The sequence below is a fragment of the Pempheris klunzingeri genome, chromosome 9, assembly GCF_042242105.1.
Source record: "Pempheris klunzingeri isolate RE-2024b chromosome 9, fPemKlu1.hap1, whole genome shotgun sequence".
Taxonomy (NCBI): Eukaryota; Metazoa; Chordata; class Actinopteri; order Acropomatiformes; family Pempheridae; genus Pempheris; species Pempheris klunzingeri.
The window spans coordinates 16,693,338-16,981,695 of NC_092020.1; the positions used below are offsets into that span (position 1 = coordinate 16,693,338).

At 41.0% G+C, this 288,358-nt stretch overlaps 5 protein-coding genes across 7 annotated transcripts in view; 3 read left to right on the forward strand and 2 right to left on the reverse strand.

The window, feature by feature from the left end:
* The first annotated feature begins 7,878 nt into the window (after positions 1-7,878).
* On the forward strand, positions 7,879-45,738 carry atp11c (ATPase phospholipid transporting 11C). The gene is made up of 31 exons (XM_070836304.1): positions 7,879-8,294; positions 21,291-21,410; positions 22,792-22,881; positions 27,223-27,303; positions 28,386-28,493; positions 29,307-29,435; positions 29,935-30,023; positions 30,657-30,707; positions 31,136-31,200; positions 31,309-31,390; positions 31,476-31,626; positions 32,297-32,494; positions 33,065-33,235; positions 33,673-33,884; positions 34,080-34,151; positions 34,251-34,324; positions 34,438-34,541; positions 34,686-34,867; positions 35,518-35,784; positions 35,903-36,080; positions 36,209-36,311; positions 36,417-36,562; positions 36,882-36,941; positions 37,691-37,818; positions 38,524-38,659; positions 38,755-38,820; positions 38,987-39,090; positions 39,214-39,370; positions 41,069-41,177; positions 42,591-42,632; positions 42,924-45,738. Exons 1-29 carry the CDS (start codon positions 8,268-8,270, stop codon positions 41,171-41,173), a joined length of 3,456 nt encoding a protein of 1,151 aa, XP_070692405.1. The 5' UTR covers positions 7,879-8,267; the 3' UTR covers positions 41,174-41,177; positions 42,591-42,632; positions 42,924-45,738.
* Positions 45,739-47,001: 1,263 nt separating this feature from the next.
* On the forward strand, positions 47,002-69,858 carry mcf2a (MCF.2 cell line derived transforming sequence a). The gene is made up of 30 exons (XM_070836506.1): positions 47,002-47,131; positions 52,235-52,303; positions 52,473-52,587; positions 52,986-53,076; positions 54,510-54,629; positions 55,155-55,271; positions 55,513-55,662; positions 55,805-55,920; positions 56,459-56,573; positions 57,277-57,396; positions 57,589-57,780; positions 58,544-58,735; positions 58,995-59,166; positions 60,899-60,975; positions 61,189-61,274; positions 61,427-61,493; positions 61,649-61,764; positions 61,987-62,056; positions 62,161-62,253; positions 62,500-62,592; positions 62,740-62,865; positions 63,030-63,251; positions 64,217-64,309; positions 64,795-64,873; positions 65,372-65,435; positions 66,726-66,826; positions 67,216-67,328; positions 67,556-67,668; positions 67,931-68,034; positions 68,136-69,858. Exons 1-30 carry the CDS (start codon positions 47,017-47,019, stop codon positions 68,174-68,176), a joined length of 3,342 nt encoding a protein of 1,113 aa, XP_070692607.1. The 5' UTR covers positions 47,002-47,016; the 3' UTR covers positions 68,177-69,858.
* An 871-nt stretch (positions 69,859-70,729) lies between these two features.
* f9a (coagulation factor IXa) lies at positions 70,730-74,159 on the reverse strand. The gene is made up of 8 exons (XM_070837188.1): positions 74,096-74,159; positions 73,711-73,904; positions 73,594-73,618; positions 73,116-73,229; positions 72,416-72,550; positions 72,012-72,319; positions 71,762-71,885; positions 70,730-71,319 (listed from the first exon to the last, which is right to left on the reverse strand). Exons 1-8 carry the CDS (start codon positions 74,157-74,159, stop codon positions 70,730-70,732), a joined length of 1,554 nt encoding a protein of 517 aa, XP_070693289.1.
* Positions 74,160-85,989: 11,830 nt separating this feature from the next.
* On the forward strand, positions 85,990-181,992 carry fgf13a (fibroblast growth factor 13a). Of its 3 annotated transcripts, XM_070836384.1 has the most exons (7): positions 85,990-86,176; positions 87,657-87,819; positions 134,864-135,031; positions 161,265-161,375; positions 166,619-166,722; positions 177,910-178,108; positions 181,704-181,992. In XM_070836384.1, the coding sequence occupies exons 2-7, from the start codon at positions 87,771-87,773 to the stop codon at positions 181,838-181,840; spliced, it is 768 nt and encodes a 255-aa protein (XP_070692485.1). In that variant the 5' UTR covers positions 85,990-86,176; positions 87,657-87,770; the 3' UTR covers positions 181,841-181,992. The 3 variants fall into 3 exon arrangements, with proteins under 3 accessions (XP_070692485.1, XP_070692487.1, XP_070692486.1); XM_070836386.1 differs by lacking the exons at positions 85,990-86,176; positions 87,657-87,819; positions 134,864-135,031 and adding an exon at positions 155,785-155,867; XM_070836385.1 differs by lacking the exons at positions 85,990-86,176; positions 87,657-87,819; positions 134,864-135,031 and adding an exon at positions 158,051-158,240.
* Positions 181,993-287,548: 105,556 nt separating this feature from the next.
* zic6 (zic family member 6) overlaps positions 287,549-288,358 on the reverse strand; it is a 3,520-nt gene continuing 2,710 nt past the window's right edge. The window contains exon 2 of the mRNA XM_070837255.1: positions 287,549-288,174. Within this exon, the coding sequence (XP_070693356.1) occupies positions 287,549-288,174 (626 nt within the window). The remainder of the gene's footprint in view (positions 288,175-288,358) is intronic.

Here is a 288,358-nt window from a genome sequence, read left to right on the forward strand (position 1 = left end):
AAGGCTTCACTGTATGCATCTCTTGTGCAAATATGTGCCTGCATGCATATGAGAATGTGCGTATGCTAGGTGAAAAAGATGCAAATGCAGAGGTTCTGCAACCTAAACTTTGTGGTTTCTAGGTACATGACACTGACAGAAGCTGGGAAGTTGCAGACCACCGTAATCATCTATAAAAGTATCATCCCTATGGCCTCCACAGTGGGGGGGTCCTTTGATAACAGGCAAAGTACTCAAAAAAGATTAAAATAATATAAATTAATTCAATGTAACAGTTTGTTGTTGTGCTTATATTTAACATTTTTAAAGAATGCTTCAGCTTGCCCTCTGTTTTTACAGACGGCAGAGGTCTCATTCACATGTGACTTAACAAGACTGAACAATGACTTTGTAACACTTTGGTTCGACCATTTAAGTGCCACAGGTTCACTCCCATTCTGCTATTGCATGAGAGAAAAGGGAGATTAACATGATTTTTCTTTATCCTCCACATACAAGCCTCAAAACCATAAAACACAACCCAAAGGCATACCCATCCTGCTCTGAATGTGCACTTGTTACTGCTCTCAATTCGGCTTTCAGCCCCCTCTAAAGAGACAAGGCCCAATCACAATATTGTCAAGGCTCTGTTGGTTTTCTGGTTCAAATCCTTGTTCACGCTGTTTGCTGAGTACTCATCTGCTGTGACAGCCTTCAGACAAACAGTGAGTCCTGAAAGAGGTCTCCCACAACCAGATCTTTCCTGCTGGGCAGTGGCTGAAACGCTCCTTTCTCTCTCCATCAAGTGGAACCCAGGCTATTGAGTTGGCCCCTGGGATCCCTCCATTGAGGTGGGCTATGGGCCAGTGCTTCGCCCCTCCTTGCTCTGGGCCACCCTCATTCTCCCAGCACACCTGTACCCCTAAACCCCATCGTGGGAACTTCCTCGCTGCCTCTGCCACCTGAGCTGCTCACTGTGCCAGCTGGGCACATCTGACAACACCATCGGGAGTCAAAGCACACAGAGACCAAAGATAGTCACAGCGTGCCAGCTTGATTGAGCTCTTAGAACTTTTACTGGCAAAATGTCATTCTTATTGAAGTCACAGTGATTAAAGAATCTCTGCAGAAGTTATGAATCAAACTTGTGTCAGTTTGTGATCTATAGCAACCATTTAAGATTTGCATATGTAAAAAATCCACACATAGAAACACATTTCCAGCCTCAGTTCACAGTTCTCCTTGCTTACACTCAACCTCCCTCATGCACCCCTACCCTCTAAATCTCCATGGCACACTGCAAAAAATGGCATCAATTAATCAACATTCATGAACCGTTTACTTGAGCTCCCCTTTGTGTGCTGCAGGGCCTAATCCAGACAGAGACCAGGCTGTTCTGCAGCAGTGCAGACTGCGTCACTCCACCCTTTGTGGGAGAAACCCATCAACTGGTGTTTCAGGGAAATGTCTCCCCCCACTGAGAGCCTAACCTTCCCCCTCTCTCACCCTCTTCCTCTTGTGCCCCCTCAGTACTCAGGGCAGGAAGCTCTATCTCTTAGAGGAGGCCATCCATCCATCTTGCCTCTTCCAATCCAATTCAGAGCCGCTCCACATGTATGAAGACATCTGTCCATATTTGATCAGATATTCCATTTTGCTGCAAATGATCCCACCCTCCATCCCCACCCATGAGGGAGGCAGCTATTTAAATGTGCTGATACTTTCCTGCATAATAACCTGCCAATTCTTTGCCTTGCAGAAGAAGCAAGTTTAATTGGGCTGTGCATTTAGAGCTCTTCTACAATTACACAATTACAGCGGAGATGCATTTCTGCACGTTGCGATGTTTGCCCCAATTTACTGCACTTTTCATACAGTTAAACTCTGGTTCCCTTTTCAGAGGATGCAAATTTGGCTCATTTGGCTTCAAATGAAGCATAATTGCTCATATTGAAATCTACACCTTTCTACAAGAGGTTCCTGCCAGTTAGTTCTCATTAAACCTAAGGAGAACAAAAATTCCCAATTCCATTTCAGCACACATGCCATCTGTATCATCTTGTGTTAAAAGCAAGGAAATTGGAGACAAAATGGATGCTGAGTGCATGGATGGAAAACTTAAAAATCAGTTTCTTCAAGTTAGTCAGTGTAGAATAACCTTTTTTCCCCATGAAGTCTGTTTTCTAAATTTCTCACAAGTAACATGAATTGAAAATTTAGTCGGAATGTTTTAGTAAAAAAAACAAAAAAACTAGTCGACATGTCTGATTGAAATTAAAGCTTTATTCATTGTTTTCAAATACTGAATGTGTTTGCTGTGTGTAACCTGAAAAAGCATTCAATTAAATGCAGCCTAATTAGTTCGAAGGGCATGTACGGCTGGCCTCTCTACATTCAAAAAACAGAATGGTGTGTCAACCCCGACATGTGATCACCATCAAAGTGTTTTCCACTCCTTCCTCTTCTTTTATATCACTGTCTTGAAAGTTATAGAAAAAAACTCTTTTTCGAAAAGGCCCTCTGAGTCTGAAGTGGTGGCCTGAGCCCACTCCAAACAATGCCTTACAAGATACTGTTTAAATTCATATCCGCTCTTCCTTTCTTACAGGGGGACAACACAACAAACCACTGACCCACTGATACACAATTAGAAGTGATGCGGCAGTTAAGGCTACAAGCAACTCTGTTTAACAGTCTGTCTTTGACCCTCCACCATTGAATAAATATAATGCCCCCAATGAGAGTAAGACACTGAGGTGGAGTGAAAAGGGAGCTGGGGAAGATTTTAAGCCACACATAAGTAGTTAAAGACCTTTATAGAGTATAACACCATTATCCCTGCTGAATAAAAATAGGATTTAGTGTTTTTTCCACTTAATTTAAATCAAAAGAGTCCCCACCTTACATATTGCACTGGTAATGTAATGGAGAGAGACCCACAAAAAAGGCTTTGTGGCTCTGACACCTCCTATAGTGGGACTGTGTTGTCCTGTGAGCAAAAGGGAGAGAAAGGTTTTTCTTCCCTGCGTTGCTATCTGCTAACACATTCTAATTGATGCTGCTGCATTCCTCCACTGGATGCATTCAGTGAATAACGAGCCTTGGACTGAATACCCATGAATTGGTCCCCACCAAGCAAAGCAGTAAAGCCTTTGGCCCCCCATCCCTTAGCCACCCCACACCGCCACCATCGCAACCACTACCAAGCACCACCTCCCCTCCAAACCTTCCCCAAAGCTCTGCTCTAGCTTCACCGCCCATTAAAGCACGACCATTGTGCAGAGATGCAGCCCACAAAAGCTGTCAATCTCTCCGGGTCCTCCAAAGCTTGGACTCACACAGACTGGAGTGACAGACCCCCCCCCCCACCCCCCCTCACCCCCCACCCCCTACCCACCCGTGTTCCCCCGAAAAAATCCTGTCCCTGAAAACTTCTCAGCTAACTATCCCCCACCACCCTCTCTCTCTCTCTCTTGCTCTCTCTCCCTCTCTCGCTCTCTCCAGCCCCAGTGCACAAAGCATCAATCTGTCTTCAGCCCCAGCACCCTTGGCCCTTTGTCCCATCTGCAGGTGCCTCTGAAAGCACCCACGGTTGCCCCAGCCTCAGCGCACGCCACGCCTAGTCCAGGGACAGGAACTGCTGACAAAGGCCCAGTGTGGGAATGAGGGATGCGTGGAGGGAGGGAAGGGGGTGTCGAGGGGGGCTCCTCTAAGACAGATGGCTGGGGAAGTCTACCAACTCCTCCACAGGGGCTGTCAGTTTAAATTCAGAACTACGAATGAGACAGAACGAGTAAAGGAATGCCCACTAAATTCTGCAGCTACTGTACGTTTCACCAAGGACCACAACACAATAACCAGCAGCACTCTTTGAATATCAGCTGTCTTATATAATTCATATATTAAAAGAATAAAAATGATTTCAATTGAAATTGTTCACAAACACATAACATGATAAAAAAAATCAATAAATGTTGTGTCTGAGATCTTTTTGTTTGTACTAAATCTATTAGTATAGGAAATATTCACAAACAAATTAATTCTGATTATCCTATGAGCTATTCTCTCAGTTTGAGATAGAATTTTACTTTTCATGCAGTTGCCTTGGGGTACTTACTCTGTTTGTCTTATTGACACAGTTGAACATACTGAAATACAGTGAGATATACAGTACACCTATTTATTTACTCTGAATTTAAATTGTCATTATTTCTAAATATATGAAACATTTTGTTTTATATTTTATGCAATGTCTTGTGTTACTCTTGTACTCAAATACTAGATCGTGCCAAATACAGCCAAGTGCAAAAACCAGCCTGCATAGATGCTTGGATGTTGTGCACATGTGTAGCACACTTCAGTGTCAGTGTTGAACAGCATCTACAATATAATTGTTTAGTTGTAATGTAGACAGAAATCCAAGATTTTAGAGTCAAATGAACTTTTAAAAAAATTAACTTGAGACAAACTGTTATCAGCTCTGCAGCCTGGCTCCACTTTTCCTTCCTCAGTGCAACAAGTTTGTTACATTTCATTGATGTTACTGGGCTGCCACCATGTGGATGTGCATTGAATTACAGCAACCAGTTGATTGGTGAATGCCTGCACCTCTGATTACTCACAGTACTGATTTAAAATAAGGAAGCAAGTAGCAGAAACACAACACTGTTTCCTGGTAATATTTGCACGTGTGCGAACCATAAATCTCTGTCCATGTTTACTTCTGTCATTCAAATGTTTTAATTTGGTGTCACTCATCTACATGGAAACAGAAACAGTAATATAGAAACAGCTCAAGATTGACCATTTTCATCAATGTTACTTAAACAGTTAGAATTTCAAGGGTCTGAAACCCAGTCTCTCTGCCGGTACAAGGTGATAGAGAAGATGCTGAGGAGTCTCAAGTGACATGATAGAAAGCTCCTGAACAGGTACTGAATGGAGCTTGGGGTGAGATTATTTTGTCAACTTAAATTTTATTACAATAAAGAAAGGTGAACTCTGGGCCAGTATACTCTAATGTGTTGATTTCAGTCACTTTTTACACATTTTTAACGTGGGAAGGAGCCCACAGTTTACACTGTATATATCTTAAATATATACTTTAATATCTTAAAGGTCTTAGCCTGTGTGAAATCCAGTCATCTTGGCTACATTGCAGCTGACCATTCTGTAAAGGATCAGGAAAAACAGAGCTGTTCTTAAAATTCATCAAAAGGTAAAATAAGATGAAACATTTCATCATTTAACCACATGGTGGAGATAGAGTCCAGCTTACAGGTGCTGACAGGCAATGGCTTGAGATGATAAACACTTGAATAATTTTAAGTTTTGTTATTCGTTTCCTCTGCAACACAGCTGGGAAATATAGTGATAGCTTATCAGGCTGGTTATTTCCTGATTTGACATCACTGTGTAACCACATTTTGCAAACAGGTTGGTCACTGAACAATTTTTACTTTGAAAACTCTTTACTTCAACAGGATGAACAAGATTTTATAGCAGTAAGCTCAAAAAAAGTTCAAATATTTGCCTTAAGAACAAGTCAGGTAGTGCTCCCAGGTATAAAACCATACTTGGGATGTTGATTCTCTACCATACTGTTCACGTAAACCTCTGAATCTTACTAAATGACCTTTAGGGAAATATTTGAGTAGTATGAAATAGTTTTATGGTTAGTTGGTTTCATTTTTTAACTCAAGTAAGATAAGCTTGTGTGCTTTTTCCTGTCAGGGTTGATGAGCAATAGTTTCCACTGAACATAAAACCACATAGACTAAACGATCGTCAGTGTTTTGTGGTTCAGAACACTAATGCACACAGAGATGCAGATAGTAACACAAAGTCATGTTGACCTCAGCTCTCAGTCCCTGATAGCATGAACAATGTGTGAAAGTTATGTTTAAACATTCACGTTTTGGATACGGCGGACTCTAACTACACTTTCCCTCTTACTTCACATCTCTCAGTTTTCAAAATGACCACGTTTCATTTACAGCAAGGAGGTCACTGAGGCAAAAATGCAAACCTGGTGCCAAATGCAAATATCTGCTAAGGTCGCTTGTGCAATGACATGCACAAATACAAATTAGTCTCGGAGAACCACAAGAGTGTCAGGTTTCTGTTTGTGATCTACATGCTCTATAAACTACAGCATATTTGAGCACTGTGTTGATTTCACATTGCATGCATTGCATTAGAGAGTAAAACTTACCAGATAAGCATTTTATGCAAGGTTTATAGATTAGATCATTTATGACAAAATAACATAAATCAGTATTTACATGTAGTTTTTCAGAACAAAACAGTTTTTCCCAAAAGTGGACAATGTGACCAAACATTCCCATGACTTTTGCATCTAAATCTGCATCTAAATTTGTCAACATTGTTAACGTTATCCCTGTTCCACATGACTTCAGCTTATTCTGCATTTCTTTGCATTAGCACATATTTTCCCAACATCTGCACATTCCACCCCATGACACCAGCAGTCACAACACTAATACATATGTATTTTTATAAATCCAAAATCAGAATTCAAATTATCTTTCAGTCTCCTAAACTTCATGTGATATTCTCTCCGCTAATAGAAAGCTAATAACAAGTTTGCAAACTTTAAAAACATTTACTTCAATAAGACCTCCAACACAATACTGTTTTTTCTTGAGTGAGCATGTAATTATAATCCTACCTGCTAAAATTGTACAGAATACAGAGCCTAAGATTCTTTTCTAAATAAAAAGCTTGCATTAATCTTTCCATTTTACCAATGATGTTTTAAAGTAACTCTGAGTTGGCACTGAGCTGAGTTAGACCTTGAAAGAGATTTTTGAGCCAGAGAGCAGCTACAGCTGTTGGCTGTTGACTGAGCTGATGGGAGATTTGATGTAAGAGCCCATAAATCAAACTAAAATTGCCAAACTAAGTCACATATGCTTTGAACCACCTTTACAAGTTTACTTTTATGCACTTGCAATGCTTGCCTTGGACTTACTTTTCTTTTTTGCCTTCAAAAGTTCCTTGTAAGGATAATTTAAAATCATGACAATTATAATCACAAAGATTATTTGTCACCAGTATCTAGCAATTTTCAGAACACCTCCTTCAATGTGAAATTGGACTTATTGTTATTCATATTCATCATGTGCAATTTATTTATCTCAGTTACTCATATTCATAATGTGCAGTTTATTTATCCTATATCTGTATATATGGAGGTTGTATGTCATGTATTTATGTTTATAGTATATTTATATCATTTATATCTAATATATTTCTATTTTCTTATTAATAAAGTAAAGTAAAGTAAATTATTATTAATAAAGTTTATCTTATCTTATCTTTCAAGAAAGCGAGGGTAAAATGGTGAAACATAATCTAAATGGAATATAATTTCATGGAAAACATCATTAACGTTAAAGTAACAAGTAATATGAGCTTATTATATAATTAATTCATTGTTTGTAATATGTGTGTGCCAAGAGTTATTTATTTCATATTACTTCCTGTATATATTTGTATAATATCCACCTAAAGCTTATTATCCATCATTCTGCCACTCCACAAAATCCATTGTGCGTCGTTTATAAACAGAGAAAACTTACAGGAGGCCTCTACTCAGTGATCCTTGAAGTGCAATCACAAACTGCCACCTCTCATGCTGAATCTCCTCTGTGGAGCATGCAGGAAGATAGGAAACATTGTAGTACACATTCACACCACATTACCCACAATGCACCGAGAGCCAAAGTCGCCGCACCTTCGCCGGGTGGAGCTTGTGAACGTGGGAACGCTTGTGGGTTGCTGCTGCGGTTTGCTGGAGTAAAAATTGTTTGACAGGGGGGGCGAGGCGACCTGTGCACGGGGACTGAGAGGAGAAGTTAAGTTGTTAGTGCGCAGGTGGCAGTTTCCGAGCCGACGGAGGGGGTGGGGGGGGCAAACCTGGGAGCGACAAATGATTTGTACGAGTCTAAGCAACAGGGCACAGAGCGAAATGTCAGGGACTGTTTCAGCCTTGAGCAAAGGGAAGAGCGACTAGTACACCGCAACGCGGAAAATATTCAGGGGGGTGAGAATGCGAATGGTGCGAAGATACCGAAATCAAACAAAATGGAAACGATGTAGCGCCGCTGCGGCATTTCATATAGCTAGAACTAACGTTAGAGTAGAGAATAGATAGCTAAGGAGCTAGCAGGTTAACTAACATACATGTAAAGTTACCCCCGGCGGCGTCTGTTGAATCAGAAGAGTTCATCAGTGCGGCGAAAACCAAGAAGATAAACAGGAAGATGCTACGGAGAAGACTGAACCGACTGGTATGTGTCTCTGGCATCTACACACACTCTCACACACATGCACATACATTGTTAGCTTATGACATCCTGCTGCTTCCTGCTAGCGTTTAACTGCTGTGATTCAGCCCTGAAAGAATGTAGGCTGGCTTTTTCCAGTCATCTCCTTGGGCCATTTTTTTTGCTGGGAATGGCGTAAGAAACTACCTGGTTCACAACAAACTGTTACTCCACAGCACGAAACAGCTGCTGTCTCACTTCATTGCTCTTGTTTGTGAGCCAGTTAGCTAAACTGCGAGGTAAGTTCTTGCCAGCCAGGAAGTCACGACAGATGTGAGCTGATGTTGGCTGAACTCGGAGTCATTCATCTACACTTTCAGGTTACATACGGGCCATGTTGTGTTACATGTGTGCTGTTCGCCATGTAAACTCTCAAATGTACAGTGAAAGCACCTTCTCACTCGAAACATCCTTAGAACAAAAGCTAAATTAAGAGAGCATATGCATGTCTCCAGAGATTTGGGCTGCTTTCCTCTGGGGCCCTAAATGCTAAAAATATGCACTCTAATTAAAGGTACAATGATTTGCATCAAAAGATATGTCTCTTTCTGTGTAGTCTTTGTGCTTAACATTAGAATCACCAGAAAATCCATCAGTTTGGCAATCGATGGATTAAAGTTTCAAAATGCTAGCAAACTGGTTCTAGTTTCTTAAATTTGAGGATTGGCTGCTTTTCAGTGTTTTTATATGCTTTTAATTAGAATATCATTGGATGTTGGACCATTGCTCAGTTAGAAATACGACATTTGGAGATGTCACCTCAGCCTCTTAGAACTTGTGATTAGCATTTTACACTTTTTTTTTTATTGATAAATAGAAAAAATAATCAACAGATTATTCGATAATGATAATAATCATAAATGAGCCTCCCCTGAGGGATATAGTTATAGTTGTTTTTTAATAATAATATAGCAATGTTTAATGTAATTGCGCTACAGTCCCCCAAGCTCTAATGTTTCTTTGTATCCAGCCGCTCGATTGGTTTAATATAAGAAGTTGGGATATTGCCAGCATGAACTGCTTTGACATCATATTTCACGAATGGTCAATTTAATGCTTACCCTTTTAAAGATCATCCATTGATTTCATTGCCCTTCTCATGCTTTAATCAGCCATGAGTGGGCTAGTTGAAAGTGGAGTAACTATCCACAAGGCCAGGTTTATAAATGCAAACCACCTTTACTGCCTCTTTATCATCCTCTTATGCACCAGTAACCTGTTGTCACCAGTGGGCTGAATCCCCCACAGGCTATGTGAGCAGTATAGATACTGACAGTGAATAAGGGGAAGCAATATAATAATTATAGTGCCTGACCCTCCTCCTGGCCTCTCTCTAAGTGTTGCCAGGTCAGCTGATTTTCCTGCTTGTGGAGAGGATTGCTGCTGTAATTTCTCTTCCGTGTGAGCTGTAAATAATATTTTGTGCAAAGCAGCCAGCCCCACTGTCATTGATGCACACATTGCCGTTATCTCAGGCTCTGGCTCTCTGCCTCCTGATTCACACCACCCTCCCCTTGCCCACGGGAGGTACATCTGCATCATGTAGAGGGAGAAAGATATGAGAGGGGGTAAGGGTGCCTGTTCATACCAAAAGGCACTGAGGAGGCTTCATGTGTCTCACTTGACTCTCCCACTGTGGTGCACTGTGCCACTAAACCCTGAGTGTGTCTTTGGAAAATCATTAAAGATGGCAGTGGGAACGAGCGGGGCTGGGCTTTTCATCAGGGGGAAGCTCCAGAGGTTGTAATGCTCTGACAGGAATGCAAAATCACACACTTGCCTTTGATGTTCGTTCAAGCCCTTGAAGGCAGCAGTATGATCTGTGAGAGGTGGAGCCTGGCGGAAATGTGATAGTATTCATTGAGGGAGCCCCTGCCTTGACTGCAAGGAGAATGGCACTGACACATAAAAACACCATCACCCAGGCAGCACCTCAGTATCTTTTTTTTTTTTGGCACCATGGTAACCGGTAGGCCTCCTCCCACTCACTACCTCAGTTGGAGTCACACGTGTGAAGCTTCTGCTTTATATTTTGGCTCTGTTGTATTGTAGGAAAGACTCTTTTTGCTCTGTAGTAAAATAAAGTGGTGAAGTCCTGCACAGCCCAGTTCGAGGCTGGAAGCTGGACAGTTGCTCTTTTCCTACACAAAGGCAGGAAATGATCATGCTGACACAAACAGAATTACTATGTGTTTGGATTACATAATAATAGAAGTTGGTGTTGTTTCCCTGTGTAAAGTGTAAGAAGCGCTTTTCATTTAGCATCATGTGCCAAGTAGTAAGTTTCGATTTTAACGGCAGCTTCTTTGGATTATTTAGGCACAAGCTGTAGACTAAATCTTGCAACATTTCAGTAGTGTATTGAAATACTATGTGAAAATGTACTCAAATCAAAGGATGGTGAAGAGATTCTGGCCTACAGGTTTTCGTTGTGGTTTAGATTTTAAGTCATAAGCCTCCTCTTGATGTCATGACATTCATACAATTTATTTCCATTCCATAGAACCTTTGATGCTGTGAGTGTTTTTCTTGCGGCCTGATGTAGCTCAGAAGTACACCGTTTGAAGGAGCATCTTATTCCAAGGAGGCGGGAGTTCACCATTTAATACTCTATCATGCTAATTCAGTTGTGTTTAAATGCGTGTGTAGTGCGATCTTCAATGTGTTCTGCTGTTCAGGGTGCTGCCCCACTCTGGTCCTCATCTTTCTCAGTAGGGTTTCCCCTTCACCCTTCTGCCCTCCTCTCCGTCTCTCATAAATCTCTCCCTCCTGCCACAGGCCTGCCAGTCTCAGATGTGTCTCTACTTGACTGTGACCCAAGCACTAGTAAACAGACCCTTACCTGGCAGGGGATGTTGTTATGTGTGAAGGATTGCATGTCAAATGCATTTGGAAGCCCCAGGGCTCTGTAAACCTGTTTCTAAGGTCAGCTAAGAGCACCCGCAGGTCTGAGATATACACACAAACCCAGAAAGTACACAGCATGTTGACATGCACACAAACTAAATACACCTGCACATTAAGGGGATTTTTGTGCAGTCTTCTTGTGCTAACATAAACACACAAGGTTAGATATAGTTTCAGATATTTATACTTAATTTTTTGTTTTTCTTTTCTTGCTGTTGTACAAAACAGTACTTCCATCTGACCTGCAAGTATTCAGTAATACTAAATACTCAGTATTTACCTTAAGTTTTTTTCACTACTGGTTTTTGGTTTTGCTGCATTATCTACTGTGCTCAGAGTGTATTTACTGTTTTGCATTCAGCTCAGTCTTGCTTTTATATGCTCAACGTCTGTGTGCAGCTAGTACCACCTGTTGGGAACTTATTAGGGGCTTTTACTCACTGATGAGATACATGAGTCGTCAAACAGAGTTGTCACTTTTGGGTAAGCGATTAGGGTAAGAGTGCATCTGAAGGCCACAGACCATACAAGGCATGTAGGGCCATTTGATTTATCAGGTCTGTTTGATTAGGAGAGATGCATATTGATTAGAGCTGTGCTCCGTTTTGCCGCCATTAGTCTTGCAGCGTGAACTGGCTGGCCAACAGAATTGCTTACTCTGGTTTCTTTCTCTTCCTTCCTCTCTCCGTCTGGTCTCCTGCATTCTGCCCAGTAATGGAAACCCAGCCAAAGGAGCTCATCTGCAACACACAGCAGGATAATAAATATATTTAGTGTGAGGAGGGAGGCGGTGTGATGGAATAAACGGCTGGCTGTGGGATAGCGGGCTGATGAAATATAGTGGGGGAGCACGCAAAGCCCTGCGTGACTTAAACCTTAGAAACTGGATTGAAACTAAGGGGTAGAGCTGTGGCCTCTTTGCACCTCTCCTTCTCGTTCTCCACCTAATGGACAGACTCTTGCAGGCTTGACATTGGAGTGGGAGGTTGGATACAAGGGGACCATGGATGGCTTTTTGTGGCAATTTTCCACCTCCTTTTAAAAGCTAGGTTGAATTCTCAGTTTGTACCTCTAAATAATTCAGGTTGCCTCATTTATTTTGAATTCTCCTCACATCGCTCCTCCCTTTCCTGACCCACGTACCTCGCCAGGCTAGCGGCACTCAAAATGCATCCTCATCATCCATATATGTATAAAGGCTCATCCAGAGATTTTCTGTGCCATGCTCCAGCTCTAGCATTACCCAGAGAGCATTCGCAGTGAGATGTGAAGAGAATGCTGAGATGTGTGGGGGGATGTTTTTTTTTTTTTTGGTCTGTGTCTATGTCTCCCTCTCTGTGTCTGAGCACGAAGAGAGAAGGAGAAACGGCAGCATCTGTGATGTTTCGTCATCCCAGTTTTCATTGTCACCTGAAATGATAGGGTGCTCGCTGACACAGAGAAGAGGAACAGCAAAGTCTGTGTGAGGATTTAACGAGTGTGGGAAGACATATGAACATGCCCCCTTCTATACATGCTCGCATGAACACCTAGGTTAAGCAACAGCCTACAATTATTATCTTCACGGGAAACTCCCAGCCAGGCAGGCAATATTTCTCAGTCACAGGGAGAAAAATTAGTCTTTTAAAAGTGGTCACGATTCAATGGGAGAAAAGGCTTGGTGAGAAAACCTAAACCCAAATCAACCATGCCCTCTGAACAGAGGAAGGAAAGAGCCACATTGATTTTTGTCATTAGCCTCATTGCTCTTCTATGCGGTGTCTAAGGATAATTAATTGAATAGCAATTACAGCCAGTGTAGCCCGGTACATTATTAAAGATAATGTCATCAGTAGGGCTTTAGCTGAGATGGAGATTTTAAAGCTCGTCAGCTGCAAGATGTACTGTAAATGCTTTTTTGTTGGTATTGCATGGATCTCTGACATGGTGGGGGAGAATCCAGACCATTGTAGCGTTGTGCAGTTTAATTAAGTTACAAACCATGCGCCGCATAGAGCTGGATCAAGCTCCTTCATCTAAGTAGTTGAATCCGGTGATTTGTCGCACACATACACACAAAAGCAGAGTTCAGAGAGTATGTGCTCTTGGCTGGAAAAACCATACTCCATTTATGGCTTCACTACTTTAAATTCCCTTTAATTATAGATTAAAGTGTGACTAGGCTGCTGCTTGAAAATGTGCTCACTTTTGCTGGTCTGAAAACACAGTGTGGAGACTTTCTCCATAAGAAGCCTATTAACTTTTGTCATTCTCTTCAGGACTTACTGAGCTAAATTGTGTAGTAGATGATGACTATGGGGACAAAGTTCAAGCTGAAGAAGGTGGAGTAACATGTAATCTTAAAACCAAAGCCGCAGTAAATTAATGCTTTAAAACTATAAACCAGTTAAAAAATAACTTGCATTTAGAACTTGTTCCCAGGTTTGTTTTTGTGAAGTTTAGATGGCATTTTTGTCTTCTATTTAGTCTGTGTGAGGTTTGGGTTTGAGGAACAATGTGCCTCAGATACAGGAATGACCACAGACCTCTGTCAGCATTGTGGGACTTGATTACACATTTCCTTTTGAAATGTCTACAGCATATTTTTTTTTGTGTTCCACAGCATTTTTAAAAAACAATCATCTTCTCTGGTGTCAAACAATAGCTGAAGTCGTCTGCCAAAGTGAGCACCAATGATTTGCATAGTTTTTATTCAAATTGTACAGTGATTGAAACCTACGGGCAGGCCATTCTTCAGTTTAGGCAAAGGCCTTTTATCCTATGGCCACCTGTTATCTAGTCACAAAATGTTGCTGGTTTTTAGACATTTCAAAAGTTGTCAGTAGACCATAGGCAATGCGGAAGTAGTTAGCACGCTGACTGTCTGTGGCTTTTTGAGGCGACCAAATGATTGAGGAAGCAGCTCCCAGTGCGAAGGCTAGATGAGTTTCCCCTCCTCCCCACTGTCGAGGGACACAGTGTAATGTAGGCCAGTACCAGCCCATGGTACAGTACACTCTGTGTCTCGTACAGCTGCAGGGATGCTCGTAGAACAATGAGCCTTTGCCTATCCACGACAGCTCCTTAGGATCAGCCCTCAGTTCAAGTTGGACTATTATTACTCTGTGTGGCTATTCATCACTGTGTGCTAACAGCGGACAGAGGAGAGAGTGGCCTCTGATATGGGTTTTGTAGACCATGCCATAAGCCAAGTGTTGGTGAATCCATGATGGAGGTAACTTCTATTATAGTTTCACTATGGGGTGATGGCTCTGCTTTTCCTTGATTTGGTAGAATCAACAAACTTTGTTGCCACCCAAACCAAACACTACTTTTAAGATGTACCGACGATGATGCACTGTGACCTGTACGCGTTGGATATTTAGATATGTAGAGGGAAGACTGTGGCTAGAAAAGAAAATATGAAGTGTCATCGTAACCCAAAGATGAAGTATAATTAATGGTATGAAATGTTTAACATTAATTTCCCATAAGGTAGTATGGTCCTACTGTATGGAGTACGCTGGTTGAATTATACTAAATGAGGCTGTCTGTGATTAGAATGTTTTTAAAACGATTTATTGAACATCTATTATGCTTGTACAAACAAAGGATCTTTGTGCTGAAATTAGGCAAATTAGCCCATGTGAAATAGCTTTATTAAGAACTTGTTTGTTACGCAGCCAGGAAATGCAACAATGAAGCGAATTCTTCCTTAAGTCACTGTAGTGACAAACTTTTAATTGTGGTTTGACTTTATTGTGTCTTTGCAGTGTGTTTTCTTCAAAAGATAATGTAGCCTCCATAAATTCTCTGCAGCCTGGGCAATGAGCACTTGGATGTGTAATCAAAACTGAGAGAGTTACAATTAGTGAGACAGAGTGAGCATGCTGGAAGAGGACAGGCAAGTGGGCTGACAAGCAAGGCAGAGAGAATGAAAGAGAGGTGAGCGCCAGATAGAGTGCTGCAGTGACTAACAGCATTGACTAAACGTGTGCATCTTTCCCCTTGTATTCAAACTTTCATCGCTCAACTCTATTCAGCCCGTCATAATAGAAACTTTATGTTGCAGTTAGGCCGTTTTTTACTGTCGTCGTCAACATTTCTTGAAACTAAATGCTCTGGCATTTATTCATTCTATCACTCTCAGAATATCATTTGATATTTAGTCTTAGATTTACAATAATGTGATAGTTCTTCTACTGCACTGTGTGTTGTGAGAGGTAATAGGTGCATTAAGCGGCCGATAAGGTTGACCTGTGATGAATCCACTTAAGCTGAGAGCAACATCATAAAAGCTGATAGGATAGAGCAGACGCAGTTGGAGCAGGTGCTGTTAAGTTGTTAAATATGATAAAGGATAGAGCCACTCGCACACACAACCACTCGCACTGGTGCAACCGAATGAGACATTATGCAGCTTGGTGCATTTTTGCCCAGAGAATTACATGAAATGGATTCTAAGGTCAAACGGGAACATGGACTTAGCAAAGAATCTGTCGTTCTCAGTGCAGTGCAGTGTTATTAGTCCACGTGCAGGACATAAAGAAGTACAAGCATAGGTCCCCAGTGCTCTCTCTTCTTCACACAGCTCCCTCACACCTCATTAAATGTGTTTAAGTAGATTTTCTAAGTGGATTTTTTTTAAGCTTAATGGCACAGCCCCTGCATTCCGTACTGCATGAGCTGGGTGTTTTTCTCCCTTGTACCCAAGTTACAAAAACACAAGTGCAGACTGATCAGAACAAATTTCAACCTACTGTATTCTTTTGGGCTCACTGTTTTTCAATTTGCTTCAGCACTTTTGTAAGAAAAAGTTACAGCATTGATTTTTGTTTGACCACAAAATCTATTTGTGTCAGGGTAAATAATACTCACAGTGGCATCGTCACACCTGCTGTCACAAGCCTCTTTTCCTCAACGCATCATGGTATCATCTTTATTTGCTGTTTGCTCAGAGATGCTTGTCAGATTAACTTGCTCGACACCAAACACTCCTCATCTGGAGATACACATGTAAGCTGCCGGAGCCACGCTTCGGTTAAACCTTGATGGCAAGCTGAACAACTAAAGATGTAAGCATTGGAAAACGCTATGCTGTCCAGAGCAGTCCTGAGAGCCAGAACCACTTGCTTTATGCTCTCTTACAGACTTGCAGGCCATAAATGGCAACACGTTTATGTCGATGAAGAAGGGCTACGTCAAAGGAAACTGCAGACACTGTTGTATTCTTGTGTGACTCGCAGTGTTGTCATGCGTGCAAACCAAAAGAGTTTCAGATTCAAGGGACCTTCCCACCAATCAGGAGAACTGAAGAAGGGATGATCTTCAAGAACAAAAACAGTAAATTCATTAGCCTTTAAGATGGCGTGCCTGGATAAGTTATGTGGGTGTCTTATGGCATGACCTATGTGAGTAATCCTTACAGGAGTTTCACTACAAAAGGTTGTCCATTGCCCTACCACGTCTGACTAACTTTTGATTTGTCTGTGATTTTTAGAATGGAAATAATTATTACATTGATAATTGGTTGAACTACAGCAACTATTTTAATAATTAATACCCTGTTGGAGTTGGAGTTTTCATGCAAATTTGTCATATTTGCTTGAAATGTGTGGATTTTTTTTATCATTATACAGTGAATATATCTGGTTTTTAAAACAAATAATCAAAAGATTTAACCTTGGCCTCTGGAAAATTATGTCGGGCATTTTTCACTATGGTCTGACACAGCTTAGACTTAACAGTAATGATTAATTAATTAATTAATCAATCAGAAAAAGAAGCTGCAGATTCATCGATAACGAGGATAACTGTTAGTTTATAATGCATTGACTTAATTTCCACTGTGTCCATATTGCCCATAGTTATAGGGTTAACTAAGATTATATTAAATACGGTGAAGTGCACTGTGGTTTAAATGATATACTCATCTACTCATGTGAAGAAGAGCTCCAGCCCAGCCTACATACATTACAGATGCTGAGAGCAGAGATGATGCACCATCACCATCAGGCTGTTAAGTGACTAGAAAGCTACCAACACCTGTACAATGTAATACAGTTGAACGCATTAGTGCTGCAGTCCTCAGACCTACACTAGTTGTTTGTTCACCTTGTTAACATATAGAGGAACCACAATACAATACAATACAACACCACTGACTACAAGACAAGAAATTAACACGACTGAGTCAACATCTCTCTAAAATAGTGTAACTTGCATTTAATAAAGTATCTAAAACTGTTGTTTAAAAAGTTTCAGAAATGTTGCACTGTCAGAAGGTTACTGTTGTGATGGATTTCAGTACAGTGTACACAGCCTCGTGATATTCTGGTTACTCAGTGTGTCTGTTCAGCTGACAGCACGCAGATTGTGACAAAGCGGGATAGTGACTGAATAGTGAGATGGTGTGACAGGACGCACTGTCATCAGACCCGAGTCATCATTGGGAGTTTGGCAGTAGCTGAATGCGGTCCTATATTCCCCCTGCTCTCTGTGGACCCCCCCCCTCCTCCCCCCCGTCCCATCCTGTGCTCATTTCACAATGTGTGCATAATTCAATTTAGAGCATAATTTAATGTAAAGTTTCAGGCTCACTCAATTCTCTAATGCACCATTTATTTCTGACTGAGCAATTAGATCTCCGCTCAATTGAGCATTGGATGTTTGCTTTATCGATCTCCATTCACGTTTTGTAGCTGATGCTTTTTCAGTAAGGATGAATCTACTGTTTGGTATTGACATACTGGCACTTGACTCTTGGCCACCTTTGCTTTACTTGCTAATATCATTGGCATTGAATGGCTCTGTTTGACCTTTGACAATGGGGCAAAGATAATGCAATCGCTTCTATTTTTCCTTACATTAGCATTTCTTATGTGTCTCACTGTTTTGTAGATGAGCATTGCGATCACGTAACTGCTCAAAAATGAAGTGGGCGCATGGTCTGACCCTCATTATATTTTACAGTGAAGCAGCCACTAAATCAATGGTCATTCAATACTTCTTTTCTTATCTTAAAGACCACAGGACATGAACTACTTCCTCATTTTATATAGAATCTCATTTTCAGTATGAATTATGTGTGTGTAGGTGCCAACATCTCTTTTTGAGGATCATCTCTGAAGCACAGAGCTTGCTTATGTAGGTTGTTGCAGTTGCAATGCTGCCTTAGTCTATATGAAAACTAGCACTTATTTATCTGATCAGCCTATGACCTTGAAACACTGCATTAGCATAGCTCTTGTACATAATCAATTCTAAAGAGATGGGCACAAGTGAAAGATTGGCATGAGCTGAAGCCAGCCAACTAATAATGTTGACTGTCTGACCCTGAAGTACAAGCCAGAGCCCTTTGCAGGTCTTTTGACTCGAGGCTAATTTGGATTGTAAATTGTGTCCTACTTGTATTTCATGTTTTGTCAGCTTTTTGTACGTGATTACTTTTTCTGGTCCTACTTTGTTTCCCAATGTTGTATTAGGTGTTCGTAGTGGTGCATATCTGGAATGCTGCTATTACATTTGTAGATGGATTTTTTTCAGAGCACACAGAGAAAGTATAACTGCCAGAAACACTGCATCTGATTCAAATAATTGAACAAGGTAGTCCATGGGGGTGTTCTTGGCTTACTGCTCCTCCTGGGGGCTGGTTGTTGTTTGATACAGAAAACCTGGATGTGCTTGTGTCCTTGGATTCTGTTGTACTTCCTTTCTCTCATACTCTTTCTTCCTCCCACTGTCTCCCTTCATCCTCTGGCAGCCAGGTCCGTCCGGTCCTGCTGAAGCAGTGTCAGTGTGTGGTGAGCGGGGAGGGGTTGGTAGATTTGACAGTCACACTGAGGTGTGAAGATGGCTGCTCATGCATAAGGGAGCACTATGGAAGCCTGTTGGCTCTGTTCTGTAGTCTGGATGGGAGAGATGGTGAGAACTATTTCAGAATTAAGACAAAGATTTGGGTTTTATTTCGTGCTATTTGACCATTAATGAGAAGCAAATGATTGCGTAAACAGGGGTTGTGTATGCTGTGTTTTTTGTCCCTACATGCATTAATTAGGCTTCCAAGTGTACGAGGCTATTCTTTGATCTAACTTCAAGTCAGCAACAGACTTTGGGCAGCCCGCTGTCCAGGTGGCTGTAATTCACGCGTTCCCTGGCGCTTGTCCAGGATCAGATGTTCATGGTAATATGTCCCCTCAACCCACATGTTTCTGGCCTTTATATTAACAACAGATCCCCTGCCTGCATAACCTTAATAATTTAGAGACACGGTAACTCTCAGAACGATGCTTCAGTCTCTTGCCGTGGACCAAAGTTTGGGTTGGATGTACAGACGGCTTAACAAATGATCAGCATCCATATGATCCACAAACAGAAGAGAATTTTGGGATGATTTATGACCATAGTTGTCAGCTATGTAATTTCTCATGAGTATTACAAGACTCAAAAATAGTTTTTTTTTAACAACCGTACTTGATAAGTATTAGTGAACAAAATACACTTAGATATTACTTGATTTGATATTACTTTTATTAGATGATTGAGGATAAGAAAGAACAGGAGGTGGAAGCAGAAATGGGTGTAGTAGCTCTGGCTGATCCAGTTTACTGGCTTTGATGCTATTGTGATCCTCCAGACCTTGTGACTGTCCACCCAAAGCTAAAGTCAGGAATTATTATGAGGCCACAGAGAGAACAGCACAGGCCAAGTTTTCTAAGCTGCACTCTTTTCGACAGAAGCATTTGGTGTGAGCTTGTGCGCAGTTGGGGTTCATTCAAGATCCCATTTAGTGATGTTGAATCTTAATGGTAGTAATGCATTAATCTGATATACGGGATCTGTATCGGTTTTACTACTGCACTGCTCAGACTCAGTATTGTTTGGACATGACTGATCCACATGAAATCCTGTTTCTTTGCCACCGTTGTTATGAAATTGCAGCATGATAACCTTTTTTAGAACAACGTAATAAAAAAGTCTCAAGCCTAAAAAGGATGTTAATGTATGAATGTCTCCACGTATAAACAAGAAGTGATGTGTAGTTACAGCCTCCGGTAACGTCACACACAGAAGAGTGAACCCAATAAGTTCCGCATAGTGCTGGAAAAACTAATTTTAAATTGAAAAAGTTCCTTTTTTGGATCATCACTTGTACTATTATTTGTGAGATTTATGTAACAAGTGTTCTTATAAGTGAAGTTAAGACAGCGACCTGGCTCCCCTGTCTTGGTCTGTGATTCACCCTACCTGCCTTTTATGGAAGAGGAATGCCCCGGCCACCTCATGTTGAGGGGAGTCCAGCATGTCTCTGGCTCCTGACCGGTTCCTGAAGTCTTTCCTATGTCAGACATTAGACTAGTGTGTGCGTGCGCGTGCGTGTGCATATGCGTGTGTGTGTGTGTGTGTGTACATATCACCCTGCCATCTGCACCACGACAAGGTAGCTTAACTCATAAATCTGAGCACAGCATTTTTCTCCTGGCTGCCCACATTTATTACTCATTTATCATCGACGAGTGATCACCTGGGAGAAAAGAAATTAAGTTATAGTCCTCGAGCAATCACCATTTTGGCCCGTTGACCCTTGTCATACTTTTCTTTGTCCCCTCTCTGAGTTATTGGCTTGTGCTCAAAAATTTTCCAGCAGAGTGCTTTCAAGTCTTTTTAATTTTCTGCACCACAGTAGAATTTCTAATCTCTTAATTCTTGACCTGTGAGAGGAATTTAGGCCTCAACAGACTGTACATTTTGTTACAGCCACATCAAATCCTTTATCATTGTGAGTTTGCTGTACCTGCAATAGTAATGTGCCATAAAACAGTTCTTTAGTTTTGATTTACTCTACATCCTCCATGCCTCAGGTGGTGGGTCAAATGTTGGCTTTCCTTCAAGTAATTCGTCTTTCACTTATTTCAGTTTGTGCACTGTTTAACTGGGCTGGTTTAATGTCTAACATCTGCTGAAATGAATAGGAGTACCTCGAATTACTAACTTGTCCTCTCTTTCCTTTCTCTTTTTTCGTCTTTATCTCCTTTCATCTCCTCCACCCCCCTATTCGCTGCTCCCTTCCTCTAGCTCGGCGGTGACGAGAGAAGAGTGGACAGTAGGACTATCTATGTTGGTCATCGGTCATGTTCCGCCAATGAGGCTTTCATCCCACCCAAGTTCTGTGATAACAGGATTGTATCCTCCAAGGTAAGAGACACTTTCACATGCGGATACCATCAGCTCCAGTCTGGTCATATACCAAGATGAGTTTCATATAGCTCAGTTTGTTTCTCAGCTCCTCTGCATGTTATGTTTCACCTTCAGGCACAGGAATGCAAAATGAACTCTTGTCGTGAGCATTCCCATGTCTTCCTTTCTTTATTCCTCCTCCCACTGCCTCTCCACATGCTTGTCTTCGCTCCTAACGGAAGGCGATTATTTTGTCTGTCAGGGGAGCACTGGCTGTGGCAGTGAAATACATGGCTGCTATTAATGTACTGGCAGGGTGGGCCACGCCGCCGTTTCCCCCTGGGTTCTCATAGCCCCCCCCTCACCTAAATCTTAGTCCTCAGTCATGTGTCAGAGGCAGGCTCAGGCAGGTTTGCTTATGGATATGAAGGGTGAAAGTGATAAGGAGAGGGAGGCAGCGTGAGAGTGGGATTTATAGTGGTGCAGAGGGTCCCAGTGAGGATGGACCAATCAATTGGTTCCTGCCAGTATGTCAGGGTAAACAGCCTTTAATTACCCCGGCTGTAGTGTTTATGCTCCTCCATGCCTCTGCTCTCCATCATCCTGTTGCTTTTGCACTCTGCAATGACCAATCTCCGCCTCTTCTCTCCAGCTCTCGTCGCTACTGCACCATCGCACTCAGCCGCCCGCACTGCTGCCACCCCCTTTTCTCATTACTTTCACTCTTTTCTCTCTGGCAAAATGAGATGGGCCATTCTGCTGCCGCTGCATTTCAACACTATCCCCATGCAGACATTCCCCTTCATAAACATGCCTTATTGCTGTTTCTGTGCGAGAGTGTGTGTAAGCGCGCCAGCATGCTTGTGCACGTTTTTGTGTTTCTCACCCAGGCACTTTGTAGTGTAGCACAAGCAGGGTATTGTTGAGCTGTCTCTCAGGGATTTAAGCAGATAAAAGTGTTGCTTCAGCCCCGATGTTATCAACAAGTCATGGGCACTTAAAGAACGAAACACAACAAAAACAGTCACCGACCTGATAAGTTCATTGGCTCTGCATTCAAGGATAGCCAAATTAAGGAGATAAATCCCTAATCTGAATCAATGGAATACCTGTGGTCCCCCAAGGGCCGTCTCTCTAGGCAGTACAGAGAACAGAGACTCCAAGCTGTTGCCTCTCCTCTTTCCCCTCCCCAGCTCAGACAGTGTTCATGTATGCAAGAGTCTGAATACCAAATGCCTCTAATCTCTCTCCCCTTGCCAAGCCTTTCCTTAACCTCCCTAAGTTCATTTTGCCTGCATGAGGAAATTTAACAAAAAATAGCTGTAAAGCAGGCCTCAAACTCTAATGCCTATTTAGTTCATTGTGACTTACATGCATGTTTTTCTCCTTCCTCCCACAGTATACAGTTTGGAACTTTCTACCAAAGAACCTGTTTGAACAGTTTAGAAGAATTGCCAATTTCTACTTCCTTATCATCTTCCTGGTGCAGGTAAGGACACGCTTTGTCAGTGCTCCAACTCAAACAAAGATAAGAGTATGTTTGTCATTGTTAAATAGTGTCTTTATGAGTGTCTGTTGTGTCTGACTGTGATGTTTTGAAACAAGTTGATGTGTAGTCAGGGCCTCAGGGTCTGTGTGTGCACATCTGATACCTTTTCAGACAACATTATGAAGCAGGGTTAACCCTGCTATTGATCAATCTGAATGGGTTAATGTGTCTTATCTAGCTTGGCTTCCCCTATATGAAACAGAGCGTGAGAAACAGTATTCATTTGCATATGACCTCAGCAGGTGTGAAGCAGTTATTCTATGTGTGAACTGTACACCGTGTTTGAAATGTGTCTGCTGTCATAGCAGGTGTCAGAATTGCCAAAGCTTCCCTTAAGGCCTGAGCGTGTGTGTGTGTGTGTGTGCGCATTTATGTTGCAAGATTCAGTGGTTAAATCTGTATGTGAGATTGCTTTTATTTTAACAATCACTAACTCCCCAAAATCATGAAAACAGAAGTATGTTTTGAATTGCATATGATTTTTATTGTCATTGCTTCTGTTTGTCTCTGAAATGAAAAGAGTCTTTCTGTGTTGCGTGTGCTGCCCTATCCTCATAAGTGGAAACTTTGAGCTGGCCAAGAGCGCTGACTAAAATGCATTGACTGGTATCCTTACTCCCCTGCTCTGTGCTCTTAAGTGACCTCTCCTCTCTCCTCTCAGGGATCAGGGACAGTTGATTGAAGTAGGGAACAAAAAAAAGATTTGTTGTTTGCATCTGCACTTGCTCTTCTATCATCTCTTTCATCCTCTGTCCTTTTTCTGGTCAATGGAAGTGGAAACTAGCCCCTCTTCTTTTAGCAGTAACCTAAACTATGGCAGTGAACAGCCCTCTAGTGTAAACAGGTGCTGGTGTTGGGCCTGCTCTCTCTAGTCGCATACTGACTGAATGAGCTCAGAGAGTGACTGCTCCCAGAAGCCCAGCACTGTACTAAACCGAGAAATATCTGTGTACTCCTGTCACCAAGTAATTCCATCATTATAGCCAATCAATTGCAGTGTTTTTTATTTCTTCCGGACTTGTTTCTGTATTTCTGTATTTACAGTTGAATGTAGCCTTTATTTTCCACTGGTTTAACTCTATATTATCCTCAGCTAATGAATAAAGGTGCTGGATTGTGAACAGTTGTTAGCTAATGTGTGAAATTATTGTGAGCTGATGTAGTACACTTGACGTGGGAGTAAACCACCAAGCATGTTTGCATCACTCACACAAACTCACACGGATAATCAGTGTGTGATGTGTGCAATGTTTGTTTGTGTGTGAGTACATTGTGCGTGTGTGATGTATGACTCAGTGGGTGTCCTGGGTTTGCTGACGGTGTTTACCCAAGCTGCAGCGCGGTTGGCGTTTCTCCACTAATCCAGCCTCTCTTGAGGGGCTCCTTATCCTAACCACTCAGTTTTTTCCATGCAGCCTGCTATTATATCAGAGAGAGGCGATGAGAGAGAAACAGGTACAGAGACTCCGCGTGCACTCATTTTGCACTCGCATCTCACAGACAGAAATAAACCTTGTCACATCCCATGAGAGGCTTCATGCAAATGCTCTACCAACAACCAAATGTCATGCATCCTCCAATTCTATCCTACCTCCTTTTGTCTCTCCTTTTGTCATTTGGTCTCTTTCTTTCTGTCGTTCTTTCCCCCCCTTTCTTTCTCGATTCCACCCATCTCTCTGCAGCGCTGCACTGCTGACGTCAGCAGCCAGGAAGCCCTCTGTACTTCTGAGTGCCACAAATAGACACAGGCTGATAAAAAAGCACCACTCTCCTATAAATAGCCCTGCATGTCTTTGCTTGAATTTGATCGAATGGGAATGGAACACTGTGAGAGAGTAAGAGAGAAAAGGAGAGGGGGAGTGAGAGAACAAGAGGGTGAAGGGGTAGGAGGACACAAGGGCCCATAGCGGTGTCCTGGGACCCCGGGAAACGGCTGTCTGTCGCTCACACTGACACACTTCCCAGCTCAGATGAAGGGCTTTGTGCTGCTCCGCTCTGCAGCTCTGATATCACACCAGCACATCAGCAGCAGCATACAGTTCATTCCTATTGCTGCAATTTTTTTTTGGCTTTGCATTTGGTGCAGAGGAGTAACGTATTCCGCCATCTGGAAGTTTGCTGAGGATTGTCGTATATCCGTGCAAATAAACAGTGAAAGACAAGCTCCGGGAGAATGGTGTGTTCTTTGGCAGGTGTACACTCGCTGTAGGTTTTGTGTTGGTTTTAGTTTTCTTTAGTTGGCGTTTTTTCTCATTAGTGATACTATTGATGCATTCAAGGGCAGTTCTGACCCTTATCCTATTCCAAAAATGTTGGCTGTCCATGATATAGTTATGTCTGTGGAGCTTATCAAGACTGATTTTACACTGTATTGTAGTGTGAGATGAAAGAAAGTGTTTTTAGAATCAATGTTAATGAACAGATACTAAAAAAAGACAGTCATCTTTTTTTTTTTCTCTTTTTATAGTCCTCCATTGAACATTGCCATCAAAATTGTCATAAAAGTGCCAAAGGCATATCAGCATCTAACAACATTTAGGCTGAAAGGTGCTTTTAAAAAGCATTCTCTCTGTGCTGTGGTCACCCTTTGTGAAGTTTGGCCATCTGGCAGCTGCATCAGAGGGACATGCTGTCCTCAGTCCTTTCTGCAGTTCTTTTTTTGGGTTCTGTGATCAGAACCTTCAATCCAGTCACCTGACTGATAGATGTGCACAATTGTCTCATTATAGGCAAAAATAACATGGTTCATCACCTTTTGTAAATGTTCGTCACATACGTGCTTAGAGAATTGTTCTCCCTTAAGGATTTGGTTATGTCAAACAGTGGAGGGCTAACATGACCGAGGTAAACCAAGCTTTTCTCAAGAGGCATTCAATAATCCACTCGCTACATAGCCCATAGGAATGTGTCCGCTGTAATGAGTCTTAAACACGGAGCCCCAACCACATGTACGTACACTGCTCTTTTGAAGCACTGAGTACTCTCACCCTGGCTCTCCTCACCTAAGGCTACTGCGGCAGAATTATTACTTTCACTCCTGTCTCACTGGAATCGCCAACTACTACAAATATAATGCACACTCTCCTCTGAATCTGCACTCCTCCAAATGGTCGATGTGCACTAGTCAATCCCTGCCTCGTAATTGATTTATCCTCCAGTTAATTGTAATCACAGTAAAGCTTGGGTAGGCTAGTAGCTCACTGCCCTTGTACTCTGTGTGTGTGTGTGTGTGTGTGTGTGTGTGTGTGTGTGTGTGTGTGTGTGTGTGTGTGTGTGTGTGTGTGTGTGTGTGTGTGTGTGTGTGTGTGTGTGTGTGTGTGTGTGTGTGTGTGTGTGTGTGTGTGTGTGTGTGTGTGTGTGTGTGTGTGTGTGTCATGAACACACAGCCACAATCTGTACTCATACAAACACCAAGTTTTTTTTTCTCAGTCCAAGCACAGGTGAGTTAAACACCGGAGAATGCTTCAAAACGCATCCTCTGCTCTTACTTGAGCTGATGCCTATCTGACAGCTTGTAATACTCCTGGTCAGAATACCAATGAGCTGGATGTATTGTGTATGTGCGTGCTGGGATGCGCACTCCGGCTCAGTGGGGGGACCAGCCTGCATTCTGCAGGATCACAAATGCCAGGGTAAATCCATCTTGTGATGGTTTTAAGGAACACACAAACACACAAGGCCACTTGTGTATTGGGGTTTTAGCTAGGAGCCTTGGTCAGGCGCTGCTCCTAAACTGGCTGTTGGGGATTATCTGATCACTGGTCCCACAATTATTCTTATTACATAAGCATAGAATAGCAACACATACACAATTACTGTATAGATTCCTGCACACACAGCCCAGTCAGGTAAGGTGTGCGCAACAAAGATTTGTGTTGGCCCTGGCCCATTCCTTGGCAGAGACACAGAAGTGTTGGCATGCCTGCCGATTAAGCACTCTGTCCCTGGCCCACTTGATTAAAAGTTCTGTGGTCCAGAACCTCCCTTACTCCCTTCCAAAATGTAAATGTCTCCCCTGTGTTTCTTACTGATGAACAAATTTGGAGAACAGTGAGAAAGAAAGCCTCACAGAAACGGACTACACCCTGCATTTAGAGGGACAGCCCCATCCTTTAAACCATTGCCACAAACTCCTCCCTCTGTAATCACATGTGCTGCAGTAACACTTTGTAGTGGTGTATAATGTTCAATGCATAGCTTTTCAGTTTGAAGGTCATATGTTTACTGTTGAGTGTTAATGTTGTATTACTCTAAAGTAATTTTTTTTTCTTCCCATAACAGGTGATAGTGGACACCCCCACCAGCCCAGTCACCAGTGGCCTACCCTTATTTTTTGTGATCACAGTAACCGCTATCAAGCAGGTAAGACACTCCCTAATAAGGCTTGTATGCTGATAATGACATTTTATTGCAATGTCTATTGCCATGCCCTCATTTCCTCATATTGTCTTTCACTGCATTATATTCTCCCCCCTCTCCATACAACATAATAAGTTCCCCTGCCTTCATAACTCCCTTGCTGTGATTTTTGTATAAAGTACTAATGCTCTCTTGGGTTTGTATTAATGTGATCCACTGGACTATTACAGAGATAAAAATTATTAAGGGAAGTGTCTGTTTCTTTGACTCTGTTGCTGCCTTGTCCCAGCATTAGATGCATTGTTTTAGGATTGGCTTTTTAGTTGACCTACTGCTGAGGCTTTGAAATGAACAATAGTGGGTGGACTTCCTTCTGAAAATATATGGGACGCTCTGATAGTGCTGGACCGCCTTCAGCCAGGCTTTGAAGTGGGACACCAAGGCGGTCTGCCTGACTCCATTAGTCAGGCTAAGGTGAACTGTACAGTTCAACTGACCATCCGTGGAATGCCTCCCATCCCTCTCCCCTCCTTTCATCCACCTGGCATCATTTCTCTGCATCAGTCAACCCCACTTTCTCCCTCTCCTCCTATCACCTTTCCCGGTAATCCCACTTTCTGGCTCGAGCGCCGCCTTGGCACACACACTCTGGTTTCCCTCTCTACCCTCTGCATCTCTGCACCATCTCCTCCATCTCCATCACTATCTTAAAGTACTTAGGAAGTCGACACCAGGCTTTGTGCCTTATGCAGCTGCAGCCCCAGGAATTGTTTTTTTTTTTTTTTTTTTACCCGACTCAGTATTATTTCATGGTATACTGTTCCAATGCACTGTTGGACAATCACTCTCCTATTCTGCTGCTACAGGCACTTTTTTCACATAATGATGAAATACTAAATGTAAAGCTTATATTGTATGCGCAGACACATCTTTGTCTCTCACCAAACCTTTACTGTGTGTCAGTATATACTGATGCCATAGTGTTAGTTAATATCCCATGGGCTCTAATTCCACAGAGACAAAATTTTGTACATTTTATTATACTAAGCAAATAACACAAATCTGATTTTGATATGTCGCCGTAGGGCTATGAGGACTGGCTACGGCACAAGGCTGACAATGAGGTGAATAAGTACCCAGTGACAGTGCTAGAGGATGGCCGGAGGATACGGAAAGAGAGTGAGAGGATCAAGGTACCTTTATATCTCCATAGAGACTTGTCCAGAAAGAATCTGCAGGCAGCTTGGCATGACTGTGTTTAGAATATATGCACAAGGGAAAACATGCTCTCTCTGCTGAACTATTTAGATATTCAAACATAGGTGTGATGGTAATTAATGTATCCAGGGTGTGGGCATTCTTATCTGTTTGCTGTAGGTAACCGTAACAGATTCATGGGTGTTCAAAAGGTTAAACATGCATTAAACAGTGTTTTTCAATGTTTAAAGTTAAACAAATGACTCCTGGTTATGTTAAAGAGCTGATAGTGCAGCTGTCATCACTGAGAATCAACATCCACATGTCAAAACCAAAACACTGTTGCTTTGTGTACAACCGTGGACAGCTGCTCCCAGCATAGGAGCTCACACCAGTTAACTCTAAGCTACCTCCTCATGCTAAATGGACTCCAGCTAAAGTAAACATTTAGCAAGCCAAAGAGAGAGTAGTTGGCAGACCAAATCAGAGCTAAAAGGTGACTGAATATCGACCAGTAGTCAGACAGAAGACTGCAGGGATGCTCATGTTGCTCTGTTTAAGCTATATTTTAAGTAGGCAGTTGTTTGTTAACAAATTAGCCACAACAACTTGATGGAAACTTGGCAGTAATGTAAGTTTATTTTGGGGTCCATCTGCTCCCTAGTGGTTAAATTACTTAAAGCTGTGATTGTTTAAACCTCTGTCCCTCATCCCGTGCCAAATCCTACTGATCTGGTGCCTAACAAGCGGAAGAAAGCAAACTGTGATAAGCCTTTACAAGTGGTGCTTGGTTGTGCTTCTTTGATCAGGTTGGAGATGTTGTGGAGGTGGAGGAAGATGAGACCTTTCCCTGTGATTTAATACTGCTGCAGTCTAGCCGAGACGATGACACATGTTTTGTTACCACAGCAAGTCTGGATGGAGAGTCCAACCATAAAGTAAGATCTGTTCTCCTTTTTTTTTCATTACAGAATGGTTGGGTTGTAATTTTTTTGAGTATTTTCATGAGCACTTTTTGCTTGTGAGAAGAGGCTTTAAAGTTGCTTCCATTAAGTCAGGCTATATTAGTCATAGTTATACTTAATGTTTCTTTAACTGTGATGCCTTTAAGGATTAGGAGAAAGAAAGTGGGTAAAGAGGAGCATTAAGTTATAGTTTCAACAATTACCATATATCACAGTTTTCAAAGATAGTGACGTTATATATCAGCCTTGCTTTGAGGATTTTATGTTTCAAGTTTTTCCTCTCATCTAATTCCTCAGAAATACAATATTTGTTTGTGCTCAAGTGTGAGTCACAGTATCCAGGTATTGTTTGTCGTCCTATTTTCCTGTATTGTGTGTGAGAGCGGTACAGGAAGACTAAAATGATCATTTGACCTCAACCAGTCAATGCTCACACTCTGTCTCTCTCTCTCTGCCTCTTCCACTTGTCCAGACACACTACACAGTGCCAGACACAGAGAAGGATCTGGAATCTCTCAACGCCACTATTGAGTGTGAACAGCCGCAGCCTGACCTTTACAAGTAGGCACTCATCGTGTGGCCCCAGCAAGTTAACACTGCATGCATGGTGTTGTTGGGCAATGTATTTACTCAATGCCTAGATGTCCTAAATGACTCTAATACTAATATGTAGATTGTGAAGTGGAGAGGTTTTGGCAAGCCATAGTGTACTTAAATTTGGTACATTTCATGTTAGCAATGGTGAAAGCGGGCCTTGTATAGTTTATAGTAGTTTTAGTTCTCTTTGCTCTGCGTGGCACAGTTGATTCTTATTCACTTGTGGGAGCCACAGCTCAGACAGACAGCCTTTGGCTCCCCCTTTGGGCACGGAGTAGGGATATTGTCATTTAGCCAGCCATCAGAATGGTGTTTGAGACGTGCTAAGTAAGCCATGGCCCCAAACACTTGCTATTCAGAGTCAATAAAACTGACAGCATACTGCTGGCTAACCACCAGTAATTAGTTGGCTCCCAAACCTCTGCAACTGATTTTAGGTTAATGAGTACTTACAGTTTTGTAAAGTAAATGAACTCTGCATGGATTGGGATACCTTCAGTTCAAATCCACTCTAGGATTAACAGATTGTATAATATGCCAAGCAGAAATCCCATACTTTTTTTTCAGCTTCTGAGTTTGTATGTAATTTTGTTCCAGGTTTGTCGGCCGTATGCACATCTACAAAAACAATCAGGAGCCTGCAGTGAGGTGAGAGCAGTCATGCACAACTATCTCAGCCCATTTTAAGTGAGAGCAAAATCAAAACACAGTTGCTTAAGCACTCATTTGTTTCGCTTTGCATCACCAACAAATCATTATTGCATTGATCCTTCAATGCAGACGAGCATTAAAATTAAAACAGGCTGGCATGGCTTCAGCCACTGTTTCCAAAGCACTCCCACCGGCATTTATCATTGACTGCTTTGTAATGGCCATATAAACAAATGCCAGTGTCCTTCTCAAGAACACTGGGTCCGGTGTGAGCCCAGACTGCATTCATACTGTGTATTGTCACTGCGTATTTTAGAGTGGATGCCAGCTTGCCTGCCAGGTTTCCATTTAGAGAATGGAGGAGTGTGTGGATTGCACCTCTTTTGTATGACTAAACAGTTTGATCTACTGTTGTGACTGGACAGGTCTTTGGGCCCAGAAAACCTTCTGCTGAAAGGGGCAACTTTGAAGAACACCCAGAGAATCAGTGGCAAGTCAAATGATATTGACCCTATTACAATAACTTATATTGTGTAGTGAGTATAGCTCAGTATTTAGAAAAAAGCTCATCCTTCCTCTTCTCCTTTTCTATCTCAAGGCGTTGCAGTTTACACTGGCATGGAGACAAAGATGGCTCTCAACTACCAGGGCAAGTCTCAGAAACGCTCTGCTGTGGAGAAGTAAGTTTAGAGGAAAAAATGCAAACAAATTTAAAATCTGTGATGTGCCTTTAGTACTCTTTAATTTGATTTCTTATATTTTCAGGTCTATTAATGCCTTCCTGCTGGTTTACCTTTGCATATTGGTGAGCAAGGCTCTAGTGTGCACTACACTGAAGTATGTGTGGCAAAGCAAGCCTGGACAAGATGAGCCTTGGTACAATGAGAAAACACAGAGAGAGAAGGACACCAATCTGGTGAGAACACATTCAGTGATCTACTTGTCTTTGTTGTTGAACTGTGAGTTCAAACCAAACCAAGCCTGTATAAAAAACAGTCCAGAAATGTGAGCTGTCTCTGCCTAAGTGAAATAAGTGGAATAATTCATGTCTATAGCAATATGGGAATTGCCACTGCTGGGAGAGAAATAGCTAATAGGTCTTGATAGCCTGGCATCAGTCCAATGTTTTATGTGTATGGCAAATGTTACTATACCTGGAAGGCCACTGTTGATGTGGTAAATACTCTGTAGAGGCTTGTAGTTGTAACGTCTGAGGTCACAGCTTCATTATAAGAATTTTACAAGCCCTAACCTCTTCTGATCCACACTAATAACACTCTTCTCAGCAAAAGGGCTTTGGCAGACATACATTGTACCACGTTTCATTTCATCAGCTGTTAACCCGCTGTCCTAGCCCTCAAGGAAATGTGAACATTGTGATACAAGTTTGTGATTTCCATCACGTCTTCATATTTGTTGTTTGGACTATCTGGGAATACAAGTCTCAATTTTAGCACATTATAAGTCAGTCCACCCTGACAGCAAATTTTCCAAGCCTTCTTACATTAGCTTAAATGTAGACACAATATATCATGTCTAGATGAGATATGCATTTAAATATGTGCCTGTTTAATTTTTTCCAACAGTACCTAAAGATGTTCACTGACTTCCTGTCCTTCATGGTGCTCTTCAACTTCATCATCCCAGTGTCCATGTATGTGACGGTTGAGATGCAAAAGTTTTTGGGATCGTTTTTCATCACATGGGACAAGGACTTCTTTGACCCTGAAATCAAGGAGGGGGCACTGGTCAATACATCAGATCTCAATGAGGAACTAGGCCAGGTCAGACACATGCACAAAATCAAATGAAGCAACATTTTAATGGCAGAAATTTGTCACTGGGGAATTGCTTTCTGTAAACTCAACTTCCCTGTGTGTTATTAAAAACCTTTAATTCTTCAGGTATTCTTTCCAGGTATTGAAAAATCCTAAAAAAAAATTACAAAATAGATGTTACAAAAATGTTCTTTTTTTGCATACCTGATATTTGGAAAAAAAAAGAAGCAAAATGACAGGTGACACCAAAGTAAGATCAGTTCTCTCAGAATGTGGTCTCCAGACTGATATGTACAGAGCTGCTGTAAAATATGAGCTGCTTGTAATGACACCAGATTGGCCATGCTGTCCTGATATCTCCTGTTTTTATGGCTCTTCTAACTCAAAGAGTGCTGCCATAGATCAGTCACACTTGGTTACCTCAATTAAAGGTGATGCTTCATTACGCTGATTAATGCAGTTTTATTCTTTCTGGGAGTAATTGCCTAATCTTATTGTTGGAACCTGTTAAATGGGCAACTGAATTTTTATGGCTTTGGAATAGTCTGTCTTGTATTTTTATCACAATGCCTGCAGGTGGAGTATGTCTTCACAGACAAGACGGGCACCCTCACTCAGAATAACATGGAGTTCATAGAGTGCTGCATCGATGGCTTCCAGTACAAGTACAGAGACGCGAGCTCAGAGTTGGATGGATTCTGTGTCACAGATGGACCTGTGAGCAAACTACAGCAGAAAGCTGGCAGGGTGGGTGTTGTGGTGTTCCTCCATCTGTTGTAAAAGTCACACAAGCACCGACATATGGCCATTACATAGCTCGCTGCTCAGAAAGACCCTTCATAGGTCACTCACATACAGTCTCCTTGACATGTCAACATAAGTACTCAACATGGAAGGGGGAGCATAGCGTCTGTGTGTGTCTTGACATGAGCACCTGATAACACAGACTGTTGCACTTGAGCACGTATGCTGATAAGTGGTCAATTTAGACAAATGGCTGTAAATCCAAGGCCTTATCTAAACTCCAGCCTCTGTATATGGCTTCCTGTGCAGCTTTAAATTAATAAATTTTCAATGAAAGTGGTTGTTCATTAAACACATTTATTTAAGCATTAGTTTGATTTAAACAGTATGTATTGTGTTTCATTTTACTTTGTTAAGCCATGTTCATGTTGTGTTATTAGGAGCGGGAAGAGCTGTTTCTGCGTGCGCTGTGTCTGTGCCACACAGTCCAGGTGAAGGAGTCTACAGAGCAGGGTCAAGGCCAAGAGGACGGACTGATTGACCAGGTGGATGGCTTAGGGGTGGATGGAGAGGTACTCCATCCACAGCAGGAGCAGAGAGGCTTTATAGCCTCCTCACCTGATGAGGTTGCTCTGGTCAAGGGTGCCATGAGGTAAGAGATGGGCTGTTATGACATCATGTGATTCATCTGACATTTTAACAAATGCTCCAAGAAAAGCACGTTGTTTGAATATGAATATCATGGGCCGTATTTTGAAAATCCTAGATTGCATAGATTCCATTACAACATTCATGCATAGCACATGACTACAGAAAGGGCTCATTTGCGATTTGTTTCAATCTGCAGGTATGGCTTCACATTTCTGGGTCTCGAAAGTAAAAACATGAAAATTCTCAACAGAAACAACGATGTTGAAATGTAAGTCAGTAATTAGTTACTTTAGTTTTTAATTCATGTTTCTCTATTAACATTTGTTCTACTGGTTTTTATTTAATTTAAATGTTGTACTTCCCAAAGGTATGAACTGCTTCACGTATTGAACTTTGATCCTGTGAGAAGGCGAATGAGTGTAATAGTCAGATCCAGATCGGGTAAGCTTTATTGAGTGAGTTTTATTGCATTGAGCCTAATTAATTGTTGGCCACCAGCCCTCACCATGCTGTGTGTTTGTGTGTCTGTGTGTTTGTGTGGTTTTTGTGTCCAGGTGACACGCTGCTGTTCTGTAAGGGAGCAGACTCTTCCATCTTTCCCCGCGTCAGACAGGAGGAGGTTGAAAGGATACGCATGCATGTGGAGCGTAATGCAACAGTGGGTGACATAAGCAACTTCCCTCTCCAAATCCAGTAGTTTCTACTAAGTTTTAAACTATCCACTGTATGATTCTTCATTGATGTGAAGACAGAATTTGTGTTTTCTTGTTGTAACATGAAGTGTTGTTGTTTCACCGTTCAGGAGGGCTACCGCACACTGTGTGTGGCCTACAAATGTCTCAGTGAAGAGGAGTATGCCCAGGCAGATGCTGGATTGAGGGAAGCGAGGCTGGCTCTGCAGGACAGAGAGGAGAAGCTCATGAATGTTTACAACCAAGTGGAGACTGGCATGAGTCTAATAGGAGCTACAGCAGTAGAAGATCGGTAGGCACTCACAACATAACCATACAGATAAAGATGAACCTGCTGATATTTAAAGTTGTCAAATGCCTTATATTTTTGGTGCTGCTGATATCCTTCCTCTCTCTTTCCTCTCATTAAAGTTCAATGCCATTAATTTTAGGACTTAAAGAAATCTCAGAATACACTTAAAATGTACAGGAGAGGCCAAAAAGCATCACAAACATTTTGTTCTGACTTTTATTTTTAAGAATGATAGGAGCGTCACTGTTTTCTGATTGCTTCTTTGTTGTGTTACTGAAATGAAATAATTCCTCTTTTTGTGATGTGCATCTGCTGTTTACGCAACCTCAACACCTGCAGTTGTTTCACAGTATAGACCTTTCAGCCCCCTTTCCCTGCTTTATGCCCTTTGTACATGCCATTAGATTCTGGCAGTATTGTGTCCATTATGACATTGTTTATTAAATTCTGCTTAATTAATGGTGGTCCCCTTTTTCCTTTCCATTTGAATGTGAGCTCACACTGCCATCCTGTGGTCGACATTGGGTATTTTTCCATTGTCCAAATTTAAAAATGTTGTTGTTTATTTTTTGTGATGGTGAGCATATTAATGTCTTAGAGTTAGTTAAATAAGCTTTCAATTGTCTTTTATTTTTGTTGTCATCCCTTAGGCTTCAAGAGGAGGCAGCAGAGACCATGGAGGCTCTGCAGGGTGCAGGGATTAAGGTTTGGGTCCTAACGGGGGACAAGATGGAGACGGCGAAGTCCACCTGCTACGCTTGTAGATTGTTCCAGAGAAACACAGAGCTGTTGGAGCTGACAGTGCGTACTCTGGAGGATGGAGCGAGGAGGCGTGAGGAACGACTGCATGAGCTCTTGCTTGAATACCACAAGAAAGCAGTACAGGATGCACCGCCAGTCAAGGCAGGCGTCACCAGGTTGGTACCTTGTCATACATAATGTCAGCTTGTGTATTTAGGTTATTATGTGACACTTTGTTCTTATATCAGGGTGGTCACTCTTATTTATGAATAAACCCTTTTCCCTGTTTTGTAGGAGCTGGTCTACAGCAAACCAGGACTATGGTTTTATCATAGATGGAGCCACTCTGTCGATGGTGCTCAACTCTTCCTCTGAATCCAACTCAAGCCGCTACAAGAACCTGTTCCTGCAGATTTGTCAAAACTGCACAGCTGTGCTCTGCTGCCGCATGGCTCCTCTACAAAAGGCACAGGTCAGAACAGTCAGTTAAAATGTGGGAAATATTTGTTAAAGAATTAAAATAACAACTCTAACCGTGAAAAGTTGGTTTCTTGTTGATTTTTTTTTAATCGTTGCTCCTCTGTATTGCTCAAACTTTAGATAGTTAAAATGGTGAAGAACTCTAAGGGCAGCCCCATCACCCTTTCCATTGGAGATGGTGCCAATGATGTCAGTATGATTTTGGAAGCTCACGTTGGCATTGGTAAGAAATGTCAGGCTGAAGCTAACTAACAAATCTAGTCTATCTAATCTAGTTGCTGTTCCAAGATGGAGGCAAGTGTAACCTTGTGTCCGATGTATGTTTCAGGTATTAAGGGTAAAGAGGGTCGGCAGGCGGTGAGGAACAGTGACTATGCCATCCCCAAACTCAAGCACCTCAAGAAACTTTTGTTGGCTCATGGACATCTCTACTATGTTCGCATTGCACACCTGGTGCAGTATTTCTTTTACAAGGTAGGAGGAACAGACGCTTCTGTCACACTGACTTCATGTCAGTCCTAAGGCTGAGAACTTGTTTAGAGTTTTAGCAAAGCCTGTATTTGCCAAATAAACCCACACACTAACTTGATGTGAGGATTATATGGTGAGGAGAAAGATTTGACAGAATCTATCCTCTTAACAAAGTACACAGATTATTAGGTGAGACTCGGGTTAATGTATTGCATTATTATACCTTCATTCTATGCACATGGGAACTTATTAATGTATTTGATATTCTTTGATGTTTTTGTCCATTGGTGTGAGCCCGTTTTCTTTCCCTGTTTGCCTGCAGAACCTTTGCTTCATCTTACCTCAGTTTTTGTACCAGTTCTTCTGTGGTTATTCCCAGCAAGTGAGTATGTCTTGAGGCCCTTTGAGGTTCAAAGATGTTCTGAACATGAAAGGAGGCAGTGTCCCTTGAATCCAAACCTTCTCGTCCTCCTGAATGCCAGACTCTTTCCCTCAGATTGCCCCTCCCCCACTGCCCCTGGGATGTTTGAGCTCTGATTGATGTGTTTATACACTGACTTAGACTGCATAGCACTGTTAAAATGATACAGACATGAGTCATGTTCTGCCACTACTGAACATCACATGTGGATATTATGTAATCATGGTGGCGCGTGTCTGTGTGTTATTGTCACACTGGTGCTAGTATTGTAACACGTGATACATTATAGAAAGTCACTTGTTTGTTAATGAGAAATAAGTATATTTTATAGAATCCGTATAGATGGTGCTGTGTTATAAAAAAAAAAATGCTTCTGCCATAGAAATATTCAATAATTAGTGCATTAAGTCATATGGATATCTTCCTTTTTAAGATAGCTGATGATGTGATATTTCTATTTGTGAAAGGTGAGAGTAAATATTTCATTCTCCCTTGTGCCACATGACCCCTGACATAGATCTTTCATAAGTATGAGAAATATGTGTATAAGCTTGCTTATATGACACACTATGTGTGTAAGTATGATGGCGTGTATGAGCTTTGTCCTCTCCAGTATATTAACCCCTGGTTACCCCATCCCCTCCTCCCCCTCCCCCTCCTCCTCCTTACCAACCCCCTTTACCACCTCCCCCTGCTCCAAACCTCCCCAGCCCCTGTATGATGCGGCCTATCTGACGATGTACAACATCTGCTTCACCTCTATGCCCATCCTGGCTTACAGCCTCTTGGAGCAGCACATCTGCATTGAGGTTCTGCTGGACAATGCTACCCTCTACAGGTAAACCTGGGAACCTTTGCTTATCTTCAGTGCACTTCAGGGTAGATGTATTTGTGCAGTTATTTTGCTGTTTTGAGCAAGAATAACTTGATTAATTGATTGAATGGCTTAATCTTAATGTTGGTCTTTAAGTTGAAAGAAATGAATTAATAAATGAAAAATAAATAAATACTTGTCATTGCCACTTGTCATAAAATAAAGTTAACAAGAGATTAGAATAATGACGGAAAAGGTGTAGGCTGACCGTATTGTAGTACTTTTCTACTCACAATGCAAAATTTTAAATTCACAAATAAGTTACACTGTCCCTCTGCCAAAGGAAATATTTAGTTAGCTGTTTCTGCTGCTTTAACACACACAGAAATAGGTGGTCCTGTCCCACATGAACTATTCAGTGTTTAACTGGGCATTTACCTTTTTTGTCCACCCTTTATATTTTATGTTTATATTATATTTATATGACATTGTTATCACTTTTGACCTGATATATGATAACATTTTTTTCCAGGTTACCTAATCTATGCGATGAAGCAGTTTAAGACTTCATGCATGACATTAAACATTAAAAGTGTGTGTTTTAGATGTTAGGTTTAGAGAGTGCTGTTAACATTCCTCACTCAAATATTTTATGGCTCTGCTTTTCTTAGTTGAGATTAAATGCAAATAATGAGTTTGCTCATCTTTCTCTTTCATGACTTTCTCTAGGGAGATTGCCAAGAATGCCATGTTACGGTGGGGACCTTTCCTCTACTGGACTTTACTTGGAGTCTTCCATGGCTTGCTCTTCTTCTTTGGTGTTCGATATTTGTTCAGTAACCCAGCACTGCAGGATAATGGCCAGGTTTGATTTAATTAAATTGTTTTAATTTAATTTTTTAATTAATTCATTAAGCATTGTTCTGACTACATTTGCTCATTTGTCTTATTTCAATCCAGGTTTTTGGGAATTGGTCATATGGAACAATTGTCTTCACTGTCCTCGTCTTCACTGTCACACTAAAGGTAAATCGCTCCCCTGTTGTTAATTCATCTTGTCTTATGAAAGGATGTGTTATTGGAGCAGTAGAATTTATTTACTTGACAATTTGGAACTGATATATTGTCTTGCAGAATACTGACTTTGGCAAAATGTCCTGGATGTTTATGTGACTTTTCTCTGCCATTTTAGCTTGCTTTGGACACCCGGCATTGGACATGGATCAACCACTTTGTAATCTGGGGCTCCCTGGCTTTCTACGTGTTTTTCAGCTTCTTCTGGGGAGGAATAATATGGTTAGAAAACAACTCAGGATGAAATTACTTACACAGTCATTGTAGCTGGCCTGTTGTGTTTTTTCTATTCAACCCCTGTTGCCTTTCCAGTTAGCGTAAACCAATGTGTTCCCTTTCCTTCAGGCCTTTCCTGAGGCAGCAGCGTTTGTACTTTGTGTTTGCCAACATGCTGAGCTCAGTGTCAGCCTGGCTGGTCATCATCCTGCTCATCCTGCTCAGCCTACTGCCAGAGATCCTGCTTGTGGTGTTCCGCAAGCCTCGTGGGCCCCATGCTCGACAGGTAGAGCTGAAACACACACACACACACACACACACACATTTGTACTCAACTTCACTTGTTCTCTCTCTCTCAGTCCACCCTCTCTCTCCCCCTATCTCCCTCCTCAAACTTTATATTTGTTGTGATAATTAACCACTTATTTTCTCAAGGGTTGGTTGTTCCTTGATGCATTTCCAACTGAACAGAAATGCGTGGGGAGCACATCCAAATATAATCGGATTGCTGTAAAAGTGGACATGTCTTTGTACATACAGGCAGAGGACTGTTGGTCCCCACCAGCAACTCTCACATCTGTGTTGTTAAATAAGGAGGCAGAGGACGAGGGAGAAATTAATACATTTCAACCACACTTTTTGGAAATGAAAACAAAGTTTTTGATCTGTGAAAGCAATATGCAAGCTACTATGACACATGAGCTAACAGTTAGGTCTTTTTTTTATGTGATAGGTGGCTAGCTAGCTGCTCTAAATCACATTTGATTGAGGAATTCATGTATATGGCCCTGAGTGCAAGATGAGTTATCAAAAATATTTTACCATTTTGAAAGGAAAGATAATTTTTTTTTTTTTAAACATACTGGAACATTTTATTTTAGAACATCCCCTTTAACCTTATTTTCACTCGCTTTACACTTTTCCTTTGTTTTCTTAACTAGCACTGTCGCTTTTGCACTTAACCACACTCTTCTTGCTCTGTCTCACCTTCTTATTTCCTCTCTCTTCCTCCCTGGACCTGTCTCCCTAAAGATGAAACATCGCCTTCCTTCCTCGGGGACATCTACTATCTTCATGTTGTCGCAGACCGCTAGCACTCACAGCTTCTCATGGAGTGACTGAGGTCTCTTTTTCTTTCTGTCAGTTCTTATACTTAAGTTTCCTTCCTGCAGAGTTTCTGTGTCTGCCAGTCTTGCTTGTTTCCTACCTGTTGTGTCCTTCCTCTCCCACTGTTAGACTCCTTCCTTACCCTCCAAAGTAACTCGGGTTGGCGTTCTGTGGCTTTTTACAGTCCCCACTCGGTTGGACAGATTAGGTCAACAACTCAGACGACCTTGAGCGCTTTTCTTTGGATATATGTCTATTAAATTGGGAGGATTGTTGGTCAGTGGGCCGGTATATGCCCAGTTCTGGCAGCAGTGTGGAGTAGGACTGGGTGTCCGTGATGGAAAACGTACAGTCAGTCTTCCATTCTTGTCTGTCCAGTTGTATTAGTCAGTGTCTCCTCCCAGCTGCCTGTGCTGCTCCACTGCCTGCTGCCTCCGCATGTCAAGCCAGGTGAATGCAGCACGTCAAATCACCCAAACTTACCTGCATGAGGCTCAAGTCAACAACCTCATCCTGGATCTTCACCACAAACCCTGCGGGCCACTTCATTTTGTCTGTGCGTGTGTGTGTGCGTTATATCGTACATGCTTTTGAGAAATATTGAAGAACTACAGTCCTCTATTAATCTGGACCAATTAATACAGAGTCATGGCTTATGAAGATTATTACTACAAGGAAAAGGTGTTTTAAAAGGAGCCTCAACTGATTTTCGTTGTCCACTTGTCCAGTTTTGGAGTCTTTGTGTATGTATATATTTGTTCCCTGTGTATCTGTGTATGTGTGTGCAAGGGAGAGCACAAGATGGAGAGAGAGGCCAAGTGTGTATGTGTTTGTCAGCGTAGTGATGTCATTGGTGTCTCTTGCCTCACCCTTCTAGAAGAAGCCGGTTCAGTCGAGCGTGGGGGGCCTCCAGTCTCCCCGGTCTTCAGCCAGGCCCCTGCTCATGAGAACCTTTTCAGATGAGTCCAATACTGTCATTTAAACAGGTACCAGCCCATCCTCAGGCCATTTAAGCCAATCAAAGACTCGCTCCCCCAGCCAACCTCTCCAGCAGTTCTGGTCCCTAACTCTGAGCTTTAACAAGAGAATCAAAGACATAGAGGCATACAGGCCACATTCAACAAGACCCAGTGTCTTATGTTGTGTAAGCTGATATTGGCTGGCTGAAGAGATGCGCTATTTCCATGTCAGACATGACATCAGTTTGATGTCAACATTTTTGGTTAAAATGGTTACATTTTGCACTTATTTAACATATGAATGTATCCCTAGGCATAATGTTGCAAACTTTTTTTTTTTTTATAGATGCTCCTTTCAGCATCCCTTTGGAAGCCAAGCTTATACTACCTCCTGCATGTGCTTTTAAAATCCCAGTCCTGAATGTCTTTGATTTCAGTCCATCCCTCTCATATTTGGAGCTCAAGAGTTTGAGTGTGCGTTGTTGGTGTCACTTTATGTGGGTTTGTTTTTTTATCTGACAGTGTGAAACAGAGCAGAGCTGGTCTGTGATTGTAACTTATCCAGTCTGTCGTTTGGTTGTGGTCGTTTCGTCCTGTGTGCACGTTCAAATCTTTTTTGGTGGTCGCCGTCTGCTTACGTTCCTGGCAAATTATGGATGCATTTATGAGTGCTGAGCTTTGGTCACTGCATGATGTGACGTTGCCTTAACCTCCTGCTGCTGCATCACATACAGGGGGTGACAACAAAGTGACTAAATACAGGCAAAAAATGACCCAATGCATTGTTAAATTAAATATTTACTCATTATTATGAAATATGATTATTTTTTTCTAATTATCATTTTGGGTTTATTTCACCTGTATTCAATGCTTCAAGTCTGTGTTTGTCAGTAAAGACAAACGCTGCAGAAGCAGTCAGGTGATTGGCTGTTGCTTGGGTCTGAATGATCAAACTGCCAATCCAATAACAGAAATATGTTGTTAGGGGAAAAAAAACTGGTTAACCCCCCCCCCCCCCCCCCCCCCCCCCCCCCCCATCATTTTAAAGTGCAACAACTGCAGTTGTGGAAGCTAGAGGAAATAAATGATTATAAATGAATGATAAATGATTTACTATTAAAAACATTTGGTCTCCATTGATAAATAACTATTATAAAGCCAGATAGAACACTCAAGTTGTCTTAAGATGAACCCAATGTATAGCAGCAATATCAAGAGCGCTGCAGGTGCTCTGAGGTGAAATGACATCTCTACATCTTGTTGGGTACTTGTCTGTGTTTTTCATTTTTTTTGTCCACCCCCTGTAAGTCGGTGTGAATCTCACACCTTCCCATCACTGCTGAGTCTGACCAGGGTCACCAATATCTGTTGCTTAACAGTAGCACCAGGCTTTTTACAACAGCTTTCAGTGTTTAACCTGCATTTTTGTTCTCCCAATAGCTGCCAGAGAACGGCCTCCTGCAAACACCCAGGTAAACTATGGTGAGACAAGCATCACTTTCTGTATCTGTTCAATGTCCCTGCTGAGGGTTAACAGATCACTTGACTTGGATGAAATTGGGAGCGCTTTCTTTACTAATTTCTGGTGGCGGTGAAGGTGTCATTGTGTTGCGAATGTTCTTTTTTTTGTGTGTGTATGGTGGTATGTGGCCAATCACCACGTATTCCCTAATAATCTTTGGTGATTTCAGGGTGTCTTGTTCTCTTCCTCTTGTTGGCACAAGCTCATAATGAGAACATTGAAGTAAAATCTGTCTGCTTGTGTTTTTCCAGATTGCAGCTGTGACACCACTATCCTACAAGCACCTGAAGGAGCGCGAGTGAAAGGCAGCAAGGACTCAGACACTTTCAGGGTCCCGTGCCAGTCAGGTTAGAGCTGTCTGCCATCATGCCTGATCTGAGAAGACGAGGAGAAGAGGGAGAGAAAAAATAAGAAGAAAAAGAGAGATGTGCTTACAGGGGGGAAGGGATAAAAAGGGGTTTAGCAGTCTTTAGACTTGTGTCTCTCTGCTCCGTCCTTGTCTGCCCAATCCCAACAACTCCCAACCCCCCCACGCATGCCTGCAGAGCAGTGCCCTGCATTATTTTTTAAAATATCTACTCAGATGACAGGCATGACTTTTCTTTCTTTTACTTCTTTTTTAAAAAAAAAATACTAGCTTAAAAATGAATGCATACACGGCTGCCTTGTCAGTAGCTCTACCCAACTGCTGTGTTTTAACAAGCAGTTGTAATATTCACTCAAAGAATGGTTCACCTGCATGAATGAAGGCTCAGTAGAACGCTTCACTCCACTGATGTTCAGTCACTGTTTTCTGCAAAGTTTTTATTAAGACATAATTATTCCATTCTCAGTAGTTACACGTTGAAAGGTTGTTCTTCTATTCTTACTGCGCTTTTGAACAGTTATTCTTTAAAAAGTTACTGTTTGTTTCAGAAAACATCATCCACAGGTCCAAATTATATGAAATGAAAAGTTACTGACGGTGACTCTTCAATTCTGCTCAGAGCAGTGAAGAGACTGTTAAAATGGTTTTGTGGTTTATAGATTATTCTATGGTTGTTTCCAGTGATGAATCTGCATTCTATATTAAATACGAAGATATAAAACGGTTTAATGGAGGCCATATTAGCACTCAGTCCAAAAAGTGTGCGTGTGTATGTAAGATTGAGAGATAGATTAGAGATGTTAAGCATATTCTGGCAATGAAACATTGCTCGGGGCGTGACCTTAATCTTCCAACCTCAGAGATAATTTAAGAGTTCATTAAAGATGCGTAAATTAATATATGTGCTGTACTGTATATAGCTTAGAGATGTCTGATAGCATCTGCTAAAAGCCAAAAAGATGAACGTAATGCGATCAGATTCTGTCCAGTGTGACCTGAAAGTGACTAGTCAGTGTGTGTATGCGTGTGCCTCTGTGTTACGTAAGTGCGTGCAGCTGTACTGGGTGAGAAAAGCCAGAAATGCCTGTGTGTCATGAAAACCAGGATTACTTGAACCTTGTTAATGTAGATCAGTTAGACATTTCCTGCACTATCAAGGAAACTGGTTTCTTCATTGAGTAGATGGTCACTAAGGCACATGAATATATGCCTGAGCACACACACGCACATATCAAATAGATGAGAACAACACACACATGTTGTACACATTAATGCGCACATGCACTAAAGCCTAAATGAGGTATTTATGTTCATCACCCCTAGTCTAGTTTGCATAATTTGTCTCGGGCAGGCTGAAGTTGGAGTGTAAAGAAAATCAACTCCAGACCTGCCTTGTCAACATAGTTAATGCCACTGTGAGGCTCCCCGCTCCATCTCCTTCCTTCTGTTTTTGATCAAATTTGCTGACCGACAGGATGATAGAGTGCCCTGTGTGGCCTTTTGTTCCTTCCTTCAACTCCTTGTTTGTAGTGCTTCATACATTCCATTTAAATATGCCATGATTTCAAACACTTTTAGATACGGTTTTGGTATATTTGTTTCTTTTTTTGTTTTTGCCACCAACATACATAGACTGTCTATTTGGCATATTTATTATTAAGTGTAATTTTACTCACAAATGTTATACTTTTATTACATAAATCTTTTTTTTATTGTGGAAAGTGGTCAGTTTTGTGCCAGTTGAGTTTGTATATGTTACTCCAGCCCTGATGCGAGCCCTTGCCAATCCCATTTTATAGTCTTTGTCATACATGCAAAGACAGGCAGCCCCCCCAACACACTCCCAGCATCCCAAAATCAACCTCTGAACCAATGTCACTCCTTTTGCTACGTTATTTTGACTCTTTGTTTAAAGAATAGAAGTATATAATCAGTATGGTAATTTTTTTATATAGTTTACTGCATCTCTGATCTCTGCTCAAACAATAACTCCAGTACAGTACTGGCCTTGTATTCCACCCTACTGAACTACTGTAGCTTGGCTTATCTGATACAGTGCATCTGCAGAATGCCTCATTGTCATAACGCCAAATGGAGATTTAAAAAATTGAGTTCATCTTGATTTGTTCTTAACAAATGGAAAGATTTACATGCCTTTCAGCATAATTTTCTACTAAGACAGTCTGTTTTTCTGATATCAGGAAAGAGGAGAAGGCTGTTCTTTACTCAGACTGCACTGTGTCAGAGACACCAGATGTAAGCAGGACACACTGAGAGGGGCTGCCTGCTTTGTTAAAAAATGTAAATCCTTTAATTGACATCAGAGATGCTATTTTCAGAGCTTAAAATATCTTGGAATCTAATGTTTTGCCTGTCTTAATGAAAAGTATAAAAGAATGGATTGTATTTTTAATGCAACCTTTTTTCCAGCCACTTTTGTAAAAAAAAATTAAAATGTCCAAAAAAAGCACGAGAGGCTCTGCGGTTGTGGACGCTGTCCCTGTCTGTGAGGGGTGGAGGTGGACATATTCAGGCACCTCAGCAGCCCTGTGTCATGCAGCAGGGACACCTCGCCACCTCCAGTCCTTTGGGTCTCCAGCCTCAACACTCCAAACCTCCAAGCTGAATGTACCTCTTTGAAACTAGTATATTCAAAACCTGAAGATTTTCTGTAATAAAGCAGAATGTTTTGAAGATAACCCAATGTCTTATAGTGCTTTGTTACACCAACAGTTATGTCAGCAGGTTCTGCCTGATGTAAGGATGTGTGTATGCGTGGGCGGCTGCAAGTGTGTGTTTGTGCACATTTGACCACACTAAGCAGATGCTGTGCAGTAATGAGATGGCTGAGAGGCTAAGCTGGATCAGTTGAGTGGCTGCGTATTAGGACAGGGTGCTGCTGCTCTCCTACTGCTTCATGTGTTGCAGACATCAAGAAAACACCAAGTGCTGTGAGTCACTGTGTAGAGGAGGTTAACACACATGTACACACAACTTTTCTCCAGTCTAGTCTCTACTGTTAATGTGCACTGATTCATTCAGAGTAGTTGTGGGTTGAGCAGCGGGGAGTTGAGTTGAGAAAGCCTCTGTGTCTCAGTATATACACAATGTCACCCTTTCATATTTGTTCTTCTGTTTGAATGTGATTGTTGTGTATTAAAGGCTGCGCTTCGCATGGGCCAAACTTTCTGGCTGAGGGTGCGGTAGATTTTCATTCTCTTTTCACAATAGATCTATTCTCCACTGTGTGTGCTTCTATGTTATAGTAAAGCTGGAGAAAGTGGGGACATGAACATGGCAGCCAGACAGCCTAACAATTCAGCTTGCTGTAGTACAGTCAGCATTATACTGAAGGCACAGAAAACAGCAAAAGGGAGCACAAAGGAGTGTGAAGTGACAGGAGAAGTTGGGAGGGAGTTGGCAGTGTGTCAGGTATAGGCTCTTGAGCTCTGCACGGTGCAGAGCTGACGCACTAAAGCTCAGAGGGAGAGAGAGAGAGAGAGAGAGGAGGGGCGAAGGAGAGACGGACAGCAGTGGCCAGATGGAGCCCTGTTTATTTTGAAGTAGCTGACTGCTGCTGGGAGCAGGACAAGCTGCCGACACTAGTGTGTGTGTGTGTGTGTATGAGGAGAAAAGCACATCACACCCAGTCTGAGCAACAACGGGACAGCACACCACTGTTTTCTGCTTATGTGGACAAGTCTTCTGTTGCAACTGTGCTGCTCAGTGTGGAGGTACTCTATGCATCTCAAGGTCAGGAAGACCCAGCAACAGCCTCAGGGAACTGTCCCATCTGGATCTTGGGACCCGCAAGGCCAGGTGGGCATAACTTTCCCTGTGTAGCTCCCAGCCTCGGTAAAAGGGACACTATGCAGGTCCACAGGACTCTAAAGAGGATGTGAGGCCTGGACTTCTGTCAATACCTCCCACGACAGCGTTGGTTCTCCCAGCCTGATCCTGTGTCGGAGACTAAGGGAATGGGCCCAGCTTCACTGCAGGAGGAGAGAGAGACGGAGAAAGAGCCCAAGGAGGTGATGGAGAGCTACCGCTACCTTCTGCAGGCTGGCTCCCAGCTAGAGAGCACTCTGCAGCGTGAGTACAAATTATGCTGACAGTCATTTAAACTATGAGCTACTAACAGGTTTTGGAATATAATTCTCTGTCTGCTCCTAAACTATTTTCCAGTACTACATTTCAGTTCAGTTTCAGTTCAGCAGGCTAAAACTGGGCATTTAGTTTGACTTACAGTTTTCATTTGTAACTTATGAGAACCATTACAGGAAGCAACTGGAGAACTGCACCATGTATCTTTGGTTAGTCAGTATTATTGATGTGCCAGTTCCTGCAGCTTTGCTCCAACAGTGGACCACTGCAGGGATTATGTCAGCTATTTTAAGCCATCACAGATGGGTATTTATTATCCATAGTAATGATTTGTAGCCTGAATACTGTGGGTTGTAGATCAGTTGGGCAGTGACAGAAGAAAAAGGCATGCTGTTGATGTCAACTAACCCATTCGAAAGAGTAGTAATGCAGCTTCAGGGTGTGTTGTTGTGTCATGTATTAAACTATCAAATGTACAACACTTTATACTAAAGCAGCAAGTGATTTTAGTAAAGAAAAGGTTTTATTCTTTTTGATACAATAATGTAACTGACATAAATGTTTTTTTCAAAAAGCTGATACAACTTGGAACAGCATCAAAAACAACATTACTCTCGTATATTTGTCATCATTATTCTGGAGGCGTATTTTGCAATTGGCAGAAAAAAAATGTAGAATGAAGGCAAGATGATGGACAGAAATAGCACCTGATGTGATTGACAGCCCCATGGAAGAACCTCCTGCAGAGGCTGATCTAATGTGATTACTTTGGGATCTTGGCAGCCTTGAGTTATTGTTTAATTGATGTGCCTTTGCCTCTTTATGTCTCCTGTGGGTTCATTGCACCTGTGATGGGGTTTGTAGGTAACAGAGACAGCAGGGATAAGGCCGCGCTCAGTTTCTATAAATACCAGGTGACACTTTTTTTACTGTGTGTGAAATGTGAGCCTTGAATTCTGGGTTAGTCCTAATACGCTATGCTTACAGGGGATGCTGTAGTAAGCATAAAGAACACACTTGTGAATGAAACAATAACCATACGTCCATCACTTACTTCAAGGATAATGAGACATTATCCTTCACATAGCTCACCTATTGCCCTCTCACTTCTACACCTGCAGAATATTATTCTCAGTATCGTGTTAAATCTCGTACGTACACCCCATAACTAAATTAAAAGTAAGCCTATGATATATACAAATTTCAAAACAAAGGACCTCATGACTGTGTTGTCTGACAACATCCAATAGAAGACTGAACTCCCCTTAGAGTACAATCTAAATCCTCTTTTTGGTGTTGTCCTGCTTATCAGTTAAAGTCTGTGTAAACTGTAAACATGTATTTAGCTGGTACAGTATTTCGTGAACAAATCTAATTTTCTGTACACTGACAGCAGTCTGATAAAGAGTCTGATCAAATTATGAGATAGAAAGCCATGGAAGTCACTAAACGCTACAAAGTCATTTCTGTCTCCACTGTTTGCATGTCATCTCACGTTTTAACTGATTTTTACGCTTCAATTGACACTTCAGCTACTCAAACTGTCTGCCGTCAGTGCTTGCATATGGGGCCGACACTTCAACTATTCACAGCACACAAGTATTTCCAGCACTGTAGTTTTAACTTGAAATTGTAAAATTCATTTGCTTTAATGCCTCAGACATCGGCTGTCATTTCAGCTGCTGTCATCTCTTATTTTTCAGCTGACAGTTCAATTACTTTCAGCACTAACCCCTCACCTATTGGTCCAACTACTTTCAGGATATTCACAAACTGATAATTCACATTCACACAGGGCTTAAAAGTGAAACTGAAAGTTCTAATGCTTCCAGAAATGACAGCTCAACTCCGTTCAGTGCTTAAACTTTGCTGACACTTCAAACCCCTTTAGCATATGAACTTCAACTGACACTTCAATTGCTTTGAGTGCCTCAGTTTAGATGGCAACTCCCACACTTCTCACATGCAAACAATCAATCTTTTTATCTGTTTATTGTGTTTGCACCCACAAGTTTTGGCATAAATTAGGTTTTTATTTTTATTTATTTTTTCTAATTTAGACTCTTCTTGTTTTCTCTCCAGCAGTATGGTAGATACCAAACAGTATGATAATACTGTATGACAGAAAGCAGCATTAATTATGTTAAATCTGTAATACAAAAGCTAGAAGCCCATTGCACAGGAAAAGCAAAAATATCAAATATCACTAGAAAAACTGCCAAATTGCTGTCAGACTTAAGAACACACATCACAGATGCCAAAATTGGAGCCATAGGGGCTTCCTCCTATGTGATTTACCATCTAAGCCTTTCTGGTCTAAAACCAATCTAGTCTTTATGTATCCCAGCGGGTAGAAAGCACAATTTCCTCTACCCTTTTCTATCAGAATGCAGCCACCCACCAGTCTAATCCCCTTAGCACTGAAAGCTTTGTTTAGCAAAATATTTCATGACCTAAAAGCAGTAGGAAGCTAGGCCTCTGTCTACTATGAACATGTTTATATGTGTAAGAGGGGATTTCTTGCTCTGCAAGGGATTACATGTGTCCGCTGTTTGGGACTCTACAAAATCAGACTGAAAACAAAAACAGCTGGATATGTGTGCTCTGTGCATTTAAAGCAGCCTGTTTTTGCTGTCGCTCTGTATGATTCGCTCAGATTTACTGTACTTTGTGAATAAGGTGTGGCGCCATACCATCAAGTGGGTCATACCTTGTGAAAAGACCAATTACACAGAACACTTCAGTTTATATTCATGCAAAAGTCATGTTCAAACAACTTCGGTGCCTATAAATTGTATACACACCCTTTTGACTCCTTAGACACTCCCACTGATCATTGCCAAAAAGCCTAATAAGAACCCCTGTGATTCAGTATTGTAGAAAAATAAAACATGAAAAAGTACAGGGGTTGGGTACTTTTTATAGGCGCTGTATGTAATGAAATCACTGTAGACAGTTATCTCTGTTTGGACAACAGAGATAAGCCCCCTGCCTTCAGACTGGAAGCACTGGCCTGAGTCTGGATCTGTTTGACTGGCAGGAAAACCCTGTTTCCATCTGCATTGGCAAACAGTCCTCGTTCTCTGTGTGTAAGAACAGAACAGCAAACAGAGGTTATTTGACTTTCGCCTGCGCACGCTATCCTACATGTGACCTGGGAAGGTTATGACACAAGCTGAAAGGGAACCACAGCACTTCCTGACATCTAAAAGCTCACTGGGACTTGTTTATATCTAAATATTAGATAAATGTATTTGTGTATAAGAGAGTTATTTATGCTTAACAGTGCTTCATGCTTTATGATTGTCCTTTAGTGGTGCACAGTCAGGCATGAGTGTCAAACTACAAGGCATTTCATCTGGCAGTGAATGAATGCAAGTAGTTGGACAGGGTAAAGGAAGAGTACAGGACCTCTGCGGTCTGACATGTTTATTAACAACATTGCAGTTTGCAGTACAGGCTGCCCTTCCTGCAATCAAATGCAGCAGAGGTCTGCAGTGTGTGTGTGCTTGTGTATCCTCTGCTTATTTTCTTAGCATCATCTTTAGTACTGTCAGACATTCTGCTAATTTGTCTGTCAGATTTTATCATTGGCATCTTATTTACAAGATTTGAAAGAAGATGTTAGATGATTACATTGCATAAACCTTAAGAAGAATGTACTGGTTTAGCATCTCACTCGCTCGTACATTGTTTTATATAAATAATTCACAGTATAATATGCCTGTATAATGCAGTTATCCTAATGGAAAATGTTGACAGCAGGATATCTATTCATTTAAGGCCTGTCTCCACTTCCTGAAGGTCTTGTGGCACAGCATATAAACAGTTATATAACCATTCCAGTGTGACGGTAACTTTACCCTGCATCTGTGTGTGTGTGTGTGCAGTCCAGCCATTGGTCCTGCTCTGGCCCGGTTTGGCTCAGCTCATCTCTGTTACAGACAAGCATCAAATATTCAGCAGGTACCAGTAGAGCTCATTGCTTGCTCCCTGACAGCCTGACGGACACTATTACTGCAGTCAACGCATGGAAAAGAACACCTCCTCCTCTCCTCTCTCCTGTTTCTTTTGCCCTCTGCCATCTTTGTTTTATCTATTTCTCTGCTCCAAATTATTTCTGATGTTGCAATCCATTATGGATAAGAGAATATTGAATCGTGAGCAACTGCTACTACCCTGTTAATCTATTGCATAAACTGCTGAACAGGGGTACAGACATTTACTTCAGTAAGTCAGTACCTTAATACTGTGCTGAATATTTGATCGCATGTCTGCTGTATTGATATAACTGTGAGCTTATGTAAACAGTCTCGACATGAGGCAACACATCAGGTTGGATGATTCCTGGTACACCAAAGGGCTGATTTATGAACTGCACTGACTGTGTTCATTTATTGGACACTTAGACTACAACACTAATGGTACCAAGCATGAGACACCGGGCCATCTGCCAGTAAACTTAACATTACACCAACATTATTTCAGATGCTGGACAGTAAATATGTTTTAATGATGTCATTGTCTAACTTGCACCAGATGCAGGATTTTCATCTGTAAGGCACAGTAAGGCAGCATAGACAGCCACAGTATCTGCTGAACAGTATCATGGACAATCAGTGACGAATGACAGGAAGCAAAAAACTCTATTTTCAGATTAAAGCCGATAGATGAGAAACATTTTCTTTGAAATGTGAAGACTTTCATGTCAGATTTACGTGGTTGTCATGGTGGAAAAGTCTTTTAAACATTATTTGGGCCATCATGTGACTTCAGTGAAAATGGTGCAAAATACACTCTTAGGCTGAGGTTTTGGAGACTGATAGACTCACAATTCTTTTTTTATTTTATGTGGACATGACTGACAATGCTTTGACATGTGATGGTCTTTTTTATGACGGTTAGGTTTTTACAGATTACCATCTTTGAGGAAGTAAATAACATTTGCATAAAACAGCACTCTGCATCAGCTGGTTATTCTAATCTAAGTAACATTTAGTTTACAGTGGAGACCCTCTGGTTTTCAGTGCACTCCAGTCCCCTCAAGCTGTGTTGGTCATGAGGTGTTTATAATTCGTGTATCTCTTCCAGAGGTGACTGTCCCTGTTAGCCTGAAGGAGGTGGGAGGCTACATAGAGAAACAAGTGGCATACCTGTCAGGTGAGGTCACTTTCTAAGAGTTATAGTATGAACAACCTTCAGTCGGCTATTTGATTTGGATCTCTGTCCCATCCTCACCAGCAGTGACTAACGTACCTCCCTTCCCTCATTGTTTTACATTCTGAAAGCATATCTAGACACATTTGTAATCTATTGTCTTCCTTTCCAGGGGGTCGTGGGGAGGACTCCAGCGTCATCATCACCCTCCCAGAATGCTCAGCTTTCAGTGACATTCCTGAGGAAGCTTTAGCCAAAGTCTTCACATACCTCACTCTCATCCCTCGGTGCGTCCTCTTTCATCTATTCCTGTCTCTCCCTCTCCCTTTCTGCAGTGCACCAAAAGCCCAGCACTTGTATTCTGAGCACAGCTGGCCTCAACTGCTCCTCGGCTCACTGTGTCAAATGTCCTACCGATGCCCTCCATGTCCAAACCTCACTCTCCCATCAGATTAGGAATGTTAAAGTTAGATCAAACCCGGGGGCCATTGCTGTGTAGCTGAAATGATAAAGAATCATTGTATATACTTGTATGAATTAATTAACTAAGCAGGATTTGACTAATCCATCTGCTCTTCACATCATTTCTCATTTTCCTGTCTGATAGCTTTAAATCAACACATGCAGAATGATTGCAGAGGCTGACATTACAACTTTATGCAATTGCCTATTTTTTTTCTTGCAGAACGAGGCAACCTGGAGTAAAATTCATTATCATTTTAGACCGGAGACTGGATACATGGGCCTCTATCAAAACTGCACTTGCCAGGATAGCAGTGAGTTTCATATTTCATTTTTTCTTTCCGTCCGGGCCATTTGTATCGAATCAGTATTCCAACCAGACAGTTTAGACATAATAGCTGCAACATGGCTGTGCTTATAGGCTGCTGTTATATTAATGAGTTGCTGTCCATGGTGCTGAAAACCTGAGCAATCAGGACAGCACCCAGAAGATCAAACTATTGGTTGGTTTCCTTAATGGTTATCAAGTGTTTTGTGTAGTTCTTTGTGATGTGCGTGTGGTTTGAGGAGTAACCTAAACATTCCTTCTGCACTAAATGTCCCATTGCACATTGCTGCAAATGTATGAGTAAGCAAAAATGGTGTGATGACGCGGGATGCTGAGAGGGGGGAAAGGATGAGGAGGAAGGCGGGCGGTGGGGAAACATTGCAGTCAGCGCTGCCACCCTCCGTCTGAGAGGCAGCAGGCAGCAGGCAGCAGCAGCAGCAGCGCTGCGGCTGTGGTCAGGCGGCCGGAGGGTGCTGCATACCTTCAGCTTGGCACCGATTTCCACCGGACGGGCGGGAACTATTCAACCGACATGGCCTCTAACACCATGGCTGATTGCTTTTACCGGCGGGGAGTACCGAAGATCCGGCGGAGCCCGGTAACGAGCTGCTGATTAGTTTAATTCACCGTGTGAGGAGTTTAGGGGGAAGTTTTTGGGCGGGCAGGGTGAATGCGGCAGGCTGATGGGGAGTGGAGCACTGCGGTGCAGCGCGCGCTGCTGCTTCGTCATGCGATTGGCTGCGTGTGAAAGCTGAATGAAAACAGACTGATGTGCGGCTTTTTAATGCAAAGGTATCCTGAAACCAGAGGCGTGCGTTATCGACCCCCGTGGTCAAGTCAGGACAAATGAATGTCAGAAGTTGCGTCACATGCAAATATATGCTGAATGATGAATCAGTATACATCCTGCTGCAGATCACTTCTGTCCACATTATGTTTAAATCCTTGCTGATATGTATAAATTATCAAATTCTTTTATAATGTTTTTTTTTTTACAATATGGCATACCAAAGTAGGTATTTACAGTTCTCATTACACCTATAATATACATATATTAGAGATATGCTGTTAATAATTAGTCTTCAGTGTGCTGCAGAAACTGAGCAGAAATTGCTACACTGAAGACCTCAAACAACCCAAAGATGAAATGCAGCATATGTCATGAGTGTAAATGGCGTAGTGACTGAATCCATTAGGCTGGCAGTAATCGCATGAGTGTCACAGGGGTTTAGACCTAAAGTCTCTCCTCTCAGATGTGGAGGATGAGAGCTCGTTAATGTTTTTTTCTCAGTTCTTTTCCTGTGCCAGAGTTGGGTCTACGTTGCACTGTGTGAAAGTGCAGATGTTTGGAGGTCTGCGTTATAGAGAACTCTCCTCCAAATGCATCATCATCGATATGACCTCTTTTCCCTCCTCCAGGCTTCCTTTCCAGGGAACCTCCACTTGGTGTTGGTGCTCCGACCCACCAGCTTCTTCCACCGCACTGTTACTGATATTGGCTTTCGCTTCAGCCAAGAGGACTTCATGCTCAAGATGCCAGTAAGGCAGCTCCTCCTCAGTTACCAAACATGTCCCACTTCACAACAAGGTACAACTCGTTCTTGTTACAACCCTGATCTCCATGAGTCAAATGTTCTGTGGTGGACACAGCCAAGAGCACATGTCGATCTCACATTTAACTTTTTAAACAAATATTATAACAAAGCGGGTTATCCCAGGATGTTTCTGATATATCTAGTGATATAAGTCATGTAATTTGTGAAGTATCAACGGTACAGATCTGATGTTTGTTATGCCATTTCCAGAGACTGTGACTATTATGAAGAACTGCATGTAAATGCCAGTGGTTCTAATGACTCTTTATTTTGATGCCTTGAGATGACCAATCATACCTCCTCCAGTATGGCAGAGACTTACCTGACCTATTTTTCCTTCTAGAATAAAATCATGTGTTTTAACAACCCTAAGTAATGATGTACATAAAATTTCAAAGAAAAATGAAACATGGCATTAATTTGCTTAAAGTGTTCTTTGTGAGGTCTCAGATTTTGTTTGCACGTTTAGGTGGTGATGCTGAGTTCTGTCACAGACCTGCTGCGGTACATCGATGAGAACCAGCTGACTTCAGAGTTTGGAGGCACTTTGGACTATTGTCACAGTGACTGGATTGTTTTACGAACAGTAAGCTACAAATCAATTCTGAAACACACCGGGACTAAACTATTAACTGTATTATCCTTCAACATCTGCCTCTTATTTTCTTTTAGTTTCTGGGGTTCATCCCAAGGCTGATATTTTTTTTTTTACCAGTTTGATAAAGCTGCTTCAGGAAATTCATTCTTGTATCTTAAATACAGCTGCAGATTATTCTCCTTTTGCCACACAAATAGCCAAGCTGATATTCTTTTTATTTCCACTACAGGCTATAGAAAGTTTTGCTGTTACAGTCAAAGACATTGCCCAGATGCTTCAGGGCTTTGGCACTGAGCTGGCAGAGACGGAGCTGCCTGATGAAGGGAAAGCCATCGAGCATCTCCTCGAGTCTCACACTGACAAGTACAGGAAACTCAAAGTAAGGTTTGAAATGTTCTCATATAAGATGCATTTATTAATGTTACCACAATGATATTAATCTTTTATTTTTCTGCAAAAAAGATCTATTAGTCCTTTAAAAGGGACTACTTGTAATGCTGCTCATTTATGATGTTTGACAGGATGCAATCAGGTCAGTGTCAAAGGAGGGTCGTCAGCTTCTCCTAAGCCTGGAGACCTCTGGGAAAGAAGATGACTCCCAGTGGGACGTGAAGCTGGATTGGGAGACAGTACAGAGGTACAATATTTTCAAGCAGCCTTTTCTTCTTCTCCTTCTTTTTTTGTCCGTCATGACTACTGTAACTGCCTCTTCACCTGCCTCAGCAAAACTTCCACAGATTGTCTACAAATGGTCCAAAATTCGGCTGCTAGGCTCTTGACCAGGTCCTCCTGGCTCCTCAATAATTTCAGAATTCAATTTAAAGTTCTTGTAATCACTTAAAGAGCTTTCATGGTTTGACTCCAACCTACATCAGAGATCTACTATAGCCCTACATCAGCAGCAGGTCTCTGATGCCCTTCTGTTTCGATGGGTCTTGAGCTGCTTTCTTCTGTTTTGTAATTATTTCGATTTATGGTGTCATTGTGTTTATATCTGTATGTAGGTTTTATGTTGTGAAGCACTTTGTGACATTGATAAAGTTACTTACTCACTTTCTTGCACTTCATTATCATCATTAGCCACAGAGGCAGCTGCCATCTTCGGTTCTAGAAAATTCTTACATTTATCTTATGCAAACCTCACATTCTTTCCTCAAAGTCCATTTGTTTTCTAGGCTTCTGGCCCAGCTCAGAGACATGGAGTCAGCTTTTGATGGCTTCTTTGAGAAGCATCATCTGAAACTCCATCAGTACCTGCAGTTGATCAGATATGAGCAAAGCTTTCAGGAGGTAAGGACTCTATTCAACATGTGTACATGTGAATATGTCTTTGTGTGTTTTTGTCAGCACACGTCTGTAGTTTCAGATTTAAAGATAAAATCTTTTAATTTTGGGAACCTGTTTTGTGTAATCCTCAGGCTCAAGTTTTAGTGTGGGTTGTAATGCCTCTAGAGGCCACCAGGTTGGCCTTGTTTTTATTTTCACTCTGTGTATATCTGAGGGCTGTACTACAAAGCAAGTTCAACAGAGCCAGGCTTTTTTTTGCGAGAACTGAAACGGGAGTGATCGATCAGGTGCCACTTACTTCACTAAAGAGGTTTGGGTCCATATAGTGGAGAAATACGAAGAATATGAAAACTGTAGTTGCAAATAAGGCAAGAGAGGAATGCTGTAGAATGAGTGAATGTATTTATTCCTTTTCTCCATCACCAACCAAGTTTTCTCCACTGCAACTCCAAGGCTTCATTTGGTGACATTACTACAGTATGCATCTACAGTATAAGGTCTTCCCTCTGCTAAAAATCTACATCACTTGACGGCGGCAATTTTTATGGTTGATTTAAGCCTAAACTTTGAATATAATCTGGTCCGGACCAGGTTAAGTTTGCAGTGTAACTTACCATGGTGATCGAGCCAGGTTAAAAGACAGCAAGCTAACTTACTAACCTTGCTTCGTACTACACCCCTCTGATGGTGTGTGTTTTCTGTTTAGATGGAGTTGTGTCTGGAACATCTGATGGCTCAGGAGCGGGAGCTGTCCATATCTTTCGACACTCTGGCTCAAACAGAACAGGCTCTAAAACGGTTGGACAATCTAGAATCAAATGCAAAGGTCAGTGTTTCACAGTCAAAATGCAAATAACAGCACTTATTTACTAGCTTTGTGTGCCAGATGAGTTTGCCACAAATACATACACATACAGTGAGTGCCAGAGATCAAAAAGGCCTCAGTGATCATAGTTTGTCCAAAAAAAGAAAAATGATCCCTTCTTGTGTGTGTTTGTGGGCTCTATCACTCTATCAGGAGGTGATGGCACGAGCTCAGATCATCATCCTTCACGGACACCAGCTATCAGCTGGTCACCACTACGCCATGGCTCTCATTATGCAGCGCTGCAACGAGCTTCGCCACTACTGTGATACACTCAATGCTGCTCTCAAGACCAAACACACTCGTCTTAAGCAAAAACACCAGCTGCTGCATTGTCTTGGACAGGTATTGAGACGTGCATCTACACACACACACACACACACACACACACACACACACGCATTATTCAGTTTATTTATAGACATGATAAAAACAAAGAGGGGCAGCATGGTGGTGCTGTGGTTAGCACTGTTGCCTCACAGCAAGAGGGTCCTGGGTTTGAATCTCGGTTTAAACCCGGGGTGTTTCTGTGTGGAGTTTGCATGTTCTTCCCATGCTAGCGTGGGTTCTCTCCGGGTACTCCGGCTTCCTCCCACAATCCAAAGACATGCACATTAGGTTAATTGGTAACTCTAAATTGCCCGTAGGTGTGTGAGATTGGCTGGCGACCAGTCCAGGGTGTACCCCGCCTCTCGCCCAAAGTCAGCTGGGATAGGCTCCAGCTCCCCCCGCGACCCTGACGGATAAGCGGTATAGAAAATGGATGGATGGAAAAACAAAGAACAATATAAAAAAACATCATAAAATCAAACAAAGCAGCAATATTCAATGTTAACACCATTATGATGACACCATTACTAAGCATTAAGTCATCATCACTGCAAAATAACTCTTTACCTATTAGAGTCATGATCAGGCCAAATGGCAATTTGAAAAGGTGTGTTTTATGATGGGATATAACGGTGAGGAGAGAGTCAACAGCATGAAAATCTTGTAGGAGAGTTCTACAGGGAAAGGGCTCTTGTGGGCTTCAAATGACAACGTGCTGTCCAGGATGACACAGATCAGAACACTTCTTTATAGTGATACACATGTTCTCCACATTCAGGCCCAAACTTGGTGTGATGATGGAGCTTATCTGCTGGCTAATCAGCTGGCAGACAAATTCCAGTCAAAGGAAGGGGCCCAGGCTGCTTTGAGGGACATTGAGAAGTTCCTGGAGGGGGCGCCGTGTACGCTGAGTTTAGGACCAGAAATCCTGGCCATAGAGTATGAGGCTGTGATCACACCTCAGCTGCAGGTCAGTGAACACATTGATTTTTTTATGCTCAACGCATCCAAGATTACCAGCATTTTCAGGCACCCACTGGAAACTTATGAAGCCCCATTTTTTTGACATTAAAGTAACATGTGACTTTGAGGAGATTGGCCTGTTTATAAAACTATGATATGGCCTTGCTGCCATCAATTCTGTTTTTATTCATTTCTCAGTATCATATTTCTGGTTTTCACATCGTAATTGAATATCCTTCCTCTGTGTCCTTTTCTCCCTCTGTCAGGCCCGAATAGGTGAAACATTTGAGAAGCGTGCGGCAGTGCAGCAGATGATCCAGAACCGACAGGCTTGTCTTCGGAAGCTGGCCGACAAACATGTGCGACCGGTCCAACTGGTGGCACCCAGGCCAGAAAATCCACCACGCTCCAAGTCCCCGCTCTTCTCTCCCAAGCATGGTACAGTACAGACAAACACACATAAATAATCATATCTCAAAAGAAAGAATCATTACCATAGGGGAGGAGGTTGAATTTGAACTGAGGAATCCTCCCGTTGGTTCCCCGCTGGTTTGCCTCAGTGGAAAGAACAGAGCTGGAGCTACGTGGGAGCCAGTGGGAGCTGAGCTCCCACAAGGAGGAGGTGTCTGAGCTCCCATGAAAGCAGTACAATCATACATCTGTGGCAGTCGCTAATACATTACCAACACCCATTATTTTATCACAAATAATGCCTTTTTCAATGTAATGAGTATTTTTTCATGTTAACAAGATAACCTAAAAAAACTGTTTTCCAAAAGAACTACACACGATATTCTCTCGTGAATCACAGCACTAGAAGTGCAGCATGCAGCACTTCTAGTGCTGTGAAGGTGTCGGACCACACTTAATAGCAGTGAAGTCTCTGTCTCTCTCTGTCCACCCCCCACGTTAGTTGTTTTAAAGACCCCCACAAAGATCAGATTATAAGATGAACCTTGCGAAAGAACACTCTTTGTCACAGTTGATTAAACAGAATGTGTCTTCTGCTAGCTGCCCTTGTTGCAGTGTATACAGTAGGCTATCTACAAATCAACTAACTCCTCACCCATCCTCCTGTCCTGTTTCCCAAGCCCAGTACGGGGTCTCATCCCAGCCCTTATGGTCTGGCAACAATCCCTCTCCCATCCTTTAGGCACCAAGGTTACATTAACACATCACACAGCCCCACCGAGTAGGCCTAAGGTATTTCTGAATGGCCTTTGGGGTTAGAAGGTCACCTTTACAAACAAGCCGTAACAAGGGTAGTAGATATAATCAGTCCTCTGGGAAATACCTGACTGCTCTATTAGTCAGGATAGCTGTTATAGAACCATATGTGGTTCTATACATTAAAGAACCTTTAATCTCCTTCTGTGTCTCAAGGGAGGCTGAACAAAGGTAACCATATACAGTGGTATCCAATTAATACTGTATGTGTTATCTATCTGGTGTGTTTCTTTTATTTCAATGTATCTATTCATCCCACTGAATGTGTTTCTGTCTGCTGAGTGTGTGGAAGTAAAAGGATAGATTGTTTTTTTTCTATATCCCTTCATGTTTTTAAAGGTTTTGCTCTCATGACATGAAGCTATACTAATGAGCGTAACAACAAGAAAGAGAATGAAAGTGATTGTGAGCCCCTCTGAGGACCCCTCAGTGCTTTGTACACCAGTCATTTAAGAGAGGAGATGAAGGGAAAAGTGGTTATCTTTGATTGATTTGATCCAGTACACGCATACATACACATATGCATGCATGCGTACCACTGATGAATGTAACATGGCACATTCAAGAGCACAAGACTCACTGTAGCTTGGACTATCATGTAAGGATTCAGCCGCTAGGATCAAAAGGACACTGGCAGCCGTGCCAAACAGTGCTTCAGATCTCTACATACTGGTTCCAGGCAACGCCTTTACAGGAGAGGAACCTATTATCATTGATTACATCAAATGTCTATTATGACTGATTAATGCCTTTTTAAGTTACTGAGGAATAAAAAAAGGTCACAGGCAGGGCAAGCAAGTCCCTTTGAGGCCATCATGTGTGTAGTGTGAACATAAAAAAAGAATTGTTTTTGATTTAGTGTGCTTCAGGGTGCTTAAATGAACCATCTCCTCAGTGTGCCTAATCAGACCATGTGGAAATGAATTGTATCTGGCTTTTACAGGTGATGGTTTGAAGTTCACATTCGACCTCTCTTTGCCTGGGAAGAGAGCATCCCGAAAGAGTCCCAATCCTCGAAAGGTAAGGAAAAAAAGAAAAGACGTGTTGTCCTTTAATTATCCATTTCTTTCCACTGTCGCACCTGCATTGAACCACAAAAATGTGAAAATATTCATTATTTCATGACCTTCTCATCAGACTCTTCCTATTTGGCCTGATTATTTGTCCTGTATAATAACATTTTCTCTAAATCCAATTGGAACAGTCATTGTTGTCCATCTGTGGTGTGCTCAGATAGAGGTGATGCATGACTATCAGGAGAGCCGGAGCTGTGTGTTGTACACTCTGGAGGGAGAGGACAGCCCAGATCTCTTGAAGCGGTGAGGAGGAGGCATCTGTCCACACATCTGTCTGTCCTCAGTATTGCTCTTGATGCTGTTTAGTTTGTCATTCTCTTTGTTCAGCGCTAATGATGCCCTTTGGCTCTCTCTCTGTTGACTTCTCTCTGTGTGTGTCTGTGTGTTTGTCACAGTCATGTGATGAGGGAACTCATAGAGACAGAAAGAATGTATGTGGAAGAGCTGCTGTCAGTTCTGCTGGTGAGACAACACACTTTCCCCCTTTTTTTATGTCACACAATAATAAAAATACATGTTCTGGTTAATTCTTCTGTGTATTTACTGTATGTTTGTTGTTGGTTGAATTACTCCTGTTGATATGGTCTTAATTGTGTTGCTATGATTGAATATTGCAGGGTTACAGGGCTGAGATGGACAACCCAGCTCTGTCAGGGCTTCTGCCCCCGCTCCTGCGCAGCAAGAGAGACATCCTCTTTGGAAACATGCCTGAGATCTACAATTTTCATAGCAGGTGACTAATGGCCTCGCATCAACAAATAGGCCTGTTATCTATGTACTGATTGGGTGGGTTTAAAGCTCAACAGATTAAGGGAGTGACTTTTTTTCTTTTACCTTGAAGGTTATAGTATGATGGAGACCGATATGCATTTAATCTCTTTATATGAACATGTAGAAGTTAAAATACTCTCTTTTGACCTCTAATTCTTGACCTTTGACCTCTCTGGGAATCCAGGGTTTTCCTTCAGGACCTGGAAGGATGTCTAGAGACTCCTGAAGGTGTTGGAGCTTGTTTTCTGCAACGGGTGAGATGATACATGTTAAAGTTGTGTAGCTTCTTTAAATTTTGATTATTTGTATGTAGTTTTGTTTCCATATTTCAACAGACTTCTTTGTCCCGTCTCCCCAGAAAGAGAGTTTCCAAATGTATGAATGCTACTGTCAGAATAAGCCACGCTCTGAGGCGCTGTGGAGACAATTCTCAGACTGCGCCTTCTTTCAGGTCAGGTTTGCCATGATTTCACTTTCAACCAGCAATTTTGACAGAAACCTATATTGCATGTCTGCTGTCATGCGATACAGGTTGATACCATTTCAAGTACTGTAAACAGAAATATAAAAATATGTACGTCTGCTGTTCTAACTGGAGTGATACTGTTGTGGTCCTTACGATTTTACATTTACAATTAAATAACCTTAACTGACAAACATTTTATTCATTGTGGTTTTATTTGTCCTTCTTGTGAAGGAGTGTCAAAAAAAGCTGGAGCACAAACTGGGCCTGGATTCCTACCTGTTGAAACCAGTCCAACGCCTCACCAAATACCAGCTGCTGATCAAGGTTAGACACAGAGCAGTGTCATATCACAAACATACAAAGCCACCAACATGCATGTAAAATGGGCTATTCTATGGTACAAGTCTTTACCACTAGAGTGCACTGCCTTTGAATTTGCCTACATGCTTGTTCTTCTGTTTGTGTGTTCAGGAATTACTGAAATACAGCACAGATTGTGATGGGACGTCTGAACTGCAGGGGGCACTAACAGCAATGCTGGACCTGCTCAAATCAGTCAATGATTCAATGCATCAGATAGCCATCACAGGATACGAGGTGAACCGAATCTGTTCTGATCTGATCGGTGTTTGACTGATGTCAGCTGAGCATTCTGAATTCCTAAATCCTAATCAATTTCAGATAAATGTGCTCAAACATACATTTTACAGAGAGCATATTTACAAAAGGGCTTCCACATAAATTATTTCCATTATGTGCAGGGTGACATTTGTGAGCTGGGCCGCGTGTTGATGCAGGGGTCGTTCAGTGTGTGGATCAGCCATAAGAAAGGTCCCACGCGCATGAAGGAGCTGGCTCGCTTCAAGCCAATGCAGAGACACCTCTTCTTGTACGAGAGAGCTCTGCTCTTCTGCAAGAGGAGGGAGGAGCATGGAGACGGCGGTGACAAGACCCCCTCGTACAGCTTCAAGCACTGTCTGAAGGTTGGTCTGTGTCTTTGCTTTTGTGTGTCAGAGGAATACACCAGCTGTTTTTTGGAACGTTGACCCACTAAACAATATTCATTTTGGTATTTGTATTTATACCATATTTACAACATATGTTCTTAGCGTAGTGTAGTACTTAGCAGTACAGTACATTATGTTGAGCAAAAGGAACGACCAATGAGAAAAACAACAACGCAAATTTTAAGTAATTTCAACTGTACTTATGATTGTATACATATGATTTTGCGCAGGAGGTTGTTAAAATCAATATATAATATCATGAGCATCATTATCTAGACTACATTTGTGGGTAAAAGTATCTCCTACAAAACTACACTTATTTTGGTGACATGAGAACATGGTTGGTGATGGAAAACTTTTACTGTGCCTGAAATCACTCTTCATTTGCTACCTACCAAACTATATTCACTTCCTGCCATTTTATGGGTTTAAGAATGATACTGTGTCATAAATGTATAATCTGATGTATAATCACTTATTATCCCTGTCACTATCACTATCATGATTTATACTTTGGTTTTAGCACTTCACAAGTTATGAAGTCAGTGATCTACTGGAGATGCAGCGTTGATACTGATGTCTGTGTGGTTATCTTTTAACACGTGTTAATTGCCCAGCTGGCCACAGAACCTGGTGTATTCCTGTAAGACTTCTTTTGTTGTTGTCTTTGTATGTGTTGATGTGCTGAGGTTGTCAAAGCTGGTGTCTTGCCAGCTGCTGCTGTTGCTGCTGCTGCTCTTGATTTATTATTGAGGATGTGGGGAGGAAGCAGTCACACAGCGGAGGTGTGTGTGTGTGTGTGTGTGTGTGTGTGTGTGTAAGTGTGAATGTTTGTGTTCTGACAGGACAGATGTGTTACATGATGTAAATCTGATGTATGATGTGCTGCTCATCTTAATGCTGTGTGTATGTTGGTGTAAACAGTGTATGTCTCTTGGCAGATGACTGCTGTGGGGATCACAGAGAATGTCAAGGGAGATGTGAAGAAGTTTGAGATCTGGTACAGTGGCAGGGAGGAAGTGTATGTGGTTCAGGTAAGGAGTCTAAAAGTGTTGAATGCTAACATTTTCAGTAGTTTAAATGCTTGCTGATAATTTAGCCCTTTCTTACTTCACTGTAAATCTAACCCCTTTCAACTAGATCTGCATTGGCAGAATATTATTTGGCAACAATTTTGAAAATAAATTAATCTTTTAATGATTAGACTTACGCAAAGATATACCAGTTTTATAGTGTCACTTGTGATTTGCCAGTTTTCTTACTTTACAAAAGGAAAAGAAAGGAAAGGAAAGGTTTGGGGATGTTGGTAGGATGAAACATTTTAAAATGTCACCGTGGTCTCTGGGAAATTGTGATCGATATCTTTAACAATTGTCTGACATTTATTGACAAACAATTAACTGTATAAACTGTAAATAGAGGCCTAACAAAAGAAATGGCGATATTGTAGCTAGAAATATCTATTATAAAATGTCGTAATCCTCTAATCCTTCGTTGTAATACTTCTGTTTTCTCTCAGGCTCCTACAGTGGAGGTGAAGATGGCCTGGCTCAATGAGCTCCGCAGAATCCTGACTAACCAGCAGAAGATGCTTAGAGGTCTGAGAACAACTCGCTACGATAATAATATGATATAATACGATAATATGAGAGAGTACAAAGGTGAGCTCACTGGCTTCAGAGCTGTGAACTGCTTCTCACGGCCCCAGAGAGCATGAACCTTGTATATGGATTCTCTTCCCATATACTGTTCCCAAAAGTAGAGAGATAATCTTATTTGTCCCAGGAATGAAATTTGTTTCTGTACATGTTCCTGTCCCCCAAGGAAAATAGACAAATACACGAAACAAAAAAGGTGCACATATGGTCATAAATACATACTTATTCACGCCCCTTCCTGTATTCTCACATGTACTTGCACAAATGCATGGCTGACAGGTCTCTGACAGCCACAGATGCTATGAGAATTTCAACAAATAGAACAAAGAATTCTTCTAAAATAAGTTGCATACCCTGTCTTTTAGTGTGGAAGTGGAAGACCTGCACTGAAAATGAAAATGAAATGTTCTATCCCTTACCTCTTTTCTCTTCTCACAGATGAAGCCTATCAACATGGTCAAATGGTTGGACACATGCAACTTTCTCCACCGCTCTCTGAGAGGTCAGTGCCTAAGGTTGTTTACAGATAAAGTATTTTCAGTAGTGTGTTAAGATCCCGACTGTAGGCTATAGTTGCACAAACACACAGGCATATGCAAAACACCCAGTTGCAGCCACAGCACAACTATCTGCATTTGCTGAGTTTTCATATGTGATCACAGCTTGGGTGAATGTGATGACATCATTTCATGTTGCCCTTGTAGAGGCTTTGTGTGTAGCAGTGTGTGAGAAAGGGCGCAGGCCCCACGCTGTCCACTGCTGTCTGGTTGCCTATCCCCACTCCTCCCATCCGCCCACCTGCAGGGGCATGCGGCCGTCCAGAGGGGTTCCCAGGGGCTGTCTGCCGGGGCTGGACTTTGTCTCACTGTCGGCTGATGTGTTTCTGTGCCTGCGTTCCCGGAGCCCCCGTCCCCGAAGCCCCCGGCAACGGCCCCGGCCGCGGCCCCGCCACCACCCCCAGCGCCACTGACCTGCCCAAACGCTCAGTGGTAAACTCAGCCTGGCTCGGCTCACCTCGCCTCGCCCTGGCATGACCCATCTGGCCCCGCATGGGAACCAAAATCCCAGGGCTGCTGTGTTTGCATACTGATTGTCACATGCACCCCCTTTTCATAGCCTCCATTCTGGTCCATACCTGACCACCACAGTCCCTTGCTGCGTTGAGAGGCCTGTATCTTAGCAGCTCCTCCATGGAATTTCTAACATGATATATAAAAACAGTTGCTGTTGTTTCTGCATCTCAGATTTGCTATTTTGCATGTAACGCAAAGAGCAACAAAAAAGATTTTTAATTTTCATCTCATGAATTTCTCTTAATTTCCTCATAACAGCTGGTTTTTAAGATGGGGCTCGTTTTTTGAGATCTGATCAAGCTGCTACAGAATTTGCTTTGCAGAAACATTCTTACTCAGCATCTAATATCCCTAAATTTAGATATTGATAAATAGAGACCAGATCTTCCCATGTGTTGACACTTGCAAACCCTGTGTGAACATCAGTGGTTTGTGAGTTCTACTTCCAACTTTTACAGAGAAGCTTGCACATGACTGCTCTGTGTTGTGTCTTGCTGTCTGGCTGGTGCCTGAATGGTCATGGCTGTGTGAGAAGCAACAGGAAAGAGTTATTCATTGACACTGATCTGGGGCCAGCTATAGTGTTGGAGGTGTGGATCAGATTCAGGAAGTGGGAGCTGACCCAAGATTGTGTGGCTGAGGATGGCGTCTCTCCTGAGCGTGTCTGCTGCCTGTGCTCTGCATTTGGTGAACAGTCTTGTTCTTTGTTGTTCCTCCAGCAAACAGCAGAGGGCGTCAGTGAGCTCAGAGGACACCGAGTCAGGGAGGAGCAGTCCAGACCCCCAGCCTCACTCCCCTAAACACCAGCACAACCGCAGGAGTGAGTACATCTTATCCAGATACATTTATTTTACAATAATCAAGTAGATACTTAGTAACTAAATCATAGAAAGTGTTTTGGGAATTGATGGAAATCATAGTATTGTACTGCTGTTGCTCACAATCTCTAACTGATGTAGATATTTAACTTCTCCCCCCTCAGCAGTTCAGGTGTACTTTGACCTGAAGAACCAGGTACATCGAGGAATTTTGGGGAAAAAGGTCCAACTACTGAGATTAGCTTTTGATTCTTCGTTCTTGTTAATTTCCCAGTAAGTGACAAGGGGTCTTTATAATGCCGGTATAGTTACTAAGTATCTACAAGGCATAGTGTTTCAATAAAGGCTTTCATCAATACCGGTAACAGCCTAAGTAATGTGTCTGTCCCAGGTTGGCCCGGAGCTCATCACTCGGTAGACATCTGCGAGGGTCTGGAGGAGTGGCCTGGAGGTCCGGACGCTTTCCATCCATCTGACACAGAGGACGAGGTTTTGGTGCAACTGGTGAGACAGAATACAGATGTAGTGTTGATGTTTTGCCCTTTCGTTTAATGTTATTTTTATTTCCATCCTTGGTCCTCTTACTATCCAGCCTGTTTGATATTTTGTGACCAGCTGCCTTTATTATGAAACACTTTCTGACTTTTGCCCTGAACAGTTCCATATCAAGTCTTGACTATATAAATAAATCTTTATGTACTTTGTTGTTGACAGTTTTCCGTCTGTGTCAGTCTCCAGGCAGATACATGGCTTTGGCTGACTGTCTTCAAAATGGACCAGACAGTGTCACCATCAAATGTGGAGACGTCATTCAGCTTCAGTGTGAAGACAACAAGGGGCGCTGGTGAGGTTTTAGCTTGTCTACACACATGATGTGAGCTAAACCAGGTCATCAGGGTGGCTTAGTGAAGTGCCAAACGATCCCATATGTGAAATGGTACAAGGTATGGCAAAAGTAGCAAGAGATTTGTTTTTTATTTCAGTAAGACTGTGAAATTCTGTTTAGCCAAATGCAGAAAAAAATGTAAGGCTAAACCTGGTAAAGTTTATTCATCTAATTTCTCCCCCTTTTCCTTATCTCATCAACACCTATTTCTATTCTTCAGGCTGGTGAAAAACCTGAGTCGGCGACAGGAGGGCTTCATAGCACCTGCAAGCCTGCAGCTGATTATAGGAGACAGCAGCCGAGGACATTCCTCCAGATTAGGGGGTAAAGAAAAGACATGGGCTTCCAAGATGACAATACAGTGTTGAGACATAATATTTCTTTACTTTGATTTTCTTTTTAAAAGTCTGTATATTTTCTCGTAGACCCAGGGAACCTGAAGGTGAGAAAGCTCAGCTCCCCATAGAGAAGAGAGCACAGAATGTGAATCTAATATTTACCTGTGGATGATGAAGAGACAGAAGGAACAGATTGAGCCATAGCTGTCCTACTCCTCACTCCCCTGTGCCGCCTGCTTTCTTCACCATAGTTCAATCATGCAGGAACTTGCGGAATCTGCATCCTCCAGATTTTGATTGACGACCTCCTGGGCTAGTATTTTCTGATAGTGAAGGCGTGCTGTGGCAGCAGCCCAAAGGCTCAGGAACTATTTAGCCCTCTTGAGACAATCAATAGCCGATCCCTGGATCCTGATTGGTCTTCCTCTTTTCTGATTGGTGATGAGTATCTTGTCCTTTTGAAGCTCCATCTGTAACGCACATATAATCAGGATGTGAGTTTCCTGCTACAGCAGTGGCTCATTCACAATGTGATCTGTGGACTCACTTTACAGCCCCTCTTCATTCCAGCTAGTACTTGAGATCATAGTATCTCACTGTGTGTTCCTGTTTGTCTTAGAGTGTGCTGGATGGATGTGTAACCCAGGATTTGCCTGAAACATTTCTTAAAGCAGAGACTTTTGTACATACACGGTATCATTTTTAACATTTTATTGTACCTCAGTGTTTCATCTTTGTGTAGTTATTTGACATTTTCCATTGAGCTACTTCATTATATTTTTCTTACATTGCGTTCCTTAAGGCATCGTTTTCTGTACAGCCTAGAAGTTGAAATGCCAAAATGTGCCATGCCATAATGCCTTTTTTCTTCCTGCTCTCTTGGAGTCTCTTCTATGTACTGTTTGCAAAATCAAGTACTCTTGTTGCTTCGACCTGACCTCACAAATATCCAACAGGCACTTTAATAAGGTGGATGGACAATAGAGACAAAAAAAAATCCACCTATTATCCACTGATGTGTGCATTGCTTGCTGCTTTACCTCTCTTAATGTGTATTTCCCACTATTCGTGCTGTTAGTTCCTTTTGTTTATTCTTGAATGTATGGTGTGTTAAGGAGGAGGGGAGACATACCCCCTGCATGCAGGCAGCAGTTGACATGTCAGTCATGGTAATGTAAGACACAAGAGGACATAATTAAGATTGATGGCAGTGTATTCCTCAGTGTGTGCCATAGACCGTTGGGAGGTTTGAGCCACAGTGCACCAAACACTGTCATTCTCCTCAGGATCTTTTGGGAGCCCTCTGTCAGTCACACTGTAGAGAAGGGAGAGCGAGGCAGAGTAAGAGGACTAGAGAGAGAGAGAGATTATCCTCTGTGTACCCGTCCATCACAGAGGCAGATAGTTTCCTCCTCACCATTACAGCTCAGTTAATCTCGGGTTCCCCATTAAAAGGGATCATACAGCCAACATGAAATATACCCTCTGTGTAGAACGCTTAATTAAATATTGATTGCAGACTTATATGAATTTACCACATCAAATCAAGGCCTCAGTCGGAGGGCTGCCTTTGATACACTGTGTTTGATATGGAAATGCATCTAGAAAGCAGCAGGGGCTGCTGCGCACTACACATTTCCTATGTTGTTAATTTATTTATTTTGCTGTCATGTTGTTCCTTCACATTGTGAGGTATCTGTGCAGCCCCAAAAGAAATTACATCTCCATATATTAACAGGAGCTACGCTTGACTGCACATCAAAACTCCATTTTATTTCCTCTTAGCATATGTGACAGAGTCAGATGTTTTTTTTTTGTAATTTTCATCCAAAATGCTGCAGATTTTGCACAGTTTTTCCAGGTTGGAAAACAAACAAAAAACCCTGCTTGAAATATTATGTATCCTAATGAGCCAAGTAGCCTAAGCTTGTTGCTGAATGTTTCTTTAAAGAGAAAATGCATGGCAATGAGCAGGTTTATGTTGTTCGACTGTCACTGTTCTAAACTGGCTTCCTTTTGTACTGCTTCAATTATGGCGGAAAAAAAAAGGAAATAACCAAATTAAAATAAGTTATTATTTATTGCAATAATTGTCCTGTAATTGAAATAATTCAATACTTGTTTTAACATGAGGCACTAAGGCTGCTCATTTTCATACACCCTGATTTAATGTATTATTCCTGTATTTTTGTCTACACGGAAGGCAACTTGTATAATAAAATTGTGCAGACTTTTCTGTTTTTGTGTTTTGGTCCCATAAGAAATTTAAGCCTCGGTTTAGATTTTAAGATCATTTTTGTACTTGTAAAACATTTATTTACCAGCAGGTGGGAGTGATGTGTGTTGATGTGACTGTGAAGGTATGCCATTTGATGTAAAACCCTTAAAACATACCCATATCAAGTTTTACCTGTGCATTATTTATAATCTAGGCTGATTCTGTAGTTAACTGCTACAATGGAATGTATTCATTCAGTCAATGTTTATTTCACATGCATTTTTTTTTTACATATTTATCTGCTACATATTTCAAGTGTAGTAAAGAGTAATTCATAGGCAACCGGAAATATGGACACATTAGTTGGTGCGGCTTATTCATAGGCCAATGACCTTCCTTACTGGAGATGTATGACATTTATAATCCAATTATCCAAAATCTCTAAAATCTCTAATCTTGAAATTCAAGGGTCAGGGTCTTCCACATCAAATGCTGACCATTGTTTAGTCAATCCCATAACATGGTTTATCCAGCGGTAATAAAGGGATACCTTGGTGTAAACACCATATTTCCCTTGCTTTGCACATTCTTCCCCCCAGCTCACAATGCCCGTCAGGAACCACGTGTCATGAATACTGTTAGCGTGAGGACCTCCGCTGTCCCCCTGACAGGCATCTTTGGCCTCGTCATAGTATCCTGCACAAAACATGGAGGGAGTGATCCTGGCACTGCTGCTGACCTTACACTCTGTCCGATCTATGAAGGGAACCACCACCTTCTGCAAAGTGTCGGACGGTAATCCGAGGAATTGTGTTCGGCCCCAGCCGCTAATCGTGCCGGGGGAAGACTCCTTCACTAGGGCCTCAGTGAACGCCCTGGGCCCTATGCAGATGGGCCGGACTGTTGTGGAGAAGGCGATGGGGCTTTTGAGGTACAGCAGGGCAATGTCATGGTTGTACAAGCTTAAACTAGTGTTGTAGCGCGGATGCATGTGCTGCTCCAGCACGTCATGATCCTGCTCTGTGCCCTCATTGATGTGGATATTGTGCTCCCCTGCAGGTAGAAGTAGGCTGTTAGATACAAGTATCATTGATGCTCTTATAAATTTACATTACAATAAATTACATGCTGTGGATGTCTGAGAGCACATTGTATAAGATTTTTTTACAATTTATTATCACTTAATGTGCAGATTGTTTTCTTTCTTCTTGGCCTAGAAAAAGGCACTATACAAAAAGCTGATGTCTTCAAATTTGACCCACCAAATTGACCCACCAATAGTCCAAAACCCAAAGATATTATTGTCATATAAGATGAAAAAAAAGCAGCAAGTCCCCACAAGTGTCAGCTATAACCAAGTTATTTTGGTCTTTCAGCTGGACTCAAATGATTATTCAAAATGTTGTCAAAATAGTTCACTAATTGACAAATCGTGTAACCAGTTTTTACGTACAGCTACTCCATCATGCTTTAGCAGAGGCAAAACTAATCTTACCCACTCTGACAAAGAAGGATCTTTGTGCCTCCACCAGGCAGTGAGCAGCAGTTACAACCCACAGCTCACTGAGAATGGAGCCCCCGCAGAATAACACACCACTAGGGTGCGCTATCAAGCCCACCTGAATAAAGGAGATGTCAGTAGGTACAAGAGGTCAAACATACTGCGCCTGCTGTTTCATGTCCTGTAAAAAAAAAAAAAAAGCATTATTTGCATAAAATACTTCTACTGTCATATGATGCCATACCTGCCATGGGATCTCCCCTGGAGTTACCACTGTGCCGGATACAATGCGGTGAATGCGCTCAACCTCCTCAGTGGGAACCTTAGCGTCTCTGGACAACCACAGGGTCTTTAGGGAATTGTATTTCACTGTGGCATCTATGGCTGGAAAGGATGCCGTGGTACTGGCTGGAGTTGACGGAGGCGATGTAGTAGTGGTATGGCTGGTCTGTGACGTGGTGTTCTGCAGGCTTGTATTCTCATAGTTGAGCAGGGACCTTGCGAACACTGGACTTACTGCTGTCAGGGCAGTTCTGCCACATGGAAATTCAGCTGGTGACATGAGAAAAGAGGAGTCATATTGTGGAATTAAGAGTCACTGTCATGATATTTAGCGAAGCGGAGACTTCATGAGGAGGACGTTGATACCTTCTGGCTCACAGTTCACCCCATCCTGCATCAGCCTGTATCCTGTCGCGCAGAAGCATTTTGCTCCAAAGGTTCCCATTGATTCACAGAAGTGCATACAGTCTCCGTTGTTCACATCACACCTTTTTACTACAACTGAGGAGAGAAAATGCATTAGTAATTCAAATTCATCCACTTATTACTCATATAAAATGACATGTTACTATTATACAGTATACACTGCTATATTTTTGTTCAAGTGTCAAACATGTATTGTGCGACCTGTCCTGTATGATTAAAGATATAGGTTCACATTTTACAACTCTGTCTTAGGTAGGGATCTCTAAATGTGTGGTTACAACATGTAACATTGTTCACATGGACACATAACTATAATTTTAACAGAGACTTGAAAATTGTGGGCCTATCCTTTAAGGGCACCTATCAAATAAAGGTATAATGGGAGAAAGAGAGCACTTTGGCTGCTGTTTTTAGAATATCCAAAAATACAAATAATCTAATTTTGGGACCTAAAACCACAGTCTGGTTTTAGGAGTGTCAGCCATTGATTTGTTTTAAAGAAAGAATGAAAAAAGGCATCTGGTTGTTTCTGTTTTGAAACTGAGATCTGATCTCATACTCTCAGACAATTTCCGATCATGTAGCATACAAATCTAATTTATTTTGATCACACTATTAAATCGATGAGACTTTCACTCACCAATCTCACAGTTCCTGCCAGTGAAGCCAGGCGGACATGCGCAGGTGTAGTAGCCCAGGTGGTCTGTGCATGACCCCTGGTTTAGACATGGGCTTGATTTACACTGATTTCCATCTGAAAAAATTGAGACACAGTGCCTCAGCACAGTCATCTGATGACCTCAGTTTGTAGAGTACTTTTATAAAGCAATGTTTACTCAGGGAGAAAAAACAGGAAGAGAAACATAAAGCTAGAGACAAGCTACAGTTCTGTGTTACAAGATGAAGAAGTTACTCTGGACACAAAGATCTTCTCTTCTTTAGTAGTAACTTTAGGGAAGGCATGTAATGTGAAAGGTTCATAGTCTGAGGAGCCAGAGAGAAAATGATCACAACAAACATGTTAGACAAACAGAAGCACAGCCACCGCTGAAACATTTCTACCATTTTCTGTTTGTGTTTGGAGAAGTCTTTTTATTAAAGCATTCTTACCTACTTACCGATATATCCTGTCCAGAACTCCATCTAAAATACAAGAATAAAGTCTCTGATGAGTACAGACAGCAAAAACAAGAATAAATAGTATAAAAAAGTAAACTAAATAAATAAATACCCACTGTCTTTTCATCATTCTCAAATGTCTCCCTGGCCTCTTCCAGGTCACACACTTCCTCTATACACTCTCGCTCTAAGTTGCCTTCCAGCCACTCTTCAAACACACCAGTGTTGTGGCGTTTGTGTCTGCTCAAGATGTTGTCTGCTGCCAGCCTGGACAGGAACACTGGGCCTGAGGCAGGAGCTGAGACAGGAGCTGGGGGAAAGAGTGAGCAAAAGGACATATAGTCCATAGTCTATAATCCTGACACATTGTTTTGTAAATAAATAAAAAATGATCATCTTCCATCTGTCGCATACGTTGGGAACACAGTAAGACTGCACAACTAAATTAAAAAGTCAGAGAGTAATTATTTATAAGCATCATCAAGATGAAATATACAATACCTCCATAGACCAGCTGAAAGTCCAAAAGCAGCAAACATAAGAAAGACGAGGAAAACAGTGCCATTTCATACATCTCTGATAGCCTGACACACACACACACACTGGACTATCACTCCAAAGTACAAAACTCTGTTTGCACATGCACGCTCACAAAACATCCCGATCTGTCTGAAAAAGCCAGTGAGTCAACATCTACATGAGACTCTGGGGGTTTCCTTTAGATCACAGGAAATTTCTAAATTAACAAACAGTAAAAATGTTGCTACTCACAGAACCGTCCCAGCGCGTCAACTATCTGTCAGTATGACAACTCATGCCCTGATTTTCACCTCTGGTCTCAGATTTTCATGCTCCAGCTCTCATTCACTGGGTTCAGCTAAGGTCACCGATGTTACCATCCTTTGAAATGAGCAAATATTTTTCTCAGTGTTCTGCCCCGGAGCTTCCTTATTTCATTAGAAAAGGATGCCTCAAACCAAATACATGAATCATTTCTATTTGTTTTATCATTGGATTACCTACTTACACATAGAGCTCATGCTTGTCAAGTTGAAGCTTTTGAAAGGATTGTAGATGCGTATTTAAAGACACACAAAAAACACCATCATTTTGTTCCCTTATGTATGTACTTTATTGCTATATTCTATTTTAATGACTTTACGAGACAAAATGTCAACATATTGGGCAAACAAGGCACTGCACAAAATTTGTCTTTATATGTCTCTATTTTTTTTTTCTCTTTAAATCAACACTTTAATATACAACTGCCTCTTTGGCTCCATTTTTCACAGTAATGTTGCTTTTTCTTTACATTAATTTGTTCTACATTCTAGGTGCTGAATATTCTGTTTCTATGGAGATTTCCATTAAATGTTGGTCTTTTTTGGTTCATTGTGAATTGGTGTGATCTTTACCACTATCTTGACTGTTTGAATTGGTGTTGATAATATTTGTACGTGGAATGGCACGATCCAAATTATGCTTTTCATGACAAACCCACTTCTTCATACTGTCTTCTATGCCCGGGCCATTCAGAGGAATGTTAGTCGATAAAATGCACTTTGGATTCTTTACCACAAGATGGCGGACGTGCACCTCACTCACGTCACACCACACAACAAGACTGTGTTAGAAATTGGTTATAGGATCGTGAACACCATTATTTATCAGTGCAGCGCAGAGGCAGCTCTCAGAGTGAGTTAGAATACATAACATAACAGCATTTTACATCTTGACCTTATTGATTTGGGTAAAACACAAACACATTTAGGTTGTGAAAATTAATTTTCATATTATATGTTTACATCTAGAACAGTATTTTTTTTGTCAATGGTTGATCAATACCCACGTAGATGATGCAGTGGACAAGGGAGATATAATGTCTGTGCTGATCCAGCATGCCAGCTGAGGATTTAACTCTGGTGTCACTTTGTGGCCTGGAGTAAAAGATGCAACCCATCACCGGCTCCAAAATCCCCCCAGAGGGAGTCCAAAGTCTTCTCAAGTGTTGGCAACTATTGACCGTAGCCATTTATATTTCATTGAATCGTTCACGGCTGAATAATTCATACTTGAGTAATTAACACTGTCTGCCGGATACAGGAGCTAATCCAATATTTCCAGCCAGGATGCATATCAGAGTTAAGTAGTTAGAGTGCATTCACTCACATTATAATGATTTTGTCGGGTTACTACCAAAGGTATTTACTGCTGTTTTCTGAGATAAACATTTTCACAGGTATTCCAACTATAGTCCAAAACATTACTGCATATACTCTGCACTGGCCTGGTTGAGTCATATTTCTAAATCTAAGTCTGTTGCTGAGCCTTGTGGAGAGGCTGTGGGCTTGATAACCCCAATTGCATACTTTCCACATAGTCTCTCAGCCTAGTTAAACAGCAGAGTGGACAGGGCTTACTACACCATGTACAAGAGAAAATAGCAACAATGGATTTTGCTGTTAGCGCTGAGGTGATGAATTGTGAGTTGAGCACACTAACAAGACTGTGTTAGATGTACGGGTTGGATGTATTGATGGATAGAAAGAAGCAAAATTGTCTGTGACTGGCGATTGATTTATGAAGATCTCCCCGAAATCTCCGTCTTCACTCTTTCTTTGGCAGCACCAAGCAGCTGGGGAGTCTGTGTCGGCTCCAATTAGATTAGTCACTAGAGTGGGGATCGAGTCAGGGCCCCTCACATAATCAAAACTCTGATGCTTGCTCAGTGCTATTGATTGTTACTGTAAAGCATCTCCTGGGCTGCAGGCAGCCAAGAACTCTGCTTTTCACTGGGGACACAGTGTCATTTGCAGACAGCTTATGTTCTGCAGTGTTAAAGCCTTTCTTTGTAGTTGTAAATCCGAATGTTTGTAGAGCTCAAACAAGAGCCGCATGTTTTGGAGAAGTTTGTGCAATGAGAAATACACCAAAAAAAATTAATTCTCTCTGGTCAGTCTTCTGATATCTAAAAGGCACTATTAATTGTAAAAGTAAAAAATCCAACATACTATCACTTTCAAGTTGATGAACAGGCCTTTTAATGTGAAAACTAACACTAAAAAAAAACAAAAACAACCTAATCCAAAATCAAAAGAATTGTTCATTTTTTTTCAATCAGTCAGGCCTGTATTTTGAATTTTGATTGGATGAGGAACTAAGAACATTTTTTCCATCAAGATGCTGACTGTGCCAATCAGGCTTAGTGAGTCTGGACTGTCTCTGAACTTTTGCAGAAACTCTTTCTCCCAGAGTGACCCCACATTTACACTCTCAGGCACTCATTGCACTGACAGACACTTTGTTGTCTTATTCTGATTACACTAAACATAGTTGTGGTCTGAATAATCCCCGAATAGATTATGTTTTGTTTTTTAATTGACTACAGTGTATGAAACATAACATCTACAAAGTGTTGGTGAGCTTGTACACAGTGACATTTGAATGATGCTACATTAATAATATGAAAAGATCTTGGGGCAACAGGGAAGGATCAGCTCTTCCTTCCAGGTTTTATGGTGGAGCAACATGAGCTCAGGGCTTCTTCATGCTTCTTCAAAGCATGTAAATGTTAATATTCTCATGTACGGGCTTATTTATACACAGATGCAAGCAAAAAAAAAAAAAGGAAGCTGAGCTATCTGTATACATGCTTAGCAACATGCAAGCACTCTGTTTATCTAGGTTAGTTTATTATCATCTTTTCCCCCTCTGAGCCTCGCTTTCACTCAGGCTTGTCAGTGCTGGACCATCAGCCATACTGGGACCTCTCTCTCCCTGGGTTTGGATCCAGACTCTGCTCTTGGCCATGACTTCCTCTTCCAGGCATCGGACATTTAAACTAACAGCTATCTTGATATGAAGGCAGATGAATTTTAAAAAAGCTAATAAAAAGTGAAAAACCATCACTAGACAACTAGACCGATTTTGCTTCACATGGACTATTTACCTGGATGCAACCAAAGGCCGCTCAAACACATTTGGGCAATACCTCTTGAAAAACAGATGGTTTGACACTTTTGTCCCTTACCTACAGATTCTGCTTCCATATGTTGATATCTGTTTGTAGAAATTATACAGAATGTGAAGTCCCTTTTGGATTTTAGGTTAAAATAAAATATATAACTGACTTGACACAAATGATAATGCTGTCATTATCATCTCTCCGTCCACAACAGCCTAAAGATGGTCAGCTTAGCTTAGCATGAAGACTGGAAAACAAAGCCTGATGCCCGTCTCTCCAAAAAAAGAAAAAAGAAGCTTACCAGCATTTTCATGGTCCATAAATTAACATGGTATCATGTTATTTGTTTAACAAGCTCAAGTGCAAAAAAAAAAGAAAAAGAAAATGTATGGTACATGAAGAGTTATGTTTTGGAATATGAAACTTCTAGAAATGTAGGAACTGTTCCTTTGAATTAACTGATACTTCAATTTACGGTTTCTCAAGTCTCAGCAGCAGAAGTGTTTCATGCTTCACCACTAAAACTATGGCCGACATGATCAGTAACATGGTTCACTTCAGCAGCACTTCAGGCACCTTCGGCAAGAACTATACTGTACTATACTGTTAAATGAAGACAAATGCGATATCTGTTTGATACTCAAAAACTGAATTACTGTGTGTTTCTCACTACACTTCAGTCTTGAGAGCTTGTACAGTATTATCCACAGGGAGCTCCTATGATGTGAGCTTTAAAAGGAAGCACTGCAGGCCTCAAAGCACCCCCCCCCCCCACCCCCCATCACCCCCTCCTCTGGATAAAGTCATTGACATTAATGTGATATTTGAGAGAGTCTCGCTCCGTTAATTAGTACAGTCATTTCTGTAATTTAAAAGCCTGATGTTTCACACCCATTTCCCCGCTTGCCCACATGCATCCCCACCAAACCAAATACTGACATTTCAACAATTGGCTTGATATTTTGCTGAAGATAGAGAGATAGTATTATGATTTACAGGCTCGCAATGCCAATCATGAGGCCTTGCAGATGAAATCCTACTCGTAAAATGTGAAGAAAAAAGTATGTTTAAACCCATGATGCCGTTGTTGGTGCACTGGAAATAGCAGCAGATGTAAACATTGTAAAAATATTTTGTTTTGGCATTTAAAATTTGATATTTTTGCAATTTAACACGTATGTGGTGCAAGTATAAGGCGAAATAACTAACTCAGCAACATCAAGCGCTCAAATGGCAGTAAAATGTTCTAATACTGTTTTTCTGCACTCGTATGAATTCCATATAAATCGTATTAAACCAGGTAAGGCTAAATGGCTCAGTGACCCAGTAATGCTTGCTCTAATTAGTTCAGAGGTTTAGCTAAATTTGTAAATGCATCATTTATGGGTTCATGATGTCCAAAACAACTACATGTGCATGTGTGAGACAAATGAAGATGAAGCAGGAAAAATTATCTAGCGTCTTGATTTGCATCAGTGTATAAGTACTGAGCCATGCTTACTCTTGCCAATAGTGACCCAGAAACACAATACTATTGTGAGTTCCTTAGAAATGAGAGTTAAAATCCACTCCTGGTTCTGTGAGCCGTGATGCAGCCAAGCTGACAGACGCTGCCGGCTCAGGGATGTTCAGCCACCGTTAATGAAAAGTGGAGCTCCCATCCCTCCTGGTCAGAAAGTGCCTGCGAAGCTCACTGTTTTCCTGCTGAATGTCAAAAATGAGGTTGCAAAAAGCGACATTGTACAGAGCCAATGCAGTGGAAGTGGGTGAAATGAATTTGTCCTAATAATATATCAGTTCCGACTTTGCACTTTTTGCATAGTAAATCATTCTTCAGGCGCTAATAACTTGCCTGCCAGTGGACTGATGAAGACTTCATCATCACCAGAGGTAAATGGCTGAGTGTCAGCTGCACCAAATACATGTAGATCATCAGCTCCACAGCTGAAATATACCCTGACTCTTTGACATTAGGGATATAAAAATGCAATCTGGGGAATGGCCAAGTCAATTATGTGGTGTGTTATAGGACGACGTGACAGAAATACAACGTCATATCACACCTTTTGACCCTGACCTCCTTAGGGTTGAAAAATACTTGCTGACCCCATTCTGACCTTTGGAACTGAGGTCGGTGCGCCTGATCTCTGAGAGGCACAGAGACAGATGAGCAGGTGCAACTGTCCTGCAAATAGTGTTTGATGAAATCCATCATTTTTATGTGTGGGCCTTTGGACACACACATAAACACGCAGACAGAAACCCACAAACACTTGTACAGCCTTCATTTTCATTTTGAATCATCAGCTTTTACTATCCTGCATTTACTACTCTGTTATTATTCATTATATTCATTTATGATGACAACATGTGAATATTTTAATTGCTTTGCTTGATGCCTAACACATGACATTGACCTCTCCTGCATAATGCTGCATAATCATCTCCCTACAGTAATCTCCTCCAAACTATGAACAAGTAAATCTTTTTTTTGTAGTTCCCACCTTCTATATTATCTGAGTAAATCCACAATTTAGTCAGTTAATCTATGATTCGTAAAACCCGCAATTATCTGATAAGAGAGAATGCCACAAGTCGAAGTGATTCATGTAACTTTGGCACATTTTAAGTGTCGTACAGGACAGGATTTGTGATAGATCTAGTCCATATTACACAAAGCACAGATACAAATTCTATAAACACTGCTCGACCTCCAGCTTATATCCCCTTTTATCAGCAGCTGTGTAACAGAACCAGTCTGATTACCTTATCAGCCAAACTCAGAGCTGGAATCAGGCACCTACAATCAGAGGCAGACAACTAGCCCTGCTGCACAGCAATGGAGCATTAATCACCCTCCAACAACTCGCTGCCTGTCCCACAGAATGATTTTTTAGGACGGATCCCTCTTAGCACCTCCACAAATATCATCTTGGGTGATTTTCAGTCCAGCCGAGTTACAAATCAAGAAGCGTTTTTGCTACTGGGCCAGTTTTAGTCTGCCATCCTGTGCAGCTGATTTATTAGTCAGCTCAGTGTGCAGATGGGTGAGTGGCTGTTACCCATACGATTGGAAATTGATTTTGAACTGTCTGTCTTGATTAATACACACTGTCAGTTAAAAGAACCAGGCTGTTCCCAAAGCTGATGAAGAACATGTAAATTAAGAGTCTATGTACTAATTTCCCTAAAAAATACCTGTTTAAAGAAATATGTAGTGATTTACAGTGTGACAGGGCCTATAAAGTGCATGGCACTATCAGGGGGCAGGGGAAATAACACAAACATCTGTAAAATCTGATGCAATTCAAAACACAGGCGTTTTAACATTTTAATCTTTTAAGCTTTTTACGAGCTTTTGAGAACAAAACGCTTAAAAAGATGTTTAATGTGTTTTTACTTTAGCAATTATTCCATTCATTCTCTTCTCCCACAATACACATGGTGCATAATTTTGACTTGGCCATTGGAAAACTAGCAACATGTTGCCAAAAGATCAACCTGTCATGAATCTAAGATCTAAGTTTGACTGACACCACAAAGTAAAATAACTACTAAACACCCAAATACAATTATTCATTTTGAAATGAGTCTGGTTGGGTCTTAGATACGTATCTGGGAAGTTTAAAGCCTCATATCACTTTGAATCCTGTTTTACAAATAACAGAAGAAACCACCGCAGCTGGAGTGACCTCATGCAAACACAGAGGATGAAATCCAAATACCAACATGCTCCCCTGACTGCCTGTTTGCGATTGGAATATTATAATATCATGTTTGCTTAAATACTCACAACAGAAATGACAAATAACTCACAAGTTAAGTTAACTGCAATCCTCCCACACTCTTAACAAACTCCACTGGATGATCTACACTGGCCTGCTACAGTGTAACGGAGCTCACTCTACACAGTGACACCATATGATAATCAGTTCTAATCAAGAGGTACACATCAGCTCATGGTTTACAAATCTTAGAGCTACAACTACTGAGCTTCAAGGGTTTACGCATTTGCCTAACTTTTACCATGGCGCATGGTTATATGGGACAAAAGGCAAGAACTAAGACAGATGAGTTTGCCGAGTGTGAGGGCCTGCGTGTGGGGAAGCGTGAGCTTAATAGGTGGTGGTGCGTTTTCTAGCAGAAACTTGCAATCAGCAGACAAACAAACAGAAGTGATTCAGGGTTATTCTCTGGCATTGGTGGACACAGCCAGTGATGTGACATCAGAGGTGACAGATTGTGAGTCAGGAGTTTGTTTGTGCTGTACCAACTGGGCTGCAGGGCTTTGTTTTAAACAGGCTGGGGATGAATGTAGCACTGAACTGCGATGCCCTGCTGGAAAGGTCAAAGGGGGCCACAAGCCACGGACACAGTGGGAACACAACCCACTGACATTTACGCTCTCTCTAACCCCCGCTCTTTATACCTCATTCCCAACATACATGCACATGTCCTGCTGGCGAGTCACAGCTCTTCCTCATTTCCACACTCTTGTGTAACTCATTAAGGTAAGGCAAGAAGTCAACAGCACCTTTAGGGATCTTATGATGATACTTCGTAAACATCTCCTTCAAAACACTTAAAATGCTGCTAAATTTTCGAGCATGAACACACCAAACAACTTTAACTTCCATTATTGCTTCTTCATGAACTCTGGTAGCTTTGGTCAGTCAATATTTTGCCACCTTGACAGTATATACACTACTAAAGGGTTTGTAGTACGCATTGTCATTATAGTTAATTATGATATGTCACTGTTCTGCATTGTATCCCATTAAAGTTGGGATAACAATACCATAAAGTTATGAATCTGGTATATATGAATATATATATACACTGTTGCCCATAAAGTTGGAATAAAATGTTTTTTACCTCTTCTCATGAAATGATTGTAACAATGTGATTTATTCTTGATAAATAAAGTGTATATCTTTTCAACTTTAGTGATCAAACTCTTCCAAACATATCACAGTGAAACTTAAACCACAATTAACCTTTGCAAACTGTGTATTCAGGCTTTAACAAAATTGGGGGTATTGAACAATTACCCACAATTCCAATTTTATGGGCAACAGTGTATATTCTATTATATAATTCCTTTAACATTTATGCTGGTTAAACTGAGTTTAACGTTTTTACTCTTGTTTCACTTACTCACAGGTTTTCATACATATAATGACAGAGAAATGTCATGAACTTTTATATAAATTAATGAAGTTGTCTTGAGATGAGGCTTACTGACATATCTCATGATATAGGAAAAAGGATAAGTCAATACATTTTCTCCAAAATAAAAAAAAGGAAGCAAGCACTCTACAGAAAACGGAGGCAACTCAAAGTAGCAGATGGGCTTTCATTTTATAATTTTCATATTATGATTCATTAACAGTAAAAAGGCACATGAAGAAGGACCCAGCTGTTTCCATGAAAGAATGACGACAACAACCACTGGTCTGTCAACTCTCAACTGTAACATTTGTGGCCACAAATTTAAATGCAACCAAAGATTGAAGACTGACATCTGTTAATAGTATATAAAGAAACAAAGATACAATAAAGATACTTAAAAGGGGATGTACGATAATAGATACAGTAGGGCAAAAAAGTATTTAGTCAGCCACCAATTGTGCAAGTTCTCCCACTTAAAAAGATGAGAGAGGCCTGTAATTTTCATCATAGGTACACTTCAACTATGAGAGACAGAATGGGGGGAAAGAATCCAGGAAATCACATTGTAGGATTTTTAATGAATTAATTGGTAAATTCCTCGGTAAAATAAGTATTTGGTCACCTACAAACAAGCAAGATTTCTGGCTCTCACAGACCTGTAACTTCTTCTTTAAGAGGCTCCTCTGTCCTCCACTCATTACCTGTATTAATGGCACCTGTTTGAACTCGTTATCAGTATAAAAGATATCTGTCCACAACCTCAAACAGTCACACTCCAAACTCCACTATGGTCAAGACCAAAGAGCTGTCAAAGGACACCAGAAACAAAATTGTAGACCTGCACCAGGCTGGGAAAACTGAATCTGCAATAGGTAAGCAGCTTGGTGTGAAGAAATCAACTGTGGGAGCAATTATTAGAAAATGGAAGACATACAAGACCACTGATAATCTCCCTCGATCTGGGGCTCCACGCAAGATCTCACCCCGTGGGGTCAAAATGATCACAAGAACGGTGAGCAAAAATCCCAGAACCACACGGGGGGACCTAGTGAATGACCTGCAGAGAGCTGGGACCAAAGTAACAAAGGCTACCATCAGTAACACACTACGCCGCCAGGGACTCAAATCCTGCAGTGCCAGGCGTGTCCCCCTGCTTAAGCCAGTACATGTCCAGGCCCGTCTGAAGTTTGCTAGAGAGCATTTGGATGATCCAGAAGAGGATTGAGATAATGTCATATGGTCAGATCAAACCAAAATAGAACTTTTTGGTAAAAACTCAACTTGTCGTGTTTGGAGGAGAAAGAATGCTGAGCTGCATCCAAAGAACACCATACCTACTGTGAAGCATGGGCGTGGAAACATCATGCTTTGGGGCTGTTTTTCTGCAAAGGGACCAGGACGACTGATCCGTGTAAAGGAAAGAATGAATGGGGCCATGTATCATGAGATTTTGAGTGAAAACCTCCTTCCATCAGCAAGGGCATTGAAGATGAAACGTGGCTGGGTCTTTCAGCATGACAATGATCCCAAACACACCACCCGGGCAATGAAGGAGTGGCTTCGTAAGAAGCATTTCAAGGTCCTGGAGTGGCCTAGCCAGTCTCCAGATCTCAACTCCATAGAAAATCTTTGGAGGGAGTTGAAAGTCCGTGTTGCCCAGCGACAGCCCCAAAACATCACTGCTCTAGAGGAGATCTGCATGGAGGAATGGGCCAAAATACCAGCAACAGTGTGTGAAAACCTTGTGAAGACTTACAGAAAACGTTTGACCTCTGTCATTGCCAACAAAGGGTATATAAAAGTATTGAGATGAACTTTTGTTATTGACCAAATACTGATTTTCCACCATAATTTGCAAATAAATTCTTTAAAAATCAGACAATGTGATTTTCTGGATTTTTTTTTTTTCTCATTTTGTCTCTCATAGTTGAGGTATACCTATGATGAAAATTACAGGCCTCTCTGATCTTTTTAAGTGAGAGAACTTGCACAATTGGTGGCTGACTAAATACTTTTTTGCCCCACTGTACATATGTTCATACTGTTTTAGTGAGGCTTGTAGATGAAGTGATTGGTGCATTTCCCTGTCAGTCACCATTTTAATAGCCCAGGTCCAAATAAGCAAACTACCCAATCACACTTGGCTATAGTAAAGAATTACAACAAAGTTTCTTGTCTTATTTATTAGTTATAATGCTTCAGTAAACTAATCACATTTTATGTGTTGAGCCTTGACACACATGAAATCTAATCTAAGATGCTAATGCCATGGTTTGATTTGGAAAAAACAAAACAAAGGAAAGGGTACTTTGAATATATTTTGGTTGTTGTAAGTTGCATTTGTTGGTTATGATGTTGTAAATCCATAATTTGTGTCAGTTTCACAAAAAACGAGCGACTACACTGATTAGTTGATTTTTGTTTCTGTAATGAGCGAACACATTTAACAGCTCCAGAATTGTAATGAAAAGTTTTGTATTACAGTGTTTTCTAGGAAAACAGAAATTTGTACATATATGATTCTTCATAAATCTTGATTGCAACTATCTAAGTCAAATAAATATTCATTTTCAAATAGCTCTGTTTATTCTGAAAAACAAAAAAGAAAAAGCACTGCTGGCTGCTTATGGAAAATGGGGAAAACAGAGGGCAGCGATTAAGGATTGAGATCCATCCACGTTTGAAGATTAACGGAGACTTTAAGAGACAACCAGGATTAGGAATGAAGGCTTTTGACCTGGGACTTAAATGTTTAATGGCTATTAATCCAGACTGTGTGTGCTTGAGGGATGTTCAATTTAATATTCCAGACACATAGTAAAAATTTAAATAGGCAGTTTTATGCATTCAGTCAGCAATGAAAAATACTGTTTTAGTTGTCCTGCTCACTCTAATATGTTAGACACTTGAAAGCCTGGTTACATTACAACCAGCTTCATTTTGGTATAATTAGTGTTAATGACAGTAGAGAAAGCAATGACATAACTCAACTGAGAGATCAGATTTGTTTTTAAAGCTGTAATGATTTGACCATTTGGGCCAAACAGGCCACAGTGTGCTTCAGATGTCTCAGGAAGATTTGAGCATGTGAAGAAAGTTTAAAAGGAGTCCTGTTTCTTCTAAAAATAGCAACCATATAGATCTTGTAACCCTCAACCCGCAGGTCTTTTTCCTCTGCTGCCACTGAGTGCTAACAGACCTGCAGGGCTAAGAGATGTGACATAAAGCCTGCAAAAATCAGACAAGGATTGGACCGGGACTTGTGCATGACACCTGAAAACGTAATACTTAGAGTAATAATTATTGTAGTGACCTCAGATGTGGATTAAGAGGCTGTAGACATATTGGATTTTTGGTTGAAAGCATTGTTCACTCAGCATTTGGAACTGGACGGTCAAATGCGAGACCAAGTGAAGGATGAGGTGTGACTTTTAGAGGTTTTAGAGGTAAGAACCCCACACACTTGTTTGTACACATGCTGTACAAAATAGAACCTACTTGAGTTTGTATTGTTGCATTTCCTATAGGCTACTGGTATGAGTAGATTCTGGAATCATGAAAATGTATTGATATACATCAAAACAAGACATATTGTGTCATTGTCATGTACTTTTCAATTGATTTTAGATTTTTAGAAAAAAAGGGGCTCAAAATTATAAAACAGGTTTTTTTAATGGTTAATAACAGGGGCTAAATAGTTTTGTAATTGTCATTAGAAAACTTTCCTGCACCTGTTAATGTACAATGAGCTAAGAGAACTTATCTAATCTATTTCAATACCTGGCTTTAAACCAAGTTGTCATTTTCACAAAGTTGCAGAAATTTAAAAGATTATTTTACATAACAGCTGTAGTATCAGTCTATCACATGCAACAGATACCTAATAAACTAACTGGTGAACACATGGTTGTCACAGACTGGACTTTTAGAGATTATACTGAAATATATAAATGTTTTCCCGTTAAGTCCAAAGAAATCCCCTCACAGATGATATGAGAAGAAAATGCGCAGGCTGTATGTGAATGGGGTGACGCATAGCTCTGCAAAGGCAACTGAATGAGAGCAACAGCAAAGATGGTGTGCACCATGCAGCACCAGCTCCTGCTTTAGTTCACCAGCACAGCGACAACACAGCCCGCACACTGACTGCATTTACGGATGGAGCTCGCTTTCATCTCAGCAGAGAAAATCCTGAAGTAAAAAAAAAAAAAAAGAAAAAAAAAAAAGACCAGCAACAACAAATGTCCACGGTGGGAATGGGCGCTGTAGCCGGGGGAGCGTTCTCACGTTGTGTATCCTGTTGATTCAGGCTGCCGAGCGTTTAGAGGAGCTGAGCTCGTCAGTGGGAAAAAGCCTCAGACAAGAAAACCTGCTTAGACAAGCTGCACCGGATGGCATTTCTCTTGTGGGTTGTGTGTTCATAGGACCGCTCAGTGTTTTTACCTCTATTTTTCCCCCCTCTTTCCACGCTGATTGAAGACCTCCAGAAAAACAAATAACAAAACCTGCGCTCCATTTCGCAGCTGCTTTTTGCTCCTCTCCTTTGTCACAGTAGAGCAGGTCGTGATTTTTGTATGCAACATAACGGGATTCATGGTGGGAGCGTTTCCTTTCATCAATGTGCATTGATGTAGCAGAAAACGTGGAGGAGATAAGGTAGGTTAAAGCGTGCTTTTAAAACACCGGGAAGGCTGAGCAAAGCCAGACAGGCACCCAGGCTGATCCCTGGTGTTTACTGAAACCATATGGGCTCTTTGTCGTGTGCCATGTGAGTGTGTCCACAGAGCATCAATAGTTGGATGTTTCCATTGATATCCAATTGATAAACACCTTGCTTCCCACGGTCCATTGTCTCCTGCTTTAGCACCAAACGCTGCTGTTGTGTTATGAAAGGGAACATCTTGATGAATGTTTCTCTCTTCACAGAACCCTTATCTCAGCACCTGGAACCTTTGGTAAGGATTTCATTGAGGACAGTCAGCAGCGAAAAGGATTTCGATTCTTGTCCAAATCGGGAATTACACATCCAAACTGGGATCTATGAGCGGAAAAGTGGCGAAGCCTAAAGAAGACAAGGATGCTTCCAAGGGTAAGAGGCGAGCCGTGCCTTGCACAGACCCGCTTTCCCCCCTAAATCACAGGTTTTTGACGCGACCATGCGCCCATTCATCCCTTACATGGTGCTCGAACCACCCTTTGAGCTTAGACTGGAGACAATAGCAGCCACTGGATGGTGAGCCGTTCCCAGCATGGTGCATGTGGACATTGCTGTTTGAGATGTGAGCAATTGCTGCTGTGGTGTAGGCCTAGGCTATATGCTGCACGATGTGTTGGTCTGAGATCACATGCTTCACTTGCATTGACTTGGCGATCGTCAAAAGCAGAGACACAATTAGGCAAAGCTGAGAATCGATATGTCGCAGGCCAGCGGGCTTCAGTGTCAAGACTGTGAATAGAAATCATTTTCACATTACAACGCTGAAATGATGGCAGTGGCGTCCTATTGTGTCACTGGCATCCTGTTGAAATGTCCCTTTGTGTTTCTCCGCATACTGATTGGCACGTTCTCACCACATCTGTTCAACAATGACGCGCGGAGCCTTTTCCGTCTCGCAGCCTGAGCTTATGACCCATGGCGTTAAAATGTAGGTCCTTTACCCTTCAGGAAAAAAAAGCAAGTAAAGTGCCCATCCATTGCCATGGACACAGAGGCGAGGGTTGCCACAGAAACCCGGCGGGACTAATCAGTGTAACCGCTCCATCCACACCGGGGTTGTGCACGACACTTTACGCACCGGCACACACTACTGCACCTTTGTCCCGGTGCTTCTGTTATACGATTAGAAGAATGAATAAATAAATCATATGGTGGTTAATAATGACGCAATTTATTGCATCAGTAAATTGGTTTACAGATATATATACAACGCTTTTCAACATAAAAAAAAAAACCAATCAGACTCTAGTCCGTCGTCTCTTTAACGTTCATTGGAATCAGGATTCACGACTTTGTATTGCCTAAAGATATCTTTATGGTCAGGGAGGAAACACGGTTTTCCTGAGTGTAATATAATAACCTGGATTCACACTGTGGCAGCTTGCCCATTGCCCTTCCTGTTTGTTTACAGTAAAGCAATACAACTGCATCTCCTTGCTGTCAGGTTCCGGCTCTGTTTAAGGTGCTCACAGCAAATCAATAAACCTAATTGGCTTATTTTGGCAGCGCTGCTGGCGATGGGATGACCTGTTGATGTTACTATAAGAGGTGCATACAGTAATGACTGCATAACACAGACCTACCCCAAACATAGCCTGAGTGCTGAAACTTTTCTTAAGTTGTCCTTTGCGTTTACTTCATTTATAGAGCATGCAAGTTATTATTCTCCCCAATTACTGGCAGCTTAGAGGCCAATTACTAATGTGTAATGAACTATTGCTATAATTTTTTTTTTATTTACATCATTGGTTACTATACTTAAGAGACTCATTCTCAGTAGGAATATATCAAAAAATCATATACTGTCAAACATATGTTACTACTACTAACTACTGTAATTCATTTGTCAATTAATTATCACCAATTATTATCAACAGCCTTGACAAAAATACGAGACCTAAAAATAATTAAATCTTGTTTTAGCTGTGCATATCAGAGTTTAATTTGTTGTTTGTTTTAGTCCCTTTTTTAATCTTAATACTTTACTTAATCCTTACTCTGTGTGTGTGATTAGCAGCTTTTGAATGTGGTGCCTGACAAATAAATCTAACAAAGCTAACTTATAAAGCTTAAACAAAACAAACAAGACAAAACAGCTGCTACCGGACAAAGAACTTGGCATGTTGTGCTGACAAAACAGTGAGCAAAATATGCTCAAAAGAATTGATTTCAAGATTAACCTCCACAGCAACTTTCGCTCTTATCTCCGGCTGGAAATCAATGGCATGTGTGAAAGGCTGACTCATTTAAGCCCTTGGGCAGTACATCTCAAAAACTCCCAGATGAGATAAAAACATCTTCACCTTAACCAAGAATTTTCAACAAAGCGTGGTTTGGTTTCATAGATGTGCAGCTGAAGGCCAAAAACTGGTGTGGCTGTGTTGCTTTGTGATTTAAGGAAAAATTACAAAACAAAACAAAACTGCAGTTCACTATCCAACATCACTGAGAAGGTCACTTAATGCCAACTGCCCTCCATCAGAGACTTGAATGGCACAAGAGCAGGGAATTGCACAGGGAGAATCAGTACTGACCCTGCCAACGCTGGCAATTTTCAGGGAAACAGTCCATTAAAGCCGGAACCACCTGCCATCTCCACAGCTTTTTTCTGCAAGCTGTTGGCCAACAGAAGCTCCTGACTGGCCTGCTTTTCCTGAACAGAAGTGATACCCCCATTTCCTCTCATCTAATTTAATCATCATTTTGAAAAGGCCTTTCTGGAGTCTCCATCCAGAAAGTCTCAGCTAATTTACCAGGCTGCTAAAATTACATATGGAATGTATGCAATCGTTATTATATTAGTTTAGTGTCTACTTGTTAATTAAGCGTTCAGTTTCAGTTCTTTCATATCAAGTTCTTTTGAACATGTACACCCTACTAAAGCTGATCACTGATTCAACATAAATCATAACTACAGCACATCTTGGAAAATGAATGAAGTTCTTTCTGGTGCAAGATTCTGGCACAAGAATTTATTGTTTGTAACAAAAAGTTGGTATTGACAAGTAGAATAGGAATTGGATGAATGAAAAGGAAACTCTCTTTGGGTCCAGACAGACTGACACTGAATTAATATATTTTCTCTATTCTGGTCCCACGAGTAATCATATCAAAAACTGACGTGCCATTTAAACTGTGCAGCTCAGGACAAAATCACTTTTTTCCACTTAAGTGACAGGGTATTATCTTTTGCTTGGCGAGTAGGAGTTTTGTGACAGTTATCCTCTGTGGCTCAGTCAGAAAGGCCGTAGTTGATCCTGTAGGGGTACACGTGAAAACGGAAAGTATGCAGGGACACAGAGGGAGAGAAAGACATGGTGGGGGAGAAGGAAATGGTGTGTAGCGCAGCTCCAATATCAACACCAGTGAATCATGTTGTGTTAGTTTCCCCCTGTCCTTGGGAGGCTAAGTTGTGCAGACAAAGTGATGTGTCGAAGTATGACGCATGCACACGCACGCACGCACACACACTCTCAGCTTTACAACTTTCCAGAGCCTGAAAACTCAGCTGGATGAACTCCTGTACACGTTAACAGTGCTGCATTGTGCATCTAATGACATGAATACAATCTAATCTATTATGTTTAACATTGTCAGTTCAACAAAGCCAGCACATATAGTTTTCTGATCACTTCTCCTGTATGTATTTCTTGCTTATAGTTCATAAATGCTTGACGCTCACATTCTTGCGGGCAAAGAACTTTGCCTGGACCTCTGTCTCTCTCCTTACACTTCATCTCAGTGCAGTGGATTGAGTGTCAGCCAGTGAATTCATGTCCGCCTCCAACTGGCGGTCCGAGCGGAGCAGAAGTCATAAGTCTTGCATATTTGCAGGCAGTTTAATTCAGCGCGAGGCAAGCAGCAGGACTGAATCAATAGATGCCCAGAGATGAGTTTGGAGCTGCTTCATTAATCACAATGCAGGCAGCTTAGTCCTCCACAACACTGACACCTGCTCTAATCTCATTGGCAGAACCACATGCTGTCTACAGCGTCATTAAAATCTTTCGATCTAATGGCTGGATCTCATAGAGGCCCCTTTGAACAAATTCTCTTCTGACCCCATGCTGTTCAATGATTATGACATCATTTCATATGTAGTCAATAGCTGCACTGTCAGCTTTAATTATTACCTCTCACAGGATGTTTGAAAGATATCTGAAGTGGCGGAAAAAGTACTTTACTGGAATTTTAGTAAAGCAGGAATTAAGTTACTGCGTGTATAATATTAAAATACATTTAAACTGTTTGCAGAGTGAAAGTTACTATGTCTCTGTTTTTAGCTGTGACCAATGTGTGCGTGCCACAGCGCTTACACGGCAGGTTACAGCAACACACACTGCAGTTTCTTGTGCAGTCTCATTGGTGTGTGAGCTCATCTGGTGGTGCAGGAGATTTTCATGTGGGGGTCCTAGGATTCTAATCCCAGGGTTTTCAAAATGATTCCAAATAAATCTTGAACCCAGCAAACTCTGGATTTTCAGCTATTTGACAAGGTCAGCTTAAAAACATTTTTCTCTACCATCACAACATTCAGTTCAGGCTTTTTTCTTTTAGATCCTTCTTAGTGACTGTTTTTTTTTTTAAACTCAAAGAACTATCTGTACACAGTAGATAATGATTTCCCAATGCAAAAGGTAGGAGAGCACAGATTAAAAAAGCATTATGTTCTATTTCTCTTTAAATTTAGATTAAAGTACTCTAAAACATGCAATTCAGAAAAATACTCCAAATAGTTCAAGTGTATGAAAAATGACAGTAAAAATCATTTATGTATTCCTGACAGTATATTAAAGACAACAAAAACAGTAGCCACATGTAAACACTGGGGTTTTGTGAGGACAGAAAGTATTTGTGGAGTCAGGGTGGAGGAGTTGTTCCCTGTCAGATGCTTTCCTGGTACTGACGTAGATCCGGCTACTCTGCCCGGAGGAAACTGGCTCGCCTCGCATCAGAGATCTGCCACTCTCTATCGCTGACTTGCACGCTGATCGCTGTTTGGGAATGTTGAGAGCCCCCCTCTTCAATTCCTCTGTCACCTTAGGTTTCTGAGTGACACGCGGCGCCCTGTGACGGGTGCACTGGCTTCTGGTTCCTGGATTCTGTACAGTTAGTTTTTTTTGTAGAGAAAGTTGTGTTCTTTTAAGTATGGTTGGAGTTGGTTGTTGCCAAAGTTTGCAGTGGTTAGTATAGATCCATCTGTGATGAACTATATCTGCCAACATGTCCAGGTTAAACACATTTTTCATCCAATTAATTTCCTTTGAGTCCGAAATGGAAAAACGCTCTGTCTGACGTCATCACTGCCAGAAGTGCTCCAGCCCTAAAATCTCTAAATACCTGACTGCTGTGGTGCATTAGTCAGCTTGCAGCTGGTAATCCACAGAGCTGCATGTCTTCTGAGGTGAATGGCTTTGTGAGCTGTACCCTCAGTGCTTACCGGAACATGGCTGCCTCTGGTTATAATTTGCCAGGTCACAGAACCAGTGAATGCACGTCAACGGTGTCAGTGGTTCCCTGCATAGCTTTCTCTCTTCCTCTGTGTTGCCATCTTTTTTTCCTTCTCATTTCTTGATGTGGTAATACTCCCCTTGGTAGATATTTAAGTTGGTCATGCCATTTGGCTTTCTCTCTAAACACTGTCACTCAGAGGAACTGAAGGGTTTTAATCCTCGCTAACAAAATGGCCATGGATGTTAAAACATCTGCCGCCTTGCGAAACAGCAGTGAAATTAAGCAAACATTAGAATACACAGACAAGGCAGCAGACGTGGTTATGTGTTAGTGTAATCTCACAAACCGGCCATCTAAAAATGTGTTTTCAAGTGTGTATTAATGACACTGGAGCTGTGAGGGAAAAGAGAGTGTGTTTTGTGTTAACATTAATAGCAATAAAATAATTCTCTCTCTAAAGTGACAGTATAATGTTATGGTATTATAGTTGACACGGTCAATATATATATATACACACACACACACACACGCACACACACACACGCAACAGAGCAACATCGAACAGTGAATCCTCTCCAGAGCAGACAGGAGAGTTGAGTACAGAGATTCATAGAAGATGACCAAGCCAAAGCCGCCCACCACACTTGAGCTCAGGTCCCAATGGCCCACACAGCACAGGACCCCACCACCCCTACGGTGGCATTGAAGCAGGCTGCGAGGTGTGTAGCATAGGTGGAAGTGAGGATATCTGTTGTGATATTGGGCTATACAAAAATTGAATTGAATAGAGGCATCTGGTAGGGATGAGGCCCAGACTAGGGTTAAAACGTGATACATGATAATTCAGATCAGAATCAGAATCAGAATCAGAATTCCTTTAATAATCCCCAGGGGGAAATTCACAGCCAGGGGCAACCACCTTTCCACCGGCTGCAGCCTCTGGTGGAAGAAGATGGATACGGGCAGGCAACAAGAGGCCCACGCAAAGATGGGACACCGCACCTCGGGAAACCTGCCCCGAGAAGCAAGCAGTTTTGAAGAACATGAAATGCCATATTTTTTAGAATTAATATTGAATCATCATGATGATGACGGAACTGCAAAGTCCATGTCATGGCACATCACTAGTGTACCGGCCAGCCCTAACTCATGATGGTAATCTAATGTCGACACTTGAGTCATTTCATCAAAATAGTGGTGCAGATCAGAATGATGACAGATAGGTGTGGGGTTACTGTATCTACTACCTGTGGATTCTGGATTACTGTGATTTTACTTTCAGAAATGCATTCCATGCTACAGTAGTTAATCCCATCCAAAGATAATCCCCCGTAATTGTGGTTATGTGTGTGAAACTGCCCTGATAACAACAAATGATGTCTCTTCACAGGATCAGAACACTGAAATATTTCAATTTTTCAATGCATATTCAAACTTTTGTCATGTATGGTTTTACATTTGCGTCAGCTTTGTGGGACACACTCTTTCCGAGCCTTTCCTATAAATTCTAATACCCAGAACCAGAGTTGAGGTCAGCAGTCTGTAAGAGAAAGAGGAGGACATGACAATTTTTTAATGGCTTATTATCAGCTAAATTCATGGACAAACACATGGACATCAGTAGAAAATTATTCTTAAGTGCATTTTGATTTGGTTTGCTTTCCACTGCTGCTCTAACAACAGAGCACACTTTAATTACATTGTGTAGTTTTTTTTTTTGCACTCATCGTATAGAGGAGATGACAAATGGCAAACAGAATCAATTCATCCCCATATAATACCTTTGCCAGGCGTATGACAATCCAACTCTGAGTGCTAATGGGCTCACTGCAGATCAAATGCTGTTAGCCCATCTGAGATGAATGAAAGAGCTCATCTGTTCAACTGAGCATGCTGCAGCACTGACTCATTTGTCTGTAAGCCTTCACAGCACCCCAAGCTCACTTTCGGATTGTGCACAGTAGTTCATGGCACATGCACTTCACCTGGAGCTGAGTGCCACAGATGTCTTTACTCCAAACAGAGTAAGGCACCACTGAAGGTTTGAAACACTTCAAGTGGTTATTTTTGTAAAGGCATTGGTTGTAGTTTAGATGCAAGTCATTCAAGAAAATACCATCATATGAGTAGAATAATATGATTTAGCAAGACATATTAGTGAAGCCCCAAATTATCCTTCAGTTAAGTTTTCCATGCACAGCAGTGGTATAAATTCTACAACAACTGACCCTGTATGGCACTGTGGAGAGATATTGGAGGTTTTAAGGGCACAGAGAGGTCATAGAAGCAATTACAGCATTCCAAGGTTACTTGTAGAAGCTGTGAGTTGCTGTCGTCATCCAAGACAACCAACACACTGAAGCACCCCAGTGTAGACTTATTTTGACTTAAACATTGAAGAGTGGGGCATTTTCTGGCCGGAGTGTCATTGGTGAAATGCTTCTGAGCGACGTCAAGGTCTCAAAATCATGTAGTGTACAAAGGTTTTATGGTCTGCTGGATTCTATATTTTAAATCATGCTCAGGATTAATAGTTGCTGTGGACATGAACTAATTAAAGTTGGTGAAAATTATAAAGGGGATTAAGGCGAGGTAAGAAAGGGAGGCGATAAGGCTGGACCAGTGGTAATAAACAGGAGCTACAGGCTGGAACAGAGCGGGCCTGGGAGGCAACGTCTAACTGGCCGGCAGGCCTCTGTAGCGCTGATGGTAACTGCAAATGATTGCCTCTGGTTTGAACAGAATGCAGATTAGTAATTGACAGTTTCTTAACTTTGGGCAAGGCTGTAGTCTCTGTAATGATTCACTAGGAAGACACCAGAACAGTAAACCACCATCACCTCTGCACACATGCAGAGAATAGTTAACAGGATTACCCACTTCTTGCTCTTTCCCAATGCTGCAGCTCATTTCACAAGCAAGTTACAAACAGGGCCGCACATCAGCTTGCATCAGTGTTCCACCTCAGTGGGTCTCACTGCCTATGAGAAGAACCATCAGTGTGGAAAGCAGAAGGGAAGTCCTGAGCTGACCTGATGGACTGGAAGATTAGGATAGATGAGATTGCAAAGATAAAGGTATTATTTTGAGAGGCTGTTCTTTTTTTGAGTGGCTTTTTGAAGCGTGATCCATCTGTGTCTGAGAATTCTAGTTTGTTGTAACCCATGCTGGGTATGCTACGTCAGAAATGGCCAACTGCTTCTTAAAAAGCGTGGAAACTATTCCTTAATGCACAGCGTTGTGTGTGAGTTAAGTGTACAGCATCACAAACAAAATAGCAGCCAGCAGTTTCAGTTAATGATATCCACAGTGACAGTGAGGAGTGAGCAGAGCTGGTTCGGGTTTAAAGATATAGTTGTTTTGCATTTATTTTAATGACATTTTGCTGGAGCACCATGTCTGTAAAGTGCTGCTGTTAGCTGAAAACTGCACTAGAATTTGTGCATTTTGTTTGTGTTGCAGATAAGAAGATAAACCATCCAAATCCCGTCTCCATGGATATTATACAAAATGCAATGGGACACTACAAAATGTTGGAGGAAAGTGTTAAAGGAAAGCTGGGATGCAAGCTATATTTTCTGAACACATTTGCTAAGTGCAACTGAACCCTTCAGTGGAAACGGAGATTGTTTTGTTCAAAGTTTTTAAAAGTAAAACAGGACCGCAATCCTTTCCCAACATTTACCTTTAATTGGTTTATTTGCCAAAAACCAACCTTTCCATAACCATACTTAGCCGCAATATGCAAAATTTGCAGGAATATCCAACTGAAAAACACTGAACAACAACAACAACAATGTTTTGCAGCGTCTTTAAGTTTTCCCCTAAATGTTGTTGCTAATACCAAATAGTTGTATATTAAAGGTATTCATTTGGTAGATACGTGTTAGCCAGTGAGTTTGGTGGAAGACATGATGTAGTTGCTGTATGGCAGGAGCTGGAAGTGTGAGGAAGAGTAAGCAATTTCAGTCACTGCTCATTAATTAAGGTCTTGACAGACCCCCTATCTCCTCCGAGCTGCGTTCACTCTGAAGGTTAATACTATTGACTGTATTGATCTCTGGGTCACTCACTCAAAATAGCTGTTTCATTAGAATGAGGATATGGACACAGTCTCTAGAGTGAAGGATGCCAGAAATAGAGTGTGTTTGTTGGAGCTTCCAGGTGTCTTGCCTGACAGATAGGAGGGGTCAACACAAACTATATTGGTGTGGATTAGATCTTTAATGAAGCTGGACATAATCACTAACATCCTGAGAGCTGAAATACTAGTATGAATATTACATAGAGACAGAGAAGGAAGCAAAATAAATAATTGCACCTGATTTAAAAGACATATATACGTACTGTATAGCATCAAATCTTTGGGCCATTTTTAATTTCTGGAATGACTGAAGCACTTAGTATCGGCTTCACTTGAGCTGGAATTTGAAAGATGATATATAGCAAAAAGCCATTAGTACCATTCCTCTGAGAAAGCTCATTCATTCAGCAATGATGAGGACAGAGGATGGAGGGGTAATAGATTTGGAACAAAATATTCAACAGGGAGAAGAAGATAAAAGAAATTCAGATAAAATGGTGGACGGTTACAATCACAGTGTATGAAACCCTGAAGTAGTAAATGTGAACCTCTTAAATGAAAAGTGGGTGTGCGCTTTCATATGTCTGTTAATTTCAGTAATATTTTAGTACTCACGGTGTGAAAACAATGAAGTAAGTGTTAAATGTGAGTGGGCCTTCTGTTTCGAGGATGTGAGAAAGAATGGGAAAGAAAGACATTGTTAAGATGCCTGCTAAATATAGCAACGGTCCTTAACTGGTCCCTGAAGCCAGTTTTACACAGTCTGGAGCAGTGAACATCATGGCTGCGCCTGCCTCCTTCTCACCAGGGAGACATCATTTACATAATGAGACGCTGCCACGGCAACAAAGCCCCAATAAGCACGGCAGTCCTCAGTCATGGGGGGTGGATACCAAGGTGCCTTCCTAACATGCGCTCTTGATGGGCTGTGAGCCGCAGCGCTGTGAACGCCGTCACACATGCACACACACAAACATATGCTCCGAGCCTGAGAGAGAAAGTCCGTATGGAGAGACACACTTGATTAGAAAATAAAGGGTAGGAAGGCAACTGTAAATGGTCCATCCTCTGGGGTGGTGTTGGTGAAGGGGTTGGAGGTATGTGTTGTGCAGGCATTGTAAACATGGTACGCGCATTACACGGGAGTTTATCTGTGGGTTGGTGTTTTGGTGCCGGAGCATGGTGATGTGTTTTTGATACTTGATGTGAGTAAAGTTTATGACAGCGCTCGATCACCAGTATTTGTCTAAATTGCTTACGAGGTCGTACAACTTTGAATATAAACTGTACGTAATTCAATGGGTTCCATTATTTCATCATCTCCAAAACAACAGTTCTGCCAACTTTTTAGCTCTCTTGCAGAGTAAGACTACATACTGGAGCCCAGGCGCGTACAAACAACTGCTATGACTCACAAACAAACAAACACACAAACTTCTTTGCAGTTTTATGCTGAGAAGGGTGTTATAGGTGACCGTAGGCTATACCTCTAAAATCTCAACAGTGTGTGGTGACCTGCATGTGACACATGCTGATGGGTTTAGTTCAAGTCCTTTCAGAGGAGGGATTCAAAACGGGAGAAGAAACAGCAATAATAACTTGCACAAGCAAACGTTACAGCCTTAACAGTTAGGACAGAAAGCATCTTTGCATGAACTCTACTCTGCAAAACTATACATTTAGAAATGTTAGCCGCTCAGAACGCCATTTTTACTAGCTGTATTATCAAGCACTTAATGCCTGTTATTGCAGGAATGTTTGAATATGGTTGATAACATACATTAGTGCAGTAGCTCTACAAACCTTAACCTCAGTCAGTAGACCTTCAGCTAGACTGCAGTGTGATTCAGTGTCCTACCTGACAAACTTTTACTTTTGTTTTGTCAGATGTCACGAGAGATTCTCTGTGGTGAATGATCGCATCATTTTCAATGTAATTAGAGGAGACAAGTCTCTGCCTGCACTGCAGTACGGAGAAAGAAGAAGATAACAAGATGGGGAGGGAAGCAAAGGGACAAAGAAGGGGAGTGTGAGATTGAGTGTGTGTGAGAGAGAGATGGCAGTCAGTGATCTAACAGTAATCCATAACAGTGGAACTGGCTACCATAAAGAAGATGAACACTGCTGTAGGCGAGATGAAAAGGTTACATGCAGTAACGACAAAGCGCTTCAGCTTTGCTTAAAGGTTATGGTGGAAAATTTGGACGGGAACAATGTTAAATTGCTTTAATTCCTTGACTAATACCTTTTATAGTAATCCTAGTGGTTTTGTTTGGTTTTATTCCACTCAGAAAGTAGTCTGTGTAATTTCAATAGAGCAGATGAGCTTTAGTACACCAGGTCTAAATAAAGTGCTGCTTAATACTCAGTCGTTGTGAGTAGCCAGTCGCATTTCTGACCTTTATGCCACGTCCCTTTCCTTTGGTGTGCTGTGCAACCAAGTGATCAGCTGTTCTCCGTGGACTTACACAACAGAGACAATATTTATATCTTTTCTTATCAAATCTTTGTTGCACTATACATAGCAAAAGGTCCTTTGTATCATAGCAACCTTTAGAACATACCTGACAGTGGAGGAAATATACTGCAATCTCCAACCAGCAGTCTGAAATGGCTCTTGTTTTCACATGATGGTCTGTGTATAAATGTCTTTATATGTGTGTCCATGTGTCTGCTCTGCCAGTGTATTCTTAGTAATTTGCAGAGCTCTCTTTGTATTTTGGCTGTACTATGTAGATCAGAATGCAAGGCATCTGGTGTTTGTTTACAGCCCGGATTTTATTTATTTTTTTCCTTTCATGTTTGTTTTATGATAGTCCTCTGTGCACTGCACCATGTATATGTGATTCTATATACAGCATATATGTGTGATTAAAAGTGTGTGTGTGTGTGTATGTGTGTGTGTGTATGGTACGAAAGGAACAATTAGTCCCTTAACCAATCATTTAAACCAGACAACCCTGTTTTACTGTATCACTGTAGAGTGAATATCCTCTCCCCCCTGCTCCTTCTTACTTTGCTGTCCTGTCCTGTCAGAGTTGAACCTGTGCTGACCAGAAAGAACAGAGGACGAGGGGCACTGTCCTGTCTGCTTTACTGCAGAGTAGTCTTTGTGCATCACTCTATAAAATTATATGGCGTAATCTTACCATCTGGTTTCATCCACTTAAAATGTTCCACATTCACAGTGGAGCCTAAATTATTTAAGAAATGTGTTTATTTACACTCACGCGCACTCACATATTTCCATTTAATTATAGTTTTTGCCTTCATGCTCATGTCACCAATGAAAACATACACATCCTTGTAAAAGCTAGACCGTTTATATTTCAGTATGATTCTTGATACCAAGTATTGAGTTCAGCAGCCCTTTAACCTTAGAAATCCATTGAATGTCATTACTTACATTACTACACAGTGATGCTTTTGTAACAGTTTTATTTAATGATTTTGTAAGTTAGTATGTCTGCTTACAAACTGTATTTGAACCCTGTGGGCATTTTTGGTAGGATGAACAGAATGTGCTGTTAACACTCTGTGGAGGCACTCCTCACACTTGCTCTAAAATCAGTCATCACACCCATTAAGAAAAATATACTGCATGGGTTCTAAGCTGTGAGACACAGGAAAGCAGAAACAATGAAAAAAAAATCCTATTTTTGTCTGTCGGGTCGTCAAACTTTATTCATTGTGTATTTTCCTGGAACCATTGACGGTTTGAGACCATGACAAGCTTGTGGTGCACGATTTCATCCTCTACCCATCCCCCGACAATCCTCTTTTGATGCAGATGAAAATGGCTGCAATGCATCAATGTAATGCATAGTAGATGCTTCACTTTGGTAGATTTCAAAAAGTTCTTATCATCCAAACAAAACATGGATGTTGATTTGACATTGTCAAATGTATCCATTCATTTTTTCATTCATTCATGGATTGTGAGGGATGTTGAGACTAGGAACAAGTGCAGTGACAAATTCTGTAGATTCAGGAAGTGTTAAAGCGTGATGCTTAAAATGCTACTCTACAAATGCACAGACTCCATCAGCTAAATGCTTTAGGGGATTGTGTATGTGTGTGTAGGGTTTGTGTGTATTTGTGTGGGTGGGTGGGTGCTCAGCGCTCCGCACTACAAAGCTCTGAGGGCCAGATGGCTGCTCAGTTTCACTGCGACTTGCTCTACCGGTCCCTTGTCTTTGGCTCTGGGTCTCTATCCTGTCTTGGCCGTGGCAATACAGTAATACCCACCCACCCATATAGTACACACACACACACACACACACGCACGCACGCACGCACGCACGCACGCACGCACACATTTTGAAGTATCTGAGTTCCCTTTACCCTGCAGGCTAACCAAGCTGCCTACTCTGCGATAACCACTAACCCTGCTGCTGCAAGTGACCTGACCCATGCTGTAATCCAAACCAACATGCTAATCGCTGCGACAGGCTACTGGCTCAGCAGGTTTTTTTTTTCATTAAACTTAAAGGCACCACATTATGTTACAAGCACATTAAAGCCAATGGAATTTACATTAACATGAATATAACTTAAAATACGGCTACATTATGAGTTGCTCTTCTTTACAATAGTTACAGTACATGGATTATGTTTTTATGGCTGTGTGCTGGCGACTGTCTGTGGCCTCCACTGCTGTTATACAATCTGACGGCAATAGGCACAAATGAGCAAATGTGTTTTGTACTGTAAACAACAGTGTGTCGCAGCACAGAAACTTAAGTCATTGCTCTCTGTCATTCTTCAGCCTAAATAAAATGATCAGATGGGTTTATTACAGTCCAAGTTACATATCCTGTCATTGAATTCCTTCAAAGTCTTCATGATATGTATTATATGAGTCGTGACAGACATGAATGTAAACTGCAATTTAATTGTTTGGCGAATGCATACAGCTCTTTTGCAAGCAGGAATTTGTTTACATTTTGGTAATATGGCATAATCGAAAATATGCTTTGCTTTTTGTAGTTCCTGGTAGCAATGTATCCAGGTATGTACAGACAACCATCGCTGGATTACTGTGATACTGAAGAGAAAAATGTGATGATTCTTGAGCAAATTGGAGTTATAAGGAACCTCTTTTTTCTATGAATATTAATCAGATTTAAGGATCCTTTGTTCTTTGGCCATCAGAAATAATTACATCCTTAGAAAGTATAAGTCACACTGAACCTAAAAATATGTATACCATGTTTGAGTGTTAAGATCTAACTGAGCATGACTCCAGGAGGGAGTGCTATTTTTGGTACAACATGCAGCAAGTGAATGATCTGGGTTTTAAAGTACCTTAATTGCCTCCATGAGCTGTCACAGCCACCACTGCTGTCTACCACCGTGCTGACTGATGGTGAGCGAGCCAGATAAGGGGGATAAACAACAATTGTCAACAATTACTTAACGCTTTAACACCTTACGCCTGCCGCTATCACCTCATGCACTATCTGTGCCTCATGTCTCTTCTTTTGTGTCGCCTCTCAACTCTTGTGTGTCTCACAGTTTGAAAACCTCGGTCTCAGCTGTTTATGTCTTGGCTCCTATTGCTTTAATTTTAATAATTCTATGAATAATAAAAGGCCAAATATTCTTGTCTCATGTGCAGCTGAACTGTGACCTTTGTTAATTCCATCCATCCATCCATTATCTATACCGCTTATCCGTCAGGGTCGCAGGGGAGCTGGAGCCAATCCCAGCTGACTTTGGGCGAAAGGCGGGGTACAACCTGAACTGGTCGCCAGCCAACCACAGGGCCTTTGTACACGTTTTGGAATATTAATTAGTATCTTTATGTAGCATTACTACCTTTTAATTTCTCATCCGAGTTTGCTGTTCTTAGACAAATTCATCACAGTGAACTGCATGTTAGAAGGCAGTCTCAGGCCCTAGTTGCCTCTAGCTAGTACCTTAATAATTAGGCACTAATTACCAGCAGATTGCCAGTGCAAATTGAATGAAAGACGTAATGCAAATTTGCCCTGCGTAAATCTGGCCCTAGTGATCTACATTTTACCGCTGAGAGACAGTGGAATGGTGAGAAAAGGTTAATATATCCCCCACTGGTGTTAGATTTGATGCTGCTCCAGCTCTGCACATCCTGTTCTGAATAAAACTGAAAACCCTGGCAGATTGGGTATATATTTGCATTGATGTGCAGGTATATAAGGGTGCACAGGTATTTTAATTCAATCATCTCTGTGTTTGCTGTCTTTTGTAGCAGATTTTGAGCTGGCAGTGTATAGGAAGCAAAGCGCTTTTCTCTCTTGGCTGTTAACAGTCTGAGCATGAACGCATACACAAATGTACACACACGAATACACACAAGGGCTGTAACACAAACACATGTACACACAGAAAAGCCAGCAGAGGACACAGGTCATCAATGCAGATGCATATATCTTCTGAGCCCATCAGATGTACAATGTAAAATGGTTGTCTGTGTGCACATCCTCAGTATCGATGAATGTCATGTTATAAAAGCTCATGAACATCACGTTGTTACAGTACAAACAGTTGCATCACTCGTTGGCTTGTTTACACCACATACAGGAGAATGCCTACAATATAGTAAAAGCTTCACTATACCTCAGCCACAGTTATTGTGTCCTCCCGTTTAAATGTGGAGTCCAAATCCAGCCCAGACATAATTACAGTGCTGGTGATGTTATGTTTCTCACCCGCTTTTCCACAAACTATTTTGAGCTGAACTTATTAAAGCTGTGCTGCCACTAATTAAGTTGTTTGTCTTTGCAAAGCGATCTCCGCCTGCCCACTGCTGCTTACTAATGAGTGGTTGTGTCACGGCACCCTGCCTGCCGATTGAAGGGGAGATGAAAGCAAAAAAACTGAAGAAAAATGACCCGATGGTGGCAGATTTTCTAACAGGCAGTGCTGAGGCTGTCGTACACGCTGCTGAATCTTGCTAAGTTGGGCTTGTTAACAGGCAGTTGTGTGGGTGCTCTGAATGTTCCCATGGAGGTTATAGGCGACACAGATTCCTTTCAGTTGAGAAGTACTGAGGTTTAAGGAGAACTTGAGCTATACTGTTGCACATTGGACTCATATTCATTACAATTATACAATTAGAAGTAAAAAAGTATGCTGGTATAAAGCTTGAATTCATGTCTATTAAAATACAGTCTTATATCGACACTGTGGAAATATGCTCAAAACATGATAGGATGTTCATAAACACTGCGCCAATACCACCTCTTCTGTCTATTTACATGCTCAGTATGTTGCAAAGACTCACAGATTTGCAAAAAATTACTGAAAAAAGCACTGTATTTACTCATATTTTGGCAAAACAATGGCTGGAACATACCGAGCACACAGATGAACAGTGTAAAAGTGGAAAAGATTATGTTGCAGGACTTATTTCAGAAGTTTCTATGGATATTTTCGCTCTTTGTGATTGCCTAAACTTCATAATGGTATAATGGTGGTTTTCAAGCACTCTACTCAGAGTTGGTGTTTGATACTCAAACAGAAAATTACAGAAATATTTTGAAGCACAAGTCTGTGGTAAGAATTTACTAAACCAAACAGACCTCAAAATATGCTAGGTTTACCTCGCACATGTGCAGTTACCTGCCTTTTCTGTCAGTTTTTGTTGCATGTAACTTATTACTTGAGTGAATGCCATCGTGGTTTGTCATAAATGGGAATGTTAAAAATGACAAGTAGTGGAAGGGAGACTTGAAGGAAGTACAGGTCAGTCAGCTAATAGGTAGCATATCACTGCTGACCACATGTGTTAAGTCTGCCTCTTACAGTGGTGAAAAGACAAGTCCTAGCTCTTATTTTGAAGGATCAGTTTTTTGAACCCTTACCCCAGGCTGTGTAAAAGCAAACCTTCGGAGGCACGGGGTTGTGTGAGCTAGTATAGACCTAATGGCTTTCCCATCTGCTGTGTCTGGGTAGTGTTGGGCTGTTGCAGGGGCCCCATGCTCCTGCAAGTCATCTAATACACAACATGGAGGGAGAGGGAGAGCAGTCAGGTAATTTTAGCTTATTCTGAAGACATTACTTGAAACAAAGTGTGTGTGTGTGTGTGTGTGTGTGTGCGTCTGTGTCCAATGAGTTCAGGATCATAGTATGGAAAAACTGTTGCGAGTGCCTGCACATGTGTTTGTGAATATATAAATTAACATTTGCATGCAGATGCAGTTATGTGTTGTAGCGTGAATGACGTCAAGTCACAGCATGTGGTAACACGAAGAATAATCTACTCACATACTCATACTCATTTTCATTCAAGGCCCCGTATCACTTTTCAGATTCCTACAAATGAAAAATAATTCTCCAAAAAAAGGACGGCAGGATTTCAAATAATCATTATTTCAGTGATGTTCTAATATTTCTTTTGGTGAAAAATCTATTCTGCCTTCAAATGCTGAAGAGAACTACACTAAGTTGCTCTTCATGACTGTACACTGTGTTCCAAATTATTACGCATATGCTGTTTTTGTTCATTTTTCCTAAATAGTCAATACAAATGACAGTCGGTACGAATTTTTAAGTCCTCAACAATTATATTATAATCAGGATTTTATTAAACAAAACTTCAGATGATGACAACTGTATTTTTTTTTAAATAACTCAAAATACAGTGTTCCAAATTATTATGCACAACAGAGTTTCAAAGCATTCAATAGGAAATCTGTTGTATTCTCTGCATTAGGAGACATTTTTTTTCTCAAAATAAATGCTGTTTCAATCAAAAACATCTTTACAGGTCAAGTTACATGTTAACAGAGGAGCCCTTCTTGAATATCACCTTCACAACTCTCCCATCCATTGAACTTGTGAGTCCATGTATAGTTTCTGCCTGGATTTCATTTAATTATGCCAGAATTGCCTCCCAGAGCTGCTGTTTTGAGGTATACTGCTGTCCACCCTCATAGATCTTCCTTTTAAGGGTGCTCCACAGGTTCTCAATAGGGTTGAGGTCAGGGGATGATGGTGGCCACACCATGATTTTCTCTCCCTTTATGCCCATAGTAGCCAAGGACTCAGTGGTATTTTTGGCAGCATGGGATGGTGCATTGTCTTGCATGAAAATGATTTTACTCCAGAAGGCACAGTTCTTCTTTTTATGCCATGGCAGGAAATGATCTGTTAAGAACTTGGGCACCCTGAAGGGGCCTACCAGCTCACTCCCCATTATTCCAGCCCAAAACATCACTCCACCACCTCCTTGCTGACGTCGCAGCCTTGTTGGGACATGGTGGCCATCCACCAGCCACCCAGAACTCCATCCATCTGGACCATCCAGTGTAGCACGGCATTCATCAGTGAATAAAATAAAAATTGGTCTTCATGTATTTCTGAGCCCATTGTAAACGTTTCTCCTTGTGAGCATTGGTTAGGGGTGGCCGAAATACAGCTTTATGCACAACTGCAAGCCTCTGAGGGATCCTGCATCGAGAGGTTCTTGGCACTCCAGAGGCACCAGCAGCTTCAAATACCTGTTTGCTGCTCAGCAGTGGGTTTTTAATACGATGTATTTGCTTGACAGAAATCTTCCTCAATGCACCTTTATCTGAAGGATAAAGTCTGCGCTCTGAGTCACACACATATCTTCTCACAGTACGATGATCTCTCTTAAGTTTTCGTGAAATTTCCAGTGTTTTCATACCTTTTGCAAGGCATTGCAATATTTCACTCTTTTCATCTGCAGAAAGATCCTTCTTTCTCCCCATATTGCATGAAACCTGTGACTTGCTTAATAATATGGAACAACCTCCTTAAGTAGTTTCCCTTTAATTAGGCTCACCTGCCAAATAAATTATCAAACCTGTCTGAAATTGATGTTAGTGTTTTAAACAGACAAGAGAAACAACACAAGCAAAATGTTTCATTGAAAAACAAAAAAACTAAAGTTTATTTAACTGAAATCCTACTTGCATAATAATTTGGAACACAGTGCATAGTGCTGTGTGTAAGTTGAAAGTCAGGTAGTGTTTTTCCAAACACATAATGCAGAAATCTCCACACCCACTCACTGCACTCAGCTGTATGATTATCCTCCCGTGAGCTGTGTGACTGCTAATGCACGTATGCTTGTGCAGAGTTTGCATGGCAGAGGCCCATGCATGTGGTCTCGCAAGGTTACTTCATGTGACTCTTCTGGCTGGAGGGTTTCTCTCTTGCTCTCCTCTCACTTCTCTCTGTCTCTCCCACTTTGAAGCGTGCTGTGCTGTGCTGTAGGATGCTGTCTGAGCCAGCAACAGTCTGAATGCTGATGAATGTCTGCACAGATAACCTGCGACTGATCTCACTGTCTGTCTCCCCTCTGAGTTAACCCTCGTGTAGCCACGCAAGTTAAAAAAGGCATACATCCTTATTTGCAGCATTAGCAAAGTAATTGAGTGTTACACAAATTTACGGAGCTCTTGGGAGCTGTCCAGAACTACTGCAAGTCTTGCAGTTTTGGCAAATGACTATCTGCAGTTAATGCCTTATTCAAGTGTATGAGTGTGTGACAGTCCATTGACAAAGAATTATCACTTATACTTACCATGAAAAAGATTTTTCTATAAATACTTCACTAACAAGTCCATTTCTATAAACCTCAGAAAACTCCTCCTTCTAGCAACATATTAGTTCTCCCTTTTTTAGAAAAGGCTTAAATCTCTCTGCTAGTCTACTTTATCTTCTATCATTTTCACTTACTCTTAACATTTGACTCAGAATAACCTGCTGCTTGACTCCTCTTCTTCCCTCAGCGACAGTTAAATTTAATGTTGTCAAACTTTATGTCACTCTGCTGGCCAACGAGCTTGTAATATCCTTGGCCAGAAGTTTTACAGTGGCCTGTCTGTGCTGTTTGCAAAGGGACTGGTTGTGTGAGTGCAGGGTGAGCGGCAGTAACTGCAGAGGACTGCAGTGAAATTAAACTGCAGTAAAAGTTGAACATCAAAACAATGAATGAAGAGAAACACAAAAAGCTATGTCATTTCAGTGCTTTTTCCAATAATATACAAAAAAGTCTTTTGATTTAAAGACTGCATATCTGCTCTCTGCCCATGTAGTTGTAGAAACGACCATCTACAACACAGACAAACTTATTCATCAGACCTGTGTCTATAACATGTAACCCCCCCCCAGCACACACACTCATCCCTCCATCACATCACTTCTGTATTACCACATCTCACTCCCATCTACAGTCTCCTGGCACTCTCCAATGTTTAAGCCTCACTGACTGGTCCTGATGTTTTGGACTCTGCTTGATCCATTCACATTCATCAGGTAGTCACATGTGTCCCTGTGACATCACTCCAACTGTTGTCACAGTGTGCGGGCTTTGTGTGTGCTTTGATGCTTCGCGTGTGCACGTGCAACACAATGCCTGTTAACATGCAATCAGTGCATGCGGAGCAACAGTGACAGGGGTAACACAAGGGTGTAGATCCCAGGGTGCACTGGGAGTGCTTGAGGAAATGTAAGCAGCTTAAGCAGTCCATGATGTTGTCATCTCTTCTCAGCTGAGCTCCCAAAATAACAGGCCCTCTGGGCACAGACTGGCAGAGCTGAGCAGGGGACAGTCAACAGACAGACCCAGAACAACCCGGCCCAGATTAGACCAGATCAGACTAACCCAGTTACTCAGTCCACTTAAGCGCAAACTGGTCAGTTTAACCTTGCAGAGTAGAACCTATTCCAGAGGACTGTGCCTTTACATGGCATAACAATCCTCATCCTCTCTACCCAGAAACCTGCCCTGCTCAGCCCATTTTATGAAGGCCTGAATTCAGCGGGAAATTTCCCATGAAGTCCTGCCTTTTGCCAAATCACAGGCTCATGGGTTTGGCAAATGACTTTAATCAGCATGCTCTCTGCGTGAGCCTAGTGTGGCTAGTGAGGTGGTCTTGGTGCTGGTGGCAGGGGAGGTAGGATTAACGTGCCTCCTTTGCACACACAAACACACTGCCTGGGCCCCATTAAGTGGCGAAGTGTGTCGAAGAAGGAGGGCCTTACACTTCCACTGAGACAGCAGACAGAGAAAAGTGTTTAAGTCTCCTTGCTGCCCCCCTTTCTCCCATCTAGGTCATAATGTAGGCTGTAGGGTAGCCAATGTATATTCTAAGTATGGTGACACACAGCATGCGTGTCTGTAAAAAGGGGGATCGGCATGGAGGCGCCCTCTCTCTCTGTCACCAGCATAATGTATGTGATGTACATGTAGAGTGTAAGTGCTTTTGTTTGATGTTTGTGGATGTATGTGACTGTGTGTTATTTTTTAGCATCTTTCTTGTCTCTGATGCAGCTCTGTAGGAGTATGTGGATGAGCTCATTCTCACCTGTAAATGTTTCGCTGAATTATTCATGAGTGAGAGCTAAACTGGATGGAGCTGACAATAAGCTATTTCTGGAAAGTCACATTTGAATGTTACAAAGAAAAAAGAAATCCTTCTCAAATGTATTCCCATGATCTTTGTGCACGCTTTGTTCTTTATTTGATCAATTTAAAACATATAGCATGTTAAAGGGGACAAAAAATTCCAATGGTTTAGGAGAGGATTTGACTTCATTTTGGTCCTTGTTGCCTCCATGAGTGAATCGAGTCCTTGCTGTTCAAGCTAACATGCACATATACCTCTTATCTCTGAAATAAACAGTGAAAAATACATACTCAGTGTGTGATCATGGATTTAGATGCCTGTGAGCCTGAGCGCATGTATGTATATCTTCTCTGACTTTCTGTGTCTTTGACGGTGAATGACATGTAGAGCTGGAATCAGTTGCTTTGTCTCATCTTCTTCCTCCACTGTTATATGAAACCTGGATGTCTGTTTGGCACTAAGTCACTGGTTGTGATTGCTGTCTTATTAACAGCAAGGGACATGTTTGATATTTTGCCAGACATATTATCTAAGTCATAATTACCTAAAATATATATATTAAAATGACTGTTAGGGGCCTGGATGGCAAAGCAGCGAAACCTTTCATCCACTCTGGTAGTGGTTAAATTCACAGCAGAGTATTGGGTGTCAGATGATGTCTTCTGACATTTAAAAAAATGATGTTATAGTGGTAGAGGTTCAGAGGTCAACTGTCAGCCGTCAGCGATAGACGATGTCATCGGCCCATGGATGATGTCATCATTAGGCGAACCCTATAGCGGAATAGTTTTTTAGCACCCTATCAAACACAACTGGCAGTGTTTGCAGATGGGAAGATGCTGAAGGATCAAATGTGTCTATATGTATCAGAGGAGGATTTAGTTATTCCAAACTGGTATAAAAAGGGGAAACGTCAGTGACAATGAAAACATACTGTAAAAACTATAATAAAAACAGATTTTCAAACATCAGTGCCACATACTGCATATCTTTTTTTTTGTCTTTATACCTTAAGTTCAGAAGCTTAATTGCAGCAATCTCATCAGCTCACATAGTCCATCAGGCCTGTTGTAAAACTCTGATCTCTGTGCCACCAGTTAAAGTCCATTGCCCATTTCAGTTGTCAAAACCAAGGATGTCAGTTGTTAAAGTGCATAACCAGATGTATTTTAGGCATTGATTGGCCGCTAAGCTGTCATCGTGCTCTCAGCCTTGGGCTGCCATGTTCATAGTTTGGCTCCTATAGAATGTCATTACACCTGTTTATGACATAGGTCAGGGGGCAGGGCACCGAGCAGGCTAGAAAGCATGCTGGGGATGAGGAGAATGATGATGGATGGAGTGATGTCTGTCTGTAGCCTCATCTTGTGGTCATGGTGCTTTTTTCAGGGTGACCCCTAAGGTCCTGGGGTGTGAATAAAGAAGTGGGTTGTAAGACTCGTCAGAAAAGGAATTAGGTCATTGGGGTTACATAGCCTGACCGTGCTATATTTAGACCTCTTTTATTGCCAAAGGTCATTTGTTCATTGGAGATGTGACCTTTTTGAATCTTTCAAAATAATAAGACTCTTCAAATCTGAATTTGTTATTAGTGCAGTATATAGAGATGATAATTTCAGATGAATATTGAATAGAATTCTAATATTACTGAATATAATTTGCATTAAAAGAAAGGCTGCTTTTTCCATTACACAGCAAGATCTATCTGTTTGTCTTTAGAGTCCATTCTGTCCCCTATCAGTGCAATAACATCTACAGGACCCCTTGTCTTTGTCTTTGTCTCTGTCCATATCTGTCCGTCTGTCTCTTCCTCTTCCCTCTCAGTACGGTGTTATTCTTGAGGACACCTCCCATCATCTCTTGCTGCTTTACCCACAATCCCCTGTGGATAGTGACACTGTAGGGCATCAGCAGCAAAGGTCATGTAAAAACCACTGCCACTCTCTTTGTTTATTTGTTTTCCTAACCTACATTATTAAACCTTGCTGTTAAGCGTACCCTGGTACAGTATGTGGTACATGTTATATCATAGAGTAACAAGCCACTTTCCCTTCTTTCACTTTCAGATTTTTCTAGTAAAAGCTTGGTCACTGACATTGCAAACTAGACAGAATGTGAGGCTCATTGCATAGAATGGCTATTTGACCCTAATGGCTTTTTGACGTACCCTGGTTATTAGAGTTACACTGGAAAAGTTCAGTTAAGGGAATTGTGCTGGACCAGAGGTGCTCTATGTGCTGAACTACGGCCCCTCCGGATTTTATGGCCTCAAGCCATAACGGAGTGTTTGTGGTTGGGTCACATGAAGGACAAAGGCTAATGCTGTCTGCATTAGATCTAAACCTGATGGACTTTAGAGAAAGCATCAGATGCAAGTCTGTGAGCTTGATGCATACAGTTGTAATACCCTCTACACATGTCAACTGTGGTAGCATGTTCATATTTGCAGGTGAAGGTCTACTGCTTTGACATTAATGCAGGCTGTAACATAAAGCCTCAAAATAGGGAACAGCAAAAAAACAACAACCTCCAGCCAAAAGAGGTTAATGGGTCCATGACCTCAGTTTGCTGACAGACATTTGTCATGATAAAGTGGGACACCTGGCCCGTTCTCTCACCTTTTTCAATTATTTCATTGAGTTCTGGAATAAAGTGTGTGCCTATAATTATAATATGTTAGAGCACAAGGTTTTGTCCATCCAACTCTCAACATATTTAACTATTCATTTCACCATCATGTAAGTAAATTCTCACATTTGAGAACCTGACATCATCAATTGTTTGCCATTTTTGCCCTAAATGTGTCAATTTTTTTGTCCACAGTTGTAGTTTTATATTTTATAGAAAGCCTCTTGGTTGTATGTCATTGATTTTTTTTATACCGAGGTTAAGATGACCTTTCCCAGCTACAGACATTAATACAGCGAAATATTTCATTTGATAAGACCATGTTATGGGGCCATGAAGGTTGTTCTTGAAGTTGTTACAAAAAAGGAGGCATAGTCTGATGATGATGGATTTGGACCTGGGATTGATGTCCACTCATCTGCATAATATGTCATGGATGAGGTCAAATTCTGGCTGTGATTCAAGACAAGAACTGATGCTATCGATCATCACATGTGATGCGAGTCGTGTTACATGATTCGAAACGCTGCAGTCCGTGTCTGTTTGCATGCTGTAATATTATGAAGCACTGAGGATATTGGGTTTATTCTTAGTATCTCTTCATCTCCGCTGAATAGGACATCTGGCCCTGTAGCAATACAACCATAATAACATGAGGAAATGGATGCTGTATCAAGAATCTCTCTGTCAGTGCCATTTTCACTAGTCTAGTGCAGCAGTGTGGCATTTGTTTCCAGAGTGTGCTGCTTTGTTTTGTGTTAAAACAAAAGGGCAGGGCTGTTAGTACAAACTGACCTATGAAACTGACGAGCAAGTTCATTATCTCCATCAAATGGCTGAACTTTAAGCCTATGTATGTTTATCAGTATTTGGAAGAATAGCATTAATCCAATTTCTGCTGCCAGTGCTCTAAATCGATTGTGACATGTAGCACAATATGCTTTGCAGTGATTGCGTCAAAGCCAGCCTTGTACGTTGTGAATAGCCCTTTGCTCAAATATTTAACATACCATAGTTGACAACTATTTCTACTGCAGTAGACAAAGACGTGTTTTATGTCAGGAGCGTTTGCTGAAGTGACGTCTACTATTTGTTTTGCTCAGAAGTGCAGTGCAAAATTCAAGTTAGCAGTATAGACGAGAACAACACTTTTCTCATGTTGACAGCATATGAATCCTGCATACTAATTCATCTCCGTTTGTTTTGAATTGTGGGTGGCTGCGTTTTGAAGAGAATCAACTCTGACACGAATTGGCAGGTGAAGCCCACTCACAATTTACTCAACAATGTAAGCATCAGGGCAGATAACCATGATGTAGCAATTAATTCTTAATTGTTACAATTGTTCCTCGTTAAACAGGTATTGACCACACTAATAGCCCACATCCCATGGGAAAATCTGCTTCATTTGATAGATTTCTGTAACATTGCAGTGTTTCTACTCCAGCCATTTTGTCTCATCTCTCCTTTTAAGCCGTGGATGTTGTCATGGTAATTATCTGCAACATTGTGAAGCAGTTTAGTGTTTTGTGGCCTTGGCTCCTGCTCATCAGCGTTGGCTGTTCAAATACACACAAATACAAACACCCAAACAGCTGTGGGACCATTAATGAGAACACAATAACCTCTCTGCGCAGGTGGAAGAGAACGTAAGTACTGGCTAAGCATTCAATTCGTTTCAGCTATTCATTCATTCATCGGCAATCACTGAGTGATTAAATGAATGAAACCACTGAAGTCATATAAAACATTAAATTGGGGCTGAACTGAGACAGAGCATTTTGGTCTGGTTCCCCAGCTGCTCCCATTGCATCACACTGTAGGCTGCTCTGGAATAGTGTGGCAGGGTAACAAGCGGTTTTCAGTTACAGAACCATTTTCACACGGGGATCGTCAACAACTGGCCCTTTCCTTCAGCTCACACTGTCACCTCTCTGTAGCTGTCGCTCACTCTCACATGATATCAATAAATATTTTGGCGTGTCATTCCAGGTGTTAAGGATTAACTTTGTATTGTGTTAGAGGTAGTTGCTGGGACAACCTGAAACCCCACTGATGTAGTCCTGTTCTGCTGTGCCTCACGATATCACCAGCTTTTCTCCAGTGGTTTGGGCATTGGTTTCACCAAATGTTCCTCATTCTGAGCGAAATCGGACCAAAAATGGTACGCTTGATTTATCTGATAGCTGCTGATCTGACCCAAATCTGTCGAAATTGAAGGTTGTCATGTTTTGCATAGAATAAACAAACGATGCACTAGTTTTTAGACTGAATTGGTGTGTTTTGGCAATCAGAATAACTATTTCTTAAAGAAGGCTGCTTATGTATCTAAACTTAAACCTATTAATAAGGCAAACAAATGGAAACCAAATCGCACCATAATTGCTTAATTGAAACACATTTTTTCACAGGTTGTTTTAGCCTATTTAAGATGGATTTATAGCTGTGAATTAAGGCATAGATTTAGTGCCTACAGTAGGAATATAGCTGCCATAGCTACACCATAGGTGACATGCACCTACTTGAAATATGTATGTAGCCCAACATCCCTCTATATCACATAGTAAAGGAAGTTATGTAAACACTTACTTCCAGGTACAAGATTAATGCATGTTTTGGCCTGATCACATACAATCCATTTGTCTAGTGTAGTCGTGCTCAACAGCTGAAATCAAGAACACAGAACTATAAATCAAAACCTTCACCACAGGTATCTATGACTATGTATCTGTTCTCCTAGTATCATTAGAAATCCAGCTTTATACATCAACTGTCTTTGTTTGAACAGTTACAGGAAAGTGTATTTTGCCTCTGTCTAAACTGTTCTTTTGACACATAATGTAGACTTAAAAATAATGCTATTTTCAGACACTGTTTGACACGCCTGTTAGAAATTCCTGGATGCCAGTAATCCCCAGAGAAATGTTGTGAATAAAACAACGGGCACCCTGGATACTCACCTGTTGCCATCGCAAGTGCTCGTAAATACCAGAAAGGGTGTAGATTTCCATTTACCACTTGTGTATGTGTTGTCGGGTGTCAGCGTATGCCGAGCGTGGGTGGTTTGATAACGCTGAGTAAAGCAGCTGTCTTAAGCAGTTCCTGTGTAATTGTAATCCCTCTGATCAGGCTCTCTGTAAACACCAGATAGTAAACCTAGCCTGGAGCTCAACTCAGCATTAACACACACATGCGCACCGTTTCTCCTTTTTCTTTCTTCCTCTCTTCCACTTACTTGCATGCCAGTACAAAGACACCTGGACTTTTAGATGTGTGCACACACACGGAAGCCCCGTGCTCCTTTGTGGAGCTCTTATGTGTCCTTAAAATCACAGCGTATAATGCTTGAAATAAGTGGCCACTTATGGCTCTTGTGTTTTTGATTGGTCACCATCTGCAGGGCTTAACATGATGACCTCCTCATCCATTCTAAACTCGCACAGATGGTGCCCCTTGCCCTATTTATGCTCATGACCCAGTACGATTCTTGTGAAACCCTCAGTCGGGATCAAAGTGTGAAAGAGGGAGAACTTTACTCCATGTATGCTTTTAAATCCTTCGAGTGCAGTGCTCGCGTAAGACGGATGGAATGAACTCTTTTTGCTGCATCGCGCTCGAATGTCAGTTTTTATCACGGGTGGTGCCAGAAGCTTCTGCTAAGATACCCACACTCCCTCCCTTTTTATTCTCTGTCTCTCTCTCTCACTTCCTCTGGATGTGTATAGTAACGGAGTGGCGGGAGGAAATGTTAGCTAAACTTGCTTTGCCTGTGTAAGGCATTTATAAAAGATACACAGGTACATGTCTGGATGGCCCGGCTGCATAATTCATGTCTTGGTGTAGCACTAAATCCTACACTCCCCCCATGTCTCCCTCTCTCCCTGCTGTACTCCTCAACTGTATAATGGGCTCTGTGTAGTCAGAAAATGCGGGTAGCGTCAACTAATGTCCAACCTACCCCCTCCACACACACACACACACACACACACACACACGCCATCCTTTATGTATCACACTGTGCTTCAGTCCAAACATTTGTTTGCTTTTATGGTTGTAATTTAAACATTCTGCTCGTAACACACTGTTCAAGTAAAGCGACACTGCATTTTATACTTTGAGCATGCTCCTATCCTGACCAGTTTTAATTTCTTTTTTCTTTTTCAAATTACACTTTTAATTCTTTTCCCTGGTTATGTTTGCAGTTGTTCTACAGTCACGCCTTTGTAGAAGCAGCTGGCAACACAGAGTTTAAGTATATACTAAAAAAATGTTCTCTTAGCTTCGAGAGGATTGTCTAATTTATTCGCCTGGTGTTCCTCATTATAAGGAGACATATAATCAATTAACATCTAGAGCTATTAGACGAAGCCAGAAATAAGTAGTGAGATTCAGGCCCTGAAGTCGGTGATGTAGAGGCTTGCGTCCACATGTGTTTGGACAGCGCACGCTGTTGTGAATTAGTGTTCAAATGGGGAGAGTGCCACTTGAGATAAGACCTGTATAGTCTACATGTCTCACGGGGGGGCTCATGGGGAAAGGCAGGCTAAATACGCAAACACACACACACACACATTACCCACAGATTATTGTACACAAACTGTGTCTCATGTCTGCATGTAAACATATTAATGCATGAACCTAAAAATAGCCCACAGGAAACTCAGTTTGTCCTTTGAAGTGCCTAATTTAGTATTTTGTTCTGTCAGAAATCAAACTGGCTACATTATGATTTGCATCTTAACCACTAGGCCAGCAGGATACCCAAGTGTTTAGTTTTAAGCAAAACAGGAATATCAGGCAGTTAGTGAAACTTGTTTGTAACCGGATGCACACTCATAGACTCAATAGACCCATGTTGGCTTAAGTGTCCCTAATGGTAACAGCAAGGAGTGAGGGGTAAATTACCTTGGGTAATCAATGTTTCTGTTAACGTATAGCAACAAATAACATTATCAAATGAAATATTCCTGTGGTGTGAATTTATAATCTGTCCTACTCTCATATTACAAATGACATCAGTTCTTGTAACATGCAATCCATTAAAATGTCACGGTTGATTGTTTAGCTCAAGCTGCAGGTCATGGCATTGTGAAATCTGGATGGTAGCTTTGTGTACACTGTATATGTGAGTTTACATGCAGACACACATGTGCATGCACAGTCTCCAGATACCCTGAGGACCCTTGGGCAGATTGACTCCCCAGACAAGCCCGTCTACACACAACGCAGTATGCACTGGGATATTAGTTATACAAGCATATTAGGCACACTCCACACACACACGCACGCGCATTTCTATGAGTCTGTTCTGAGAAACAAGATAAGCAAGATGACCAGGGGCCGTGACCTCACCATGAACGGCGGGCCGGTTTGTAGTCATTGCTGTTGTGCTGTGACGTGGGTGTTTCGTGCTGTGTTTCTGGTTTGATTTGAAGTGACAGAGCTCAGAACAGGTTGTTATTTTCACAGTGCTGCCAGATTGTCTTCAGAGGTTGTGCAGTATTTGGACAGGATGACACCTTTTCTATAGACATTGGGCCCTTAAGGAATCATGCATACAAAACACATAAAAAAGTAACAAGAGGCTGACAGAAACCACTGCTGAGCAAGACATTAAAGGCTGACGTTTCAATACATAACAGTCCAACAGGGGAACACAGTGTGTCTGGATCTGTGTCTAACTCTACAGATCTACTCAGTCAGTTAAAACCTCGCCAGAATGTGTTGTAACAAACCAACCAAAAAGCGTGAAATTTTTCTGTGTAGCTGTGCAGAGCCACAGCAGCTGACATGACCTATAGGCAGTATCTCTGTCTCTCCTGATCCACTCCAACCTAGGATGGTGTTAAGCACGGAATCTCCTGTTGGGCCACTGAGGACAACTATTCTGGCATTACTACCACTGTTGACTGCCACCATTACCACCCTTCATTGTCCCTGTGAACATTTTCTTCTGGTTTCCCATTTGAGTATGTGTGTGTGCGTGTGTGTTGAGCACATGATCAGTTAACAGCTGGGACGACTTGGCTGATGTAGTAGGAAATGTTCAGGCTGTGAAACAGCTGCGAGTGAACAGGATCCGTCCGGTGTCAGACCACAAGACTTGGAAAATGTTTTTCAGTTCATATTCTAAATAGTGGGCTACAATGACAGTGATGTATCCATTGTACTTTGGTTTGCTCTCTGAGACAGGAAGGGAATCCCATGAAACATTTAACCTGTGTTAAGGGCCATTTTATAAATCTGCAAAAACAAAAATCACTACATAATCTCCATCTCTAGTTTAGCCAAACTTTCAGAATGGATCCATTTATACAGCTTTCTGGGTCAGATTAACTGCATTTCTGGTTTGTTTTCAAGTCTTTGCTTGAAATCGGCCAATTTTCCATGATAGTAAATTTATTTTCTAAAATGTATGAAGGATTAGCATTTTGTGTGAGACTGATGTGGGTAGTGAAATTTAAAAAGAATTAGTAAAACCATTAAATTAGAAGGAGCATATGAGGATGAGACGAGAAAAAGTTTGCCTGATTGGTTAGCTCCCCTGTCACCTAAGTGCAGAAGGACCATTGTCGAAGACAATGACTATTGTTCTGGAATAACCAAATTTGTTCCAGTTCAGCTCGCCTCAGAGATAAAGATTGGAAGACACAACTTGGTCCTTTCGGTCTCGCTTGGTCTCTTGCTGTGGTTCCCATCACAAAGCGTAACAAATGCCTGGATGTTTTCCCGATTTGACACGAGCAAAACAACTAAGGGATGTGTGTGTGTGTGTGTCTGTGTATGTGTGTGGATTTTGTCCCTCTTAAAAATGCATCATCAGGAAACTGAGCCATCAAACACTAATCCCATATTTTTGATGATTCAGATAACGTTGGCGTTAGCTGTTCCTAAATCTCCTCATTCTGAATGCCTGGCTTTGAATCCTTTATGTAATCCTGCATCAAGGCCAAGCTAGTTGGGACGCTTGGGTTAATTGGAATTGACAGTGTCTTCATCATGTGTTAATATAGCAGAAGGGTTCGCCATAATACTAGCATAATCCTTTTCTCAGACAGTGTATTTTTTTTATTTTATTCACTTATGTAGTAATGTAAGGAGCTATTGTTTGATCCTTTTGCTCTTGTTTTCATTTTCTGTGGGCCAGTCTTCATCTGCTCTAACAATTTTTTTTAACTGATTTCCTTTAATCTTTATACCAGTGACACTGACAGAAACATATTTACATTTATAGATAAATTAATATCAAGACATAATTGAAACATTGACAAAGCATCATGAGAAAAAAAATCACATTCATTTCTATGTGCTATAAGCTGATTACTTTAACTCATAGCAACACAGTCAAAGCACAAAAAGACATTTTCTGTTATCTAAACATTTATATTTAAGGGCTTGGCGAACACATTAGAAACAACAGGAAAACAATTCTTCATTACCATTTTAACACTGTAGGTGTTCTACTGCTCGAAAATCCTCATAACATTAGTGGTCTTCCGGTGCAGCCAGCAGATAATCGTTTCGGCTGATCTCAATAAACATCTGTTTCATAATGTGACTGGTCAATATTACTCAGACTACAACATCTTGCTCCTAGCCTACAGATTCTGCATTTATTAGCAGACATCTGTTTATAGAGATTCATGTAAATGAAATGCTGTAGAGTTTGTCAACTGTTTTATTGGTGGTTATAAGTGCCTCACTAAGGGTTTTGTTGTTGGATTTTGGAATTTGAATTTATCTTCATCTGGCAGCAATGATAAATTACAATCTGCCAGTCAATAAGCCATGAAATGATAAAAAGAACAGCTTTATACAAGCATTCGCAAAGAGAAACTGATTCAGACAAAATGTCTTGTGCTTGGTAAGCCTGGAATTTATACATTAGTTGTGAATCTTTGTACGTGTTTAAGTTTCCATAAGGAACCTGCAGAGGAATTAAAATCTATTTACTTAATTAAAGTTTCTAGGAACCACAGTCATGGCTATTGCCCACTTTAACTTAAGATCTAACCATCCTTCTGTTTCTCTGTAAAATATTCATCTGCAATTAATGACTGATGATTAATGATAATTATTGTAAGACTCTGCAGTGTTTGTGATTGCAGCAAACATTCTGTAAAATCTCTGCAGTGCGAGACTCACAGTAACGGCTTTTTAAGGTCACCCTCCTTTCCTTTGCTCCACCTCTTACTCCTGTTCTTTAAAACTGTACACATGCCTTCACTCCTCCTCTTTCCTTCTCCGCCTCCTCTCCCTCTGCTACCTTTCCTCCTCTAATGAACAGGAAAGGCTGTAAATGTGCATTACTAAACTGCGTGTGTGTGGGGTGGTTTCAGTGCCCATCTGGGATCTGATCTGGTTGGCAGAGGGCAGAGGAAGATGCTGCCCTCTATATCTGCTCTGCCAAGGACTGTGTTCTTGGCAGAGACATTTGGATCAAGGAGGTTTTTTTTGGTAAAATTATTAATAAAGAGGCTTGTCACAACTTGTGAAGGCTCAGTGGTGATATGATCATATGGTGCTTACAACCATTATGTAAAAATCAAAACTTTGGATTAAATTTAGTTATTTAATGTTTGAAATTCTGGAAATCACTCATCTCCATTGTTCTTTATCTCAATTTGATTTGAGCCTGACAATGCTTTGTCAAATTGGGCTGAGATCTGGAAGTAGACGATATTAGGGAGAGCTAAAGAGAGGTTACATGCTTTAAAAGAAGTTAAAATAGATCCACTTTCCCATTCAAGTTTTCAGAGTCTGACAGAGCTGAGGTGTTACCGAGCATTGACCCAGGACCTGTCGACCCCACCTTAACTTATAGAGATGGATGGAAATGAAATGGGCCTGAGCACTTAGCCGGCTGTGTATTGAGACATCAGTAAGTGCACTAAAGGTCGTGACAGAACAGAAGGTTGGGGACGGTCACTGCTCTCCATGCTAAACAGGCAGCAGAAAGCAAGTGGACTGTTCCCATCACACAGTATAATGCTGTTTAATCCAACAAGAACAGAGTGCACATGTAAGGGTTGAAATCAGTATCTGATGTCAAATATTTATACTTGTCCATAGCTTGTAAATTATTAAGAGACTGGTTTCTGATCAGATCTCAGCGTTTAGATTGCCTGATATGTTGCAGACAGTTATATAGGGATTCATGATCCAGCAGTTCAGACTCCGTCTCTCTCACTCTGAGCTGCAGGTCTCACACTCAGATTGCCTCCTGTTATGCAACTCGCTAGATGACAGTGTTCTGTTGGCAGGCATTTTCTGTGTTTTTTTTCTCTTTTTTTGTTGAGCTCTTATGTCCACTCATACCACAAGGTCAATGAAGGACACATTTGTGACATTTCCTAACTTTAAACTTGGTTATACATTACTTCAGGGCAGTTATTTTATTTTATTATTTTATTTGGAACCTGTAAAGGTAAATTGGAGGTCAAACGAACAAGTAAATTTTTTGATAGTACAAAATGTGGACCACCTCATAAGGTTAGTAACAGTATTAGAGTAACAGCCATCTCCTGTCAATTGCAAAATTAAAAGCCTAAAATCAAGATTAATGTTAGATTTTTTTAAGGGTTGCTAAACTGCTTCTCAGAATGATGAAGATGATGATAATCAACAAAACAACGACAAAGAGAATTTCCAAAAGACTAATACAAACAAAACTAACTAAAGTAAACTAACTGTCAAATTAAGGCTGGAACCAATGTTTAATGTCACTTGTCATGATAAAAGTATAATATTCAACATAAATGTATTACAGAATATATATGCATACTGTGTCTACTGTGTATTACTGTACATGGTATGTATAGATATGTGGGTGGGTCACGCTACTTAATTTGTGCTGTTAACTGAACACACACTGTGAAACGAGCATTGGTGCGTTTAGTTCACTAGTTCATGATCATTTTGTGGAGGAGGTTGTCGACACTGTGCTAATCGTCTTATGCATAAAAGAAAGATGTTTCCTATTAAAATCCTTGACGGGAGATGAATGCACCTCATAAAACACAGCTGCCAGCAAACCATAGAGAGATGGACAGGCGACCCGTCCTTCCGTCCTTATAACCTTATCGTGTGATGTTTGACAGACAACACATATGAATCATACGTGACTTTGGAGCGGATTTGACATATGATATATCATAAGCTACTTGGTGTCACTTACTGCTTACGCTGTGATGATCCTATTACACTTGAACCTCCTCCCATAATGTTTCAGTCTTCCTGATCTCAAAGGCCTGATAATCAGCGGGCAGAACTATATGTTTTACAATCCTATTTGCTCTTGTCAGCTGTTAATTGCCATGAAAGGGATCCTTAGCATTAATCCGCCTTAGCAGGAGTGTGTGTTTGATCCCTGCCTGTTGACATGATATCCATTAAACATTTGAATCCATGTTGGGGATGGAGGTTGTGTGTGTGACAACATTTTATTAGGTCATTTGTGTGTACTTGTTCATTTGCTCTTAAGGGTTGTTGCTGTTTATAAGCAGGACATATAGTTCAAACAATCTAACACAATTTCAATACACTTTAAGAGAAGCAGTTTTTAATTCTCCTGCAGTAGCTATCCATAGACACTCTGCTTTAAAAAAAGCTACTAAAGTGTGTCCCAGTGAACTTGACATAGACTCTATGCCAGAAATTAGTTGTACTTGTCACTGTTTTAATGTTCATGAGCGTCTTTTTGTCTGTATACTTATGTGTTGCACTGTATCTGCTGTCACTCTGCCATCCAAAGCAGCATACTGAAGTGATACTAAAAAGGTTAGAAACAGTGGAAATGTTTAAGTGTGTGCATGGCAGAGAGACAGAGAGAGCGCAAGTGAGTTCGGACCCAAATAGTCTCTTCATATTGATTTTCTTCTCAGCTTGGCATATTTTCAAGCCAACTGGTGCATTCAAGGGATTTAAACTCCATTATAAAACTATTGGGTCCAAAAAATAGTTCTCAGGGAGAGAAGGTGAAACAAGGATAGTTTTGTTTATAAATATGTGCTCAGTAGTCATTTTCTTAAATGGGACTTAAAGTACATAGGTGGTGTGATTTCTAATATAGCTGCATCATTTGAGTAAAACTGACCAATAAAAAAGAAAAAAACACAAAAGAGAAATATTCAGATGGAGATAAGACTAGAAAACCAAGAAAAATGTCAAATACAGATTTCTTTACTCTTTATTTGTAACTGCCAAGTTAAAGCCCAGGTCAAAATGCAGTTATGATCTAATATATTAATATGTGATTATAAACCACAAACAGGTTAGTCTATTATTCTGTAGAATGTTACTGTCTGTGTTAGATTCTGATGGTGATCTACTTTGGTGAATCCCAACTGGTCGGGATCCTTCAATGTGTCACAAGTTAAATCTGAGGGGTGGTGAGATTATTGATGGGGCAGTAAAGAAGAAAAATAATTTGTTTTTTTCAGACTTAACATCTCGTCTTTTCTTCATAGGTAGCTTAACCTCTAGCAATTATTCAGAGTGTAAAGCCACTCGTGTGGCTATTTGCATTCAGTGATAAGCTGTTCAAAGTAGATACCACTGCATTTAACAACTCGCAGGCCAAAAAGGTTAGAAACCACTGAAATCACACCACTTTATTACGTTCTTGTACAATGTGAGAGGATGATGTTAACTGACCATTGTTTTTAGAGATGGCACTGGATATTTTAACACCATTTCGAGTGTTTAATGGATGGCTTGTGCCCATGCAGTGTTTTTGACAACTGAGAGCACTTCCTGAAAACGCAGATTAAACTTGAAGCCAATTTAGTTATTCTGCCTGAGTGGGGGAATGGTTACCTTTTTTGTTTAAGGTACTATCAGAGAACCTTTTTTTAATCAGCGTAACCCTCCACATTGCTACCCCCTCTCCACCCCAACTCACTACCACCACACACAAACATTCTTATAAACAGATGGCATACGACATATATTTTGACTCATCAAGTGGGAGTCGCATGAGTGTGTGCATGGACTACTAGCCCTGAAGCTAAAGAAGCTGTCAGAAAAAGGAAAATCAGCCCTCAGCAAGGCCACTCTGATGCTGGATCAATACTTTTTCATATGAGCGCTGTATGTGTCTATCATTGGGCCTTGGCCAGCAGTTTCATCACATTCATCTCTGCAGACATGTGGTATCGGCAGGCAGTAGAATTACACTTGCTCTCCTCCACCTGCTAATACCACTCTTCTGGAAGCACACCGCACAGACACACTTGCTCACAAACACCAAACCAACCAACTGAACCTCAGATGATGGAGCTTTTACTGCATTGTATGTGACAGTTTGTCAGAGTAGAAGTGACTCTACTCAGTATGGCTCAGAGTTTCATGCCCATAATTTCCCCACATCATACAGTCTGCAGATGCCTCAAAGGTCAGCCCCATATGTCTGAATAGACCTGAAAAACACATAAAATGTAACCATAGCCACAGGTTTAGTCATGATGTAAGTTAGTTACATTTCCTTTGCAATCATTGCTTTGTTCAGTGGAATCACCCTTGTGTGTGTGGTTCACTGTGTCATGATGCACACTGGGTGTGAGATGGGAGGAAGATGAAATTAGTCCACACTTTTTTCTTGATGAATAAATAGAATAAGATGGCAGACTGCCCTCTGAGTCAGATTCATAGCTTCTTTACACACTGCGTATTGGCATTAATGAATTGCTTTTACATAGAGAGAATGGCTAGAGCCATGACCATATTATATTGCATTTGAGCAATTACAAACATTTGTTTCCCTGTGCTCTTTTATGTGTCATGCTTTCTTTATTCTAATGGAATTGTACTCTAACATACATTTTCATACATAACCAATGGAGCATGCACAAAGTTATTTGAAAACATAAATGTTATTTTACATTATGGTACATATAATTGCATTGTATATCATTATTATAGATGTAGTTATACTGAAGCCCAGACTAAGATACGGTCACAGTTACAGTGAGGCCAGAATTAAGGCTGATGGTTTCCTCTTTGCAGTTTCTTATTTATTTCAACTGTCATCACTCTGGTTATTTAGCGATTAATGTGCTGATTACAAAAGGCTACAATCTTTGTCCCGAGCTATCATATTACACTGTAGAGCCTCTGTTTATAACAAAAAGGAACTGAACAAAGAATGAGGAAGAAAACAAGACAAAGAAAGAGAGAAAGAGAGCGGCAAACAATGAGCTCAGAGGGATGAAAGAGCATGAGTAAAAATGCAAGCTCGTTTTGCGTTTCAAAGAAAACCTCAAGTTCAACTCGCCTCACTTTCTCCACTGCCTGCAAGGTGACTTACAACCAAAATAAAACTATTCTTTCTTGAGATGGAGCAACACTGAACTGAAGGCATCCCAGAAGACAATGTGCTAGATTCTGCTCCTTGTAAAACCACATTGAGGCCAGGCTATTTTCGAAACACAAACCTCAGGCTACAGACCTGTTCCTGTGCTTAATTCTGATTCTAATTTAGTGAGTATGCCATTCGACAAGTCATGATGAATGTGTTCCACCTTCCTGATGGATATAAGCCATGACTTGAATAAATTGTGCACATTGCACCTCATATATGGAAGTGCAGTTCATTTCTCAGGAGCTGACAGTGCTTCAGTTGATTACACACGTCCTTGAACTCTATTTGAACATGAAGCAGGTGGCATTTGTGAGCCTGGGTGTCACTGATGATGCTTTGTCACATTAAGCCTGCTCCTCTGTCCTATAGACGTGGCCACACTAGAAGATCAGTAGAGTACGGTCATTGCATCACTTGCTTTACACCCCATGCGATAAATGCTGCCCACACACACAGTACATCTACCGTACTGTTGACATAAAACCTGAACATGCCCTGTCAGTCATAAGGAGCTGTAAATAGATGAGCAACTAACCGAAGCAAGACACATCTCACCCCCCTCCTTCTATTTGTACCCATTTCTCCTTACTATGAGATTTATTCCTGTCAGAGGGGCAAGGACATCTATTGCAGCCATCTGAAGGTCCAGTGTGGCAACACTGGTGCCTGTAGATCACTCTGAGTGGCTGGTCTGATAGAGAGTGAGGTCTCAGGTCCTGCTGTGTCATTCATCATGCATCCTTCAATCCCAATATGCGCTCTTCATCAAGGCTGGGGCAAGGATGAAGGAGACAGGCTGTAAAAGATGCCCACCCCCTCCTCTGCTCGTCCTTTTAGCCCCACCGTCACTCAGTTTTATTACCTCGGATGATCCACAGTTAGTGGGCTCATTAATAAAAGCCCGCTGGAATTAGACATTTGTTGAAGTTCTCGAAAGTCTGTTCTCCTCTCTGTCTTTCACACAAACTTTTTCTACCTCAGCTATGTGCTCAGTTAGGAATGCTTAAAGATGATTAGGCAGGATAGTGAGGATGACAGAGAGAAAACAACTGCAGAGTGCATCATTGTTTGTGCCAGTAAGCAGTTTGACCCTTTGCCAACCAACCTGAGGATGTATCTCAGCGCAGCTTAACACCTGTCTGGAGCAAATGTAACAGACCCTGCATTCAACAACAAGGAAATAGTCCGGATATGAATGGTTTAAAGACACAGCTTTCATTTTTAACTATGTCCACTCATTAGTGTTGTTTTCTATTACTCTATGTGCGGTTTTAAGATACTGTAAATTTCTACTGGACCAAGTACAGTAGCAGCACCTCTGTGCCTCAGGAGCAGAGAATGAGGTCATATTCCTGGAAGGACACTTAAACCTCCTCTCTGTCATTCCAGAGTACTATTAAAGTTTCAGTAGTGATGTGGTTCTTTTGGCGAGGGGCTGCGGTGGATAGTATCTGTGGGGTTTTCAGGATCTTCTGCTGGTGCGAAGGTGTTAGTGTAGCAGGTTATACTGGAGCCTGAAGGAAGCACAGAGATACTGATAAATCCCGTAGGAGAAAAGGCATGTGGTGATTAATTGCACTGGGTGTGGAACTCTGATTATCTGCTGCCTGTTGGTGTGTGTGTGTGTGTTTTATCAGGTAAACACACGAGGGAGGCTTGTGTCAGGCTATGGCTGTCCTACTGGATAGTAGACCTGCTCCTGTTGGCATTTCTGGATCTACCTTTAGGACTCGTGGCCCAGTTTATGGGCCCTGTTAGACACATACAGTTCAGAATATAAGGTCTTCCATTCAAGGCCCATCAGGTGTATCAGCCGAACATGGCGTCCTCCTGATCTATGTCATTGGCAGTTGTCTATAGTGAGGTCACTATGAGAGTTAAGCCTGGATACAACTACTCCAAAATCATCAGATACATACTGAACAGTTAGTGAGCATTGAAGCAACAAAGTCTTATGCCACCTCTTCAACTCATTTAGCTAACAACAATAAAAGAAATGCAGCATATAAAAGCATCATAAACATATAGAAAATACAACAATGACAATATTTCTGAACAGTTTTTTAGTTGGTTTCAGTCAGTTTCAGTTTAAAAGTTGCATACAAAGATCAATAGTAGTTCAGGGAATCCAATTTATGTGATCTAGTATAGGGAGCTTATTTTGTAACAGATAACTGTCAATCATGTATTGTATAGTCTATTTGACCTCTTTATCAATGACCACCTCCTAAGTATATATATGTATTCACAGCTCTATCATACAAGAATAAAAATACTGTTTGTCAAAGGCATTCCCTTGTTTTGCTTAAGCAGGGGTAATCAAATCAGTCAAGTCAATAAAATGCTTTAAATCCTAAAGTTCTAATGCTTAGGTTGCACAATTAGGGGTCATTCCCCCACCTTAACCAATTTATCTCCTATATAATGCTTTTTTGTCATGCTGCATCACCTGTTGATTACTTAATATACTTAATGTTTATGTGTATAAAAGGGTTTTACAAATGAAAGTAAACCTACAACCAATTATTAGCTGTAAATGGTTTCGGCTCTTTATTCCCAGTTGGCTTCAAAAAGGGTGAGTGTGCCACATTTATGAATACAGATATTTATTGTAGTTTGCTGCCGGAAACATTGTACCCACACTGGTCTGATTATTGCTAAATAGTCAGGGTTAGGGTTAGTCAGGGGTTGACTCATAAAGCTATGTTTATACACAGTCACTTTACCCTTAAATTCTATTAGAACATCTTACCACACAGCTGTTCATCTGTAGTGTGCACACTGTGTTCCAAATTGTGCCTTTTCTGTCCTTTTAAAGGATTAAAACAACTACTAATAAGACTCATGTGCTTCTAATACGTATGATCTTGTTTTTTCTGTTATTAGGGCCCGAGCACCAAGCGGTGCGAGGACCCTATTGAAACTGCGTGGGGGAAAAATGTGCAAGGGAGGAAAATGGGCCAGTACCCAAGAACCAAGAGGTGTACGGACCTCATAGGCCTTGAGCAGGTAGGCCTCGAAAAAATACGTGAAATGAAAAAAACCAGGAGACCAGGGGGCCGAAAACATAGTTGAAATGCAAGGAATTATTCTTCTTCTTCTTTTTTAGGCAAATGAATTGCATTTTTGGTTGCCTAAACATGCACGAAAAGTCATGAAAGTTTGCAGAAAATTCAGTCGTGGTGAAAAATTACATATTTCATAGGTTTCGCAAATGGGTGTGACAAAATGGCTCTGTAGCGCCACCTAAACTCAGCCCCGGAACTGCGTTTTATGTACATGTACGACATTCGGAGGGTTCATATATCTCTTCAAGGCGAACACAAAAAGTCTCTTGGAGCAATGATCTAAACCCAACAGGAAGTCGGCCATATTGGATTTTTCATGCATTTTTGGAGATTTACAGGGGACGTAAATGAACGAACTAGTCCGAGGGGGTTCCAGCGATCGACTTCAAACTTGGTCAGCTGGTAGAGAAGGCATCAACGATGAAAAGTTATTAAAGGTCTCTACAGATTTGGAACGGTTTGGGCATGGCGAGCTGTCAAAGTTCAGTGTCTCACCATGACTCGCCATGAAACAGGAAGTTGTTAATAACTTGACTGTACATGATCCAATCAGCACCAAACTTCACATGTCTGATGAGAGTCCCGCCCTGAAGACGTCTACATGTCAATATTCATTCACAGTCACAGCGCCACCTGGTGGTGACAGGAAATGCTATGTTTTACATTATGATGGCTCAAGGCCAGCCAGTTGATCAGATCCACTTCAAATTTGGTCAGGGAAGCCGTGACGACCAGGCGATTTCGATAATACATTTTCCTTCGCCATGAGCATTAAAAGTGCTGTAACTCCACTGTACAAGGTCCTATCTTCACCAAATTTATACAGTTTGATGACTGTCCGGCTCTGCTATAACTTCAGCGTACATTATCCAATCTCTTTCAAACTTGTCACGCTTAATAAGAGTCCCAACCTGAAGACATCTAGATGCCAATTAGTGACCACAGTCATTGCGCCACCTGGTGGCAACAGGAAGTAACACATCTATGGAAATGATCATTTGATTTGCACAACATTTTCACAGTGTAGTCAACACTTCATATACTGGAATATAGGACGTGATTAGTGGCTGTTCTCTGGCGCCACATGGGAACAGGAAGTGACGTGTAACTCCTTCACGCACTGTCCGACATACATGAACATTTTGAGCCGCGTGGAAGGGTCAGAGTCCGGCACAGGACGGAGCCGCCGCACGCCCCGTCGTGCACGGAGGTGCGAGGGCCCTCCAACGCTGCTTGCAGATATAATTAGGGCCCAAGCACCAAGCGGTGCGAGGACCCTATAAAAATGCGAGTAGGAAAAACGTGCAAGGGAGGAAACGTGCCAGTACCCAAGAACCAAGAGGTGTACGGACCCCTTAGGCCCTGAGCATGAAGGGGCTGAAAAAATATATGAAATGCAAGCAACCAGGGGGCCAAAAACATAGTTGAAATGCAAGGAATTCTTCTTCTTATTCTTCTTCTTCTTCTCCTCCTCCTTTTCCCCAATGAATTGCATTTTTGGGGGCCTAAACATGCACTAAAACTCCTGAAAGTTTGCAGAAAATTCAGTCGTGGTGAAAAATTCCGTAATGCCCTGATTTTTTTAAATTTTTTTTTTATTGCATTGCCCTGAAAATGCAGGTTTTACTGAAAACGGTCCATGCCACAGCCATAAAGTGCAGACCAGTGGACATAAGAGAGTCTCCTGAACACGTAGATGTAAGCTAAGGTCTATCTGGTGAAATGAGCGCAAGAGAAGTGTTTCTCTCTCCCTCCTCTGTCATTTTAACATGGCAGTCAATGAGGCGTTCGGTCGGTGCTCCCGTCGCTCCGAGGCTCGTGGGACGTGCTGCGTGCGTTTCTGTGTGTTGTGAGTCACATGACTGCGTGTCCAAAGACTTAAGCTACATTTTGAGTGATAAACTGTGACTGTGGGTGAAACGGTTCGGCCAAACCAGCGAGTTAAAGACAAAAGTTTCATGTGATTTTTCCGCTCCTCCCCACTCTAGCGATGACGTCACCCACTCTAGCGCGGCCACATACACACTCATGTAAAATGAGAAAAAGTTTAAAAATGTTTTAAAAGACGACTGTGATGACGTGGTGAATGGCACAAAGGAGGTAGAGGTATGTGCTGAAAGAGGGAGAGATGATGAACGTTTTAAAGCTTCAATGGAGTTTCTAGCTAAAAGCATGAAGGAGCTGTGAGGGCTAGAAGTCGGGTGAAGAAATGGGAATGTTGAAAATTTTTCACATTCATTTCTATGAGGAAATAAATAAATCGGACATTTTTAAAGTTTCGGATATGAAAAGTCATAGCAGAGCCACTTCCAGAGCTCTCAGAAACTCCTAAAGGACTCCTGCAACCATTGACATATACACAAGATATCTTGAGATATCTTGTCTTGAGATATTTCTATGTGATGAACAATACTGGAAAAACTATTTTTCAAACAAAAACAAGTTTGTAAGTAACCAGAATGTTGGCTGAGGGTGTCACTGATGACCTCAGAGGCTTCCAGAATGTTGAGACGGTATAAATAGAGACGGAACCCAAACTGAGCCGAGGGAGATAGACAGAGAAAGATACACGTTCACCACACATCCGAGACACACCACCGTTCAAAGAACACTTCAACAACCATTGAAAACCCGTTACAACTGCGATCGGTTCCATTAAGAAGATCAATGAAAGCCAACAGCAGTCCAGTCGAGGCAATGCTGCCTGCGGGTCTCACCTGGGGAGAGATCATGGAGTTGGAGGACGAAAAACAGGAGTTACTAGCTACACTACCTGATGATAGCAGCAGCCCTGTCGAAAATATGGATTGGGAGTCCAATGAGGTCTCTCCTGCTCCGATGGATGCAAGAGAGCCTCATGAAAACACCCAGAGGGAGCAGCCACCTCAAAACAACGGGGATGGCCAGCAACCTCAAATCAACGGGGATGGCCAGCCACCTCAAAACCACCGGGGTGGCCAGTCATCTCAGTACTACTGGGGGAGGAATCCACCTCTGCACCAGCGTCTGCAGAAAGCCCTAACCGACCTTCACTATGAAAGAGGTTTGAGACGTAGGGAGCAGCAAACTTCTTACAATGAGAAGTACATGCGTGAAGAAGCAGAGTGGAAACTGAAGCAGCAGCAGAGCTTGAGGTTCGATCTAGACAAGGAGGTGGTGAGGCTCAAACAGGAAATCAAGAGTCTCTCCTCCACAGCCCTCGCAGCCGAGCCCCTGGACGGGTCGAACAACAAAGACGACCTGATCAAAGATCTCACAGATCAAGTCCAAGCTGAAAGGCAGAGAGCTGACCTCCTGAAAAAAGAACTGGAGGAACTCAGGCTTGAGTTTAATGAGAGAGTCACCAAAGTCCTGAGCCTGGAAGAAAGGCTGAAAGGCGAAAGAGACTCTCTGTTGGTCTTCAAACTAAAGACGCATGAACTGCAGAAACAAGTTGATACCTACAAAAACCCAATGATGCTCCAGGTGTGTGAGCAGATTGGAAAAAACCCCATTTCAAAGGTAAACAACTTGATCACAACTGACCTCCATGCACCACAGAACACTTCTGTCGCAGAGGAGGTTGCCCTTCCGGAGGAGTCCCAGGTCGCTCCACTGGAGGAGGCCCAAGTCACCGAAGAGGTCGCCCCAAAGGAGGAGGCCCAAGTTACCAAGGAGGTCGCCCCACTGGAGGAGGCCCAAGTCACCGAAGAGGTCGCTCCACTTGAGGAGGCCCAAGTAATCGAGGAGGTCTTTTATTTTTAATTTATTTTTTAATTTAATTGTCTAATTGTAACATGAAGAACATTTTCAGAAATGTGCTATTTAGCTTTCTCTCCAAGAGTGAGATGAGGTCACTCCAGCACGTAACTCACCCTGAAACCACTGTGTTAATTAATTTCTGTTTGTGTTCACACTCAACCCACACACAACGTGTTTTCGTCTATGAGTTTTAGAGGTGTTCACAGGTGTGTTTTTGAACTCTGGACAGATCCAGGCTGGCTGTTTCCCCCTGCTTCCACTCTTTATGCTAAGCTAGGCTAACCACGTCCTGCCTCCAGCTCCAGCTCTTCTTTTAAATTGAGGAGTCACGGACAAAGTGTGTTTTCATATAATTAGATATTATCACTGGTGCATTTACAGGCCAAAAAGAATCTAAACACAAAGGGAACAGCACTCAGACACATTTGTTTTTAAAGGAAACCTTTAAGTGACAAAATGGGTTATTTCAACCAGAATTATAATGTAATATTTCCTACTGCAGCGTTACAAATCAGCTTGCGTTGTGTTCAGTTGTGTGATCAGGATGTACGACACATGCGGCCCATCTTCTGCTCTTAGTATGCGACGGTGTGAAGCGATGAGGTGTCACGTCGTCACATGGGTCAGAGTCTCCCTGCAGGAACCTCCAGCTGGTTTCCTCATGACAGAACCAACTAATCCTGCAGTCACACTGAAGCTTTCCTCGTTTCACTGCAGCTCAGTCAGACATTAAAGTGGAACTTTAAAAAAAAATTGGTCCAGTTTGCCTCAGTCGACTGCCAACTGCACCTGATCACAGTAGGTCGACTAAAAGTGCTTGTTTGATCCACTGACAGGCTCAGAGTGTTATTCTAAGTGTGTGACAGCATCATGGAAAGGATCCCTACAGAGAGAGACCTGGAAGATCCTTTTGGTTTAACCACAAACAGCCGTTATATCGCTCTCTGCACACACACCAGACTCCATTCACAAAAACAGGGATTTTACCACACAGAACACAGGAAGCTGCTGCTGCTGCTGCCTCATTCGGTTAGTATGTTTGTGTTGTTGTGTGCTACATAAATATTTCTTTGGATCCAAACTAACCATTAAAAGCATCGAAGTAACACAATGACATAAACAAACTCACTGATTGAGTCAGCTGTAGAAGAGCACTGATGTTCTGTTTGGTAAAATCCCTGTTTTATCGCATGGAAGGGTCGGAGTTCAGCAATAGGACAGAGCCGCCGCACGCCACGACGTGCACGGAGGTGCGAGGGCCCTCCAACGCTGCTTGCAGCTTTAATTTTATGTGTGTTTTTGTTGCCGTTTCAGACATGAAGAGAGAGAAATGTGTATGTGTGCTTCTTGATATTATTTTTGTGAAGAAGACACTCTTGTGCACTCTGTGTGAAAATACAGTACATGGAAGTCAGTGTGTGGGAGTGTGTCTCCATAATGCTTTAGTTTATATTTAGTGTGCTGTACTAGCACTGTAATCCATTCATGTTTTGGCTTTCTGAGTAAAGCTGACTGAAGTTTACATGCCGTGGAGGATTGCGATATTTTCACAGCATGAGGACGATCATCAAGAACAACTCTCGGGTTGTGAGTTACATGTGTAACATATTAACACTATTCATGATTCTGATGAGCTTAGTTTTAACTGAAAATTGAAAACAATTAGGTTGGTCACACATGTCAGAAATGGAGGGGGTTCGATAGTGGCTACTGATTAATAACCTTCTCTATAGTCATTTTCATTAAGTAGTAAATCTGTCAGAAGGCATAGCACTCAGATCCATTCGGAAAAGAAGATACATTTTATTTGGGCTGATTCGCTTGTAGCTAATCCATCAACACAGAGAAAATAGGTCAATGATCGAAGCCAAGCAGGGACTGTGCCCAGAAGAGGACAGATGTAATAGATCCGCTACACACAGGCAGAAACACAGGGCTTTTCACAGGATCCCAGAACAGAATTCCTATAGACACATTTGCAGAGTGATGCTGTACAGTAAAAGCTCTCCTCAACATCAACAACAGTAAGCATGACTTCATGAAAGCTATTCTGGTTACTCCAGTGTGACCTGGGGGCCTGTGCATGCCTTTGCATCTGCTTGTCTACTCATACAGTAAATGGGGTGGATGTGTGGTGAATGGGGGTGGGACCATAATCACCCACCACCTGAGTTTCAGTGATGCTGACATGGCATACACGGTTGCAGACTGCACGCTTGCCTTGCAATCCCACAACCTCTTAGCCCTCTCCCAGCCCTACAATCACCTCATTCAAGTGCAGCAGCTCATAGTTCTGTGCCTGCTAAAATCCTGCCATAACAATGATTTTGAACATTGAACTGTTCTTGTTTCCTTTCACTTTTTCTTTGTGTTATTTTATCACTTCTCTTTTTCAGTGACCAAGGATATATTTAATGACCCCGCTGTTGTTGGTTGTCTTTAATTTGAGTTGTTTTGTGAGCTTGGTGTTCTTGATCTTAGACTGTCTATTCCTTTCTTTTTCTCTTCTGTCCCTCTCTCCTCTCTCTTCCTTCTCTCTCTGTCACTCTATGTTATGGTACTGTTATTTAAAGCTATTGCTGTTGCCAATGTGTGATGTCTTTTTATTTGCCCGTGTTTCTTCCTTGTGATTTTGCTGTTGTTGTTGTTTTCTTTTGTTTCTGTGTGTGTGGTGAGCTTTCTAACCCCAGTTCATTCTGTTATGGCACCACCGCAGTCCAGGATGACGCTGCCCCAGGTACCCAGGAGTACATTATGTTACGGCAGGACTCCATCCACTCCGCGGATATAAGGAGTAAAGGGTCCCCCTTTCGTGCTAAGTGTCACGAAATCTTCTGCTGCCCGCTGAAGCAAGCCGTCCACAAAGAGAGCGCAGAGCCCGAAGGTTTGTTCGCACCCCCTCCTTGCTTTGATTTGCCGATGCTCCTCGTATCCCCTGCCCACTCCCGTCTTGTTTTCCCCTCTCTCTCATATTCTGTGTGAACTGATAGTTCTCCACCCCTCCAAACTAAGTTCTCTTTCATTCCTGTCCCATTTTTAGAGAGCATCTGGTGCGTTTCTGCCCCTTTCTAGCATGTGTGTGCTAGTGCACGAATGTGTGTGCAAGTGTGTGTGTGTTTGAGCATAAGACTAAATGCTTAAGGCATGCTTGCTAGCAGAGAACCTGCAGGAGGGCACCTCTCCCTGGGCCCCTGTGTTTGGATGAGAGCGTGTGTTTGTGTATATGCGTGTCTGCCTGCACACCTCTTATGTTGGACTGAGGAGCATAGCATCTGTAGCTCCTACCCACCCCTCCCTTCCCCAAACCATTAACTCGGTCATTGCCACCCTGAGGCTCATGCACAGACCAAAACAAAGTGCAAAAAGAAAAGGGGGTTATAGATGGAGGCAGCTGCTGCCGTAATGAGTTCAATGACGAGGCAATTTCAGTATGTGCTTCCACCTCAACTGGCCTCATAGAACAAAAAGGTAAAACTGTTTTATTCTCCCGTCCTGAAGACCATGCAAGATTGAAATGTTTCATATTCATGACTAAAACGTGATCTACTCAGCTACAGACTGCAAGTCAGCACCCCCCCCTCCCCCCACTCCCCTCTTGTTCCCTGTGCTTCCTATGCTTCTGTCTGTAGCTCTCTGGTCTTAGTGGCTGTAGCCTTCCTTGCTTCCCTCCCTCTCTCCCTCCCTCCCAAACATTACCTTCTCCCCTTCTGCAACCTTGTTCACCTTTTTCCCCCACCTCTCTTACTGTTTCCTTCTTAAGTGCTTGCAGCAGCATGAGGATATGCCTGCGTTATCGGCCTTTGTAAAGTTAGGACACGCAGTAAAGTAGAAATTTTTAAATCTCTTTGTGCTCCAAGCATGCTACCCTACCCTGCACTGTCTGGCACTCAGGCTCTTTTATCATCTATCCCTCAATAGAGTACTAAGATTGTAGAAATTGCCTTTTTTGCAGACTTCCTAGGAGGTAAGATTTAATTATCTTACACTTGATTTGTTTTCTGCAGTGTTTTGCTTTGTCTTCTGTCGTATCTAAAAGCAGGCCATGTTTGCTGTAGTATTTCTACTCATAGGTATCAGTTAACCTGTTGATGGGTGTCTGTGTAACTGCTCAAGCATATGCACTTATCCTTGTGAGAAAGAGAGAGGGGGAGAGAGATAAAGGAGTGGAATACTTGCAGAGGTCTGGCTAGAAAAGTACAGATGTATTATTCAGTTTGGCTGCAGCTCCAGTTGGACGTGACTGAATTTACAAAGGAAGGAGGGGAGACTACAGCTGTTACGTAATCTGTTCATGAGGACGTCATTAATGTTGATGCATGGTGCAGATGGAAACTGTTATACCTTGTGTGGAGGTGGTTATACTGACACACAGAAACACACAACCTACAATACAGAGCTGCCTGCTAATATTCTTGCCGGAGGGTCTAAATAACACATAAACACCGTAAAAAATTTGGTAGTTGATTTTGATATATTTGCTTTATCTTTGTTGGAAAAATGGTATTTGTTTTGAAAAGAAATACAAAAAGGTTGTATAATTTGAGAGATCTGAGAAGGAAAGTCATCCTTGTCACATTGTTACCATAGCAACAACCTTCCAACCAATTTGTGTTACACTTATTAATGATCTTCATGGATGCTAGATTCTTGTACACTTAGCTAGATGTTAAAAGAATTTATAAGAAACAGTGGATTGCAGCACAGGCTTTTCAGTCAGGAGCTTTAGTTGGTTGTCTTTTCCTTACATGGTTAGATAGTATTAATGACAGTTTGTGACAGCTTTTATACAGTATGCAGTAAAAGAAAATCTAAAAGGCTGTGTTTCTAAGATTTTCTTGATGTTAGTTCAGTTGAGATACTGGAGTGTCAGTTGTGGGTGAGTAACTGAAATGTGACAAATGCTCTGAGACGTATAAACATTAAAGTAAGCTCTAACGAGGCTTTGACAGAGTCAGTTATCTGCAGTATCATTTCCTTAGAGTCTCCTTCTTCTGATTCATATCCCAGCACTACACTCAGGTGGATGATACAGAAAGCAAGATATTGGTTTCATAAGTCACTGGAGACATGCTTGACAGAACAACACATCAGCAGCACCATGGGCTTGGACTGTAACACCCCAGAGGAGGAATTCACATCATATCAGTTTGTCCATGCATGTGGAAATGTATCTTCTGAAAGGAGGACTTCTGTGCACATACATATTAATGATTTGAAAGAACAACTGACAGACATATTAGGCTACATTTTCTATAGTTAAATCTGACACTTGTATGAATTCAGCAGAATAACCATTGTCAATTCTGCATAAATGCACCTAGGGATGCATCGATAACATGCAGCCTCACTTTCACTATGGAAACTGTCCCTTATTTCCATAGAGACTATTTTTAGTCAGTTGTGGACTATTTGAAGTGAAGAAATATGCTATTTAATGCTATTTTCATTAATTTACTATTATCCTTCAAATTTACCACATTTTTCGTATTTGAACCACAACAGAATAATACATCCACAAACTACGTAAACCATCAAAAATATTTTCTATTACAGATTATTCAAGGAGGTAATATCATATTTGCACTGTGTTTCACTCTGGCAAAGCCCACACAGCTCCCACCTACCCGCACTAATGACTTAATCTCTGAAGAGCTGGAGAGCAGGAGGCATAAGAGAGCACTGGACTTGCTTCCTCCATCCTGAGGCCTGTGTGTTGCCTGCTGTCAGTCAGACAGTTTGTTCTCTATCCAACTCTCTTTGGCTCAATCTGTGTCACCACCTCTCAATTCCTTTTCCTCTTCATTCTCAAATCAGTCTCTCCTGTGTCCTCTGCTACCGTTTCTCCGTTTGGTTCTGTGTTCTGTTTTTCCACAGCAAACATAAAAGATGGTGCCTGAGGGGACCGATCTGTGTAAACACTCCATCCATTATTCAGACGACTGCATTTCTTTGTGTTTTTAATTCCAGTCTATGCAATAAATACACAGACAGACAGATATCCATATGGAGATGCAAACACAGAAGTATAAAGCACGAGCAGTTTGTGTATGTTTTCATTTATGTGAGATGAACTGAAGCAATGAGTGTTTTTCACATTTAATTAGGCAGTGTTGTGCATTTGTAGCCCCAAATTTGAATTTGAATCCGCAGTGTCAATTAGAAATATTTGCACTTCATCTGCACTGACTTAGAGGCTGGTCTGACTGTGACTGACACATGAGGGACTTTTCTTCGCATTATAAGTTGGAAATCACTGGGTTTGTCCCAAGTGAATCTTATAAAAAGTTGTCACAGCTCAGATTCGATCTTTAAGAGTTATAGTTGACCCAGCTGTTTTCAGGGTCAATTTAACTCAAAGCCCAAACTTTGTTTATTCTGAGACAACCAACGGTAATTTAGATTCAAAATAGCTCTATACTTTATATATAATATATTATAACATTAAATGCACCTTGACAAGTGCAGTTTTAATGGATAGGTTCACAGTTTTTTCGAGTCTGTCCTAAAACAACTGTCAGGTACTCATCTGAGCATTTAAACAGATTTTTGCTTTATCAACAAATCACATACATTTCATATTACTGGTGACCTTTTGGTAAAGCATACAATAAATAATTAGGCTGACTCCAAACTTTCCAGGAAGCCTTTAGTTTCACTTAATTTCACTATAGCTTCCAGATACTCAAACCTTGCTTGAGGCTGGTAATCCATCATAATGAACGCTGTGCTGTTATTACTTTATATTAATGTTTGTGTTTTTATAATGCAGACCTGACAGGGGTTGTTTTGAAAACTTTGCTCTTAAGGATGATTCAGTATATGAGTTTTAACAGTGTAGGCTCACGGCTGGTAAGCTGGAGCAGTGACCCAACTAAAATGGTCTAATTAGGCCAATATGAAGCTTGTTGAAAGAGTTAAGCCACAACCTCTTACAGTGTCAACCAACTGTGAGCTCTAGGATGCTCTAGGATCTAAAGCCCAACGTTCAGGCCATTACCTAACCTTATTGGCAAAATAACTCATCTACTGCCCACTCAGCTACAAAAATGTAAGTAGACGTGCAAGAGGAACGTGTAGCAGTGTCATCCATTTCCCACACCCAATGTAAAATGCATGGCAGTGATTCACCACAAAGTCGACGCAGTGCAATTACATTTCAGTGGGCCAGTGTCGCTCCCTATAACAGAGTATCCCATTGCAGTGTCTCAGTGAGTCCTGCACACTGCTGCAATGTTGACAAGAGACAAACATGCAGCCTAAGGATGCACTCATGCTCCAATAACAGCTTGTTTAATTTTCTTTCTTTTCCTTCGGAGTCTGTCGTTCTGCATGAAAGCAACAACTCTGTTTGTCTAAGTCAACACATAAATAGACTATGCATGCATAAATAATATGTATGATAATGTGATTTGGTGCCTGGAGAGAGTAGGCTGGCAGGAGAGTGTCAATGTCATATCAGCGGCAAGTTCTGCTGTAGCTGACCTCCCTGGTTGCCTGGAGGACAACAAGTGAGAATTTTGCATCATATCAAAGTTTTAGCTTGTGCCTTGACTCTTAATCAGGTCGATACTTATTGCACCTGAAGACTAAGCTTTAATTCCTTTTAATAGCAGATAAGAAAAAGAGCAAGAATTAATGCTAACAGTGAGAAAATATCTATGTCAAATAATCCCACGTGCATTAAGGAGTATTGCTTTATTAGCCAAGATTACATTGCAAATTAAATTTTGGCCTTTCTAAAGCAAAATGTGACCATTAAAATAGTTGACATTTATGTGCACAAGTGAACATGCTCTTTGAATGTCATACATATTTCACAAACACACAAGGGGACAGTTTTTTAGATACTTTTCTCAGATTTAGGGAATGCTGACAGAGTGTAAATTTCTGGCTTCTCTGGGGCTTAAACTAAAGGCATAAACAAACAGCAGGAGAGGGTGTGTATGGCAACATTAATGAGAAATGACTCTGGGGAGCAGTAGAGAAGTGAAGCAGAGTAAAGTTGCCAGGCCTATTACGTTCCATCATTGTCTGTTTAATTATCACTTCTCTCTTATTCGCCTCCACATCCCAGGTCCTCTCCTCGTGGCAGACTCAGCAACAGCCACACTGAATGAAATAAGAGCGGGACCAGGACTGTTCTATTCATACATACAGTGAATTATTTTAATGAATGAATGTTACAAATGTTCACTCTAAATTTGCAGCGTGCCAGCCACTGTCATTTAAACTTATTTAAAATTCTGAATCATGAATGACGGGTCAAATTTAAAAGTGCTCCTGAAAAATAGTATACATGTGACAAATTATTTGGTTTATAACAACTTTTTTTTTTTTAACTTTTGCATCATAAGTACATCAACTGCTTGTCAGCGTTCATCTTTGAAAATGGCAACAGAGAGGAAGGATGAGTGGACAGAAGCAGAATGTGGTCATCAGCCAGAGGGAGGTTTTATCTCAACAGTTCTCATCTGTTGAATCGGACTATTGTATGTGGTATTTTTATATTGTATAATTAGAGGATTAGAATTAGAATACTGTGTGATAAAAAGATGTGGGTACAGTGCAGTAGTAACATACTGTTTTATATTCCACATAGCCAAATGCTGCATGTGTATTTATTCTCCATCTCCACATGATCAGCTTTAGTCTGGACACAGATGGTCCCCATTACTCCCACTGCCTAAAAATATGACAAACCTTCACGCAGTGTGGCACTAAAATCCCACCTTATGTCCCAAACGGGTATGCTGTATTGTCGTTTTATTCAGCAGAATTCCTGTTCCACTACAGGCCAGCTCTAAATCTGAGCTAAACGGGAACAATCAGTAAAGTGGTCAGGTAACAGAAACTGTGACACAAGCAGTGTGTACGTTTTCCCCAGAGTAAACAAGAGTTCAGCTATTTAATTGGGGCAATGAGGCAAACTGCTGAGTCAGCACCACCTTAATGGGAGGATAGCAAAGTGGCTCCTGACAGCTGCCAGGATAGAGATTACAGATACATTAATTAGTGTAACTTATTGGAGAGAAAATTTGTTACATATATTAACTGTGAACAAATACTGAATTCTGCTTTTATGTGACATAACATGTTATAACCTCATTTTTATACTAACAATTGCAATTGCTCTCCTTTGCCAGTTCTGTCACCTTCTGTGATCTTAAATTGAATGTTTGAGTTTTCTTATCCCAAGACCATCCTGTAAAGCTCCTATGTTTTCTTATCTTGAGTAAAATTATTTGGGGTTTTTGTTCATTGATAAATTAGATAATCTCATCTGATTCTCAGTCTTGCCAAAATCTGAATTTTCAACCTACATACAGTATACAGTAGGAACTTTAATGGCTGAGAAATATGGACGCACAACCTAAGCTAGATGGAAACCAATGCTCTATGCAAAGTTTTCATTAATATGCACTAAAACAGGCAATATATAATTAGTCTCACAGAATGATAATAATATACAACACAGTTATTGTACCTAATGAAACACTGATATATGAAAATCTAGGAGGTTTGACATTTTTAATTCCCCACACATTTATTTGTTTCTACACAATAACTAGGGTTGGGTAACGTGGCAATATATACTTTTAGACATTCTAAATTTACCAACTACATTAGATTTAGCTGTTTCTATCAAGGTAACTGATTTCCATCAACAAATGTATATATAACAATATCAATATATCAAGAAATCAATGACCTCCACAGGAGTCATACCCAACCTACAGTAGTGGATGGTAGTGGACCAGATTGGACAATCTGTTCCACCAAGCATGGTGGTTGGTAAAGCCTATAGCAACGGTAATCAACCAGATTACACAGGAAGCTCAGAGTTTCAATTTGTAAAATAGTAATTGAACTCAAAATAATCAAAAATGCCCAATTGTGGCACCTTGACATTAAATGATTTAAGACTGTAAAAGCTCTGCAGACCTCCTAATTTCTGTGCAGGAAACACCAGAACTGCCTAAGCACCACATTAGTGGAAACAGAGAATAAGAGGCCGGTTTGGCTCTGATACATACAGACAGTTGGTGGGTCATCTTGGGTGCTGGCGAGGTTATGTAAAGACCTTGCATGTTTCATCTCAGGGGGCACTAAGTAATGTGCCGGCCTGCCAGCTAGGGCTGATGCTGGCTAGGATTCATTCAGACACCCAATTTCTCCCATCATGTAGCCTGCCAGCCCCTGAGAAGGCTTAGCTCTTCCAGGGAGCCTGACGAAACCCAGATTAAGGAACAGAAAAGTTGTGCTGTCTTTTACATACAGAGGATGTGCTGTATAGTGATATAGGCGATGTTAGGAAAAAGTTGGTTAACTTACATTGTAAAACCTTTATCTAAGACTGAGATGACAGTTAAAACACCAGGCACATTAGATGTTGTGCCAGGCAGCCAGTTTCTGTCTTCCTTCCCCGTTTCTCTTTCTTGGTTGTATTTTTATGCGCTGCACAAGAGACAGATTGTTTGTTTACTTCCTTCTCAGTGGTGGTTAAATGTTTGGAAAGTGTCCAGGGTATTCCACAGACGCCTTAGCCAACTTAATGCAGACTCAGTGATCTGTGTGCTGTGCGATCTCCTCCCCAACTTAAGAACAGCAGCTCATGTAAAAATAGCTTAATCCTTAGCTCATCCACATTTTGTATTTAATCATTACGAAGATGTATTATAAGGGCTGTTTACATCCACATATGTTCAACAGTGCTTTCAACAGGGTCATCCCTGATCTGTTTGCTTAACGTCACCCCACCATAGCTTTGCACGTATGAATGACAATAAAAGTGTTATATTTCAACATGGGCAGGTATGTGCATGCAGGTGTCATAGTCTAAAACTCTGACTTCTCACTTTCAGTCTAATTTAGGATTTGCTTTTGTATCATTACGTGGATCCATCCAAAAGTTCTTTTTTCAAATAAAATAGAATGAAAATGTCAGAAAAGACATACATCAAACATGAATAGCTAATATTTAATGAAAATACTTGAGTGTGATAATACTTAAATGTAGAGCATTCTTCTGAAATATTATTTCATATTCTCTCCATCATTAGTAGCCCAGTGTGATAACTCAAGGCCCTTGTAATTGTATGTGCCAGGACAATAGATGGGTTAGGCCTAAATAATGCACACTGTTAATGAAATGGTAATTCTTCAAACTGTCAAAAGTGCTCTCTCTTGCTTCCCCAGTTGGTAGTCCTCTCCCCTTCATCAGCTCCCTGCTGCATGAGTGTCTGTTCACTAAGGTGTGCAGTGCTCTTCTATTAACCTCTGCAGGTGTTTGTCAAATAAGCCCTGATGCAAGCAACTCGGTTGGCCTAAACGACACACCTTTAACTCCAATAAGTCTCGGCAGAGTGTAGCGTCTTGTGTCGTACAGCATTGTTCACTACATATAAACACACACCCTTGGTCGGGTGTCTTGCATTAGTATGCTGTGAACATGAGGCGAAGTCGTTATCTAAGACCCAAATCTAATTTTACAGCACGCACATGAGCAACCAAGCGGGAACGGTAGTGCATTGGACTGGATATACAACATAGAGGGGTTGCATGTGCGTGGCTGTGCTGAACCTCAGCTGCCAGGTGCCAGTGAGACGAAGCAGGATGCATGCTCGAACACAAACACACATGCACACTGCAGCAACAGCAGCAATGGAAACAGGCCACTTCGCTTCCTCGTGCCCTCACTGCCTTCTGCTGTTGCCTCACTGCGACCTTTTTTTCCTCAAAACAACATCATATAGCAACTAGCCTCTTAATAGCTCTTGTCTGTCTCATTTGCAATTTTTTTCAGTGTGTGTGTGTTTGTGCATGTGTGTGGGTGTGCAGGAGTGTGTTCTCTGGGACCTACGGCCTTATGGCAGCTATTAGTGTTAGCTCACTAATCCACTGGCTAGAGAGATAATTAGACATCGCACATCTCATCAAGCCCTGCCAGCATACATTGACAGCTGTCTCTCTTTTTCCTCTCTATCTCTAGCGTGCATGCACACACAAACTAATACACACACAGAAGGATAAAAGAGACACAACTGAAAGTCAAAAGGTCAAGAAATCACATGGTTATGCTAGGCCAGATTGCTAAAATGGGAACCAAAGAAGGCATGGCATTTACTTACATGTTGTAATAAATTGAGTGCCTCTTCAATGTCATGGTAAAAATACTAAGAATGGCTCTTGGCCCTGCTCTGATGGTGTGTGTGAGTAAGATGTCACAAGCCTCAGATGCATGTTCAGTATGATGTAATGGGCAGCAATCAGGCAGACAGGGCAGCAGTCCTTCAGCTGTGCTGATGACACGCAAACCATCATCACAAGCTGCCAGTGGCACGCAGCCTCCTATCTCTAATCTGTGCCTTCTAACTGCCAAATCATTGGTTAATATGTCCTAATCTCCTCATGTTATCTCCTCAATTGCAAACACACACATTGACCCTGGATGATGGTGCATATCACAGGTCATGGCTGGACGTTCAGGAACGGTTATTTTCCTGACAGTCTGTGGTACAAATCTGATCCGGCAGTACTGAGACAAACTTGTCCTGACTTGTTGAATATGAGTGCATGCTTGTGGCAGCTACTTTTGTTAACTGACAGGGCTTCAGACACAAAATACCACAGCAGCTGTGCTGCTTGAGGAACTTAGCTTTGGCAATATGATATGGGCTCCGGCCATTTTCACTGATCCTGCAATCGGTAGCAGAAGGCTCAGGGAGATCATTCAATCATGTTAAAGCATAACCCCTGACTTATTGCATGCCGTAGGAGTCAATCTGGCTGTAGGGCCAGACTGAGGGAGGTGCCCAGAGAGAATGAGGGACACTGTGTTGTCATTCCCCTGATGGTCATTTGAAGAACACACAAAACCACTGTCAGTCCCATTCTCATTCACCTCTGTATTCTGCCGTGGTAAATTCATTCAATCTCATTTTACCATCTCAAAAATTACTGTAATATTTCTCAGATTATATTCTTGCTATCAGAGCAGCTATTCCCATCTAGTTATGCTCAACTTGGCAAGCAAAGAGGATAATTATGAGGCTGATGAATTTCTCTCAGAAAATCTTCTGTTTAGCTTACGTAGGGCTTGTGAGCCTGGCAATTGAAGATTTTTACAGAGACTAAAATGGAACTACCTCAAAATCCCCCAGATCCCCTCTCTCACTGGGTTTGCGCAACACACACACACACACACACACACACACACACACACACACACACGCATGCCTACTGTATACACACAAACGGCATGCACTGCAGTAAGGACTCTGCTGTGCTACCTTTGGATTTTTTGGATCCCTCTTCATCCTTTTTGATGGGTTTATAAAGACAGCAGGATTGAAGAATGCATGAATATTGCACAAGGTTCATTCCTATTTAACTGTTAGCAGCCCAAATCAAAGAGGAGAATAAATATGCTCCTCTGCTTTTTTAGAAAGGTCAGACTGGCCACTATGGGAGGTGGATAGCTCAAACATAAAGCAAATGTGTTTTTATCACCCCATGTTGTAAAAGCAGAATGAAAGTAGCGCACGTTTGTATTTACAAAACTTTTTACTAGCTGTTACCACTGCAACTTTGTTAAACGCTTCTTGCCATATGCTGTGAGGCAAACACATTTCATGTGTTAAGTTCCTTGTTTTTGTTCTTGCTGTGGACAGGATTTATAGCTCTGACTCTAAGCTTTTTCGTTTGATCTGTATTTGCCATGTTTCTACACGGTTCATGAAGGCTGTAGTAGTGCTCTGTAGTGAGCGTCTCACCTGCACTTGAATGCACCACCGTAGGCAAACTTAAAAATAATCTTAAATGGCATTACCATACAATGATAACATACAACACAAAGGCAGAATACAGATGATGCAGTTCACAATAGTCAAAAATGAGTGCACATGACATGACACTGTTTTTTTTGAGGTCATGACACGTGTGTACACATGAAAAGGCCATGAATTTAATGATGCCAACACTCAATGGGATGGTATGACAATATTTTCGTAGTCTTTGTTTGCCATTTGGCACAAACATTGAACTCTGGCTCTGTCTTTGAATGTGTTAATATCTGTGAAGCATTTGAAAATTAAAGGAAACAGATACAATTTCACTACAAGCCCCATGACAGAGAAACAAAGAGTTTAGTTGAGTTTTTTCACTTAGTTTTAGCAGTTTTATTCTAGTTAAAACGTCATTAAAACGCTGTTCAGAGAGATGGCATGATGTGATGTAGACAAAGGGATTAGATAATTTCCTGTTATGGTTCATTATGATTTCACAGTCGAGTTCTTTTCTATACCTTCATATCATATACCTGTTTCAAACCACAGAGAGGCTTCACTGCTTTACTTGCTGTGCTTTGCCCTACTTTTTCATACCTCTATCAGCTGTGCACAGCTCCCCCCACCTGTTTTATTCCAAACAGTGGTCCACTACCATCCATTGTCATTATGTTTCCATTGATTTCTCTGTGTGCTGACTTCACTAACAAGCACAGGGACTAAAATGAAAAGTGGGATATGCTGTGTTGGGTAGGGAACATGACCTATTTACCCACCCACTCCCATCAGTTGAGTCATGTCTCCTGTCGTGTCATTTCCAGCTTAGCCGATCTGTTCCACCTAACACGTTGGGCTTTTAAGTATACTGAAATAATCCATGCCAATCTGAACCACGCAATCACACTGCCATGTTTACACACATTCTGATAATTTAGTAAATCTACATAATCATTTCAACTTCAATGCCAGAGATGTAGAACCTGTTTATGACCATTCATCACTAACTGTAAGAAGAACCCTTCTTCATCTGAGGAAATGCATCAGTGGCAGGGGAAATCCAGAGTGTGTGGCCAGACTAAAATGAGCTTCATTAATGTTCGCTGCACTGCACGTTTGACGTCATTGCATAATGTTCACAGTTATTTTTTGAGGTCAGACAAGGGATGTGAAGAGGTTATTCTGAGAACAGAGACCTGGTTAATGGCCAAGATCAGTCTGTTATAAATGCTTTGATGAAACATATGACACCTCGACAGGAGTCAGTGTTTCTTCTCACCAGGTGAACACAACAGAGGAGCAACAGTTTCTTCTGTGTTAGGACCCCGTTGCTTGCCATTTCTAACTCAAGACACCATGTTTGCTTCAGTTTGGTTTTACGAACAGCATAGTTTGTGCTTTCCTCATCCTCATCAGGAAGTGTCCATCAACTAAGACAACAATGTTTTAGATTAAGCGAGTATGACCTTTTGGTCTTGTGCCTGTCTCAGAGCTTTGCTTTGTGTCTCCATCAGTAAGTAGACAGTTTAAACCAGCTGGTGTCTGAGATGATGCCTTTAATCTCACTCCCTTCTCTTCCTTGATGTGTCATACTGGAAGGGATAAGTAGGACAACATCACTTCACTTACTGTATTCTGGGACTAAGACTGCTCTTGCTAGACGGGGTATAATTAGCATGGTGTTATTAATACAAACTTTCAGAAAGTCTGAGCTTCTTTATTTTGGCTGCAGCACACTTCCTCGATTTCTCTTTGATACCAGATGTCCCTCTTCACTGTGACGAGAGCCCATTTCCTGGGTTTGTTCTGGTTAATGGAGGACTGATAATTTGAGAAGAGAATAAAAGTAATTTTGTTATTTATGGCCTTTCAACTCCTAAATGCTCTCTCTGTTGCTTTCCCACCATGATGGATGTTGCCAAAGGGCTTCCATTGACTCACCATCTATGATTCACACGTTACTGTTTGTCATCCATTTTGGCAAGGGAGCATCTTATGCACTTGATTTTCTCCTCCGTCTACCTCCTGTTGTGATGCTGGCAATGGTAGATACTGGATGTGGTTCTGATAACAGGCAGTTAGAGAGACTCCTATTAGATTTGGTGGGCTGGCTGCCTGTGTGTGCATGCAGGTGTGTGTCTATTATGCATGTATCTATGTGTGCTTGTTCAATTATCTATATACAAAAGTGCATGTGTGTATACACCATGCTGTATGATCTTATCTTCCACTCGCTCTGCCTCAGCTGGCTGATGGAAAAGTAATGTGGCATGAGAAACTGCGTGCTGTAGCTAACCTTGAAACAGGCAGCATGTGCACCAAGTTGATTGTGCATAGTAGATCATGTATAAAATGACATTGTTGCTTTGAACTTGATTCTTGAGCTAAACTTTTCCATATAATCTGAACTGAGACCTATTTATTGGATCAACCTTATCATGTGGCTTAGTTCTGTAAGACCTGCTGGTGTTTAAAGTGTTTATTCTGTCTAGGACACCTTGCATAGCAATCGGTCACAGGGGCTTTTAGCCACCTTCCTCCGGGTTACAACAACATAGGTTATGATTCACCCACAATCCCCCGGGGGGACTGAGAACTGCGGGGTCATGCAATTAGTAGACACATCCACACACATTGCACAAATCTGTGTTAACATACCGACAAGGATATTACATTTCAATTTCCATTAGTGGCCCAAACAAAACCGTAGCCTGCTGACATCATCTCATTAATGCTTCATAACCGATCCCAAGTGTTAAATAAACCTGCCCTTTTTCTAGTGATGGGAATTTCGGCTCTTTTGGCTCCCAAGTGGCTCCTCAGATTTTTTTTGTTGCTTCAATAAATTTATTACCAAATTATGTGAAAAATGAATTACTAATGTAAAATACACATTATATAGAATATTTATTGTTTATATTGCCTTATTGATTTGAAATTATTTAATTTTACTGGGGTCATAGAGCTCTGGGCTGTAGGTCTTGGTGGCTGTGGTGTTGTCCTGGATAATGCTGTAGACATTGTAGGAGCAGTAGACACACTGGCACCTTCATTAACAGCAGGTTCCCTTGCTTGTCTTTCCTCCTCTAACTGAATTGATGGGTGAACAGTACACGCATGCCTGTGCAGGTTATTTGTGGAGCCTGCCTGATATGAAATTTAAATTTTGCAAAGTCTGCACTCTGCCTTTGAACTATCAATATTAAAAAATAAATAATAAATAAATATCATATTAAAATGTGTCCAAATTTTTCTACATTTTCTGTCGCTCATGTTTCTCACCTGTCCTGCCTGCAGTCTGACTTGTAGCAGTGCTCTCTCTCGCTCTCTTGTCTCTCCCTCACTCTAGTTCGTGTGCTCACTGCGCTGTGTGTCTATACCCCCCCCCTTCCCTTCCCGCTCAGTGTGGACACATAGACACCATCACACATCTTGACCAATCACGTGCGGCTTTAACAGAAAAAAGAGGAGAAAAACCAACATATCGGCTCCCGACTCTAAGAACCGGATCGTTCGCGACCGACACATCACTACTTTTTTCATATTCAGCTCAGGGCATCAGGGGGACAAAGAGGACATGCCAAACTCTGCTATTATCAGAGAGAATTAGCTTCAGGGTGTTTAAGGTCTCTGGCCTGGAGCTTTTTAGTAAAGTATCGCCAGCCATCCCCATCGTTGTTTGAATTCTGAGGAGAAATGAGGGTCAGCTTGTAAGGACAAGAGAAATAGGGAGCCTCTGTGGCCTGTATTTTACACTCTTGTATGTGTCGGGATAATGAGAGCACATCGCTGGTACAGTATTAGTCATTCCAAGCAGGCTGCTGTCTGAACTCTGGCCATTTCACACACCGTTTGGTGCCGCTGATTGAGATTTCTCCACGTCATTACAGCTACACACACACACACACACACACACACACACACACAAAGAGCACAGAGGCCATATGGGCCATGTGAAAATCCACAGTATGCTTCCGAGCATAAAGTCAGGCTTGTGTAGCGATGTTTTATTTAGTGATTTTTGTTAAAAGTTATATGAAGTGCCTGCGAGGACCAGCTAATTTAATCCACTTGTAAACACCTACGTGTGAATTGTTATTTTTTCATATGCAATACAGGTTGAAAAGGAACACGTAAAAACTCTGAAAAATCCATTTTGACAGTAGAATTTGGTGCCGTTTTAATTCATTCGATCAGGTTGTACTATCCAGTTCAAAGTGTGTCATTTCATTTTCATGAACTTACAGTATAAACCTCCTTTAATTTGAATATTACATCACTGCTCATGAAGACAATCAGAACCAAAAAGATGAACCAGTATACTCTCATTATGTCCTTGCTGAATGCTGAATTTCAGCGACCTATTATAAAACACAATAGCTGCAATCCGTCTAGTTAGTGGTTAAATGTCATTTTTACATAATTAAATAACTGCATAAATATTAACGTCATATTTTGTGCAACGGATTGGGCACACATGAATGACGATTCATTGAAATATCACTTCCGTAAGTCTTGCATTTAACAGTGAATGTCCAGATTTCAAATAAACATCTAATGGGTGGAAATTATTCAGCAGTGCATGCCCTCATTTATTTGTATTGTTATCAAGCAAACACTTCCAAACTGTCTGGCTGATGCTCAGCTTTTGTTTCCTTCAGTTCTATGTTTCAGTGCCATATTTAGCTTTCACTGATGTATAAAATAGAATTGTGCTCCTTTCACTTGGGTAACAAAAATATCTGCAGTTATTCTCTCTGTGTGAGAGAAGATACGGCAGTGCTGATCAGTAGACAAAGACTTGGAAGCTAGTTGTTATACAAAAGGTGAGAGGTTAGATGAGAAATGCCAGGCAGCATTCTGTTTATTCTTAATTAGATTTAGTGTTTTATAGTGAGATGGAGGTAGAACTGGTGATGGTCTAATGAGTGGACTGGCACACAGCTCAGATATCACCTTATTAAAATAGTATTGATGTTTAAACATACGTGTCTTACTTTGTTTTCACTGTGACTAGAAACTAGGCAAACTTACCCTGTTAATAAATAACTTTCTTTATCCAGGATAAAATATCAAATGATAGATAAACTCTATATGATATTATGGGTATTATAATATATAATACGGTGTGACATGCATCTATTCCTCAGGTTAGCTCTCATAGTGCAGTTGTGGGCACTTTCTCTACACTCTGCCTGCATCCTTATTTGTCCCCAAGGTGGAGATCATCCTGGTTTACCCACTGGGAGAAATAATGGAATTCATGTCCTCCAGTTTCAGTCTACTGACTCCTTGCTTTCATGTCCTGAACACAGCCCTCTGGTGCCAAAGGGGTGGGATAGATCACGCAATCATTGCCAAGAGTCTGCCAGTCAGCCATGACTGTATTCTAGCCCCCTCCTCCACTGGAGCCCTGAGTGATGTGATGGTTTCTTGTTCTGTAATATCCAACCCCCATTCTCAGCACACATTTTCTCTCTCTCCGGCTCTATCTTTCACACACACCCTCTTACGTATGTGCAGTCTCCATGGTAACGCGTGGTATCACTATGGCATTGGTGGCCGAGCATGCTGCAAGCTGCTGTAGTGGATTTACTGTACCAGTGCACGCACAAAGAGAACACAGCCAGCAGACTGCTGCCAAAGGGCTGAATGGTTCGAGCAGCAGCCCTTTGAGCTCATCACAGATCAATCCTTTTCCCCCAGATGATATTTCACTTTATCCCCTCACTCTGTACCAAGAGGTTAAACTAAAAAACCTGCTATTGCAGTTTTGAATGGTATGTGAACACATTCATTTAGTCAGACATTAAATGTCTTGATAGAATCAGGGGTACAATCTTAGTATGCAACTTTGCCCTCTATTACACACCATGAGCAAGGTTAACCTCTCCATTTATTCAGTGTTTGCCCTTGGAGGCCACTTTTCTCTATGAATTTAAAAATTCATTAAACCCTGGGTGTTATGATAGCCTCGGGTTATTATTAAGAAGAGATAGCTTTCATTGTTTTGTTGTATTTAATAACACAAAGGTCAACATAGTGCTCAACCTTGGCAGAGTGCAGGCCTATCTTCCACTTTTACTCAGGAGGTTCTGCTCTCTAGTGGCCAGAGATGGCCAGAGCAGCAGGGTGCTGGGACCTTAAGGTCTGCGTGAAGTCTTACTCAGTGAGGTGTTTATGCAGGCTGAACGGTGCTTTTTCGGAGGACTACGTTTAAACAATTAACTGTGTTATGAAGAGTAAATGCTAGATCTGTGCCTTGTCTATGACAGCAGTTAGTGTAGGACACTTTTCAGAGTTCTTAAACACATCTTTTAGCCTTTTAGTCTATCAAGTCTAAATCTAACCTTGGGCTGCTAATACATACATTTTAGTGTACTGCAAAAGAACATCATTTAGCACACGTGTCGTAGGTTTGGAGGCTGCTCTTGTGATACATGTAGAGTGTATTGTACACATTATCCATACTTGACTGCATTATGATGGAAGCTGACAGAACTGTATGCTTTGAGCTATTCTCAGCTATTTTCTCCCTTTGTATGTGTGTGTGAGTGCAGTACAGTGAAGGTGCCCCCGGGAGGCCACAGCAGACTGGCATTCTGGGGCACTACAGTAATTAATGTACCTATTGCACATTGCTACACAAGCAACCACAGCACACACACACAAGCAACACAGAAACACAGAGGCAGTTTCGGTGTGAGGGTTTATGCGTGTGTGTATGTGTGTTTGTGAAATCACGTGCATGAATGTCCTTGGGTCTTTCTTGCTTATCTTACTCACAGTGTCTATAGATGTAGGTTACAGAGGTCTGAGACAGAAACATTTTTTTGTATTTGGATAAAACCAAAAAAAAAAACTAGATAAAACTAAAACCTCTTATCTGAGAGGTTTGATTTTTTGACAGCAGAGTTCATGAACATAGCTAACTTTCACTTGCACTTGCAAGTCTATAGTAGACTTCAAATGAGTCAAATATAGCTATAGTCTGCTTTGTCTTGCAAAAAGACCAAAAAGATAAAAGAGGACTAGTTCTATATTTTCCTCAGAGACTTCTGAATACAAATAATACTTTAGAAACTAGGATAAAATACATGTGTCATCTATTTATATCTATTTTTTTATTGTTCAAACCACCTTTTGTCTATTTGAAATATGCCTCTCTCCTGTACTTATCTCAGCAGTTCCACTTGTGCCATTGTATGCTATTTTGTATTTATCCTTCTCCATCAAAGCTTGGCCGCTGCTAAGAACAGCTCTAACGGTGGGATGGACATTATCAGGCTTGTACACATTTGCACTTTTAGTATCCTCTTAGGTGTTTGATTAGTGTCGCTGTTGTACAATGCAGCCCGACTCTCATCGCCTCTCTCTGTCCTCCTAACTGTCAGTGATAAACCCAGCAATCCGCCTGAAGGGCCACACTGACTGCTTGAGTGATGGTCCAGGTTTATCAGCAGTGGGACGACTGAGGTAAATCCTGCTTGTGGTAGTGTTGAGAACTGTCAGCCTGTGTTTGTTCACGGCAGAATTACAGGTATGGGATAGCACCAGGCAGGGATACTGTACACTGCAGTGTACATCAAATTGTATGGAAGTTCATTATTCCAGAGAGCAGTGGTAACAAACTGCATATCAGAAGGTAGGACCACAGTATGCCTACTTTATAGCAACATCCTTAACAATTGCTATGCTGCTGTAAGAGAGGTCACATTTTACAAGGTGCTGCATTAAAAATGACTGAGTTCTTACTGTATACGGCACATGTGACTTGATCCATAGCTCACCCACAACATAAGTTTGACATCTCTGCTAAAACCTTCTAAGTTCAACATGAAATACTGACTCGAACAGAAATCATTTCTTATCTAAATAATTTTGGTGTGTAAAAATGACGTTTCCTCTGAGCTCAAGAGGGAGATGGAAGCAAATGATAAAATTGTGCAGTGTTGATTACAGCAGCATTATAATATTCTTGGCTGAACCAACTAACAGTGTTACAGTAAGTAAGTTAAGGCAATCACTGAAAACATTTAAATCATGCCTCACAAATAGGATCATTAATGTCTCGTTCAATCTTAGACTGCTTTCTTGCTTGAGGTGAGATCTTTGCCTTCCCTTGGTTTTAGTAAAGCCTTTGTGACTGTAAATGTTCTACTCTTCATCACAGAAAAGACTGCCCAATAGAGATAACTGCTATCATATATATGCTAACTGCTCTTGAGAAAGGGATGATTCTCTAAAGCCTGCTACAACCTTTAAACAACTGCGGCAACCATATATTATTCTGCTGTGTGGGGTTAAAGGTTAGACTCCCTCCTTGACATTATAGAGATCTATATCTACAGGCAACATTAATGGAAGGCAAAGGGGAAACAGATGCTTTTACCTCTGTAGCGCCTTATCTTATTTAAGCCACATCCTTTGTAAATCAGTATATTGCTAGCCAGCTTCTGCATGGCTGACTGGTCAGCATCTTTTGCTCAATTTCTGAATTAAATATTTATTTCATTACAGTGGGGACTTAATGGTTTTCGATATGCAACTCTGATAGGTATTTAAAAATGTATTGTAGTCTATAAAAGTGACTTCATTCCAAACTTAAATACTGTCTGTGTGGGCTGTTTGGATAAAATTACACAGTTTTACACAGTTTGTGAATGGGAAGTAAGGTCTGTTGCCAAGAAAAGCACAGAGAGAGACGGTGGTGATGCAGTGACTTCGAGACAAATCTTGGAAGTACTCTATGGATAGAGCGTAATGGTTATCTTTACTGGAACATGAGGACATTTTCTGATTTACAACCACAAGCCCTGCATTTACAGAAACTCATTTGCATGTTAAAGCGACGTTCGAAGAAACTCAGCCGCTTCTTTAATTGTGAATAGACCAATTCCCCAAATCGCGATTCAATCATGAATTCAACTTCTGATGCTGTTAATAGAGCGCTGACATAATGTATGTTGATTAGAAAAACTGACTGAGTTTTTAGGTGGATTTTCCCTTTTGAGTGAATGTGCTGCTTTTGATAGCCTGTCCACTTGCTCCATCTAGTGTTGAGAGCTGTGCACAGACTGTGGACCACCAACCCTTACTGTAAAACTCATTAAATCTCAGAGCTCATTGCTCAGTCTGTCAATACGCAGAGTGCACACATGATTCCGCTTCTGTAATCACGTCCATAAAGGGCTATACATCCCATTAACTTCTATGCTTTACATTACTGGACTAATATGAAATTGATCTGCACAAACAAACCAAGAGACCACACTTCATGCATTGCATTGGCATTAATTCATGCTGATATGTTTGGTCAGCCACAATGTTAGCTGAGCATATTTTTTTTTCTTTAAAAAACTGGATCTTCAGTTCCACAGAACAGAGACTTGTCTTTGGGAGAGAAAAAACACTCTGCCTAATGCCTGTTGTCTCAGCTGATTGTACGTCGATATTTTTCAGTCGAAAGTGGACAGGCCTGTATAACCGGTTTAGACAACGCATTATCGGATCATTTTACATGATTTTTTGTAATATGAGAGCAAAGTCTTCCCTGCCCCAAGAAGGAAGTACAATCTCAGCCTACATTTTCGATCACTCGGCTTCAATTCGGCCCCGTCGAGCGCAGCAATACGCTGCAAACACGCCCGTGTTTGCCGGATCAACAAGACCTCTAAATGAATGTTTAATGAGCATTTTAGGAGTCATAATGGCATGTCGCTAATGTCCTGTAATGATCTTCCTGTTGATGGCCACGCCTCGATGCTCTCTCCTCCACTACGCCTCTGACAGCTGTCTGACAATGGTTTGAACTTTGCTGAACGTAGACTTCACTTCACTTCACTTCACTTCACCACCAAACGGCTGCAAGTCCTCAAGTCACTGCTTTGGCTTCGCTGTAGAGAATCATGACTTTTCCCTTGAGGAAATCAGTTTCAGGTAGGCTGAGCTTCTTGTTTTTGAAAACATGCTGCGCTTGTTTCGTCTTTTATAGCTGAAATTATTTGTATAAAGTGATTTTGAGGCACCGCTTCCAAACTTATCTTGAGTAAAACTGTTTTTTTTTTTCTTTTCTTTTGTGGCTTTTATTGATGCTGGTAATAGTGTCAAGCTGATTTTTATTTCATGGATGACTCTTGCAGCTCGGAGCTGTCCGTGGTGCTGAAGCGAAGGTGCCTTTCACAGAAACAGTTTGACCGCCTGAAATCTTCACTTTCGCCCTGGAGTTGTGTCTCCGTTTAGTTTGGAGCTTTTTGAGTGTTCACGTGTTCATTATTTAGTCGTGGTGTTTAGTTTTAGATTGTTGTTTTACTCTATTCACTGTATCTAATGTACTCCTGTGTCCCCCCAGATGTCAGACGACGCCTCAGATGTAATCATGGTAAAATAGATAAACCTGAGGTGTGTTCCTGGCGTCTATTATTCATCAGAGAGGACTGGGATGGAACAGTTTGGGCTGAGGACTGTAGATGGCACCATTGGTTAAGCTGATAGCTGCGATCAGTCCGGGGCTGAGGAGAAGTGAGGGAGTGTTGAGTCTGGCAGTCTGGGCTGGAAATGACCGACACAGCAGTGTGAGAGCATGACTTGTGGACTGGGCCTTTACACTTACTAAAACAGCGTGGACCGCTGCTTTTGTTGTTGCCATTTTCATTATGTAAATTCCTGATTACCAGTAGAAGCCAGTTAGAAAAAGATAGACGTGTTAAAAGGTGGCACGGTATAGGAATTCATATTTGTTAGTTAGGTTAATATTAATATTATGGAAATGTATGATGCCACAAAAGGCTAATCCGTCGCTTTGAGGGTTTTGGAGTCATATTTAATCCCAGAAAATCAATGCTTATTCTACTATATCCATCTTGTATAACATCACTGCCGACGTTTGATTATGGCTACCTGCTGTTTTATCCCTCACAGTCAGCTGACACCATCATTATATACTTAGTTAATCATCTTTTACGGTGTTAAATCCCTGCAGCCTACAGTTGGACGTGCGTCCTCACTTAAATTTGAAACCTGGGATTTTCTTTCTCCCCAAACCCAAGCTGCATCAGCAGTTTAAAACTTCTCCTTGTGACTTTCTGTCCAGCCTCGTGTAATAAAACACCAAATATTTGTGATATTGCCTCCTCTTTGCCACTTCCTCCCCCGCCCCACACGCCATCCACGCCCCTTGATATGTGATGTGAATTATCCCATATGACGGCCTATATTGAGATGTTCATGTTCTGTGCACATTGACTGGCTGTGTGTCTCACTAGTTAGACTCCCTGTCCTCCCCCCCTCCTCCCCACTGCTCATCCTCCAGGTTGTCGGTGGGATGCTCCAAGCAGCACAGCTGAGTCTGTGCTTTGCGCTGAGCTCGGATACCGCATCCACAATGAGGCACCTCCTGCTATTACCTTGCGCTGCCTTGCTTCAACAAAAGAGAGAGAAACAAATGGATTCCTCTTAGAGATTCGTTCACATCCTCTGCGTTGCCTTTCTAAAGCGCGCTGTAAGTCTCTTCCTCACAGCGGCAGCTTCAGTAAAGGATTAGGGAAACCAGATAAAGAGCATTGCAAACACTCTGCCGGCGTCTGCAAACAGGTGTTTCCATCCATTAGCTGCGCATTGAGGTTCATTCACGACTATCTGCCAACCCGAACACCATGTGCGCGGCCATGTAGTTTAGTGGGATGATGCAAAACTGCGCACAGAGACTGGCTCTGTGCGTATTTGTTGTGATGCCGACAAAATGATACAGTTGGAGGAACATGCAGCGTGCTGTGGTGAAAGTCTTTGTACCTCTTCACGGTGGAACGTGTGGTTTTTATTTTTTGTTAACTTTCACTTTTTTATTCTCGGAGATACAACGGACAATCCCTGAATAACGCCCAAAGTCGTGAAAATATGATTCATTTGGACATGATCTAACTGGCCTTAACGCACTACCGGGACTGTCTTCTTGTCTACTCTTCACAGTCCACTTGTTCTTTAAACGACTATTTGTGTTTGATTCAGATTGTTACCGCTGCGGCTGGACGTTGTCCTTCGGAATCCAGTTTACTGGATTCAAAAGGGGGTGATTATTTTCACGCTTCTCCGGAAGTTTTTTCCAGAGCGCTGCCAAACTGGCCATGGCTGCAGCGATTGCCAGCTCCCTCATAAGGCAGAAAAGGCAGGCGAGGGAGCGGGAGAAGACCAATGCCTGCCGCTGCGTTAGCAGCCCCAGTAAAACCAAAGGAGGCTGTGAAAAACCCAGTCGACTAAACGTTTTCTCCAGAGTCAAACTCTTTGGCTCCAAGAAGAGGCGACGGAGACGACCAGGTCTGTTGTGCAGTTTCATCAGGCTTTTATCACCATGATCACTGACTCTTCATCTATGACAGGGTGCTGTTATATTTCAGAAATCATCGAAACTAAATTATATATAGCCTACAAAGCACAGCTCCGTGTCTATTCAAGAGATTAATGACTCTGCCAAAGTTGGTAGGAGAATGAGGGGGCTCCCTTATGAAGTTTATCCGCAGAGGGGTCACCTCTGGCGTCTCACGCTCTTCTGAGGCAAACATTAAACTGATACTTCCATCCTTCAGCATCTACTTATTCAGTCCACACTGGACAAGGCACACAAAAGTGCTTATTAAGTAGATTTTGGAAATCACTAAATAGTGTCATTTAGGAGTCAGTCATTGTTCACAGTTCAAATTTAATTGTAGAATAAGTTTGATAGGGATTTTTAAATATCTGTATTATCAATCTCTAGAACAGTTTAATACTGTTGATGCAAGTTACCCTTGGTTAGACTATAAGCTCCATAATGAATATTTCACATGGAATCTCAAATAAGAGAAACACCATCTGACACAAACATTTCAAATAAGCAGGTGCTACCTTTTATTTAGAATATATTTGAAGAAGATTTCATAAATAGCTCAAAAATGATATTCTCCTTTAATACTGTGGGCCGAGTTCTTTGTTGCTGAAATGCATCCAACTGAAAAAACACTTGGCAGATAAGAGGAAGTAAGGGGTACCTGATTATCAGGAGTAAAAAATAAAATGATTGATATTGTATATACTTATACACTTATAATAATTATTATAAATGCTACTTTATCACTGGACATGTGGCTCCCGAGGCACTTTTATCACTGCAGTGACAGTTGTGTGTCTCTGTAGCTTAAAGCACCCACTCTCTTTCAAACCCAGAGCAGAAGTGACCATGGCTGGATAACTGATCCGATCACATTGTCTTCAGGCCCAAAGCTCACCGTTTGTCAGTTCTGTCGGTTTCTGGATTGTTTGTGGACGTGACGACTGCACAGCCTTACAAGTGTCAGCTCAGTGATTTCTCAGGGCCTTATTCAATCCCATCTGTTTAATTAATTTCCAATCAAGTTTTATAACTCTGTATATGATGCACCAGGAGGTCAGGGTGCATGTTTATGCAACAGCATAACTATCCTACAGTCTCTGCACCCCTCTCACTTCCAATTTCCATTTCTATCCTGTGGAGGAAGCATTGAGTGCCAAGAAGGCGTTGTCTGTGTGTGGCTTACACATGGAGCCTCACCAAACACAAAAAAAACTGGCATCTTTCGAAAATACAGTCTGGAGTGTGTATGTACTTTGGTGTATTGCCTAGTAATGTAGTGTACACATGGTCTTGTTCATCTGTGTTTATAGTACACGCTACAATGTGTACATTTCTCAATTTATGTCCGTATGTGGGAATCATGCGACTGCAGATCTGATGCATATGTTCAGGCTACAGCGAGGCTTCATAGCATCTTAATGACATGTACAAAGTTTTACAACAAAATCCTTACAATGTTCCCAATGTGCAGACTGGACAGACCTCTGCAGCAAAAGTAACCTTAGTAAGGCTGGATAAGGCAGTGCTGAAAGGTAAGTGAGATGAAAGGGTAGATGAAAGGTGTGGTAAACCACAGTAAAGGACACTCCACCAGGGACAGTAACCAGGGAATGGAGAGCACTTAGCTCTTATCAGACATTACACTGATGTAACACAGACAGGCTACCCAGCCACTTCAAAACTAAAACGCTCTGCCCCTTAAAACTATTGTCTTTTAGATTTATTGAGGCCCGTTTTATATGTTGTAACACATTATAGTATAGGTCTCTCATTTTATTGGTAGAACTATAACTATTTTCATTACTCTGCACTTTATTTTGTGCTTGTTTTAAATCTATTTGAAAAATATGGCTCTTTCTTTGTAAAAAAAAAAATAATAATACATTGAAACATTGAACACTACTCTTAACACCTGCTATATACATAATGATATTTGTACTTGTGATAAGTGAAGTTACTCTTAAATCCATTTTACTTAAACTTACTTTCTATCTGCACATATCCCAAACAAGTTATTATAATTCTGGGTTTTTTTTAAAAGATTAATTATTTACTAGCATTCTCCTTCTACTGGAGTAGATAGTGACTAGAAGCATGGTGAGAGAGAAAGAGGGGGCAAGAAATGTCTCCTCAGCCATCTAAGACCACTGAGCCAGCACAAGCCCCTAAAACCATTTTTGAATTTGATACAATTTGCTTTTGTCCACCTGTGGTCTTATTTCTGTTGTCAAACTATAGACTATAGGGGTTGCCTTTTTAGTCACCTCTGTTCTACCGTAGAGAAAAGACAGAGACAGTTTGTCAATTTTCATGGATTGTGAACTCAGCAACACTGATGTAACTCTAGTTTTTACCATTTTGCCTTTGATCATACAGATCCATAAAACATAAATGTTTTTAAATTGTTTGAATTCATCAGACGTCTGGCTTTATTTGTTTATATACCCTCTGGGCAATGAAAGTGTAATGGTCCTTGTAAAGCGGCTACAAGATCAGTGGGAATCTGCCTGTAGGATATTAGCAAGCCCAGAGCCTTTATCAGACCTCTCGTTTCATAAAGTGGCAACCACTGAGTTGTCAAGTACTTGCAAAAGTACCATAAATAGTATCCTCAAATGGCTGCTAGATTCGAGGCTCAAATCTATCTGACTGTACAGGATACCCACAATGGTTTTGCTTCTTCCAACATGCTTTTGGTGGTGATTTGGGGTTGTGTTTGCTTGACGGACAGGTGTCTCAGCCTATCACGGTCAGCCGCCATAGTTCTTTTCTGCCCCACCTCAGCTCCACTCAGCCTTAAATTGCATTTTGTAGCTTCAGTAACTTTCAAAATGGTAGCAAGCAGTAAACCGACACCGAAGCTTCAGAATTTCCCTTTAGAAGGCTGCGAGCGACATCACGTTGCCACATTGATGCTTTTCTACAGTCTGTGGTTTCATTCTTGTGTCTTCCTGTCCCCTCTGCTTCCACAGAGCCCCAGCTGAAGGGGATTGTGACGAAGTTGTACAGTCGACAAGGTTTCCACCTGCAGCTGCAGGCAGATGGAACCATTGATGGAACGAAGGAGGAGGACAATGGTTACAGTAAGTTTCACTCTAATGTTTTGTTCCCCTCATGTTTATCATACAGCCATTGCACTGCTGGTAAGTAGGAACCTTTTATCTTGCTTTTGTCAATTTCATGAACTATAGACAGGATTGCTGATCAGCTTTATGAAAACGTGAACATTAAACTCGTGCCCCTTCAATATTGCTTTGCTTTTCCTAGGTTTGATTATAAATGTTAAATTCATCTTCTGAATTGCTGATTCTTAGTTTTGAACAGCATTCAAACTGCTCATAACTATGATTATTTTTAGTTTCACTCCCATGGATAAACAGTGTTTTTTTTTGTCCTGTACTATAAACCAATACTAAGAACTTATTTGCCAGTGCATTAAGTGCTGTAGTCCTGAGTAGCTGTTTAATTTTATCTCATCAAAGTCATCCTATGGCAGCCTGAATACAGATGATGATTGACTTTTTACTCTCCGACACACTGCCTCTGTGATGAGAGCCAGCTTTGTCTTATACTATGCATTGATGCGTCCCTATCATTGCCATTACACCCACCAGCTCTTTGTATTCCAATAGACAGATTAAAGAGGAGATCAATAGAAGAATAACAACACAACCACTTGTCTGGTAATGATAAAGCAGAAATAGACCACATTATAATTAGAAAGTGCAGTCAACACTACATGCTTTGAAAGACTAGAACAGTACAGCAGTTAGTGACCTATGTGAAATCCACTTTGCCCTCATAGCAAAACAATATTGTTGAGGAAATGATTAGCACGGCACACTGAAACAGCTTTGATGTAATACTTACTGTGTAATCCCGACACTAAGCGGATGTAAACACTTCTGGAGCCTCTGAATTAGTACCTCTGTATTCAATTACTCCCTCGGTGGAGATGGCGTGTGTATCTTACATATAAATAGCAGCTCTGTGGGATGTTGTCCAAGCAGAACACTACTTTGTAATTTGTGTGGAATTTGTTTCAGCAAAGTTAACTACTATACAGAGTAGACTATGTGCACAAGTAGAAATGAAGATAATAAAATGAAACATCTCAAACACACACACAATATAATTCTTCACCTCTCACACCTCACCTATCATGTCTGCATGGACTCACTTTTCTGTAGACTTACATAACAGCTGGGCCGAAATGGCACCAAAATAGTTTTTGAAGAGAAAATTAAAGTGTGCTGCTGAATAGGAAAAGGAGAAAGAGTGAAGCTCTTTGCACTGCTCCAAAAATAGCGTTGTTAGGCGCTGGGTGCGCTTGTCTCCATGGTGACGGAGAGCGCAGTCCTCTTGGAGCTACTGGTGTCTTGTGATTGTGGGAGAGGACCTACTCAAATGTACACACACACACACACACACACACACACACACACACACACACACACACACACACACACACACACACACACACACACACACACACACACACACACACACACACACACACACACACACACACACACACACACACACACCTTCCTGAGAAAACAGACTTGGCTGTGGTAATACAGAGGTTTGATATTTCTGTGACATTCTATATTAAAAGGCAAATAACAAGAAATAACAAATTCAAGTCTCATAAATCCCAGTGATCTCTTTTCCATTTTTACACAGAATCAACCATTTTTTTGTGTTGCATCACAACTGAACAAATCCACTGGGTATCCAGAGAAAAAAAAAGGCAGAACTGTGAGGCAACTCTAAATCCTTTCTTTGAAAGAGGAAGGGTACTGTTTCAGTGTGCAAAATGCAGTCCGTTCTCAGTCTTGTCCTAGATGTTATGCTTTCAACCCTCCTCTTTGTAAACAGAACCAAAAGCACAGATTGGAGAGTTTGTTAAAATATATATTTTTCCCAATTGTGAGCATGGCTGGACATAATGTGGATCCCAGTATTAGGCAATGAATTTGGCAAGTCTACTGAGGTGTAATTCACATCAAATTTAATTGCCACTGACTATTTCACAATTTTTTCCGCCCAAAGAGCGTCTCACTAATCAACAACTAATGTCGCTTTTGAGCTTGCTCAGCATACACTCATCTAAAATTAGAGCCATCCTGCATGCAACAATGGCACTACACTCACAATTGCTATCAAATCAAATGAAATGTTTTTGCAGCTGAATACAGTTGTCTTACATTATTGGCTTTGAATTGAATTCAACCGAAAACAGTTTACCTCAAACAAAAAGCCAGTTGAACAGTAATTAGACCACAGAGGTGCTGTATAACGTTGTCACAACAGCTTATTTTTTACTTCCAATACTATGTTGTGCTGTCATATTTAGGCTGTTCTAATCACAGGCATGGTGCTCCCAGAATGACTAAGAGATAGGATAAATGTTTAAAATGTGACTAGCATTTGCTGGGAACCTGCTGGGTTTATTGTCACACTGTCATGACTCCTAGGCTGTTGGTGGGTGGAACTGACACAGAGACAGCCAGCAAGCAATTGTGAAAACTGTCCCCGATGCCTCATCACCTTTCTTATTCCATGTGGCTCTCTGCACTAGGAAAAGTCTGTGAGTGGGTGGTAGCCCTGTCACCCTCTCCAGTGTGCTCAGGTGTTTCTAGGAGCCGGAAGTAATTGAGTTTCCCCTCTTGAAAATCTCCATCAGTACACCGGCTGGTAATCCTTATAAAATGAAGTGGTCTGCAGATGTGTAGGTGTGCGTCATGGTGGAAATATGAAGGGAGAAAACTCTGAGCGACGATGAGCTAGAAGGGTGCAATTACAAAGACAAGATCTGCTCGTGTGGCAAGATGTTTGAGACTAGTAAGAAATCAACTAAAGAGTGTGCTGCATACAAAGAGAAAGGATACAGAATGTATTTATGCATCTCAAAATGTGTCTCATACCTGAATAAGTCTGCAGATCTTGTTGTAATAAGGGGAGATTTCGTATGAAAATCTCACATCCACTCTAACTCTGACTACAGCAAAGCCAAGATGGATCGCTCTGAATAATATTTGTGGAGAAAGTTTGCTGGTAGTACTATGTAACTTGTTACTATTAATATCTGGCAAGAAACCGTCAAGCCTCCAAAATCCAGTACTGTGAAACGTTCCAAAACATAGCAAACATTTGGAATACATTTGTTAAAGCTAAAACTACCAAGGAATTTCATGTTCCTTCCTAGTTCCTAGAATTCCTAAAAGTTGTGCTAAAATGACCTGGTGTAATCTTTCTTTTTTATATTTTACTGTCAGCATCTGCTGCACAATACACAGCTGCCAAAGAAGGCATCACCAAAGATACACCAATCTGTAATTTTGAAAGCTTCAAGATGGAGAGTACTGCGTCTTCCCCAAGGGAGCCATCTTCTGATTGCTGTATTATCACAGGACTTAAACTATAACTATGTGTTTGAAAAGTGGTGCAAGTTTTAGAGTAAGCTGAAATTAGTTAACAATGTAGCTCAACCATACTGTACCTGAGAAAATAACTGAGAATTTAAGATGCGTGGAGGATCCTCTATCATACAGAAAACAGCATCAGTACAGTTAATAATAAAGACATGCTCAACATTAAGACATCTTGCTGCTGAATACAGACTAGACTAAAGCATTATATGTTTGTAACAGCTGTTTTGGAAATAGGCCTGCTGTCTCTGATCAACCATTCAATGTACCCGTCTGGCTGACAAATGGACTCAAGGGATCTTTATCTGTCCAAAATCCTGACATTCTTTTGTTGTTATTGTTGATATACTCTGGCTGTTGAATTATTTCAAACATGTCATTTGGGACAGACAAAAGTGTTTGTTGACAACAACCTTTCATGGAGCATTTGAAGAAACAAAAAAACAGAATTAAAGATGGGTATAAAGAAACATGGAGAGGGAGAGGCAGAGAGAAAGGGAAGAAAGTGGCTCAAGGACTTAAATGCATTTCCACTGAACCAAGAATTTGCTGGCATTGCCCGTTTACTCAACCAAGTAGATACATTATGCATTCCTATGGCTGTTGTTTACAATGAAAGCTGGGAGAGAGGAAGGCCTGCAATGTTAAAGTGATAAGGGCAGATGAAATAGCCCATCAAAAAGCCTCTATAGTGCACTTCGCTCAAAGGAGTCTGCAGATAGGGATCTACTAAGTGGTTGACAAGAGGACCTATAGTAAGGGCATACTGTGACTCACAGCTTAAATGATGTGAGAATGAAGTTGTGTGTGTGTGTGTTTGTCAATGTACTGTCTTAACAATCAAGAAACTTGAGATAATTCCTATGATTCTCTTGTGGACACTATTTGCTGTGTTTGGTCCTCTCGCAAGGGTAATAAAAAACCCACAGCATTTGTGATGGCACAACTGCTTGGAAATACATCCAACAATAGACAAAACAAAAGGCGAGAAGTTTCCTTTTTTTGCAATAGAGCGACTACAGACTTTCAGGTCGATGTTTGTGTGCTTTCCTCTATTCAGATCGTGGGTTCCTCGTCAGCGTGCTATGAAACGCAGGCAGACACTCATAAACAGAACAGGCCGACATTAATTAGGTAGAGGTGTACCTCATTGACCAGCTGCACTACCGCTGGTTTTCTCAGCCTCACAACTTGAACTCAGCACATTACTCACAGACAGGTTTATATGTATGTGCTTATGTACAGAGGTGTTTAAGTGTTTTCTCTTCCTGCACTCCAATAAAATGCCTCATCACAACTGGCCCTTAGTGACTGCCGGTAGATAACATGATAGAGAGAGCAGCTCTGTCACATTAACAGCACTGTCATCATCATCGATTTACATTTGGCTACACAATTTGTTTTCATATTACCAGTCGATTAGATCTTAAATTATTTTACACATTATTTAACGCAGTCCAAGATCTCAGTTAATGTGTGTGAACGCACAACATTGTGAGCTTCTTTGTCATTTCAACAATTCTCTGTTTCTGTCTCTGATTTTGTTCACTTGCTTTATGAAACACCCTTGGGAGAGCTCCTGAGTTTGTATCGTACCTCGATTTGTGGTTTCGGTTGACAACTCTCTCTTCCATTCAAACAGAGACAGCGAACACTAACTAACTATTTCAACCCCTTAATGGTGAATGCCAAACCTGGCGGGGTTCACTATGCTTTAGTCTTGCTCTAAAATTTGGATTTCTCTCAGGAACACTTATGGTAGCAGCATAATATATTTACACATTTTTTATTCATTGCCTTTTAAAAAAAAAACAAAAAACAAACATGTATTAAATGGTGATTAAAGTGTACGCTTTGTTTATCCTTTGTCTCTGCTGTCTGTCTCTTTCCAGCCATGTTCAACCTTATTCCAGTGGGGCTGCGAGTGGTGGCCATCCAAGGGGTGCAGACCAAACTCTATCTGGCTATGAACAGTGAGGGCTACTTGTACACTTCAGTAAGTGCCTCATTTAATGCACGTGTGAGTGTTTATGTGCATGTGTGTTTCTATCCTATAGGCTGACATTCTGATCCAGCTGTATGCAGAGAGGCATCTGAGTGACAATGGTGACATGAGCGATTTGACAAAACAATATAAACGTGAGAAAGAGACAAGATGTATACTTAAGATACAGTCAGTAGCAGTCAGTTTGCTTTAAGTGTCAAGTACCAGATGCATTTTAATCTTTTATCTACATTATTCGTAGAAAACTCACTCTCATCATGACCACTAAAGGCACAACATCATCCTAAGCCTGATCAAAGACTGGCATCATTTCCTGATAGAATTCGGTGTCAATAAAAAGTTGAAGGATTGTGTAAGCAGGCGGAGCAGTGACATATCCGTTCGTGGCAGCTGGCTCTTCATCTCTGATAAAATGTGCAAGGTTATGAATAATTCAGTTGCTGGCCGAACAATGTCCCTGCTAGTCTTCCTCCCCAAATGCCACCATCGCATTGTGCGGCAGGCATCACTGAGAAGACTGACAGGCTGGCTGGATGTGCACCCAGAGGGCGTGCAGACACACACACATTCACCATTAAAAGACAATCCTCATAGTCAAATTAGTAATGATTGTTCTGTAAGGTAAAGGTCTCAGTAGGCAGACACAATGGTGATTGATAGAAACAAGTTCAGAAACAGCAAAGAAAACCTAATGATCTTGTAGCTGTTTATTCAGCAGCTGCCACTGACAAATTATCTGTTACATACTTAGGCAGTAATGTAATAAAGGAAGGAGGAGACTGGCCTTTCTCTTGTACACACAAACACAAAATTGCATTAATACACAGGGTTAATGTGATAGCTCTCAAGAAGCATTAGTTCACTTGGAGACACTTCTATCAAGGAATTACACAGTTAGTTCTGTTGTTAATACTTGTTACATTCAAGAACTGGAGCACTGTTTCATTATATCCAGGACTGAAACCTTTGGAACTGCGCTGTTTTATCTGTTATTTAGCATTTAATAGTAAATACAACCAATCTTCTGTCCATAGAAATGTAATGTTAAAAATCTATTTAAACATTTTCAACAATTGAAACTAAATACATAATTTCTAGTTAACAGTCATGTTTAGATTCAAGATCTCAATCAGTGTAGTATGTTAGAGCAAAAGAATGACAACAATCACTGTAGAGAGTTTGGCGAGCGATTGTGTGGTCTGTCTAATGTTACATTTCAATGATTGCTAGCTTTTGTTTGACAACATATCCACTGGGGGTTGCCCCAGCTAAGCATGCCTGAAGGGAATATACAGGAATAATTTAAATAAAACATACTCCTTCAACCCCTTCCCACACACACACAGTCATGCACTGTATTTAACATGGCTCCCCAGTAATCCGCAGCTCTAGTCAGTAATTTTAATTATATGAGCTCGGCTGTCAGTCATTTAGTATATGCAGCAAGCTGTAGAATTAATTTAATAAAGATAGGTCCAGCTGGCAAAGGCTCTACAAGCATAGGTAGCACTGGCCTATTTCTAAACTGTCTAAACTGTCAGTTTTAAGTGAAAACTGGATGCAACAAGCAGCATACAACGTCCTTAGGTGGGCATAATGTTCTTGATAAATTTCAGACTTGCTTCCGTCAGTTGTTCTTCACTGAAACAGCTCTTTTCAAAATCTTCAGTGATGTCTTTCTATACTGTGATGCACGCTATTCGAAAAGGTGATCAAAGTATCCTAAAATGAGACTGTCATTGTACAGTGTATATAATTTTTTCAGATGGTGTGCCCCAAGGTCCTGTCCTGGAGCCTACTTTGTTTATATGCTTTCCCTTAAACAGATAATAAGTAGCTTAAAAGGTATATCCTATCACAACACACAGGGATACACAATACACTTTGACATACTTACAGATAATGTCAAAGTGCATTGTGTATCCCTTTTGACCTCAAAATATATCTTAAGATGAGACACAAGAGATGAGGGCACAGTTTAAAGAACTCAAGGTAGGTGTCAGATTAGACCTCGTAGAGCAGGTGGCGGAAGCTTTCTAGTGTCTCATCAAAATCAAATTCAAGGTGCATGTGATCACATTTAGAGCTTCCTATTGGTCGGACGCCTAGCTACATTAATGAGCTATTACAGCACTATGTCACTAGATGGTCTCTGAGATTCTTATTGTTTTACTTTGCTCCAAGCTTAAAACTAAAGGACTTAGAGGTCGTGGCTTCTAAACTGTTAAATTCACTACTATGGGGCTTGTTGTTTGTTGAAAATAACATCATTAAAGGCAGCTAACAGCGCACCAGTATAGGTAGTTTTATTCTATTTTTTGTGATCTATAACTGTATCACATTTTAGTCAAATAGCGAAGACCATAAAAGCTACGGTCTAAAAAGGAATACTGCAGGGTACATACAATTTATCATCTATGCTGTTTACCAGCCCCCATGTGAAACACAACACATCTTGGGGGTGTGTTAAATTGGAAGAACGCAGTTGGGGGATGGGTTCTAGAGGTTTCTGTTTCAGCTAAATTATAGAGGGAATTGAATTGAATGTGTAGCTGGCTGCCTAATAGTGCCTGTCTTGCTGGAATTGCTGCTATGGTAAAGTGCTGCCTTGAAGCCACACATTAAACCAGCCAATAGCAGGTCAGCATTGGAGGGAGATTCCCAATCAACAGCGGAGAGACAACAGATGACGTATTCTGGGTGGAGGGATGAAGAGTGCTGCTGCTGGGATCTGGATGACTCCCATTATTCTACGTGTGTGCATAAGTGCATGCATGATTGGAATCATGAGTGAATGTTTGTATTATAATGAATAGGATTCAAATGATTTACATGTATAGTTAATTTACATTTTTGACACAACTTCTAATGCATACTGAATTATACATTTATATGTATGTTAAGGTTTAAACTAATGTTATGCATTTCCTTTGGTAGGATTATGAGTGACTTTTAGACCATAGACGGAGTTGGCTGGTGTGTGGCTGTTGGCTGTGCGTATGTGCATCTGTACATAACATGCATAGAAGAATATACACCAAGAAAAAGAGAGTGAGTGAGAGAAATGAGTAGTGAGAAAAAGAGTGCATATGTGTGGGTGAGGCAGAATGCACCCGTGAAAATATATTCATCCATCAGCGTCAATGTGTGGGAGAGGAAAAAACAATTAATATGTATTTTACTTTACTATACTCTCTTTTACTGTTTGCCTCTTTACTTTTGCAAGGGTAGTTGAGCAAGTTTTGCATCAGAACTGCCCTCTATTCAACACAATAAAGTGTTCCCGACATAATCTAAAAGAATCTGCGAAAATGATTGCTACCAACCCAATACTCTCTTATATATCTGCAGCAGTGTAGTGAATATTTCTACTGAATATGAAAAAAAAAAGCATTTAAGCTTTCTTGATATGTTTTCAGATGTACGGGTGTATTTTTAGATCCCGAGCTAAATGGTGTCCACATATCTCATGAGGTGCCTTTGAAGTGGTGTATTAATTTCCTGGTGGGTCATATTTGAATTAGTGTGAGTCACTGAGGCTCCAGTTGAGTCTCGTCTAGACTGCTTTGTGCGAGTGTGTGTAAAATGAGAGTTCAGGGCTCTTGGGGTGGAGATATTTATCAGGTTACCGTGGAGGTTCACAGGCTCTTTTTTAACGTAAATCACTGGGCCAGTTAAATCCCTCGGTGCATCGGTCATGCGTTCTGTGAGGGAGTTTCTGCATGAACACATGAAACCCATCACATTCTCATCTAATTCATAATGGCGCTCGGTATGTAAGTGCCAGCTTTACATTAAAATAAGCCAATCTGAATAATGCATAAGAATGATGATGATGATGATGATGTTGATAAGGTGAAAAGAAAAAAAGGCTCCAAGATATGTGATGAGACACCCACATTACATCTACACTTAAGTCAATTTAAGTATTTTCCTGCCATTTTTAGTCAAGGTGAGAAACGCATATATTAAATGAATAAATTCTAACTTAAAAACGATGCCTAGGGAGAATCACTGAAACCTTTAATGAGGAATGCAGAGGTTGCGTAAGCTAGGGGTGTAATCAACCAAAGAAAATCTTGGTTGAAATTCTATCTACCCCTTAACCAAGTGATTGGTCAGGATGATGGGATGGGGGGCTACGCTACTTGATTCAGTGAATGACTGATATGACACCGCAAGAAGAACACAGAGCAGAAGAAAACCTGTCACGTGCGCTTTCTTCCTGTGTTCCTCTTGCGGTCTCATATCAGTCACTCCCTTCAATCCAGCGCCAGTACTCCTCCAGTCATGAATTACAAAATACACACTGAATATGGATTAAGAGGGCTTGCTCCTTATGAAAGTCACGCCAATGAGAGATGAGAATGAGAATTTGGTCAGACAAGAGCATATCGACTAGAACACATCAGTCAGTGTAAGACATCGGTGTAAGAGCATATTATTTTATTATCTTATTTTTCAGAGAAAATAATCAGATCCATATGTACGTGGGATAGATATAAATAAATATAAAGACAACAAAACCATCAAAGAAGTCCATATATTGTTGTGCTTGTACATTATGTATTTATATTTAGTACACTCCTGTTGGATATGTAGTTGGCTCACACCCATGCCTTTTCAACCATTTAGCGAGCACAATGCCTTTGGTAAATAACCACCGCTGTAAGGCTTCACTCCACTGAGCTGTGTCATTAACTAGTTAGTGTAGTGTGTGTTTGTGTGCGTATGTGCTGCTGGCTTGAACGTGTACCCTGTGTGGGTGTGTGTATTTGTGTTTGGTATTTGCAGGAGTATTTTCCACTAGCTTAAAGCTCTCCAATTTATTCCCAAACAAATGAGCACCATGAGTGTACTTTATCTTTAGCCAAAGAAAAAGGTGCTTTTTAATCCACTTCCTCAGAGCTGACAAGACTGGACTTTGAAAAGCCGGATTTGTCTTCACTGCCCAGCCATAGCATTAGCTTTTGTGAGTCTCGCAAGCATTGATGTGGCTGCAGAGAAAGTAGAACAGCACTCAGCTCCGATTCCATTGCAATAATTGGTGTCATCCTAGTTTTGATATGCCAGCTGAATGCACATGGGGCAATGTGCAGCATTGATTTGGCTTGTCTTGAAAAGTATCTGACCAACATCTTTACAGAAGAGATCAGATCCATTATACTACTATTTCTCCTCCTGCTGATTGGATCAGGAAAACACTATTGGGTTGTAATTACTCCCTGAAGCCAACACGATGCTGTTTGAGAGAGTATCATAATTGATTGTGTTTTTTTGACACGACTGCCTTGCTAATGGAACATTCATTTCACAGTTACCATTACCACTGCTGAATTGTGTAATTGTACGATAGAGTAGAAGAGGTTTCCCAGATGGGCAGTGTGCGCCTGTGTGTCTGTGTGTTTTATGTTCATGGGTATTAAAAATTGGCAGGCAAACATCCTGGAGTACATTATGCTCAACACTTTCATGAGCCTGTGAATGTCTCCGTCCAATAGGCAGTCATTGGATCATAAAAAACTCAGGCAATACTGCCATAACTTAAAATGGGATTCCCCCACGCTGTAAAAACTAGGACTGTTCTCTGTTTCTCCCTGCCCTCTACTCATGAGATGAAATTCATTTCATTTAGAAAGACAAGTGTAAGTGAACGTGTATATGAAATTTCTGCACGCAAGAGCAGATGTTATTGAGAGGTGAGACGGTGACAGTGAAGATGACTGTTACAGAAATGTACAGGCATGTGCAGATGTATGTTCAAGTACTAAAATTAACTACCCTGCTCTTAGATTTGCATGCCTGTAATGACATTTTCAGAAGCAAGGAGGGATAATGAGAAGCAAAACCTTAGCGAACCTTATGTGCTTCTAGCAAAGTTCAGTCTGTGTCTAAGGCTGTGATTCATAAAAGATAAATGCTGATTGTGCAGTTTTGCTGATATTTTCAAGATACTAACTTTGATAAATTAAGTATGTCAGCTCTGATTTTGATAAAAACTATACAGTGGAATCTAAGATAAAGTTGTGGACCTGCTGGCCACCTGCTGGACACCTTCCTCATACACACACGAACATATGTAATGTATACTGCTTAAGAATACCAACAAATGTAAAACTTTACCTAAAAATGTATATATTAATATACAGTATGAGGTGAAACTAGATGTCATTGCTGGCACTATTGGTATAGAACATGAACAAAAGACCATAAAGTGTTTTCAGCCCTCATTCCCTGTTCACATTCTTTCTCCTAAGTAGCAGGTAAATCCAACAGCATGGGTTAAGACTGAGAGGTCTATAAAGTTAAATGAAAACACTGCACACCTCCCATACAGATGCTTTAGACAATAGGAACAACCATTAATGGAGTGTGACTTCTCTTCTTTTTTTTCTTTTTAAAATGTGGAGAAATGTATCATACAGCTTCCAGCAACACAACTATCAAAATAACATAAATGAAGGTGAATAGGTAAAATGTCAAGAAATTTTTGCAAAAAACTTTTCTAGACATTGTGTAAGTGAGTTTGCCAGCTGTGCCTCATTTGGACAAGGACTTGTCATAGTTTTATATTTTAAGGAAAAGCCCCCTTAGTGTGATGGGATCATTAAAAGTCCATTTAGCCAAACCACCATGGAGAGCTGGGGGGCAGGATGACACGACTGATATTATTTCTATGCAGATAGTGTCCTGCTTTTTATTTCTAAAGTGATTTCCCCTCGCTCCATCTGGCACTGGAGTCATGATTAAAGTGATGTGAGATTTTTTCATTGAGAGACTGGTTTCAGTGAACAATAGATATGCTATTGACTGAAGGAGACGCTACTGGAGACCATTCAAAAGAATCTGAATGTTTCTGTCTATCACAGTCCTGTTAGTATAGAAATGGGGATCCCCTGCCATTTTGGCCCCTCCTTGTGGCAGTCTGAGCGAGCCTGTTGTCTATAGACCCACTCCAATACGGCAGTATCGGCCAGCAGCCTCTCCTCCATCTTGGCTCTAAGTATGCCTGTATCTTTCTGTATGCGTCTGTTTATCAATAGACTTATTCTTCTCCAAGGCGAGTGCAAGCAGCCAAATCCACATAAGCTCATTATTAGAGGTAGAACAGAACTCCTGGCTTGAGAGCTGAGCAGCCCGTTGTTTAGCTTTCAGTTGGTGCTCGTGCATAACTGAGATGGATGCTGCCAAGCCTTTCTAAGACTGCTGCTGCTAATCAGAGTCAGACAGCAAGAAAGAAAGAAAGAAAGAAGACACTGAGGTATTGAGGGTGGTGAACAGTCAAGAAATTAACAATGTATGAGAAGGATTAAGAATGCAATAGAGGACAAAATGTCTTACTTATATAATCAAGAGATTACAGGAGGAAAAAAATCTAAGATACTTTTAATGGTCTGAACAAAAGCCTCAACTTACCACCAAGTTCAGTATGTGGCCAAAAACACAGCACAGCACATTTGTTTGTGCTTACACTTTGTAGTCTTTGTGTTCATTATCTTTGCACAAATAAATAGTATACAGTACACACAAGATGAGATTAGCAGTGTAATACATTAAGAATACTGCTATACAGTAGCCTTCCACTAAATATCTCACAGACAATGGATAATCTTCTGAGGCTCAACGACTGACTTTGTTTCAATAATGTCATAATTGAGAGATAAAGATATCTTAGAAACCTAACTTGACAACACACTGGAATGACAATGCTATACCTAGGGGAAGGGCCAAGGCACTTTTTTATTTGTTAAGGAAGCTTAGGCCCTTTAATGTGTGCAGCAAATCTTTTACCACGCTGTTGTTGTGAGTCCAATTTTGCTACAATCTGCTGGGGCAGAGGGAACAGAGCTGACAATGCAAACAAACTGAATGCACTGATTGAAAACACTGGGTTTTTGATCAAACTAGCCTGGAGCTGTTAACCGTTTTTAAAGAAAGAAGCTGCGTAAAGTGCTGTCCATCATGTCTTGCATCCCCCTCCAAGATCTAGGAGTAAAACTGCTGAAATCTTTCAGTCACGGACTTACTCATCTACGGGTTTCGGCTTAAGGATTTGAAAACCCTTAAAATCAGGTCCTGTACCTACATAAACAAGACTACATATCTTAAGATAAGAGATTCCTTTATTAGTCACACGACAGGGAAATTTACAATGTCACAGCAGACTCGACGAGATATGAAAAATATGTACAGCTAAGACAGAAGGAGTATATGACTTTAGAGAGATGCCCTTAGAGGTTCAAATTTTAATAAAACATCATGATGAACTAGTCTTGGACAGAGGAAACAACATACTGACAACAACAGACTGACTGTGTGTGCTAGATGGATAGTCAACTAACTGTGGACTAGAAGGCTGGCCGACAGGAGTAGTCATCCTTCACCCCGTTAATGGGGGGAAAAGACATACTAACAATTTATTCAAATTATTAACATGATGAATAAATTAATTAATCTATACTTTTCAAAATTAAAAGAAAAGTATATGTAAAAACAATAGTAGCATGCGGATATGTACAGTAAAAGAGTTGTTCAATGTACAGCTCGGTCCTCCTCTCCATATTCTTCTCGATACTAGCCGCAAACACACCCCTTGGTAAGGCCATACCAACGTGAATGCAATGTGAACTTTTTACCGAGAATATTAATGCTGTAGAAGATAGCCACTTGATTTACTCAGACTGCTGCCACTTCATATTAGCTTTAGCTAAACTTGAGATGCATTTTGTACGGACCAATGACTGTGGATTTTGTCCTCTGTCACTTACACTGGAAGCAGCTTAGGAAGGGAAGTATCTGCAGCCTGGAGGAATAATTGCAGCAGCCAATACATTAACTTGTTCAATGAACACGTTCACATGCAAGTGCTGATTTAATAAAAACCTGAAAAAATGTGAGCCTATTCTTTAAGGCATTAAGCACTAAACGGAAGACACAGCCAAGACACACAAGCAATCCCCTGTAGATCCCTGTCTTGTGCAGGACTGATGCTGAGATCAAAGACACAACTAAGTGCAGACATGGCCTCTAACAGAGATCGATTTCTTTGGCTTCAGCTCTGAATCTCAACTATTGAAAGTACACTGTTAGTGACTACAGATGTGTGGTCTGATTCAAAGCAGAGGTAATGTTTTTTTTATTTAATTTCTTCATGTTATTGTGGAGTTGCATTGGGTGGATTTGAATCCAATATATTGCAGCCTCAGTATCTACAGATCTGCTGAGCTGATGGGAAGCCCCATTCATAAGCTTTGACCATGGTTGTTCATGCTACATGAATACTAACAAGCCAGAAATTTGACATTAGACACTGCAACACTTTGAGTGATAGAAAATGTTAACAATTTACTTAGTTCTCTTGTCCTAAATAAGAAAGGAAGGCTAATTCCTTATTGAACCATAACACTGCAAGCTCCCAGCTGGTTCTGCAACCTTCCTGGTGGCATTTACTCACATGGAGTGTTGGGTACCCCTGTGATGTTGCAGCTTATCTGAGAACCAGGGCAGAGCCAACAGAATGTATCCCATTGAGGTGTTACGTCACAAGCTTCCTGTGACTTTTAACTTTGTTTCTGTCAGAGATTTCGGTCTAGCTGTGAAGGCTAGATCTGCAAGAGGGGATGATGAATGTGTGTGGCTGTTAGTTACTATAGCTGGGTCTGGTTTTTGTGTCTTCAATGGGCTCTGTGGCTGGGTCTGACAAAAGGCATTAAACAATATGGTACCATACGAGGTTGCTCTTTTAACAAGTTAGACAAGTGAACATTTTCCGACCCGTTACAGTTTTTGTATGTTTTAGCTGCATTGTCTACAAAGCTTCAATAGAAGAGCAAAGCACAATACCAGACGTGAACCTCGGCCAGTCTTTTGAAGTCCTGTTCGTGTAGCGCATGAAGAGTGACGCTGTCGAACTGTTAAAAAAACAGACAGGCTGTTATAAATGACTCCTTGTCTGGTAGTGACATGTTGTTTGTCATGATCTCACAGTGGGTCTTTGGCCCTGGGGACACGTCGTCATGTTCACCACTGACACCCGCCCAAGTGTTTTTTTTTTCCCAACTGATTCTGGGCAGACCTGCTTAGGTCTGACAGAGGCATCCATCCTTCTCTTTCTAAGAACGCTCACTTTGTAAAACCTATTGTGAGTTTGACCCATTGGTTATTCTATCTGTGTGTAACCATGTGCTATGGTGGTGTTTGTGTGTAGATAAAAATACATACAGTATATACAAACTGTTTTAAATAAGAGCATTTAGAAGCACGACAAGAAAAAGCTGACTGTCGAGTAGCCTCGCCTTTGTCCCCGATCTTCTCGGGGGAAATTGTCTTCGCACTGATTAGACTCTGTTTTGTACACCAAGTGCCAAAGCAGCTCTACAAATTGGACAAACTCTCTCACTCACACACGCGCACGCACGCACACACAGCATAAATGGCCAAATCCTATGTAGACACTGGAACAGAAGGAGGAGTGAAATCTTGCACAGTATTGAGTCCAAAACATAAACAGCAAAATTGCAAATCTTTAAGGTTTCCCCACAGCCAGCTTGTTAGTGAAAGAGATAAGCAAGTACCTAGATAACGTAAAAAGATAGGTGGAGAACACACACCTTGCATGCATTATCAAAGTGAACAGAGGTTGCATATAAACCAATGATGCCACCTCGGGAGAGCATTTTCCTGTAATTTAAAACGGTCAGTACTTAAATACATAGTAAAATAAGTTAAATGGCAGTAAGAAATTATCATGTCCAACACAATCTTGAATCCAACGGACAATACAATAAGATAATGAACTGCCCATAAATAATTAACAGCTAGAAGCAAAATGAGAATATACTCTTCATCTTGTCTGTATGTTTTATTAATGCTATGTCATATCACTGTTATCTATGCTATAAAGTGCTACATTATTCAATACGGTAAATGGAATGAATAGAGAAGATCTCAAGAGGCAAACATTTTAAAGCAGGGGCCTGAGTTATCCTCTTCCCTCTTCTGGTGCCCAAGTCTGTGTTGGACGTGCAGTGGAATGTACCGTTATTAAGTTGCACTCAAGTAATTAACTATTGCATTTCAGCTGCCTCTGTTCATACCAGGGTGTCAAAGACTCTTGAGACCTTGTGAATGATTGTACAACAACTACTACACTCTGTATCTGCTTCCCCTCTTCCCCAGGAACACTTTACGCCAGAGTGCAAATTCAAGGAGTCGGTATTCGAGAACTATTATGTGACGTACTCCTCCATGATATACCGGCAGCAACAGTCGGGCAGGGGCTGGTACCTCGGTCTGAACAAGGAAGGAGAAATCATGAAGGGGAACCATGTCAAGAAGAACAAGCCAGCAGCCCACTTCCTTCCCAAACCTCTAAAAGGTAAGTCTGCACAGATCCTCTTTCACATTTTACTGTTCAGTATCAAGGGTATTGTTATGTTCAGTGAGAACTAGTTCATACAAGTGTTTATAGTTGTCCCCAACAACAACACCTGAAGGTGGAGTGAAAATCTGGACCTCTTAGAGAATGGGGTTCTGAAGCTATTCGACTATCTAACAAGCAGCTCTGACAGAGTATATTGGCAGCCTCAGTGCAATGTTTGCCGTCAGGCATAAAGTTGCTGTAACTACATCATCAATTGAGAAAGTTTATTGTTTATTCAGCAATGCCTCTGTAGTTGGCAAAGGGGTTGTTTTTCACAATAACTGACCTCCACCAAGAACCACTAGTTTTTATCCAATTAAATTTTCCAATTTTCTTTATGCTTTCAGCCCATGTGGATATTAGACTAGATAATCTGCTTTCTACATGACCCTCTGCCATTTAGCTTTCTCCTCAGAGATGGTGGCATGGACCTATTCAGTAGCTTCCTCTAGCTCGGCTCACTCTGCTTCTTCTGCACTTCTGCAGTACAGAAGGAGGCTGAGCCGTTGTCTGTGACCAGTAGCAGCAGGAACAATATGTTTAAATGCTTTGAACAGTAGCACCCAGGACTTTCATTTCAATACAGTAAAGTCACAGAGAACCCCACCCATGCAAGATGTATGTGTGTGTGCTAGCATGGTTGTAGAGAACAGAGGAAATGGAGAGGAAGAAAAGGGAGAAATGGCTCTATTTTTTTTCTGTTGAAAAGGCCACAGTCCTTTCATCTTCAACAAGACACAGATTTACCTGTCAACAGAGGGGAGACTAGGAGAGCGGGAGAGAGAGTCTGTTTTCACTTCAGTGGGATAAAAGACACTTTTTTTCCTCCCAGTAAGAAATAAAAGGCTTGCAGAGCAAAAAATCTAAACAATAACGAAAAGAGGGCAGTTTCTTTAGATTGTTGAAAAGTTTCATTGGTTGGATCTGTCATATGTGGCTCTTATGGTTTTACTATATTGTTTTGTGTGCACACAAACCATTTATGCTAGCACTGTCAAGTTATTACTGGTCTCTGTAGTAACTGGGTGAAAACATAATTGAGCTGTAAACCCAGTCTAACCAATTGGTCTTACGAAATACCACATACAGTATCGTATCATAAAATGAACATGGACTAGGTGATTGAGCACAATTTAAATGATCAAGTTTAAACATACGATACTGACATACAACTCACTGACCACTTTATTAGCCACACCTGTACAATCTAATGCAATTCAATACAACAGCTTTGTCATGAATTTTCAGTTTTTGCTGACACCATCAGAACCATGATAATTCTACTTCATGTTTATGGTTGAGATTGTAGTGGGCGATGTCGTACTGGAGCGCATTACACAGATGGAGAGGTGTCCCCTTATGTGCGCATGTAAATAGATTGGACATAATATTACTAACACCTTTGAATATAACGCAGTCCAGCACAACACCCAGCCCACTATATAATAGAACAGAGTGTTCAGTTACGGCTTCACACTCTAACCATAGATAGAGAAATAAGATGCCGAGATGCAGAGTTACATATGCGCACTTGAAATAATAGGATCACATTTTTAAGTATGTTAAGACACTACTAGCATAAAAAATGTTTGACTTGATATTCTTATTTCAGATTATACGTTATCCTGTTTGGGAATACTTATAATCATCAATAAAGGACAGCATTGTATAATTGTGTGTTAGGGCTAAACTAAGATATACATGCTTCTCCACAGAGAAGGCCAATATAAATCATTGCATTTTTTGTTTCATTTTAAATGGCCACATCGAGCCACAAAATGTCAATAGAAAGATTTGATATACCAGGCCAGATACACCCCCTTCTCAACAAAAACAGGAAAAGATGCAGATGTGATACATTTTTGTGTAAACTACCTGAGCAATATGGGCTTTCATCCCAATATTCAGCTGTGATAGCAGTGCTTGATATTCCAGTTTGGAGTTAAATTCTTTATTTCTTTTATTTGCCAATGAGATGCTGCCGCTTCTTGCTTCTTTGGTGGAGCTCCCCCAGCCAGCATCTTATTAAGAATCTATGTCTGCCCTCTGAGTTCACCATAATAGCTTTTCACTTTCATTTAACAGGCCATCCAGGGTCTGAAACACACTTAAGAGCAATAGCCAGAGAATGACTGCCTTGCTTTATGCTGAAGGAAAAATACGGAGAAAGAGAAAAAGAGAATAACAAGGACAAATATAGGATGGATGAGACAGTAATTCTAACAGATTCCAAAAACGATTGCCCTCAGCTGCCACTTGTGTATTTTATCTACGAGAAGATATATGGTAACAGCAGCAAATCCCAAATGAGAAAAATAAAATGAATAGATACGTTTGTTGTAATTCTGTAAAGACATCATCCTTCTTTTGCACAAACTTTAAATTATCCAGTAATGTACAATATTTACTCATCTTTTACATTATTTAAATTCTAAATGTAGGAAGTGGTTTGGAAATAGCTTTTCAAGGGAAAGAGAGAGAGAGAGAAAGGAGAATTTCTTCCAGCAGCTCATAAAGATTCAGAGGCAGTGGTGTTACAGGGCACCAATTAAGAAGCTGTCTCTGCATTGGCAATGGCATCTCTTCCAGCCATTACTCACTACTCCTCTGGTTCCAGTCTGTGAGTCTCAGCCCACAGCCTCTCATTCTGTCTTTCTCTGGATGAAGCAAGTTCAGCTCACGTCATTCAAACCCAAACAGGAAAATCCTCTTAAAATTCTCCCTGAAACTCTTGTTGCAAGACACAAAGAGCCGCCTTTATCGTGAAAGTGTGTCGTCCATCACTGAAACATGGGGAGGTTTGTATGGAAGGATGTAAAAAATGACAAGATGGATGGTTATTGGGGACAAATGTTTAAAAATGAATAGCACCAGTGGCAGTGAGGTGACACCATGATCCTCAGGTCAGTTGCCCACTGTTAAAATCATACAATACTGTCACTAACAAGAACGGAATCAATCATCAGCAGTTTCCCTGCCATTGATTGATGTGTAAAAGGACAGTGTCTGGATTGCTGCTGCAACAAAAAATGCTGGGCTAAGTGAAGTGTCTGAGGGACTGGGTTTGCTGTTTCAGCGACAGACTCCCATAGGAATGAACATCAAATAGCATTCTAGGCAGAAGGATGTTGACAACATCCTGAAACCAAAGACTGTGAGATTACTGATATTTCTTCTGAAAAGTGGCTGCTGAGATGCAGATTGGGCCAAGGCTGCAAACACAGCAGAGCTAAAGCACTAGCAACTCCTGAATTTATAATGCCATGCTGTAAATATAGGCTTTTTTTTTTTTTTTTTTTTTTTTTTAACTCTAGCACCAACCTGGTCTGCTGTGATGTCTTGATTCAGCAGTTTGCTAGAAACTATAAGTAAAATCTCATGTACCATCACATTTTAATAACCACACCAGAGTGCAGTTCCACTTAACAGCTTTATTTTATTTTATGCTATTTTAATACTGTAAATCACAGTACTTGTTTTCTGTTGTTACGTGTTCAATGTATACAAAATGTCACTTTGTCTGATCCCCAATTATTTTGTGTTTCCATAGTGGCAATGTACAGAGAGCCATCCCTCCATGACTTGACAGAGTTCTCCCGCTCTGGCAGTGGCACACCCACCAAGAGTCGGAGTGCCTCGGCTGTGCTCAACGGAGGCAAAGCCGTGAGCCAGAATGAGTCGACGTAGCCCGGTAGCCGAACCCAGGCCTGGGGCCGAACCACGAAACCTTACCTCCAGCAGAGCGTGAATCCAAGCAGACTTCTCTCACCGATCAGCGGTTCAGGACTAGCTACGACAACAAAGCATACACAAACACCCTGACACCATCAATAAAAAAACACTTAGGTACCATCCTGGTCAATCATCATCAAAACAACATCAATAGTAAGACGCTTAACGGCACATAAACAAATTAAAAATTTTATTTTGGGCTTGAGATTTATCTATTTCCTTAATTACTCTCTTTTGGTGATGATCGCATACCAGTTAGCTCATCTTTATCTTTATTTTATTTTTGTTAATTTCCTGTGGACAATAACTTTTCTTAGGTCATGTAGACATCAAGCATTCGTGCATCTGTCAGACAGGACAGGAAGTTAGACATGTAGGCATTCAGGGCAGCCAGTAATGTTGCTGGTCTACGAGGCTGAAGTGGTACAGTACAAGCCCTGATCTATGTCTCATCCATGCTTCTGTGAATACAAAGCCTATAAACTCCCTGGTGTGGCACAGCCTAGTGCTGCTGGGACTGTGGCCAGCCAGACGGTAGCTCTCCTGCGTCCTAGTGCACACGCTCAGAGACTGAGCTCTCTAGCATGGGAAAATGAAGCCTATGTTCAGCTGACCTGAAATATAAGGGACAGTGTGGCTCTCTTGCAGTTTTCGTTTCCTTTCAGAAATGCCACAGCTGCACCTTGGTTTTTGCTAATTTTCTGAATTAGCCGAGAGCTGTTTATTTGATAACTGGTTTTGTTTTTGTCACCTCTTGTTCTTATCCCTTACCATTGTTCAGTATTTGTATTTTGCTGTTTCATCATTGAAAGGGGTTCCAGCAAACCAAAGACAGAACGAAAGAGTGTCCCTTTAAGCCGCTGAAAACCAAGCCAGTATAAAGGCAATGCTGGAATTTTTCTTTTTCATTGTACATTTTTGATGAAAGAATGCAAAGATTTTGTGGGGGAGAAGGAACAACGGACAAAGGAAGTGATTTTAAACACTTTGAAGTTGGCAGCGTGCTTGATGTTGTGCTTTTTGCTGATATGCTCGACGACAGAGGTATGAAACGAGTCGACTATTCTGTGTCCCCATTCCCTTCTGTTACCACTGTGTCACTAAGTCTCTGTCTCTTGTCCTTGTGATCTGTTTCCTCCCTCTGTGCTTGTGTCATAATTCGCCACCCCCTTCCCACCATCCTTTTTTGTCAACTTGTACTGACTGATACAGTTCACCATAGGAATATGGTGACAGCCCCTTCCCAGGATGCTTGTTATGTGTTTGAGTAACTTATTGTGGTGACAATATTTTCTATATTTAAAAAAGAATACTGTGGACTTTTAGGTGGCTTAACATTTTATAGGACACGTCATATTTGTAAAAGTGAAAAAAAAAAAACATACAAAAATGAACATTTCCCCTTTCCTGCACAGGGCATGTACAAACACAATTATGTACAAAAAGGACCCTTTTTGTGGGCTAGGTACTCTTCCCTTCAGCTACATAACTTCTTTCTGGTACATGCTTCTGGAAGGCTTTCTTTTCTTGGTTTCCTCCAGAGGTTGTATTAGGTGAACCTATCTGTTGCATGGGAGAAAGCAGGGAAATTCTGGTCTAGAGCTGCATGATGTAGGCTATGTGTATTAACCCATGTTGGATCATGTGTTCCAAACTACCAGGCTAAATCTGCTAAAACAACATTTACAGGCAGACATTGTGGCTGCCTGATAACTTCCAGTTGTTTATTATTTGTTGTATACACAAAAATGCACTGAATAAAATGTTTATATTAAGATTTACTTTTAAAATGTGTCGACTTTCCTCTTTGTCCTATCATCTGCCTTCTTATGTGCTAATCTAGATTTTCCACCCTCTAGCCATTGCAATTATACAGAACATTGGGTTGTGGGAATTAGATTTTAGTCTGCAGGATCTGTAATGACTGATGGTGCAGAATCGGGAGCAGTCTATGATGCATCCGAGCTTAAAAAGCTTTCGCCCTTAAGGAGCTGCTGAGCACAAGCGGCATCTTTCCTATCTGTGGGCATCACAAAGAGGTGGGATATTGCCTCAGAGTTGAGGTGGACAGGGTTACTGCGCTCATTCCTTCTAATAAATCAATCTCTTTTGGATTTGAAAGGCTGAAGACTATATAACTGGAAACTGGACCACTGCTGTGGCTTGTGCTGCCTTGGCTTAGCAACATTACTAAGTAAACAAGATCACTTTGACTTGTTACCCAAAGGCTGATCTTGAGATGGGTTCTGGTAAAATTCCACAAATATCTTCTAAATTTCTTATAAATCATGTTTGGGCCAATGCACAAGACATCACATCCAGACCTGCCTCAGGGTTCCTTCTCAGTAAAGGCAACGACAGGCTGTGCATGATCAAACAAATCTTTACATAATTAGACCATAAAAAAAGCAATCCCAGTTGATGGGTAAATCAGTATACTTCAATGCTATAGAGTCATGGTATGTGACACAAGGTAATTACCTGGCAAGTCAGTCGCTGCTAAGACAAACTGGGAGTGATCTGAAGGATGGCATGACACTGTGTTAACCTACCAGGTTTTGTTAATAAGGTCAGCCCTCTCCTTCACTGTCTCTGTCATCTTGGGAAGAAACACTTTCTTTAATGATGGGTTTTGTCCAGTCTCACTCTGCTCTGATTGTCGCCCACAATCCAATGTCAGGATGGTGTAAAGGGTGTCAAAATGAGACTACAGAATAAGCAATATATGAAAAAACGTCAAAGTCCAGTGGAAGATATACTACAAGAATATTGATGGTTCCCTGAATCAATTTTATGAAATAAAAAAAAGGTATTATATAGGATATGTCAATCAGGCACATTTAAATAATACCTGTAGTTTGAAAATCTAAGAAATCTCACTGACAGACATCCTCAACCTATGCTACTGCTGGGTTCTTAAACATTTTGAGTAAATGGAGCAGCACAAAGCAGTTTGGGAAGGAATTTCTCAATTTGAACTTGCAGCAAAGCTGGGACATGCAAACCAGTAAGTCTGCTGTTTACCAATTGTGAAAATTCAATGAACACTTAAACAGCTTTTCCTTGTTTCTTTTCTATGTAAATTGTCAAGCTCAAAGAAAGCCTGAAAAAACAATTGTAGTGAGTGTCCCCATCACCTCCATACAATACGCATCAGAATACTGAATCTTCATACTTCTTACAATCTTACCCATTATTCCTTATTATGGAGCCATACATTGGCATGACTGAAAAGTAAAAGGCAACAAAGGACGCAATTCAAGGGATTTAGAATTCAGCAAGAGTCCTTCTTGCATAAGATTGATACTTGCATATGGATCATTTTAATTTTGTGTCAGAGATCATTTCAATGCAAAGGTCGATGTTGGAGTACTTCTTTCAAGTACTTCCCTCAAGGAGTGTCAAGATTTAACCCAGACTTTTAATGACCCAGAGGTAACTTTAGTAAGATTAAATCTAAGGCAAAAAATAAATGACATGAACTATATCATGTATACATATAGTTGTGTAGTATTGTGTAATAGTTAACTCTTACATGTCATAACAATAAATGTAGTTTCTTTAAAGAACTTTCAGAATTGCATTTTCTGATCACCGGTGTACTGAGTACAGACACAAATATGTTACTACTGTTATATGTTTCCTTATCCAAACAAATGATCCAAGAATTCTGCAAGCACCATGCAGCTCACACTTGTTTACCCGATGGCATCAAAAGTGTGAGACACAGCAGTTGCACAGAGTCCAGGGTGCCGCTAATGTGCAGACAGTTATCACTTAAACCTTTAACCAATAAGGATCACGTAAAACATCTTTGTAAGCCTGAATTCGACAGAGAGCAAACAAGCTAGTAGAATAAACGTTAAAGAAAAGGTCGCTACGCTGGTCTAAAGATATAAGTGTGAGTCATGTCATTGCACAATAGAATAAGAGCAAAAGAGGCTTTTAGTGGTTACTACAGTCTATTGTACAACTACACAATAAGCTTGCTCTCGATCCTTGGAGTGCGAGATAGAGTAGGCATCAATTTGGTCTTTGGAGACTGCCTCATTACGCCCATTGCCAGCAGAGACAGGAGAACTAATAGGCTTCTGTAATATAGGCTCTGATATGCTACTTCATCGTTCATGTAGTTTGACATCCCCCTACTCCCTTCATTTCCTTTTGCCTATCTCTAGACTCCATTCATTAGCATGGGGCAGTCCAATTCATTAACGAAGGCTGCCAGCCTTGTTCAGAAATGGTGATGTGAGGAGCAGCCACTTAGACTCTATAGTATCACTTCTTTCCTCTGTATTCTCTCTCTCACTGGCCAATCAGTTACTCTGCCCTTCACTTGGCCAGACTAATGAGTCTTCGTGGAGCCCCCAAAAGGAGCAGATGCAAATCCTGAGGGTGTGTCTGCACATACAAACAGCCACACAAATATACACACATCAAGCAAAGTTATTGCCACTCCATTGTGCAAGGATTTGAGATCTTGAGTGAGATCAGTCTGCAATAATCTATCACGAATCAGACAGAGCTGATGGAACTGTGATATATGTGAGCACTGTGTACCTGTGAATGCTATAACTCATTACCCTTTATCACTGCCAGCACAGGCTGTGTGGTTTCATCTCTCTCTCTCTTTTATCCAGTCTCCCTCTCAGTCTTTGTCACCTTCTTCACAATCTCACTGTTGCTTTTTTGTAATTCTCAGTGAGACATTCTTACAGAGCATGTAAAGAGGTGACACAAATCTTTCTATAAATTGCTTTCATAGCTTTCAAATGTAATCTTTTTTCTTCTGGTGCCACTTTTCAATTGTTTTTATCGACTGTATGGTTGCCAAATTATTCATTAAGGCTTTACTAATCAGCAATAAACATTAAGTTAGAGTAATCAAAATATGAATACATAATTTTTTAACACAACAAATAACAGTTTACAACCGTTCATGACTATGCTTTAAGTGGTATGTAAAAGATGTGGTTCAATAATCAGTTTTAGCATTTAGTTGTAAACTAAATGCTAAAATGCTTTCAAATTCATATAGTGTTAAAATGATCAGTATTCCATTAGGATTAGGGGTTACTCCTCACTTACAATGTCGATGTTAAAGATGTCTCTTGTTGCCTTTTGTTATCATTCTCTTACAGTGTTGTCACAAGAGGTGTGTTATACAGAAAACAATTTTCCACCTGCCACTCAAGAAGTCAATGCATGAAATTACTCAAATTATGAGACAAGCTGGAATTATTTCCTCTTCGTATTTTGCACATAATTTAATGTACAGCAAACTGAGTTAAGTGCAGCTTCCCAGAAATACTGATGCTTTTACAACCTTTGGAAGAAGACAAACACAACTGAATTTAATTGACTGGCTGACGCAAAAACCTCCCACGAGGGGCAGCTGCAGCTCTCATTCTCTTCCTCTGCTCTTTCTCAACTTCCTTTTTTCCTGTTTGTTATGGACTATTTAGGAATCATTTACTCCATGCGTTGATGCATTGTTTGCAGATGAAACAAGTAAATGAAAATTATGTGTTGTCAAGAATCGATCTATTTGATCACGAAGCTTTATTGTGATTTTACACCCCTGAACATGGACTGTACCAAAACAAACAAAGATTGATGCTAACAGACTAAAAATAATGTTAAGTTATGTGGCTCTACACCCCAGAGGCATACTGAGGGTAAACAGGCAGGAGTGTGGGGATTGAAAATGTGATAGAGGAGAAATAAATAGGATAAAAAGGCTTAACAGCAAGATAAATAGAGTCACCCAGCCAGCTAGCGTTAGGAAACAAAGTTGTGCTTATCCCTCTTGGGGAGAAAACAGCAGAAATGAGTGACACTTCAGTTTAGTTTTTGCGTAAAATCAGTGCACAGAGCTGTTACAGATGCCTCAGCTTTCACATGAAACCAAAACAACCCCAAAAAATAAGCCTATCAGGGAGCAGCAGTCAAAAACACAAGCTGACAGCTACATTCTGCAGGCCTTTAGCTCATACAAGAAAAAATGTCAGGTCGAGAAACTGATGAAATTGAATGAAATGCGCCACTGCTAACCTTGAAAACACCAGGCCTCTCAGTCCCTGAACGGCCCTGTGCCCTCTGAGAGCCGAGAATCCAAATAGAGTCTGCTGCCATTTGTCCCTCTTACAACCTCTCTTCCATCATCATCCCCATGTGCCCCTGGCTGGCACAGAAAAGGCAGTAGCTTCATTCTCAACAGATTACCCTGAGCAGAGAGTGCCTCGCACCTCTGCTTATCAGCACCACCAGCACATCAGAGCACCAGGGACAGGCAGAGAAGATGGGTGAGACACACTGCCCAGAGAATGCACATTGATAACATTCACCACAAATAGCATAAGACATCACTGCATCCCCCATTAGAGGTGCAGCACAGCTGGGGAGTCGACTCCTGCTTATTCTTCAGGCTACAGTTGGAGTTAATGTGGATTCTTTATCAGAGATGGGAGCTCGACCCACTTGTGATTACTGAGAAAAAAACTAAAAGAACTACATTGGAACACAGAATTTGTGACAGTTTTTGTTGATTTGGCTCTGTGCTCCAGCACAATGAAACAATAAGGTTAAAGTGCTGAGTTTATTTATATGCATATCAGATAAACAGCATAGAAACCTTTTTCATTCATAATTGCCCCATTGTGGACAGAAAGCATTATGGAAATCCTTCACAGTCAGTGACTTCTTGAGGTCAGTAGACACTTGGGATATTCCGTGGCAATGCTCTGTTGGGCTTTTACAGCAAACCTTTTTACTTCTTGCTTGTTTCTGGAACATTTTTACCCCAGTCTGGTCTTAAGCAAGTGAAAACCATGCTTTGATGGACAGAGGTGTATATGTATAGAAAGTGCATCACAAAGTCATACACAAGTCACTGTTCCAATATAGATGTGAATGCTCTTAAACGGACTTAAAGCCAACACTTCAGGTGGCTCTGGGGTTTGGTGCCCTGGCTGAGTGCTTGTAGCCTCCACAGACTGTTTAAAAGAGGTAGCCACCCTGACATGATTGGTTTGTGAACTGATGTTTTCAAGCCTGGATTTTAGCATCTTCAAAATCATCATCTTGGTTTAACAGGGGCATAAAATGCCCCAAAAAATACTTCAAGAAGACTAAATGTCTACAGCTTTGCTATTGGCTTTGTGAGGCAGTACCTTTAGCTCACAGAGGTGCTGTGATCAATGGTAATGCTTCAATGATGTTTAGCAGGTGTGTTTGCCATGTTGGCCATTTTAATTTAGCTTGTTAGCTTGCTAACATTTGCCAATAAGCACAAAAAGAGCTGAGACTAATGGAATATTTGGTAAAAAAAAGTATTGAAAATATAGAACAAAGTTAATTTTTAGATGAAATGTTGGGATGCCCAAAGTGATCACCTGGTGGGGACATGAATGTTTGTACCAACTTTCATGGCATTCCAGTGACCAATAATCTTCGTCAGAACTGCTTGTTGAATGGTCGGAAAGCTTTGGATATCCCCTCCCGCCACACATTTCCAGTGGGGTGATTAGGGGGCTGTGTCCCACTGTTTCTTTTACTTTCTTTAACCAACAATCCAACATGCAGACCCACTTCACGCTGTGACTGGTCAGCTTTGCGTAGGTGGTAAGATATGCTAGGTCTGAAACCATCTCCTCCCTCAAGCTTTCTTTTTCCATCTGTGACCAGGCGATTGGTGTCATTCAAAAATCACCAGTACCAGTACCGTTACCAATACCGGTTCCTGAACAACACTTTTTTCAATACCATTTTTATAAAATCCATTTTAACAAGAAGGAAAATTATATCACACATTATAAGACTTTTATTTTTCAAGTCTGTGGCTTTTTTACACACTCAAGACAGTTTCATAAAATAAAAAAATAAATCTTCAACTCTAACTTCATTCTATGCATCAGCACCTTGGAATTTTCCACTCAAAGCAGTCTTACAACATAAAGAACAAACCTTCTTAACACAATTTTAAGTTATCTGTTAACATACTCATCAATAAATAAAAATGTATAAAAGCCAGAATCAAACTGGCAATCTCCAGATTATAAGACAACTGTTTATAATTGGCTACATCCATGAGAGCAACTGCTAACCAATCCTGCATGCCTCTACCACATGTAATGTTAGACAGGTAATCACCAGCATTATTAGATCTCAGTACAACAATGTTATGTGCTTACCGGCGGACGCTGGTAAGAATTACTACCAGTAGTATTGAAATTAGGTACTGAAGGACAAGGCATTTTTCAATACTTTCTAGTATCGAGGCAATTCAGTTGGTACCATTAAAGTACCAAAGTTCAGGACCTAGCCCTCTCTGTGACATAGCTATTTATGGCACTTTTCGTGTGTACAACCAAGATATTGAAGTCAGCACTTCAACCTCACAGTCATTGCTTCATTTAAAGTACATGCAGAGCGAAAACAACGAAAAACATATCACTGCGTCCGTCTATTCATCCATCTCACTTACTATTGAACACATACAGTAGTTGTATAGATAGATCAATGTAGAGTGAGAATAGTTCAAATTTAATGCAAATAAAAGTTTGTGTATTCAGAGTACAATGCTGTGGGTGGGTGGACTTATAGTAGAACTCCCATTTCAGTAATGTATCATTTCTCAAGAGAGGAAGTCAAGTTGCTTATTTTTTTTTAGCTTGAAACCATTTGGACATCCAAGGACCTCTGGCTAGGTAGGGAAATTACATCACTGTGGAAGCTTTTGGTTACAGCACAGCATTGTATTTTCTGTGTATTAGATAACAGGTTTAGACCACACATCCTAACAAATTACAAATAAGCTGATGGAAAACCTATTACTAAAAGCCTTTGTTTGGTTTGAGCAATGTTTTGTCAAATCCAGTAATGACGTATTAGTTCTCACACCTGTCATATGTCATAGCTTTGCTGTACAGCTGGACCTGTTTTATCTGGGGTCATATAGGCAGTGACAGTTTGCACAACACCTATCGTGTAAAAGATTATACAAGTACAGTAATTGGACTAAATGGTTGATGCAGTGCCATGAAAGCCTGAAAGGGTTTTGACCAACCAATGAGTCATCACTTATCCCAGTCTCAACCAGGAAAGGCAGATTAACATTATTATAATCCAGACAAAAAGAACAACCCATTACTTTAATGAAAAAGCCCCAGTTAATAACCTGGACAGGTCTGGATGTGAATTATGGATAATGTAAGGATGAAATGTTTTCTCTGTTGTGTATGGAGCTGTTCCCATTACAGCTTTTGTATGTATTCACACCCAAAGAACGCTCTAGTGGCCACAGGGGTTTAAAATAAAAAGCCACCAGCTGTAGTAATTGTTTTAACTATGGACAAGCTCTCTTATAGCTTGAGAGAGAGGCTGGGGGTTATTAATATTTAGCTTTACATGTTTCATCCAACTGCTGAGATCTTAATGTTTTCTGCCCGAGGTACAGCACAGAACATAAGCTATATTTAGTCTAAATGCAAATTAGCTCTAAAAAATAGGATTCAAAGATGCTCATCGAGGGGTCTCGGCTTAAAAATGCACATCAAAAATGCCTATGCAGATGCTCCTGTGGCTGCCTGACCTGAGTGAGACAATGATGATAAAAAAATAGATAAATAAAACTTAATGGAGACTTGATGACATGAAGCATGGCAAATACATGCCAGATGTGCTGTAACATAGGAAAACAATGTGATATGTTGCAGATGCATTTTTAGCAATACATTTTTGTGATCTTCCCAAAGTTGTCACATGAGTCGTTACATGATCAATATGTGTATCACTACATGCCAGGAGTTATTTTGCACAAAACAAACAAAATTAGAATAAATTACAATATATCCCTGTGACTGTTAGGCATGCTGGTCTACTGAGGTTCAAGTCTGGAGAGAGTTTGTATCTCTGGTTCATTAATGATGCATTTCTCCCTGAAGGATTATTAAATGTCAGTGGAAAATGTTATCTGGCAAGAAGCTCTTCCTCTTCGAATCCGAGGGACTGACACCAAAGCCTGATGTTTACTGTCAGAGATGTCAGATTAACTTTTTTGTGCAACCAATTAACACTGTAGCTCTCCTAAAATGTCTTGGTGTGACATTAGATTATCTGTCTATCTGTGGTAGATTTTAATGGGAATGAGAAATATCCTGTATATACTTCATTGAAACACAGAGGGGTAAACATTTAGTATTGCTTTGATCAGAAGTTTTCTATTCCTTTTATTTCAGCTTTTTTTTTTGTGGTGTGAAATTATGAGATTTTGTGTTCTGCAAATTCAGTATGAACTTTTCAATTTCTATAGAATAAAAGCAGACATTTATTGGTACACCGAGTTTGGGACTGTATGGCTGTGAGTCTTACGTGACAGAATAGGATCAGAAACATTTCATCTCCTTTGATATTGTGGATTCAAATAGGAACCACTGTCTGAGGTTATACCCTCACTCTCTTCTGTCTCCAATAAAAACACCAATAAAAAGAAGACAGGTGTTACATAATTATGTATTTCTTTTTCAAAATATGAGACCATTTCATTTTCTATGGCACCTTTTGAGAGGTTTGTGTGAACCCTATTAGTATTTTCATCAGATACTATGAACTGATCTTGTGTCAGACCCTTAACCATATTTCTGTGCTCTGTTATCATTGTGTATATTCTCTGCAGTCTCAAACCCCATTCAACCAAATCGCTCTATAAATAAATGTCATCAATTCTTACAGACAGGGGCATCACTAATTAGTTTTGCTACCTGAAAAACTATTTGAAATGAGATTCATTCAAGAGATGTCCAAATAACCAGCATGGTGTGTTATGCAACTGCAGTACATTTCAATTCTTTTATTTTCCAATATTTCTTTACCTGTTCCAACTGGACTTGCTTCAGTACTTTTAACCTTGACTTATTAAAACTGCAGTCCTGCAAAGCCAAGTCATTCCCTCAGGAGTAGAGGAAATACTTAGTGTACTACTCATTTCCCTTCTCTGTCATCTCCAGCACTGTGAATCACTCAGTCCTATTTACCATAATCAGCCACTCCAGTACTGAATAACAGATATGACGTTGTCACCACAAAGAATCTAATCTTACTCATTTCTTGTCATTTTTGTTTTTGTTACCATCGTATCTGTGTCATCTGAAGTCCAAATGCATTTCAGTTAGCATTTTCCTTCTATTCTGCCTGTCCCCACTCTTATCATCAATACCCATCCATTTTTCTCTTTGTGCTGCAGGGTGTTCTCCCTCCCTCCCTCCCTCCCTCCCTTCAGTCTCACGCCTCCCTTCTCCCCACTGCTTGTTTCCATGTGCAGAAGGGAATCCCAACTCTTGCCTCACTGCAGTGGATGAGGTCAGGCATTACGTAACGGAGCAAACGAGCCAGACAACCAGCACTCACCTCTGTTAGTATGCAGTCAAGCAATAAGGCAGGCAGTGAGAGGCAGGCAAGCAGGCAGGCAGGCAGGCAGGGGCCACATCCAATATTTATGAAGCCTCTGCAGCATAAATTCTTCCCCAGCCTTTCTACAGTACAGCACAGCACTTGTTAAACGGCTGTGTGGAAAACATTTTGCCTCCAGCCCTTGAATCCTGCATCATTTACTCGTGCATCCCCCCCAAAAAAATAAAGAGGTGGAACATGCAGTACAGTATAGTTACAGGAATACAAAAAAACAAGCAAGCCTGAGGGGACATCAATGAGAACTCGGATCACTGCCTGTCTAACCAGAAAACACGTGCAGAACTGAGCCGACAGATGTGACTGTGGACATCTTCAGAGCATCTGATAAATCATCGACTGAGACCACGTAATCAAATGCGTGTCGTAATGTTTTGACATTACACTGAATATGTATCACTGGTAAACAGAAAGACTTAAACAGAATGTGTAAATGACGCAGTCTATGATATCTATCCCTATCCTGGATTGACTGCCACAAGCCGAGGTCCGGGGATGAATCAATATGCCCGCCCTTATCGTATTGGTGGGACGGCATGATTTACTCTTCTGATAATGAGGAGAGAAATTTGCTCTACTGAGAAGCATGACAGTTTATGAAGGCTATCTCCTCTTCCACACATGCAAACCAGTAACATCCCCATGCAAATAAATAGCCTTGACATTAAACATGTGACGGGAGAACGGAGCAAGTGAACAGAAGATAAAGAAAATGACATAGAACATGTGTGAGCCTGAGGAAACAGGAGAGGGAAGGCAAGACATAGATTATGAACACAGCAGAAAAATAGGGCAAAATATCAAGCTCCCAACAGGGAAGCTCTCTATTTGATCAAAGGTTGACTGCTTGCAATAACTTAACATTTTTAAGTCAATATGCATATAGCAGGTTACCATGTTGTCTGTCAAAGCTAAAAAGATTCTAATGCATCTGTGCTATCCTCTTTACTCTTTACTACATTTCCATCCAAATGTTGAGCAAAGGTGAATTTTCAAACCATCTCACATTAATGTCAACAAGAGAAAATGCAAATCAGCATCTCAATCCATCTACAGATATTATAGGGAGGGAAAACAATTATTCTTCTCATTTGTATCAGGTGGCTATTCTTGTTACAGTTATTAGAAGGGTGTAAAAGAGATCCAGTACTTTAACTCATGGAGATTCATTGCTGTTCCACTGAAGAATATATTCATGTTATTTTCATGAATGAATTTGTCCACTGTCTACACACCTTGCGGCGTTTTTGTGCTGCATTAAAAATGCAGGAAATACACTGTTTTGCATGTGGTCACAAATTTCAGACAGTTTCGTTTGTCTGTCCATCCTGAATCTAGTTGTGAAAATCACAAATTAAATGTCATTAATTGTAATGATGGTGTTTGACAGGATCAGGATGAGATTGTCACTAACAACTAGCACAGACAAGAACGGACTGAGTCCAACTTGGTCTGATCAGTCGTGATGTCTGGATTATAATTAGCATCATCAACCCGGCAATAATAATGTGTGTCCATCTTTACACGCCAAGCTGTGAGATTCCTTTCATATCTCTCACCCTCTCTCCCTCTCTATCACACAACCACACACGGTCTCCCTTCCTCTTCCACACCATCACAATTCCCTTTCTCAGTTTCTCTAATGGCTAATGTTCTGCTATCTCCTGATCTTATCTTCTGAGCACAATCACTTTCTCTCTCCCTCCGGCTGAAGCTTTCCTGTGCTTTATGCTTGTGTGTTAAATCTTTAGTCTCTATCTCTGAGTGATCATTGTCTCTGTGCTTCACACAAGAAGTGTAATGTTGTGGAAATTGCATCAAGTACACTTTCTCCTTGCTCTTTCTGATAGTTTGGTGTTGATTCCACTTGTCAATTGTGGGACTTGCGGTTAGGACAAATAATGCACATGCTTGGAGATCTGTGGCTTAAATTCCCATTAACAGCTCAGCCTCTGAGCTCAAATGAACCAGGATGTCAATATCTTGGCCAACTGTCTATCAGATCTCTAAGTGGAGCTGGAGCCAGTAGCCCCTGGGGACATAAACACCTGCTGGGCATATACAGACAGAGCTACACCATTGTATTTGTCTCAAAATTCAAAAGAGAAAAAGACAGTAACTCAAAACTCTCGATGAATGTGTCATCTGACCCACAAATACAGATTGTATTGTGTCAATTTACAAGACACAAGTTAACTTCTTCAAGACAAGCTGACTCCTTTTAATATTAATGAATATGAGACAAATTTCTCTCCATAGGCATGAGGTTCCAATATTCAATAAAACTCACTGAATCACTACACTTTCTCTTGTCATTAACACCATGAAGAGGACTGTCATTGTTAAAAATGACTATGAAATATCCTCTGTCACAAGTCAGGGAACAACCATGTCAAAAATTCACATCAGGATTCAGTGAAGATCATTAGTAGTTTATTCTATTTAAAAATGTTGCTGACTTTCACCAGCGGACACATCCAGTTGTGCTTGTCACCTGTGTGTCTCATAAATTCATTTCCATCCTCATCCTCAGCACTAAAAGCTACACTAATAATACAGACACATCTGAATAGCATGATGATGACAGTGCGAAAAGTTACAGTTCTTGTGCAAGATGTGGACGGAGAAGATGTGTTTGGTGATTTATCTGATCTTGTGTTAGCATAATGCCATTGATTGTTTACATTGGGAAGCAGAGAGTTTAGCTTGTTTCACCAAGAGGCAGCTCTGTCTGCCAGTCTCACTGGGTGAGCTGGCAAGAAGAAGGCATCTCTGCCGCCCACTGTTAATCAGCAACACATATGTACGTTTGTGCACAAAGATTTGCAAATACAGGCCCACACAGAAATAAAAGACGGCCCAGCGTTGCTAGTGATTTGTCATTTAGCAAAACTCTTTCAAACAGGACAAATACAGAAAGCACAGCACGTAGACAAAAAACACACAGACCTCACCATGTGCAGTATTTAGCATATACTGCAATAACATACTTACATAATATATTTAGAGCTATAACAGAGACATATCTTTAAACAAATGCAGATCCTTCTTGTTTTTGAGTGGTAAGATTTGTCTCTCTAGATTTAAATCAGTTATTCTGCTCCATCAAGTTGATAAAGTTTCCTTTTTCTCTTCACGTGTTAAAGTAAGCAATTCAACATTAAATCACACATGGCAGAAAAGGTTCTGCTGCAGTATGTGATTTGCTTTTTAAAATTTGAAAAATATTGCAATTTCAGCTAAACCCCAATAAGTGTTATAAAAGCATGTTTTGCCAATGGCAGCTGTTGGAAATTTAAAAGGCATGTGATCAGATGTTTCTACCATGTATGAATTGTAGTTGAGGTTTTTCCATGGCCCCTGTCTGCTTTAGTAGTGTGAGGCAGTCTATTACTGCTTCGCAGCAGGGTATAACCACAGTGCTATAGTGCTGTTTAGTAGCAGCACTGACCACAGCCAACCAGTAACATGCAGAAGTGGGGCCTGATGTATAAAAACTGCGTAGGCACAAAAATAAATAATGAAACATTGTTCTTTAGGTTGTTTGCTAATTTAATTGACCGAGTTATTTCTTGTGATTATCAAGAGCCACATTTATAAACTTAGTTTTAATTAATTAAGCTTGACTGGAGCACCCCCTCCCCCCATACTTTTTAATTTACATTCAAGTCATCTGTGTGTTAATGATCTTTTTATTTTATCCTCACTTGTAAAGTAAGTAAGTCTGTTTTAATAGGAGTGCTATAAATATATGTACATCAAGTCCCACATTTATTGAGATGAACAAAACAGAATCCCGTGTAAGCATGGCATTATAAATCTGACAAGAAGAATGTGAATGCATTTCTGTTTTATGCTTACACAGTTCATCTTGAAACTACACAGGCATTTCATGCATCTGACCCCTGGTGAAATAGCTAAATAACAATTGCTACGATGCAAGAAATAGCCTGCTGTCAATAAAATAAACAGCATTTGCTGCTACAGTTTTGCTGTAATTTTCGGTGGGGATGACTGACACGAGGCATCGTTATCTCCTGCAATATTAAACATCAGATCATTTCAATTAGCAGGTGTGCTTTCGAAGTGTTAGAATTGTATCTAGTGATTTTTTCAAATTCATAAAGACATAAAGCAACAAATATACAAATGAGTTGAGAACGATGATAAATCAGTAGTAAGTGTTGGTGATTGCACATGTGCATACTATGTATTGGCTGGGCTAATGATGCCTGTGGGGGGAAAAGAAGACTGCTTGTCTGTGGAATGGGTTGTTGCATTTGTCATTACAAATCATAACTTAGTAGGGTCGACCTTGAATGAACATGTTGCCGCGAGGCTCTGCAGTCACTGAAAATGAATGATGATTAACCTGTCAAAGAGGTTGCCAGAATCACTTTGCTCTTCTATTTAAATACACCTTATTAAAGCACCTTAATCATGTTCATGTCAGCAATGTTGCCTTAATAAGCAAGAGCATTTGTATTGTGTATTTCTAATGTAAGTAAAGTAAAGTAAAGTAATAATGTCTGAGCAGTCCCCCGTTCAATCCCTTTAATAAAAAACACTTCTTCTCAAACATGTTGGAAATAATCACTGTTAGACTACAGGTGTCAGACTCTACAGAAATGGTTCTTTCAGAAATGGTTGACCATACAATACATACAATTGCAGAGGAAGCTAGAGAAATAGTTTGCAATAGCCCTCCCTCACTCCCTCTGCACCATCATGCCCAACTGCAGAACAATCATTGTGCTTCAAAATCAGCATAGATATAGGTGTAGAGGTATAGATAAACATTTTCAGAACACAAATTACAATGAATTGTGTGAATTTTGTGCTTTTGAGTGTGCTTGTGTGGTGTGGTTGCCCGTTAACTCAAGCAGGAAATGTGAGTGCTCTGTTGGTGATGAGGATTGAGGCGGCGGTGGGGGGTGGAGTTCCCTGAAGCTCTGAGTGCTGATAATCAATTTCTCTACAGGAGATGTGCAAAAGAGAGAGGCCCTCACTGAATGGAGGGGATTCTCTCTGGTTGTGTTTACTTCAGGCTGAGGTAGATGATGACAGTTTGGGTCAATGTGTCTGTGTGTGCATGGCTGGAATTTATGCGTCTGCAGATAAGTGAGCAAGCAGGACACTGATGTGTGGGTGTGTAATGTGGGTGCGTTTGGTTGGCGCATGTTCATTCCCAATACCACACTGTATTGACATAATGCTTATGTTTAAAGTGAGAACAACACACTGCATAGTACAGTACTGGATTACATTTGACTTGACACCATTTGACAAGCAGATTTTCGACAAGAAGAGCAAGAGGAGTTCACGACTCATCAAAGAAACAAAACACCCTTGGCACGATTTACTCCAAGATGATGAGAAAAAGGGAAGGAGAAAGAGGAGGCAGGGTCGGTCATTCTTGGCACCCCACAGATGGGAGCTGGTTGCCATGGTTTCAGAGTAGTTGTGGCTGGTGTTGCTGGGCCGATGGGAGGCAGGCAGCTGGTTGCCTAACAGCAGCAGATGGAGCAACACAGGTTTCCAAGAACACACAGGCACTGTCCCTCGCCTACATGTGTCATATCATTCCTGTCATCGTTTTCCTATTCACACATAGTGCGCACACATTTACACACAGACACCAGACTACTCTGTGGGGAGTCATGACTGGGCTTTAGCAGGCGTTTAGCCTTTTATGTGGCAGGATTTTCACCACAAAAATACAACAAAGCACCATGATGTTGGCTGTCTTTAAGTAGAGACTTAGAACTCCACTACTGGATTTACAACATGTACAAGAAATAGTGTTTGACCAACCAAAATTGAATGAAAGTCAAGCAATACAGACTCGTACAGGTGTAGAATGAAAAAAAGTATAAACACAATTTGCTCTTGTCAATATAAGGGACATTGAAACCCAAACTTTAAAAGCTACAAATGGTCTGCTGTATAATTTTGTTTGGACGCTGCAACACATGGCCCTGTCTCTATCTGATCATTTTACAGGCCATCTTGAGCAAATCAAAGTTTTGCAAACAGCACATGAACTTAAAAACCCTCAAAGTATTCTGAAACTATATTGAACTGAACAGATTTTTGTCAAAAAAACAAAAAAAAACACACAAAACACAGACACACACACACACACTCACCCACACACATTTACAGTACCAAGAGATGCTTCTGTTGTGCTTTAAGGTTGGCGAGCAGTTGTAGGTTTCTGCTGTTGACCTAATCATGCATGCATGTATGCACATTCAAGAATATTTTAGGGGCAAGAACGTGCATGTTCACATCTTCTCGTATGCGTCTTTGTGCATGGTGTTATTTTACAGTTGAGAAAGAGAGATAAGCAGAGGAGGCAGCTGAACACAATAACCGGAGGATCACTGAACCCACGACTCTTAACTTTAATAACTTCACAGACCTGCCTCTCACCCTGGGTAAGATAAGTCTAATAATAGCTGCACAGCATGAAATAGAAACTACACAGAATGTGTACATCTACTGAAATTCTTTACAATGTACCTTGGAGGATGACATCAAATAATTAATACAGATTGAGTGCAAATTCACCAGGTATTATAGGTATAAGAACAGATGAAAGCATACTATGCCTTGCTCTTGAGATTTTTTTTTCAAATCTATCACGACTCTACAGAAGAAACCTTTTTTTTGTGCAGTTGCTATGGAAACCATTAGAGTCCAGCATGATGGCACTGTTTCCAATTAGAGCATGGCTCTGTACCAAATCGAGCAATGCCAACCGGTAGCTGGATTTTATTATACATCATGCACAGCACATTTGTCAAGATTGGGTGTAAAAGAGCAGAGTGGCTAGAAAGGAGTGGGGAAAGAGACACCAAGAGAGAGCAATACGGAGAGAGAGAGAGAGAGAACCAGCGATGGACAGAGTTGAACCAAATGGGAGAATGTGATAGTGGAGAGGAAACAGCCATCACAATAAACAAACAGCTTAGTTGGTGTTTGAACAGCAGTGGCTTGGCTGACCTCCCACAGATGAGTGAGCAGTTGAAAGATTGTTTGGCCAGAGGGGACCCTGTTAATATCAGCTAATTAATATTCATTACATTATGACACGATTACTTATTGAGCAGCTTCCTCCCCCCCACCATGTCTCTCGTATTGCGCTTGCTTGAATGAAGCTCTGATTAAAGTATTTTCCCGCTGAGCACATACAGACCCTTCAGTCATGCTCAAAGCTCAGCTTAAGAACATTTAATCGCTGCATCCATGTCACTGTTCCACTCAATCACACATCTCATCCATCTTGCCCCACATGCTAAGAAGGGGGAATTGGAGCGACAGTGGAATTATGCCCATTAGAATAATTCATTTCCCCCGGCAGGCCAAATGAGAATGTATCAGCGTTATTAATAATGTGGTAGCCAGGTCCAAAAACAGCCTTTCAGTGACAGAGATGGAGGAGGCCAGTCAAATTAAGCTGAAAAACTCACCACAGGCCTGAGGCTGCTGCTAGGCTATGCTGAACTGCACTTCACCAACGAGCAGGAACAGGGTGCAACGATATTGCAGATGGAGTATATAATAAGACTTGGTATATACAAAACTTATTCACTTGTACTGGATGTGTGGTGCACTATGACACCAATGCATGAACTCAATGTATTGATTCACTCCCATGTGTACAGCAGGTGATTCATCATTTCTATAGAGTGCTATGCATTTCGCGCACAGCTATAAATCACAGTCTGTAATTGCCCACAGCAGGATTTTTTTTTTTTACATCATCTACAATACTAGGTGACAGAATATGTTCATAACTATTGATTCATACTCGTGTTTTTCTGTTTGTGTGACAGAGAAGAAATTCCCTTGATTTTTTGCCACAGGTTTGTAACTACCACTCAGCATTTCAACAGCCCCTTTTATTGTTCTGTAAGTATTTAAAAATGGCACTTCTGAATGGATTATGCGCCTTATGTTTCTGTTTTAACCAGGACTTAATAACAAAGGATCACTCATTAAGTGTTCTACAGTAGCAATAGTTGTCAAAGCGGTATATTCAGCACATACAATTAGGTAATTTTTTCATTAAAAAAGGGAAAAAAACAATACAATACACAAATGTCAGTTACAGGAGTCGCACTTCCCACACACCCAAAGCCTGTGACACAAAAGAACACACACATGAGGCAATGACCTGTACACTGCGGGCAGCTTAAACTCACCCAATGTTATGAGCCTCTGTGTGACTGACCGAACACATCCACTGTCACTGATGCACGCACATAAACACTTATTGGCCAACAGATGTTGCTGCCTGCAGTAAATACACAACACAAGACTGGTCAACATAGTATGATGTAATCATTCACGGTTGTTAGCATCTGTACAGATTTGTTGCGAAACAAAAAAAAATCTGCCATTTGACAAAAGGTCACAGCTGCGCTTACTCTAACGGATCCCTCCAGTTTCATAAATGGAAGAAATTATGGCAATTTTTATTCTTCAATTATTCTGGTTTTGCTGCCATTTAAAAGCTACAATAGGAGGACATGGATGTAACAAAAATATGCGCATGACAGCATGTTTTGAGAAATTAGTTTGCAGTGGGTGTCAGGAGACTGACAAAACACAGCATAATCCATTCACTGATATGAAAACACTCAATTCAGGCACAATAAAACATCGGTAAAGATAGTGACAGTGATCCACCAAGTAAAGACTTGTGTATTTAAATGGTTTATCCAGCTTGGCCCAGCTTTTACAGTTTTTCTCAGTTGCTCTGGCACCATCCTCAAATGAAAATAATTCTATGATCAACACTGTGTGATCATCTATTCCTAATTTCCTCACAACAGCATATGCATTTCCTCATACTTTCACACAAAATTCAAGTGTACAGTTACCTTAAGTTATCCTAGCGATGCATTAAGAAAGTCTTGGTGATAAATATGGATTGCAGTGTTTTTAATGAAGTGTGTTACTCTGATGTAGATGTCTTTATCTGCATACACGTTGACTAAATCCCCACATGCAAAATATTCCAGCCCACACTTATACCCCATCAGACAAATGGGTTTCAATTCTGAAATTTGGTTAGTAATCCGGTTATCCTCAAATGTTAGTGTAACTATCAGCTATCATTTCACAAACAAATGTGCACCACAGTCAAGTGAAAGTTACCATGGTACAAAGAGTAATGACAAAATTTCTGTCCATGGACAAATGTTATCATATCACCAACCAGCAAAGCAGCAAAGTGTTGTGTGAGTGAGCTTTAAGTGAGTGCTGCTCAGCTCTGGTTGAACATTATCATTTCAGCCTGATAGTAGCCTGCTTAAAATAGCAAATGAATTATCCAACTACGAACTCGCAGTATCCATACAGCCAGCACAGTATGTCAAGTGTTTCATGATGCAGTCTGTAAACTGATCTGCCTGATCCTAACAAGCCTAGTAGTCACAGCGGGGGGACCTTGATATGAAACCCTGAGTAAAGAGTAATGCTTGTGTACATGGGTACATTCATGAGTATGTTAATAAATGCAAGACTGCATATGACAACAGAAAAAAGGAGAACAGAAGTCTTGAGAAGAAAAAGATAGCAGTACTACACTAACGCTGCCATTTAAGTGAGCTTTAGTTAGTTTTAAAGTCTCTAGTCGTGGTCCTTAATGACTAATTGCATGCTGATGTAAGTGGGCATTCTTCCTCACCTCATCATTTGGGCCTAACAGGAGCACGTTTCATAATGCATGACTTCACCAGAGCCACTTTGCCACCATTTGTTACCCTTTTTGTTGTTTATTCTACTAACTAACTTTTTGCTAGATGGCCCAGCTCTCATCTTTTCTTGCTCTTCATGCTGTTAAATGCTACTCTGGGGTGAAAATCAGTACTCAACACTAACTAAAATCTATGTATTATGTACTGACAAAAGAAAAATAACATGCAAGTTCATAAAGTGGGGCCTGAGTCATGTTGAAAAATGCAGCGAGAGGTTTCTGAAACTTAAAGCCTTTAATGTTTAACTACAGACGCAGACTTTCACCCATTCATTCTTATGTTTTGTGCACTTTTATCCATTACAGGCCTCAAAAATGTGACCGCAGGGAATGTATTATTGTGGTATGGAATAGTTATCACCCGTACATCTTATATTCATGCATAGCAAGATCTGAGCTCAGTCGAAGGTAATTTGCAACAGAGGAACACTAGCAATGTCTGCATTATAGTACTAAATTATGATAAGAGTAGTATAAGCATCACTCAGAGTCCTATTCAATGCCAGAAATGTCAAACACTGCAACCTACTGGCTAAATAATGCAGGACTATGCCAATTCCCTTGGCAGTAAAACAAATGGGGTGAAACAATATTCACATTTACTTTTTCTGCCACAAGTCTGGCTTTAACTGCTACTTCAGACCAACCTCTGTGATTCACACATTTAGTTGAATCTTCAAGACAGACATGAAGTCACAAGTAGGTTAAATGATGGAATGGCAGCCTAAAATAACCAAAACATGATGCTGATCATGGCCCCACTGTGAGGACAAACAGAGATAACCACAGGCCTGTTATCAGGCTTCACTTAATGAGTTCAGTTAATCTAACAGTGTGACAGAGGTCCTGCACCACACAAACACAAGCTGCACAGCTTAATACAATGAGCTGATATTGCTATGTACAATAGCTGACACAATACACAACTATCAGAAGATTTTAAGAATTGTTGCACTTACTCTTTGTGGGTCTGCTTGACGATTAAGTCCATGTGCCAAACTGGTTGGGTATGAGTTGTGTTCACAGTGGCCTCCCTGAACTGCACAGTTCCATGTTTAAAGGTTCCTTTGGCGGCATCAAGCTTTCCTCCACAGCTGTTGCTGCTGAAATAAACCGCGACGAGTAATGTCTAATCTACTGGAAATGTTCTCACAATCTTCAGACTCATTACTCATTATTTAGTCTTGCAACTTTTGCATCTACTTGTTTCAAAGTTTCCACCAGGAGAGCCCCTTTTTGCTAGCCAGTGTTTGCTAAGTTTGCAGTGAAACTAAAACAAACTGAATTTTACTTTGAAAAACTTGAAAACAGGTCGCTTAAAAAAACATTCCTGCAGGTTTGAAGTCGAGGCGTGATCCTGAAATAGTCTTTTATCCGGACAGTTTGATAACATTTTCTCTGGTGCACAGCGAAGTGAAACACCACACGGTTCTCCGAGGTGCAAACAAACAATTATGACAACCGGACAATTTAGTGCCATTTCACTTCCGGTTTTAATTTTGAGCATTTTTAAGGGAGCAAATATTCTATTAAAAAAAAAAAGAAGATATTGAAATGGCAAAAAAAGATGGGGTAATCAAAGGTAATTTGTGATTAAAAAATAGTAAAAGTCCCTGTGAGTGGGCAGTGTCTCATAGAATGAGTTAGATGTGTTAAGAGGTCGCTGTTGTTTTCCTCAGGTAATGCCCACCTTTAGCGCTTTGAAACAGTCTATTACTCGTGTTTGTTAATCACAGTTTAGCAGGTGTGTCTCCTGTACCGTACCTACCCATTATGCTGACATCCATAGATGTCAGCAATATAATAATGCAGTGAGTCAGCCAGCCACCCACACTATGATGTGCAACTGTAGTAGGTAATGGTTTCATCATCAAAATAATAGAATTTGTTCTGCATTTTCCATTCTTGGATTAAGATCCAACATTTTCAATACTTACACTGTTTATCCTGATTCAGACTGCAAATGCATTTAATCCTGTATAATCATTGCATTGATAAGTTAACCTTAACTGAGCAAAACAACTTTCAATCTGCGTTTTGCAATAACCATGAACAAAATGATTTCTCAGTGATTACTGTTAATTTGTAAAATGGACTAATGGCATTCAGTGGAAGATATGATTTAATGTAATTTATACCAAGCATCTAATGGGCTATTTGGTGAAACTGATATTGAGGTTGAATGGTTTGTTTAGATACTGTGCCCATAACATGTGTGCTTTATTTAGATAAGCATCTTATGTATGTATTGTGTGCTGCTTATGTTTGGACTTTATTGGTATTATATAATTGGTATTTAATGGTGTGTTGAGAGAAACAGAATGCTACCCTGTAATGCTGAAAGACACCACAGATTGGAGGACTTTTAAGACTGATGGATAGGATATTGATAATATCGACAATGATACTGTAATATTTCACTCCAAGTTCTCAGAAAACGTGTGTCTTCTCACCAACACAGTTTTTAGCAACAACAAACTGTGGTTCAGGGACGAAGTAGGGATGCTTTTCCGAAAGAAATACAGTATGAGGCCGTGAAGAACAGCATCAGTGTGACACACAAACATCTGAATTGTGAAATTCAAAAGGCTGTGAAAAAAAAAACTGAAGCTTGCTGCAAAGACAAATTAGAGACTAAGCTACAGGGCAAAAATGTCAAGGGTGTCAGAGCGTGCAGACATCACACAGCACAATACCAAGCTCCCAAGCCTAGTTTGAACTGCAATGCTTCTTTTACTCGAAAGATTTAATTCGTTCTATTGCAGGTTTGGATTTGATTTTTAAAAAAAACACCACCCACCCCTTCTCTCTTGTTAATGGCAACCTATCTTTTACTATCTCAGAACATGAAGCCAGAACCGTGCTCTGCCAAATAAACACCAGGGCTACATGGCCGGTTTATTACAGCCACCCTAAAGCACTGTGCTGATGAGCTTACGCTGACACTCTCTACCTTTTTTAATTGGTCACTACAACCCTCCAAGGTCTCTTCTTGCTCCCAGTATATAGGTTCTTATTTCAGTGCCTTAGGAAATATAACATAACCCGCCTTAATGACCACAGACATGAGGGTTAGAGCAGTAAACATCTCCACAGTGTTATACTCCAGTTTGCATTAGGTCAACAAGCCCTGTGGGTGATACATTCGATTCTTCTACTGAAGCCCATACATGCTTAAGATATCTTTATTGACTTCAATTCAGCATTTAACACGATTGTTCTTGTTAGGTGCCTCCACATACTGCAATCAGTATATATTGATATATCATTGAATCATTGCATCCTGAACTTCTGGTCTAACAGGAAACAAACATTTCTATACGTCTCTCATACAGACATGGCCACCAGACCAAAAGACTGTTATTTATGATAATCAACATTATATGTACCTATCTGCCATCTATTACTTCACATTTCAAAACAATAATAACAAGAAAGACAAAAAAGCACATCTAACACCACCTACAGAACCATAAAGCCATATTCTTGTATAGTCTGTTCAACATTTTATAATGTCGTTAGCACAAACTGGAATCCTGTGCTGGTCTGGTATTGTGTTATGGTGTTTGTTACTGATCATTTGATATATGCACAGTTTGCTTGTGTCTGTGTTTTGTCTGAGTTGCACCGAGGCAAGTCTCTATCAGCTTGGGTGACATAGCAATAAGCTATTGAACTTAAACAGTGCACGAGTGAGTCAGTAAGTCAGTCAGTAAGCGAGTGAGTGAGTCAATGAGTGATTGGCCAGCAAGTGAGTGAGCAAACAAAAATGACAGATTGTTCCACCATTCAAGCTCTAAATGGCTGACAGCGATGTTAAGTGAACAATGCTTTCCTTTTGTCATCTCAGGGCATTTGTGTACTTACAGTACATGTGTAGGTTTTGAATGTTTGTGTGTATTTGTATCTGAGTGTGTGCGTATTTGTGTATCAGGCTGTCAGGGTTGTCCTCTGCTCCTAATGGTTTAATGGGCACCCTGTGGTGCCTCTCAAGCCCCCTGGAGTGGGACACACTCAGAGTGTGGGGGAGCACAAAGGCGCAGCCATGTCTCTGGAGAGGAGTGTCTTTGTGACGAGGGGCCACTGCTGTGCTGACTGTTGCTGGCCTCATGGTGATTACCCTCCCCGGGGGGGCTGCATTGTGGGCACTGAGACCCAGAACTTCACCTTTACATACCCCCCTGCTGCGCCTCAACAGGGGGCCGAAACGCACCCCTGTCGATCACCCCACTTCAGTAGACCAGCCTGCCTGCCAAGCAATCCGTCCGTCACTTTTCCCAGTATAGAGTACAGCGATTCTTACAGTACATGCATGCAAATATATCTAATATATCAATAAGATATAAATATATAACTCATACCACTTTTTTTTTTTACCATTTTCTCCTGCCAAGCTCCAAAAACAGTATCTGGACAGTGCAAAATGAAAAAGATAGATGGATAGACAAATACACATACCTGCATACATACCTACACACGCTGATCTAGTGCATGCATACAGTAAATACATCCGCAAGCCTGTCAAAGCTTTGCTCATTTCATGACCTACTTATAAACAAATGCATATTTTATATGTCAAGCATTTTAAACCTCATAATGCTCACACACAGAAAGCCAAGTACAGTATGCAGATCTAATCCCACACATTCTGCCCACTAGCTTCTGCATTCCACACCAAACACCATGCATGAGACTATAATTGTGTGTTGACTGTGTTCCTTAATAAAGCAGCCCAAGACTTAATATGCCTTTGAGAAGGCTGTAGCCTGGAGCAGAAGAGCGGGCATCCCAGAGCCTGGTTTCAGGTCCAAGGCAATGGAGGCGAGTAACTTAGTTCCTCTGACTTCACTGATCAGGGTCACAGTGCGGGGGCTGGTCCCTGGTGAATAGTTCAACACCCACCTTCGGATCTCGCTGTCATGGAGACTGCAGTTGACTCCTCGCATTTCTTTTTTTCAGTCTTGATGTACTGTATCTTGAGGATATTGTGTATGTCTGATGGATGTCTATTTTAATAACACAACGAAGATGAATTTTACACCATGTATAGCATGTGACTCTGATGTATTACTGTATTACCTTGATTCATCCTACTCTTCTGTCTACGAGCATCATCCCAAACATCATTAATGTTGTCTGTAATTTTAGACCATCTCAGCATCAGATACTTCCAACCATTTTGGATCATTCATTGTTTTACACCAGAATAACTGCTGTTCGCTATCTTATATCTAGGAGTAATTCACCTTATTATCTAGCAATGCGATGCCAGAGGGTCTATCTGCCTCTCTTATCTGTTTCTTTCTTGCAGTCTCTCTACTTTGTAATGCTCATACCTCTTCCAAACTCAAACTAGAATTAGATAGCCAGCTATCGTAAGGACATGTTTAATTTTGCTATGGGTGATTGAGGATGCATCTGTGGTGTCTGGCTGTCCACCACAATCAATAAGCTCTTCGAGCAGCGTCTGGGAACAATGTTAGTGTAAAGGTCTGCTTAATGTTGAAATCAATGACCGGAGTGTTTCAGGGAAAAATGCTGACATGGAAATGGGCAATTTCTCTCTAACTTTTTTTTTCATTCATTTATCAGGTAAAGTGTTCTTCCTCTCCGCAGCTATGCATGTGACAACCGTGATGCTTGGCTTTGAAATCAGCACTGAAACCAGAGAGCAAATGTACTTACTTTTTTTGTTTCAAGTAACTGCTGCACAGTGTGCATTGTTTTGTTCAGGCCTGTTCTTGAGCCATGGGTCCAGTTGCATTGATCACAGAATTAGCAGGTTGTGACTGATAGGAAACAATCTGATGCAGATGTAGATTTACCCAGTTTTTTTAAGGCAAGGTGGAACAAATGTTTTCAGACTTGGTAGTGTGGTATACATCTGTACTAGCTTATCTTTCATTTGCACATGCTGACCTTTATTACTTTATGATAGAGTGTATTTGTGTCGTAGAGAGGTGGCAGCACGAAAAAGTTTAATAGCCTAGGTGTCTTTCTCCTCAGTCACTTCTCGTGATTCCTTGAGGAGCCGATTGGACTCCCTGGCCAGAATGGATAGATAAATCCCTCAAGCTCATTCTGAGTTTGCCCCAGGGGCTCCTTCTAGTTGGTCATTGCTAGAAAACCACCACAGGGCATCATCCTTAAGGCATACCAATCAGCTGCATCAGCCACCGCAACCTAATGACAAGGAGCATCCAATCTACTTGATGCTTCTTCTGAATGCTTAGGATGAGCACACCCACCTTGCAAAGGAGACTTATTTAGGTGACTTGCATTATTTTGTTTGCGATGTATAATCCCAGGTGAGGGTTTGGACAAATGCACAAGTCCCAGAGACACTAAAACTCCTTTCTGCACCAATCCTGTCCCAGATACAGAGGGGACAATCTGCAGTGCATCATTGCTGCATATTTTGTTCCGACTCTCATCACAACCACTGCTGGTGCAGACTGGAGGTCACAGTTTGAAGAAGACTGCAAAAGTACGCCTTGGTGATTGGTCACTTTAAATCAAATTTGATTTGCCTTGACTGGACTGGTTTCATATTACTCTCCCCCTTTCCAGCATATCAGCAGCATCTCAATGGCTGTTTATGGCCATTCAGTGTTGGCAGCAACAACAAGAGGGGGAAGCAGTGAGTCGTGACAGAAACATGTAGTCTATTTCCCAATAACCCTCTCCTTTTCAATTAACATCTTTCACGCTCAGCTGTGATTCAACTCTACAATAAGCATTCAGGCAAACATTGAAAGGCACCTCCCCGAGTGATTTCTAAATTAGGGCTGGTTTAATAGAAATATTTTGGGTTACATGCACACTAGTTGTGTTCCTGCTCAGCCTCCATTTTTGCTCCCTGCACCACTCGAGGGTTGTTTTTGTACTGCATAATCAGCTTAGATTTCATGATGTCTTCTCAGCATGCAGAGGGATGAAATTTATGGTGGAGTGATCGTTTCAGCTGGGATCACATACAATAACCTACTTCACAAATCAGGATTTATTGGATGAATAAATCCAGATAACTTTTTTCTACTGTCTCACGTAAACATAAGGAGACACGTGATTTTGTACTTTGGACTGCATGAACAGAAGGAGTGACCAGCAGAGGGCAGGTCGTATTGCTGCAAGAAAGCATTCTTTAAAGCTTGAATGGGCTAAAATGCAAGGAATGAGACTATATGTCGAGTAACATCTATATATGTATGCATAAACTGAGTATAAATTGTGTGTTTGTCTATAAGTAAGTAAGAGAGAGCGTGTCATGTAAAGCAAGCACCGCTCACAATGTGTGCCAGCATACTGGCAAGCAAAACACACTTCTGGTGCATTATGTAATTCTGGAGGAGTTCCCACTGTAAAACCAAGCAGCAATTCTGGGGCTGCAAGGTATGCTGCTGCCTGCAGGAAAACTGCTATGAACTATTTATGACACTTCCATTACAGCCACAGTGTTCTTTCATGCTTTTCCTACTTTTTTAACAGCTGTGAAAACTTGCCATCATGGGAGAGGTCAGAAGTGATTAAGATCACTTTTTTGGCAGTGTGTGCGAGTGTGTGTGTGTGTGTGCCTGTCCAAGTGTGCCCATTAAAAGCTGTGCCTTCTGGATTGCTCACAGTATTGAAATGTACACTGTTCACTCTACAGTCTTAAGAAAGATTAATGTAAAAAAAGGAAATAAAATATTATGTGATTCCAACTTGCATTCTACGTGGTACTCTAAGTATTGTAGCAATATACAATATACAGTAACAGTAACCTGAGCATAACATTGTACTTGTCAGACACTTTTCGAGTTGCGTAACCCATCTTTTTGTCCTGAGCATATAATTAGAGGTTTGGAGCATTTGGCTGTGTGATAACTACACACAGGGAGAGGGGAAATGGAATTGTTACAGCTAATCCATTGTTAATGGCCTATCACACGTCTTCCACAGCTTTAATGGCAGTCTGTAACCGTGAAGCTGGATAAGGGGAGAAAGAGAGAAAGAGAGTTGAAGCTAGAGGGAAAAACTGTAAGACTGTGTCAAGAAGACAGAGGTGATACAGAGAGATAAGGGGACTCATTAAGAAATTGACATTCGTGCGAACAAAGAAAGTCACAAGGCAGAGAAAATTTCGAACAAATGCATTCCATACCTTTTGATGGCTTTCTCTTTCATCGACAAGAAGTTGGGTCAAATTCACTATATTCTGCTCCAAACAATTTATGATGTTTGAGTCCACTGTTCACCCTCATGTAATGGCACATAAAAATCATACATTTGAATGATTGAAATTTTAAAAACTGAAGGGGAAAAACTGAACTTCTAGTTGTGTATTGATGCGTTGGGTTGTGTTGGCCTGGCAATCACTGTTCATAAAACTAAATGCATAGGGAAGTATATCCAATCTCATTTTGTAATCCTCAATACAGGAGTGCACAGATTTTGCTCCCTATCAGTGCACTACTTTTGTCCAACATGTGAGGGACAAGGACGGAGTGAAACAAAACAAGGGAAGACATGTTATTCAGTAAGAAGTTATTCAATATTTCATTAGGTTGTTGTGCAGAATGTCGAAGTAGGATGAACACAAACAGTCTATATGAGGAAAACTCTAATGGTGCTTTACTAACAGCCTTGAAACAAAGCTGAGTTTTAACTAATAGACCCAGCACTAAAGCAGTGGCTGCCATAAATCAGACTCATTACTTCAAAAACAGTATATTTTCCTTAGTTCATCATGCCAAACATGCCACTGAGTACCTTAAAAGCAGCTACAATAAGAATTGTATTGCTAAGGTTGAGTTCTGAGTTCTGAAGACAATGTTTCCATTTCATGTTTCCATTTTCATGTCAAATTTCTGTCTCCACCATCGGCGAACATCCCTAAAAACACATCTGAGGGTGGATAATTTGCCAGATCACTTGGTCTTTTAAAAGGCTTTCTAACAAAAGAGCTGAGTGGCTAGTTACCATCTCCTGTGTGGCTTTGCAGAAAATACGTAATGAGGTGCATCCAGGTGCAGAGGGGACCCATGGCATTCAGGCCTCCCTGGGGTGTTGAGGCAGATGAATTTCTATTAATGATCACACACAACAGCCTTCTGCTGCCTAATGGCACTGGAGAGATGAACTGCAGTTTGCCACCTCTCTAATTGGAAGCAAAATTGAGCCTCCCCCTCTTTAACTGCAGAATAGTATATCTCTGCCTTTGTGAGTGTTTGTGATTGTTTGGCTTATTATTTTCAAGGAAAGTTGGTGTAGGAAAAAAAACGCTCTAAAGTCCTCAACATCTACCATCAATTCAGGCTATCTCTGTCTATACTGCAGTGCTCCACTAGCCAAGTTTTATATACAAAATATAACTTGCACTGCACAGGTAATGGGTAAATACTTGTGACACCTACCATATGGCTGCATACCCACTGCACCATATGTTGTGTGCAGCAGCAAAGGCAGAGGGGATGAAAAAAGGAGGGTGAAAAGGGTCAGCTGTGGAAGGTGCGGTACAGTGCTGTGCATTAAGTGTCAAAAACTGTGTGGATCTGCAGCAGACCTGCCTGCATTATGTAATGGATGAGCCTGGTCTGTGAAGCCTTTGCTGTTATGATTAATTCATGCCACCCAGGACAACATTCACAGGAGCTGAGGAGCCACCATGGGAGACACCCAGAAGGAGGCTGAACCTATGGGAGGATCGGGTGGCAGACAGGATGGAAGGATGGAGGAGAGATCAAGGCTTGGGCGTGGTCAGACAGAAAATGTTCTTATAGCCAAAGAGCCACACAGACACAAAGACACAAAGTATCATTTTTAAAGTTATAATACCTGAATGTGATTTTTGTGTTTTAAATGATTTGTAGTGTTTTTGCAGATACTAAACTCAGACTTTATGGATTAGTCACACTGTTAAAACCAGCCCATGCGACACAATAATATGACATCATGTGGATGAGCTGAAACCTTTTGTTCTTCTCTGCTGCAGTGTGCTAAATCTCTGATAACAGCTCTAATGTTCGGTCATAAATGTTGGAAGCACTTTCTCTCTGTAAGTGCATTTTTTTCAACCAAATGGGTGATTTAAAATTGGTTTCCGTGATTTGATGCTTTTGTTACAGCTTCGAAACCCTACTTTATTTGTTCTTATAAACAAAAGCAATGAATTAATGTGTTATTACTGAATATTATAAACCAGCTACAGTGTACCAGTATGGTCTTGTTATTGTGTGTTTTTTCCAATTGTATATTACATGTGCATAGACTTGCAATTTTTTCATTGCCAGTGGTTACTGTTGAACATGTTGGCATACAGGCAGCTACACAAATAATCTGTGTCTTCACTACTGCAACCACAAACATGCGTAAGTGCATGCTCAGCTACATACAAAATTTATCAGCTAAATATGGAAGGCAACCGCTTTTAAGCCCACTGGATAAGAGGTAGGATAGTGTAGACTTCATTAGGGTTGTATTGCACCCAGAACCATAATAGTCACCATGTATAGAATTGAAAATTCAAATTGTTCATGTCTATGGCATGTATTTATATACACCCTGTATTACAAATTTCTACTGTTCAGTATTTTACATGTTCAAGTAGATGGCTTTGATTTAACCTCACATTTGTTGACTTTAAATAAGAAGTAACCCTCCATTTAAGTATCCTACTATAGTTGCAGCTTTATGGATGGAAATTAATGGCTCTGTCGCAGAATTAAAGGACTTTTAAGTTCCATGGGGAAAGTACCGGGGGTCCATCTCACTGTTGTTTCCTCCTCAGGGACACATCAGAGTGTAGTCGTTCTCTTCTCTCCCTCCATCTGACCCGCTGAGCTGTTGTAGCCTTTGGTCGCAGAGTTTTACATGTAGCAGAGGGGGCATAAAATGCTTGACTTACTTCCTCACAGATTGGTATTCACTTTCTTTCTGTCTCTCCTCCTTCATGTGATTTACAAGCCTAGTCATGTCACCCATGGCCTTAACCCTAGCCTAACCTCTGACAACACTTAACCCTAACCTCACTGCTCCCAGGAGGACACAATATCATAATCAGACGCAGTTAGGCCTATAAACACGACTCCTGTAGGAGCAAATGTGTCATAAACTCTGCCTCGTGTAAAAATCTAAAGGCATGAAGTTTATCTCCTTTCGGCTCTAGAGCATGAAAGAACTTAGTTTAAGTGGCTTGTATTCTTATTTGTTCACACAGCATAAACATTTGGCATTTTCTCAAATAGCAAAGAGAAATTCTCTCCCACAACAGCATCACAAGCATATTTTTACTTCAGCCAGATGGCAGGTGGCTAAGCTAGATGGGAAAGTTATTGTCATCAATCAATAGAGAGTAAACAAAATGCACCACTGCTCCTCAAAGAAATGAGAAAACTCAGTCCAGGAAATCAATAGAGCCCCTCCTGTTTTTTTTTTTCTTCTTTTTTTTAAAATACACATAGTTTGATAAGATATTTATGATTCATCAATAAACTTATTCCTCTTAGATGTCAAGGTCACATCTCAACTTTGTCTTTGCTTTATTTTAGTACAACTGTATGAATTTTAATTGACACTGAGATCTTTTGCAAATTACGCACAATGGAGACCTATGTCTGTATTTTAATTAGAACCATCTACCCATTGTTTTATTAACTACGCATTAATTATTAAATGATAATGAAGTCAGATTACAGAATGATCACCATTAGATTAAGCATTATTAAAAAAGTCATTGCAAATGCTACACAGGCACTAACTTATATTAGTAGGGGTCTGTTTTAGTTTTAACGTCACCCTCAAACGAGATAATATCTATTCCGCTTTCAAAGAATCTATAGAAATCTGAATCCGAAGTTTGTGTCTCTGATCTATTGTAGAGCTTGTATTATCAGAGGTTGTTACAGTGCTGGGATGGAGTGCTAGATAATTATCATCAGTACAGTATGTCTGTTCCTTCCTGTCTTCTCTCCCATATTCAGATTCTGGTTATGTAATCACAGCATGCCGGGTCTGTGGAGGCTGACAGCGTTGGATGTCAGGCTGCGGATATAGATCTCTTTTATAAACCTGAAAACCTCCCTTAGCTCTCGAGAGCAGTCACCTTCGAAATAAATTTGGCCATTTAGATCACTCGGGAATAAATCTGAGGGTGCAGGCGCGAGGAGAGGTGGGGGACGGACATCATGCCATGTCCTGATCAGATGCTCATTTTTGACAACTCAGTAATGAAAAGACTGAGTCTGAGTCTGAGTTTAACAGTGTGGATGTGTAAGAGTTCAGGAAGAAAGGAAGTGGGCCAAAGCCGGGGCAAAGGGTCAAGGGTCACTTCATCTGCAAACGACAGCGAAAGAGAAGAGCAGAGATGAGACAGCACTGTATTACTTTACTGGACAATGTGAATGATTTTGACAGAGAAATCTTGCAAGAATTGTGTGGGAAAATGTCTTTTTTAAAGCAGTGCAGAACAATCCTCTGACTAGCTGTTGTATGTGGGTGGGTGGCTGGAGAGGGGCAATGTTTTTGATGCTACAGTACTTTTCATCTTTCCCCCCTGGGCAAAATAAATAGTGACACACTGAAAGTGTACATGCAGAGGATGCTGAAACCGATGTCTGTTTGTTGTTAATCTTAAATAGTAGATAGACTGAATTCTTATAGCCGGCATATAGCCCTCATATAGTAATACGGATCATAACAAAAGAGTTATGATGCTAAAAACAGCCACCAGAAAAAGTCATCAGAGACATTGGTTACCTGCTTCTTTCTCTTTCTAATAGATTTTTCTAAAAGTCAGGAAAATCATGCCATTCGCTTGTCACATTTTCCAATAGTCCACGCCCCTATGCAGAAACACTGACTCTTTTCGCTGATACTTTTCATACTAAGCATGACAGCACAACAACAGAAAGCATCTTAAATGTTATCTGAGATACCCCATGTCTATTTAGTTGTTCTATAACTGACTGTTCACACTCACCTTGTCTTATCTACTGATATTCCCTTGGCTTAACCCTGGTCGATCAACTGCTGCCGCCAGAGACTCCAGTGTTAATGCCCCCTGTGGTCCAGCTAATCTCACTTTACACAGGTCTTTGCAGTGGGAAAATGCCCTGGGGTCATGTTTCTCTTAACAGCTCCATATTTCCTCCACTGGCTCAGTCTCCTCCTCAGCCACATCACATCATCTCATTTTTGCACCAACTTCCTGATTTTGCTTGACCCCTATTTCCTTTTTGATGCATTAGGCGTCCACAGACGGCCAGCCACAGCCTGTGTTAGTGCTTTCACAAAGTGGCTCCAGAGGTTAGCCCTCACAAGTGGAAATGTTCCCTGTAGAGTTTATGGCCTATCAGGCTGATCCATTTCACACAGAAGAGTCAATAACGAGCCCTGTGTGATAAGACACAAGAGCGAGTAAGGGATCTTTAGGACTACATAGGTTTAGGGCTCCATGTTGAAGGTTCAAGCCTCAGCTACTCCTCTGATCAGTTTAGGTGAGAAGATAGGAGGAGACAGGACAAATGAATAATACACAACAATAACAATTTTGTTGTTTTCTGTGCAGCAGGGGAGCACAACCACATTTGCACTTCTTCTTTAAAAATATTTTATATTTATATATTTATACCATCAGCTTTAAATAAATCTTTCAGCTTGTCTATTTGCAGTCATTGCTCAGAAAGATATTAGCACAGTGAGATGATAAGGGGACAGAGGTGCACATTGCAACAATCCCATGAGACTCATGTCAAAACATGTTCACTAGTGTTCTGTCATTGTTACGTGAGCATTAAAAATGATCTGGCTGCCATAGAAGAACCTGTGCCATTGTTCACCTGATGACAACAGAAATGCTGTGGATATAAATACATCAAGGAGGTAGAAGGAATTAATTATGGCCCCTCTGACATGTTACAGATTTTTGTGTCCCTCATTCTATGTGCAATGCTGCCACCTGCTGAAAAAAAGAAGGAACTGTTTTCTGTTTTATGTCTCACGTTGTATTTATGAGGCACCCTTTACAACAATAACAAAAGCTGGATGTGCGACATCTTTGAGAATTTAAAGATAAAATGCAAAACTATGTGTCTCACTTTAAAGGTACATAAAAGTAGAAATTAGAAATGTGTACAATTTAGATTAACTGGAAATTGTTGAACATAAAGTGGAATGCAAAATGTCTTATCTAACGTGGTGCAGATTATATTTGCAGAGTTAGACATGGGATCAACACGGAGTTGGCATGCAAAAGACTCATCTGTACTCACTCCACGCAGCTGTCACAACTCACTGGGATCAAAACAAACAGGAAGACAGGTTTTTCTTTCAACTGTTCCGCTCAGGTTGGGTAAAAGCTTTCATGCTGTAGTTAAGTTTCTATTTGAGGAATGTTAAGTGCCAAGTGAAGTTTGAAATGTTTAATTACAGCACCTCACAGTCTGGCTTTGAACAGTGTAGGCTAAAAATGTAGTGCGTAAATGTGGTGCCACCTTATGGCACCTTGTCTCCTCTCTTGTGCATCTCCTCTCCTCTCTTGTGCATCTCCTCTCCTCTCCTCTCCTCTCCTGTCCTCTCTAACCTCTAAAGTGTGCGGCACTAACCTCATTTTCCCATGCTCCCCGGTGAGAACTAAACTCCATTCTGGATAGCTTTGCTCTAGGATAAGCACAAAGAAAGTAAGGCTCTTTGATGTAGCAAATGCAATCCAGCAAAGGCCAGTGAGACACACCCTACTGGCCACACTGAGGGCCAGGCTATTTCCTTCCATCACTCAGACCTCGAGGCTCCACAGACCCAGTCTAATCCACCAGGTCCCAACTGGCCGCCGTTTAGGGCAAAAACAAAGGAAGGTCATCGGAGATTCAAACACAACATTGTTCTTAGACATTTAACAGTTTGCAAGCAGGCTAGACTAAGAGTTGCACCGAGATTAGTCATGTCTTAGACTGCATCCTCTTTTCTGGCGGGGCTGGGTTTTCAATGGGATTCGGAAGGGGGGGCAAGCAAGATCAGCTTAACTGTCCTGCCTCTTATCCTCTCTTACTAACCTACATTAAATTAAATGAGCACAGGGCCAGCTCTTGATATGTGTGAAAACCCTGGGAGATTACACAGTGGTAATTAATAGGAGTAGCTGAGATTACAAAATGCTTGTATCTGTGTGTGAGCGTGTGACCCCCAAACTCACAGGAGGTCTTCAGCCAGACATACCCCCCACTGACCATGCACCCTACTGGGAAATGTCTCGCCACAGTCCCCGTTTGAGAGGTTTCCTGCTATTCTGTATCTTTGCCCCTTCAGCCAAATTAACACAATGTCACTTTTGTAGATGACTGATATAAATTGTAGGATTAAATTCTAAACTAAGGACACAGTGGTTCAGCGCATGTTTTTGCTTATAAAACATTTTGTCCCGTTTGAAATTAATTGTTATGAGTGACATAAAGCTCTAGCAGATAAGCTTTTATTCTCTCCATGAATATTGTTTTCTTCCTTTGCTTTTATCCTTCATTTCAGAGCACATGTGTTTGGGAGCTTTGATCAGAGTAGCAATAAGGTTTATAATTGAAACATGAGGTAAGTAGTGACAGCTTAAGATCAAATATATTGATCCTGATTAATCATTCACTCTGACTACTCTGACTCTGACTGTTAAATCCTTTCCAGATGGGTAAATATGGCATTTATTATACAATAATACACATGGAAACACACACACACACACACACACACACACACAGAGACAGACTTACACACACTTGAAAAAGCAATTGCAAATAAGGCAGGAAGCCTCATAATGAAGATTACTTAATTCTCTCTGAATCCAGATGTAATGGATGTGCTCACAGATCTCAGGGAAGTAAGACAGGACGTGAACAGTAGGACGTCAACACTTTCATGTCATCCCTTTCTCACTGTGATCCAACATTTCATCAGCTGTGTCCTCAAAATACTGGTTTCACAGCAGATCCACTCAAGTCAATGCATGCAGGGGAGCAGATCAGACAGTCTTAGCAGGAGCTGCTGCTGCTGTTGCAGTGGAGCTCCCTCTAGTGGATGAACTGTGGACCCTGCAAAGAAGCAGGTGCTGTGATCAGTCCTGGTTTGTTCTAAAGCTGTACTAAATAGGACACACAGAAATGTATTGAATTAATACGAATACAAAGTAAATGATCTATTTTCATATCTCATTCTTACCAAACCTATTTACAACAACACCCTGCTTTAGTGGCAACATGAAGCTGTGATTAAAAACAAGGTCCAGGGTTGACCCTTCTGTGAGGGTAAGGGAAGGCACTTTAGATAAAAATGTTTATCTCAACTGACTCTTGTTAGATATTTTGACCAAACTGGACCAATTAGGAAATTCCATCAGGTACAGGGTATGCGTGAGGAAGTCTGGATTTATCATTTGAAAAGGGGAGGGGTGGCCTCCTCTAACGTGCGCTGCTCTTGCTCATGTTTTGAACAATTGTTTTCCACGCTGTGGTGCTGTTTGATAGATAACTGGTGCTGGTTTGCTTTTTTTAGGTGATAAATTAGATGCTTAACATCTTAGGAAGCCAAGCATGGCCCTCTCTGCTCATCAGACTCCATCCTTAATTACATAATGGGATGAATTAATTGACTCTATTAATCCAGGTGACCATCTGCTGCCCAGTCTCAGTCCAGACAGTGTCCGGTGATAGTGTAAGCCAGTCCTCACCCAACCTTGCGTGCCAAGCATCATGACCCATCTATTACACTGCAGTAAAGCCGTTTCATCTGAAAGTTCTTTAAATCATGCAGTGAACCATTTGACATGCTTTCATTTTTCTCGCCTTTGACTGATTTAAAGGAAACTGAAGGGGTAATGGTGTGTTTTGCAAGGCCTTATTTTGACATTTGTGTCAGAGAGAGAGTGACTGAGTGTACATACGTACTCCCCCATACCAATTTCTTATCGTAGCTCAGCTGTCACACACCGTAAAAGGCGAGGAACAAAGCAGCAGCTTTGTGTCATGTCATTCCTGTACAGACAAAGCAGTGACTTTTCTGAAAACTCTTTATTTCTCTCTCTCTCTCGCTTTTCTCTCTCACACCAGGGGCCTCAAGCTGCTATAAACTTTAATGCGTAGTGTTCAAATAGGTGCAGCTTAGAGCGCTGCGCACACTTAGCAAGCTGGGAACAAAGACCTACCTCCACCCTCTCTCCAGTCTTTTAACTTGAAATCAGCCATCTTATCACTTACCAACAAAAGCACACCGGATTTAAAGGAACTGTCAATTTTTTTTTTCGTTGTCTTTTTTTCAGTGACTCTGAATGTCCAAATTATTGAAATAGATAATACATTTCCTGAAGCAAAGACACAGCATCGAATGTCTATTGGTGCTGGATAAAAAACAAGATGCAGCCCCTTAATAGCTGTTATTTGAAGAGGCAACTTGCCAAGAACACTCTCATGCTACTCCCTAATGACACCAGTCCACGGAGAAAGGATTAGTGGGGTTTTGGTGTAAATATAACACACTTCCTGTTTACTCTGTGCAGAAGCTACTTGAGCCTGTCTCAAGCTAAATAATGGTTCAGGGTGGATGCAACATACTTGACTCAAAGATACTGTTTGTTCATTTGAAAGTGGCACATGACCTGTTTGTAAATGATCATGTTAATGACATACATTTTAATTGAATATAAATCAATCAATCAATCAATCAATGAAATATAAATTATGGAAGAAAATTCTGATGTCGACATTACAGCCACTCATATGACCAGAATGAATAACCAGACCTGTGTGCTTCTGAAGTGGCACCTCAAGCAGTGACATACATAATTTTCTGTCTTGTCCAGCAGAGGGTGACACACAGCCTCTTTGAGAGTCTTCCTGAGAGTCTTCAGCTCGCAGATTGTTTTCAGTGTAAGACAATTGAAAAGCTGTTTATACAGTAATATCAGCCTATTTACCAAAGATTTGAAAAGAACCTGTAAGGGCTTTTTCCCTCTGCAGGCCACATGTCATTTCCATTTGTGCTTGAAATACCATTGTCCCTCTTATTTTGTGCTTACAATAAGGACAAGGTTGCGGAAACCACTTAAGAAAACTGGTGATTTTGTGGTTTATGTTGTCACTTCTATGGCTCAGTAAGCTGCAGGCAGCACTCCACGTGAAAGTTATGGAACCAAACACAAACCGGTATGCATGCCTATGCTGTGCTGAGGTTTTTTGTTTTTTTTGTTTTTCGCACTAGATAAATCCTTTTCTTTTAAGGCCATAATGAGCAGGAGGCGTATAAAACTCTAAAGAGGAGGGAGAATAGAGACGCAATGAGATGAGTTGGGAAAAGCGAGGGGAGAGAAGAGAGACTTGAGAGTTTGTGCCAGATCTGTGGTGCAGGCAGAGGGAGAGAGGGAGCGAGTGCTCCTCTAGTCTTAGCCCTATTTGAAACAGATGCTGTTTATAACCCAAAACCTTAATGGGGAGCTCTCTGGTCTGGTGCTGCCCTATGATCACGTTCCAGCCTAGCTCCAGTGCCCATCTTTTTTTTCTTGTATGGGGAAAAATGCCACAGGAAAAAAAATATATATATCTACTCTCCCCCTCCTGTACCAAGGGCAGCTCCTCTGTGAAGCCCTAGATTTATCCAATCAAACCAAGCTCTCTGTGCTCACTTCAAATAGCCACCCCCCTGACTTCAGCCTTGCACTAAAAGGAGCCCTCATCTTTCCTCTGACCACACAGCAGTATGACCAAAGACATGCTTATTATTTTATAGACTGTGATCTCCGAGCACATGTAAAAGCATAACCTAAAAGTGTGGATTTTCAGGTTACACGTGATCCCTTAATAAAACGGCACCCAGCTATCTGGCACTGCATTTCAAATGAGGATGTCAGAAATATACCAGGTCATGTGAGTATGAGGCAGCTGTCGGTCTTGCCACCGTGTGCACGTGCCCCTGATGTTTTGCATAAGGCTAATTTTTTTTTATCTTTCTTATTCAAGCGCCCCACTAAAAACCAATTCAAGATTTATTTTGATTTCACGAACCTTTTAATCTACTTCTTCCTGATGAGTGCACGAGATCAAAGAGGGAGCCGACCACATCTCATCATGCAAGAAATAACATAATATCTATTCCATTACTGGAAAACATTGCCAAGATTACGACAGATGATTACTCATGTCTGTGCTATTTCAAGCAGAGAATTAACTGGTGTTTAGTTTTTGCCCACTGGTCACAGTGACAAAGTGGAATTTCAATTTTGGAATGAACATATGCAACACACCAGGATAGGAGAATCAAAACAGCTCAATTAATGTATGAACACATCATTTGTCTTCACTACAGCTAATCTTGACAGAATAGGTAGAGCTTCTCACCATGTTATTTACTGTTTGTTTCCTTGAATTGTGTTTGTTCGCATTCTGTGCTTTTGATGATTTACTTGACATGGCATTACTGGCTGCAGCACTACACTGTTTCGCTGACAATACTCATCACAGTATTAATGAAGTCTCATGGTTTATGTTTCATTGTAGAGCGATTACACTGCAATGGAAAAGATAGATTAGAGGGTAACACTATGCAGATCAAAACTGTTTAAAGGCCTGCAGACCGGTTTATAGCAGACGAAGCAACACTGAGTTAATATTTGAGATTTACTGGATATCTGCAGGGTCAAAATGAACATGAGGTTACAGAAATGGGCTGAGCTGGGTTTGAGTGTAAATGCTCGACACACAGCCCAAGGGCACATACACTCAGATTTATAGGAAAGACTGAAAGAAAATGGGGCATTGGGGAAATTATACACTTATTCCGTGGCTTGAACATGAAAACACTTCCCATTCAAATAAAGCGAAAACTTTGCGAGTATTGTTATTTTTCAGGCTGTGAAATGTTTGTGCAGGAGGTTGAATTCTTCTGGGGCTGTTATAGAAGGGGGGTCGGTCCTATACTGGATTACTTGACTGGAATTGGGAAGTAAAGGATCCAAACATCTTATTGTTTAGCCTATTCTTTGTGACAGAAAAAGAGACACAGACATAGAAGTAGATTGTAGAGGCACTGATGCAAACTTCGATCTTTATAGTCTATAAAAGAATTCCTATGTCATTGTTGTGTGCAGGGTGAGGTTTAGGAGGTATTTTAAGGTCATGTCATTTTTTCCTTGTTTGTTTGCGTCAGAAGAGCTGCGCTTTTGCACAAACTCTGTGATTACCTCGCTATAATTAAACGTCATTGTTGACAAATCTGATTCTCCAAATGCTCACTGATCCAACCTGTTTATCTTCACATTTTTTTGTGTTCCGCAGACTATTTTAATCTATGAAAAAAACTGCGCTGTTCAAACAGTTTGACGCCCCTCTCCCCATAATTTACAATATAATTGACTGTTTTTGCCCATGCATTAGCCTGGGATCACAGGCCCCCGAGGTTCAGACATCTCTTTTCTCAGCACAGATCAAATGGAGCCAGCTAACCAACACATTGAATTCCCTCGCAAGGAAAATTGGGCTGCATAAATATGGATTTTAATCACTGCCCAGTATTTATCTTTCTTCTCCACTCATCTTTTGATGTTGCCATATTTTCAGGCTAAAATATGAGTAACATCTTAATCAGGGTATGACAGGAAAAGCACTGTATTTCCACTATTTCCTTTAATTGTTGCTCCGCTGTAATATAGATCCACATCTTTAATTAGTTACATAAACAGACTATCTTTCATTCGCTTAACACTGGGGAAGTAACTGCCAGAAGGAAAGGAAAACCAAGAATCTACAGCCAAGTGTCTGTGATTGACTTTTCTCATGGACCCAGAGCACAGACAAAGACTCAAAAGGGGGTCCAAGTGGGAAAGGCCTAAAAAATGTGCCCAGCAAGCTCCTTCAGTATTTTCCAGCCGTCTTTTGTGGCCACAGCCACATTTCTTGAATTGTCAGTGACTCTCCGGCACCATCTATACACATCAGTCACAGGGGCTGTCTTATTTATTTTATCTGTTGTTCCCCCTCTTTCTCTTTGTTTTTGTTTCTTTTCTTACTGTCAGGTATTTAAGCAGCCTGCCGGTTTTATAGAGCCTGCTGAATGGTCTTGATGGACCTGAGACTCAATGGACAGCATGTGACCCATCTGACCACAGCTCTTTTATGTACCGCCTCTCTTTGTTGTTTTGTTTTTGTTTGTCTGTGAGAAAAGAGAGAAAAGACCACTTCATTGGGTAGGAGGTTACCAACTAGCTCTATTAAGGCATTGGGGATTTCATTAGCCACAGTCAAACAAGGCAATAAATAATAACTTGTGACCTTTGAAGTCTTACAGACTGGGTAGTGGGTAGGGTGAGCTTCACTCGGGCAAGTCTAAATAAAAGCCGACGTGGATGCTCCTCTAGCCGGTTGAGACTCTCTGCTGAGCAAATGGCAAAATCATAATTTCACCCTCGCTATTTAGTCCTCTGATTGTTGCAGGTAATCAGAGAAGAGCAGTCTCTGGTTCGGCTGTGGGGTGGAGCAGGCGAGTAAAATAAGGTTCATTGTGAAGTTTGCGAAAAATGGTGCCTTCACGCCCCAGTACACACGTTTGCTCAGGGGTGATTAACTGCCCCCCAAAGAGGAAATGCTGTATTACTTTAGCTACTGTGTTTCCAAGAGAGGAGTGTTGTCCCGAGCAGGGCTGTACACTAAGAAGTCCGACCTGTGAGTGAGCCTGGCCGGTTCTATTCAAAAGCTCCAAAACGGCAGTGATATCCCCCTTATGCATTTACCTAACTTTAAAAGAGGACCACTGATTTTGTTTTATTTCATATCTGCTGAGGCAGTGCGAGGGCTTTTTAATTAAAGATTAAGAGAGCATGACCCCCCATCAGACTTAAATTTCATTGGGTCCTAAATTTGCGTGACCTGGCCAGGATGGGGCTTTTGCTGAGTTACCCCTTACAATGGCTTCTGGGAATTCACTGCCTCTGTGCCCCAACTGAGTCCCCCACACCCACAACCACCCCCAAAGTCCTGAGGTTCCCTGCAACTCTGCACCACTTCCTGTAATCATCCCCACATGTGGTGGTGGCATTTAGCCTCTTCTACCATGGCACACGTCATTAGGCCAAGCTTTAAGCAGGTCTACCTTGCTCCAGGCCAAAGGGGAAACTTTCTTTATGGCAATGGGGGGTAGTGGGGGTGGTTGAAGGTGGGGGTTAATGAAGCACCGCCTGAATCATACCACCTAGAGAGGTTTTGACATGCTGAGGTAGCAGTAGCAGCCTACACATCAGCCTGCAGTAGCTCTTGTCCAGCTTCGGGCTGGATTCACGTGAAGGGAGTGTCTGTAGGAGTGTTGGGTGGCAAAGGTCAAGCCAGTGAAAGCTGTAAATCCCAGAAGGGGACCGGCCTAAAGGTCAGCCAGTCATGGCGATTAGAGGAGCCATCTACAAGATGCGAGAGAATCGGGGGTGGCACAGAAAAGTCCCCCATGGACCCCTGCATTCAAGGACAGACACCATTGTTTGCCAAAAAGCCACTTCGACGACATGCGTGGTTTATATTTCAGGATAATGGTGAGAACTTCCTCAAAAGAGAAAGGAGCACTTAAGCAAACACATGAATAACATGTAACATTGTCTTGTTTTGACTGTTATTTGTGTGTGGCTGCATGTGCATATGTCCGTACGTGTTTGTACAGGTCATTTTTGCTGGTTAACACATGGTAGGGACTTAGTGTGATTTGTACTTTGGTTTATCTGAAGAAATCAGTGATACTTTAGCATGCATTCAAAAGTGATCTAATTGTATATTTTCCCTCCGCTTATATGAGACCCAAGGTGCTATGTAGTTCTGTCCAAGTCTCATTTTGGTTGATTACTACCTTAACACTGTATGGTTATCCTACACCAACGCACAACAACAAAAATTGTTTTGCCAAACCTATAAGATCTCTGAGAAACAAATGCTTCTTTAGTGGATTCATTATTTTGTGTAATTCATGTTTTCATTTTACAGCTGCAAGTTGCATAGAGAAACTCGACAATAACAAAAACACTTCCATTGGAAAGTTTTTATGTTTATAAATGTCGTACAGAGTGAGTTAGTTACACAGCTTTCACACTGCTGTGTGTGTTTTTCACTGGTGCATGCACAGCTGGCCAGTGAGACAGACTATTGTCTCTCTGCAACCACTTAAGTCATCCCTCATTTATGCCCAACTGTATTTCCGGGATTTCTGTGCGCTCCAGAGACTCACTGGTGTGCTGCTGCGCACATTATGAATCAAACTCAGTTATAATTCTCTGCTATTGCTGGCTTGTTCCGCATTTATCAACACTCAAAAGAGATATTTACAAAATTAAAGGACAGTTCTGGTTATATTCAGCCTAGGCGTGAAGATTTTATCAATGCATTAACAAAAGAGTGACAGCTTGGATTGTGCACTGCTCTATAAATACAACTCAACATCAGTTTATGATTGAACACAAATGCAGGGCCCATGTCTTCCTGTCAGTGTGTCTCACACTGCAGTTACATAATCTTGATTAACTGGGATACTGAATATGCTGTTTTAACCATAATGTTCGGTTTGGGGTGCTGGAGACCCTGGGCCTTCTGTCACAGCTCAGAAAACATAATTAACATTTCATAACATTAATCAACACTTAATTAGCTTAATACTTGGCTTACATGACATTTTCAAATTTTATGAGAATTACTTATTAACCTGATTTTGAACTGATAACATGTTTTGGAAGTCCACTAGAGAAAATGATGCATTGCTTGTATTTAAACCATAGACAAAAACAATGGATTTTAATCAGCTCTGTGTCTGTGATCAGTGCAAATAGAACTTTTTAAGCAGACTACACCTCCACAAGTCTATATAGATTTCTTTTATTCAAGTTTGATCATAGGTCTGTCAAGGAGTTTGTAACATAAGTAACATCCCCATTACAATAACACCCTGTACACTTATTTCTCTGTAAATGACTAATTGGCAATTAAAATGACTATGTATTTGTTGATACATAGCCCATAGAAACCATGAAATATTTTCTTATTTGGTGTAATAACAATGTTCTATGTTTATCTCACTATTTTGTCACCTTTACCAAATGCGCATGTCCAGTTTGTGGCTAAGGGAAAGGTTACCACTTCAATACATTTCTACATATTGAGTTCTAATAAGGTTATAAAGAAATGAAAAAAGCATTTGGCAGGAGAAAAAGGAAAAAAATATAGTTATTGTTAATACTTTTCACACATGGTTTAACAGTGAAGTCAGAAGGACCACAAGCATTGAGGAGGTAAAGCCAATGTCAACAAAACACAAGGGTTAGCTTGTGTTTGTTGGCTCTTTTAATAAAAAAATCTAAAAAACCTATATGTTATTAAATCATTTCAGATTTCTGTATATATGCAATGTCACGTGGGAAAACATCTGAATTATAAGTAGGGATTTTTGCATATACAAAAGAAAACATTGCATCAATTTATGATTATAAAATTCAAATTCTTCAGTTATATTCTTCAGAGCACAACATCCCTCCCTCTTACAAAAAGACTGACGCGTCTGATGCAGTGTGCGTACATTTCACTGAAAGAAACACAAACACTTTGAGGTGTTCACTTGTGAGTTAAGTCTTTCCTTTTGTCCACACAATAGCTGTGATTTCTTCATCCCTTATCTAGAACGCCTGTGCTCCTCTTCACACTCACACCGTGACCTCATTCACCTCCAGACAAGTTAACTATGCCCCCCTACTCACCCTTGGTCCAAACTGAGGGAGGATGAGTGGTGCACCACTTAAAACGAGCCGGCCGAAATAGAGGCGTAGCCATCACCTCCCCACATTCACAAATACCCCCTTAAATGAGGAGAAGTCAAAGACAGAAATTCTAATCACTTGCCTTCCCCTCCTATTTTGTCAAGGGAGATAAATAAAGAATAGAATACAATTTGAACGTAGGCCAAAGGCAGGGGAGGCACTCAAAGTATTGTTGGATGATCTCCACTTAGTGGAGGCAGGGGCTGAAAAGAGTGCTGTCTTGCTAGTTAGTGTGTAATGAACAACTTTCACAAGCCAGTTGGTCAATGGGAATCACAGTGTTCCATTCTTGTGCTCTTAGAAATTCACATTGAAGATGGAAGGCATGTAACCGGCTTGCCTTTAAACAAATAATGAATTAATTAATAGTAAAATCATGATAAACAATTCATTTTCATCTGGAGTGTTTGTCCCATATTGGTCACCAGAGACCTGAGCTTCATCTTTCATGTAGTTGGTTAAAAGGAAAGAGAGTGGAAGCATACAGAGGCTAGAAAGGACTGCCTCTGATTGGTAATCGTTCTCTCTCTATCTTTTCATATGACCAGACCTTTCATTCCATCCTTTTCACCACAAAAGAAAAAGAAAAAAGTTTGTCAGTCCCCTGTTTCTTTTGTTGTGTGCTTTCTTCTCCATGCTCTTTCTACTTTTATCCTAATCCCAGCCATGCATGAGCGATCAGTTGTGTCCTGTTGTTTCACTGTTCTGCTAGTTTTCAATCAGTAGGGTTCCTCCTTTGTTCCTTTTCTTTGCCAAACACAGAAAAGGTAAGGAGAGGAACGAGTAATGAAATCTCTTCTGTAGACTTAGGCCTTTGTATCCCTCATCAGGATTTTTAGATATAGCTCTGACTGTAATTAAAGGGGATTGTTGCTGTGATGCTGCTCTCTGCCGCCTTTCCTGTTGGTCTTTGGAGAGTTAGAGGAAGGCTGCATCAAAGCTTATATCTGGAGTCCAGCAATCACGGAAACTGCACTGTTTTGATGTCTGAATCCAATAAAAAAGATCAGCGGACATCAGAACCTGTCGAAAACCAGTACCTGACAGGCGAAGACATGACTGTTTTTGTTCTGAAGACACGTGAAAATCTACCTGCTACCAAAACCTGAATTATGAAGAGCCTGCTGCAGGAAACCACTCTGGGTTGTCCTCAAGACACCTCAGTTGAAGCTTTGATCCTCCTTTGAAATTAAAAAAAAATGAAATTGTTATTTTTTATAACTTAATCCATGGGAAAGTTTAGTTGACATCACTAGATTTTTCAATATTCACATTTACATACAGAGAAATGTCCAGATATACAGAACATGTAGTCCACTGTGGAGACTACTGCTGTGTGCTATTGCTGAGGTGATCGTTATTAGCGTGATCATGGCACTGTGCTCTCCATATGGGCTCAGTGGAGACAGAGGCTGAGGCCCGTTCAAAGGGACAGTCATTGTTACAGGCTGATCTCTAATCTCTGTGGTTGTCTGCCCTAATTAAAAGTCTTGTGGGTGTGTAGGGTGCCTGGGCCTCTGCTCTGCAGGAAATTATGATCGCAAACGTCTTCCTGTCGAGTCCTGCACTTGGCACTACAAAGTGACGCAGGCCGCCATTACCTGAATGGGCTGGAATCAGAGCAGACAGCCGCATCATCCCAGCTCTTAGTCTATCAGGCCGTGCACAAGTGGCCATTGTTGACGCCAAAAACGGGATTAAGGAGGGTCTTCAAGGGAATTGATTTTCATGTGAGAACAATAGTGGGGCGCAGAACACTGGGGCCTGGGTCTGAATCACACGGCCAAAGAGCTTTATGAAAAGGGGTGCGCCGCGAGCACTGAGATTAAAGCAATCAGGTTCTTTACCCCCACTCTTTTTGGATAACCCTCCTCCTCCCCCTTCCTTCCCTCTGTCCTTGTCCGCTCGGCACAGTAATTTTAGCTCAAATAATGACCACAGAGGAAAGCCTGTTCAAAAAGTGTGGAGAAAAAAAAAGACACAAGTTGTTTACTTTTCCCCACATTTCCTTTTTCACTTTGGTCTAACAAAGGTTCAAGAGCCATCGACAGGATGGAGGTATGTGAATCACGATGCAGAATGTCTGAGCAGATTTTGGACACTCTGTCCAACGCTCCTAAAAGCCAGGCCAAAGGCTCATCTGTGTGTATAGAGAAAAGCTGTAGGGTGTGGGTATCTAGGCTGGGAGGCGACATGGCTCTTTGGCGGGGACCAATGTTGGGGTGAACATGACGTGTCACTGAGAGGGGATCAGGGGTTACGGATGAAAGGGATGGCCGCCTTGTCTTCTGTCTTTCGCCGACTGCATGCAGCTGTGGGCACTATTGTGGACATGCTCATTTGCATACGTTTGGCAAGAGCTCCGTGAGGCAACACAGGCCAAGAGGAGCGGCCCTGTTTAAAATGGAGGCGAAAGGGCGGGCAAGTAGACACCCAGTGTATGCAGATACATACCCATACATTATCTGCACTACAGTACACACAACAGCAGTGGCCAAGAGAGAAAAAAAGGCCTGTTATTCCAGTGTCAACATGTAAATATAAACAGTAGTGAACGAGAGTGTAAGTTGTATTTCAGTGGGTGATAAGGCCATGTCACCCTGATGTCATAATGACAGTGAGCGACTGAAGGAGTGTGCTGTGTGGGGCTCTTGGCTGGCGGTAGAGGGGTGTGTCCTACCCTGACTAGAGACAGGTTTATTGGGCCTGATGAGTGCTAAGCTCCTGTGCCTAGCCACAATGGAGCCTGTGATCTCCCTTTGTGGCTCATTGGGAAGCACTGGTGCGCTCGGCAGCCCCCGCTCTGTCATTAGACAGATTGTGAACAGGCTGCACAAGGCCCAGCCAGGGATGACGGAGCCACCAGCCACTTCATTAGGGGCATTATGAAGAGGACTGAAGCTTTCTTCTCTCTGCCTGTGTCCAGAATTCACAGGTCTGTTTAATCACATAATTCTCCTCAAGTGCCCCAAGGAGGCTGCAGCACAGCAAGGGCCCTTTAGACCCATGACAACTTGGAGAGATTAATTATATTCATCTTTTGGAATATCTGCAGAATAAGAGGGAATTTGATATTGGCTTGCTTTTATTTTTTTTTCCTCTTGTCTTTTTCCAACCAGCTCTTTGATGTCCTCCTGTTATTGTTGGGGGACGTCTGTGCAACCCTCTGCTGCTGGAGCTTTGATATCTCCAGCAGGGGTTAAGGGTTAGCATCCAGAGGTCCAGGGCCAGGACGTCCTAACTTCTGTCTTGGAGAGGGCTGACCTCTGGACCTGAGGGTTGGTCAGAGAGACTCCAGATTCCGCCTCCCTTTGATGCCCGTTCTTTCACAGCAGTTAATTAGCCAGGGTGGCTAAACGTTTAGCCTGGGCGTGAAAGAGTCTGGGATAGCATGTGTGTCCAAGACATTGCCTGCTTTTTTTGTGTGTCATGAGGTCTTTTGAAACAATGTGGTTCTTGGACAACTTGTTTGCATAGGATAGTGAGTGAATGCTGCTTTCTTTTCACAAAAGCTCATTCACCAGGAAGAGTTTTGAGAAGGCTTTTCTGGTAATGAAGAGAAGTCCTTGACATTTCAGTCGTTTCCTCTAATCAACTACATGATTTCCCTCTTTTCCTGTGTCTTTGTTTGCTATTTGTTACAGGAATCTATCCCAAGGAGAAATGACATGAAAGAAAAACCTCTCATCTGGCAAGTGGCAGTTTCAGTCTGTGAATCATTTCAAGCCAGTGTTACATATCTTCCCCTAATCTTCATACAGCCATTGCAGGGCATTAATACACATTTCTGGGGATATGGCTTTCATCAAGTTTCTAGTGAGTGGTCGGGGTTTCAAGCAGGATCCAATTTTCTCTTCCTTCTATTTTAACAAATGCTATAAGCAGTTATGATCCAGACTGGTAGCCTCAGCTGTAGTGGATTCATCACTGCTTAAATATCAGTTCTCCACTGCTGCATATCCGGGATAATAATTTCCTTGTGTGTCAGTACGAAAGGGCAAATAAAGCATGTTTGTTCGATTTTGGTGAGGCATTAAAACACCCCTTTGGCCCTGAGTGCACAGGCCTAAAAATAACACTGTAATATATTGTGTTCAGGCTTAACAGCAATAGACCTGAGGTAAGACATGGAAATACGCACCTGTGCTTTTCACTGCAGTGCATCATTAAGCACTGGTGACGTATTTAAGTTTTCTTTTCCTACCAAATGTTCTTTAGCCTAAGGCAACCTTCAATCATTTGCCCACAGAGCAACATCAAATAAAATTTCATTTCATGTTGTTTGTGCTGGGAGGAGGGAGCCAGGTTGGGTCTGGTTGATATTGTAGAGATATTGATCTGCTATTGAGTGCACACTGTGTCCAGACAGTTTCCATCCCGAGGGACACGAACACTAGATCATTCTATCATTTTAAGCTAACTTGTATGTCTGCAGAGCTCTCAGGGTAGACAAACTTTAAAGTAAATAGTCTTATTCCTGTCTGACTTTCTCCTGCGTTCTGACATCATGTTTGCATCCATCTCTTACGCCACTGCACCATATATTGATTAAAATGTAGCATCTGCCACTACAAACTATGATCTTAAAGACGTGTTCCCAAACAAGAACCTTTTGTCTTAACAAGCATGAAAGGATTTTAGGAGATTTACACTCTGCCTGTGATTTAAACATCAAGGCTTAACCTATTTCTTTATGAATAAGGAGTTCCAGGGGATGGGGCTGCTCTCACCGTATAACTTGATGATTCACTCATTTGTGGATATGTGGAGAAAAATAGCTTTAACCATTTCGTTACTTGAATATGTATCTTGTGTGGATGATCACTCACAATGTTTCTTGTGCATGGTGGTGCTGTAGTCAGGCCTATAAAAGGGTACAGTACAAAAAGTACAAAAACAATGTTCATCCTTTACGGGGAGAGGGGTGTTTTCTGAGCTTTCAATTACACATAAACAAATAGAACAGAGCTTTATAATGCACCATGAAACAGAGGCTATGCCAAGGACCATTTACCTAATTTACCTTAATCATAATGAAAATACCTGCTTTACTAATATAAATAATTACTGAGAAATCTGAAGATTATTGTCAATAAAATACAACACTTTGAACATGACTATTTTCTGAGGTGTTCCTCAGAGCTGTTGCTCTATGTTAATGCGTCAACGACATCAAATTATGAAGTATTCTGCGTGAGGATCATAATGAACTATCTAATCAAGCATCTCTCACACTCTGTTTTCTCAAGTCGGTACATCTGTCTGAGCTGATGATTGCTGGAGTGTATAGTCCCTCCTTATGTTCTATTTTGTTTGTGTCACGCGCCTGTGCATACAGTTTGCTTAGTAGTCAGAACAGGTTTTCGGAGTGCTCGGCACAGCTCTCCAGCTCGGCCACCTGCAGCTGGGGATCGATCAGCTCTCTGGCACCCCAACCTAGCCCCCATACCATCAGCCCCCACCTCCAGAATCTCATCCCATCCTTGTGTGTATCAACCAGACCAACAGGGGGCTGCCTGTTTCCTCATTTCTCTGGTGAGAGTGAGGCTGTCATCCTTTCGATGTCATGGCTGTGCAAAGGACACCAATACAAGCATTTGTATGGTTGACATAAAACTCACAAACCATTTACCAGTGTTACCAAAGCTGTATGGACAGATGCAACGTGTCATGTAGAACAATTTGTGAAATATCCGACAAAGAGGATCTTAAACCCACGCTGGAGACAGATTGAGACAGATTATGAATGACAATATCACATAGTTAATTAATCAGCTAACATAAAACATGTCATAATGGGATAAGTCACAATTACTGATAAATACTACGCATTAATATAAAATTAAATAAAACTAAATGAAATTTTAAAAAACATATTTGCATACCTAGGTGCATAATAATCAGCATGCAATTGCTCGCGAAGAATCACTCAGACGCGTGTAAACATCAACACTCATTACTCATAGCCTATCAAGAGAGCACAAGTAAAACTCTGCCCAACCTTGTTCATTCCAACCACTGAAACTAAGAAGGAGATTTGGACGGCTGCTGACTCAAATCCGTCTTATTTTAGAACTCCTACACCTCATCAGCCTCATCATGGCACATGGGTTTTGACAAGAACAAACTGGTCCTGCTGGAGAAGCGGAGGTTGTGCCAGACCCTTACAAGGTACTCCCTGCTGCAGATCAGGAGAAGTTTTCTATTATCAAGGACTCTTCCATAATGATGAAAGTAAACAACATGAACAAGAGTGTTTAATATTTCATGGCCCACCCACAGGTGTAGCGGTGTGCAGGGAATAACACATTGAGTACATCCACACATACCAATGTGGGTCTTATTAAGACGAGGGTACTGTCCCTGCTGCAGTTGGCCAGATCTCCTGTGTGTGTGCGTGTGTGTGTGTATGTACAGTAGGGTCTTGAACATATTTGCTGCCTCTGTCTTTTTTTTCCCTCTCCCTCTCTCCTCCGCCCTTTCTCTGTGGTGATATATGGAACATATGGGAAATTATGGTGGGGTTATAAAGGGCTGTTGACTTCAGCAGACATGCAATAAATTAAGCTGTTTGTGCAGGGGAGGAAAAACACAAGCTCTTTAGGAACACTTAGTGTAGATTTCCTGTACAGACTGTACATACTCTCCCTTCTTTCTCCCTCTCTTCGTCTCTAACTCCTCCTCTTACCCTCCAGCCCATTCCCGCCGTCTCCTCCTGACTCCCTCTCACTATTGTAACACAGGCTGCAGCACAATCTCATTCTGTTCTCCTAGTTGGTGGTAACACAGTGGGATATATCCACACAAATTACACACATAAAACTCGTAAAGCCTGGAAAATATTTTAATAGTTTCCGCACCCCCTTAGCGGCAACAAGCTGCATGTGCAGAGCTGGTGAGCACCACCAACATTATTGGTGCAATTAAATGTGAAACACAAGAGAGGAACATGGGGGAGTGGGAGCCCAAAATGGCTGTAAACAAGAAAAATGACACTTGACAAGTTGTAATTTATGGACGTCGTTTCAAAGGCAAGAGACTCACCGTTCCTACACTGGCAGAGGAGGAAGAATGAGGCACAAGAATCCAGGCATTAGAGGAACTATGCACAGAATGTTAGTGCATCAAAGCCACACAGAGACAAAAAAAGGGAAAAGGGAAAGCTGTGACTTCAAAGTCGAAGCATGATGAGCAATGCACAGAGAAAGAGACCAAGAGAGAGACAGGAAGTGTGTGTATGTGTGTGTCAGAGAGAGAGAGAGAAAGCTTTTCAGGATGATAGTACCCAAAGCAAGCACGGGATGGGGGGGTGAGGTGGAGGGAGGCCCCTGGATACAGGCGTACTCTCCTCATCTCAAAGAATGCTAAATCACACACACACACACACACACACACACACACACACACACACACACACGCACACGCACACACGCACAGGCTGTCTGAGGAAGACGCCATTAAACAGAATAGAATAGGACTCTTAGCTCTCATACCCCACAAACCCATATAGAAACAAATCAGCAAATCAGCATCACCGTTAACGTGTTTACTTTCTTTCCAAAATGAGGACAAAGCTGAACCAAAACAGTCACTGAAAACAAGCATGCTAAGAAAAGTGAGGATTTTGTCATACTGGATGAAAGCAACAGCAGCTGAGGCCAGATGTTTACTCTGATAGTTACATTCTGTGTTTTCACTGCCAAAACGCTTGCTTAACTAACTCAGCATACTCAGACTAGGCTACCAGTGTAATTTTAGATTATACTGCCAACACAGTAATTCGAAATGGTCTGTTTAATTTGTTTGTTGTGCAATAAACAGTGTTATGAGAAAGTTCCATGATAAATTACGTGTTCTTTGAAAGGCCTGTATCTGAATCAATTTGCTCCACTTTTAAACTTTACACAATACATAAAAGGTTTCCTCAAACTCTTCTTTGTGTAATTTTTCATTTTTAGTCACTTCGTTATGACTGAGGCCCATTTTCCACACAGCACTGAACCCCGCTATTTAACAGCCCTCAAGTTTCTTATCTGCTTTTCAAGAATGACATATAAAACCCAAACGAATAAAAGGATCAAATGCATGTGGAGCACAGTGTAAGCTTATTCTTCAAAGTTGATGGACCTGCTAAAGGCATTGAACAGAGAAAATTGTTTAATATGAGCAAACTGCAATCACTTTACTTGAGAGTGCTGCTTCTCTCAAATGTGATCCATTTGTTTGCACTGAATTCTACAGTGGACCTGAGGAAGTAATGAAGATTAACCAAAATCTGAAAGTCTCCATGGCAGATATAGAAGCCCCTTTGCCACATAAATACACAAGTTAAATCTGCAGTATAGATATCCTGTAATTTGCAAAATGACAAGATGCTTGTCTGATGCACCAAGCACCTCCAATTGCAGCTCATTAACTCAGTCAGGGGGAAGCATTCTACAAGCACGTAGAGAAACTATTAAAATACTTCCATTAACTGGAAGGATAAATATCCCGGTTGCAGCCTAAAGTATCTTCATTTGGGCTCAAATGTGAGATATGCCGTTGCTATGGTAATATGGCAATGGCTGTAGCCCTCCTCCCAGCTGTTGGTGGGTTTTGTGTGTGAGAGGGAGAGAGAAAAAGAAAGAGGGAGCGACTATGTGACTGTGTGTTTGTGTGCGTGCACGCATGCATTGATGCTGCCTCCGTGCTGTGTTCCCCCTTTCAGCCTTCAGAATAGTGTCTCTACTAATCCGTGAAAGTTGCGGCGCTCTGAACCAGTGGCCAAGCCTTTTCCCACTGAACCAAGGCCCAGGGTCTGCGCTCTGCTTTACACTTGATTGGTCCCTCCCGTGGCAGGACTCCCCTCCCTGCTGGGCGTGGGCCCGTCCCCCTCGCTGGGCTGCTCAGTGCTGCCTAATCGCCTTCTCCCCACCATAATTACCAGCGCTGAGCCCAGGACTCACCAACACACCATTAAAGTCTGGCCAGCCAGTCCTCACCAGCCCTCACACATCCAGCACTTAGCACAGGCCCAGAGACAGGCCTAAGACCAGGCCCGGCTCCACCAACAGAGCACCTGTTCATGCCTAGGATGCCCCGCAGCACTGTGGACTTGGCTGGTGCTGCTGCTGGGTAGGAAAAAGACAGGGGGTTGGCAGCTGTGCAGTTGTCCTCCTCCCCCTGCAGTGGAGGTGATGTGTTTATTTGGGCTGGGATGCTGCAGTGAGAAGCTGTGAGAGGTAACTATCTCCTTGTTGTGCTGTACAGAGTACCAGAGAATCCACCCTGCAGAGACAGAACCCTTTGATATGTGACCACTTCAAAACCACACATACAATGGAAGCAGTCAGTTGTGGAAATAGCCCAAGTTGATGTGTGTGGGCAAGGTGAGACAAATTTGCTTTGCTCAAAACCAACCCTGCACTTTATTTTTCCACCACTATATATTATATCAGCAAGGCAAACACATTGCATGTTGTACATTCTAAACATTGACAGTCTTGCAATGTGTGTAAAATCAGAAATAGAAATATTCCCACTTTCAATTTTGTTGTGCCCACAAGGTTCTTAAATTTCAGGCTATTGCACCATTGGTGAGAGCATATGGGACAGGCCAGGTGAAACGCAGTGACCTGGCAAACAGTCCAAAGACTGATGAGAGTCGGGTACACGTCAGAAGGCACTGGGTGTGCTGGCACAAACAGTACCCAGAATGTGGATCAGACAGACACCCAGCACTCGTTAGCTTATTACTCTCTTATTAGGAACATTTTTGCCTTGCATGGATTGGCAGAGTCCCGCTAGCCACCCTCTTCACATGGCCCAGGCTCTGTCAGAGCTGATCAAAAGACATTTCTTCACATCTCCAGACGCCAGGGAAAAAAGGAGAAGAAAAGAGGGAGAGAAGAAAAGAGCCAGAAGGGGGCATACTGCTCTCTCTTTGCTCTGGTCTTTTGGTGAATGAGGACTTTTCACAATGCCCTCTCCTTTTTCTTTATTTTTTCATTCTTCCATTGGCAAAAAAAAAGAAAGAAAAGAAGAAAAAATAGTATTTCCCATCGCGTCTCGCCAAATTGTTTTTGCCATATCAAAAACAATTGTCCTCAGGTGAAGAATGTGCCTGCAGAATTACAACCATTCCTGGGGGAAAAAGAGGTCTTCACAAATCTGACTGGCTTCCAGGCAGCCAAGACCCCCTCGAAGTGGTAATGAAAAGTGTAACTTTAGCCTCCCAGCTGTACGTCTCAATCCATAATCCTTCCCCAAAAACCTCACCGTAGAGCCGCCTACCACTCCCATGGCGTTCCCAGCCTGTGCCGGGCAGGGCCTGCACTGATTTATGTGGCAGTCCCGTGTCATACTCTCAACCTGAAAAGGATTTGCTCTCCTATATTTACCAGGGTGGTCAGGGCAGCTCTCTGGAAACACAGAAAGCCCAGTCTCCGGGCCTCACTCCCAGACAGTCTTTTTACCCCTCTGTGCCAATAACATGGACATTTCGGACCTTACCAGAATCAGACGAGGCTCCAGTGTTTCCATAGTGGTGTGTTTCAGCAGTGCAGAAGGTGAGTGTCTGTGTGGGCATGCGTTTGTGTGTTTACGAATGTGCAGAGCTGTCTGTGACAACATGAAGTAGCTGAGTTAGTACCTGGTATGTATAAGCGTGCCACAGTGTTCAGGGTTGGTGGCTCGGCCTGCAAAGTGACAACGGGCCCATAAACCTCTGAAATGCAGGGACAGTTCACAGTGTTAGAACTGCATTTATCTCCTTGGCATTTGTGCGCTTGCACGGCCACTTTCACCTGCTGATTCATAAAGGTGCAGTGATTTGAGGAAGATGCCGCGCATGAAATTGTCCATCTCCATCATACACAATATGGTCATTTCTATTTCAGTGTTGGAGGAAAGTGCTTTACAGAAGTCTCCTGGTAGCCCAAGCCAACTACAACTCTGAAACCTTAGATTAAAAATGTATTGATTTTCAGTGAATTATTCTAGCAAAGTTGAAAGGGAAGATGCTAATTGGTAGAACTATTACTAATTGATGACGTGTGTGTGTGTGTGTGTGTGTAAATTACAGATTTTCAAAGAGCTGAAAGACATAAGAGACAGCAGTCTTGAGCAGGTCTGTCCATCACAGTTTTTCTCTGGTGCAGCTGATTTGGGTAAAAAGTACAGACTGTGCTACTTACCCACAGAGTATGACTAAGGATCCAGTAAGAGCTGAGAGCTGAACACATGTTGGTAGGTGAGCTGTCGTGGATGGCAGTGGTCCACTCTGCCACTGTGCATCCACTCCAGTCAAGTAAACAAACCAAGGTGACCTCTGGACAGCTGGGTTTATACATCCTGTGGTTGGTTGTCTACGTAGTGTGGCTGTGGGAGCAGCGGGTGGTTGACGCAGACTCAGGATCAGCTCATCCTATTTTATGTGTGTGTGTGTGTGTGTGTGTGTGCGTGCTTGTGCGTGCGTGTGGTGTGCACCCGTATCGTGTGCATGCACACGAATGTGTCTTGCATGCATGTGGATTTGTGTGACAGCCATGTGGCTAATACTGAACACTTTCTGGTACATTCTGAGCAGAAAATGAAAACATTACTGCTCAAAACATGCACAGCGCATGCCTGATATAATCCGCATTTTCCACAATATATCTTGGTCAAAGGCACAAATTAAGAGATCTCATTCCGGCAAGATATCTAGAAAATGACGTTACCATCACCTGACCGGAATTTCAAAGCAAAGCGGCATGACCTGAGAAAGACATTTGGACCAATGCAAATGCAGACAAAATGGCCGCTGTTGCTAAGCTAACAGGGGAGGAGGAAGATGGAGCTGATACTCTCTGAATGCTGTTTGAAAGCAGCATGTTCATTTCCCAATACTACAGCGCATAGGATTTTTCATTTTGTTCGGCTTGTTTGAGCCACTAAACGCTCAGTTTGCCCTCTCTAGTATACCTTGTTTCAGATACACTGTATGTGCTGTGTTGTATAAGCGATTCGCTCTCTTAAAGGTTTCCTGAAATTCCAGCTTCAGATTGACTTTTAGAATGTGTAACTTTGTGCTCTCAGCGTGCGATTGTTTACAATTTACACAATTTAGAGACAAATGGTGTGCATAAAATAAGAGCACACACATCTACAGACTTTAGTATTAGAATGAGCAACTACGTAAACATTTTTGGTTAAGAATTGTGAGTTATGAGATGAGTAAAGTGACAGCTTGATGTGAAAGGCTGCTAAGTCTTTGCAGTTGAAAGCCTTCATAGTGTGACACAAGGAAAGCCTTCAGATTTTTTTCTCCTTTTTTTTTCTCCCTATGCATTAAGTTTGGGAAATCATGTGAGAGACAGATAAGATTGGCAACTTTCTCTCCCAGTAAAGTTTTCCACTGATGTCTGATTTTAAAGTGTAGATTATGGAGGTGAATATATTTTAGGGGTTTTACATTTTGCGCCATAAGATTTAAACTTTCTTTAACAGTTTCTTTTGAAAGAAAAAAAGAAAGGCATGAAGACAGAACAACAGAAAATAAAAGAAATAAAGACAAGGCTTCAAAATGCAATGGAAATTAAAATGAGTATTTTAATTGTTTAAAGCACTACTGCATTACGATGCTGTAATAAGATTTCCCCCGTAAAATAAAATTTCATAATGATTTTACAGGTCATCTTAAATAAAATGACTAATATGAACACCACTTTCGTTGATAAGCAAAACTTTATTGTTCGCACTTTCCTTATAATTGATATAAATACAAATACGAAACATCCTTAAGGAACTGAAGATTTGTGTTGTGGGGATGCGAAAGTGTCCTGACAAGTAGGAGGGACTCTGCTGACAGTTCAGTGTCCTCTCTCCATGAACATACGAGAAACAGATGGTGGCTTTTCATTCCGCAAACTGAGAGAAGTTTCACATTTCAATCTAAGAGAAACATCTGATTTGACTCTCACTTTTTGATCAAAAACTCTGGTTCTTATTTATCATTGCATATTATTAGATTGTGATGAGAGCCTCGCATTCGAGACAATGTCCCTTGAAGAAATAAAAAAGACTTGCAATAAAAGAAACTTCTGCCAGTTAGATACCACCTTGAAATAGAGAGCTAATGAATTTCATTGTCTTTTGATGCTGCATATGAAGTTTTGCAAATGTAAAAACAATTGAAAAGAATTACAAAGAAACGTACAAACAGATGGCTTCTTCAACAAACAACTAAATGAACACAAAGTATGCATAATCACTTTCCGATTGTTCTTTCAGATACCATTTGTCTGACATAAGCTGGAAAACTTTTACAGTGCTCGCATAACTTTCTTTTCTCCATCTGCTGAAATAACAATATACGCTATAATGCCCACTTATAACTGTTTCTATTTTGTAAAAAGTATGTCAGAGTTCAAAACCAAGTTGAAACACACTTAATGATTTTTAAAAAAAAAAAAAGACAATTGCTTATTGTTAGTGAGATTGTACTATTTTATTACAATTTAGCAATAGTTTTTATGATCCAAATTTAAAACAACGATTTCGGGCTACTCATTTTATCAATATGCTAATTTTACTTTTTTTGTAGGTAATTTTTATATAGAAAAAAATGGAAATATCTCGCTTTTTATCATCGCTTTTATTATCGCTTTGTCTCAATATTGAATAAAACAATTATTTTGGGACGGGATAAATTTTCAACTTTATTTTTGACAAAAACTAAAATTAAATAAAACAAAAACCACCTCCCTACAACCGTATTGAATTACAGTAACAAAATCTAAATTATTATGTGTCGAGCTTTAATTTAACATTTATTGTGAAATGAACGGTTATGGAGTATTACTAATTTGGAAAATTAAAAGTTCAACATCGAACAACATTCGACCTCTGATGACAATAAGGTGGATGTTTTTGTTATTACAGAAAAAAAGTAAATTTAAGTGTAAAAATAAATATCTTTTCACTACAGATGCCTCATTAAAAAGGAGCAATAAAACATATCTGTTTTGCTTTGTTTTGTTTTGTTCTGCAATACACATTCTGAATGTTTTGGTACCAATCAGAATACATAAGAAATAGGAAACAGACATGATGATGATGATGGTGATGATGATGATGATGATGATGATGGTGATGGTGATGGTGATGGTGATGATGGTGATGGTGACTAAGAGTAGTGTGAACACAATATGCATTCAAAGAGGTGAGAGGCCTACTTATATCACAGAGGCCCCACTTTGATTTGGTCGAGTTAAATTGAATCACCTAAAGGTTCTGGTCACATATTTCTTTAAATGAATCTTAAATGAGCCCGTCCATAATTCTAGTGCACAAAAGGGACATGTCAGAGTCACACCGTTGAAAGAAATAAATAGGGAGTAGGTTTTGTGGATGCTCTTCAAAGCCTTTTCCAATTTCACACCGTCAAATTAAAGCACCCTTGTATTTTAGTTCCATGAGTGTTGTTCCTGCTGTTCCGTCTTCAGGCTTTTTTCTTTGACATACGTATAATAAAGGTAATTTGAGATATGATATTTTGTAGTTAAATTAATAAAAAATCATGTATATTTTGCAAAGTAAATAATTAACAATTTTGAGTTTGTTAAGAATTTAAACACTGTACTTCATTTTAGCCTAAATTTCTACTTAAATATTGATGAATTGGCGCTTTTCGGTCTCTGCCTTTCTGTACTTTATTACTTTCCCATTTCCAGAGTTGAAGACATGTAGTCATATCTAGGCTACATGTGAGTGCTTTTAGTTATCAGTCAGTACTCTATTTTGACTGCTGATGCACATTTTGGTTGAAAATTTGTCTATGAACGTCTATGGTGTTACCTGTGCTGCCATCACGACACATCACATTGTGACACTTGTCTGAGTTGAGCGCTGCCACGCGTCACTTTTTGTTCTGAGAATATCTGCTGCGTGTCACTCAATATTTGCAAAGATGACATACATGATATGTGACCCGTCCGCATGTTGCTGCTGAGCTGAGCTGATGCTTGAGGCTTGAAAGAGCAAGTGCAACTGACAAAGTGAGGAAATGTAGTAACCTTAGCTTAGCTTGTGGTTTTAAAAAACATATAACTGCAGCTAGCATCAAGGCTACACGACATCTGCCACCTCCACTGCAAAGTGGTGAAATTCCGCCCCAAAAAAAAAACAGGGTACAGTATTAAAGTGATATTAATGATGGTGGTGATATTTAGAAAATTAAGAAATAACAAACCACACGATTTTTCTGAATTCGGATTTGTACAGTACAGTTAAGTGGGACCCGCAATCTCTCTTTCAGTAAAAATGGGTCAGCATTATATAACCAGGAAGTTGACTGCCAACGTCCTGCAGCTTGTTTATGGTGACATCTCATTGCTTGGTCGGCGGGTCCCTACCACTGTGTGTCTTTATTAGTTTCTGTTCTGATGTGGACACCCCAGCAGCAGCAATGACAGCCCTTATCCCCCCTCTGTGCCCTACCTCATACTAAGCCCTGGATTTGAAGGACAGGCAGCTCAGGGCAGAACAAGTGCGCCAAAGCAGTGCGTAAGCAAAGCTTTAGAGCATAAGGCCACATTCCAGTGTATCTTTCTTGGTACACAAGTACACAACACTTACTGCTTAAAAAAGACATGACACAGTTAATGCTTCATCTGCCATACAGATGGGTTTAGCCAAAAAAAAGTTAAAGGGCAACAGTCGTGAGCAGGAAGTTATCTGTGGAGTGTGTGAAGCGGATCTTTGGACAAGCAACACTGATGTATCCATCAGCACAAATCACATCTTATTCTAAAGGCCCCATAGTCAGTCAAACCCTGGAACCGCCTCAGCAAACTCACTGCAAGTTCACAACATTTTGTTACATTATTGAAAGAACAAAATAATAAAAAATTCACACATAGCAAACTGTTGTTATTACCTTTAAATCTGTGAACTGAATTCTTTACTTTAAAAGGAATACCTCCTGGTGCTCCCCAGTGCTCCCCAGGAGCACCAGGAGGTGCTGTAAAGCAGCTAGCCTTTGATAGCCCAACACCAGCGAGAAACAAACATGGCTGACAAGGGGGGGCAGGGCCGACAATACCATATACTGATTCAGAGACTTAATGCAACATTAATGTTGGAGGTGCGTTTAGGGCCCCGAACATGCCCTCCTACCTATCCTGCCATGGCCTCAGCTAAAAAATTCGAAGTCACGTCGAAAGCTGCAGCGCTGTGGTTAGCATGGTAGCTAAGAGGCATTCAGCAAAGCTTAGCACCCCACAATGTAACACGCCATAATCAATCGACAAAATGCGTTAAGGAAGGTAATATGCAGTTTCAGGCCATCTCACTATCTGTGCATATTACCACTAGAAATTGTAGATATGCTGTGGCTCGATCAGTAGGATAGGTGGAGAAAGAATGAGGAGTGGGTTGACTGACAACAGCAAAACAGTGTTGGAGGCTTGTTTCATTGAGTCCCACATTAGGCCTAGCAGAAAGTGATAAACTAAAAGACAAAGTGAGACGACCTGGTCCTCCTTCATCCTCATCTGAAGTGCTAAACCTCACCCTGACTTTGTAACGCTGAGGCTTGTGAGTCACAACTGTGAAGATATAATGTTATTTAAACCCAATCTGTCACCAAATGGAGCGAAAAAAAAATGCTTGCCAAGTGCACAAATCTAACATCACCACTTATGTGGTGATGTTAGATTTGTGCACACACACACACACACACACACACACACACACTCGCACACACACAACTCCCTATCTTCATGTCATTACACTAGCAAAATCGCCAATTAATAAAAAGTGAATTCATGGAGTTGTCATTAACACGATCGCTATCAGAGGTCAGGATAGACATTAAGGAGTAAGTGACAGAAGTATCAACACCATCATATCAGTTATTAGGACACAATTATGTAAAATAATTAGTTCCCATAACCATCAGGTTATTTCAGATGATGATGACAAAAAAAATGAAAATAGTTTCTTGATGTGATAACATAGAGTAATGAATTATTTCTTAGCAACGAGCATCATGGCATCCCTCTTGGGTCTTAGTTGTTGCCTCAGCGCGTGACCCATTTTGCCTTTTAAACAAACCAGAAACGTTGCTAATTTTGACAGCTCAATTCACGAGTACCCAACCCTTAACAAGTCTGCCACCTTCTGCAGCAATATTGAAGATGGTGACAGACAAAGAACACTGGCATGTTGGTGCCCTGATGGTGCCCAGGTGGTGCTCATGGTCCTGAAAATGCATGCTGCCACATGCCCATAATGGGTGGATGGATGTTGCCTTGCGAGGCTATGTTCAGGCCAGAAAAGTTAGTACTGTTGTATATACTGTATATATGTATATATGTATATGTGTATGTGTGTGTATGTATATGAGTGTGTGTGTGTGTGTGTGTGTGTATATGTATATATATATGCATATACACACACACACTTGTCAACTGTATATTTCCGATCATGTGATTAGATTTTTATTTATACGCAGTGTTTTAATATTATAGAAGTACAAGGTGAAGCGAAGTTTACCTTCTTTGTATAATATCAGGTAGTGAAATCTAGAGCTGCGATGATTAGTAGGCTAACTGATTAGTTGTACGAAAACAAAATGAATCTGCAAATAATAAATTTATTAATTGTGCCAGACATTTTTCTTGCAAAATAGCAAATATCCAGCTTCTCAAATATGAGGATTACCTGCTTTTATTATCATAAATAGAAGCAGATTAAATATTTTGGTCGGATAAAACACAAGCATATTTTCTCTATATTTTGATGTTTCATTGACTAAAACATTAATTAATTTGACAAGAATATAATCCAAAAATCAATTAGTAATGAAAATAATTTCAGGTTGCAGCCCCAGTTTACTCATCAATGATTTATCTCTTTCTACGCTAATCTGAGAGAAGCTATCGACTGTAACTATCAGTTAAATGTACTGTAGTAATACGGACTATATTTCGCTCTGAGATGAAGTGAAGTACAAGTATAGCATAAAATGAAAATACTCAGGTAAAGTACCATGCCTCAAAATGATACTTTAGTAATGCACTGATATCATGACTAATGCCTTACGTAGCCTATGCCTATGGCAATAATGTCCATTTCATCATAGAGTAAATAAGACATTGCAATACCCAGTATTTTTATAATTTTAGTGCAATATCACAAATTTAGTTGCTAATAAATTTCACATCATTGTATGTCTTGTGTCACACTTTTGATGCAATGCGATGTAATGAGGGTGTTCGCAGACTAACCAATACTAAATGTCCTAGTTAACATGATGACCTGGAAATGCGTCAGTCGTTTTTCTGAAATATGTACCTCCTGTTCTACTATAGTTACCCTAATATTTACCCTATTTTGGATTTTTGTCACAGTTTTTCTGTCTGTGTATGAAGCAGTTCAGCTTATAATATTATATAACTGAAACTATTCAGAGATGGCGAGCCCTAAATCCTGCTCAGTCGGTTTGACTTTGTCCAAATGAAGGTCAAAGGATTCTGTTGAATTACTTTGCGTCAGTTTGTTTAAATCAGCAGGTCTGTGGTATAATAGAATGGACTAACCTAAGTACACTTGGGATATATCATTCAGGCATATGAATTCAAAATGCTGAGTGAAGCAGTATTTGTAACCTCAGGCCACATTAAGAACCAAATCAATATAGCTGCTGGGCTTGAAAGAATAATAATAATCTAAAAGAAAAAAATATATATTGCCAAAATGAAACTGGCAAAGAATGCAGGGTGTGCACGTGGCAGTGGGCTGCTCTATAAAGACATCTGCTGATTACTCAGTTTGGGGAGGCCTGGTAGAGAGGAGCCTGGCAGTGAAACGTGTAAAGAGATTGAGACCACACGATGACTGCTGAAAGAACACAGCACTGAGACCCTCACACCCAGTCACTCCGAGCATGAAGCCATAAAGACGTGAAGCGGAAAGTTGCCTTCACTCTATTTTACACAACAAGAGAACCTGGGCTGCCCAGGGTGGCAGAATAATATTAGGCCCCTAAAATCCAGTCAAGGGCTTTCTCATGCTGTACAGGCCTCCTACCCGACAGGCACACAAAATATCCAGCATGGACTGGATGGAATTTTTCGCTGCTATTGTGAAGAGTTAGCAGACAAGAAAAAAATCTTTTATTTTGACGGAGCGGTTTTAAACACACTCTCTGCGTATGTCACATGCACTGTGTTCACCTCCCCAAGATGGTGGCAAATCGGTGTCTGTCTCAGCTGACAGTGACATGTCTGTAGACAGGTCTGCACACATGCATCTCTGCATGACGTTGTATCTGCGCTCTGTGTGGCAGGTGCAGCAGACCTATTTCAGGTGTTCCATGTGCTGCAGCGAGGAGCCCCGGGGCGGCGTGCCATGGTGTCGTATACTGCAGATGTCTTAGTAGACATTGCAGCAGGACCGGCCCCACATCACAGCAGCCATAGCCTCCCACCTAACAGGGCCAGATCACTGGACTTAGACAACACCCACAGCCTTCTGCCACACTTCTTTTAGATTTGACGTTGAATCCGTAGTGCAACTGCCACCTATGTGATACTGCTCACCGACCCCGTCAGGCTGTTTTTTTTATTCTCAAATTTGACTTCGAAGTAAGTAAACAGGAAAACATTTGGTTCCGAAGGTGATGAAAATTTAAAGCATAAATGGTGCTGGAACTGGTGAAATATTCAAACATAATATTGAAGTTTATTTACGCAGAAGCTTTTAAGATTAACTCATTATCGAGGGAAAGAGTTTGGATTGAGTCAGTAATGTTTTCTATTATGTTTCCTCAGTTATTTTGGAATATTATTGCTCCAACTGCATCTGAGCGAAGGTTTCATAAGAGATTTGTTTGGATATGTTTCTCTGGTTCATTCCACACAGGCTCCACAACTAACATACAGAATAAGAGAAGAAACAGACGGACCGGAGAGAGTCAACTATGTGTTCTTTTATCTTTTTTCTTTTATCACTTGTCTATAAATATTGGCTGGAACAACCTTTCCTCAGTGGGCTCCAGGTACTCAGCGAGACTGCTCATTACGATTGAGCACAGTGTTATTTTGAGAGACGACAATCTGACACAGCTCTTTAATTTGTAACTGGGCAAATTTAAGCATTTTTTTTTATCTGGAGATGACCAGATAAACACAGTGTTATTGACTCTTAATTGAAGCTCATGGCTAAATTATGCATAATTTAAGCACAATCTGTAGTGAGGCGATATGTTTACATTGAGCTTATGTTTCATCAGGACATCTGAGGGCATCTGGTTCTACCTCAGCCGAGCCATATGTGTCCCTCTGATCATGTTTAGCCAATGCGTCCTATGTGTGTTTTCCCTAAGCCTCCTCTCTCCTCCTGACCTCTCACCCATGCTCTCCCTTTTGCTTTGTTGTGCAGGTCAGAGTCCACGCAGCCACGTCCACACAGCCGCATGGCCACGTTTTGGTATGCAGATACACAGACACAGGTAAGTCTGGTCCAGGTGCACCCCACAGTGATCCTGACCCATTCTAATTCACTTTGCAGCTCTCAGGTCAGGCCAAGGGCCCAGCAGGCTCCCAGCACAGGTCACAGAGGGCCTCAACATCCCAGAGATGAGACTCCAGACTGGCATGAAGAGAAGTGTTTGATGTGGCCCCGAGCTGGGCCGTGTTACCATGTTACTATGCCTTTAATTAGCTCCAGCAGCTGCTACTTCCTGGTTGACAGGCCCTGGCAAACTCCACTGTCTCTGTAATCTCTTACAGGTGACTGTCAGTTGCATGTCAGCTCGTTGTATAGTGACAGGCTGTGTGTTCTTCTTTAAGTCAGGTGTTAGAGCTTTAGAAAGCAGCATTGCAGTTTACCAAGCTAATTAACTCTGAAGTGACTGTAGACAAGATTTGAATGAAAAAAAAACTCACAGAGCTATAATGACCACAGCATGTATCCAAATATGTTATGCAAATATGTCTTCGAGCGCCAATCCCCTGCCCATTGTTTTTTTACAAGTTTCATGTCTGTTTTCCGAGGAAGCAATCACGATAAAGAGACAGCAAAGTTCTCCTGGTGACAGTAAAAGTGCCACTCTGCATTCTTTATCTGGATTTCCAGCTTGCACAAAGACATCTTAACCACTGGAAATTGCCCTCTGAGGACTGACAGCTAGAAATTGATCTCAGATTAGATGAGCACACCTCGTTCCCTGCTCTCCTTTGTCACTCCCAAGTTGGTGGATCTTTCCTAAAAACTGCACCAGAGATAAAAAAAAAAGGGAGACTTCACAGCTGGCTATGGCATACTAATACCCTAGACTCATTAAATTAATGGGGGCCAGATTCCCCTTACTGAATGTGAACTGATGCCCTTTGAGTTTGCCGGGGCTAGAGGGTGTGCAGCACTTTGAAAGCCCTGACCGGCATATTGAACGTGTTTTAATAGAACCCTTTTGAGACTCCTGGTAGGATGCACACTAACTCTTCGCCTTTAAGTTCCCGTACTTCTCTGTGTGATCTCGTCAGATAGCCACTCTATCCTCGGATTCAGGCCTCGAGAGGGGGGAGGGGACTGTGCACGTTAAATGAGGCCAGAGGTGTCCATATCTCAGCAGAGGCCATTCTTTCCTGGAGATGTGAATCTTTGAGACATGGTGCTGAGCAAGCTTTGATGTGGAAAGGTGCTTTGCGTAAGACTGAAACAGGAGGCTTATACAGGCTAGCATTCAATGGGATTCCCTTCAGGGAAGAGAGTCTAGCCTCTTGTTGGACAGTCGTCCATACAGTGTTGATTTAATTACTCCATTCTGCTATTCACCAAGCTACTGAGGCCACACCATAAAATACATTTAGTCCCACAAATGGCCATCATGAATGTCATTGGCCATTTAATGTGAAGACTCCACTGTGAATCACTCCATAATATAGGCAAGCCGCAGGAATGTGGAGGATCCAGTGAGGAGGTTTTCATTGCCAAAGGTAGCTATAGCAGAATTTCAAAGTTGTAAAGGGCAAAGGAAAAGATATTGTTTTTAATGGCAATATATTGAATAACTCTTGATATAATAAGACGAATAGAATATTAATATGTGAATTTTGCATATTTGCCCAACAGCAAAAAGATGAATTGATAAGAAAAGAAAGACTGTGAATTTGCATGACAAAAAAAGTCCCTTCAGAATCTTAATACATTACCCCATTATCAGAACCACAAGTACCAGATGTTAAGATAGAGAGAAAATATCCTCAATGAAATTAAGATATTAAACCATAAATCTTTTCGGCTTTTAGTGATTTTTTTTATATTGATATGGTAGTCGAGTTAAGAGCAAGACAAAAACATTTAGCTTTCTCTGCCCTGAGCTGAGAGGACATTATGATATAATGATAATCTTCCTTTCAGTTCTGCCCTGTCATCTTGACTACTGCTCTTGAACGGCATGAAATAGAAAAACATCCCTGACATTGATGAGATTATACACAGTGAGGAATGAGGTAGCAGGACTCATCCCGGCGGGCTGAAATACCCTTTAAATGAAGCTGAATAAGACAAGTGGCTGGCATGTACAGTAGGATACTGACAGGAAGATGCAGCATCTGAGCCAGACAATGAGGCTAGAGTTGTTGAATATAGTGAATAAACAGAAATCCAGTCGAGCTAAAAATGGCTGACTCAGGTGCACAGCAGAGGAGGTATCACATCTCTCAACTACAACTGTCTCTCTCTCTCTCTCTCTCTCTCTCTCTCTCTCTCTGCTTCTCCATCTTAGCCTTTGCATGTGACAAAACAGCACCATATACCTCTTACGGAAATCCATGTTGGGCCATCTTTTGATTTTCATAGCCAGCTTTGACAGTAATGATTTCATAAAGCCTTTGATTTTAGCACGATCGCCATGGCTGCTACATTGCTGGATATCGCTCCTCATTAGTGATTCCATAAGCAGAGAGCAATGCACTGCTGTAGCGCCTGATACTTACATGCCTCCCACTCTAAAGTGTGCTGGTAATTTATTCTCTCTCCGGTGCTCATCATCCTGATGCAACTCACACACTGACAAGAATCCATCTCAGTGGTACCTGGCAACAAAGTGGGAGGAGGGGTAAAGGGAGCGGGATCACATATTTTGTGGTCACAATCGGAGTGGAGTGGACGGTTACTAGGCAGGTTTAGACCATCCTAACGCCATATTACTACCACTGGAACGTGAGCATTAAAATGAGAGAGAGGAAGGAAAAACAATTCACTGGCTGAGATTTTATCCTATATAAGCCATTTTCTTCTGCCAAAAGTTTTTCTCAGACTATAGCTTAAGCACTTCAAAGTTAAGTACTATATAGAGAGTATGATTCATTTGGCAGCTCATATTGTCCAGCTTCAAAAACCTAAAGCTAGCCAGAGACACACTGTGGGCTGTTTTCAGCTTCAGAGAAGAGAAAGAATTTGGCTTGAGCTTAGGCCGCCCATCCCCATCCAGAGATGGGGCTCTTTTTCATCTTATCGTAGTCTTAACGCATTGGTGTGGTGACTATGTGCTTCACAGGTGGGAGTCTGCCTCTGTCAAATAAGCCAGTTCACTAAGGACGGGATTTGCCGCTGTTATTTTTCTATTAGGGAAGAATTATGCTAAGCCTTTAGAGGCCATCTTTGTGTTGCTATGGCAGCCCATATTTCCTACCGGGTTGAGACCTTGAATGACTACAGTGCAAAGCCAAGTAGCCCCAAAACCCTTTGAGGATTAGAACCAGGGTCTCATAGTTATGCAAAACACCTCTGATATGATTGAACCTTGAATAGTTGAATGACAAAGTTTATTGAGATTGCCTCTCTTTTCATCTGATTATTGTCATTTGATTATTCCCAATCACTTGGCATGTCTTCAAACGCAGCTTTTCAAATGACTATTGTTTAGGACAACACTAGGAGCTTTTTTTCTAACATGTCCACAAACCTCATATCTTTGAAAACAAGAACGCCTAATTCATGGTGGTAGAAATATAATACAAAGGCATTCATACAGTATAATGAATCATTATAGAGGGCAGATGTGCAACAATCGATTCCTCTCGATTTTATGTGTTCATTTCTTTCCCTTAATTTAGTGTTTGATTTATAAAATGGAGAAGGTTTTTGAAAATTGCTCACTACAAATTTCCAAGCCAAGGTGTCATCTACAAATTGCCTGTTTTGTCTGACCAACAGTTCAAAACCTAACAATGTTTGATTTTAGATTATATGAATAAAGAAAAGCACACAAATACTCAAATATGAGCAGCTGGCAGCAGAGAATGTTTAGTATTTTTGCTGACTAACACGATTATTCAATTACCAAAATTGCCAGTTAATTTTCTGTTCATCAACCACTTGATCAATTGAATAATCCTTCCGCACTAATTGAGGCAAATCAATATGTTGATTATAAACATGGCACAACATTCTGCTCCTATGAAGCTTAATATGCAGTTTTAGGCAGAGGTGAGGCCTGATATTCATGGATTTAAAGATAACCCTTTGTAATTACCTGATGGTCTGGAGCTCTGGTTGTTATAGGTAATTTACAGCTGACCGGGAATCTCCTTCCTATAGCTCTCACAACGCTTTACTGATGTTGAAACCATCAAAGACCATTTTTGCTTACAAAAGAAATTTGACAAACCACAGGTCAAATTTCACGTGCAGCCAAAATCAATAAAAAAAAAAGACTTTTTCCACTTTAGATTTTGTCATAATGTTCCCAGCTGTTTTCAGACCAGCCATCAAAGCCTCAACTCCACTCAGAGACATGTATAGACAGCTACTCAGAGCTGACACAGAGATGAGGCTTTGAAAGTATGAGATTGACACTATTGTGGTCACAAAGCACAACAGGAAACTACTTTGAAGGGGAAAGTGCTTTGAGTATCGGATTTCACTTTGGAAATAGTGGCCAAAGACGAGCTCAAGTATTAGACGTGTCGAATTGATGTACATTAAACAACAAAACCAGACATGTGCACTACATGCCACTTCCCTGAGTATGTCCAAACAGAATTGCGGGAAGGTCAAAAGTCTGCTGTTCCAGTTTTGAAACCACAGATAAATTTGGCACTTTTTTTAAAATCTGAAATTTTCTCCACACGTTCTCATGCTTCTGTATCTTGGGAGGGTGCGGGCTTGTGATGCAAATAAAAAGTTGACAATATATCTAAGCAAATAATACTTTTTTACTTCACAAAATGAAGTGCCGCTATCAGAGCAATGTCTTGTTGACAGTTTGGGAATTGATCAGTCTCAATCCCAAGCTGCATCCTTGTCAACTGGCAGGTCTGCTGAAGATGACACATTTTCTGACAGTGCCTTGTCAATGACTGTGCCTGAGTGAAATCCCCAGCCATGTTTGCTCACTGCCAAAGTGATATCTATCATCTTATTTTTGACAAATTCGTCACACCCATCTCTCAATCTAATTGGTCTTTGAAGTTCCTGTAAGACAAAGACTGCTAATCTTAGTGTGTGCTTTTGAACAGTGCTCGCCATTGAATACTTCTCAAGTCTTTGAGGCTGTGTTCAGCGAAGTTTGAAAAACATGACAGTCACATTTTAGGTGCTCTGATGTCACAGTCTTTCTGGCTTAAAAGTTCACTCAATATGAGGTTTGGTCTACTTTGATGTGGGGTCTCTAGTGATGCGATTTTAGCATGCTATCTGCCTCTGCTGTTCTCTGTCACCCACTCCTGCAAAGACTGACGTGGGAGCTGCCAGAGCTGAGAGACTCAGCCTTTTATTCCTGGTGACTACAAATTAAAGATATGGGGAAGGTAAATTCAGGCAGAACCATGACAACCAGAATGTACACACTTCTGCCAGTATTTACTCCTGCAAGAGAGACTACACTTAAAAACCTGGAGACACTTTTTTGTTTTTGGTTATATTTTTTATAGTCCATATAGTTTTTTATGAATTTCAGGAGCATCTCCCTCCACAAATAGCATGAAAATCAAAGACGTGGAGCAAAGTTGTACAGATATCACCCCCTGATTCATTTACACGAGCAAGCTCACAATGAAAAGCCTCGAAAACAAGTTAAATTCTGATTTACTCGTTTATGCTTAAAACAACCCCCCCTCAAAAAACAAACAAAAACAAAACAAAACAAAACAACAACTTACAATTCATTTCCTTTTCATTATGCAACATCTCCAATCTGAATCTGAGATTGTGAAGTTGCTGCTCTTGTGAATGGGGGAAAACTGCCGGTGATAAAGATCTAGTAATCTTGTTTTATGCTTATGGCGGAGAGAGGAGTTCCTCCGCCCCCCTGCGACGCGACGCTCACCTGAAGAAGCAACCGGGGCTCCACATGACTCCTCTGCTGCTCACATCTCCGTGTCCTGACAATTGGGATTTAGGGAGGATTAAAGCAGAATATTTCAATTTAGCGCCGGAATTTACCTGCATGTGCCAAAGTAATTACCAACCCCTTCTGAAAAAAAAGGCAATTATGGAAGCAGTAAAACACACCTACAGACGGAGACCATATAAAGGGTTCTCAGACGAATAAACAGGATTGTAATGAAGGCAATTTAAAAATCGTCGCAGCAGCCGTGGCTGTTAATTTATTGCTTAAATAGTCAAAAGGTGATTGAGCTGAAAAGACGTAAAATAAAGACAATGCTCCATTAAGTGTTAAACGCAAAGCCTGCTGGTGAAAAGGCTGTTTGTAGTAATAATTATTTAGATACATCTTGGTTTTTTTACATATTGGGGCTCAATGCGCACTTTTCTGGAACAGTTTTTGGATCCGTTGACAAAAAGAAGAAGAAAAAAACTAAAAGAAGTGTTGAATATGTGGTTACAATTACAGGTTTGTTGTTTATCTTGAATACATATCGTTAAAACGTGTAATCTGTTAAAATGGGCCTGTGCACAAAACGTGTATGGGGGGGGCCGAGGACCACAACGAAAAAAAAAAACGGGAAATGTGTTTCAGTATCTATATTTTCATCATATATTTGTAAAATCCCGTCAAACTCACTGTAGAAACATGCACAATAAGAGCGTGATTGACAGTAACTTCTAGGTTATTTTGGAAATCGTGGACAGAAGGGGGGCAGATTTTTTTTCCAAACAGGAAAAGCTAATATTGCAGCACCCTGCAGCTCACATTAAAATGGGCTTGAGGCTGTGAAGGTCAGGCTTAAAATTTGATTGCTGATGCATTAAATGTCCCATCCTACAATAATAGATTAAATAGACTTTTGTAATTAAATCACTTCTGACTCATAACATAGCCCTGGCTTGAGTCTGCGCACTAAAACAACACGTTTACTTTATATGCTGGTTATAACGTCATCCTTTAGGTTCATTTTGCTTTTATTCGTCTGAGTGGCACGTTCAGGTGCTGCATCTACAGTTATCTCGGTTTAGTGAAACGAAGTGACCACAGCAACTCACGACTTTTCTTTACAGCCATATAGTTTATAGTCCACTCTTGTTGTCGTTGGAAGTATAAATAAAAACATTTTTTTTTAAAAACTTCAGCTTCAACTTTGCATAATTTGGAGAGCAGACTTTTCCAACCTTTCTGTCATAAATGCCTCAAAATAATCTGTTGTTGGAATGATTTCACTTGGCTCAAGTGGCTCAGATGCTGATGCTCCTATTGAATTAAACATGTCAATGCTCTCCGTGTATCTGCTTTGGTTTTATTGCAGATTGCACCAATGATTCTTCACTTTGCCTTTCATTCGCATATGAGAGAGGGAAAAAAAGGACTCTGTACCTCTGTCCGGTCTGAAATGCAGGGAGGACGAGACAGAGGCCCTCTGTGGGTATATCCCGTGTAAACAGGGCCCTGTGCATTGTGTAAATTAGGTGGATTAGCCCCTGCTTTTGTTGGACATGGTGTGTACACAAGGACAAGGATTCAGCTCTCCTAAAGCCATTTTGGCCCTCAGAACTTTAAGGAAGTCTTACACTCCCAAACCTTCAGCCGGAGATGATCTAAAGAGGGGGGACTCCTTTTCAAGGAACACAGCCATTCGTCATTGATAGTTAGTTGTTGTCATTGTCATTGTTTGTTCAGGTTTTGCTTGGCGAAATCCAAAAGCATTGAATTCAGTCGCAGCCTCCATTATAGTTCACAGAGACGAAGAGAAAAACATCCTGTTGATGTCTTAAACTCATCACATGATGCCTGGGATTTGCTTATTAAACTACTGAACCACAGAGCACCCTTTTTTTAAAATATCGAGTCAGAAATAATTTGCGGACGCCGGAACGATTGATTTGAGTGATATGAAAATCATGTGGTAACGTTGAACACCTTCCACAACACACACACACACACACACACACACCTACACACACACGCACACACATGCACGCGCACCCAGCCTCCCAGCCCACCCGCCGCGTGTGCACGAGAGTGCCCGCATGCTGCATTTGGAGGTGTAAATATAAACATTTGCACATATTTCTTAATAATTCATTAAGCCAGATTATTTTATCGGCTGCTTTACTGGCTGCAGCTAATTAAAACGTCCCCTGTACGTATTTTATCTTCATATCAATCACCTTGACACGATTCGTCCAAATGTTTTAGCCTAAAAGAGGACGTGTGCGACTCACCGTCACTTTTCCTTCATAACTGTCTGGTGGCTTTGAAGGAATTTCATTATGATGGTTTCTTCTTGTGTATCTTTATTTTGTGCAACTTTGCGGGAGGGAGATATAACATTTCCATCTTTTTTTTTTAACAAAAAGCAACAGATCTCTGAGGAGAAGGACGAAAACTGTATTCCCTCGAACACCAATTAATGCCCCCTTCATCATTTTACTGAGGGAAGTAAACCTGATGGGGAAATAGTTTTATTGCGGGTTTTTTTTTTTTTTTTAAAGGAGAAGCTGAGTGGCCAAAGTTCATCAGGGGGCCTCCAGGCCCGCTGTCTGGGGGATGCTTTATTATTATTCGTCCACCTGTGGCATCGAGGCTTTTGTTGCTTTGGCGGAAATGTAGAAATGAAAACGCTTATTTTTTTCTGGGCTTTATAATGGCGTTTTTGCAAAACCTTCCTCACTTCTGTCAACTATTTCGTTTGATTATTTTGTTAAAAAAAATTGCTGCGTGTTATTAAAAACGGGCTGTCGATTTTTTCTTTTTTTCATCATGACTGACGTGCTTATTTAGAATAAATAACCTGAAGGGTGGGATAGAAAAGTGTATTCTGGCGCACAATATTGACATCAAAGCCCGTTAGATATCCTCTCCTGTTACTGTGCTTTTGGGTTGGCAGGCTGACCCATTGTTCCACACAGCGACAAACTAATTCATGCAAATTACCTTCACTTCGTCCAAACTGTAATTGTCATATCTCATTTTGGAGAAAATCGCCTTCTTCAATGGCACATAATTGTCCAAGAGACCAATCGAAGTAATCCATTAGTAATATGGTCATAGTCAGAGGTTTTGATTCTGCATCACTCAAACATTGTCGTGTTAAAAAAAAAAAATACTGTTTCTATGAGACTTAAGATCGCATGCAAACCCGCGCTGACTGACTTTGATTCTGCTTAATATGAAGTGATTTTGCGTCTTTGTGCCAGTTTGTGAGTGAGCGGATTAGACTTCGACAGAGGAGTTTCAACATGTGGTGATAACCTTTTCAAAGAGGAAAACATTTAAACGGGTCAACACAGACTCTTATATTTTATTAAATGTTCTTTTCTACAAAACAGACATCACAAATATCACGCTCTTTTGACATTAGTAAGGTTTGAACTGAGTGAGGGGTTAATTGTCTTCAACAGACAGATATACAACCCACATGCTTTATAGCTGCCTTTTACTTATTCAGGAAACAGACAGCGCCACACCAAAGTTTGTCTTTTTCATAGAGGAACAAGATTGTCACTACAATCGCATTCATTTGATGAAAATAGTAAAACAAAGACGTCTGCATTCAGAGACTCTCTGTTAAATGTACAAGCATAAAGAGTTTTTCAGAGCCCTGTGAAAACTGATTAAATGTGTGCACAGATGGTAAAATTAAATCTGTCCCTTGTCCTTACATGTGGTAGAACTTTTTAATTAAACAACATTTTCTCTTTGTTTTGTGAGAGGGAGATTGTCTCACTCTCTGGTCCTGTGAGATATAGATACTCCTGACCAACAATCAGGGGAAATCATGGTAAATCAGCATCTACTTCAAACGCCTCATGAGCCACTGGTGCAAAAAAAAAAAAAACACACTTTGCATGTTTGCAAACCAAAAGACTAGTTTTTGTTGCAAAAAGTAAGATTTCAAAGTGGAAAGCTTTGCATTCAATAGATGACAAGGGGTGATGAAGAGTTGAATTACAAGTTTCCGCAGATGAAGATGCTGTGTGTTGCATGCTGTATGTTTGAGAGACAGTGTTTATTAAACCATTTGAATGAGCTGAAGAAAACTCATTTCCTGCTTTCCATCTTAATGGATTCTTTATTTAAAGACGGGGTCATTTAATTCATTAGTGTAGTGAATAGTTATTTTTACATGTCTAATTTTACAGTATACAGTATGTCTGTGGAATTAATTGTGCCTAATTGTGCGTGTCCTGGAATGTGTGCACTCATCATAGTTGTCTTTTTGTCTGTGCCTCCATGTACCCATGTGCCAAGGCAAGTGTGTGCCCATATGTGGGTGTATGAGTGCTCCACTGTTACTCTGTGCCTGTGTGTGTGCCCATGTGTGTTGTATGCAGCCTATTAGTGGAGTTTAACCCCTGTGTTCAGGGAGTCACATCCCCTCAACACACCAGTCTCCATTCTTACTGCAGCACGTTAACATTTTACTCTCTTCCCTCCCCACCCACCCACTTCACTTTTGTCCTAAGAGGGCAATTAAGGAAACAAACGTTTTCCCCAAGATAAGCTGGCTGCCAGCTTTGCATACTAATGCAATGCCAAGTGGTTACAAATAGTGAGTGCTCTAATTACCGGCACTGTTTTCAATCAGAAATTGCTCAATTTCCCAGGATGAGGTCTCCATGGCTGGAGAAAAAAACACAACCTGACAGAGGCAAGAGACAATCATCTCTATGTGGAGTGTGGCTGATTTTGCCTGCCTATGTGTGTGTGCTCATGTGCCCAGATTTGTGCACGTGTGTTGGTGCAAATAAGCTCATCCGCCTCTGTGTGTGTGTAGACCCCGGCACTACCCTCTTTATCACTGGTGCCCTTGACAAGTCAAGAAATGGATCCCGTCAGCCTCTACAGCATTTAGCACCACAATTATCCCCTTTTCACAGCCTGGCTGCATTAATGTAAACCACACCAGGCAGTAGTTGCCACTCAGTGATGAGCACGAAGGGGTGCACCATTTCTCGGGGAGCAATTTGATGCAATTGTGTTGCTGTGTGATCATCAGTGCAAATCAGGGCCTGCTCATTTATTAAGCAATTTCTGCTAGAGAAAATTAGAAGGAAGGCTCTTTTAATTTGGCAGCAGATAGTAATATCTCTAAAAGCAACAATAATGCATAATGTGGCTGACATCAAACAAAAAGGGGATTTCAAGGTTTGCTGGCATCAACCCGTCAGGGAGGGGTATACTATTCTGAGAGGAATGGCTATCGTCATGTGGCCACCAAGAGTAGGGGGCAGCACAGACCAAAGTGACAAGGACTCACTCCCTGGGTGTGAGAATGAGTCACTCCATAGGATGCGCACACAGGACCCATCCGTTGGCCTTAGCTGACCTTTAGCTCTGACGGTGGCTAATGGAGGGCTGGCCCTCGATCAATGCACTGAGAGACTGGGCTCCCCATCCCTGCCCTTTCACCAGGCCAGGAAGGGAGGGATGCTGCCAGAAGCCATGCCGCGGAGCCATCGACCCTGCCACTTTCCCATCCTGTGGGTGACAGCTGCAGTGCCAATGAGCCTGGGGACGCCACGCTGCCCTGCCACGTAGGAAGGACAGCCAGCAACTCTATCTCTGTGGTGGTGGGAGGGAAAGTCACTGATGATCTGCTTGTGAATGTCAGATCCATGTAAACAACCCCAGCAAATACTTTGGTGTTGAGTAGATGTTGATATGACGGCCTCCACCCGTGTTGTAAACCTGCACGGTGATATAACATAGGAGCCTCTATTATTATTTTGTGTTTGGTGAGATATGTTTGAGTTTTCAGCTCAAAACTATTTTTAAAAGTGTGTTAATATGAGTTTTTCCATTGCCATTACGGAGTTGTAAATATGCACTGCTTATTAAAGTTGGTGTTGAACCTACGTGCCACGCAAACATGAGCAAAGTTGTCATCCATCAAATGCATGCTTCCACAGCTTTGTTTTTACAGACATGTTGCAGTTAACTGCTCTAAGTTGAATAGAGTTGGACCAAAAGCTGAAAACTGCTGCAACCTTTTGTCAGTGGAAAGTTGTATAGTCACATCAATAAAGCCCGACTCCTGCATGATCCTTGTCAAATGTTAGAAGTTGTGTTTGCATTTTGACTGTTCGTTGTGCACTTAAAATGTTACCGTAGGGAATATATTTTCTCATGCAGCACCATGTTGCTAAAATGCCCGATGTTGTGCTTGGTGGTGTACTTTGTAACCCAGATGGTGCACCACTGTATACCTTTAATCAGAGCAGCCTTTTGTCAGTAGGCAATGCTTGCATGAAAACACAAAACAACATTTAGTGTGCATTTTAATTGCACAGACTTCAATTCAAACATTTAAAGAATTTCAAAACAGTAGCACATAAAACATTCATTCCATATGGGGAGAGAAGAGAAGACATCCAAGAGGTTTAGCACAGATTGTTCTTTTTATTATCATTAACAGTAATGTGATTCTGAAGCCCGCTGTGACCTCCTCACAGCAGCACCTCATCTCAGAAGTCATTCATTAGAACAAACAGAAGGCAGGCAGAAAGACAGCGAGAAAAAGCCATGGGGAGAGAGCATAGCGTAAAATAAATTAGTCTGTTCTTATTAGGTGAACCACTTTGAGATTGTAAAAGAAATGCTGGAGAAATTTAAAGGATATCTAATAGTACAGTGTTTGGAGATGAAGATGTGGAGCCCGTGATCCAGTTGTTGGTCTTGTGCTGTGTGTGTAATCACAGTTACACTTACTGTCCACTCTGGATTGTAAGGACCACAGGGAGCCTTGAAATTTGGGTCTGAGCAGTGTATGTTTGGATTGAGATTGGGCCACAGTGTTTCTGTTCAAGACCATGGGCTGATGCAGGCTGTGGTGAAACTAATCAAAAAGCTTCTTATGTCTTCTTCCTCTGATATAAATGGATTGTACAGTCTTTCCCCCATGATTTGGCACAGTGTTTACTGAATAAGATTTTTTACACTGGAGTGACAGCAAAGGCCACCTCTCTCAATTAAGCCCCCCTGGCTCCTTTTCCATAAGAGTAGTCAGACGGCGTTTCTTCTATCTTCACCCCCTGGTGCGTCTTATCTTACCAGGCCTATAAAGGTCCAAATGACCCACCTCTATACATGTTAATGTATGAATACATATGTGAGGATAAAATAGCAGGAATGCAATACAGCGTGGTCAGAGGCTTGGTTGGGCCGGGGCGAGAGAGGAGAAGGGGGAGGGGGGTGGGGGGTGGTGGGGGGGTGAAGAGAGCCGTGTGGATCCTTGGAGTGGTGTGACAGACTCCCCAGCCTCCTGGTAGGATTTGTTGGAATGTGAGAGAGGAGGATTTTAGCACCAGGCGAGCCACGCCAGAGTGCTGCAGACTTCATGCCATCTGTCTCAGCCTCCATCCTCTCTTTGCCAAACTCATCAGACCTTTATTTCCTCTCCCTCTATCTCCTTCTCATCCCTGTTCACAAGAGTAGCGGACATACTGAGATCTGCTAATGTATTGGAGGGAAAAAAATGGCTGGGCTTAATAAACAGATTCAAAAATCTCGATTGATTAATATGTATTCTTGGAGCTAATTGTCCGACAGCCCTCATGGATATAAAATGTGTGTTCAATAGCCCTGCCATTTGTTACTTGACCAACAGGGAAAGAGAAATAGAGATTTTTATACCATAGTATATCTGTTGATCAGGTAACAATGAAACAAGTTTCAAGTGAGAACCAAAAAGTTCACTAAATTGAATTCATCATTATAAAGCTATTACCTTTATTATAATGCAAGTCAGCTTAAACATCCTGTAAGTGAATAACAACATTCTGTGTTGATGTGGTTATTTTATCAGTAACTGAACTTAGAACATTTTATGGTTGCACATAAAAATCTAGATTAGAGATCCATGAAAATGAGAATGTAACCATGTAGAGAGCAATGCATTGTTAGGCCATAATTAAATCCAAAGCAGATTTTCACATCAAATGGGGATGTGATTGTGTGGTAGGGCTGATCTCTCACCCTTTCTCCCTGTGTGGGCGACTGGGGAGGAGGCTGAAGGAGATCACAGGGAGGAGCTGTACCTGCTCCATGTCCTTAACCTGTTCGTAGGAGGGCAACAGAGGGTGGAGGGAATGGAAAGGAAATGTACCCTTTTGTCCGAAATGGAACACCAGGTGGCAGGAAGTGGGTAGGAGGCCTTTGAAGCTGACCCCCGGTCTCTGCGCAAGGATGGCCTCTGTGATCGATCTGGCCAGAGATGGCAGAGCGTGGAGCCAGGTGCCCTCAGAGACCCTGCGGATCACGCAGATCTATTATGGGCGATGAGGAGAGCGGAGTCGGCTGGGGCCCAGCCCCACTGCTCCCAGTCATATCACTGCTCAGACAGCCAGAGTCAACTGGCTGCATCCTAACAAGCAGGCGAATACTGACAACAGTCTGGTGCACAACAAGCAGGCACGCTCTTCATATGAAAACTTTAGGAAGGGTTTCCACTGCAGAATGCTGTCAAATCTGTGTACACAACATTGCATAACACTGAATAATTGGTGTGAGTGTGCATTCATGCTAGTATGGTAAGTGTAGCAAATTAAATACATGCAGGTCAATGGAGAGTCTTTGGAAATGTAGCTGTATTGAGCACATTCTGAAAGAAACGGAAATGAGCTCCTTAGGACATTAATATTTTCATTTCTTTAAGAATACAACCAAAAATTGCATTTAAATGATTTGACAAACTGTTACTGAATTTGTGGGCTCAAATTATAATGCAACAGCAAAAATCAAGATTTAATAACGCTACATAGCAAAAACAGGAAAGAAACACAAAAAAGGAACACAAACAAAACACAAAGCAGCAAATTAAATCAGCAGATGATTGTGAACATGTGCCCACATGTGAATGTGGGGAGCCGCTAACTGATCCAGTAAATTGCAGACATTGCCTTGAAATTGTAAGAAAGAAAATATCAGCAAATACTTAACAGCTATTGTAAGCTTAGGGATACCTTTGCCTGTAACACTAATGCACAAGATGAAATAAAATGAAAAAATCTGAGAAATCTGTATCCTAAGTAGGTCTGTGAATCAGGCATCCCATTCATAGGGAAAGTGTTCAGCTTGAACAACACTAGAAATCTGCAGACTGCTCCAGCATTTGTATTTTGGCCAGCTTTGGAGGAGGTGAGTGCTATCAGTGTCTACGAGCTCATCCCTCTGTATCTCTAAGATGTTTACTGCACACAACATGCAAGCAAACACACACGCGCACACACACACTTCAACGCACAAACAGAAACTCTAATCCTGACCCCCCTCCGCCTCCCTTTCCTCTCCCTGCTTCCCTCCCCAGGCATGGAAATGAAAGCTGGGCAATCGGAGAGGATGGCTGGAAGAAATGAAGACGTGTCTGATTTCCACAGCAACCAATGATCATGCAGCGCTCCGTACTCTCTGCCCTCTGATAGGTCTTTGTCACTCTCTTCATCTCGAGGTCCATGTCATTCTCTCTAATCCCCCTCCCAAACCCAAACAGGCCAATCCCAAGACAAGGCTCAGGGGCTGGGGAGGGATGAACGAGCTGAGGCATGGAAGGACTGAGAGATGTAGTTCAGGAGGAGAGAAAGGAGCACCAGAAGCTGATGTTGGTGTGAGAAGGAGCCAGTGTGTTATTATTAATAAAGCATTAAAAAAAAGTGAGCACATCAAAGCATACAGGGGCTATGCTATCATACATGAAAGTAATGCACTATGGCTTAATGTTTCCTAAGGCGTGTTATGGTGACGCTGCTTTGATTTGAAATGCATTGTGTGGAAAATGGATTTACAGGAGTGGGGAGAGAAAGCCTGGTGTGGGTGCAGACCATAATTTAAAACCTGACCTCACAGGCTCTTCAAAGTCTCCATGAGTGTGGATATCTAGGACTTATGTACAGTATGTGTGAGAGACCTAAACCACAGCTACATAAACAACAAATAAATACATACATACATGCATGCGAGAGACGTGGAGGACACCTGCAAAAACAGAGAATGAGAAGAAGTCACAGGAAAATCAGAAATGCAGCCTCTCACATTTTGATCATTAGAAATGATTGGAACTAATTTTTCAATTTTTCTTTATTCCTTCCTTTCCGAGCAAAGGGTGTCGCACCTGATTATATTGCACTTCCTCCTTTGCCAATTGAGGCCTGCAGGAAGTGAGACATCTTTCTCATCATTCCCCTGTGGCCAGGTAATTATCCTAATCTAGCTTCTCCCTGTGCTCCAGCTCCAGTGCCACACTGGCTCAGACCACCTCTGTGGCTTCATTATCAGTGCTGGGACTCACTAATGGCTTGACGATGTCACTGTGCAGGCTGCTGGACTGAGGAAAAACCAGGGGAGAAAGGAAAAGAAGAAGCAGCAGCAGCAGGAGGAGGAGAACGGGGAGAGGAGGGAGGAAAAAATTAGACTCTAAAGAGCAAGGGGCTGCCCTGAAGGTTAAAGTCTCAATCATGAAGGACAATACTCTCGAGTCCAACGGCTTTGGCTCTGTAAAAGTCACTGATGGAGGATGAGACTATAGGTCATAACAATGTCAAACAGAAAGTCAGGAGATCGGCCAAAGTGCTCTCTGCAGGGCAAAATGACCATGAAGTGTGTGTGTTTGAGGGAGGTCACCATGTCCACATGTGTGTTCCTTACACACACACAAACACACACCTTTCGTCTGCGAAACAGCTATAACCTCACAACATACAGAAGGACTGGGGGTGGGAATTCAGTTTCACTTTTTTTTTCTGACAAATGACACCCTGACAGTTGGAAAAAATGTTGGGGTCCCTGAACAGATTTCTCAGTTACAAAAATAAAATGTGTTGGATTAGACAAAGACAGACATTTTACATTCTACTTTTGAACCCCAATGAGAGCACTGACAAATGCCACCCCACCCCCTCTCCGTCTGTGCCATGATTGTTTTTTTCTCTCCAGAAATGTCATATACTTAAGAGGTGATAATTCTATATGGCACAAACAGATACTGACTTCTTCCAAGTGTACATAGCATATAGGCTGACACAGATTGAGATGGTGCAACATGTCTTTGCATCACTCTAAATAGCCATGCAGGCTTTACTCATTCTTTACGTACCCAGAGATTCGAGTGGAAACTTTTGAAAACGTTAGAGGAACTTAATCGCAGTGCTCCAGAGGTGAAAAAAATATTAGGAGGTTAAAATTACTGCAGAACTCAGTGATGTGTGAAAATCTATAGGACTTCTGTTTTTGTGTAGGTGTCGCAGCCTACATTGCAGAAAACTCCAGAAATGCAGAAAACTGTATCGATCGATAAACAGCATACTAAATCTCCTCAGTTTGGCAAGAGCAACGGCCAACGGATCATATGTTGAATGCATATTTTAAAAATGCTGATTGATTTCAGATTCAGTTAATGCATTCTGCTTTTGCTTCCAACTGTTCTACTTTTGCTCTTTCCAGAATTTTGCTGTGCCATATACTCAACTTGAGTTTAGCAGGCTTTAGTTTGTTCAGGCTTTGAGTATGAGGAAAAAACATTTTAAAGGTTAAACATTAGATGTAAAACTACAGTGGTCTGCACTCATATTATGATGAATTGTAAAAGTGTAGGTGGGTTTGCACCAGTCAAGTGAGCAAAATTCTTCTTACCACCTCCACACTTAAACATCCTATTTCACAGAAAAAAATTAAACTGCACTGTTTAGCAAAATGGTGTTATTTTGATTTGGACCACATCATCTGCAAATGAGCAGAAATATTAGGGAAGCTCAAAGGACTGCAGGAACAATATGGTCCCTCAAAGGAAGGTTAATATGCTCAACTAATGATTAAAGTCTATTTACTCAGGAGAAAGTAATTGTAATTGCATATTTAGACAGAACACAACAAGACAAGTTACCGAGCACTGAGTGGCTTTTGGTTAAATGGTTAGTTCACCCAAATGAAAAAATATATATAATTTACTCTAATACCGTTAGAGGCATCTCACAATCCAGATAGTTTGGGTTTAATTTGTCTGGGATTTGAGAGACCACTGTGTTTATCTATTCTAATTTGGGTAAACTGACCATTTAAAATGGAATCTAAACAAACAGCATTGAATCAGGAGTTCAACGCTCATATTGTAGTCCCATGTGAGTCCTGTCATCTTGGCAGCTAGTGGAGCTTGAGAAGTGCCTCATGCTTGAACAAGAACTTGTTCGCAACACTTTAAGTCACACAGAAAAAAATCTGGTGGCAATGCAAATGAAAGTGTGCAGGTGTATTGAATGGTAGTTGTAAAACCACAGCATTAACAAGAACATCTTACAGCTGCTCGGTAGCATTGCTACTGGTGGCTGAAAGATACATTGAGACAAAAAAAATGTTAAATATCAAGATGCAATTAGAGAAAACAGTATTATTGCATAATTGTTGACCTATGTTATTTATAAAGATGTCATTATGTAACTCACAGCTACCAATGGCGGCAGCAGTAAGGAAAATGTTACAGAGCTGCATTCTTTTAACTATGCCTCATCTACTACAGTGGATTTCAGGGACTACCTTCATTAAGGTGATATTTATGTTACTTAGACAAGCCATGCATTACTATAACTCACCTTGAAATTTCATAAATCATTTCTTGTTTCATAATAAGGGTCCTCAGTTCCAAAGTTACTCAGATAAGGCAGTTCTGGGGCAACAATAATATCCTCTTAAGGGTAAAGAAGCCCACTGTAAACAAGTTCTGGCTTTAAAAAATCTAAAATAGCAAACTGGCAGATTGGCAAATGTATTTGATTGAACAAATGTCGAAATGATACTGTCACAGAAAATGACTAAACACCTCACCCTCTTGCTATAGTAAGCAAACAGTAAATATCAAATTGGCACCAGAGTAAAGTATATTTCAGGACACCTTTATTTGGTAAGCATATTTAGCGATGAATTAAGGTGACAGTAAATGTGCATGCTTAGGGCTCAGGAGGATATTAATACATTCTCCACCCCGACATTGTTGTCAGAGTCAGATGGCACAGGCAGTTATCAGAGGGGTATAACTCTGTGTGGGGTTTGGTGCAGACAAGCATGAAGACATGCTTTATTTTTTGTCAGGGGTAATGTGATGATACTTGATGCTATAACTGTCTTTTTGCGCAGGATTCTGAATCAGAAACATGCTATAAATAAATATGCTAAAATGCGTTCCAATGGGTTTTTGGGAGAGGGAGAGAGAAAAAAGATCTGCTTCAAACGTTTTTTTTTTTCTTCCCAGAAGAACCCTCTCAGTTAGAAGAGTTCTTGAAGGTGAGAGGTAAAAGCAAACCTTTCTTGGCCTTTCCAGGTCACAAGCCTGCTTCAAAGGTAAGGGTCTGCTTGTCTGAGTACTTCAGTTTCTCTGTAGTAAATCACAACCTTTTGTTTATCATCCTGCATCATGTCGGCAACAGTGCTCTTCTTTCTGCTTCAGGTCTAGTGCTGAGCAATGTGACTACATGAGGTAATGTATGTATGTATGTATAATATATAATGGAAGACTTCTCAGTGTGTAAAGTGTATGCAGGGGAGGATGAAGGCAGTTAAAGGCAGAGGTGGAACAGTTTGTTCACAGTTCTTTCACATGTAACAACCCAAACCTTAGTCGCTTCCATAAAAGGATCATGAAGGAATGTAAAAACCTGCTCTTCTGCCGCTTTGCTTTGACAAACCAAAATAGGATCCAGCTAGGACGAGTGTTTTTCACAAACAAGCATCAGTATAACAAATGAAATATGGAGCCTCTTCTCTCCAAAGTTTGCTGAATAATACACAAATAGCACTCATACACAATATAGTTAACAAAACACTGTTTTGAAGTATTTTGATTAATTGTGGGGTGTGTGTGTGTTTATATACACAAAATGTGATGAAGTTGCTAAATTGCAGCTGACATTCTGTGAAAAAAACAATGAGAGAGTACCCTGTATGGAAAATATGTTCAGCATAAGAATATACAGAGTGTGAAATAGTGTGTTCATTCTTTTTTTTTTTACAAAATAATCTTAACCCAAAGTCCTATTAGTAGCTTTTTCCTGAGCTTTTTAAGGTATCTGAGCCTTTAATCAAAAATATCACATCATAGAATGACTTATTTGATGAACAAAACAATTAACCTTGCTGTCTCTTTCTGACATATGTCTGTTTATTATCATTCCATTTATTGTTAAGCAGACTTATTTTTCTCAGTACAGTACGCTCAGTGCATTTACTCAAGTATTGCACTTAAATACAGTTTACGGGTACTTGCACCTGCATTTCTATTTTATGTGCCTTCATACTTCTACCCCACTACATTGCACTTGGGAAATATTGTTCTTTGAACTTCTCAACACTTATTTCACAGATTTAGTTAGTAGTTACTTATCAGATCAAGGTTTTTCATATAAAGCGTGTGATGATCATATAAAATAGGATACACCGTTATAGATTAGCTACCAAACAGTACACAGAGTATTTATTTTCAGCTAAACCTAAACTAGCTACAACACTATAATGTTCCCTAATCATTATTACACCAGTACTGACTATCAATTAATATAAAATCTTATCATATTACAATCATGTGTGTCATTTTCTGCATAACATGTACTTTTATTTTGGAGTCATTAAATAAATTTTGCTGACAATATTCTGGACTTATTGTGGTATTGTTACTTTCAGTTAAACAAAGGATGTGAAGATGGAATCAGTATATCCTGAAACACTTACACTGGGCTACTCTCATTGGTAAATATTGGGTCATAACAACAGAATCAGGTACTCCATTGGTCTGTACACATCATCGCTTAACGAGGTTATTGCATTTCAGTCAATATGTGCAATGTAACAAACAATAGTATTAACCCCATTATCTTCTTATAAAAAGTACAACCATCACTGAGATTATAAAGAGAAGGAGGGAGAATTTGCTGAGCTGTGTAAGATGTGCCTTAAAACCAGAAGTAGGCTTACAGAACGGGGCTAGAAAACATAAAGTGACCTACTCACACCAGAGAAAGACATTTATTTCCAGTTTATTGCTATAGAGAGAGAAAAAAGAATAAAACTGGTCTCCATCTTAGGCAGTGTGCAAGGTGTGCTTTTAGCTTTACAGAGGAGTCAAACAATGGGAGAGCATTAAAACATGCCAATAGAGCAGTATTAGTCAACAGTCTGAGTCAATACACCCCACTGGGCTGCATGTCTTCCTACAAACACAAGCAATTGCTTTAGAAGGCCTTGGTACTTGATAGAAACATCAATTACAGTAAATTACACCAAAACAGTGTGTAACACTTCAATTTGTTAAATCTCCTGAGCTGTATGAGCTGTTTTGGATGAAAGCAGAGCAGAGCACTGGAGTAAGATAACATTCAATAGCCCTAAGACACGTTGCCCTATCTATCCTTGGTCGTGCATAGAATGAGGTAGTTATTTATATTTAGATTCCTGGCACTTACTTCGAAAGCACCATCAAGCGCATAGACACAAGTTCGAAATACCGTTTTTCCTGTGTGCAGCCTATTTTTTAAACGTAGAATTCTAAATAAGAGCACTCTGTGGCAGCCCCATGACTTTAAAAATCCACATTAACTCCACTGTGTTGGACGTTTATAGAAGAAAACTTTTACTTTAAGTTTGGTCTAAGTACATAAAGCTGAAAACATTTGCAAAGGCAGGGTTAAATGGCAATTTATGTGTTTATTAAAGCTTTTATTTCAAAGTTCTGGGACAGAGTTTGAGAAATTTTGCTGTAAGACTACACTAAGACAAAATAAACAAAGGACAAAATACCATCTTGGATTACACTCACTTTCCAGCACAAAAGAACCACAAATGACAACCTACTAAAGGTAGCAACCCTGCTCCAAAATGGAAAACGTCCCATTTCAACTAAACTTTGTAGTGCTTCAATGACTTCCCTTGCTATGGTTGATTATCCAGGAGGGGTGTTGGTTGCTGGGGACAGATGAAGATTTGGCTGTTTCAGGGAACATTTTGGGCGGGGGGGCCGGAGTAAATGAAAGACAAATGCGAGTAGTGCCCACTCAGCTATTTTCCCAGTCAAGATCAAAGACACGCCGGACTGGCCGCTCCACGGGAAACTTGAGATGGGTCCTGCCTTTGTTTGCTGTTGCTAGGAGACCTGCAGAAGGCTGAAAGTGTTTGCAGTGGGGTACAACATCAAAACCATTTCCAATATACATTTTTAAAACAGCCACGCATTTGTGTCCTGGGCTTTCAATTTATTGAGTACACTGAAAACACTAACAAATAATGACTTATCACTCTGTTAGTCATGGAATTATTTTCTTTGCGTTTGTTTAATAAAGAACAGTCATTTCAGATTTAAATTATACACGTACACACGTAGAAAGGGCACTGGTCAGTACTATGCATGGTGTTTTGATAGTATGTAAGCATCACCATGTTGATGCAAACTAAATTCAGTCATAAAAGCAAGATTAATACATTTTTTGACCCAGTACATGAAGATACAGCATGTGGAATAGCACACACAACTTAAACATAGTTTGATATGTTCATATGCTTAGGTTTGGTTTCCCAGCTAAGCTAATTATGATGCTGTTATCTATTAACGGGCCCCATGATAGTAAGGGTGGCTAGACATGTGTCACAGAGAGCTCATTACATATCATTAGTTCAACACTCCAATAATGTCTACACCTGCTGAGCAGAAGATAATGACTTGGCCCCTGATATTTGCAGGACTATTGTCTACCGAGCAAAGCACCACCAGGAGGATAGGCTCACAGGCTGCAGAGCTGTAGGAAAACTGATAAAGCTATACAATGAAGTGCACACGTTTTTTTTTTTTTTTAATTTGCTGTAAGCTACAGTGAATGCAATACAGGGGAAAGAAGAAAGCAGCATATGTTCTGTTTTTAACAGAATAGGGCGATAGATGTTACTCATTAAATAAAAAAAATCGCGACGAGCTCTTTTGAAACTACATTCCTACCATCGTTACATATGATGTTGTGATATTACAAGTAAGATATGCAATTACCTATTTGCTCTTTCCAGTAGAAGTTTACATCTTAATAAGAGATTTATGCAATTCCTGTGGAGTGGCTCTGGCTCACCCAGTGTTACATAACACTGCATAACATGTCTGAATAACTTGACCTCAATCTTTGTCCCTTAATTTATGTGGAAAACCCACATTTTAATTGTGTATTTGGGCTAAATCTTGTACTTAACTAGGTTGAATATACGCAGGACAAAAAGCAGATAATTACGGTCCACTGTAGGTACGTTTTATAGATCCGTACATTGTGTATGGATTCTGTCTTGTGACTAATGGGAGAAATATAAACTGCAATCGCCACAAAAGTGACCTTCGTGTCTGGAACGATAAAGATCAGAATGGTGCTGTGTCTGCCTTGTGTTTTCACTACTGCAGCCAACTGGCACAGCGCTGGCGTCCTCTCTCCGGCTCCCAGTCTGCCATGATGACAATGGCAACCAGCTACCGCATGGCATGTAAAAATGACAAAGCATGCCAAGGGATATTTGGAAGATATGAACATAATACAGCACAACTGATCAATCGCTCCGTTAAGAAAACAGATTCCTGGGCATTGCTGTTGCTAACCATTTTGCATTTCTAGGACATCAGCCCCTTCAACCAAGTTTAAAACACCGTGTGCTTTCAATAGCTTTAAAAGAGGCAATTTCGAGCTGGAAAGAAGAAATGAGGTCTTTGAGGATTCTAACTTTGCATCCTCTACAGAGCTGAATTTCTAACCAACAAGAACTGAAAATGGCCTACATTCAAGTGTGCCACAAGCTTATCTGCTGTGTCCTGCCTTAACCTGCTCTAGTCAGTAATAGTGTGTGTGCCAGTGAAGCTTCAGCAGAAAACAGGCAGCGTGCAGCAAGAAGACAGTGACAAGACAAACCATTTTCAACATCTGAACATTTGCTTCACCGTCTTTTAAAGAAAGAAAAGGCTAATTCTGCTGTTATTGACCTCACTGAGGAAGACACAGTTGTCTTCTCCTGTCACTGCAACCACAGAGCCACCCCTGCGTGACATCACTGTGAACACACTGCTGCCAAATCCCACATCAGCGGTCTAAATACACTTTAACTGCTGTGTGAAAAGCTGTTGCATTAACCGGACATCATGTAGATTTATGACTGCTGAGTACAAGTCTGTGCTGCGCTTGAATTAGCTTTTGACTGAGAACGACTTTGTTCATTTGGCTGCCACCTGCCTCTCAGTAATACAAATACTTCACTATAGTTATCAACACAGACTCATATTGGGTCTAATTTGTTTGCCAAATCTCCTGCTACATTCATGACTTCACTGCCAGCAGGCTGCTATTCTGGAGGGTTGAAAAATTATTTGACTTCAAACATTTTCTAACTGTTTTACAGCATAATATAAATTTGAAACCTATTGTTCTTTGGGTGTCCTCCTCTGCAAAGTGCAATATCAAAATTAATAAATCATCTATGAGAGAATGTATGAATAATGAAGACTTACATAGCCACCAGAAGTTTGCATATATAATAGGCATGGAAACACAGTAGGGAAGCTTTGAATAGAGTCACGAAAAAGCATGAATAGTAAAAATATGGCTCAAAGTTCTGGGGCCAGATGTGAATGAATCTGAATTCATGGTTCATTTAGATTTGTCTGATAATTGATGCTAACATTTCCATTCCACTGATATTTACACTGTGAAGATGGGGTTTCAAATGATAGTATGTGTTGTAGTATTTATATGAGATAAAAAGGTGGGTATTTTAAAGTTTGACCAAGAGCTTTTGTTTATTTGTGATAAACAGTCTGTGAACTAAAAACCTACACTAGTCTACAACAGAGAATGCACCCGTTTTTCTTTTTTTTTTTTGGTGCTCCTTCAAAGCCTCGACAGGTCGGAATGATAAGTTAGCACAGTAGCCAAGTAGTAGCTTCCATGAACAGTTCACCTCTGTTTTGGGGATGACTGCTGCCTGAACTCTGTACCCCTACTGAGACAATAAAACGGCTGGATGACTAAAGGACTAACAGAAAGGCCGACAGTTTATAACTCAAGAGAGGCCAAGCTATACAGCCTGTGTGAAGATAAAGATTTAGTAACGGTAAGAGATTGGAATTCTCTCAGTCTGAGGTCAGATGGCCAAAGTTACCTTTCTAAACTCCCTGAGGGTGTATGAGAAGACCCTGGACACAAGCTGGAGCACACAGTCACATCCCTTCAGCTGTGGACAAAGGAGTTGTCGCAGTGAATCAGACAGTTCATCATTCAAGCCAATAATTGCTTACTTGGTTTGTAAATGAGATGTACCATCTTTAATAAGAAAAACATTAGTCTGCCTTCTGCATTCACTTTGCTTCAGCCTTTTCCAATCTAATAGAACTTTTAATATTGCATAGAACGAAGCAAGAATGGTTCACCTAATTTATCATAAATAACTGCCTGAGCTTCCATGAAGAATAGCTTAATTTGCTCATACACTTAATTTAGACCTCTGTCATTTGATCGACATTCAGAGTGCAAAGCATGCAGGTGTCAACAGGTCTTTTTATTTATTTATTTTTTAATTCAATCTAAATTCAAAGAGGCTGATTACAATGAGATCAAAAAACTGTTCCTTACACCTTCAACCATATTCAGTCCATTAAGAAAAAATTAAAAACACAATTTAGATCCCCTTTTGTAAGAAGCAAGTAATTAATACAACTTAAAGTTGCAAAGTTGCAAAAGAGATAAAAAGAGAGAGATGAAAGCAGGGATATCCTTGTACAGACCTTTAATAGTATCTTTAACAGCTACAGTCAAGATGCTCTGATATATAAAAATAAACTGATTAATAAACTATTATTAACACATTTCTACACTAAGAAAGAGTATTACAAGATGGAAAATGTTCATATATTTGTTTACTTCAAGTACTGTTTGGAAATAGCTATAGTTTTTTTTTTTTTTAAATCAATAGATGAATGCACATACACAATGTACATATCTAACTCTTAATTTTGTGGGAAGAAACACAAATTTTAAACATTAGAGCAGCATTATCTAAAGAGTGACTGGTACATTATGATATAGGAGAAGTTTAAAAGTCTTGATCTTTTCACACTAAGAAAGAACTGTTATTGGAGAGGATTTGCTGTGAGATTCCCTTTTCATTCTAACGGTATTAAAAAGCGTAAAGACTGGAAGACAGAGGAGTGAGGCTGACGTCACAGTCCAAGAGTCACCCGCCGTGTGTTCGGCGTCTCCAAGTAAAGACTTATCTGCAAAGAAGTTTGGACGGACAATGTGGGTGGACAGGGCGTGAAACTACTATCATCATCAGTTCTGAATGAAAAAAAGAAAACATATCTTCCACAAAAAGAAGGCTCATTCCAATTCAGCTGCGTTGTTAGGACAACGAGAACCATCCCTCAGATGATTAGTTCCACTTCAAAAGAATTTACTTTCCGCAGTGGAAACGTCCCCCTTTTGTGTCCTTACACAGGGTTTTCTCAGCCCAAAAGAAGAATCGTATGTTTAGTCAGCCTGTTTATTATTCCTTCTGTTCACACTACAATTGTATTAAATAAATAGAGTACTACTAACAAAGGCCTATTAGCCCATAAACATGTCCTAGTACATACAAAAAAGGCTAAATCACACTCTCTGCATAAGAATAAAGATACTCTAAATGCTGGTAAAGGCATAAACTACACTGCCTGGGACATGGTGCCAACTCAGAATGTCTTGTTACCGACATCATGAAACATGCATGTTATGCAGCACATGTTTCATCTAACTGGAGATTTGTTAGGTGGTTCCATCTCAATTTTGAGAGATGCCCCTCCTTGCAAAACAGCACTAGTCACTGGTGATGCTGTGAGGCAGCAGTATGCTGCACGTCCATTCATTTTCAGAAGAGTGAATGGATTTTGCTTGTTCACGTCTGCTAAGCAGCATGGTCAGTCACACTGACAGGCTCATTGTAACTGATGAAATTTATCTTTCAATAAAAAAATAAATAAACATGCGTGCCAAATTACACATATTTACACCTGATGTTTTTAGTTCACCATCAGTTTGCATAAAAGTTCATTACAGGTAAATGATAAATTCTGATATTTGGCACAAATTACATTCAAATGAATGTGACTATTTGAGTGGTTAAAGCAGCAGATCAAAGAGAGTTACAGCAGTTAGCTTGATTGTTAACCTGACTTCCTTTAGATCTTAAAGACACTGTTTGATTGCTAAAGAGGCTCAGCTGAGGTTCTGCTGGTTGTTCAGATAAACAGACATCTTGCCTGAATCAAAATCCCAAAAGGGATGGAGAAAAACATAGCGAGCACACCTAAACACAGATGACTGGAATCTGAATGAAAAGTTGGTTCTTGACGCAGCCTGCATCTGGCAGCTGTGACACCCTGGTTACTTTTATTTGATTTTTTTGTTTCATATTTTGTATTTTTATCATGTGAGGTTTATTTATGAAGCCGATTCTTCAAATCAGCCTTAAAAAACAAACATGTCTGCAGGCCTTTAGGCAACATGCAAACAGTCGACCAACAGTGAGTAAAGCTTTACTTTTCAAACAAATAATCTGTGTGTGTGTATGTGTGTGTAAAATTATTCTTGTATTTATTCATTACTGGAATGGATCTCTCAATTAAACTCATGATGTCTTACCTTTTACTGTCCGTGTCTAGTTTTTCTTAATTTTGTCAACTTTAAATTTTTAATTGATGTAAAAAAAAAAAAAAAAAAAAAAGAAACTCTCTTACCACTTCAATCATTTCAGTGGTCCACTACTGCTCTGTCTTTGATGACTGTATGTTACTGACTGGAACCGTGCCTGGTGTGGCTCGGGAGTATCTATCCTTCCCTTCATGATCACTGATGAGCCTCCTTGTGACCTACAGTATATTAAAAATGCTCAGCAGAAAGAAGCCTCTTGGCACAGGACAAGCCAGCAGCAGCCCTTTAATGTTGGCAACTGTCAAAGCTTTGATTTCTGATTGATGAGTAAGGTTGGTGCAATAACAGAACGACACTCCTGGTCATCTCGCCCGCTTTCCACAACAGGAAACATATTTTTTAACACGGCAAAGCAGCCTTGCCCCTCAGACCCAAACAGCTACCACATCACCCGTTTGAAATATTATAGCTTTAAAATAAGAGCCTCATGGCTACAACATACAGAATTTAAAAAAATATTGACTAAACAGGGTGGAGGCCAACAAGTGGGAATGAGGCTTCTTGCTTTCTGTTCAGTAGCTGGATGAAAGACAGAAATTGAAAAAGTGGTTTTTATACAGTTTCATGAGCATTGCCCTAGTCCTCCTGCGATTCATCTCAATAAAATTTGTTATTTCAAAGGAATAAAACAAAAAGAGCAAAGCTTATACACTCAGTTTATTTGCTATAACTAACGCAGTCTAATATAAATATTGTCTTCATGAAGGTTGTAGTGTTCAGTCTTTGTTGAAACTGTTTTAGAGATGTGTTGAGTAAAGGTTATGGTCATATTGGCAGCTGTAGCTTATGGTGCCGCTGGGTTGCATTGGGTTTATGCTGGGAGGTGATTCTAATATCTTGTCTATCACGTAACTACATGAGCAAAAATATTATCAACTCCTCTCAGTGAAAAGCAACGCAGTTATTTTAACCCTAATTACTCAGACTGTTGCATGGGTAACAACTTAAGCCCCCTATTACCATTAATAAGAGCATATAAATGTTTAATAAATGTTTATAAAGATAAATAGATGTAAGCAAATACAAGTGTTGCATTTATCCTGTATTTATCAAAAATATAGACTCCAATGGCCTCCCATAAGTTGAGGCTCTTGTATAAACAGATGACAAATGACAATATTGTAAAACAACCTTAAGAAGTTGTAACTGTGGGCAAATACTGTACATTGATTAACACTTAGAATGCTCTTACATCTGTTTACAACTGCATTATAACATGTTGTAAACCATTTATTTTAAAGTTATTACACTGTTTAGAAATGCTAAATAAGGGGACTTAAAGTTAAGTTTTACTGTTACTTTAGCTAGATGTACCAAATGAATTGAGTGGTGCACATCTCTTTTAAAGCCATAAAAGCCAAGATCACTATCACAGTCACAGTAGTGAAAACTGAATTCTGTTTTAGCACTGAGGTCAAAATTAGTGGTTTAGTGGCTGTCCCGGACATATCATATATAGGTATTATTATACATATTCAGAGGTAATTCTAATATTTTGAAGTTAGGGACACCAATGAACTGGGTGTACAACACCACCTTTAACTATGATCTCAGTAACAACTGAACATGACCAACTTTGTATAGGTAGGATTTATGGAAGAGCTGTTGCACTGAATTGTATAGGTGTGCTTAATAAAGTGGCTCCTGAATGCAAATACGGTCTTTTAACCCAAAAATGCTAAAATTAGAGAAAGAAATGAAGTATGGTTAAAATGCATTATTTTACCCCCTTTTTCTAATAAATGAGGACAAGCTGACTTGAAAAAAAAAAAGAACTTAACTCAACTGCAACTAATTGCTCCTTTCATCTATCCAATTAAAAGCAGAATTTTAATCCGAGTAGTCTATGCCTTGTTTTGATAGCTCATCACGTGCCACAGCCTTTTAATCAGCACAAAAATGTAAGTATTGCATATTAATTCAGCACTGAGGGATGAGGCGTTATTTACACTACTGATTTTCATCACTCTCTCCCTGCGCAGGACTCCTCTAGGGCTGATCCCACAATGACTGGGCCTAATTGACAACCACACTAAACAATGTGTTGGCAAAGCTAGCCGCTAGCTGCTAACATTTTCAATCCATACCCACTCAGGTGTGTGTGTGTGAGAGGGTGTGAGGAGGTTGTTAAAATGGTGCTGAGGATCAATAGGATGTTGTTGTTAGTGAGAGACCTTTCAAGGGAAACATCAGTAAGGTGGTATCACAAGTTGTCATGTGTGATGTTCGTGAAATGTATCTGAAATGTCTCTACCTTCAGCTGCCTGTATAAACAGTCAGCAGCGACAGCTCAGCTCCCCTGCATTTTCTGTGATGAAACAGCTTGGTTGCATGAGGTAATCTCACCCTTACCCAAATGAAATGGTAATACCTTCACTCAGGGAATTCAGCAACACACAGCAGCACCTAGAAGGAGGCTGCGCACCTCAAATGGGACTAATAATAGAGCCTTCATTCTCTTAACTCGGAATCTATATTATGCGCTTCAAAAATGAGATCAACTATATGGGTCAGTGGGATTTCTGTGAGGGAAAAAAATAGAAAGGAGCAACCAGAAGAAAATATGCTCTGCTGACAACAGATCTAAGGAATGCAGTAGCTAAAAAGAAAATTATTTGGGCAGAGTAACAGCTCAGAACTTTAATTAACAGAGCTGGTTTTAACTGATTGAAAGGGAATGCATGTCCACACTCATGTGCATACGAGCCTAATTATTTTCAGCCCCTTGATTGTCTAAATAGGCTTTATAAATAAAAGCACAAGTGACTTGAAATGTTCAAAGGAAATTATTTTAGAAATGGAAATGATCAAAGAGCAGTCTTTCATAACTTCTGTGATCTGTGAGCTAGAATACACGGGGACTTCAGTTCTCCACGCTGTTGCGTCCTAGGTTTCATTTTAACGTTGGACACACACACACACACACACACACACCTACTCCACCCCCAACATCTGGCTTTCTCTGGGGACAATAAAAGACATTTATTAGCCTCCATCTTTGCTCAGGCTTCCCACAAATTAAACTGAACTAATAAAAAACAGCATCAATTATTATCAGTACCTATGATCTGATCTGATCTGATCTGATCTGATCTGATCTATAGGCATTCCTAGGTGATTTACAACATGCTACAAGAGAAGAGCCTGGTTTATTATGGAGATGAATAATAAAAAGTGTTTAGATAATTACGTCAGTGACTTCACGTTGCCTCTGGCATCTTGTTCACATGTGTGGATTACCAACAGCCCACGCTGGTTCCTGATCCGTTTAGTCTGTTTTTTATGGATCTGGCAGGTATCTTTACTTTATGTGTTGATAAAATGGGGGTAAATGTACACCATTTCAAAACACATGCAGAGAAAAAGCACAGATTGGGACTTACAGTACAGCTGCGTGGTAATAAACTGAAGAGGGAGGGGCTTTTTTTCCCCTCTTAGGCCCCTCAGACATGGTATATTCTGAATTAAGTTAATGTACAGAGCATAGTTAATGATGTGTTTGCTTAAGTGGTAATAATACAGTACATGCATAGTTTTTAGTGATTCAATCATAGCTAGTAGCTAGTACAGATATTGTACTATTTCAAACTAGAATGTCACTACTTCTATGGTTAATTTTCTCTCTTGTCCACACAACCTCTTTTCAGAATTCAGATTTTGTTTGGGTGTTTACCTGAAATCTGTCAAAGCGCAGGGGGGGGGGGGGGTGTATTTGTCATACTGTAGGCTTTGCATTTCCAAAGTAATGTGTTCTTTTTGTTGCAGATTAATATTCCTGAGACACACCCCAGTTTCACAGATGGGTTGCATAATTCTGTCAATTACATAACTGGAGCAATACAATGGCATTCACAACAGCAACAGTGCAGATAACGTGTCAGCTACTGGAGAGGAGCTGAGGACAAGTACTGAACACCTCAACCAGATCCCACTTGAATTGTGGAGCTGAAGGAAGTATATGAAACGCTCTGTTGTTGCATAGGCGATGGATTTTTGATGCACTTCCAGTTAACTAGAACACAGGATTATTTCCTGAAGACTAAAATAGATTCAGTCAGTTCTGCCTTGTTCTTTTTGAAAGTCATCTGTGGAAGGGTGCAGACTTCCCATGTTTAGGTCAGCAATGATAACTGGTGTAGTACTGATCTTGGAACAAAATCACCGCAGCTGTTTTTGATGTGAGAAGTGCTCGCACATACCCCTACGCAGACACACGCACACGCATTGTACAGCCTATTACCATATCATAGTATAAGTCCAATACAAGGTTAGGCTGCCTTATTGATCATGAGAGAGATGAAGGGACAGTCCATCACTTTCCCTTTGACACTTTTAAATCCGTTACCTGGGCTCCTCAAAGCTGCACTAGTGACTAATTCCTCTCTCTCATGCTCCTTGTGCTCCCTTTAGCCCGTGGCTAATGATAAACTATTTCCATCAACAGTTCTTTAACTTCAGAGGGACCTAAATGACACTTTGGTCTGTTTGGATTATTTCATTGATGAGTGTAAATAAATAAAAGCAACAATGGATTACCTTGCATTTCTTCCTGTTGCCTCCATGCCGTGAGAGTGCTTCTTGTCTGTGTCATGCACTTTAGGGTCAACACCACACCAAATCACATTTGTCCTCTCCATTAATGTCACTGCCTTAGAGCAACATATCATCACAGTGTGGAGCTTGGTCTAACTGTAATTGAAAAGGCCCAAGGGGAATTCCTGGGTTGTGTGTGGGCCTCCCTAACCCCCCGCCATCCTACATCCATCATTGTAGAGTTAGGCCCTGGGGTGTTCTCGTAACGCTGAAGGTTAACAGTGAGATCGCCATGCGTCCTCACTTAAGGCTCTCTAAAATGTAGCCGCGTGGGCCCCGAGTACTGCTAGAAACACTAAACAATGGCTAAAAATCATATATAGCATCATGTCAAGTACATGGTAATTTGACAGCCTCATACCAACAAGTGTAAGCTTGAGCACGTCAACACATCCACGTTCAGCGAATGGATGGACTTCAATAGACATGTGATCAGAAACAGAATCCTTCCTTCAGATGTCGAGTTCACAGGCTTGATTACACAGCCGCCTTGCAATGCATACTGCAACAGATAAAATTAAACACTCGCGATTACTCAGTGCTTTGAAACACCCTGGACCGTGATCAATCTGATCCCTTTTTTAAGTTGAACCTCAAACAACTGAGATTTGAGAAATCATACAAAAAGTATTCAAATGCTGCATCTCACAACAGAAAAGAATTGTCGCTAATGAAATGTGATAGTTTTGAGAGACAGCAAAGACAACAGGCACTTAGGGTCTCTTTGCACTGTTTTTTTGTAAAAATCTAAGGCATTGTGCTTTTTAGGCGTGATGATCAAAGCCTGCTTAACATTTTCCAACAAATGCTTCAAATGCATTCTGTAAAATGTGAATCATTAAGCAAAGGCTCTAAAATGTAACTGATAATTTCTCAAAGATCATATACGGTAGGACTGTTAAGAAGCACTGATGAAGATAAAGGCTTCAATTCCTGGTCCAGCGTGCAGATTTAAGCATATTCATCTGGCTCTTCACATACATGAAAGCTACCAGCTGCCCTTGCCAGCGAGTGGAGGACATTAAGGCTCAGCCTGGTTGATCTCTGATGACAAGGGTCTGGAGGAGGGATTAGAAGCAAGGGGACCGAAGTTATGGTCATTCCCTTAAAAGGGCGGCATTGCATCTCATAGGCCTGGAGCTTGCAGGAGTTGAAAGATCTTCAAAGGTCCGCTCACCCCACACAACCTAGTCTGACTCCCAAAAATCCTTGGATGTATGAATTTTGAAAGATGTGGACTTTTAAAATATTATTTATTTTCCCCCTTGAATTGCGACAGGCTGCAACAAATACTGCAGGCCTTCTCTAAAAACTTTTGCTTTCAGTATGTTTATTCTTCGTACGAGATAATCATTTTCAGTCATGTGGTTACCTCCTGAGCTTACCGGCTCATAGGAGACCATTAAAACGTGATTTCTCAGAAACTGGCTCATCAGAAACTGTCAAAATATGTTATGTAACGCATGGGTAATAAATCAAAAAGAGAAAAGAAAAAAGACATCTCTTTAAGAACCATGCACAGGGGTAAATTGCAATGCATCAAAGGACAAATATGCATGAGATATGAGGATAGGCGGGGTCTTTCTCTCTATCCCGCTGCATATTGGATGTTCAGCAATACTCAGATTTTGGGAGAATTCTGCAACAATAGTCGGAGAGCTGAGTATTCAAGGGGCTTGGGCTTAAGTTGACAGTGGAGCGACCGTTGGGAAGAGTGAATAGGAGCCTAGTTTAATAAGCCCTGGTACAGACTGGACTACGCAGGGGGCTGGCACCGCTGAAACCAGAAAACTGCAATGCAGATGAAGATGAGAGAGAAATCTAAAGAATCAGTTAGATTAAGTCATAAGAGCATAGTGCGGGGACGTTTCTACACACCATTTTATAGTTTGTAAACACACTAAACATGTGTATATAATTGTAATGCTTGCATTGTCTTACATAAGAGCCCTGCTTCTGATGGCGTGTTTTATGCGCTTATTAATTGTCAAGGTGTCAAATTAACGCAGGCTTAGACATGAAACAGATTACCTTACTAATGTTCTCAGAGAGAAACAAGTCACATGAGCTACAGATTCATTTTACTCCACTCTTTCATCTTATTGGCAGCTGTATTATATATTGTCCAATCTTTTACTTATGAATCAATCTTTCTTCATTGTTACAATTGCCGCTGTTATGTATTGTTAGCATCACTGATGCCTTGATGCCAAAGCCTTCAGAGGCAACCATTCTCCAACTGGAAAGAGAACGTGAAGCTGCATTTGCATCCAGCTTCCCATGTGGGTTAGCAATTTTGCATGGAGAGAGGGGTAGTGTACCGAAACAGCAGATATATGAGTCAAGTTCCATGCATGTTTGGGGGAGAATCTGGCGGAGGACATCTACTTACCATGGAACCACACTGGCAGAGATTAGGGGGCCATCATGAAGGAGCCATAGAGGGTGAAGATAGCCAGGAGCTGCAGGGATAGAGATAGATGAGACGGAGGTACAAGAGGACCTGGCGAAAAGAAAAAAAAAAAGGGGGGGAGGGGGCACAGAGGGGTGGATGAAAAGAAAGCAAGTAGAGGAGCAACAGCACCACTGGCCTGACCTGGGGTGGGTGGGGAAAAAGCCAGAGATCCAATTAAAATCACACTCGGTCAGTCGGAGTCAACGCTGACACAGCCTGAGCCCAGTGCTTAAATTGTACTTGGAAAAGTATGGGAGCCTCACAGTGTAAGTTACGCAAGATGTCATACATGGTTATGATGATGCATAAAACCAAAGACCTGGTGTGACAAAGCAGCCCACCCCCTGGTACACAGCTGGGGCTCAACCCAAGTATGGCATAACGGCAGCCCAGGGGGGGGGGCAAGATAGTAATTCAGTGGATACCAAGGTGTAATGGATTTATTTACATTAAATTCATGTATACCCAGTGTACCCTGTCCAAAATGGCGTCTGCGCTTGTTGCTAGGCAGAGAGTGCAAGAGTAAAGATGGCGGTGGACAAGTGGCAAACTGGGAAGCGGAGGTCTAATCAGTTGTGATTACAGGGGGGAAGGGTGTGGCAGGGTTCAATGATTATGGAATATTACCACAGCTTGGTCAGAATATGCGGCGGAAAGCATGCCTGCTGGAGTCGGAGAAATTCGCGATTTAGACCGCTGCCTTTTAATTTTATATACATGTCCTCACATAATGACAGAAAATCAGTTCCATATACAAATACAGAAGCTTTTTTGAGAACAAAATCACGTTAGATCAGCTCTATTATATTTTTGGTGAAGAGATTTGCTATTTTCAGGAATAGAGCAGAAAGGACAGAATGTGGCAGTGCACCTATTAGTTGGGGTTTAGAAGATGAGTTCTGAGGTAGAGCTATAGAATATCTTGAGATTACTGTAAAGATATTGATGGTACAGTTACAGTGTCAGCTTTTGATATTAGCGATAGATTAGGGTGCAATACAAGAGAAAGTGATCTCATACATTTTAGTCATCACATTCTTAAAGTACACTGATCAAAGGCAACCCCAGTTCACCTCAATTTACTTGAAGAAAGAAGCACTTCACAATATTTCACAACATAACCACTTTAAATAATGTATCTTAGACCGTATCATACTAGTTACCACAAAAGCGACAACTCCATGAAAATGATTGGTATTATTATCAGTATTACTGATGCAGCAATATTTTTACATGTACACATTCACTACTCATTAGCAAAAGCAAATTGGGAAAAAAACGGATTAAACAGGACCTGTCCAGGGTGTGCCCGGCCTCTCGTCCAGTGTCAGCTGATCGACAGTTCACACAAACTGGTTGCTGTCTTATCAAAACTGAAATCCTTGATACTGAAACTTGTGGATGGTTTTCAGAAAGATGCCTAAAAACAGAAATCATCTGCGGTCAAGGGATTTGCAAAATGCAACATCAAAAATATCTGTGCCTTCCTGCAGATGTGTCCCCATGAGTATTCATGTATAACACACACTTTTAACCCACACACAGAACGCGTAAACAAGTTCATCATAGCTTTACACCATTTTGAGAACAATTACGCTGTGAGCACATAAACTGTAGGTGCTTACTTTGCATGTTTCACTCCGAACTATGACAGTATTAAAACAGGTTGGGGATTTTTCTCTTTTTTTTTTTTTTTTTGACTGTGTTATAAAGTACGGAAGGAGGAATTGTGCAACAAAAACAATGTGAGCGATTTGCAGTCCTATCATGCTTGCTATGGAACAGCATCATAACCAACCTCCGCTGAACTTTTAAAGAACCAAGAGTGTATTAATATGGTCGACAATGGAAGAAAAACATCTTCCAATACAGTCATGGAGCATTTCCTCCATGTATTTTTGTGGTCATACAGATAAATGCCCCTCCAACAAATCCTTTTACTAGAATAAAAGACATCCTTGTTACAGCTAGTTAGCTGTCAGATCACTGTAAGCAAATATTTCAAAGAAATGTAAAATTAACGCTCTTTTGACCCGATTTCCTTTTGATATGTGTGAAGCATATTGGAATATATATATAATGGCAGTCACCATCCTCATGTTTCATGGTATAAAATGCTGACATCCATACATGCAGGTAAAAAGTATAAAGCTTTGCTTCTGGCAATAGAGCAGAGGTTTTTTTTCCCCCCATTACCTTATTCATCATAATTGTGACCTGTCCTACCTCCACGATAATCAAACTGTAGGCCTACGTTCCACAGCTGGACAAGGACAGACACTCACTATGTACATCATCTTTAGCTGAACACAAGTAATGTCTCATTAACTGTACGTCAGCCTGGTCACATCACTATCCATTCTAAATAGGTAATATTATTAGACAGAGTTGTAATTTCTGACACTGGAAACAGGGAGTGCAAACTAAGAATGAGCCGTATGATAATAATAACTCAGTACAGATGAGCTTAGCTCTGCACCAGGATTAGTAGGGTAAGTGAAGTGAGGTGCTGCTGAGAAAAAGACAGGGAGGCTTCAAACAGAAATATTCTCAGGTTATTTCTCTAAAATAATGAGGTGTTTGTTGAAATTTACATTCCAGAGGGTACAAAAACCAAGCAAAAATGAACAAATATGTCAGCGGAACAGTACCTTAGGTGAAGTAAAGCAAACATTTTACTATTAGCTGTGTGTGCATCCAGAAAGGGAAAGCTAACATTTCTCTTTAGAGCTTTTTGTTCCAACTTTTTCAACTTTTGTCATTAGCCAAATGAAACAGAACGCCACATATCTGTCCTTTCTCAGTGTTACTATGATTATTGACCAGTGAAATACAGTAAATCTATTAAGTCTGACTCAAAGTGAAGAGCTGCAAACTCTTTGAATGTAGAAGTCTTTATGGGATAAATTAACCTTTTTTGTTTGCAGTACAAATAAAATAATAAAAGTAATAAAACTGGACTGTTCAGTTATTAGTTTTTGGAAAATGCAATATTTTGAGGCTACATGGGTCATATTAGTGTTTGCAAGGTAAGAGGTTATAGGGCACGTGTTATAGGGTGCGTGTGAGAGAGACTGAAATCAGATGTAAATAAATTTAAAAAAAAAAGGACTAATAGGATATAAAATCAGCTAAATTGATTTCAAGTGGAAGGAAAACTCACATGAGGACGAGCTCACTGAAAGACTGCATGCGCGTGACCTTGTGGCAAATACACCTGTAACTCAGAAAAAACGCACGCAGTTCAGAAAACTCAAATGTGATCAAAACGGAACGAACGCTCTTTGGTCAAGAGAGGCCCGTTTGTTGTGGTGAGTGACAATCAAACTTGGGTTATTTTATTTGAGTAAATTTTAGTTTAGCACATGTTGCCACTCACTTTCAGGAGATTTACCAATCATCAACGAGACCAGTTAAAGACCTTTTGCGAGGACACTGAGTACACCAGTGAGAATCCTCTCCGCATCCACGTTAGTTTGCACAAAACTGCAAACCTGCAAATATGGCGTAGGCAACTAGAAATTGTTAAATTCAGAAAAAAGAAAGAAAAAAAAGTTCACGATGAAAATGCATTGATTGGTTTTAACCACACAGGCCTGATCAAAGAGAATATAGACACTTTAATAAAATATAGAATACATAATTAATTATACAGTAGGCTTATGTACAGTAGAACTGTATGCTAATTAAACGATTTTAATAGTATCACGAACACTGGTTTATGCTCACACCGGACTTACTTTGCACAGAATTGTGAAATATACATAAAATACAAACAAGAATACGAATGTTTAATGAAAAGGGGGCGAAAAGTGGAGCTTAATGAAGGGGAGGGGGAGAAAGAAACCTGGTGAGCCCCCAGTATCATGCTCTAGGCCCATATCACGGCTTGTTAGGTCTCAAAATTTAACTTAAGAAAAGATCTTTGAGATATTTATTTCGTCTTGCGACATACATTTAGACATTAATAATGTTTCTATGCTCCCGACATACATCACACCTAATTTACATTCAAGAAATACCCCTACAATTAGGGCTACATTCAGCAAGACGTTTCCTTTTACTTTCCAGTAATAATCTATAAGTTCAGAGAACTGAACACGCGGATTTCCATAAAATCCCTTGTCGTTTTTTTGTCTCAATTAAGATAGATATCTTTGATAATTATGCAACACAGCGAACAATTAGGCATATACAATTCGTTAAAAAAAAAGTTCCTATAACCCACTGTGGGGTGGATGTAGCTACAGGCTACAAGCCAGACACAACCAAACAGGCCTCACAACAACAAATAAAGCTCGTCACATTTCGCAAAGCAAAGATTCCAATATGATGTCTCAGGACGTGTCACTAAATATTTGATACAACATTAACACAAAAAATACAGAGAGTAATAGAGATACAGCTGCAAGTTTTCGGCTATAACATGAAAGAAAAAAAAAGAAAAAATAGGCCCAAAATTTGTAAGACGCCCGCATGTGTCCCAGCTGGAACTCAGAGAGACGGGATGTTATTACACTGCTTTGAGTGGAAAGAGTCCACGCCGCTGTGGCATGTGTACCATCCATTGACGATACTTTTCTGAAAGGGGGAAGTGGAGGGGAAAGTCCTTGAGCTCTGGGCAAACGTGTGACCTGTCTGGCCGCAGGGGTACTGGGAGGACTGGGACCTGTAGCTGCCTCTCTGTAGCAACAAAGGGTCCAAGAGGGGCTGTGACCTGTGCGCAGAGTAGTCCAAACTGCTGTCAAACGTGTGATGGAAACGTGACCTCTGGGTCGACTCGTCTCGACTCTCTGGGGACATGGGGACGTCTTGAGTTGAGGCTGGGGGGTGAGAGGGGCTGCAGTGGGATCCATCCGGGACTCGGGTTGACCTGGCCTCCGCAACTTGACCCCCGTCACCAGGACGCGCGTCACCGCTTTTGGCGACGTGGGCCTTGTTGCAGTGGAGCTTCATGTGCTTTCGCAGGGAGCTCGGGTGGGTGTAACACTTGTCGCAGCCCCTGACCTTGCACATGTAGGGTTTGTCGCTGGAGTGCACGTGAGAATGTTTCTTTCGGTCGCTGCTGTTCGCAAACCTCCGGTTGCAGCCCTCGAACTCACATTTAAAAGGTTTCTCACCTAAACGTGCAAAGAGAGAAATGACGGCGAGTTAAAAAAAAAAAAAAAAAAGTGGGTTCAGGCCCGTGCATGCTCTCCCAGGTCATATGTGCTAATACTGCTCTGACCTAAGCCAACTGCCTCCTTATAACCATGTTGTATGAATATGAAAAATGGCCCTATGAGCCAAAAGCGCACCTCCAGA

Bases quoted from the DNA above. Each gene is read 5' to 3' on its own strand.
- atp11c (XM_070836304.1), top strand. From the start codon at position 8,268: ATGCTACGGAGAAGACTGAACCGACTG. The intron at 30,708-31,135 runs GTGAGAGCAGTC...GTGACTGGACAG, and splicing joins AATCAGGAGCCTGCAGTGAG to GTCTTTGGGCCCAGAAAACC. The intron at 31,201-31,308 runs GCAAGTCAAATG...TTCTATCTCAAG, and splicing joins GAACACCCAGAGAATCAGTG to GCGTTGCAGTTTACACTGGC.
- mcf2a (XM_070836506.1), top strand. From the start codon at position 47,017: ATGGGCCCAGCTTCACTGCAGGAGGAGAGAGAGACGGAGAAAGAGCCC. The intron at 54,630-55,154 runs GTAAGGCAGCTC...TTGCACGTTTAG, and splicing joins ACTTCATGCTCAAGATGCCA to GTGGTGATGCTGAGTTCTGT. The intron at 56,574-57,276 runs GTAAGGACTCTA...TTTTCTGTTTAG, and splicing joins ATGAGCAAAGCTTTCAGGAG to ATGGAGTTGTGTCTGGAACA.
- fgf13a (XM_070836384.1), top strand. From the start codon at position 87,771: ATGAGCGGAAAAGTGGCGAAGCCTAAAGAAGACAAGGATGCTTCCAAG. The intron at 135,032-161,264 runs GTTTGTTCGCAC...CTGCTTCCACAG, and splicing joins AGAGAGCGCAGAGCCCGAAG to AGCCCCAGCTGAAGGGGATT. The intron at 166,723-177,909 runs GTAAGTGCCTCA...CCTCTTCCCCAG, and splicing joins AGGGCTACTTGTACACTTCA to GAACACTTTACGCCAGAGTG.
- f9a (XM_070837188.1), bottom strand. From the start codon at position 74,159: ATGGCACTGTTTTCCTCGTCTTTCTTATGTTTGCTGCTTTTGGACTTT. The intron at 73,619-73,710 runs GTGGGTATTTAT...CTTGTATTTTAG, and splicing joins TTGAGAATGATGAAAAGACA to ATGGAGTTCTGGACAGGATA. The intron at 72,551-73,115 runs GTGAGTGAAAGT...TTCTCTCCTCAG, and splicing joins TGGCAGGAACTGTGAGATTG to TTGTAGTAAAAAGGTGTGAT.